Source organism: Phodopus roborovskii, unplaced genomic scaffold (genome assembly GCF_943737965.1).
Source record: "Phodopus roborovskii unplaced genomic scaffold, PHOROB, whole genome shotgun sequence".
Taxonomy (NCBI): Eukaryota; Metazoa; Chordata; class Mammalia; order Rodentia; family Cricetidae; genus Phodopus; species Phodopus roborovskii.
The window spans coordinates 14086933-14375290 of NW_026126461.1; the positions used below are offsets into that span (position 1 = coordinate 14086933).

The window sequence follows — 288358 nt, forward strand, 5'->3', positions numbered from 1 at the left end:
GAAAGAGCTCAGTCAGCCACTTTTTACAGAGAGGAGAAAGCTTAGCACAAATACATATTTTTTTGCTTCATTTCTTTTATTCTGTCTCAATATCTCAAAATTTTACCATTAGGGTCTATTTTTTAATGATAGAAATGAATAATTCATTATTATAATATGCAATTATAATCCTATGATAATTCACTAATCTGTTATCTCTTGTCCCACTCTTTTTCAAGTGAATCTATTTGGAGAAGTGGGATTTTTTTTTTTTTAAGATTTATGTATTTTTAACTCCGTGTGTGTGTGTGTGTGTGTGTGTGTGTGTGTGTGTGTGTGTGTGTTGTGCATAGGGATACACAAGTGTTTTTGAGTACCCTTAGAGACCAGAAGAGGGAGTTGAATCCCCTGGGGTTGGATTACAGGCAGCTGTAACAGGAGTGCTGGAAGCTGAACTTACAAGAGCAGATGTACACTTAACCACAGAGCTGTGCCTTTAGCCCTGGATTCTTGGTGGAGTAGGCAAGAGGAAACAGAGCGAAGAAGTCAGTGAGTGCCCTCTTATAACCCCAGAGCAAGTACTTCCTGGAACCAGACAGGAACAGTGTGTGTAAGAAAGAGGCCTTTCAGAGCCAGGGAACAGCAGTTCTGAGGGACGAGAAAGCACAGAGGGGCCTCGGGAGAGCTGGTTTCAAAACAGCTAGTTCCCGCATTTCCCTGGGTGGGACATACTTCACATGCTTCCCTGGGTCCACATTCAGATAGAGACAAATAAGTTGTACAGAATCTCTCAGGGCTTCAGAGTTTTTAAAAGTTCAGTGCAATTTCCTGGCTTTGTGGCCATTTAATCAAGGCAAGCAAGAGGTTATAAACTCGACAACTTTTTGATTAAGACTAACATGCCTGGAATGTTAACCCTTGCCTTCACAGGCAGCTGAGAATGCAACATCCAGCATAAAAAATCCTCTAAATTAAATCTACCTGCTTGGTGGCCCCAGGAGAAACAAAACATGGCTTCTTTGCTCCATTCTTCCTGTTAACCCACTAGCAAGGACTGAACGCCATCGCTGGTTGGCACTGGTGTCTCTCGAAGATGAGAAAGCATTACTAACTTTAATAGGCTCTAGTAACAAAATATATAAACATGGTTTATTTGTTGTTCGTGTGCATATATGATATGATGTGTGCATGTACATGATATGTGTGCATGTATGTATGTGGATATGATATGTGTGCATATATATGTATATGATGTGTGTGTATGATATGTATGTGTATATGTGTGTATGATATGTGTGTATGTATATGATATGTGTGTGTATGATATATGATACGTGTGTGTGTGATATGTGTGTGTATGAGTGCAGAGGCCAGCGGACAACTTTGTGGAGGTGGGGTCTCTGCTCAGTGGGCTCTGGGGACTTAACTTGGGTCAAAACTTATGAAACAAGTGCTTTCACCTGCTGAGCCATCAAGCTGGCCCAACGTGGGTTTTAATCAGAATATCTTTCTGGAAGATTCTTTTCTTTGACTAGAATGAACAATTTGAATGCCCTACTTAGGGCCTGAGATGAGCCAGCCAGGGTGTTTTGATGTGACAGGAGGGTGGCCTAGGAAGTGGTCATTTGCACTTTGCCTGAATGGACAATGAGATTCAAATGGGGTCACTGCCTGCCAATGACCAGACACTAGCACAGGGGACGAAGGGACAAGTAGAAGAAGATACAGAGCTCAGAGCTTTCTGGCTGGGACTTGAGGAGAGTGGGGTTGGGGGAGATGCCAGCTTGAACACAAACCATGCCCCAAGGCCTGATGCTTTCTCACAATGGTTTCACCAAAACCTGACAGGCCGTCCGATGTCTGTTTTCTGTAGCCACCACCAGGGCTACAGGGCACACCTGGCTAAGAGGAGTGGCGTGCTCTACAAGAAGTCCTATGGGAGAGTAGATGCCAATCACAGGCCCCTTCCCTCTTCCAGACTTCCAATGAAAAGGAACAAAGATGGAAGATGACGTAAGCGCACATGTAACATCTGTTTGCAGTTTTTGCTTAATACACTGAAATGAATATTTTAAACGCCAATGTTAATGTTAAACTACAATTTGAATTTTAAAGACATGATAAATTAATGAATACAAAAGTTAAGATTTCATCACGCCTTGGCAGAGAAAGAGAGAGCTAGTCCACAGAGAGCGTGCTGTAATGAACACTAAGGTAAAGAATAGCATTGTCTACTCTTTGAGTTCTACTGGGTTCCACTTTGCAAATGTATGGGCATATCAAGGAATGCCTACATAAACAGAGGGTTGCTACCACTACAGTGAACTGGGCTTTCTTTGCTGAGCAGACTGTGCAAGTTTGATCTGGGCAGAGCTGCTTAGGGAAATCCAGAAAGGGCTGAGGCCACCTCAACTTCTCCTTTGCAACCTTCTCTACCTCATCTTTAAATGAATATTGAGATTACATTTAGCAAATATAGGTTGGAGGCGTGCCAAAATATCAATTATATAATTTGGTCCAGTCCCGATCCAACATTTTTATTTCCTGACTAGATAAAGAAACCAATTTTAGGAAATTCTAAATTGAACGGTCTTGGAATAAGAAGGCGTGAAGCATTTCCTTTTCCAAACCTGACTGATCTTTAACTTGGGCCTTTAGAAACTTGCCAGAGGCTAAATAGGTAAACATCTTATATAATAATTATAAGAAATAAGCTATCAATTTCTGGGGGAGCCATGGTGCATCATGGTTTGTAATGATGATAGTTTTCTGTAAGTTTTAATGTTATGAAGCAATGAAACTATATGTATACTTATGTCTACATCTATGTATGTAAATTTCATATGAAGACATGTTTATCATGTTTTCAAATGTTTAAGAAACTAGAGAGGACAATTTGTTATAATCGGGCCTCATTCGGTGGCTCTTAGCTTTGGAAAAGGTTGTTCAAATTAAACATTTTCAGATGATTCATGGCTAGAACATTAGGCTGCTAAAAAAATACTGTGTAAGAGTTTCAAAGACCTTGGCATTGTCTTGACAGACAATGAGAATGCCTTTGTCTTCATTGTGCATAACCAATACAAATGTTCAAAGGCTGTTTTCTAAATTCCAGGGTTATTACAGTTTTGATGAAATAGAAGCTGAATGTTGGAGCTCAAATTTCATACAAACAGCCTGTCCAATGACTTCCCCTAGACTGTGAATTTGCTTTTTTTATGAAACTACACATGTAGTTTAAGAAATCATGAAGACAATTCACAAATATCCAAATGAATTAAACTTAAAGTATTGTGCTATAATTTATTCTTAGTGGGATAGTCTAATGTAAATAAAGGAAATCATAAAGATTTCTAAGGCTCCAGGGGTTGTCCCTTAGTCTTTCAAAATGGAAAGATGTCTGCTTTGTTGCCAGGTACGGAGCACTCAAGCCTCACAACCTGTTTTAGCATTTTCCCCTGCACATTTATAAGCAGATAATCCACAGGATAGATAACTAGCCTGCCTAGCGCTCCGTGTGCTGCATGAGGAAAAATTAGTGCAGGCCGTATGTTTACAAGGACACCAATACAGATTCTGTTTGCCGACTCTGGGTACCTGGATAGTTTGGCCCATACCTTGAATTAATGAAGTGACCACACTTTCTCCACCCTGGGGCCAATGATAGGGGTAGGGAGCTTATCAAAACATCTCATAGTTTAGGGTTGTAATTAATTCTTTGATAATTTTATGTAATGTGGATAATATTCATAACTGCTCCTCCTACTCCTTGCCGATACATACCCACCTCTCTACCACCACTAATGTCGTGTCTTGAGAAGAAAAACAAATCAATAGCCCATTGACTCCAATGTGCTGTCCATGTTCTTCTGGGTATGGGGCCTTCAGCTGGACAGTGGTCAACATGCCCAGAGTTATATTCATAATGAAAACTCACCTTCCCTCCATCAGGAGCCACTAGCTCTGTAGGGGTGGGGACACATGAACTCCTTCCCACTCCATGCTAGAATGCTGAGCATGTGATAGCATGTAGGTTTGGGACAAGCAGTCACAGCTGCTGTGTGTTCCTTTCATGTCCCCAAGACCTGTTTGGCCCAAGTCCCTCCCCCCCCCCCCAGTCTCTGGCCTCACAGTGTCCACCCTCTTCCAGGCACCCTGGGGGATAGTGAGATACAAATGTCCCATTCACACCTGAGCATTCCACAGACACTTATTCTCCACACTGACCTCTGTCCACCGCAGAGAAACGTCTCTGATGAAGTCTGAGATATGTACTAACACAGGAGGTAGTTGGACACGAAGTCCAGTTAACCTGATGTCTGGGGCCTGCAAGTCCTCTTCTCTGTTGTATTCTCTGAATCTAGACGAGTTTGTAACCCATGCTTCTCCTGCTGTCTTACAGTTGCTGGTTTTCCTCTTTCTCTTTGGGGTTCCATTGAACTTCCCTTTGGCGTCTCCTCTGGCCACCACTGTCTGCTCACACAGCCAAACCAGCCTACAAACCATACTTTCCTGAACTATACAAGAAGCCCAACCCCACCAAACGAGTCCTGATTTGGGAGCTTTTCTGAAGATGGGCAGGACACATGGCAGGACACATGGACTAGCACATGGCGCTTTGGGGCCATTCCTTAGCTACTGTTTGCCTCTGCCTCCTCATGTCCTCCTGCCTGCCGTTGTTCCCAACTACGTCCCCAGAGCTCTGCTTAACTGTAGAAGGGTTTTGGCTTTCTCTGGCCTCTGTCATTCACTCTGTTGTTTTAATGTGGCATTTTATTTCTCTTCTTCATCTCCATTGCCTGCCATTTGGGACAAACTGTCGAATTAAGGTGCCCTGCAAGCCCGGGCAGGAGCTCTTGTTGTTATAATTCTTAAAAAGCAGCTTGAGAGAGAAAGATGCCATGAGACAGAATTCAAGCAGAGGGTTTTTGTTTGTTTGTTTTTTTATTAAAGGAAGAGGATGGTGAAAAGGGGGGAGGGAAGGGGAGACTGGCCTCTGGGGATGGGAGCAGAGTGGAGAGAAGAAAGGAAGGAGAGGCAGAGAGAGAGAGAGAGAGAGAGAGAGAGAGAGAGAGAGAGAGAGAGAGAGAGAGAGAGGAACAGACAGACATACAGAGAGAAGGAGACAAAGAAAAAGAGAGAGGGATGGGGGGGGGGTGGGCAGGACCCTTTTAAAAGGGAACATAGTGAATGTGCACAGGTGGTGCTCTTAGTGGCTGCAGCTGAGGGCGTGTCCTGTCAGGACCCCAAGGACAGGCCAGTACAGATGCCTGAATGCTAACACTTGTGACCTAAGCTGGGCCAACCAGCTCTTTTTAAGCATTTGAATTAGTTTCAGATTTATTCAGACAGTTGCATCACCAAGGAAATGCCAATCAGATTCTGCTGCTTCCTTCTGTCTGTCCATCTTTCCCTCCATTTCTTCAGCTTTGCCATCTACCATCCATTTACTTTCTATGTGAGTCAATTAGAACTGTTTCTAGAGCAGCCTGAGTGAAGAGCTGGATGTTGCATGTCTTTAATCCCAGCACCTGGGAGACGGAGACCAGCCTGGTTTACAAAGCAAGTCTCAGGGCTTCACAGGGAAACCCGGCCTAGGGGTGGCGGTGGGGGAGAATACTGATTTCCAGTGATAGACAAAATTGCCATTCCTTCTTTAACTCCTTTGAAATAAAGCTTTTCTTAACTTAAGAAAATATTTAACAGGCTGCTAATCTTTTGATCTATGTCTAAAGGATTACCAGCCTACAATTCACACCACCAGAGAAGCTAGGAAACAAGTAACAGCAACCACATTTTCCTCTGGTCCTGAACAGCGGTACTCGTTCAAATGGGGAAATGGAACAGTATTCTAATATTTTTGTCTGGCGGCCATCTTTGAAGAATATTTAAGAGACAAGCCCCTGTGTATGATATGGTTGGTTATGAACAATGGGGTAGGGGTCACCAGATAGAGTGGGTTATGTTTTTACATAAGATAAATGGCATTCTAGGATGGAAATTATTATATAAAGATATACACTCAGTCAAAATGGAATCCGGTGTGCATTAGACTTCACATTGCTCTAATATTGTGATGGATTATCTTGACTATAAAAGGACCGAGACTTGCAGATTTAAGGCATTCGGAAGCTCTCTGTAGGTTGCCATGGTAACTCCCCCAAAATGTATTTTCCTATACTATTTAGGGGCATTTCCCCTGTACCAATCTACCAGTGGCTGATAGAGAAGGCAGTCCAATCAGACTGTGCTTCCCAGACAAGCTTTGGTCAGATCTCTGAGGAAAAGATAGTTATCCGTTAGAGTACTTTGCATTTTTCAAATGATTTTGGCATTCTTGGCCGAATTTATGAAGTAGGTCAGCACTATAATTGCCATTCTTATTTAGCCAAGAAAACTAAGGGCTCCTTTGAGCACATGGTGACAATTGAGTTACCACAAGCAAATTGTCCCTCAGTTTATTTTGAAAAAGAAAATCTCATTTATTCACAATCTCCCAATGAAAAGGGAATAGCCTTTTTATCATTTGTTTTTCATTTTATCTCTTCAAATAAAATTTAAACAAATCTGCATGCTTGTCCCATGCTTGTAATTCCAGCACTTGGGAGGCCGGGGCACAAGAATTGCCCTGAAATTGAGGCTAACTTTGACTACTGGCTCCTAGAGAGACCTTGTCTCAAATCCCTTCTGCAACTAATCGTGTTCATTAGCAAACATTAATAATAATAAACAATAAGGTTTCTAGGTGTTGGACACTGGGTTTATGTAAGTGCTCTTCTAACATTTTCCCCTGTGGTTTTTCCTCTCATAGCTAACCCTGTGAGGTAGATCTGAGTGTGATAGCCATTTGTGAGAAAGGAGTCTGAGTAGGGACGGCTTCTTCCGTTTTGGTTTGGTTTTTTCAAGACAATGTTTCTCTGTGTAACAGGTCCTGGCTGCCCTGGAACTTGCCTTACAGACCAGGCCGGCCTTGAACTCAGAGCTGCCTCTGCCTCTCAAGTGCTGGGATTGAAGGTGTGTGCACCATCACACAGGTAATAGAGAGATTGTTTAACTTCTTCAAGTTCTTCTTTTTTTAATTAATTAATTTTTGGGGGTTTTTTGAGAAAGAATTTCTCTGCATGGGTTTGGAGCCTGTCCTGGAACTAGCTCTGTAGACCAGACTGGCCTTGAACTCACAGAGATCCACCTGCCTCTACCTCCTGAGTGCTGGGATTAAAGGTGTGCACCACCAACGCCCTACATTAATTTTTATTTAAATTAAAGACAATCTTATTTTATATACCCATCCCAGTTCCCTCGCCCTCCCGTTCTCCTATGCCCCCCACCGACCCTCCATCCCACCCCTATCCACTCCATAGGGAATCATCAAAATCAGTCACATCATTTGGGGCAGGACCCCTTGTCCAAGTTCTTAAATAACAAAGACAAAAGTTGAAACCAAGTTTATCAAATGCCTAAATCCTCATGCTAGAACATTTTGCCACACTCTCTGCTGATACATTTGAATCTGGTAAGCACCTGTCTGGAGTAGCAGTGTAACAAGGGCTACAGACCTTGCATACCTTGAAGTAGTGAATTAAAACACTGAAATACTGGGGCTAAAACACTCTGGTTTGTCAGGGCGGTGGTTGCACACGACTTTAACCCCAGCACTTGGGAGCAGAGGCAGGTGGATCTCTGTGAGTTTCAGGCTAACCTGGTCTACAGAGCGAGTTCCAGGACAGGTAGGGCAAAACAAGAAACCCTGTCTCAAAAACCAGACAAACAACAACTCAAAAGAAGCTCTGAGCCCATCTCCCAAGCCCTCAAGAATGGTTCTCACCCAACCTATTCTTCTCACTTCAAGGAATCAGCCTCTGCAAAATGCTTCCTTCAACAAACACCTCCCGGATCTTACTGCCTAATCTGTCTCGGGTGCTGCTGACTTAACCGTCAACTGTCCAGGTCAGACTCTTTCTTAGGTGTTATTTCCCCACAGCGACCTCTCAGGATGTCCCAGCGCTTACAGAAGAAGGCCCAAACCACAAAGCAAGGAACAGTTAATTATTTTGTGTGCACCCCAGCCATGGAGGAAAGATTACCATGTGGTTTCCTGTATCTCTATACTGGAAATCCAAGGCTTTTCTCGGCGGGAGATGAGACTGCGGCAAAGGCGGAGACAAGATGCTGAATGTTTCTCAGGATCACAGACTAGAGTTCTGGGAAACATGAATCCTGGCTTCGCTTGGGAGCTCCTTAAGTTTGCTGGCTCCCTGCTCTCCTGTAAGCTCCAGGGAGATGGACTGAATCATCCTCATCATAAATTCCCATGTCCCAACCCAGGCCATGTAGAAAGAGTTCGGTGTCTGTTCCAATGAAAGGACCTCAGCTATGTAAATCATCTGTCCATTCACGCTTTTCTTCTGAAACCAAGTGAGATTTCCCAAACAAGAAGGCTGTATCTGAGGACTCTTCCTAACAGAGATCCCAACCCTTACCCCAAATAACTGTGCCCTGCTCTTTGTGATACCGCCAGGTGACATTAGTGCTTCAGATATGCCAGCCTAGATCACTTGGTGGTTTTGAAGAAAATGCGAGCAGCTCTATAATACCACACTTCACAGCTGTCCATTTTCTTAAACATCCAGGGACAAAAGGCAAGGACAGAGCCTCAGTATGCTATAATAGGACTGACCCCGGGGTCCGGCAAACCGCTGAGATACACTGGCACCCAAGAGGGAAGGGCTTTGTAGCGCCTGACAAAGTTAGGAAGCTGTAGCCGGAACAAATTGCATTTGTCAACCTGGAAACATTAAAGAAAGTTTGTTCTTCTGAATAATCATTTAGCAATAAGGTGAAGCTTGCCAGCCAGATTTATTGGGATATTGGATTTTATGTTTCTTGTATAGGATAACATTTTTTACATTGTTTATGCCTAAATAAATCTGTCTTCTATTTTATACCGCCCTGTTGCATTGCTGCTTACAGACAAAGGCCCAGGCAGCATAATTTCCTCTGCCCTTGGGACACGCTGCCATACATTAAAACCCAGGCCCAGCGAGAAGACAGCGGGGAATTGCAATGCGCTCCGAAAAGTTGTGCAGAAACAGTGAAGGAGTAAAACCCACCAACAAGATGGGGGTTTTGATCTTGGTATATCTAGTTTCTGCCTGGCAGACCCTGATATTCAAACCCAAATACGATCGTGCCCTCAGCTAGCAACCGGCTCTTGCCACAACCCACGGCTCAGTGCCCATCAGTGCCTGTGTGATTTTGACTGTTCATAATCTATGTAGAGAAATGGAATTAGTAAATAGCGAGGTGGGGGCAAAAAAACCAGTCAGGTTATAGTTTAAAAACAACTTAAACTTTTGCAAAGGAAATAATGACTGTTGTAGAGCAAATTAATGTAGACCTTTCTTTATGCTTATAAAAGAAAAAGAAATTGCTCTCACTCTGAACAGACAGGATAAAATATGTCTATTTGTATTACAGTCTTTATCCTTTAGTCAGCTTCATGATTTGATTTCAGGTTTTCATTGTTCCAGGGCAGTTTTACAGATTGAATCTCAAAGGGATTATAAACCACAAAATCCATTTTGAATTCTACATGGAGTTAATACACCTCCCGTAATTCTACACATTCATCTTTCGAATTTTATATGAAAATTTGTTGACACTTCCCCCTTCATTTGTCTCTTACAATATAGTTTGTATAAAAATTTGTGAAACATTGATGCCTGTCTTAGTTGATGTGTTTTAAAATATGACAGCCAATCAGCATAATTTCAAATGTCAAATGTGCTAGTATTTTCATTTATTTTTTTTTTCTGTGTTAAAATACCACTGTCAATTGAAATCACTTGGTGATGGCACCAGCCATGAATAGAAACTCTCCCCAACCCCCTGAAGCTTTCCTATGACTAAAGGGTGCCTGTCTTTCTCAGTTTCAGTAACTATTCTTGATGGCGCCTTGGAACGTGGCTCCTGGGCAAGCCTGGAAGATGAATGGGGCTTAAATCAGACTCCTGAGCAAGAGCAGGTGGAAGCTCTGCAGCAGCCCCCAGAATATCAAGGCAAGTTGAAAACTAATTTTCAAGCCTCTTCAAAGAGAAATGAGAAATTAATGTTAAATTATATAAAAGTTGGGCTAAGGCTATCTGTGTAAATAGCAAACTGAAGCCTAACTTAAGTATCTAGTTCCCTAACAAGTGTCTGGGTCTTAGCCAATCACAGCAGCAAAACCTCAGCCAATCACAGACAGCTGGCTGACACCTCAGCCAATCACAGGCTGCTAGCTGGTCAGGCCATGTCTATATATACGGCAAGTACTTGCCTATAACTAATCAAACTGGTTTTGGATCCCATGTTCTTTCCCTGCCTCTGATTTGCCTACTGGGCTGCTGGGTAAAAAGCTCTTTGAACCTCTCCTGTGTCTGAATATGGTCTGATTCATGAATGTTCTTTGCTCAAGTTAAACCAAATCTAGTTTGTCTAGATCTTTTAAAAACACGTTGTCTCCCTTGTGTTCTCTTCATAGTTCAAGCACAGAGGGTAGGTTCTCACTGTGTGAGTTCCCAGTGTAAGAGCCCCCAACCAGATGCACATGGATGCATCCACCAGGACTAGAAGTTGTTTGGGGAATGTACAAGGAGGAAAAAAACCTTGATGGGGGGGTATTGATTAATTAGAAACAGAAAGGATAGAGAAGCCACACAGGACCCAATTCAGTGCAAGGTGGCCACATCCTCTCTACAACATGTTGTGTACAATAATGCCTGAAAACTGCCTAGTTTACTCTCTAACCTTCCCAGCCCCTCTCCACTCTACTCTTATTCTTGGCTTTAATTACTAAACTCAAGGAAGTCTAGCCTTAGAGACCATAAAGTTCCCTGCCTTTGACCCACACAACACATGGACACACAATGGACTTTCTACCCTTCATCAAAGCCCTTATTGGGAGATAGTGAAGCATCATAAACCAGGGGATTACCATAGCTCAAAGTAGTTGCCAACTGGGTGCCTACAGCTTCCAGTGTAGCCAGTGTCAACAGAGGAGCCCAAGGGACCTGGGTCTCATGGACCTTTACGTTGTCATCACTCACCTAGTGTTTCTAGTTTGTTGACAGCAGAGATACCGGTAAATTAGACAATGGCTTCTTTTGAATTTTCAGTCTCAAAGCCAGTAGCTTTTAGGAGGAATAGGCGTTGTAGGCATGGCTAGTTGGTGATAGATTTTGTTTATATTCTGCTGTGTTTAAACAGAAGATTGAAAGGAACGGTGTTCACTTATTTGTGTTTTCATAGGCTTTTACAGTGGTCAGTTAGAGGCATCATATAGCCACTTAATTTCTGATGATTAGACAATCCCTTCATGGTAATACGACGAGCACCTGAGCATCAGGGTTCTGTGACACCGTGCGCAGATGCGGTGGGGCTTTCCAACAGTCAAAGAGAGTTTTGTATTGTCTCCTTGCCTCTCTTTTTCAAGTTACTGGCATCACTTTTAGCTGGGCTGAAGGCAGGCAGTCTTGGAGGTGTCTATGTGCCTTTCTGTGCTGAGCTGGAAGGCAATGGTAAGCTTCCAAATGGCCACTCGGGTCACTTGTCACGGGGTATCAGTGGTCTTAAATCCTTTAGTGGAACAGACGGCTCTTGCTTGGCCGCTGTTTCATGCTAGCACTAGTAACCCTGATTTGACAACTGAAGAAACAGTGTGTGGCCCATGGTGAGTGTCTTGATTTGACAAAGAGCATTTACCAAGTAGGCAGAAATCAACGACAATTTTGTAGTTTGAATTTGGGCTTACTGAAACACATTATTTTGTCACGTACCAACTGAGTGACAGGAAGAATTCTGTTGCTTGAAGTGGGGGGGGGCGTGCTCAAAATGAGGGGCATGGTTAAGAGTTCCTTTTGCCACATTTCACAAGAGAAAAATTCTTCTTAAAATGTGAGAATGTAGTCATTATCCGAGTTCCCTAGTCAATATCCATTATTTGCACCTTCTCCCTCGCACATTCACAACTCAAATGCCTCAGGGCAGAACTGGAGGTTCTCAGCAGAGTTTGCACAGTGCGTGGCTCAGACGGTTCGTAGGTGAAGAGCATCTGGGGACATGCCATGGCCTCCCACCCGCCACTGCAGAAGTGGGTGTGGACAACGGCATCATAAGTCCCCGGAGGTGAGCCTCCAAGCCAGTGAGGAGACACAGGAGAGAAATGGACCTGATGCTTACCATAGGAAACTATATTGCTGGGATGTGCTTCACATTTTAAAGACCCGAGATCACTTCATACCCTACTATGTGTATACAGCACATAGTCCAATCCCTGGCAGGCTATGCCACCTAGATTTCTGAATGTTTACTCTTTGTTTGCATAACAATGGAAGTACCCCAGGATCACCATGGCCCAGTGACTCACTGTTGGACTGCTTTTGGATATATTTACTGTGTTTTTTTTTAGCTATATATGATTCACAAACTCATAACCAGTCGGTACCCTTGTCCATGCAATGAAGATGTCAGCTATTTCACAACCCTCCAAATAAACGGTTTCTTGCACCCACACTTCTTATTTCAGTGATGAAAAACCAATAGCACCTTAAAAGCTTCTGTTGTGAACAATCAGCTCCGTTGACACATGTGACAAAAGTAAGAGAGAGGGCTCCCAGAAGAGCATCAGCTAAGGAAGGGACAGAGACTCCAGGGAAGCAAAGCACACTTCTGAGATTAGCAGTCTGCTTCCGCAAAGCTCCAAGCAGGGCTCGTGGCAGGTGACTTACCTCACTTAAGGGGATCTGAGAGGATTAGAAGCAAATGAGCCTGGTTGACACAAGGCTGGAGAGGGTTCTGTTCCCACAAGCCAGAATAGGAAGCCACGGTACTCAAGGGAACTCAACGACACAAGTATCTTGCCCAGGTGGAGAGGACTATACACTGCTGTAGCTCATGTAAGCAATTTGAAAAGGAAGATATGAGCTGGAAAGACACACCGTTTCTAAGTACCTACACTCCAGAGCAAAGCTAAAATGGCAGCTACAGGCACCTAGAAATAGCTAGCATCTAAGAAGGTAGGGTTCTCAAGGCCTGCCATATGTGAAAATTTACAGGCGCTCGAAGAAACAGAGTAAGACCAGGCGGCAAAAAGAGGAAAGTCGGTACTTAAACGGACACGGAGGCAACACAAATGTCAGAAAGAAAAGAGTTGTGGGTACTTCCATGCATTCGGAATGTTAGAAGTGGATTCAAACCAATTTGGGATATAATCACAAATATGTAAGGCGAACGCCCACCAACTTACGGGAATATTGGTAGATTGTGAGAGTCCGGCCCTCACTCAGTATAAAAGGCAAGGGCCACACTTACCCTTTTGACATGAAATAAGCAAGAATGGGTTCAAATATATGTAATTATTGTTTATATGTAATATATATTCTTTGTATGTATATGTACACATGTATATGAGTATTGTATATAGTCGTATACTATATATTTACATAGAACTAAACTTATATTCACATATTTACATGTTATATTTATAATGTATATTATATACTTATATGTATGTGTTTGCACTGCCTGGTGCCTGCAGAGGTCAGCAGAGGGCAACAGATCCCCTGATTGTGAGCAGCCATGTGGATGCTGGGAGCCAAACTGAGGTCTTTTACTGTACTACTGTACTCTGAAATGCTGGGGCCCACTCTCACACTCACAAAGCTCCCTTCCAGGCTGCAAAGGGGCCTTCCGCTAAGACTCCAGCATGTTTAGATCTCCGCGTATAGTGCTGCTTCTGTCCAATTCTATCCCTCCCACCTTGAGACCCAACCATGACCTTGAGTGCTCTCTCTCTTTCCAACAAACCTCCTTGAAGGGAACCATGCCAGCTTCGAGGACTGACCACTGCTGTCCTTTGCTCATCTCTTATTTCAAGGAGTCAGCAAGTAGGTACTGTTACAGGACTTAGGGGCCACAGCCTGTGCCCCAAGCCTGCTTCTGCCACCATTAAGTGAATTTAAATGAATAAAATTAATAGTGAGAAGGATAAAAAGAAAATCCATTCAATGCAAACATGTTCATGTTAAGAAGAGCTATAAAGAAGCGATGACCCAACCCCACCCCATTCATCTGAAAGCCCTGACATGAAGATGAGGTTTCTGCTTTATGTTTTCTTTTGTTTGTTTGTTTGTTTGTTTGGTGTTTTGAGGCAGTTTCTCTGTGTAGGCCTGGCTGCCCTAAAATTCACTCTGGAGACCAGGGTTGGCCTCAAATTCCGAGATCTGTCTGCTTCTAGCTCCAGAGTGTGCTGAGATTAGAGATATACACTACCACTCCAGGCTGAAGTTAGGCCTTTTCAGAACCAGCAGCCTAGACAAGGTGTGGTCTCTGTCCACCTCCATCAGCTACAAGACTTCCCTAAGATGTCAGCTGACAAGTCTCAGGACCGCCTCCAGGAGACAGGCTCCCCTCTCTCTGCCCCCAAGGATTTCAGCCATGACTCCTCCCAGCAGGACATTTCTAAGGAGCTTCTGATTTGGCATGGGGGTGGGGGCCTAGGGGGTGGAGGGCACCCTTCAATAGTCTGTCAGTCAGAGGGGGGTACAAATATCTCTAACATCTATTGATCTTGCCAGGGGACCTGTTACTGTGGCACCTAAGAACCAGGAAGTGGGTCCAGGCCAGCGCCATTGCTGGTTAGGTACACTAAGTCGATTACTTTCAGGGTTGAAGGGCATTGAAGATGAACCCCTCCCACCTAAGGATCAGCTCATGAAGTCCGACTGCAGGACTCTGCTGTCACCAGGCCCTGGAGGGCCTACTACCCGCTGCCCCTTTAGAAATGAACTGAGGCTGACCATAGGAGGGAACAGTTTGGGGGAAGATGCAGAGAAAGACTATCCATCTCATACAGCATTCCCATTTTACATAAGAGCTAGGTCTCAGGGGCTTTACGAAACAATGAGCAGAACGTTCCACACTCACCAGATCCTTGTCCCAAGTCAGTTCTTAGACTCCTTTGGCCAATAGACCTGTAGAGCAAAGTCATCATCCTTGGTCCTACATCTGGTGTCCCTGATTAACATCAGCAGGGAAGTGTCATTCTGAACCTCCTGAGCCACGTGCATTTGGAGGTCAGAAGACAAGTGTAAAAGCCATTTCTCTCCCATGTCTACATGGGCTCTGGGGGCCAGCTCCAAGGATCAGGCTTACACAGCAAGCACCTTGATCAGTTGGGCCACTATTGCTGACCTAGGATGATGACTTTTATGTTTACTTTCGTCCTTTTCTTTAGTTCTTTTGAATCTGCTCTCTTATGTGATTAGAGGTCAAAAAATGAACTCAGTCATAAACCCAGTTCTGGGTGGAAGCCCAACATCCCGAACTTCCCAAAGGTGCATAAGGTAACTACCTCACAGGGGACTTTACGAGCCATTGTCCTCACCTGATCAGGAAACACTCCATGGGAAAGCTGTGTGTTCCAGAGGAGACTTTTAAACCTGTCTGCAGCTGCAGATCAGCACAGCTGTTTCTCTGGGCATTGTCCATTCTCACCATCCAAGTGTCTTTTTCTTCAGTGGTCCCTCTGGCCACGGCCCATTCTCATCTTTGAGAGAGTCCCTCCCTTTATTCTGTGATGAACTTTGCCTGCCTTCTACACACCACTGCATGCCTCATCTGGAATTTTCCAGGAAAGACCAGGGCCTGAGGAGAGGCCATGGGAAATCCCAGTAACCACTCAATGGCATACTTCTCAGCCTGGTTGTTTGTGTCTTTGTTGTTTGTGAGTTTCCTAGTATAAGGTACTTTGCTTTAGCACCTAAATAAATTAAGACAATTGTGGTTTAAGTTAAAATTGTGCCCTATAAACACTAAAACCAAGGCACAGCTAATCTAATGCAAATATGGTGATGACATGATGGATATCAGTCTGAGGACCTAGCAATCACATTAGCCACAAATGACCTAAATATTCCCATTAAAGGTCAAAATGTTTATTATCTATAAATAAATTCTCTACGTGCAGAGAGGCAAGATGAGCGTGCTGTATTGAGAAACGGTATCAAGCCATGTGGCCATGCATAGACAAGAAATATGGGTTAATTTAAGTTTAAAAGTTAGCTAGTAACGAGCTTAAGCTATTGACAGAGCATCTGTAACTAATATTAAGTATTCATGTCGGTTACTTGGGGACTGGCAGGGAGGAAAGAAATGTCCACCAGCATCTATGTTAGAAATTTTAAACGTAAAGAGAGACACAGGTTAAATTCTGTATCTCTAAACAGCAAAATACTCTCATGGATAAAACAACAGTGAAGGGTTGATATAATCATCAATCACTGCATCTTTTTTTGCTTGCTTATTTGTTTTGTTGTTTTTTGTTTGTTTGTTTTTTTCAAGACAGGGTTTCTCTGTGTAGCTTTGGAGTCCGTCCTGGAACTAGCTGTTGTAGACCAGGCTGGTTTCAAACTCACAGAGATCTGCCTGCCTCCCAAGTGCTGGGATTACAGGCATGTGCCACCGCCACCTGGCTAACCACCGTACCATTTTAAAGATTAATTCACCTAATGACAAAACTAAGAAGTGATACGTGGAAAAAAAGTACAAAGAACTGCAAGGTAAACAAACTTTACTTTTATAGTGAAGATGTTAGCGCTTGTCTTAGTCATGATTCCGACTGCTGTGTACAGACACCATGACTACAGCAACTCTTATAAGGAAAACGTTTAATTGGGGTGGCTCACTTACAGTTTCAGAGGTTTGGTCTGTTATCATCATGGCTGGGAGCATGGCAGCATGCAGGCAGATGTTGTTCAAGATGGCTGCTTCTTGGCTTGCAGGGAACAGGAAGTAGATTGTAACAGTGGGTGGTATCCTGAGCATAGGACACTTCAAAATCCACCCCTATAGTGACAGACTTCCTCCAACAAGGCCAGACCCACCCTAATGAAGCCAAACCTCCTCAAAGTACAACTCCCTGTGAGATTATGAAGGCCAATTACATTCAAACTATCACAGTACTTTTTAGTAATTGCCTAAAATAGAAGTTAGAAATAGTTCAGATTGAAAAGCGGTATAAACTAGCCAGACCTGATGGATGTTGTTAGAACAACAAAATACACATCCTTCCAAATTCAGAGAGGAAAATATTCACCATATCCCACACTATAAAGTAGGTATCAGCAAATTAGAAAGTGCTCAAATTTCAAGTGTGCTCTTGAACAATACTGTAATGAAATCCGAAAACAATGAAAGTATCTTTAGATTCCTCCAAACGTGTGTGTATACATTGAACAAGTTATTTCTAAGTCTATATAACAAAGAAAAAAATCAATAGAAAAGTTAAGCAGTATTCCTGGAAAAGAAAAATTTCTCAAGAAACAAGGACTAAAAACCAATTTCTTAAAAAGGAATAATGAAAAATACACAGCCATGAGTAAAATACTAAATGTTTTCTCCCCAAGCCAGGATTTTTACTCTTCCTATCCCAGCATCATTCTGGAGAGCGTAGCCAGAGTAGTAAGATAAAAGACAAGAAAAGAAGTTGGGGGAGGAAGGAAAGGGGAGGGGGAAAATTAGAATATATCTGATGATTCCATTTGTTCAAAGTTCTCAGAAATGCAAAGAAGCCCATAGTGCCAGAAGGCAGAGCAGTGACTGCCAATAGTTGGCCAGGATTCTTCCCAGGACAAGACAGAAAGCAAAGAGGCCTGAGAAAACCTTGTGGAATGATGGACATGGCAGGCTCATTAGCTCGATTGTGGTGATGGTTGTATAGATGTTGATGGATGTCAAAACTTGTCAAATTACATGCTTAAAACATATATAATTTATTGTATGTCAGTCATACCTTAATCATGCAGTTAATTAAAAAGGAAGAGATGCAGAAACAGGAAACAGAGAGTGTATTATAAATTCAGTGAGTACGTGGGGTAAACTACTTACAGATTAAGACACCAAAATTAATTTAGGTATTAAGGAGTCAGTGTCTAAGCCAATTTTTTAGAGGAAGCTAGGTATATAGGAATGAACATTTTTCTCGAGTCATGGTGCCAATTAGTGGCTCTCCAGAAAAGCAGCCTTAATTGGAATAATACATTAATTGCCCAGAGCAGAATCGATGACCTCTTGGAGATGGAGCTGAGCTCTGAAGACTCAGGGAATGTGGAGAGTTGACCACAGGTCTCAGAAGCATACAGAGGGAATGATGTGGATGGAGTCCTCCGTGCCCTGCCTGGGAGAATCTGTCATTACCAAACCCAATATTAGTTTCCTGGCTTCCCACTCTGCACTCTGAGCCAGCTATGAGCCTGCCTAGTTAGCACTGCCAGCTACAGTCAGGGAGCAGACAATGGCTAACCTCACCACCCAGCCTTGCTCTCCCGGCACCAGAGCTGTTCCGGCCATTTTGCCTGTGTCAAAGTGCAGGCCCTTTTGCTCTGGCTTCTGGGGCAGCGTAGCTGGTGCTAGTCATGTTGAAGCTGTTTCCCACTCAGTTTTTCTCAACATTAAAATAAGTCAACAAGTACCAAGCTTATGTTTTCATCTCCCACTTATCCGTCGGCCTGATTCCGGCTGTTTGTGTGGTTTTAGGCACTGACTACTTACCTCTTTCCAGGAGCCAGGCCTTGTTCTGAGAATCTTAAATGTCATAACATTATCCATATACTGACCCTGTGCAGAAGACGGTGTGATCTGCCTGCCTCATTTAAAGATGAGGAGCCCAGACATCGCTGAGGTTAAATAACCTCACCCACCATTCAGGGTTAGTAATAAACCACCGAGCCTAGCCGATCGCAGGCATCGCCACGCTAGACCCACACCCTTTGTTTTCTCTCATCATGGCATGCACAAAAGAGAGGGAGGATATGACTGGTCAAGAGCCAGTCGCTTTGCACAGTAAAAACACTCTTTTGTTCAGTCACAGACCCTTTAAAATGTTTTCTTATTGGCGACAAACAGCGTCAAGTGAGAACGACAGAATGGCTCATTGTAAAGCCGTGCCGACGGCTAGCAGGACAGCCCACCGTTCTGTGCCTCTGAAAATGACATGGGCATTCAAGAGGGACTCGGAGATGGATTAGTAGGGAGTAATAATCTGTTATGAAAGTTTTTAACGCCATGGCGGATAGACAGATAGAGAACTGCATGGTAGAGGCCTGAAGAGAGCTCCAGGCTCTACCTCGAGGTTGTGTCCCACAACATGGTAGGAGCTCTGAATAGAGGAACTCAGTGCCTGTTTGGCAGCAGGAGGCTTCTGTTCTTTGACCTTTCTGGGATGAGAGAGGCTCCAGGAGTTTGCAGCCAGGCTTCCTGACCTCCAGGCAGGAATCAGAGGGCGCCGATGTGTAGTCACCAGTAACCCCTTAATATAAACTTACTTCTAGGAAGGGGATCCTGGCATAGGGAAACCTGTTAGTTAGGAACTCACAGAATCTATCTCATTAAAAAGGCTTTTCCCACACCTGGGGGAGGGGAAAGGCTGCTGATCCTGTGACTTCAATGCAACCATGACATCTTTATCACAGCTGGATGCTACATGACATGCTTACAGCATCTGGATTCTACATGGCATCCTTACAAGCATCTGGATTCTACATGGCATCCTTACAGCATCTGGATTCTACATGGCATCCTTAAAGCAGCTGGATTCTACATGGCATCCTTATCACAGCTGGATGCTACATGGCATCCGTGGAGTCCCACCACCATCTTCCCAGAGGAGGCCTGGGCTCTCTGCCTCTCGTCTCTGCTCACACTTCCCTCCTGTGTCGTGGGAACCGCAGGTGAGGACAGCACCAGGCAGTAGAGAATCTCAGCCATAAGCTGTCAGAGAGAAAGGCCAGGCCAAGTGTTCTCTCCTGACAGTAGTAGAGGAAAAGGCAAAGCCTCTGGGCTCCTGATCAAAACAAGGAATGGACAGAAGGAATGGGCAAATATCACAGTTTCTCTAGTTGATGGTTCCGTGGTGTGTGATCCTGTGATCCCTCAGAAAAAAACAGGCATGAACATCAGCTACCGTGTCTCCGCTGCCCCCCCCCCACTTTAGGGCACAAACCGAGAGCTGCAATGGAAGCCGGCTGAGTGGGTCAGGAACACAATGTCTAGATAAAGTTATTTGTGCATTTGCACTGTGGGACTGGACAAACCAGCATTGTTTGCAGAGAGAATCTGCCTCCTGTCAGTACATCGATCAGCTGCCCCTTGGAAGGTGGCCAGCAAGACCAAAGCAAAGCTCAGCTAATGCCGGTGCCTTCTAACCTGTAGCCTGTAAAGGTCCTCTCTCTGAGGTAAGCAGTGAACTCACAGGGGACAGGGGAGAACACGGGTCCGGCTGCTGCCACTGGGCCCCGGGGGCTTCCTGCTCACCCCCCCCCCCCCCGCCACCAGCACAGATTGAGCAACAAACAGTCAGTCTCTTATGGAGCCAGAGCCTGGAAGAAGACACGTGCCTTAGGAGTGGCTTGCAGGGGGCCTCTAGCAACTCCAGCCTCCTGATGGTCTCATTGTTCCCTGCCTCCTCTCTCTCTCTCTCTCTCTCTCTCTCTCTCTCTCTCTCTCTCTCTCTGTCTGTCTGTCTCCCTCTCCCTCTCCCTCTCCCTCTCCCTCTCCTTATTTAGGAGTTCATCTCCCCGTTAGTGTTAGTAAACTTTTAGCTTGAATGAATACCACTTCCTGGCTTTCTCTTTTTTTTTCAGTTTCTTGGCAAACTACTCCACTACTCTATCATAGCTGAGCAGTGCACACTCACAGGAATGTTCATATATATATATATATATATATATATATATATATATATATATATTCTCCTACCTCAAACCAACTCCTATGTCTCCCGTTTTAAAGAGAGGGATTGCAGAAATACAGTAAGATTTCTTTCTGTCAGTATTGCCAAAGGACAGAGAAAGAACAAAGTTAATGGGCAAGCTGGAGCAATGGCTCAACCATTAAGGGCACTGGCTGCTCTTCCTGAGAACGCATGGTATTGTGTAGCTTCATCCAGTTCCAGGAGATCCTACGCCCTCTTCTGGCTTCCAGGGGTACAGCATATATGAAGACACAGACATACACCCTGGCAGAACACTCATACACACACAATAATAAAATTTTAAAACCAACAGTGGGATGTAGGAAATGCATAGGCAAACACAAACCACACTTTCAGGGATTGGTTTGAATGGGACCTGTCAAGGGTAATGAGATCCCGTCAGCAGAAGGTAATCACCTGAGGATCTACAGATCCTCGGTGGGGGACGCAATGGAGAAGGGTCAAGCTTTCGCTGGAGTATTTATCCGAGACCCTGCTGCTCAGGGTGTGGTCCCGTGGGCTTGCAGCACCAGCATCTTCTCCAGGTATGGAATCAAGAATCCCAGGAGGAGGTTTTAACACACACACACACACACACACACACACACACACACACACACACACACAAACCCTGCCCCCACAGTGGCTTCAATCTGTGGTCTTCTTATTTAGTAGTGTTAGGTCGGGGCTTGAGAATGTGGCCGAATTGCTTTTTAGAGTACCTGCCACTGTGAATTTACCAATCACCAACTACCATCAATGGCAACGCTCACCAGGCTGCCACCTTAGCATCTCTAATCCCTGGCACATTACACCAGGGTAACTACCCCTTTACATCCCCTAGCCCCAGAACAACATACCAGGCTAGCTGTCTTAGCACCCCCATCCCGGGCACATTTCACCGCTCTGACTTTTGTAGATGGTGTTTCAGCTGCTGCTTTTCTCCCAGGATTCACAGGCTCTTTATCTCCCTTGTCTCTGTTTCAGCCCCTTTCTATCTATGCCCACAGGCAGAAGCAAGGACTGCACAACCCCAAGCCTGTCTACGCAGCAGGTTCCGTTAGGTCCTACATCTGGAAGGGTCCCTCTGCTGCTCCTTGGGGAGCCCCAAGAGCCGTCTATGATTGTGTTGCCATTCCTGTATACCAAACACGAATCTTTCCCCTTCATATTGGCCCACACAACTGTTCTTACCATCAGCACTGATTATTTCTTCCAGACTCAAATAATTGGCTCTGGATTTGAGCACCCACTCTGTACTTGGGACTTTACATGTGATTGTGTTCTTTATCTTTGTTTCTTCTACTTTTGAGTAGGTCTATATAAAGCTATGCAGTGTTGATAAGGTTGGTATAAACCAAAACTGATTGTTACTATAAGTGTGGTTTACGTGGCTCCACCCCTGATGTATTAAGTAATGACTGTCAGTTAAGAGATTCAAACTAGGTCTCAGCAGAAGCTATCCTGTCTCAAGGGGGGGGGGGGAGTCTCACATAGGAAAATAATGAAAAAGAGAGTGGTATAAAAACTGATGAGTCTTTGAACAGTGTGCTCGCCAAGAAGTGGCACAGGATTCCCACAGATTTCAGATGCCGAGTTCAGGCAAAGCCAATCGCAGCCTGTTGCCAAAACATGAAGAACAGTAGCCACTCTGTCCCAAGTGCTGAGATTAAAGCCGTGCATCGCCACCATCTGGGTATAAGGCAGGACTTTTAGAACGAGATAAGATCTGATCATACACAGGTCACAGGGGAACACTCCAAGTAGAGGATGGCAAGTCCTGAGGTTGCAGGGGAGATGGATCACTCATCGTCCTTGTCCTCCATCTCTGGAAAACAAGTCCACCCTCTCTGCCAAAGGCATATGCTGGACTCTTTTGTGTCTTCCTCTCCTTGCTACATCCAGACAGTTCTATCTAGGGCTTTATTCTTGCAAAAAGCATTGTGATTCAATACGTGAATGCCAAAGCCAAGCTTTCTCACAGAGAGTGTGTCACAGAATGCTTGTACTATCAGCCAAGGACTTGACCCTTAACATATTCACAGCAAAACCATCAGACACGATAATGGAACTCTCTACAATGTATTCATATCCTACCTGAAGGCTCTTTGGAAGTTGTTTTTAGGTAGAAGAGACTTGCCCACCTACAATGTGCAACTCTAGTTTCCACACTATAAAGAATAAGGCAGAGCTGGTCTGGCTGGATCAGGGTGAGGAGACCCAGCAATCTCTCTGCTCAGCTACTTTGCCTTTCCCAATGAACAGACCTCCATTCTCCTCCTCACTTCTATCCTCTTGACCTTTGTGAAATGTCGGGGCCTCTAGAGCCCCCAAGACTACCAAACCAGATGCAAGGCAATCAAGAAAGATACGCACGATGTCCCCATGTGTGCCGTGCAGATAGGGACCGTTACTCTCTGACTCACAGGGAGAGAGAGTACTTACAGAAAGAGGTCCCAGTCCCATCTGCACTCACTTTTGTAGAGCCAACACCTCAAAAAATAAATACATTCAACCAAAAACATCCCCAACATCTCACTTGGGCTGGATTTCTGTTGTAGTTTCATACACCATTCTTTCTCAACCAGAGTTCCCCAAATATTACTGCTTGTTACAGTGTTATTCAAACAGCGCCCTCCCCTGTAATCCTGTAGGTTCCATGTGAACACAGCCTGGCACAAGTAAATCTGTTGAATGGATGGGCAGAGCAATGGATCATTACGTGGACATATAAAAATATATGGGCCACACACAAACATCCTGCGAACAGACGTTGGGCAACCTGTTAAAATGGTGTAAGTGGTGTTGAACCCTTATTATTGCCCCTGTGTGCCTGTTTTGCTTTCCTTCTTAATTGTAAATTTCCTTCTCCAGGAACGTTTGCCGGCTAGTATCCTTTCCTTTTAACTTTTAACCCTCCCTTTTGGTAAGTGTCTCTCCTCCATTATTAGCTGTGTGTTGTTGATGACTTGATCACAACCCAAGTTCTGGAGGTGTTCTCATTGACTTAAGCTACCCCACATGTCTATCAGCAAGTGGCTAGTGCTGAGTAGTTGAGAAAGGACAATGAACCCAGTGAGGGCTTTCCTTAACAGGGACTTCTAGGAAGAGCTCAATGAAGAAACTAAGAGTATAAAATTTAGCTCTAACCCAACCCCAATCAGCTAAGTATCTAGCTGGAGGACTGTAAGGGGGCTTGGATGGCCTGTTTCTTAATGAAAATGAACCCAATGGAACCATGGCTAGAAGCACAGGGAGATACAGAGCACACATCTTGGATAGCCATCTGGAGCAGAGATCAACACACATCAGCTGTTCTTATTGTCATTATACTTATTCCATAGAAAATACGCAGTAACATGTGGCCATGGACATTTGGACAGCTGCACCTGAAGCCAGCCCAGCGTTGAGGCCACCACAGAGTATAATGGCATCCCAAAATTCAGAGAATAAGAAGCCCAAGGACATGATTTAATTGTGTGGATTAGGCAGTACCTGGAGTCAATCTTCTCACTAAACTTGCAGCACTGTGAGATGAATTCATTCTCGGGCAAACTTTAGGCGGTGAGTCCAAGCAGGAGGGAGCATCTCAACAGGGTCTTGGGCCACATCTTATCCCCACCAAGTCCCTGGTATGAAAAGATTCCCAGCTGGCTTGCTGTTACTTTCTGTCAAGGGAACAAAAGACTTTTTGAGTTCATTTCTCATGGTGCACAAATATTAGCAACAAAGTAACTTGTGATTCAAATGTGAAATATCCTTCTCACAGGTTCCTGTTTGAATACTTGGTCCCCAGCTAATGGCGCTTCTTTGGAAAGTTGTGGAACTTTTAAGAAGTGTGCCACTAAGGTGGTCCTTGAGATTTTATGGACTGGGCCTACTTTCGTTTTCTGCTTCCTGACTACTAAAACAGTGAGACCAGCTGCCTTCTGCCCATTGCCATGCTCTGCCTGCCAAGATAGATTGTATCCCCTTAAAATGGAATCCAAAACAAGCCTCTTTTCCTTTAAGTTGCTTCCTGTCTGGACTTTGACCATGGCAACGAGAAAAGTAACTACTCCATCAGGCCACTCTGTCCATCTTCTTGCTTGTACACTGCCAATGACTCTTTATTGTAACCATTCAAAATGAACAACAGCGATTGCAATCCTCTGTTTGACATGAGGGTGGAAGTCAAAGCTTCAGGACACTAGGCAATTAGTTAGTAAATGCTATGTATGGATTCCAAATCTTCTGCACCAAGGCCTACAGTCTTCCATCACAGTCTCCTCTCTCTCTTTCTGTAGGAGCAGTCACAGGTAGTGAGGACCCCAAAGGGCCAGTGGCCCACTTTCAACCATTGGAAGCCTTGGAGCAAAGCTCTGTCCTTCCTGAGTTTATTACTGTCTACATAGCATACAAGACTCAGGCCAGAGATGTGTGCTGAGTAACGCCTAATGTTTATAAAACCCAATCGTCAACTTTGAAATGACGCAGTGTCACACTTAAGCTTGCTGGTCTCATCTTCTTGTAGGTGCTTTAGGACCACTGAACACTAAAAACAGAAACAACGGTGAAACTAGTGTGTAGCAATCTTTTTTTTCTTTCCTACTTTTCAACCTCAGGCTATACATGGGTGGCAATCATAATTAGGAAATAATTTCCTTTAAATTAATCGCAGATAGCCGTAGCCACAGTAAACGTTGTACTCCACAGCTCAATATTATTACCTTGGGCCAAAATGTGAAGTTGGCAAATGTTCCTGTGGCGAATTGCGATTGTCCCGTTTTTAATAACTAGTCCCCCCCTTTCTTTCTGTAGCATTAACCTCTCAAGAATCCACTTATAAACTGTTCACTCAAAAATTAATTGTGAGGGAAATTACATGGACTCAGGGCTACTTTCTGATTGTGAGCCTACAGAGGTCCCCTGAATGGTGATGAGGACTCTGACTTGATCTCAAGCATCTCACCTATGCCGGGTTGGAGGCTGTGGGAATTAGAATCCGTTATCAATGATCTCCAGGATTCCCACTACTCCTGTGAACTGTAATCTTTCACTTTTGCAAAAGACAAGCTACTGAGGTCATGTTCACTCCTGGAACAAGTTCTTTACTTCCCAATATCCCCAAGGAAGGAAAGATTTCTGAGTAGAAGTCATTTTCTGAAATGCAAACATCATGAAAGAAAATATGGCCATAATTTTTAAAGTAAAAACCTTTAAAGGGGAATGTTGATAGGGGCCATGTTTCAAGAATTTACAAGTAATTATTTCTAGACATCTTTTTTTCTAATTACAGTTAACATTAATTATGTCTATTTGTAGTTAAAAATAATTGATTTTGCATAAAACAGCCTCAGCAACGAAAGAACTAGGCAATCTTTTAGGAACACTGACTTGGAGATACACCAGATATAGAATGGGTTCATGAAATACTTACACCATTGTTTTATATAGACTTTAAGTTAAGAAAAAATTATGTGCAGGCTGTGAGTTTACCTTCAGTACTATTTTTTAAAAAGTAAATTCATAAAGTCAAGTCTGGCACATCTTTCACCACACACACACACACACACACACACACACACACACACACACCTGCATCTCTGTCATCTGGGCATCTGAGCCCTCCTCATATACCAAGGATAGAATCGATGGTCTTCCTTGTTGGACACAGAGTTGGTTGGTCCTCCATGACTTAACAGAGTGGCTCATTCCGCATCACTAGTGCTGGAATGATAGAGGTGTTTTCTTCCACGGTTGGCCTCTTTCACATTCTTCTGACTCTTCTGCACCCCGAGACTCCCTCCTCCCTTGTGTGTTCTTTGCTGTTGATAGTTCTGCTCTATGCCAGACTGAGGGCCTGGGACCATAGATGACATGGGGCTTGCATCAGCCGTCTGGACAAAGGCTGGAGTAGCATTCTAAATTCCTCCCACTTCGCACCCACTGTGAGGTGAAACCGGAACAGATTCTTCTCACACACACCCCCTCCCTCGCTTGGGCTGCATTAGCACAAGTGTGTATATCTCTGTACATGTCCAATTAGCGGTGACTGTCTTGGCATGTTTCTGCTGCTCTCCTGTAAATGTTCCTATCTATTTTCATTTGTAACTGCCCCATTTTCTTGCCTGCGTATTTTATCCCCTCCATTAGATTTCATACTCTTAAGAGGAAGGGCCTGTATCTTCTATTTCATTTTAATTCCCTAGATTCTCTCCAAACAGATCTTAACAGGCGCCCTTGGGCTGCCTACTGTCCCTTAACAAATAGTGGTGCATGTGCCAGTGCCCCACAGGAAGCTTGGTGCACGGCAGTGCTACTTTTGACCTTGAACAGACCTGTAAATCCTGATCAGCTGAGTACTCTTTCATCATGGAAACACTGTTGCCAAGGGGCTGTGGCCCAGCACAGACCACAGATGTGAACCCTCTGTGAAAGCCAGGACAAGGGGGCTTAAGTCACTCACTGGACTGCAGCTTTCAGGCTCGGGGGAAATTACACATAATGAATAGCCTGGCTGAATATAGACTAGGTCACGCTCTCCCTCGGAAAAGAGGACAGTTTAACTTCAGTCAGGCTTATGGTGACATTTTTTTTGGGTCCTTTTCTTGTATTTAAAAAAAAAAATTAAAAAACAAGGCCATCTATAGAATAATGCCATGAAAATAATATTCCACTTGTGAATGAGTGTAATGAATACAGAGAAGATTGAGGACAATTAGGCTGATGCATCTTTCTAGGCACAGCCCCGCCTCCCACATTCTCCCTCCTCCATCCTGTCCAGGGTTTTTGAGGACATGTAGACATTTGGTCATTTTTGGACTTGCTGTCTTCTTCTCTTCTTAGTTGTTGGAGAGTGCGTTGTTCGCTTTTTAGTCCTGAAATTCTTTTTTACATTCAGAGTTTCAACAAGGAAGTGAGTGACTCCCACCAACGATAGTATCCTAGAAGCTCTTGAGTTGAGTGAGGAAGAGCAAACAGAGAGGAAAATACTAAGCCGACATCCTGGGAGGAACTAGTGCTGTTACGGAATGCAGAATCATCTGATACGGTGCTCAGAAACCTCACATGTTGCAGCCAGGGCTGGGTGATGAAGACAGAGGGGACCATGCAAAGGGCATGGCATTCTGGCGGGGCTGGAGGGCTGGCCTCTTTTTGGAGTGACTGTGTTTGGTGCCCATTGTGGTCACTGATGAGACTTTATGGTTGTGATGGCTCATCTTGGCTTTCAGCTTGACTACATCTGGATGTAACTAAACCCTAAGCTGCTGGACACACCTGGGAGGTATTATTCTCGGTTGGACCATTTGAGATACAAGATCACCATAAATCTGTATCACTTGAGGTCAGAAGATCTAACCTAAATCTGGGCCACAACTTCTGGTGGCAGCCTACATAAAAGAAGGGGGCTTGTGTTTCCTATCTGTTTGCCCACATTCTCACTGGCAAGTTCATCTATCCTGAGACGTTCCTTTGCTGGTAATAGAACCCACTTTTTGGAATTCCAATGGGGGCTGAAAACTGACAGCTCTCTAGGATACCCCTGGGATATTATATCAATTCTGTTCCATAGAGAACCCCTACGAATTCAATGGTGACCAGACAAGCTCTGCCTAGCAAAGGTGCAGAGCATATTTCCTTGGCTTTAACCCTGCTTTCTGATTAGGCTTTTGATCTTATTGGCTATTAATGCAGTGAAAAAAAATTTCCATTTCGTTAGAAGAATCTTTCTATGCCACACTTTGAAATTCACCTTTCATTTCAGGGGGGGGGGAAGCTCCCCTAAAGAATAACATTAAAGGCCAGGTGTTGGTGGCACATGCCTTTGATCCCAGCACTCAGGAGCAGAGGCAGGTGGATCTCTGTGAGTTCAAGGCCGGCCGGGTCTGCTAGTTCCAGGACAGGATCTAAAGCAATATAGAGAAACCCTGTCTTGAAAAACCAGAAACCAAAAACCAAAAACAAACAACAACAAAAACATTAACGGAAAACCCAGCATGTGTTTGTAAGAATCAGTTCTCCCGATAGGGGTGGTTCACACATGGCTCTGTCACCGCGAGCCAGAGAGGAACCCTTCCACACACTCATCTTGAATCTACTTCAAACTTCATTGCTTTCGTCCTCAATGTGGGCAGGCGGTTCTTGCCCTGTCTGAAATTATTCTTTCTTTATCTCCATGCCTCTGCCTGCTCGGACACAGACACCCAGGCTATGATTTCTTTTTGATACCCCAGATATTTGTACTCATCATGCTGAGGATCTTTATAATCTAATAAACAGAGAAGTGTGATATATTTGCCCCACATCTACAGTCATTCAGGCTTGTCTCACAAAGAAAATTAATTCATCTCTAAGGCTCAGGGCTTCCCAACTGCTTCCAAGTCATGCCCTCACATGCATTGATGTGAAACACGTATGTACACACACAGGGCTTAAGAAACAGTCCACACACTGCACACTGCTGCAGCTGGGCTCGGGACTAGTAAAACACAGCTGGGAATTCTTTTCAGCTCATAGTGGGCTCACTCCAAGCGTCAACCATCCCACTGCTTGTTAAAAACCATTATTCAACTCTCAGGGGACACACAGATTCCTATAGGGGGTCCTGGGGAAAGGAGGCACAATCTTCCCTGCTGTGGTCCAGAGGGCATGAGCCAGCTCTCCTTAGGTAAGTGAGGGGCAGACCCGAAAGTGTTGGGATTCCCCCCCCCCTTTGTCCCTGGGTGGCTTCTGGCAGAGGCTAGGTGCATGTACAAGGGTATAAAATGGTTTTTGCTTATTTATTATTAATAATAAAACCTTTCCCACTCTTTCCTATTGTGTTTTCATTGAAAAGATGAAAAAAAATAATGTTACTAGGAAAAGACAGTTTGAGAAGGTTCCCCGTGAAAGCAAGATGCCCTCTATGTAGCAAAGGCTCAAGCCACAAACTGTCCTTTCCCTCCCTGATCTCTTTGGCTTGATTCTACTAACATACGAAAGAATATCTGAATATTAGGGTTGTTCTGGACACTGTGGCTAGCTTCATCTTTTCTGCTCTGCTCTGGCACACTCGCCAAGTATATATTCACTACATTACTACATTTTTAAGGAAAATATTCCAAGTTGGGCAATATGCATGAGCACATTAAGATTAAATTCAAATATCAATATCATCACTAAAGTGTGAAAGCTGGAGACGCCGGCTCTGTGCCCTGCCTTGTCCTGCAATTGCTCTATGGATGCCTACATTTTGACTAGAAGATAATAGATTCCCCAACAATAATTCTTAACGTTAATTTTAAGTGCTCTTCCACAGATTTCCTTCAGTCCTGAAAATACTATGATTCAAATTAATGATCCATTTGTTTGAATAGAAGAGATGCAGAGATGAGCACAATGTTCCAGTGCCTGTTTCAGAGACAAGGCTCTAGGCCACATGTCTATATTACCCTAGAAATGAGAAGGACGCAGACTGGAGTCGATGTCAGTATTCCTCTCCCCAAGAAGCAGAGGAATACAAGCATCCTAGAAAGACAAATGATAGCACAAAAGTCAGGGGTTGAGAGGATATCAATTACTGAGGGTTGTGGAGGATGACAAGGTGAAGAAAGGAGAATTCAGAGAAACTAGTACATGTGATGCTACAATGGTGGATCTAACTCTATAGAATGGTTAGCATCGAGAGTGAACCATGATACAAACTAAGAAATTTGAGTGATGATGGCAGTGATGATGAATGATAGCGATGATGATGGTGATGATGGTGATAGTGATGATGATGGTGATAGTGATGATGATGGTGATGATGAATGATAGCAATGATGATGGTGATGATGGTGATAGTGATGATGATGGTGATGATGGTGATAGTGATGATGATGGTGATGATGAATGATAGCAATGATGATGGTGATGATGGTGATAGTGATGATGATGGTGATGATGGTGATAGTGATGATGATGGTGATGATGAATGATAGCAATGATGATGGTGATGATGGTGATAGTGATGATGATGGTGATGATGAATGATAGCAATGATGATGGTGATGATGGTGATAGTGATGATGATGGTGATGATGGTGATAGTGATGATGATGGTGATAGTGATGATGATGGTGATAGTGATGATGATGGTGATGATGAATGATAGCAATGATGATGGTGATGATGGTGATAGTGATGATGATGGTGATAGTGATGATGATGGTGATGATGAATGATAGCAATGATGATGGTGATGATGGTGATAGTGATGATGATGGTGATAGTGATGATGATGGTGATGATGAATGATAGCAATGATGATGGTGATGATGGTGATAGTGATGATGATGGTGATGATGGTGATAGTGATGATGATGGTGATAGTGATGATGATGGTGATGATGAATGATAGCAATGATGATGGTGATGATGGTGATAGTGATGATGATGGTGATGATGGTGATAGTGATGATGATGGTGATAGTGATGATGATGGTGATGATGGTGATAGTGATGATGATGGTGATGATGAATGATAGCAATGATGATGGTGATGATGGTGATAGTGATGATGATGGTGATAGTGATGATGATGGGGATGATGATAGTATTGGTGGTGGTGATGATGATGATGATTGCAATGATGGGGATAATCAAATGGCGATAGTTGATAATGTGGGAGGCTGTGTGTGAGAGAGGAGGCGGCAATGGGAAATCCCTTTGCTTTCTGCTCAAATTTTCTGTGAACCCCAAAGTAATCTATGTCTATTAACATTTGTAAAATGAAGATGTATTTAATCTTTTGGCAAGGTCACATTACAGCATCCTTGAAAATGTTCTGTTGGAAAAAAAAAACCAGAATTTCTCCATTTAATCTCCTTAGTATCTACAAATAGATAAGAGAGTACATTGCAATAGCGATTTCCTTATCCCAGCTCACGACTGATCCTTGACAAAACATTCCCTCATTCTTTTATTTGGTGTCTAGTGAAAGCAAATTACCGGGCAGGTTCTGTGACAAATGCTAAGACCAGAGAAGTACGGCCCTGGCTGCTGCAGAGCCTAGAAGAGTCTCGAGGAGGAGAGGAACAATCAGGCAAGCAAGCCCTTGCACAGTGACAGGGGCTGTTAACAAGGGGCAGGTGGGGGATGAGCACACAAGTCACACATGGGGAAGGGGTCAGCAAATACTCTCTGGAGAAAGACACGGGCAGGTTAAATGTAGAACAGTCAGGACTTAGGGGAAGGATGGAAGCCAAGTGTGTGATTCAGAAGGTAATATGTTCAGTCTTTTTTTTTTTTTTTTTTTTTTTCTGCTGGTCTTGGAGAAGGCTTGGGCTTCTCCTGACTAGAGCAGTCCAGCTCCAGTGAGTGCTTCTGCTGGTGTTCTCCTTGGAGGAGTGGCCAGTGAGTATTGACATCAACAACTGAATGCTTTAAATCGCCTGTTGCACTCCTTGAGTAGGCATATCAGGACTTACAAGATGTCATTCAAGGATGATATGATCTCTTGCTTCGATGACCATTTTGATAACTAATAGCAATGGTCTAGAACATTATTTTTAATTTATCTTTAAAACAAATTATGTGCATTCATGTGCTTAAAATTTTTTAAATATGCTAAGGGAAACAAATTAAATATTTTTCACTTTATTTCCTTAAACACCATGTCCTGAACTGTATATCAATATGTTAAACAGCCCCCTATGCTTTGAATGCATTTTGTGTGTACAACATGTAATTGTACCACTGAAACAGTTTTTAATCTTACATATAATCCTGTATAACACGAAAAATGAAAACCCAGACAGGTATTGCGGTTCAAGCTTCAAGCGGAAGATCAGAGAAGCAAAGCAGCTGAGCCGATAGATTTTACCTCTACTCAGTAAATGGCAAGCTTGTCTGCATGAATCCTCAGAAGCAAAAGCTCTGAGTTCCTGTCTCCTCCTGCCTTATATTCCTTTGTCTGCCCAGCCACATCACTCCTGTCTCTACCTCCCTAGTACTGGGATCAAACGCGTGTGACCCCAAGTACTGGGATCAAAGGTGTGAGCTCTGTTACTCTTCAGTCTTGTGTAGGCCAGGGTGGTCTTGAACTCAGAGAGATACATCTGCCTGTCTCCTGAATCCTGGGATTAAAGGTGTGTGCTACCACCTCCTGGATATATATTCTTGCTAGTATGTGTGCTGGGATTAACGGTAGCATCCCCCCCCCCATTGTCTGATCTCTATGGCTTTGCATTCTGAATCCTCCGGCAAGCATTAATAAATCACAAATAACATATCAGCACAATCCTATAGCAGTATCCTTGCATATTATTGTGGATCACACTTCTAGAAGGTGATTAAATGCTAAGAACACTGTGTATTTGGCAGACACTGCGGACTCATGCTTTCCCTAGAGGTCATGTCAGCTTGCACTCCCACAAGGAATGTCTAAGGTTGCATTTCCCCACAGTTGATATGGTTTAGACCTTTCTCTGATAGTTGAAAAGTGATACAACAGATTAGTGTTTATTTATATTTCTCTTTGACAGAGCTTTTTTAGATTTTTTTGTGTGATTTTATTTATGTTGGTGGTGTGTATGTGTTTGGTTGTGTCTATGTGTATGTGTGTCTGTGTGGAGTGTGTGTGTGTGTGTGTATGTGTGTCTGTGTGGAGTGTGTGTGTGTGTGTGTGTGTTAAGGTGCCTGTAGAGACCTGAGGTGTTGGATCTCCCTGGGGATGGACTGACAGGAATTTGGAAGGCCTCTTAAGTGGGTACTGGGAACTCAATTCAGGTCTCCAACAAGAGCAGTAAGCTGTCTTAAACATTAAGCTAGTCTTTCCAGCCTGGAAGAGATTTATTTGGCAACAAAACAAACACGTATTTGCAGTCCCTTTCTGTGAACTATGCATACAGAAATTGACTCAGTGTCTATCATGATCTGACTTCTTTATCAGTGTAAGGAAGTTATGTGTAGAAAAGAATATGATATACTTTTCCTTTGACTGTGCTTAGGATGGCCTAAATTCTGTTGAGGGCTAAACTTGTTTCAGCTTACTCCCTACTTGGGAAATGAGAACATACACATTAGATCAAGTGGCATAGGGAATTCTGAACTGCTTTCAAAGCAATCTTTGGCTTAGATCAGAAAACCCTGCCTCCAGAGAAGGAAACTGTAGTTCTTTATTGGAGGATATATGCAGCAAGGCCACCTGGAGTCTCCTCCAATATTGTACCGTGTCTAGGCGACACTTGTGAAATTCAGGGCCTCTGCCTATAACTGTGGCTCTGCAATGCTTTTCAATAAATGCCCTTATTATCAACTATTTCCTAACGTGTTTGTTTCTTTCTTTCTTTTAGAGGCAGAAGTGTGAATTCTACCACTCCACGCCTCTCCACTTAGACAAACACGAAGGAGAAGAACAAGAGGTTGGTGAATACATTCTTCCTGTTCTTCTCCTCGATATTCATCTCTGTACAAACCATAGACTCAGGTGGGAGAAGCCGGGCGAAAGGACAGACGTGGGAGGAGAATGGACAGGAAAAAAACGGACGAAAGGAGGGAGATAAAGACGATGAAAATATCAAAGGAAGTCGGGATGGTTTCCACTGTCTGCCTTTATCCCATCAAGAGTTAAACGTAGTATCCATAAAGAAGTTTTAGGACTCAGCCCTTCAAATAGACATCAGAAAGGAAGTGAGGAGAGCGGGGTGGTAAGCAAGGAAACCTTGTCCCATAGAAAGGCTGTAGAAACCAATGTGGACATAGCATCTTTCAAGGCAGTTCCTCCCATCAGTAACTTCCCCCGCTACAGCTCCACAGCACGCCATACCTCCATTTCTATCCACTGAGAGGAAGGACACTGAGTCCTGCCGTCCATGTGAACGTGAGGACTATAGCAAGATCATTGCAACAGGCATCTGCCACCTTACATGTAAACCTTTAGTTATACCCTGAAATAGCAACTCACATTTGCAAACGATAAAGAGCATGAACTCTTCTAAGAGGGGAGATCCCTGCCTGATGACTTGAGAAGTCGTTTCATATTTACTTTTCAAAATATCTTTTTTCTAAATGTCTTAACTTCTCAGAGGCAATGCGCTGTGCATAAAATGAAATGACTCGTTATTTTGAAGTATTTATTTCAAGTTTGACCACGGCAAAGGCCAAGTTTTGAATTGCACATCATTATTATTGATGTTGCTTTTGTGACCACATACATGTATGCTACTGCTCTTTATTAGAAGCCTTTGTCTTCAAGGAGTATGATATCAACATATGAACACACACTTGCAATGCATAACGGAGCCAGCTGTTTACAAAAATATGACTCTAGCAGCTCATCCATTATTGAGACATGTTCACTGGAGAAAGCTACCAGAAGGGTAGAGGCAAACTCGGTACCAAAGAAACCGTATGAAAGAGTTGAAAGAGTTGGGGTTTCAGTCAGAGCAGTGGATGCAGTAGGATTTGAAGGAAGTTTGGAACTGGCTTTCTCTGACACCTTCAATGCTGTTATTACAAAAGATGATGTCAGGTTCGTTTTGGGGGCAGTGGTAGAAAAGAACCACTTTTAAATTTTAGATTTAAATTATATCTGAATACATTTGTTAAGATGTATAATTTTATCATTATAATATTGATGATGGATTTGGGAAGGGATTTCTGTATCCATATTGGGAATACTGTTAAGATAAATTTAAGAAATAAGCAGAACTAATTAGCTTGAGGTACGTCAATCATTTCCTCTTTAGTATGAAGAAATAAAAATCTGAGCCTAGTCCAATAGAGTCACAAGTGTGAATCCTGAGGCCGCTGCTGAGGCTCTGGCCGAGCTGGCTCCCAGCACTTCATGAACTTCATATTGTACATGTCATTGTCAATGCGGTCTGCCAGGCAGCGACTATTGCTACCGTTTCAGGAGCCACACAAAGTGAAACTGCATTATAATTTCAGTGTTGTTAAGGTTTCAACAAAATGAACGCCTGTAACCAGAGATATGGAGTTCTTCTGCCCTGAAAGCAGCTTTATAGTGGATAAAACCAACCTTGCTCTCTGCAATTAAACCAGAACAAGATAGATGTGTCTCATTCCTTGACGTAATGGCCTTGAGGCATCTTAATGGAAACACTCTAATAAAAGTTTATCTCAAATACTGACCAATCCTTTAGCACTGGCTGCAGGAGACAGCCGGGCAGCAGCCCCAAGCATTCAGTCTTATCAGAAAAGAGGTTCCCTGTATCAAAACAAGGTGATGAAGAAATCAGGATGAATTGTGAGATGCAGGAGGATGAGAAAAACACAATTACATCTGGACAGAGTCCCTCCCCTCACAATTTCACAGAACCAATATCTGAACCCTCAGTCAAAAGTCTTCTGGGGACTGCCTGATAACTGTCGAGCCATCCACAGTGGCTGCAAAAGAGGCAGAGAAACAGACCCACAATCTCCATCTTCTCTTTGAAGTGTATGAAAGAGAACAGGGGTACACAAGCTGTAGTTCTCACACGGGAAGCAGAGTAATTTAAAATGAAATCCCTTTCTAGTCTCTAAAAGAAAGAAAAACCAGAACAAAACAAAACAAGATCTTGGAGCTTGCAGTCAAGAAGACCCCAAGAAGAATTCAGAAAGAAGGACAATTTTTTTTTCCAGCATAGATGGCCCTGAACTACATTTCCCTCACAGCGTTACCCATTTCCAGAGGAATCGTGACATTTCTGAACCTGGCCTCCCACAATGACTGTATTCCACATCTCCAGGCCCTGTTCACAAATACGTATTCCATTCTGCAGTGGGCTATCTCAGTAGCGGGCTATCTCAGTAGCGGGGCTATCTCAGTAGCGGGCTATCTCAGTAAGGAACCAGGTACTGAGATACCCTCATTTCAATCCGTAACACTAGATGACAAGTTGGTGCTCAGGGTACAAACACAAACAGTAATCAAGTCACCTTAATTTCAGAGGAAATAAGCAAGTTTGAGCTGCCGTAGGCAGTCATTTTCTTGTCAATAGCAGTTGCTTAACATCCTCAGCTGTCCTTACTCAGAGGAAAGCAGGGCGAGATAACACTGAAATTTAATAGTCGAAAAAATGGAATTCAATCACTGAACTCATTTCCTGTCACTCATGTCTGCTTGGTTAAGCCACCTTGCTTTATGACAGCCCCGGGAAAGGCCGCCATCTTGAATGGTACTCACAGTCAATGAACTTGAGAAACTCATCCAGTCCAGAATCAAGGGCTTGGACTTGAGCTGGTCTCGGTTCAAGTCTGTGTCATATACAAGCTGCTACTTAGCAGATCTGGGCAAGTCACTCATTTCCCTGAACTCGAAACTTGTACATCTGTGTGACTGCAGGTACTTCATGTGGGCACTAGGGAAGACACTCCAATGATGGTTATAAAGAAAAGGTCCCCGGTAGGTAGGGGCTTCTGAGAAGTGAAGTCTCAGGCCAAGGATCGGGCTGAAATATTCACGCGTCTTCGGCTTCACTTGTTTCTTCTGCCTCCTGGCCGTGAAGTGGGGCTTTGAAAAGGACACTGACCCAATGTGTTTCTGTTCTGCATTTTGCTGGTGCCCTCTTTGTTTGGCTCACACTGCCACAGTGAATAATGAAAATTCTATAATGTTTTCACTCAACTTCTGCCTCTTGGCAGCCATGACCAAAATCACCCTGCAGCTGTCATTTGCAACAGGGATCCCCAGCCAATCACTGACAGCCACCCTGCTGTGTGGGGCAGCTGCTCCAGAGTATTTCAAACAGGAGAGTGACAGAGCCATATGCTAGCAGGAATCCCCCAATGAGGGCAGGGCTCCCCGAAAGGATCAGAACTCCTTTTTCTAACTCCTGCCAAACAGCTAAGCATATGATCTTTCTGAGATTTTGCCAATGATAACTGTGAAAAAGAAGACAAAGATTCAGACACTCCCATGCTCTCATGCCTAGCAATACACAGTCCTATGCAAGCTCCTGGGTCACAGAGCACAGGTTGTGGGGGGTGGGTAGTGAAGATCCTTTATGCTTCTTCGTTCGGGCTATGGGATCCTAGATACCTCTACAGAAGAAGCAACGATGATGTGTAACTTGAATGGACACATGTCATCTTCACATCCATAGTGTGCTCTTCCAAATGCTACAGATTCAATAAACCTGCGAGAAAAATCTAGGACCCAGAGCTTTTCTCAAATTCTTCCAGAAAGCATTTCCCACTGTTTGTTTGGAAAACATTGTTTTCTTGGACTACATGTTATAGAAAAAGTATATCTAAATTTATCTGGGTAGAATGATTCTTTCCCAACATCAGAGCTTTCAATATGTTGATATTTACTATGCATAGTGTTTCCTAAATACTGAGATCATGAAGTGTGTGTGTGTGTGTGTGTGTCTGTCTGTCTCTGTATGTCTTGCACATGTGCTCTGTGTGTGTGTGTCTGTCTCTCTCTCTGTGTATACATGCCTATCTATCTTTTCCTGTGTGTGTGTGTGTGTGTGTGTGTATGTGTCTGTCTGTCTGCATGTGCATTTGTGTGTATGTGTGTCTGTGTGTGTGTGTGTTTGCGCTCAAGTGTACACAGCAACAGCAATTTCAGGAACATATTTTCTCTGCAGCTTTAGGAAAAAGCCTAGACTATAAACAACTTGAGGACTGGGCTATTTGTCCTTATTACTATTAAATTCTAGACGATGTCTAGGATATTTGGTGTTTGTTGGAAAATTAATGATGCTAAAGGGATTCCTCAGATTCACTTATGCATCATGGGAAAGAAAACAGTTTGTGGGCAAGACGAGGAAACAGATGCTAGGTTGCATCCACTCAATCTCATAGTAAAATTTAGGAGAATGCAAAAAGTAAAATCAAAAGCCTTGCTGCAATATTAGGAAACGAGAGCATAGTTAGCCACATGTATAGAAAATAAAGAGTATCTGATCACACGCAGCTCAGTAAGCGATGCTTTGTGAATTCCATCTTCGCCTTGCCTGGCGATGGGTGAGGATGCGAGCTGAAGGCTCCAGGCAAGGTGCCTTGCCTGCCTTCCTCACTTTCCCTTGAGCAGGCGAGGAAGGTGAACAAGTTCTGCAAGCACGCTTGCCCCGCAGGCTGGAGGAAGCACATTCCCTCACTCGAGCCTTTCTTTCGTGTCCTGCACATCCATCACAGACCCAAGCCACACGCGAGCCGCCACTGCTCCTTCTGAACCCCTTCCCTAACCCACCAGCTGTATGCAGGCCATCTGGATCACTGCCGTCCAGCAATATGGCTACTGGGTGTCCTGCAGAGCCGCATACACACGATGATAAGCAGTCCCACATCAGCTGCCAGGTTGCAAGCTGCCAAGTCTGGTGCCCGCCTCCCATGGAGACTTCCAGGGATGATGGAGAGGAAAGCTAGGGGCCTGTTCTCGGCTTACACCTGGAGGGATCCGAGGAGACAAAATTTTCAGCTATATGCAGAGAGAATAAGCAATTGTGCTGAAAAACGTAGGGTATAGGCACCCGCATGTACTGTTAACAGAAGCGTGGCCTGCAGATAGTGGGTAACGCAGTGACTCGTGTGTACTGGGCACTGACTTAAGGACATTATGCACGTTTATGACCATCATTCTCAGAAGGTCCGGTGAAGTCGGAGCTGTTTCCATCCGCAGAGTAGAGATGGGGAAGTCTAGGCACACGAGAGGGAGCTATCTCAATGTCGTGTAGTCAGTTTTGACAATCTCTTCAGAGGATAGTCTACAAACTTTAAGTTTTTACCTGCTCATACTACTTTCACACATCTGGCTTGGGGGGGGTGACACCAGCTAATTTATAAGGAAGACTATAAAGATGTTAATTGTAATGCCGTTTATAAAAGCAAATTGGGATACAGTGCTTATGTATAAAATTCTGAAAAAAAATCCTTTAAATTTTAAATTAAAAAAAAAGCAAATTGAGAACAGCATACTTACACATAGTGGAATGGTTACTTAAATTGCCACATTCACATTAGAGAGTAATGCCCACATTTAATGGGGAAAAATGTATATGAAATATTATTGAGTTCATAAATCAAAGTGGAGAATGGTAACTATTGTATAGTCTACTTATATAAAACCTGACTCTAAAAATCTAGTATTATCTGTCTGTGTATGGGAGAAGACACACCACCTTGTAAGTGCAAGGGGAGGAAACCCCAAATCTGAAATGGGTGGGCCACTTTTTAAAAAAATAAATGCCTGCTTCTTCTTAAGGAAAAGTTACTTGTGTGATGCTGTGTAATTAAAAATTGACAGTCAAAAAGTTAAAAGTTTCATTAGAAAAAATGATGTAAACAAAACAAAACGAGCACACTATACCTGCCTATCCATGCGGGACTACCCGTAATCTCTACCTGCCTGGTCTCTGACCTCCACTGCCGCTCTGCTACTGGAGCTTCTCAGAGATCCACCTATCTCTAAGGGACCACTCTGAGTTCCTCACACAGGATCCTTGACCCCCATCGCAGGGATTCTGCTAAAGAGGCCTCAGCTGGAGAGTGGCAGGTCCCAGCTAGATCTACCTATCAGTACAGAAACATCCTGAGTATCAGCCCAGCCTTTGTCCCCCATTGCCAGGCCTTGGCTAGAGTCTTCTGCTGGAGCCTGACCCCCATCGCTGGGCCCTGGCCTGTGTAGAGACGTCCTAGAGAGCTTGGACCACCCAGAGCTATAGACATCGAACCTCTGACCCACCTAAGCCCACCGGGGAGGTACCATAGAGAGAGGAAGAGAACCCACCAACACCTACTGTAAGAAGCTATGGGAAGATGGCAATACAAGAAAACACCTAACAACAGAAAGACAAGCACGATGCCACCAGAATGTAGGGAATCTACACCAACTAGACCAGAACATAGCAAAGCAGATGAAGCAGAAGAGAACGACTTAAAAATTATCATCATAAAAATGACAGAGGTCCTCAAAGAAGATGAGAGAAAATCCCTTAAAGAAATGGAAGAAAAAACAAACAAAAAAATTGGAAGAAATGAACAAATTTCTTAAGGAAAGTTAAGAAAGTACAGAAAGCCAAGAAAAAACAATTAAGCAGGTGAAGGAAACGGTTCAAGACTTGAAAATGGAAATAGAGAAAATAAAGACAACAGAAACCAAAGGAATGCTGGAAATAGAAAAACTGGGCAAACATTCAGGAACTACAGACACAAGCATAACCAACAGAATGGAAGAGAGAATCTCAGGCACGGAAGATAAACTAGAGGAAATAGATTCATCGACCAAAGAAAATCGTAAATCCAACAAATCCTTAACACAACACATCCAGGAAATGTGGGACACTGTGAAAAGGCCAAACCTAAGAAAAATAGGCATAGAGGAAGGTGAGGAAGTCCAGCTTAAAGGTGCCGAAAACATATTCAACAAAATCATCGAGGAAAACTTTCCCAATCTGAAGAAGGACATGCCCATGAAAGTACAAGAAGCATACCGAACCCCAAATAGGCTGGACCAAAGAAAAAAGACCCCCTCAACACATAATAATCAAAACACCTAACATACAGAATAAAGAAAGAATATTAAGAGCAGAGAAGGAAAAAGGACAGGTAACATATAAAGGCAGACCTATCAAAATTACACCTGACTTCTCCATGGAAACCTTCAAGGCCAGAAGGTCCTGGATAGATGTTCTACAAGTACTGAGAGCCCATGGATGCCAGCCCAGGCTACTATACGCAGCAAAACTCTCAAACACTATAGATGGAGAAAACAAGACATTTAATGACAAAGCCAGATTTTCACAATACATATCTACAAATCCAGCCCTACAGAAAGTTTTGGAAGGAAAACTCCAACCCAAGGAAGTTAACTATGCTCACAAAGACTTAGGCAACAGATAATCCTACTACACCAAAAACCAAGGGTAAAGCAGGGCAAATATATTCACAATACCACTGCCAACAACAAATCTAAAACAAACGAGCATTAACAATCAATGGTCCTTACTCACCCTCAACATTAATGGTCTTAACTCACCTATAAAAAGACACAGTCTAACAGAATAGATACAAAGACAGAATTCATTCCTCTGCTGCATACAAGAAACACATCTAAGCTTCAAAGATAGACATTACCTCAGGGTAAAGGGTTGGGAAAAGATCAAATGGACCCAAGAAGCAAGCAGATGTGGATATCCTAATATCTAACAAGTTAGAGTTCAAACCAAAATCAAAAGAGATGAAGATGGTCATTTCATATTCATCACAGAAGAAATCCATCATCACAAACTCTCAATTCTGAACATCTATGCCCCAAATACAAAGGCACCCACATTCATAAAAGAAACACTACTAAAACTCAAACCTCACAAAAAACCTCACACACTTATAGTGGGAAACTTCAACAACCCACTCTCATTGCTAGACAGGACCACCTATCAGAAACTCAACAAAGAAACAAAAAAAAAAATTGACAAAAGTTATGTCTCAACTGGGTTTAACAGACATCTATAGAACATTCCATCCCAACACAAAAGAATATAACTTCTTCTCTGCTCCACATGGAACCTTCTCTAAAATCGACCACATACTAGGCAACATAATAAACCTCAACAGATACAAGAGAATTGGAATAGTCCCCTGTATCGTATCAGACCACCATGCTTTAAAGTTGGAATTCAACAACAACACAAATCGCAGAAACCCTACAAACTCATGGAAACTGAACAATGTGCAATTGCACCACACCTGGGTCAAAGAAAAAATAAAAAAAGAAATTAAGGACTTTCTAATATTCAACAAGAATGAGGACACAACATACCCAAACTTATGGGATACCTTGAAAGCAGTGTTACGAGGTAAGTTCATTGCATTAAGTGCCCATATGAAGAAAACAGAGGATAGTCACATAAGAGAATTAACAGCACAACTGAAAACCTTAGAACAGAGAGAAGCAAATTCACCCCGCAGGAGTAGATGCCAGGAAATAATCAATTTGAAGGCTGAAATCAATAAAATAGAAACCAGGAAAACAATACCAAAAAAAAAAAAAAAAAAAAAAAAAAAAATCAATGCAACAAAGAGTTGGTTTTTTTGAGAAAATCAACAAGATAGACAAACCTTTATACAAACTAAGGAAAAAGCAGAGAGAGAGAACATACAAATTAACAAAATCAGAAATGAAAAAGGGAACATAACAACGGACACTAAGGAAATCCAGAAAATTTTCAGGTCATACTTTGAAAACCTGTATTCCACAAAATTTGAAAATTCAAAGGAAATGAACAAATTTTTTGGATAACTATCACTTACCAAAATTAAATCAAGAACATACAAATTAGACCTATAACCCACAATGAAATAGAAGCAATCATCGAAAGCCTTCCAACCAAAAAAAGCCCAGGGCCAGATGGCCTCAGTGAAGAATTCTACCAGAAATTCAAGGAAGAACAAATACCAATACTCCTCAAATCGTTCCACACAATAGAAACAGAAGGTTCATTACCAAACTCTTTCTATGAGGCCACAATAATCTTAGTACCCAAGCCTCACAAAGACACAACTAAGAAAGAAAACTACAGACCAATATTCCTGATGAACATCATTGCAAAAACACTCAAAATACTGGCAAACCAAATCTAAGAATACATCAGAGAAATCATCCACCATGACCAAGTAGGCTTCATCCTGGGAATGCAGGGATGGTTTAACATAGAAAAATTCATCAACTTGACCCACCATATGAACAAACTGAAAAAGAAAAACCACATGATCATCTTCCTAGATGCTGAAAAAGCCTTTGACAAAATTCAACACCCTTTCATGATAAAGGTCTTGGAGAGAACAGGGATAACAGGAACATACACAAACATAATAAGAGCAATATACAGCAAACCAACAGCTAACATCAAACTGAATAGAGAGAAGATTAAGGCAATTCCTCTAAAATCAGGAACAATACAAAGCTGCCCTCTCTCTCCCTATCTCTTCAATATCGTACTTGAAGTTCTAGATAAAGCTATAAGACAACAAAAAGAGATCAAGGGGATCCAAATTGGAAAGGAAGAAGTCAAACTGTCTCTATTTGCAGATGATATGATAGTTTACATAAGCGACCCAATCAACTCTAGCAGGTAACTCCTACAGCTGATAAATATCTTCGGCAAACTAGCAGGAAACAAGATAAACTCAAAAAAAAAAAAAAAAAAATAAGTAGCTCTACTTTATTCAGACAACAAAGGGGCTGAGAAAGAAATCAGAGAAACATCACCCTTTACAATAGCCACAAGCAACATAAAGTATCATGAGGTAACGCTTACCAAACAAGTGAAAGACCTATATAATAAGAACTTTATGTCTTTAAAGAAAGAAATTAAAGAAGATACCAGAAAATGGAAAGATCTCCCATGCTCTTGGATAGGCAGGATAAACATAGTAAAAATGGCCATCTTGTCAAAAGCAATCTACAGATTCAATGCAATCCCCATTAAAATCCCAGCACAATTCTTCACTGACCTTGGAAGGATAATAATCAACTTTATATGAAAAAAAAAAATGACCCAGGATAGCCAAACAACTCAGTACAATAAAAGAATTTCAGGAGGCATCACCATCCCTGACTTTAAGCTCTACTACAGAGCCTGGTATTGGTACAAAAACAGACAGTTAGGCCAATGGAATCGAATTGAAAATCCTGATATAAACCCACACACCTATGAATACCTGATTTTCGACAAAACAGCTAAAAGAATACAATGAGGCAAGGAAAGCATCTTCCATAAATTGTGCTGGCACAATTGGATGATGGTGTGTAGAAGACTGCAGATAGACCCAAGTCTTTGCCATGCACAAAAATGAAGTCCAAATGGATCAAAGGCTTCAACATAAATCCAGCCACACTGAACTTCTTAGAAGAGAAAGTAGGAGGTACCCTTGAACAAACTGGTATAGGAGACTGCTTCCTGAACATAACTCCAGGAGCACAGACACTGAGAACAACAATTAATAAATGGGACCTCTTCAAATTTAGAAGCTTCTGTAAGGCAAAGGACACAGTGGACAAGACCAAACGGCAGCCCACAGACCAGGAAAAGATTTTCACCAATCCTATATCAGACAAAGGGCTGATCTCCTAAATATACAAAGAACTCAAGAAACTAATCAACAAAACACCAAATAACCCGATTTAAAAATGGGGTACAGAACTGAAGAAAGAATTCTCAATAGAGGAAATCAAAAAGGTTGAAAGACACTTAAGAAAGTGCTCAATATCCTTAGCTATCAGGGAAATGCAAACTAAAACAACTCTGACATACCATCTTACTCCTGCCAGAATGGCTAAAATTAGAAACACCAATGATGACTCATGTTGGAGAGGATGTGGAGAAAGGGGAACACTCCTCCACTGCTGGTGGGAGTGAAAACTTGTACAGCCATTATGGTGATCAGTATAGGGGTTCCTCAGAAAAATGGGAATTAGTTTACCACAGGACCTGGCAATCCCCCTCTTAGGCATATACCCAAATAATCCACATCCATGCAACAAAGACATCTATTCAACTATGTTCATAGCAGCACTATTTGTAATAGCAAGAACCTGGAAGCAACCTAGATGCCCCTCGACTGAAGAATGGATAAAGATGTGGCACATCTACACAATGGAATACTACTCTGCAGAAAAAAATAATGGAATCTTGAAATTCATAGGCAAGTGGATGACACTTGAAGAAACCATCCTGAATGAGGTAACCCAGTCACAAAAAAGAGGAACATGGTATGCACTCACTCATATATGGATTTTAGACCTAGAGCCTATAATTCACACCACCAGAGGAACTAGGACAAGGTGCATTCTAAGAGATTCATATAAAGTCCCTCACAGAAGGGGGAAGGGACAAGTCCCCCAGAGCACAGGGGAAGTGGGGGGGGCAGTGAATGGAGAGAGAAGTAGGAGAAAGAGAAGGGGAGGAGAGGAAAGCACGTGCGACTAGGGAGATTGAGCCAGGGTAGGAATAGGAGACAGAAGAAAGAGAGAGAGAGAGAGAGAGAGAGAGAGAGAGAGAGAGAGAGAGAGAACAAACATAAAAGAGGCAGCCATTATTGGTTTGAAGAGAAAAACTGAGCCTAAAGAAAGGTCTAGAGACCTACAAGACTGCCACCAACTAACAATTTGAGCAAACGTGGAAAGGCTACCATAAATGTCCTTCCCATATAGTGAGATCAACAACTAACTTATCCACCATCATGGAGCCCTCATCTAGTACCTATTGGAAACAGAAGCAAACACCCATAACTAAACACTGAGTTGAACTAGAATCCAGATGCAAAGGGAGAGGACAAGGCGGCAGAAACACATAGAGACAACTGACCTGAACAAGGAGGAGCTAATGGGCCCCCAGACTGATAGCTGGGAAGCCAGCATGGGACTGACTCAGACCCCCTAAACATGGGTCTCAGCCAGAAGGACTGAGCAGTCTAAGGGACCTCAGACAGTGGAACCAGGATGTATTCCTGGTGCACAAAAGGACCTTGCAGACACATCCCCCATGGAGGGATACTCCCTTAACCTAGAGACAGGAGAGAAGCCCTAGCCCCTATTTCAAATGACTTAACAGATTTACATGACCCCACCTGGATGTCATTGCCCTACATGTGGAATTTGGGTGGGGGATGGGAGGGGAGGGTGGTCAGGGTGCATGTGAGGGGGCAGAGAGGGTAAGAAGGAGGGGGGGAGAGGGAACTGGGATCGACATGTAAAATAAAAATAATAGTAATAATTAAAAAAAGAAAAAGCAGAACAAAGCTACTAAGCAAGCATGATGGGATGATGGGCGGAGGGGCAGAGCAAACAGGTGTAGCTTTCTGTCTCCAAGAGGTTTGGGCTGGCCTGTTGACATTGGAAGGGTATCAACCTGGTTTTAGCCTTCCATCGAGTCTCTTAAAACCTCTGTTTTATTCTTTATTTTTCCTAAAGCCTCATGGTATTTATTGTGAGGAGAGTTTGCTGGGGGAAGAACCCTGGTATGCCGTCAAATGACCTGCATCTTGTGTTGAAGGCAAAGAAGGGTGCTATTTGTGGAGAGTAAGATAAGTCAGTTGTATTTCTTCAGTGTGCAAAACCACTTTTCAATCTCTGCTAGAATATCTATAATCAAGCGAAGTCTCCTCTTCCTATGCTCCAAGGGATTCTATGTTGCCAAAAATACAATTACTTTTTCAGAACTTTCAAACAAACTGTAGGAAAATGTCAGAACCCGAAATAAAAATTTGCAAAGAAAGTCGTTTCAGTGGAGCACATTTGGTCCTTGAGGTGCCAGCTCGATGACTTCACTGTAACGAGTCGGATTGCATTTGTCTTGTGGGCATTGACTCATTCCTGCCTAGCCCTGGGTTCTGTCTTCCTGCCTTGTGTGAGATTCTGCAGGAGACCCATGCCTGTCTTCCGCTGGAACTCAAGTGTCTCACTAGATCTGCTAAACTCACAGTGAAATGATGACTGTCTCCAAGCTGATTGCAAATAATTACCAAGTGGCAGGTGGTAGGGACATCCAGAAATCTTCTATATCTTCTGAAACAGACAGACTTCTGTTCTCTGTGACAGTCTTGAAACTGGAATGCCACCTTCTCTCTTCTGACTAAAGGCTGTCTGGCAGTCATCTGTGCTGTTCTTGGGTCTTAGTCCTTGGAGGGGCTAGGGGTGGCATGGGGGATTAGATAGCTATGTGTGTTCTCATACCTCTTGCCTTGTTTAGTACCGATAAACCTCTAAAATGTTACCATTCTTCTCCCTGTTTTCCGCAATGGGCCACTGAGGTCATGTGATGCAAAGTACACAGCCCATGTATTGTGTGTCAGAGTCAGCGTTTGAACAAAGATCGTCTTCATCTAAAGTCCAGGCTCTTCCCATTTAGTAGCCAAGAAAGACTACACTGATTTGGTTAAGTCAGTAAGATGGTATTTGATGGGCTACTGGCATTCTCTGTTTTGTAGAAAGCAATCAGATTACTTCTCTAGTTATAATCAACTATAATTGAGGATCAGCAAAAGGAGATTTTACCCAAGGCTGTACTTGTACCCAGGGTTCTAGTACATTCAGACACTTTGCGCCTCAGTAGAATAGGATTTATGCATCCTTCAGAGGACATCACCCAAGGAGAGAGTTACTTTGGCACTGAGAAAACATGGCCCTGTTGGGCTGCCTTAGATCCCTATCACCACAGTGAGCACCTGTGTTGTTCCACTGGAAAGGAGTGGGGTGGATTGAAAGAAAATGGCACTGTTGGGAGGCGTGGCCTTGTTGGAGCAAGTGTGTCACTGTGGGGGTGGGCTTTAAGGTCTCCTGTGCTCAAGCTATGCTCAGTGTGACGCACAGTGGCATCTGCTGCCTGAGGATCAAGATGTAGAGCTCTCAGCTCCTTCTCCAGCACCATGTCTGTCTGCAGGCTGTCATGCTCCCTGCCGTGATGCTAAGGGACTAAAACTCTTGAGACTGTAAGCCAGCCCCAATTAAAGGTTTTCCTTTATAAGAGTTGACTTGGTCATGGTGTCTTTTCATGGCAAAGGAACCCTAACTAAGACAGGAAGTGAAGGTGCATCTTGCTGTCAGTTTAGAGTGTCAGATACAAAATGAGTTGCTGAACAATGGTCAAAGCAAGCATCAGAGGGAGTCGCAGCATGAGCCAGGAAGGCTAGAGGGAGGGGGAGGGGGATGAGAGGGGGAGGACTAGGGCTCCCAAACCCTTTCAAGGGCACACCCTCAGTTACCTAGGAACGTTTTTAACTCCATAGTACCCCCAAATACTGCAACCCTGGACACCAAGACTCTACCTGCAGACCTCTGGGGACATCTCCTAGACTACAATCCTAGCAAAGCCTAGCTTTATTTTCCCCATGTTAGGACACAGCAAAATGGGACTGCTATATCTCAGTGCTCATTACCCCCTGTGGCCCACCTCAGTGGTTTCTAAACTCTTAATCCTGAGCACTTGGTCTCCTTATTGAAGGAAAGCAAACACTAGTTACAAAGGAAGAATTTGTCCTCCTTTTCACTTTGGAGCTGTAGCAATCAACGTCAGGCAATGCCTTCCATTACAGGCCCAACACAACACTGGTAGGGTCTGCAGCTCCTTGCAGATTTGAGGCCTCTGCATCCGGCCACAGAAGGGGCTCAAAGAAAGAGAGGTCGAGAGCACAAGGATCCTCTCAGGACGACTGTGGTTCTTAGAATCCAAGAGTCATCATCGGGTTAACATAAAACAGAACCTGTCTCCAATACATCCATAAGATCAAATAATACAAATCCTAGTGTTGCTACAGTGGCACCCATGTGTAGTGAGAAATTCACCCTGCACCTGCAGCTCCCAAATGGGCGTGGTCTCAGGTGAGGACCTGATGGGTGATAAGGATTAGGATGGGCTGGGAGCTCTCTCTTTCTTCCTGCTCAGTTCTCGGAGAGCATCCTGGTGACAGGGTCGGCAGGAGCACTCACGACAGTCATGTGTTTCCTGTGTAAGTGCATTCTCCCCGAATAAACTTCACTTTATCTGTACAGAGTCTAGCGACCCCCGCTAACTGATGCAAATATAATGTACATCTGTGAAGGCAACAACAGCAGATAACCTGAAACCACGTGGTAATTTAGAACACTGGATTTTTTTTTTCACTTTTTTTCCAGTGTCTTTAATGTATGGGGGAGGGGAAAGTAGTCCAATTGGATTCTAGAGGTAATGTATTTTTTTGTGGGGTTCTAATTCTTTGATGTTGGGGTTTTCCACTCTAATTTTAATTAGGAATTTAGGTTCCTGTGTGTTGAAACTTGATGTCATTTGGGATCAAAGTTTTGTGCTAAGAAGTCTATTTAAAAAAAAATCTGGCTTCTGAAAGTAGCCCTACTAAACCCAGGATGCATTGCTACTTTGTCAAGTTAGTGAAGGGGAGGAAGAAAAACAAAGCGTGCCCTGTCTCACACCGAGGTTTAAAAAAAAAAAAAAAATGAGAATAAAATGCAGAAAATGAGAAGCAGGAGTAATTTCACACATGCTGCTAAGTACTGAGTATGCTCGAAAGTAGCCTTTAATCTCGGTGGGAAGCCATAACAGCTGTAAACTCTTATTTGCTGTCAAATGCCTTTTGCACGGTTATTAGAAAAGATAGGAGGCAAGAAATCCTTCCAATTTATCTTACCTTACTTCTCTGCCCGATTCCATCCTCATTAACGCTTTATGTTTGTTGATAGCTCAGAATGTGTGGATTTCACTAGCCCCGGGTGCAATGATAAAGTTGGGTACCAGAGGTTTGGTGTTTCCGCACTCTGCCTTCCAGACACTTGTCTGCCTTGGGTCTCAGCACGCTGTCCACCTCCTGAACTCAAGCTCCTGCTGTCTGTCCAACCCACTTATTAAACACTTGAGGGTATATCCTCAGTGAAATTCAGACCAGTGCGGTCAACTCACATAGAGGCATGCATCACCGAGTCTCACCTAGCGTTGGAGAAGTCAGACTTCCCGAAGCTGTGTCTCCTGAGTCAGGAAGCAAGGATCTAGGATCTTAGAAGGCTCTGAGTGATGCTGCAGCCTTCCTTCCGTTAAACAGGAACACAGAAGGCCCTGCACCAAATACCGCAGAAGAATCTCAGCGACAGCTTTGATTGGTGATAGGGAGCTCCGGAGACCGCTGTAAGCAATTAGCTAGTTGAGCTGTAACACCACCTGGCTGATTGGGTAAACTGTAATCTGCTGGTGAACCCTCTGGCTTGTCTCCATTTATTGCAAATACGCTCTGATATTGCCGGGGACTGGATGGGAGTGTTTACATGCTGCCTGGTCCTGGGAGATGCCTGATTGTTGCATTATTCTTGTTTCTTTGTTCAAATGCTCTAGGACTGTCTTGGTAAGCTAAGGATTCCCTGACTTCCTACTTTGGTCACTCTGTATGGAAACTCAAATCACTACAGTTTCCCAACTCTGATGCCACTTTCCTCATTGGGACACAAGCCCCTTTGCAATTTTGAAAGATAATTTTACTTTACTGTGAGCTATGTATGAGTCGGGTGAGTAGTGAATGGTTTCAATGGCACCCCACGGGTAGTGTTTGCAAACTCTTCAGGAGTTTTATGAGCCAATTACCATGACCTGGGTGAGTTGTAATTAGCCCCAAGTGAGAGTACATAAAAAACTGACAAATGCTGCACAAACTAGGTATCCCCAGTCCCTAGAGTACGAGATGTCATCTCTGTGTAGCTGTCTGTGTTGCTCATTCTTGTGTACCCCTTGCTTGGCACATGTTTGGGATTTGCTTGTTGAATGAATGAATGAATTTGAGACAGGACATTGTAAATTCTGGTCTTCACTGAAATGTCTGAACCTAGGCAGTCTCCTCCTTGCCCCAGTGTGCCTGTTGACAAGTTTCTGGAAGACACTGCCTCATTGTTGACACATCCTGTCATGGCTGACTCCTGGCAGTCTCTCACCATAGCCCTTGTTAGTATTCAGGCCTGTCCTAGTACTGGCCTGTCCTTGGGGTTCTGACAGGACACGCCCTCAGCTGCAGCCACTAAGAGCACACCTGTGCACATTCACTGTGTTCCCTTTAAAAAGGGCCCCGGCCACATCTCTCCCTCTCTCTCTCCCTCTCTCCTTCCCCGTGTCTGTCTTCCTCCCTCCCTCCCTCCCTCCCTCCCTCCCTCTCTTTCTCTGCTTCTCTCTTCCTTTCTGCAGCTCCTGTCACCAGATGTTGGTCTCCCCTCTCTCCATCCTCCTTTTCCCATTCACTTTCCCCAATTTAAAAAAAATAAATAACCCTGCACCCAAGCTCTGTGGAATGGCATCTTTCTCTGGTACATCACTTTTAAAACTACGACCGCCCTACTTTCTGCTCCTGTCTTTCCATCCACCATCCAGGTTCACGGAAATCCTACACAATACATTTCAGCGAGTACGGAGAAAATGACGTGAAATTTTCAGAACTCTGTGTGATCTCAGAAACACACAACCTCCCGTGGCCTCCATGGCCTCGGTGGCCTCTGTGGCCTCGGTGTCTTCAAGAACGAGCGTGCCCCCACTTTTGCAGACATCCCAGTGGGCTCCTGGGGAGTCAGAGGAGCAGATGGATGTGGCAGGGCCTGTGGTCTGTAAGTGCCACAATTCTCCTTCAAGACAGGAGTCTTGAATTCCAGCATTGAATTCCAGCCCGATGGCCCCCAGCAGGGCCCACTTTTCCCCAGGCTTCAGTTTGTTTCTTCACTCACAAACAGGAAGTAATAACGCTTGGCTCTCAGGGCTTTTAGGAGCTCAGTGGAATTATGTGAGCAAAAAGACTGACAAATATAGTGCACAGCCTCTTCCAGCTCCCAGTTTCCTGACACAGATGTTTGAGATGGTGTTCAGACATCGTTAAGATGCCCTTAGTCTTGGGGGGGGGGCGGAGTTAGGGGGTGGAGGGCCATACTAATCCGACTGTGTCAGAGTAAAGACTCTGGGGACCGAGGTCAGACCATCTGTCCTCCCGGGCCAGCTCTTCATTTGCTAGCCTTGATCCTGGACAGTTCCCTGTCTCCAGGCCTCCATTAACTTTTCCCTGTGGCTGTGTCTACCTGAAGTAGGCTGGGAATTAGCCTGGAAGGAGCTGTGTGTGGACTATTTGGCAGAGCACCTGCTCTCGGTTGGTTTTCAGAGGGTCTTAAACACCACTGTTTCTCCAGAAACCTTCCTTTAGCAGAAAGATCAGAGAGGGTAAGAACTACAGAGAGGTGGATGCAGAAGCCTCCTCAGTGCCCACAGCCAGGCTGTGGCCCTGCCCTAACCCTGCTGCTGGTGCAAAGCTGCAACCTCTGGGATTCGCAGGATCATCAGCACAGGGGAGCTACCTCCTCCACAGCCCTGCCTGAGATCATGGCTGCCTTTCTCATCCCTTTGAAGTTGGTGCCTGAGGGTAAGAGAGAGGCTGGGGACGCAAATAAACAACCAGCAGGCTGTCTGACGTGTCTTGTCAGGACTGAGCATGCTGTTTGGATGCCAGCCACTTGCTTTCCCTGTTCTGCGTCTGGACAGGTCCAGCAGGACTGCAGCGTGTACTTCTCACGCTGCTCAGTGAACAACATTCCGAGGCCTTGATGCGCAACTCTGCTTCTCCTTGGGAAAGGCGTCACACTGCCCCCGGGCTGGTCTTCTGACATCTGCCCCCAATACGTGGTGACCTTCTTTTACCTATGAAATGGGTATAGTAAAGGCAGAGCAACCTCAGGAGCGAGTTGTATAAAGTGAGGTGATCCTTGTAATGGGCATTTGTTAGTTATTGGCCTGAAATACGATCAACTTTCAGGAGTCATTTCCTGTGTATTTGTACATAAACAAACTTGACGGACAGGGGGACAGGCTGGGCGGCGCCTGTGTGATGTTCCTTTGGTATGTCTACATTTCCAAACGCCGAATCTTCTTTTCAGTTACATGCAGAATTTATCCTTCATTTTAACATTCCTCTGAAATTGGGATGTTAAAATTACATCAGTATTTTCCTAGGCCCCATGTTAGTTAAAATGGAGAGCATGTGTGATTCCCCTGTGTGGCTGGGTTTGTTTGCTCCTTATCACTAACCAATAAGAACTGAAACTCCTAGCTTTCAAACCCTGGTTCCAAAAAATGAATATCAACAATGAAGTTATATCTTGTATGTGTAATTGCTTACACAATCACCTGTCACTTCCCACACCCATACAATTCCCGATCTCTTATGTCAATGTGTCTGAAGCAGCTTCCATTGTGACCACGGGGAGACTGGGTCTTGAGTCCTTGGTTCGAGTTCCCTGCATTCCTGATCTTCTGGATTTGAACCCTGGGTATTTTCTGCAGTTTTTCTCACAAAGTGATTCTAATAAGAAACTAGCCCAGCAAGCCAGGAAAATGGAAGGTCATTGAGATTCCAGGTTTGGGCATTTATGTAGTATCTGAGTCTCACACACACACACACACACACACACACACACACACACACACACACACACAGAGGCTTATTACTACTTATGAATGCCCAGCCTTAGCTTGGCTTGTTTCTTGCCTATTTTTGTTAACGTTAATTTAATCCATCTACATTTTCCCTCCAGGCTTTCATCTTTTTTCTGTATATCTTCCTTTCCTTCTTGTTTGGTGGCTGGCTGTGTGTCCACGTGGCTGCGTGTCCGCGTGGCTGCGTGGCTGCGTGTCCGGCCTAACTTATTCCTCTCCTTGTTCTCTTGTTGCTTGCCTTTCTTCCTCTTTCTCCTCCTATTTATTCTCTCTGCCTGCTGGCCCTGCCCACCCTCGCCCCTGCCTCGCTATTGGCTGTTTAGCTCTTCATTAGACAAGCAAAGAATCACAGTTTCACTGAGTTAAACAGATGCAGCATACACAAAAGTCATACGTCTGAACATAATACTCTACCACAATCCTGTTGTGAACACGTGGAAAGAAGGTCCATTCTTTTCTACCCAGACCTTCTGGATTCTAGAATTTATAACTAAAACCCACAAGTTTGGAATACAAGTTTATGGAGAGTATTTGTGCGATGTGTCAGGGTCTCTTCCCCCAACACTCTTCTTCCCACACCCAAACACATATTTGCTTTATTCTAAGATTTTTCAGGAACAAATCACTGAGCTTTCTTGGGAAGTAAAATTGTTATTTTAATTATGGTATAATGAACTCTAATCACCTTACTGTTTGCCTTACTTTTTTTTTCTTGTTGGATATAGAAGCATTTCTCCACGGCATAATTACAGTTAAGAAAGAGATGGGAGTCTTGAACCGGTGGGAATGAACACATCCAACACAGACCACAAAAAGCAGGATTGGCAGCTTCCCAGGCCGAGGCGGAAAGCAGGAGCATGGATGCTAGGGAAGCCGAAAGTCTATCCCTACCCACTAAAGCAATGGCTTTTTTATTCTACCAGAATCCTGTGGTTTTGAAAACTTGACTGTCCCCCGATCTCAACCGGAAGTTCCCATTGGTCCTGTTGGTTACAGAATAAGGCACAGCCTCCATGTACCACCAGTGGTCCCATTCCTCGGGGCCACGGTGGCCAGTTCTATCTCCATCTTCATCACGGCACGGCTCCTTGCTGTTCACCAAGTGAGCCCTGCCTTTTCCCGAAAACACTGCAAACCTCTCCTCTCTTTCTACCCTTGCCATCACTCACCATTTCAGTAAGAAAAGGCATTTCCCCCCCTCAAAGTTTAATACTGTGTTTCTCTCAAAATGAGCGTGGGCTTCAGACTGAGACAGAGCCACTTAAAAACCCATGACCTTCAGCATGTGCCTTCATTTTTTATCGAAGTAAGGAAATGGATGAGAATAACACTCCCAGGGGTGCTGGTGGTAAGAATTGTATGAGATCACATGTGAATGCACTTGGATGATCAATATGTATTTATTTCCCTTCCCTTTACCACTGAAACAATGCTGCTTTATTTGTGGGTTTCTAGACCACATTTTCCTGACTCTCTGAAAGCCCAGAGTCCTGGAAAGCAAGTGCTTTTCTTAAGGTTATTTAAATATTCTCCAGGGCTAAGAGGGAGGACTTGCAAGAACACAGTGGTCCATAAGTATTTTTGATGGTTGAATAAACAATTCTCTAGTCTTCTCCTGGATGGAAGACAAAGACGTGGAGGATATAAGAGAGGGCAGAGCCAGTCTACACAATAGAACGCCTTTAGCAGGGCGCTGTCACTGTGAGCACAATTGACAGCTGTGGAAAGACTCAGTGTATGCCGTCATCCCCTAGCGCATTTGTGCTTCCTGAGTACGAACCTCAGGATTTATACTTTGAGGAGGATCACTGGGCTCACGTCCCCTACAACAGCAAGGAGGGACTCATGATCATATAAAGATTAATCCATTGACAGACGTCTGATGTCCTTGCACTTGATAGTGGAAAGCACACAATAGGCTCTTGTGGCTCCCTTTTGTAAAACTTCCCTTTAATAAACTACCCACTGCCGTGTAATCCAGATGGCTGTTGGTACATCAATGTAAAAGGATGTTTTAAATCCCATGGAAATGGGAGGGGGAGAGAGAACACACAAAAGCAGTGCTTTGTAGGCATCCAGGCAGAGATAGTACCTCTTTCACAACAGGAACAAAAAAGTCTGTATGCAGAAAGGTTGTTGCCTTGTTATGAGGACTCTTTGACAAAGAGATACAGCCAGAGAATATCTATTCCTTAGGAGGAGATATCCATGGCCTCTCTTGGGGAGAAGGAAGAAGGAACTAGATGCCAAGCTTTTGAATTTTGACTGGCAAGAGCAGCCACAGTGTGATATCAACATAAAGGAATGAGCCACGGTCATGATTAAAATTTCTCAAGCTCAGCAGGTAGACTGAGACTGTCCACGAATGACCTTGAAGGTACACCATGAAGTATGATAGTCCTTGCCCCCTAGAAACACATTTGTGACAGTTAAGAAATAGTGATCAGGTCTTGAAGCCATGTGTCTTTCCTCTTAAGGGAATTTGTTCTATAACATTTACAACAGACATCTTCATTTGGTTCTTCAAGAGCTTAATATGATACCAGGATTTCGTAGGTAGATAGTTTCTAATCGTTTCAGTTGGAAGGGCGAGGCCATAAGATGGCTCACTAAGGGCCCTTATTGCCAAGCCTGGTGGCTTAAGTTTGACCCCTGTAGCTCATGGGAAGGTGGAAGTGGACACCAGTTACACAAAGTTGTCTGACCACCACACACACTGTCACACACACACACACACACACACACACACACACCGCGAGCTCACACACAATAACAATAATAAATTTTAAAAATTTAAGGATAAATAAATATGTGATATGGAACTAAATTTAAAGACTGGTTTAATAAAAGCCTCACAGTTTCAGAGAACTTTTGTCATATATGATATTAATGGAAAATATAAATAACACAGAAACTGTGTGATGCATAGTAGCATCATGGTTATTTCTCCTGCTAATATGCTGTTGAGTAATAAGAACAATCTGCGTTAAACAATACTGCATTTTACTACCACCCTTAGGGCTTCCTAAATCAGTGTTATTTTTTGAAGTTTCATAAAGCAATTTCAAAAGACAATCATTTTTTGTTAATAATAGCCAATTACCAGCAGGCAATAATCAATACCATATGATTTCTTTCTAATGGATTAGATTCATTGCAAGAAAGAAATCTGAAGGCAAAAAAAAAAAATTGTAATTAGTTAATTAATTCTAGTCCCTATTCTCAAGATGCAAACCATTTAACAAGAACCAAGTGAAAGCAGCAATGTTTCTACAATCCTCCTCATCAAATATGAATATTAATGTAGACATAATTCCAGCTCCCTTCTTACCCAGGTCTGATGAGGAAACATAAATGAAGACAAACATCTTACAATTATTTTCCATCTCCTTGGCGGAAAGCTTGTGCTGGCGCTGTCCCCGAAGTGGGTACACTTGGTAGCGTGAGCTCTGAAACGTCACAGTGTGCGAATGCAACTCGTCCAACCCCACGGTCGACCGTACAAAGCGGGAATTCATGTTGCCATGAATGTTCTTTTCCATACTTTCCTTCCATCTTGTATTTGTCATTTCGACCCATATTGTTCCCCTAGTCAATAAAAGTGCAGGAGGAAATGTTTTCCAAGAGATCTTATAAGACATATAATCATCCTACAGCAACACCTTTGTCTAGAAATTACCTTTTTAACTACCCCCCCCAGGTACACTCTAATTGCTTATACATTCGAAAGGGTGAGAATATTGTCATGACGACTAAGAGGGAAACATCCCCATCACTGCCACCGAAGTTAATCAAGACACAGTGTAATGCTGACTGCAGGCTCCTCAGGGTTGGCTGAGTTTATGAAGAGGCTCCCTGTGCCTCCCACCTCAATCTAGATCAAAGCATTTTGGGCACATTTGCCTGCTCACCTTGGGAAGGAACGTGTTTGCCTTTAGTCATTGTGGGTTTAGTTGCCTACATTTGCTGTAGCAATGGTGCATCGAAAGAAGACTGCTCACAGCTGTCAAACCTGATTACTGTTGATGGATGACAGACAGTGCGCATTCGATGCAGTGAGCATTGACGCCATCTTTCAAGACAACCTCCTTCATGAACATATACTCAGAAGAGGAAGCTTCCAGAGCTAGACGGCCATCCAGGTTTGCTCTTGAGAATAATAAGGCTCTGAAGCAATGCAGGTCTGGGGCAACCACAGAGTAACGATCAGCAGTATTCCGTGAGAAGGGAGATCTGAGTTGACCTTAGGGGTATCTAAAGGAGTATTCATCTTGTAAAAATTGATTAGAAGATATGCACTTAACTTCCTTATGTGTTTTTTTTTTATATAGAGTATTCATTAAGCTATTAAAGCTAGGGCTTCAACCTATGCGCATAACTGTTGGCTACTACTTACAATCTGCAGGTTTCTGGACCTTGAGCCATGCTGTTCCCTTTGTGGGTCTCACTACTGTTTAGAGAGGGTTAGAGATCAAAGAGAAAGACGACAATGGCAATGTGCGCAAGGGCAGAGGGTGAGTGGATAAGAACAAAGTACAGTGGCGTGTGTGTGTGTGTGTGTGTGTGTGTGTGTGTGTGCGTGCGTGCGTGTGTGCGTGTGTGTGTGTGTGTGTGTGTGTGTGTGTGTGTGTGTGAAAGTGTCACACTGAACACTGTTTACATACCAAAAATATCATGAAGAAATGCCGTAAACGACAGGGGAACTCCACAGTTATGTGACGCTGAGATTTTAATTGCCTTGAACTACAATTACCATTAAGTTGGCTTGCATAACCATGAGGTGTTTTTTTTTTTCCTGAGGAAATAACACTGCTGTACTTATAAATGGAATGAGAGGGCATCTGATACCTTTTTCAAAAGGAATTCCCTGGGGATGGGATGGGAAAACTCGGAGGTGTAGTGGAACAAGGCTGTCGGCTCCTCGTTGAAGCTGGGTTCTCAGAGCATAGTCTTCACATGATACTTTCTGTCCTGTCACAGACATTTTAACATGTCCATTAAAAAAGTTTAAAGTAAAACAATTCCACAGCATTCAGTGATGGCATACATAAAACTGTCTGAGTAGATAGAGTCTACGTGGGTTTGTAGTATTTCAGCTCACTTTATAACCTACACTATGTATATTTTTTTTTAAATCCAAGAGAATTATGAAATTAGCACTGCTTTGGGGGTGGTTAGATTACAAATTGGTAACTTAGAATAGCTGGAGCCAGAGATCCCCGCAACTAAAACCAAAACAGAGCCAGTGTGGTGGCACCCATTCTAGCACTTGCCAAGCAAGACAGAGGCAGGAGGATGTCCATAAGTTCAAGACCAGAAAGGACTATACAGTGAAATTGAAACCCAGGGGCCTACAGAGATGGCTCGGACAACGAGACTCTTGCTGAACGGCATAAGGACCAAGTTCAGATATCTAACACCACATCAAATGCCAGGCACAGCACAGCTGACCAGTACTTGGGTGAGGACAGGCAGATCCCAGGAGCTCGGTGGTCAGAGAGTCCAGCAAAACTGGTGAGCCCCAGCAGGCTCAGTGAAAGACTCTGTCTCAACAACAAATAAATAAATGTGGAGAGGAAGATACTGAACATTGACATTTGGCCTCCACAGGCAAAACGCACACCTGCATATATCCATACACACATGTTAGGAGTAAGTTATTTTCCCACTGCCGGTCCCACCGCCACGCCAGCCCTAAATAACACACAGACTCTGTATTTGATATTATGCTGTTAGCCAGTTACTAGGTTCTTATTGGCTAGCTCTGTCTTAAGTATCAACCCATTTCTATTAATCTAAGTATTTCCACGTGGTCTCATCTTACCCGAGAGTGGGGCTAGCGTTCTGTTCTCTCCAGTCTCTCCATGCTGACTCCTCCCTAATACTTCCTCTTTCTTCCTTGTCTCCTAGTCCCTCCTATCTTCCTTTCCTATTGGCCAGCAGTGCTTTATTCATTAACCAATAAGAGGAACACATTTACAGAATGACATCTCCCATCACACACAGCCACACAAATACACATAGATAGCCACTCAGAAACACAACATGTGTGGGAGTGTATGCACATGCACATGTGCACACGCACGCACGCGTGCGCGCGTGCACACACACACACACACACACACACACACAAAGCCATAAAAACAAAAGCAAAAATGTTTAAACACACTAAAGCTAGCTGCTCAGCAGGCAGGGATGTTTGTGTTAATACTGTTTGAATCTCTCTGACCCACGTCGAGGGAAGAGAAAGTGAGAACCAACCAAGCTGTCTGCATGTTGAGCAGAATAGTAAATGGAATGAAGCACTTAGATAGCCAGAGTGAAATGAATACAAGAGGACAATCACGGTTGCCAGGAGCCTTTCGAGTTTTGCGTTCGCATCTTCTCAAGATGCTCCACCCGTAACGAAGTCATTTGCTGACTCACACATGTCATCACTTGTTTAATGTTAAACTTAAATATAAATGTGCCATAACCTACAATTCCATATTCTCCTCCCAAAAATGGTGTTCATTCTTGAGCTAACAAGAATGTCCCTTAGGCGGACACCTTTTTCTAGACCAACTTCTTGAGTTGCTTCCCTGATGAAGGGCCTTTTCCCCGATTGACAGTGTCCTCGGAAGGGAAGGACTTTGCACATGGAGAACCCCATTCCAAACAAGAACCTTTTCAGAAGACAACCCCTTTCTTAGAGAATCTTTGTGGGCATTGAAGAAACATACAAAGGTTCAAGAAAGGCCCCCCCCAAAGCAGTGAAGAAGAGAAACCCTATCTCTGTAGACCAGGCTGGCCTCGAACTCACAGAGATTTGCCTGCCTCTGTCTCCTGAGTGCTGGGATTAAAAGTGTGCACCACCACTGCCCAGTGGAGAAACTGTCTCAAACAAGATAGAAGCCGAGGCCTGACACTGAGATCGTCATCTGACCTTCACATGTGTGGGTGCGTGCGCGCGCGTACACACACACGCACACACAGACACAGATACACATACACATACAAATATGGTTACACATACAGGGAGAAGGTGTAAGAAAACACAACTAGTCAAAATTCCCAGCGCCATCAAGGGCTCTTGAAATGCTTCCTGGCATGGGGGTCAATGACCCTCCAACAGCTCGGGGATGTTCCTGATGCTTCTGTCACACAGGAAAGCCAGTGGTGACAGCTTTCACAAGAACACACTGGGAAACGGCTCTCACCCAGGCACCCATTCCCGCTCTGAGAAGTAACCCTGCCCCATGCAAGGGCTTACTTCCTGGTGTGTAAGTAAGGTGTCCAGTCAGAACTTTTACATTAACACTGTAGACGGATGGAAGGTCTTCACTGAGACAGGTGGCACACTCTCTGGCCAGCAGTGGATCGTATAAGTGTACCTGGTTCATCTTGTCCCCTTCATCAACACTCCGATCTGCAAGAGTCCTACAGAGACGTGTGCCACCACACACGCCCCCCCCCTCACACACACACACACACACACACACACACACACACACACACACACACACACTGAAATAAACATCTCAAGAACACTGACTTCAGGTACAGGATGTACTCCATGAAGTAGGCACTCAGTGTCCAGACTGTGAGGCGATTGTCTCAGGACAGTGGGGACGAGAAAGGCTAAGTCTGGGATGTTCTAAAGCTGAAAGTATGCACTCTGATAACGCCCTTCACTACTTCCGGAGTTCAGTTCTAATAAGTAAAACAGGCAACAGCAATGGCCAGTATCCCATTTTAGTTTTGTTTTGCTTTGTTTTGCTTTGCTTTGCTTTCGAGACAGCCTTTCTCTGTGTAGCCTTGGCTGTCCTGGAACTAGCACTATAGACCAGACTGGCCTTGAACTCACAGAGAATACAGTGTGTGTTCACTCTCTGCCCCTTTTGTAACATTCAACGCTGTGCTCAGTTATTTTGGCACTGGAGGTGTTCTAGATTTGGTCAATGTTAGCTCCTCCAAGTCCTTCTGGATTTTTTAACACATTTATTTCTGGCACATTAAAGCATCTTATGCCCGTCTTGCATATACCCCGTTCTAGTCTTGTGATCAACTGTTTCTCTAGGAAGCCAGACTATGCACGTTAAGTGGGCTTATTGCTACTGTGGTATCTTTGTAATCTCCTCATTGCTGAGATAAGACACCATGGCAAAGGCAACCGGTAAAGCAGAGCATTGAATTTGGGGGGATGGTTCCAGAAGGCCATCAATAATATGACCATCATACTAGGAGCATGACCACAGTCAGACATGGTGCCAGGGCAGTAGCTGAGGGCTTACATCTTGAGGCAGCAATCAGAAGACAGACAGACAGAAAGAGAGAAAGAGCTACTGGGAATGGTGTGGACTTTTGGAACCTCAAAGCTTCCCCCTGTGGCCACACCTCCTACTCCTTTCCAAACCGTTCCGCCAACTAGGGACCGACTCAAAGAGAGGAGAGCCCATGGGGCCCCTCACATTCACCTCAACACTTGTTGCCTTTAGGTGTTTTAAGTGGCCAAGACTAGAAAGTACGAGTATTCATGCATATATAAGCATGCCATGTACATATGCGTGTGTGTTATATACATGTTTACATATACTTATGCATAAACACACACATATTTTAGAATTCTTGTCTTTCTTAGCTCTGTATTTGCAGGTCTCTTTACTGCTTCTGTATTTGCAGGTCCTTTCTACCGTAGTGACCTTTGCTCTCAGTAATATCAACACATATATTCATTTGCTTAATTCTATAATGCTTAAATATAGCCTCTATATTGCTCTGCCCATGTCTCTATAGCACAAGTAAAACTAATAAAGCTTAGAATAATTTTTTTTGCAGTAATTCTTTGCTCTACCCTGCTACTAAGCTTCAGGGCGCACAGACAAATGCACCCTGTAAGCTGCTGGGCCCAGCTCTCCCTCCTTCACTGTAGAAATGGCATGCACTTGGAACAGGATACTGCTTGTTTGTCGTGACTTGTTTTCTTTTTAGTCCCCACCCCAATTTCTCACCCAGGTTGTTTTAACCTTAGTTTAAATTTTTAGAACATTAGCATGCTTCTGAATCCCTTAGCTGCAGAGTGGGGAGAGAGAGAGAGAGGAAGTCCCTCCCTGAACCCCATTATGTCTTATTCCCCAATTATTCCCTAATTCCACTGAGGTAACCAAATTCACAGTTTTCTATCTTGTCCTTTAAATTTAGTCCACCAGGATAGTCAGGACGAAACACCTCAGACTGTGTGCATTAAGTGACAAATGTTTATTTATTTATTTACAGCTCTTGGGACTGGTATTTTCGATCAATACACAGAAGCCTATTTTCCTTGGAGGCATCTTGGCTTGCAGGTAGTCTGCCTGTCACTGCCTTGTCACAGAGCTACCTGTTCATGCACACACACATACATACACTGCCCCGTGTCTCTTCTGTGACCTAATCTCTCAAGGGGGCTCTAGTCCAGTTAGAGCCCCAACTCCAAATATGGTCACATTCTGAGACACTAGAGGTTGGGGTTTCAATATGTGGATTTTGTAGAGGATCTAATCTCTCTCTTTGTCCATCTTATTCTCTCTCTCTCTCTCTCTCTCTCTCTCTCTCTCTCTCTATCTATCTCTCTCGTGTGTGTGTGTGTGTGTGTGTGTGTGTGTGTGTGTGTAGATAAGCTGGTGTGTGTGTGTTCTTATTCCCTTATTTCTTTCACAAATGAGACCATAGTATTTATACCTATTCACACTTGTCTGGCTCATTTTATCTTTTCGGAGGCATTTGGTTAAACATGGTTTTGGATTTTTACATATATTTTGTAACATCTGTTACATACGTCTAAGATCTGAGACTCTCACATTCTCGCTTACGTCTTAATCTCATAGAAAGTCTGTTTGGACTAGACGGTGAGGTGCCATTGGAGTCTGGGCCAAGAGTCCTGAAAACGAAATCTCTCGGTACAGTAGCACGAATCTCTAGCCCATTGGCGTGAGATGGCTGAGCAGCAACCCGAAGTTGCATCATTATTGCTTCAAGAGAGACTTTAAGCAAGGGCTGTGTGGCCACTTTTCCTCACAGAAACAATCTTTTTTAAAAGTGTAAATTGGTATTTTCTCTCAAAAGGCCCGCATACTCTTTTTCATCCTGGACAGAAGAAAGAGAAGCAAAGAAATATGGAAAATCTGCTTTAGCACCAATCCCCCAGACCTGCCTAAAGGCACTTAAATTTGCACCTGCACAATTGCAAATTGGCAAAAGAAGTAGCTGCTGTGGTAGACATACACATTCGAAAAGTACCTGTATTTAAATCCTGAGTGCTGATCGTTGAAGCAGAGGTCGGGTCATCTACCCAAGGAAGAGGAAACGAAGCAGGGAGTGTCTGTACATCGCTGGGAGCCTCCGCCACCCACCTGGGACGGTCGGCCATGCTTTATTTGTGTGCTCAGTTGTCTGTGAATAGTTTGAACATTCATTCTCCATGGTGGGCTCGGGAACTTTCCGTTGTTAAAACGAAGGCTCTCCTCGTCGCCTCCTTTCAGGAGGAGACACCAGGTACACTGAGGGTAGCAGACATCTGCTGGCCCTGTGTGTCACAGTGGGCGAGTGTTTCTCACCCCAGAGCCTGTCCTCGGCATGTGTGCCACACACACTTCTTCATCCAACTCATCACGGAATTTGCTTTGGCTTTTTTTCCCTTTCCCTTGTAAGGGTATGACTGCCGCAGCTCGCCCATCGAGAAGAATGTCTACATTTAGATGCTGATATTTTAGGTGGGTCATGAAGTGGAATTCTCCTTAGGAGTGAGCATATGTTGAAAGTGCACGGCTGAGCTGTATGTGTGCGAGCCTGGATAGGAAGCAGGGAGAGAGGCCTTCTGTCTTTTTGATGCATATTCATGTGGGGCTCCAAGAGTTCTTGCAAGAAAAGTTTCATTTAGATGTTTGATTCTTAATAGTCACAGCAAATCGAGTGAAAAGGAGCCATCGGCTTCCCAGTTTTACTGGTGGTTTAAGCCGCCAGCTAATGAGCTTAAGTGTGTTGTTTGGTATTTCATTTTTTTCTGGTTGTATCATTAGTCGTGAGATAGAATTTATTTTGACTGAACGTTATTTGTCTCACCATTTTGGACTGACTAATGATTTCCCATGGTTAAGCTTTCAGTTTTTTTTTTTTTTTCCTTGATCCACTTGATTTTTGCCACTAACTTGCATTTAAAACAGCTTTTATGAAGCATCTTTCAGTTTTAAACTGGTTTATATCACAGTGAAGCATATTCACTTCTAGAAACTCAAAAGATATGGAAGTGTGTAAACTGGAAAGTACAAATATACCTATCCATAGTGATACTTCTACAGCCCTCCCTGTTCATAGCCTCTTGCAGAAGTAATTATATATGTGCATTTTCTACCTTAAAAGTGTCTCAGATGATGTATATGGTGATATTACATAAGCATATTTCTGCAGCCAGTGGCTGTCTGGAGTATCTCTGCATATCTGTGATCATAGTCGTGTGTGTGTATACATGAGTATATGCATACAATCCATACCTTACTTACATATGTGATTCCCATAAAACATTTGCTTATGTGTTTTATTTTATCAGCTAATTTGTATCTTATTACCATTAATTATAGTTTTTAGTGTTTAGTTTAAGAACATTTAGGATAATTTGAGGATTACTTTTAATAAAAGGGACTGATACTAACAAAAATATCCATCTTGTTAGTCGGGTATACACCCAACTAGAAGAGAGACAGCTAGCTCATCGGTCTCTGACTTAGGCTACCAACCCAGCAAAGACTGTCTGCTTGTTGACCTATGTGCTGGGAACAGATACTCTCATTTTCCTGTGGAAGTGTGCTTAGACTTCAGAAGGTGGATTATTCTGGTGAACAATTATACAGTTTCTTTCCCACAGCAAGGAATATTATCAGGAATATTACAGATCATCGAGGCTTCAACTGGGCCTGTGTGTACCTCCGATTGCTCATGTGAGTCCCAGAGGAACTTGATGAGTTCAATATCCTCCCAAGTTTAAAAGAGGACTCAAGAGCATCCCTAGAGACTGGGCATAGGGACGCATGCTTGGAATCCCAACCCTTGGAAGATAGAGGCAGGAGGTTCAGAATGCTAGAAACACCTTTGGCTACAGAATGAATTTGAGGCCGCCATAGGCCTCAGGAAAAGAGAAACAAACAAAAGTTCTCCCACGCCATGTACAAAGTACATCCCACCATTTAGAAAAATCTAAAATACATTGTCATTGTATGCATAGATGAGTGCATAGCATATGTATGTGTTTGTATGTCTGCATGCAAGCATTGTTGCACATTCATGGAGGTCACGGGGCAGGCTTGGGGAGTCAGTTGTCACCTCCCACCATCATGTGCATTTTGGAGATGGCGCACAGGTCACCAGACTCGCACGGCAAGAACCTTTGCAGACTGAGCCACCTCACAGGACTCTTGCTTGTCTTCACGGTGTTTTCCTGTGGTTTAGGTGTTGTCTGGGTATTCAGTGAATGTTTTGTGGCATTTTTAACCTTTCTATCAATGAGTAGATTTTTCTTTTTTGACTGGCACTTCTGTCTCATGGTAACGATCACCACTGGACCCCGTAGTGAATACGAATGGTTTTATCTCTCTGTTTCCAAGGCTTTCCCTTTTCTTTCCTTACTTTAATGACCTCATTTCATAAATAGTTCCTTTTCATGTTTTATTGTCTCCTTTTGACACCGCTGTTACAGCTGTTCTAGCACAATTTGGATCTCACAATCCACCACATGGAACACCTTGATTTTATTTAAACAGTCTCATTCTTTAAAAAAAAAAAAAACTTACTATTAATTTTATGTGCATGGGTGTTTTGTCTGAATGTCGGTCTGTGTACAAAATGCATGAGTGGATGAGTGGAACCCATGGAAGCCAGAAGAGAATACAGAGTTCTGGAGCTGGAGTTATACATGGTTGTGCGTTGCATATAGGAATTGAACCCCAGTCTTCTGGCAGAGCAGCCAGTGCTCTTAAACACTGAGCCATCTCTCCAGCCCACTGTCAATGCAAAACCTACAGCTCTCTTGCTGAAGGGAATAAGAGATAGTTTATTCTGGAGACATTTTGCGTGACCATGACCCAGGAACACAGATGTAATTTACCCCAAATTTCCACGTGGAAGCAGTTTCATGACTTTTTATAGTTTTATAGAGCAAAGAAAGTCATAAGCCAAGGCAAGTTCAAAATGCATTGGTGGGTACATCAGAGAGGCAGGTACAGGAAGCTGGGGGAGGCTTTTCTATAGGCCCAAGATACTATCTGATGACATTATTAGCTTTGGATTGGTGGACCCTAGTGGTCTGTTAAGCTAATAGATTCCAAAAGGTTTCCATATATTGGTCACAAAATTTTAGTTCAAGGAATGGCTGTTTTAAGGGTTAGAACTAGCTCATGATAAGGCAACTAGCCTGTGGACCTGCCACATTCCAGTCTCTAGAATACTGAAATCCTAATACGTCAATCAGTCTCTATAGACACAGTGTGGTAGTTTGTAGGGGAACCTCCCCATAGACTCATGTGTTTGAATGCTTGGCTCATAGAGAATGGCACTATTAGGATGTGTGGCCTTGTTGGAGTAGGTCTGGCCTTGTTGGAGGAAGTGTGTCCCTGTGTGGGTGGGCTTTGACCTCTTACATGGTCAAGCTATATCCAGCCTCCTTTTGATGCCTGTAGATCAAGATAAAGAACTCTCAGCAACTTCTCCAGCACCATGTCTGTCTGTATGAGGCCACACATCACACCATGAAGATCATGGCCTAAATCGCTAACACTGTAAGCCAGCCCCCGTTCAATGTTTTCCTTTGTAAGAGTGGTGATGGCGCCTCTGTCTCTTCACAGTAAGAGAATCCTGACTAAAGCACTCAGCTTCCTGTCAGGAAGTTTTGTTTACAGCACTAAATGTCTTTATTCTTATTTTTTTTTTTTTTACCATTTCTGTAATATAAACGGACATTTGAACAGCTCTTACAAAGACCTTGTTTATAGTGTCTTGACTAGTGAGGCAGCCCAGTTTCGCCTCTATTTTATTATCAGCCCTAACGTCAACATTACCTACTTCCTAATTATTCTTGTGATCCAATATCAGCATGTAAAAAGTCCTCTGAAGCCATATACTTATATACATATATATGTGTGTGCATATGTATATTCATCCAAGAAGTGTATATTTATGTGTATATTCATTTATATATGTGTGTGTGTGTGTGTTCTTTCAAGATAACAAAAACTCCTGATACTTTATTTAGATTGTAACTTTTTGAAGAGATGTTCTTTTCTTTGTGTCTCTACTTCTTTAGTAGTGGCTCACTCACGGACTATTCGGACTATTCGCTTTTCAAATGGATCTGAGCCATCATTGAGTACAATGGCAAAGTTGTATGGGCATTATCAACCAAGAGCTGATTGGTTGAGTGACTGAGTATCAGGTAGGTTGCTAACACTTTTGTTCCTTGGTAGGTATGCTACTAACTTAACAACCAGAGGTTATGATGTCTGTGTATACCACCCACCAAATCCACCGTTGTCCTTTTACTATTGGCTGATCAACTGTTCACTTGTCTGAGCTCTAGCATTCTCTATCCAGTCAAACTGAGCCAGAAGGACAACCCAAATGAATTTTAAGGATAAAGATAAAACTAAAAGCCAACATCATTGGAGGCTCATCTATGGAAAGTACCCCATACTCCCTGTCAGACACAAAGCAACAGTGGCCACCTTGCCTGTGTGACTCTATTTTACTCTCCGGACACCCTATTATCCCTGTTTGAGAGGTGAGGAGAGCCAGACCCTGAAAGGTTAAAAACCTTTAGGAACTCACAGGCTCTGCCAGAAAGGCCCTTGCCTGTAACTGTAACCAATGGGGCTGGCAGACACACCCACTGCCCCAGAAGGGATTAAATGGCTGGCTGACTATTACTCTTTGTTTAAGGGTGGTAGCTACATCCTCCTTTGTTTACATGAGGTTCAGGCAAATCAGAATATAACTGAAGAACAAATAAGGCAGCCCAACGGGAACTATTTGTATAAAAGGCCAAGGTACACAGGCTGGGGAAATAGAAAAATAAGAACAGCAGCAGACACCGCATCCCCAGAGAGAGCGTGGGCTTCCGGTTTGATCTCAGCCTAATCACTCAAGGTCAGGACCACAGGAAGCTTGTTCCCGGGTCCAGGGCCAGTAGCGTGGCAAGCAGGAGCCAAAGGGAGGGCCCCTTCACACTGTCTCTGCAACTTTGGGCATCTTGCTTTCCAATATAAAAGACAAGGCGGGGGAGGGGAGCGGGGAAACGTGAGGATGTAGGGCGAAGGTCACGGGAAGAGTTTTGGTCCTTGGAAGTGAAAGCAACAAACCCAAATCGGTTAAGTCGGGGTGGGGTGAGGGTGGGGTAGGAGGTGGGGAGGGTGGGGCATAGAGGGGGTGGTGGTCCCCAAGAGACCCCGCTTTCCTGTCATTCCAGCACTACAAGACAAGGGTGACTTCTGCCCAAATGCAGCCTTATCTGTGGGGCACTTTATTGTTTTGTTATTAAGCAGCCTCTTCTGGGAGGTCCATGAATTCTTCAAGGGCAAAGACGGTATTATTTTCTGAATATGGGGTAGGGATTTGGTAGGATACTTGGGAGACAGCAAGTGGTGGGTAATTCCTCTGTGATCTGATTGACATTTGTTTGTTCCTTGCTGTTAGGAAAACCAAACCACGAGGTTTGGAGATAGCCCAAGCACAAACAAGATAACCCGCGTGCCCTCCCGCCCTGGCTAGGAAAGGCCTGGAACATTTTCTGCCTCTACCAGCCACTTCCCTGGGAAGCCAAGCCAAGCCTCCTGCTGATTAACAATGTTAATGTTCCGTAGGCGGACAGGCAGCTCTCGGGGCTTCCTCTCACCTCTTCTCTGCCTTAGAGAGAAAGCCTTTCCTCCTTTCGTCCACAGAGGCTGGGGCGGGGCGGGGCGGGGGTGGGGGTGGGGAGCGGAGGTGGGGTGGGACGCTGAGACTGTCCTCAGGGATCTCTAGTTGTCACATGCGTCCTATGGGGAAGTGGAAAGCAGGCAGCGAAGCAACTACAGCAGCACAGACAGACAGACAGACGGACGGACGGACAGACAGAGTTTATCCCCATGGTACCACAGCAGAACTGTTAAGGGCCTTCACCAGAACAGGAACTTGGTACTTTGGGCTGTTTGTTTGTTTGCTTGCTTGCTTGTTTTTTACATGCCAATTCCAGTTCTGCCTCTCCATTTAAGAAAGAAATAAAGAAATTAAGAACATCCGTGCTGAGGCCAGGCAAGTTTTACTTTCCGAAATAGCTGCAGCCTCTATGCCCAGTGGGAGCTGGAGGAAAGAAAGACATTAAATACATGCGTGGGAGGTTCTAGTATTCTGCTCTGCTCTTTCTATTTGATAGTGAACTTGCTAGACGAAGAGACCCCCAAGGCCCTCTTGAAACGTTCGAACTTACCTGGCACGTCACTAGGGTTTTCCTGCAAATGATGGGCTATTTGTTAAGTTCGTTTGCACTCTGACAAAATTTAAAAGGTGGAATATTTTGTGCCCCTTGATGAAGATGCTTATTTGAGGCATTTAATTATCTGAGAGCACTGTCTTAGGGGTCAGTATCCGCAGCTTGGTTCCTTCCTGCCCTTTGGTGAGAACTGCCTTTTGTGGGCCTCATTTCCTACCTGTAAATGGACACATTAAGACGAGATGACTTCAGGAATCTTTTCCTCTAGACCACTAATGTTCTGTGTTATTGCTTATGACATCGGGCATAGAAGAGAGATGTCCAGCAGAAATCAAGGACACTTGAAGTGAGGTCCCAGCCTCGCCATTTACCGGCTCATTAATCCTCTCTGAGCATTAGTTTCTTTTGTCTGTAAGATCCATTTCAGCTCTAAATTGTACAGTTTTATGGCACTACTTATTGAGTCTGAAAATATCACAAACATAAGGTCTTAGGAATTACCTTTAAGATTTTTGTGCCACACAGATTGTATGACAAAAACAACCCAACCCGATCATCAACCAGCAGCATTTATTGTGCAAGCGAATGGTTTATCTGCCCCAAAATTGTAGAGGTGACAAGCTGTATATTTTCCAGACACCATTCATCGATGGTAGTTTCACTTGCCCTATAGTAATTGAGATTTAAATCACAATTAATATTTAGCACTAATTACCACCATGCTCTCTTGTTTTCGTGAGGTTAAAGACTGTCAGGTTGATAAATCCTGTATTTTTAACACTCTAGATTGCCTGCTTCCTAGGATGGCACCACTGGCTAACAGCCAAACAAACACAGATTGGAGCTTCATACCCTTAGAAAACCACATGCCTGTCAAGCGCTTATGTAACCTACTTCCTGCCGTGGGTACCATTTCAGGGTTTAACTGATTCTTTTCCTTCCTCTCCCAGGAAATGAAGTCATTTTTAAAAATACTCCCTTGATTATGATGGGATCGCTCGGTGTGTGAGTGTGAGGGTCCAGTGGGAAAAAGATGTTTCTGACCTCAGCGGCATCTCGGAAGCCCACGGGGGCTCTGCTTTGGGGTAGGACAGCCGGTCTGTCCGCGTATCTCACTGGCTGGAGGTGGAGGAAACGCGATGGGTGGCCGGTGACATAGCTTGAACCCCTCTTGTGCTACCAGGTGCTGTTTCAGTCACCTTACGCCCATCAGGTTGCCCAAGATATGAACAGGACTGGGGCTCGAACTGCAGCACGAATAATAAAAACTCAGAGACAGACATTGGGGTTAAAGCTAAAGGTCAGGAAAGCAAAGCAGCCAACCACTAGAGAGCTCTCGCCTCTCACAAGGCTGGGGAGATCCTGTCCTCACCGAGGCTAGAGACTGATTGTCCAAAACTGACAGCCAGCTCTGAGACCCTGCTCCTGCCTTACACACCTCTCTTGTGCCAGGATTACAGGCATGAGCTCTGTTTCTCTTCTAGACTGATTCACTCTCATATAACCCTGCGTGGCTTTGAACTCACAGAGATGCATCTGCTTCTGTCTCCTGAGTCCTGGGATTAAAGGTGCCTGGCCTCTATGGCTGTGACTAGCTTTGCCTTCTGACCTCCAGGCAAGCTTTATGAAGTCATCCACAAGATGTTTTGCTTCCTCCCCTGTTTTTCTTTTCCATGCATGACTTTGCTTTCCACCCATTCTCCCTATCTGATGGGAGGGAGGCCACTAGCATAGCCCTGGCCTAAACTCCCTTACCTTAGTTAGTCAGCCCCGTGGGCAGGAGACTAAACTCCCCTACCTTAGTCAGCCCCGTGGGCAGGAGACTTCCTCTTCTGTCTGTGTAGTCTGTGTAGCAATCTCAATGACCTGGCTGTGCCACATGCTCATGACTGACCTGTGCCCTCTGCTCAGGGGTCCGGATGTGAGGTACAGGGGTAGGTCCACCAGCCTAGGTGTCAGGTAGGGGAGGTGGTTTTTTTTTTTTTTTTTTGTTTTGTTTTGTTTTTTGTTTTTTGTTTTTGAAGGAGCCAAAAGAAAATGGTGTCAGTGCTTCCCAGACAAAGACTACCACAGATGTCACAGTGAGCTGCTTGGGAGTAAACGTTGGTTTGAGCTGCCAGTTTGAATGTTTTTGTCTGGTAGGACAGAATAATCACCCCAAAAGACATGGCTAACGGTGGTTAGCTGAGTCTCTATGGACATACCTATCATCATGCATTTATCGACAAGCTACCCTGATCTGCCTCTGTTCCTCATCTGAAGGCTCTTGCAGGATAGAAGGAGCTACTTGGATACGTAGGCAGCCATCTAGAGTTAAAGGCATATGGTCTGGCTTGGATGGAGTACAATTTGCAAGAAGGCTTTGAAGCCAAGCTTGCTGCTTATTTCATGCCCTGCATATTTAATCGCTGCTTGATATGAATGAAGCATTTGATCCGAAGACGGAGCCGCAGAAGTCTTACCTGCACAAGGTCATGAAATCTCTCTCAACGAGTTACGGTGGTCTTCAAGGGGAAGACAACCTTCATGAAGTTACTCGAAGTAGCTTGCTGTGGGTCACAGATGTTTCCGTCAGTGTGATCACTATTGCAGAAGACAGCAAGCACAGATGAGCTTACTTGAATAATTTTCTGGAAAGTTCTGGGGCCCCAAAGAAAATTCTCCCATGGTTAGTGACTACTGAGAAATCTTTGACTCATCTCAGCTTCTCAGAGGCAGGGAGGGATTGCCCGAATCACTTGTTCTCTGTGGGGTGACACATAACTGATGTCTCAGAAGTTCTCATTTCTTTTTCTTTCTTTTATTTGGCTTCTCTAACCAAGACTTCCTTCATTTGAATTCTTCTGGCTGGTCACATTAGCTAATGCTAGCCAGGGGTAGGGGTAGCAGTCACTGGAGAACTGTTATTTTCTTTCTAAAAAGAGCTTTTTATAATTTATTGTGTCACAGTAACAATATTGGGGCTCTTTAAAACTAGGCAATCAAACAGAGGGTACGGAACTCATCATTTCTGGCGGATCCAGCAGATTCCAGTTGTGTGACTACGAATGTGAGGAAAGGTACAGGGTTGTGCTAGGGTTGAGTAACATGATGCTGATATATTACCTAGCCCGGGGCCTGCACCTGCTTTTATTCAGGGCAGCTGCTTGGTTGCCATCAGTCCAAGGGAACTGTCTGTTCACATGCTTCAAATGGGGGCGTGAGGGACACGGGGAATGGAAGTTATTAGCTATGTCTGGTTTCTGGAGCTCTGCTCAAATGACTCTTTGTCTTTTTCTTCCCCAGTGCACAGCAAAGAAGAAGAAAGAAAAAGAAATTTTACCTCCAATCTTAAGAGACACAGGGTAGGGAAAGCAATTTTACTGTCCCTTTTTAAAAATTTCCTCAAGCTTGATATGTTCTCTGGTCCTCCAGAGTCTTCAGAAGCCTGTTCCTTTGTCATGAACATTTTCCTTCTTGTATTTGTTTCTGTCTCCTTACAATAAAGACCCTCGCTCAGTTGTCTCCCTCCTCGGAAAGCTTTGCTTGGATGTGGCTCCAAAGCCAATGTCGATGTCCATCTTCTAGGCCTTCGGAGTCCCTTGCTCCCTGAGTCTGCCTCATCCAATCAAAGAGATGCTCTCTGGAGACTCTGGCTCTGGCAGCGTCTGAGAGCTACAGAGCAGATCATGTCTGCTCTACTGCTTCTTGTTGGTGACTGCTGACCACTCCTTGGTCAGAGAAGGTTCTCAGTGAATGCCCTTCCTTAGAAGTGCCAGTCAGGTCCTGCTCTGATGAGGCTTGCAGATAATTTTCTTGTAGTATATAATGAACGATACATAACTCTCATCTCTAAAGAAATAAAAGACCGTGTATTCTGAAGCCAAAAAGGAGTTGGCCATGACCTGCAAATACAGATTCGCTTGTTCAAAAACCGCAAAGCAATGTGGTCAACAATCTCATGAAGGGTTTTTTTGTTTGTTTTTTACATAGTAAGGAAACAAAGAAAGTTGCAAGTCAAGACATTAAAAAAAAAAAAATCCCAAAAAAACATGTTGTTGAAAACATCAACTAGACAGAGCCAAGGAGGAAGGTTCTACTTTAGGGCTCAAATGCCATCCGGTGACATTCCTAACTTTTGGGTGGCTGGGAATTAGGGGTCTGTTTGTACATTTCAAAAGGATCAGCTAATCATGAGAAAGACGCTGGCTCAAACAGAGCGGTGGGCGATGAGTGTCTATCTCAGGGGCTAACATCAGCCAAGGTAATTGGGCCTGCACCTGTATCATTTTAACTCCACCATCACTCAAGTTTTAATCAGTCAATGAGCCTTACGGAATCTTTAATGCTGTGTTTCCCATGGAAACGTCAGTGACAGCATTGATTTAATGTAGTTGTAATATTAACACATGGTTAGCACACATGACAAGTAGATTCATGGGAGAATGGGATTGCCACATAACTTAGAAGTTTTGCAGTAACACTCAGGGTTAGCTGATGTTTGCACCGAGTCCCCACAAATGTCACTTGTCAGGGTGCTGTCATCTGTTCTGGAGAGCCCAGTGCAGAGCCAAGAGGCCATGTCTGCTCAGACACCGTCTTACGTTTGACCTCCATGAGTCACCTGATATCTTCATGTCTCGATTTTCTCATCTGTAAAATTGAGCACATACTGGTGTGCATGTCAAATAATTCTGTTAAATGAGAGTAGGCGTGTGGGCGCTAAGGTGCTTGGCACTGTGTGTTATGATAAAGGTTGAGGGGGACCTTGGCGGATCCCATGGCAAGAGACGGTGAGCCAGGCGGGGACAAACATGCCAGGCAGACAGATCAGAATGAGAGTAAAAGTGGGCTGGGGTCTTTCCTTTAAAGGGGTCCTTTACACATGGGCTGACCAGGGTATTGCCTGAGTGCATTCTATCAGGTGACAGGGGCAGGCCAGCATAATGCCTGAATCCTTACACTATGCCCTCAAAAGTGTCCATCATTCTGATCCACTATTCCATTCTTCCCTGTTTCAGCATGGTGTGTGTGCAAACACACACACACACACACACACACACACACACACACATGAAAGTATTTGTCTAAACAGTGACAGAGCCTCTAAACTTGCTTCAAAAGTTTCAATGAGACAGGTTGAGCGGTGATGTGAATAGAAGGCCGGAAGCCAGCAGTTAAAGTGTTAATCTGGACCGTTACTAGGAAATAGCTACTCACTTCACCAAAGTGAATTACCTTAAAATGTCAACAGTGCTTGGAGTAGGAGCAGAATTCCTGCTTGCAGGAAGCCTTTGCTCCGATAGTTCTGCCTGTTCCCATTTCTGTTTGGTCCTTGTTTTGCCGATCTCCGTTTCCAAGCTGACCCTCTCAGTAGGGAAACTGTCTCAGGATGCAGCTTTCCTGGTCCATGCACTTTGGGGTCTAAGTGGCGAAAACAGAGTCAAAAATTCAACCTGAGTTCAGTGGTATTCAAGCTCCGCACAGTGCTCCTGCACTCTGTCTTGCTCCAAGCTCCGCCAAGAAAGTGAATGAGTGAGGGCAGGTACTGGGAGGCGGTTCCCCGAATCTGTGGCTGACTGGCACACCCAAGGAGCTTGCATGAAACGCAGCAATGAAAGTCAGTCACCAGCCCTGATATTTAGAGTGAGACTGAGGAAAGAAAAAAGAGAAGGCCATGAAATGTTACTAGAAAGTCAGAGAAATAGAGAGGTGCCTCGGTATAACTCACTAGAGAGTGTGTCTCACTATAACTCACTGCCTGGCTTTTAAAGTATACAATGTATCCATGGGGTTCACTTTGAGACAGTGAATGTAGGGTTTGTCCTCTCTCTGGCCAACCGCATATGGTGACTTGCTTTTTGATACGAGAAATTGAGGTGTACTAAATAGAAATGAGCACAGATGAGATCTAAAAGCAATACGAAGCCCCTCCCCCCCCCAAGAAACTGGAGACTCGCATTGATTTCCAAATAGACGGCCTGGCACCAAACTGTTGCATATTTCACAAGTCTGGTTGAATTTTTGAAAGCATTTTTACAAAACACCTTTTGGTCAGTAAGAAGACAGAAGGAAAAATGGACAATTCTCCTGTGATGTTGAAAAGATTCCTGGCCTGCAAAGGAGGAGAAACCCAATATTGTACAAACAGAAGGCAATCATTTTACTAATACAAACAAGTCAACAGTAATGATCGTGAGGTGCAGATGCCTGGAGAACACCCCAAAATGCCAACATGCCACAGAATCGAGGAGCTGTGCCGGTTAACCGTCACAGGCTTGGTCCAGTAATATTGGGACTCACTGATTACTTGTGTAACCTCGTGCGTTATTGGGTGCTTGGAATTCTAAGTGACCGGCCATGACTACTCCCTATACTATATAGTGTCGTAGAAGGAGAAGCACAAGCCTGGAGCAGGGGATATATTTAAAAATATTTAAATACCCGCCAAAGTAACTGCTGTACATATGTGCTTCCTTAGAATATATTTGGGGGTCTTTCAAAGGCACAATTCCTAGTGTCAGAATTCTGTGCATTAGAATTAGGACTTCTTAGGAGCCTTGAGAGAGCATTTGCCTTTGTGAGGTCCCTGGATTTCCATTGCAGCGTGTTCATCAAACAAGCAGCAGCCAGAGCACCTTAGTGACTGGAGAAACAGGAGTCTCAGGGACTGATGACCTGGCTCAGGTCACATACTAGTCAGAGAGAAGACATCCCAGAAGGGTCCTGCCTGGCCCCAGCCAGTGCCTCTCACCACAGCATCTTTGGCACCCAGCACTTACTCTGTGTCTCTTAACAGTACACCGTAGGAAATATCCCGCTGGCTGGCTCAGTGAAATAAGAGCTGTTACAATTTTAAGATGATTTAAAATGAACTGCAACACTAAAGAAGTCTGGTGTTTACAGGGGCCAGTCGGCTACGAATAGATCCATTACATGTAACAAGAGTCAAGGCACAGCTGATTTCTTCTGTGACTTAGATTAAGAAACCCCCATGGCACTAGTGAGCCAGAGGACAAAGTGAGGCCCTGATATCTCTCTCCCTCTCTCTGTCTCCATTTTTGTGTGTGTGTGTGTGTGTGTGTGCGCGCGCGCGCGCGTGTGTGCGTGCATGTGTACGTGTGTGCGCATGTGTGTGTATATGCGTGTGTGTGTGCATGCGTGTGTGTGTGTGTGTGTGTGTGTGTGTGTGTGTGTGCGCGCGCGCGTGTGGTGGCTGCTGCCTTCTTGGGCTAGGTCCAGGGCTGAACAAAGAGGGAAAATAGAATGAAAACTGAACATCTGCATTGATTTTCTTCTGCCTCAGGCCTGTGTATGTTGTGTGACTACCTGAGAGGCTGCTGTGTGCTGCCTTCTCTGCCATAATGTCCTATAACCCTCAGGTGATGACCCCAAAGGAAACCTGCCCTCCTTAATTTGCCTTCACCAAGGGCAGTTTGTCACAGTATTGGGGAGGGTCCAAAACACAAGGAACCCCCGACTATTATGAACCGGGGGTAGCAAAGGTCAGCACTGGCTTATGATCAATCTAACTTCTTAAACTGTGGGCTGTGTAACTGAACGTGGAGGCTGTGAAAGTTCTGACAAGGGTAAAAGGTTTCTAAACATGCAACAGTGAAAAATTAATTCAGTGTTGCATGCACAATGTACCCGAGGACTTGTGGCAGCGTTCATCTGTGTTGCATGGGACCACTCCACTGCAGCCTTGGATGTGAGCCCACCACATACATGTACTTCCTGCAGGCATGCTGCCATGCCTTACAGTGTTGACTGAAACATTGCATCTCAGATTCAAGATTATGGCATGTCATGAATTTGCAGTGCTTTTTACTGAACACACAAAATATTTTGCTCTTACAGAAACATAAAGGAAAACAAGGACTTGCAGTATTTCCATACCATTATTTCTCAGCATGCATGGGGCTAGTTTATTTTTGGATTGTGCTGTGTGAGAGTGTTTGATTGTAAGAACTGCTTTTAAGTTACTGAACTGAGTCACACACGCATGCGCGTGCACACACGTACACATGCACATACTCATGCACATACACATACACACACACGCGCACACACACACAAAATATTAATGAATTTTGGATTTTGTCTTGGGATTAAGGCAGGATTTCTATTACTTTCTGGAACAGTCCTAAACATCCTTCTGTGATTTTGTGCTTTGTATTTATGAGAAGTAGCATTCTCAGTACTATTACAGGATCAAAATAATGTTGAAAAATATTGAAGGTGCTCTCTGTTCTGCAGTATTAAACAGTCAGCCAAAGATTAAATTTTTATGTAGAAGAAATGAGCGTGCATATCTCATTAGTGTAAAAATTTGCTTTTGTCTTTAGTAAACGCAGCAAAGAATTGGTCCAATATACAGTTATTTATGATTTATTATATATGTTTGATTTGTATACCTATCATTTGCATCCAGATATCTAGGGTTTTATATAAACTTCTCTGTTGAGTCACATATGCAAAAAACCATGCTTTCCAGTAAAGATTTCAATTTACCTGTAAAGGAGAGGGTTTGACAAAACGAGCAAGAGCAAGTGTACCTGAAGGCCGAAAGCATCCTTGGCTGTAATGGGGAAAAGCCTGGCCTGAGATACACTGCTGTCAGCTGATGTACAAGCAGCAGTTAGGTATATGTTCAGAGCAAATCTTAGGGAGAATACACACTAGGAGAACCCCACTAAGAGCAAGGCTGTTGGGGAAACAATATCTCCTCTTTTGTACTGACTTAAGATGCAGCTATTCCGGGCACTTTTATTCAAAAGATGGAAATTGTGCTTAATTTCCATTTATCTCGTTCTCAGTCTACCAAACCTGCAAAGTGAGGATGATTGATCTTAAAATGTCAATCTCCCGCCCAAAGAGAGAGAGAGAGAAAGGATTTATTTAAAGCATAAAATGTCATAGGGGCTCTTAGGAGAAAAGCTCCTGGGTGTGGATTTTTCTCTTGACAGCCAGGGTTCCAGGTGAGTAATTTACCCTCTCTAGCACCCTCATAGTGTTCCGCAGATGGCTGGGAGTGGGGCCACCCAGACTGCCAAAGGCTTCCATGGTCAACAGCAGTCCCTTATGTCGGTGTATCTGCCCAGGCACAGAGTGCCAGTAGAGCAATCGGTGACAGAGGTAACAGGTCCTGGGGACTTTGATAAAGATGATAAACTTAAGTCCTGGAGGTTGCCATCTCAGTATAAATGGACTCACCATGCTGGGGTGCCTTAGGGTTAATGCTGGAAGATGTCGGAGGTTAGTGAAAGGCATGGTTTGGAGAATGTAGAGAATTAGGGGCTAGGGGAATGGTGGGTGGTGTGTCAGAGGGCCCCGGAAATTCTTGGCTTCTAGTTACAGCTTGTATACAGAAGGTTTAGTCTGTTTCTGATAATGTATTTCAAGTGCCTATGACAGGGTCTCCGTGGCACACGGGCAGCATTTGACAGTTATTTGTCCAAATAATTCAATGTGAAAATTAGAAAACCTTCCCCGGTGGCTTAGATATAAGCGTGAATGTGCATTGTTCGTGAGATGAATGTTTAGTTATTGTTTTAAAATCCTGTGAGTTAAACCAAACAACACAGAAATGAACTTATGACATCTTGAGTTGTCATCTAAACTGACCTTCTCTTTCAGCTAGACTGATACTCAAACTTCCCTAGATAAATGAATTCTTTTTCTAAATGCCTTTCAATGTAGAATGGCCATATGCCAAAATCTAGTGGCTGGTAGTCTGGTCTCCCGTGTGTCAGGGTAAACGATTCTCTGTCTGTGGGTTTCTGTGTCTCTATAATGGCTAGCTGGACAGGGGGACCTGATGCCTCTCCCATTTGGTGGACAGAACCAGCAGTCATCAAAATGGTTTATAAATTGCAACCCTGGTCTGGATTTTCATTCTTCCCAGACTGCAAAAGGCCAAGAGATTTCCTGTCATTGTGGAAAAAAACTGACTGGGGAAGAGCTAGGCTACAGATCAAAATCAGAATGAGCCACTCTCTCTGATGACTGACAGGTGACTAGAAGGGTGACTTCTCATTTGAACCTTGCAGATGGAAGGGACAGTGGTCATGGGCAAGAACACGGCTAGAGTTGCCTCATCGAAACCTCTGAGGATGATGGGCAGAGAGAGGAAGACAAGGAGAACAAGCAAGGATGCCAGATAATTATCTAAAGAGTGAGTCCCAGGAAAACCACCATTTCTGGTTTGCAAATTGTGCTAGATTCCTTCATTGACTTTCCCATTTAGCAAAAGGCTCATGCCAATATTATAGATTTCCTTGGTAAATAGGAGAATCACACATGTGACTTTGTGCTGTTGCCAATAGCTTCCATGTGTTCCATGCTGGGGGCCCAAGCATAAGGGTGACAAAGGGCACACTCTCAAAATAGCAGTACCCCTCAGTAACTATTGAGAAGGCGTGAAGGATTTTACACAGCACACATGCCTTCGCGTCGGTCACCATATGAATGGACCAGAAACAGAACTGCTTCATCTTAACAAACCCCCCAAGGCACAGAAATAATATTCAACAAACTGAAAATGCAGAGGCTTTTGGTTACCAACAACCTTGAGGAAAATATTTTCATTTAGTTGGAATCTTCCAAGAAAATAATTTACCTTTTCAGCTGTCTCACTTTATGATTTTCAATACATTTCTTTTCTTGTTGACTTATTTTTTTTCCCCAAGACACATTGAGGAAAGCAAATTGTTCTAGAATTTTCTCTCTAAACACTCTATAAAAGTTAATTATATCGCTTTTGGTTTGTATGTCTCTGGAATGCTACCTTTCCTCCTTGGTGTCTGGGAGTCACTTACTCTATCTACCCTTTCCTCTGTCTCAATATGGCTTGTAAGGAAAAACATTGCTTTTATCTACAGACTGCAGCCATCAGATTGCCGTGGAAGTAAGAATTAATTGCTGCAGAACCGCTTTAACACCGCACACTGGAGAGAATTAAAACCAGGATTCAAGGTGATACACACCAGCTAAAAGGCTGGTGTCTCTACCTGAGCTATTGTGGTATAGCAGGACTTGAGAAGGAAGGGAAGCTGCAGGGGCAGAGCGGCCTCCATCTAGCCTGTGGAAGCTTCTCTTTAGGAAAGCCTGGTGGCTCATTGTGCCTGTCAGGTAGGCTAATGTACCTATAAATTTCTTCTAACAGAAAACACATCACAGCAGCAGCAGCAGCAAAGCGTACAGCCACACGCACAGTGGAAGACTGAAAACTGTGTCTTTTAGGGGTGATCAGTGGGTACCAGAGGGAGAAGACACCAGGCGCTGAAAAGAAACAAAAGCCAGAAGTGCTGTGATGACGTCCTAAGAAAAAGGCATTCATCATTTATAGTCTGAAGAGATGTTTCTCCGGCAGCCATGGCTTCTGTATTATTTGGCAGTTGCAGTTCAAGGTCACAATATTAGAGGGCCAAAGGAATCTGATTCAAGAGTTAATATTTGTCGCGACTGGCTTTGTAATTGCATGAATATTAAATATGTAGAAATAACTGTAAGCACATTATCCCTGTGTCTCTACGAGTTGCTTTAATTTTTAATGTAATCTCTATATCCGTCTTTTCCTCAGCTGGCTGTGGCCTTGTGATTTGCATAGCCGGAATGATCTGGTGCCATCAATTTGGTAATGAAGTCACTCACTGAGCAGGAGGGGTTTCTGAAGCTGTAGGAAAGGAGAGAGCAGAAGTCAACTTTTACATTCCAGCTAAGTGGGAAGTTAATCTTAGACCGTGTATTTTTCCCATTGTAATTTGATATGCTTTATGAGAAGTCTCAAAAAACAGAGAAAGGGGAAAAGCAAAAATATTTTCACCACATCAGCTCATCAATGTCCTATGTTCTGGTCTCTTGTCTTTATGCATGTGCATTTTTAACAGATGTAATCTTAATTATGTGGGGTGTGTGTGTGTGTGTGTGTGTGTGTGTGTATGTGTGATTTTGTATCCTGTTTTTCTTAATTTTCTGGTTGTAAAGTAATGATACAAATAGGGCTCCATAATTTATTCGCCCAGTAGATGTCTTGGGGCTGGTGGAGCAGAACAATGTTGCCATTAGATACGATACACTGGTTTTGCCATGAAGCAGCATGGATGGATGCAGGAAGACTTGCAAAAGGTATGCCTCAGTTTCCCATCTGCTGATGGTGGCAACAATATAGTTCCCCTCTTTGAGTGTTCCTGTCAGAGTCAAAGGAAAGAAGCCACAGGAAGTACTTGGCCTGGCCCCCAAATTATCAGAGGCAAAATGTCAATTGCACTGAATTTCAAAAATTAGGCAAAAACATTTTATAAAATGGTGTTTCCTGGGAACTTGTTATCTCCTCAAAGCCCCCATGTCCCCTTGCCAAGTCACCCCCCCCCCCCCGCCATTGTTTTCTTACCTAGCAAAGTTGCTTTGCCTTATAATTTACATACTGGAACACTTCCTTAAAGTGCTATTGAACTTGATATAAATAGGAACACAGGCGCGCGCGCATGCGTGCGCGCGCACACACACACACACACACATATATGCATATGCACACACACCACCGCAACTTGTTTTCTAGACAGAATACAACATCAAGCTTGCTTTCATTTCGATGAAGGAAGCCTTTGACAGGAAACCTGAGAGCTTGGCTTCCTACCCACTCTTCCTGAAACCTTGGGAAAGTTGTCACACATCAGGGTTGGGTGTGCTGTCTTTGAAGCTTTAGATACTCAGTTACTAAGCCTTTCCTTGTTGAGTGTGGCCATAGGAGAAATCAGAGCCAGAGAGGATCCAGAGAAAACAGCTTAGGGATGCTGGAAGTCAGCCTGATCTTCACATCATGCCAATGACAGCCACAGCAAGCAGAGAGCTACTGGAAAGGAACATGACGAGCCTAGCACATCGCTCTCTTGTTTCTGATGTTGTTTATTTAGATATGTTGTTGGCCTTCATTATCACGCGAAGAGAGGACATTTTCCTTAGAGTCACAGTCATAAAGCTTCTGATGCCTGGAGTTTGGAATTTGAATAACTTATCACGCACTATATATTCCAGGTCTTTCTGGGCAGAGATAGATCTGTGACACTTAATCCATCCCCATCAGTGGGAAATGGCCTTTCCCATTGATACTGGCTATCACAAGTGCTGCAGGCTGGACCCTGCATTTGCCTTCACCTCCCTTGCCCATTGCCTTCACGCTGCAGAGACCAGTGGCGTCCATTCCCAGACATCTTTGTCCCTCGACTTGTAGACCTGAATCATGTCCGTCCATTGGCTATACTCGTGTTTGATACAGAAAGAAGTGATAGAAGCATCCTCCTGACCAGCCAGCCACACCCATTTCTGCACGGGTGTTCATTGCTCAGACCCCAAGAAACAATAAGCAGTGGTGGATGAGAGCAGCAGCCTTTGGGCACCCCTTGCTCTTGTGGAGTGATAATGCTGATGCCACAGAACTCTGACCTTGTTCTACAGCTAGCAGCCTTAGAACTGATGGGCCAGCTCTGAGTTGTTCTAGCGCTCGTCCCTAGAAATGCTTGTAGCCATTCACACTGAGCCAGAATAACAGTCCCAAGTGTAGCCACGCAAATCTACCCGCTCTACACAAGATTGTTGAACTCAGTTCTACTCTTTCTCTTTTTTGGATGTTTTGAGAAAGGTCTCTCCTGTGTAGCACTGGAGAGCACCCTGGAGCTCACTCTGTAGACCAGGCTAGCCTTGAACTCAGAGAATCACCTGCCTCTGGCTCCCTAGTGATGGGATAGTATATCCAATTCTACAGAATGCTGGAGGAAACAGGAGAGTTTTGAAAACAGAAGAACCAAGCTGTGCATTTAGTAGTTGTGTCCTCTAAGCCAAGTAATTTAGTCTTTCTGCATCTACGTTTCACCGTGGATGGAACAGTAATCAGCACACTGATGTGGCAGGATGAGAAAAGCCAAACATGGAAACATGCTACACACCCAGCATGGACTTATTTGCTATATTTCTTCCCATCAAAATATTAGCTTTCCTGTAATGACTGAGGTTGGCAAACTTCCTTTTCAGGATATCTCTTCAAAGGGCTTTGTAGAGAGTGCTTCAATAAAGCTAAGCTTATCTTTTAAAATTTTATTTTTATATTAGGCATGGGGAGTTTCTCCTGCACATATGTGTCTGTGTACCGCGTACATGCCTGGTGCCCACATAAGCCAGATGTGAGGATGCTGAATCGCCTAGAACTGAAGTTACAGGCGGTTGTTAGCTGCCATGTGGGAGACTTGTGGATGAGCAGCCAATGACTTAAATAATGAGCCATCTCTCTCCAGTCCCAAGAACAGTTTTAAGTGTAGTTTAGCAAACTGGCCTTTATATAAGCCAGGGCAACTAGTAAGCTAACCCTCACTGTGCCTCAGGGCCTAGACACCCATTAATTAATTCAGAAGGTGTTTATTAAGCCTCATTATTGACAGACACTATTCTGCCCATTGAGGCGCAGCGGCAAACCATAAAGCTTCCAGGAGCGAGTGGTCTGCTGGGAAAGACAGACGGGAACTAAGTCAGTCAGCAAGGGGAAGAATTTGGAAGACAAGGTGGTCATTCTCCAGCTTTGTCATCCTTCTGCTGCCTCTGAAATGGCATGTTATGCTCCTTGAATCATGCCTTCCAACTCTGCTATGGGGATAAAGTACAGGCAGAAAGAGAATACGCCAGAGCGTCAGCAGTGGCTTCGGTAGGCAGGTAGTGTGTCAGGGTTCAAGAAGGACCTGCGGTCACTTACCGCTTTGCTGGTGCTGATGGAAAGCATGACATAGAGACTCACGGACATGCCCAAGTTGTGTGACATTGGCCATGCTGGTTCCCACTGTCCAAGGAGAAGGATTCAGGTGGAAACCACATGTACATCAGGTTTGTGTCATAATCACAAGGAATAGTGAATTTGTGCATTTCCTATTTCTGTGGCATGTGGTAAGCTAATTGGATTTTGGGGAGGAGATATTTGGTTCTTAGGTTGTTTTTGACAAAGGCAGCTCTGAGCAATGGCCCTGCTTGAAAAGTGCTCAGGCTGCACATTCTCAGCATATCTAGCAAGAATCTGTAAGAATGCTTAGGCCCCTTGGCAGACAGACTTTCCCAACAGCGGGGAGTGGAGGCCTAAACCCTTTATGCCTTTCAGCTTTCTATAATCATAGCTAAAACATTTTCTCAAGCTCAGTGAGCATAAGAGAACATGTCTCTAATGAGGTATCACTTCCCTCATTAGGGTAGTTATTATCAACTCTGGGAGACACCAACTCACATATTAAAAATGTTATTTCCTTCATTACTAAGACATGAACTGAAGAGGTGTGAAGCACGGTCTAAGAAACTTTACCCTGCTTTGGTTGTGGACAACCTTGAGCATGAGTAGACACTTCCATCTTGTTTGGGACAGGGTCTGTGCAGCTCATGCTAGACTAGCCAGCCAATGAGTGCCAAAGGATTCTCCTGTCTCTACCTCCCATCCTTCTATAGGAGCACTGGAATTACAGATGCTCTCCATGCTATCTAGATTTGTTTGGATTCTGGGGATTCAGACCTTTGGGCTTCATGTTTGCTCAATTAGCAATTTACTAGTGAACACTTGTCCAGCCTGAGTAAAGCTGTGTCATTTTTGTTTGTTTGTTTATTTTTCTTATGTTACATATCAATCTCAGTTCCCTCTCCCTATACCCCCCCCCCCCACAGGGAGGGTGATGCCTTCCAGGAGGGATCAACAAAATCTGTCAAGTCATTTGGAGTAGGGACTAGGCCCCTCCTCCTGTCTCTAGGTTAAGGGAGTGTCCCTCCATGGGGGATGTGCTCCCAAAGTCCTATTGTCCACCAGGGACACATCCTGGTTCCACTGTCAGAGGTCCCTTAGACTGCCCAGGTCTTCTAACTGAGACCCATGTTCAGGGGGTTTGAGTTGGTCCAGTGCTGGATTTTCAGCTATCAGTCTGGGGGTCCATGAGCTCCTCCTTGCTCAGGTCAGCAGTCTCTGTGGGTTTCTGTAGCCTGTTCATGTCCTCCCTCTGCATCTGGATTCCAGTTTGGCTCAGTGTTTAGATGTGGGTGTCTGCTTTTGTTTCCATCGGCTACTAGATGAGGGCTCTATGAAGGTGGATAACTTAGTTATCAATCTCATTATCAGAGAAGGGCATTTATGGCAGCATTTCCACTGTTGCTCAAACTGTTAGTTGGGGTCAGTCTTGTAGGTCTCTGGACATTTCTAGAGTCAAATTGCGTCTTAATAGATATCATATTCTCAATAGCTAAGATACTACAGTAAAATATCTTAGTGGAGTAAATCACAATTGATGTGATATAAATTAATTTGCCAGAAAGACAAGCTGCTTGTAGACTGTAAATTGTATATACACACACACACCTACCCCCCCCCCCACACACACAGTAGTATTGCTGGGCGACGAGGGAGTTCTATTTTCACTTTTCAGGGAAGTCTGGGGAGAAGGAAAACAGAGAGGAGCTGCCAGAGAGACTCCATTTAGCCCTCAAGGAGTAACAGGTCCAGATATTCTCTGGTAAGCTAAGACTACATGGAGATACACAGATGAATAGAAATGGGTTATTAATTAAGAGAGAGAGAGAGCTAGCCAATAAGAAGCCATTGGCCAAACAGTTTATAATTAATATAAGCCTCTGTGTGTTTATTTGGGCCTAAATGGCTACGAGTCCAGGAGGGACAGAAAAATCCGTCTACAGCTACCGGCATTTATATTTCTATGGAAAAATGTTTATCAGGTCCCTATTCAATTTGTTCCCCCCCCCCCCGTTGTATGATTTCTTTATATACTATATACCAGGTGGGTGTCTGCTTTCTGGACCAGTGTGTACACCAAGGCTGTCACAATAAGACAGGGTGTGGCAAATAACAGAAGCTTATTTTCTCAGAGTCTTCAGGAAAGCAGTCCAAAACCAGTGTCAGCAGGGCTGGGTTGTCTTTCATGGCTTAGAGCTGGCTCTCCTTTTCATTGTTTCATTAGGTAGTCATGGGGTACATCTTGTATCTTACAGCGTGTTTCTCTCTTATAGGGAAGGACCTCATTTGGATTGGATTAGGGCTCCAATTTTATGGCTTCATTTGAAATTTGGTAATGCACAGTCCCTAAGCATACCTCCTCCTCCTGCACAGCGGCATGCCCTTTTGTTTGTGTATTGTGACTATAGTACAAGGTCTTTCCTACAAGGCCAACCAAATGACTCCAAGTCTGTGGGTTGATTTAGGTCTGAAAACCAAGTGAAAGGTTGTCTCTCTATTGTGGCAACTAAAGTCAGAGTTTGGCTAACTGGTCTAGAGCTTTATGTGTTAAAAACAGAAAGCTGTCCATGTTCTAAAGACATCTCTGAGCCTGGATAATCTGCTACTTACTGGTTAAGTGCTGCTCGGCTTCTGCTATTCTGGGATCCTGACATCTTCATGTAAATCAGTGAGGCCAGCTGAACTGTGCCATTGTCTACTGTCATACCTGGCCCACAGAGACATTTGGTGTCTTTCTCAACACAGCAGTGAAGGATGTGCCTCCTGTGTCTTGGCGTGGAGCCAGCTGGGGGAGGGGTTTGTTGATAAATCCAACACAATATTTGTTTTTCTCTAAATCTTTGTCTTAGCGTTTCCATGTCTTGTCATGAATCTCGGGCATCTCAGTCTCCTGATCTGCCCATTAGTCAAATCACCTCTAGCTGCAGGAGATAAATGCCGAAGAGTACAACTACATTAAAAACGATTTGTTTATTTTTATTTTCTGCATATTGGTGTTTTGCTTGCATGTATGTGTGTGTGCCATATGCGTGCAATGCTCAAAGAGGCCACAGGAGAGCATAGGATCCTCTGAACTTGAGTTAGACTGGGTTCCGAGTTGTCACATTATTGCTGGGAACACAACCCAAGTCCTGTGTAAGAGCAACAAATGCTCTAAGCCACTGAAGCATCTTTCCAGCCCAGAGTAGCAATATGTTTTGACCATATCTAGTGTTACATTTTATCTCTCATGGTCTGAAACTCTTAGGAACCATTTTTATATATGGTTCCCAGATTTCTACCAACATCTACTAGACACAATCTTAGTTGTTTTGGTATGTGACTTATTGCTCCATCCTATCCCACAAGAGCACACCCTAAAATGTGATCATTGTCTCAGGTTAGCAGCTCAGAAGCAGATTGGTTGGTATTTGAGAAAGGTACAAACTCCATGTCAAGGAATCTGCCCCTGATGAGGACAGCCACTTCCGGTGGATTTCATAGAAAGATGAGTATTTTAGAAAAACATACATATGCACAAATCTCCCAAACCTTAAATAGGACAAGATTTAAAAAAAAATGAACTGTTTTCATTATATGGTTGTTCTGCCTGTACATCTGTATGTACATGTATGCCTGGTGTCCCAAGAGATCAGAAGGTACCAAATTCCCTTGTGTTACCGGATTTACAGATGGTTGTAAGCTGCCATGTGGGTGCAGAACCCAGGTCCTCTAAAAGTATAGCCAGTGATCCAACCATTAAGCCATCTGGCCAGTCCAAAATGACAAGGTTTTTGAGCAAAGAAAACCTAACGTGCTAGCCTCAGAGCAGCAACCTGCTTGTACTGGGGAAGAGAAGCATAGAGTGGTGTCCAAGTAAGTGCTGGGGCAGGGCGGGGCAAACAGGGCAGGGCGGGGCAAACAGGGCAGGGCGGGGCAAACAGGGCAGGGCGGGGCAAACAGGGCAAGGCTGCTGGTTCATCTGGAGCTGGCTCATTCCAAATTCCAGGATTTTATCATTCACCAGTGAGGAAAAAAAAAAAAAAAAAAAAAAAAAAAAAAAAAAGAAAGAAAACAGAACAAAACAAAAAAACCTCCCCCCACAACTTGTCATGTCTGTGAATTCAACAGTTAACACGAGCCAGCCACTCCAAAACCAAAATAGAGCATCTGATCTTCAGTTACGCGATTCTCGTTTGCTGCAAGAGGGGTTCTCTTAGAATCCTAATGGACTCCCTTTGATCCTCATACCGTAGAGACGATGGACCTGGGCTTGCCGTTTCTCTATAACCATTCAGAAGTGTGCCAAAGCGTTTTCCCTCATTGTCCTGGTAGTCCCTTCTGTAGCCATGGAGTCAAGCCATCTCCTAGTGTATACCCCCAGGTATTTGCTTCATTGGCATTTCATCAGAGTCAACCACAGGTGATTGCTTAATTAACTGAGGTGCTCTTCATGACCCAAATTATCATTCTATTTTCTTTTGGCAAAGCACTCTAGGAAAAGGTCAGTCAATCTGACCTTTAAATCCTATCTTCGCAGGTCTATCTCTGGGGACTATTTCCTGGACACTGAAGGTTTAATAAAACAAATTGTTAACTCTAATGGAGAAGACTTAAATAACGAGGGATTCACTAGCAAGAAGAAAACCAGAGAGAATATAGACAGCAGCCTTGGAGTGCAGACCCTGTGATTATCTCTTGAGCTGATGAAGGGCCCCCAAAAGGCCCTGCACATCCAGGCAAGGGCTACATAGAGATTTCACGGCAGCTGCAGTAAGTCTGATTGAAGGACAGAGGTCACTGTGATGCTGTCTCCTGAACTTGCTATACATTGTTGCTAGATAGCGCCAGGAAAGCTGTCCATGCCTTTACACCATTACAAAACTCTGGGCCACGGAGGAGTTTGGACTTGAACAAGTCAGGTAGGTATATGCTAGGAGAAACTGCTTATCAGATATACCAGAACCAGGAAGCAAGTTCCTTGATTTCCTGTAATGTCTCTTCAGCACCCTCTACTGACAAAACGTCCCAGAAGGAGAAGACAAACCCACTCCAAGGGCCCAGATTCATTTTCACGGCGCAGTGGGAAAAGGTTCGTGAATTTGGAGCCGAGAGGCTATAATTCAATAGCCGGCCCAAGCTTTTCTCTAACCCCTCTCACTAGATTTGGTCGACAGATGTCTACATCTGCCTGCACGAGGCCTCGCCAGCCTCTTTTGCGCCCAGGCTTCACCGGGAGGACGCCGAAAGCAAGAGGAAGAGGAGATGAGTCCAGACAGGATCCTCAGATACCTTGACCACCTTTCCTTACAGCCCTTCGCCGGCCCTTCCAAGGCACGGCTGGTCTGGGTGTTCCAGGACGGAGGACCCGAGCAGAGGATGGAATTTGGGGAATGAGGCACAGGCGCTCTGGAACGCCGGCTGGCTGCTGGGGCCTTGGAAGCACCCTACTGCTGGCCTCAATTCCTGCAAAGCCACCTCCCCTGTCACTGAAGCCTCTGGAGGTCTTCCTACTGTCAGGGCCCAGTGAGGCAGGCGCTGGGCGGGCCTGGCGGGCGGCGCGCTGTGATTGGGCGCCAGGGGGCCCGCCCCCTCATCCCGGCGCGTCGGGAGGGGGCGGGGCCAGCCGGCCGCCCAGCTCCAGGGCTCCGGGCGCCTATTGACCCAACGGCCGCCGCTGCCGTCTCCTCCAGCTCGTGGCGGGCGCTACTGGAGCGCCGAGTGGCGCTGGGGGACCGGCTCTCGCTTGCGTGGCCGCCGCCGCCATCTCCGCGTTTTCGGGGCGGGAAGGAGGGGGTGCTCACGGCTGCAGCTGGAGCGGGCTCCTCTCCGGGGACCGTCCTCTCCTTGCTCTGCTTTGCCTCCTCCCGGCGCCGCCCGCCCCCTGCGCCCTCCGCGTGCAGCTCGGGCCCGGGAGGGGGAAGGTAGGGGCGGCCGGGGACCGGGAGAGGCCGGGGACCGGACACACACCCTGTGGAAAGTCCTGGATCGCAGCGCCCCGGAGCCCAGGGTGCACCCCGGCCGGGCCCCCGCAGTAGCGGCGGCGGGAAGGGGCTCCGGCAGGGGCGCGGGGGCGGTGTGGCGGGGGCGGGCCTGGGTGTCCCGGCGCTAAGTTGTGGGGCACGGCGCGTCCAGGTCCAGTTCCTCCTTCGGCGCGCTCCTCGCTCCCAGCGCTGCACGCTCGGCCCTGGAGCCGCGGAGCCCGCGCGTTCTCTGGGCGCGGGGGACACGCCTGCCCTTGTCGAGAAAACTTTTCCTGCCGACTCAGTCGTGGCGGCGGTGGCAGGAAGTCGGGGCAGCGACCTCTCCTCCGCCGGCTCCGCGCGCCCCGCCGGGTGTCGGTCTCCAGCGGGAGAGCAAGTTTGTGGAGATCCGTTCCTGGCTGCTCAGCAGTCCGCCTCGCGGGGGCCGCCAGCCCCGGGGAAGGCAGCGGGCCAGGGCGTAGGCCGAGGGCGCGTGGTGGCTCTGGAGACGAGGTGCGGAGCGCGGCCGGGACCCGCGCTACGGTAGAGCGCCAAGGGTGTGCAGCCCGGAGCAGAGAGCCCTCGGCGGCCGCCGGCCGGAGTCCCCCGTCCTCCGCCTCTGGCGTGTGTGGACCGCGTCCTGGCCCCGAGTCTATCGAGGAAAAATGAAGTTAAGCCGCCGGTTCACCGTGTTCGGCAGCGCGATCTTCTGCGTAGTGATTTTCTCACTGTACCTGATGCTGGACAGGGGTCACTTGGATTACCCTCGCGGCCCGCGCCAGGAGGGTTCCTTCCCGCAGGTAAGCACCTGGCAGCGGGCGCGGGGCTGGGGGGCTAGCCTGGGGGCTCTCACTTCTTCCCGCCGACTCCCGGGGCCGGGGCAAGGTGAGGCCACACCCGGCGACCCGGCTGACCCTCATCCGGTCCAGGCTGTGCCGCGCTCGGACCGCCGAGTTCGCAAAGTGCTGGCTGGGCGTCGTTCGGTGACAGCCTCGCGCTGGCCAGGAGTGGCCTTGTTCCGGCATTCGCACCCGGGCCTGTGGAAGTGGTCACCGGCACCTGCTGGCGGGGAACCGGCGCGGTACTAGTGTCGCTGTGGGTCGCCCCCTCGGCTAGCTCAGGGTTAAGCTGCCAGAGGCTGCTCAGACCCCACGGCGCACAGCCCAAGCGCAGGACCCCCAGCCCACCTAAAAAAACAGGTTTCTGTTCCCGCCCCCGTTCCCCTTCACTGTCTCTTAAGAGAGAAAAAAGTTTATTTCCTGTTGCAGCCCTTTTGGATGTGGATAGTAGCGTTGATTTTAGTGTCGTCATTCTTCAGCTGTTACATAGGACTGATTTGGAGCAGAGCCTGGAAGCGCGTGTTATACCCCTGCTGGAAGCTGTGCGGCGCTCAGTTCTTTGCGGGGTGGTCAAACTGGCAAAGGAGTTGAAACGACCCACCCAAGCCTTTCAGGAAAAGTTACTAAAAATAAACAAATCGACGCAATGGGAAGGTTGCCACGCAGCGATTGCCAGTGGCCTTTATAGCTCTTTGCTGTTGACGTGCACACATTTTGTTGAAAGCAGATGCAGTGCGGAGAGCTCCGAAGAATCCAAATATTGACAAGCTAACAACTCATCGACTAGAGAAATCCATGACCTATTCGAATAAGGCTGATGTTTAAATTTTTTTTTTTTTTTCTGTCACGGTTTAAGTGACTGACGTTCCTTCTGCTATGCTAGGGTGAACGGCTAGTCAACTGAAATTGAAGTACATGCTCTACTCGGAGTATTGTGAAATTGAAATGAAGACTTAGGGACCCTGTCTTTGGTCCAGAGGCTCCAGAGTGGTCCAGAGTGGAATTCAGAGCCTGGCTGCAGACAGATGTTTCCAAACTTCTGCTTTCCCTAGATAGTTCGATAGAGAAAACATGTAGCAAGCACTTTTGGCTGCCTTTAAATTTGGAACTTGGAGTTTGCACCAGGCCTGTTGATGAGGGCTGAAGTAAACAGAGTAACAGCAGGTAAATCCATGCTGCCAGAGCCCAGGAGTTCTGAGCTTTTTTCCACAGTCTCTGTAATTTCAGAGTTGAACTTAATGTGATCCTCTTAACCCCATTTCCAGAATTTCCTCCATGACAGGGGAAAAAAAAAAAAAAAAAAAGGAACCCTTTTACTTAGCGACATCATAATAATATCCTCTGGCTTTGGCTGGGTGATCACTTGAGCATGATTTATGCAAACATCTGCATGGGCTTCTCTGGTACCCTTGACATTCCCCTCTGTTTCTAAAGCAGTGAGTGACTCATTCAGTTACTGAGAAATCTTAAGCAGTTAATGCTCCTATTTCTATATGAGCCCCTGGCTCACTGAGAAGTTGAAGTCCTGCCTGGAGTGGTAGGACCCGTGGTGGTCGTGGTGGTGGTGGGCGTCGGAAGTGCCCGCGCTGTAGTGGTGGCTTCTGTACAGGGAGAGAGGCCTTGGAGTGGTACCTCTCTTTCTCATCTGGATTTCACTGTAGAAAGCATTGGTGGGCCGCTGAATCTCCCAGTGGATAGACTTCATAAATGTCCTCCCCTTCCCCCATGCAAGCCTGAGAATCATGTGTTTGGCATTAGCTGGAGTGCCATTCAGTTAGTGTGGAACTGAGCCATTATCATGCCCAAGGTCACACAGACAAAATCTAGGACTTGAACAGGCAGCTCTTAGAGTGTAGTCTCTGAGCCGCCAAGCTGTCTTGCCTGAATGAACTCTAGTCTGATTTTTGCCAGACCAGTGTTGAACAGAAACAAACTTGCTGGTGGCACCTTAGCTTGTGATCTTGTCCCGTACCCCCACCCAAAAGTGACTTTTATTCCCGAGGCATAATGGATGTGGTTCTTTGGCTGGAACATCCACCTCTTTGGATTTATGTTTTCCCAGAAGGTCTTTTAACTTACCACAGCCAAACAGTATTACAACGAAGCAGAGCATCCAACATGTAGGTTCTTTAATCCTTTTCTGTATCTAAACTATAGGTTAACTTTAGTTGCACAACAATACCAAACATAGCAAAACTCTGTTGCAGCTTGTTTCCTGAGCAGATTTTTGGTGGTGAACTCTTGAGTTTCAGCAGTGCCCATTTTGTCAGTGTATGTGTGTCTGGTATTGTGTAACAATATTCTAGTTTCTTTCACTTGATGTGTTACCTTCTTCAAGGTGTGTGGTCCATGCAAACTGTATTAAGACCATCCTAGGCTGAGAGCAATCTGTGCTGTTCTTTGGACTTTTACTCTTGCAACTTTGTTTACTGCCACCTGGTCAGCCCCGCCCCATGGCAGCTCCGCCCACATCCCACCCCCCAGAGCCCTGCCTGCCTCTGGGAAACTACCCAGGGCTTTCCCCAGAGTTCTCCCAAGGGGAGAACTACTTTAAAGCCAGAGGGTGTGGCTGCCAGTGGCCTGCTTTCTACATTCTTCTACATTCTCATGTTTATTAAGTGATCTCAGCTTAAAAAAAAAAAAAAAGTAAAGGAAAAAACAAAACAAAATCAAAAAACCCAAAATAAAACATCAAAACATCAAAAGCTAAACGAAACCCCAGTCTGAAGAGAGGTTGGCTGGGACCTAATGTGTGAGAATGATTTATGTAAGATCTGAGAGTGTGAGCAGATGGGATGGAGAAATCTTAGATCTCCCTGAAAGGGCTGGCCATTCCAACATAGATGCTACTGCGTACCCCAGGGAAAATGACAAGTTTCATGCATTAAAACAAGGAGTCAGGATTGGTATAACAGAGAATGTCTTTATTATGTCATATGACATACGGACTGATGTTAGCTTCTCTGTAGAAGTTCGGGAATGGTGAAAGGTGTGTAGGTGACGTCCAGATTTGATCTTTGGGCTCAGATAACATTTATCAAGCGAGAAAATGGAAATGTGTTGAAGTGCTGATTTGAAAGCCATATGATAGGGACTGTGATGCCTTAAATAAACCCTTGGAACTAGATGCATATGCAGAAGTCTGTTTAAAGATGGTACACCAGTACCATCTTTTAGCACTTGGGAAACTGAGGCAGGGGTACTGATACGTGTCCTGGGTCAGCCTATGCAATGTAAACCTTACCTACATATAAGCGAACACCCTCACGCAACCAAAACCACACTAGTAAGTTTTCAGCACGGCACGGAACATGTTGATAAAAATGGACCCACAGCGGTCGGTGTGAGGACCTTCATGTCCTAGCTGCTGTTTTCTAGTTTTTATAAATTATTTAGTCTAAAGTATGATATATGGGGTGTATGTTCTCTCCCACCCCACCAGGCACCTTATTGGCCACAATAACTGTGGTTGCAGGGGCTCGTTTAGGGATCACAACACAGCTGTCTGGTCTCCGGAGATGGGATGGTTAACACCTAGGAGCTTTTGGGAAAGGATGGTACTTTGATGGCAACCATGATTAGAAAGTTCAAGAACTTTCTAAATCTTGAAGTGGGTCACCGCCGGATATCCCCTCCCAGGGTCAGTGGTCTTCTGGGGCTCCTCGGTGGGGCACAGGTCTCACTTGGGCTTCTGAGAATAAGCTGGACCAGATGCCCTGGCTGTGTCTGATCTAAAGGCTTTATTTTTAAAACTGATTTGCATGTATTGTTCCTGGATCAAGACCAGAAGAAGTGATTTGATAACAGGTGTTAAGGTTCTATTTATTGGGAAGGGATTGTTCTGCTAGTCATTCATAAGCCTTAAGGAAATTCTGCAGTACGGACAGCACACTGATGAAATCAACCACTTCTGTGTGTTTTAACCACGTTTGCTATTGGTGTTTGTGATGTTAAAATGTTTACCTAGAAGACCAAGGGGCCATTCTTGCTGGTCCCTCCTGGTCTCCAGCTTTTTCCATTCAGGCACCTCAGTTTCCCTTGCTTGTTTCTCTATCTCCATAGAAATCTCTGTAAGAAAACCAAAGGCCAGTCACTGCTCAGGTGGGCTATGGCTTCTGACTTATAAAGGGTTTGCTGTATTTCTGGAACCTGTTTCTTAGTGGTCCAGTTTCTGATGTGGTAGCAGCTCGTTACTCTGTTTCTGTAGCACCATGGAGAGGAGTCTGTAAAGGAGAGAACTTTGCTTCTTTCTGTAGTTGTTGATAGATCGATCACGAGGGGGAAGCGTTTGAATTTAAATGGTTTCAATTCCCCTTCCTAAGCCATACTGCTAGTTTTATGGTTGAAACCTTGTTCATATTCAGACCTTGAGAATCGCCTGCCCTGTAATGGAGCTCATACCCCGTCCTTAGTGAGTGTTGATTACCTCCGGATACAGGTAAATTCCTTGATTTGAATACATTCTGTCTGTTGAGTAAGAGTAATGGACAGAGTGTTTCAGGTGCTGTCAGATAGTAAGTCCCATCAGGGTTTCCTGTTAGAGTTCCGACTCTAACATAGTGTTTCCTCAGGAAAAGGCCAATGCTGAGACATAGGAATCACATCTGCACAGCTGCCTTGCCACTTCTTCAACCTAGGTTTTTTTTTTTAACCCCTTTGCTGCTGATATGTTTTTAGGTCTGACAATTCCTTGTCTTTGAGCTAGCTCTGCATCATAGGCTGCCTGTCAGTACCCTGTTGTCTTCCTAGTATCTACCGGCAGCCACTTGTTTCCTTGTCTTCTTGTCCCCCATTTGTAGCAATCAAAAAATGTCCCCAGACATCTTCTAGCTATAAATAGCCTCTGGTGGGGGAAAACTGTCCCCACTGGAAATCTGTTTGGCTGCAGTCTGGACAAAGGCCTTTTTTTTTTTTTTTTTTTTTTTTTTTTTTTTTTTGTACACATTGCTTTCTGGGCATTTGTGGTTTAGGAAAGAGTGATTGAAAGGTCTAGGTCTAGTTCTCTGAAGGATAAGTAGCATGTCTAGATGCTAATATTCTGTTCTTTCTCTGTGTGCCTAAAATTCCATGACATACCTAAGAAAGTAAGTTGCAATATGTTACAGAAAGCATAAGGAACAGAAGGATAAACCACATTCATATGCAAATTAAAGGAAAAAGGGGAAGGTTATCAGATGGTATGTCTTCGTCTTTACCAATTGGGTGAGTGCATTCTAATAAAAGCGTTCCGCTCACATCATAGCGTGAGCGATTAGGTGGTATTCCAAGCTCACTGGAGATTGGCAGTAGTCCAGGTTTATTCTCCCTGCCATTTAGAATGGGAAGGCAAGCTGTATTGATTGGTGATAAGGTGGTGTAAAATTGTTTGCAGGTATTATTTGCAAGTCTGAAGTTTTCTCAGGTTAGATTTCGTTTTGTTCAATCTGACATTTCTGGGTCTTGCATTTTGTAAGTTTTCTTGGAACGGGAAAAAGCAGAGGAGGAATACAGTCTCTCCTACTGTGCATTCCAACTTGTCTTCTAAGTGGTGTTCATAAAGAAGGGCTAGGGAAGTTCTTAGTGAATTCCTGACTTTGTCCTCATCTCTAAGATAGCCCATTGTGAAACAGGTTGACCTAGTACCTCTTTTTGTAGGGCCACAGATAAAAACAGTTCTTCCATTTTTGAGTAGTTAATTTCATTTCATGGCATCTCCATGGCTACTTGTGTGTGAATCCCTTAGCAGCGTCCAGCGGCAAGCAGGGACCTTCTGGGCTATAAAACCTAAACTACTTCCTGCCTGATAGTTTTCAGAAAAGGATTTGATAATTTCGGGTTTAAACTGTTTTTCTCTGTTGTTGGAGGCAAAAGTAAATTCATTGAATGTAACATTCTTATAAGATTGTTAAATAAACAGTGGTAAAAATTTGTTTCTTAACATCTGTGTTTATGCCTCATAGGTTCCCAGGTATCCTTGGGGACCATCCATGCTATCGGGTAGACATGCGTGATACACATAATTACTGCCTGTGTGTCACCTGAAGTTTTAAATTAATTAACTATTTGCTTACTCACTTACTGGTGTGCTAGGGCTTGAACCTTGGGCCTTACACATGCTAGGAGTATTGTCCTGCTGGACCACACCCCATCACCACACCATCTTCCTGCACTTTGTCTTTCTATTTGGGACAAAGCATTAATGTGTTGGATAGCCTGGCTTAGAACTCACTGTGTACTTGTACTTGTGTTCTTCTGTCTTAGCCTCTAGAGTAGCTAGGATTACAACTTGTGCCACAAGACCCTAAAACTTGAAAGTTTCCCCCTGGAAGACTGCTTGCTCAGTGCGTGAGTGTTTTGGACCATGAACCAAGCAAAATGAGTCTAGACATGCTTCATGATGGAACCCATGACTTCGCTGCTGTAAGTGCCAGATGGCCAGAGTACAGAACCTAATCTGGGTTAGCTGGTGATACTGAAGCAGACCCCATGAGTGGATATCTTTCACAAACTATTTACACAGGACAGGACAATTCTCTCTGTGGTCTGGAGGATTGCCTAGGATCTGGACTGCTATTCTGCTAACTAAAGAGTAACTTGCCTTTCTGTTCATCACTCTTAAAGCGTATGTATACTTTCTTCTGAGTTGTGTCTTTATTGATTGGACCATCAGCTTTGAATCATAACACATCTCCTGGTCTGAACCAGATGGGCATGGTGCTTCTGTTAAGTCATTCCTATGGTTCTCTTCCCCCTTTCCATGTATGCTTTGTGTGTATTTCAAACGGCTTTGTTTTATGGTCTAAGAGCATCATCACTATCATTATCATTATTCTTTTTTCTGAAGAACAAACAGGTCCTGAGCTAGACTTATGCTGTGGTCTTTCTAGTGAACCACTTCAGCTTGGCTCAGAACTGGCAGCCTTGGCCCTGATCTGTTTTCATAACTTTTATGAAGGTGTAGGTACACATAGAAATAAAAGAAACAAAACCTCTCAAAACAGAGAGGTGTGCGTGGACAGAGAGATGTGCATGGACAGAGAGGTGTGCATGGACAGAGAGAGGTGTGCATGGACAGAGAGAGGTGTGCGTGGACAGAGAGAGGTGTGCATGAACAGAGAGAGGTGTGCATGGACAGAGAGGTGTGTGTGGACAGAGAGGTGTGCATGGACAGAGGGAGGTGTGCATGGACAGAGAGAGGTGTGCATGGACAGAGAGAGGTGTGCATGGACAGAGAGAGGTGTGCGTGGACAGAGAGGTGTGCATGGACAGAGAGAGGTGTGCATGGACAGAGAGGTGTGCATGGACAGAGAGGTGTGCATGGACAGAGAGAGGTGTGTGTGGACAGAGAGGTGTGCATGGACAGAGAGAGGTGTGCATGGACAGAGAGGTGTGCGTGGACAGAGAGAGGTGTGCATGGACAGAGAGAGGTGTGTGTGGACAGAGAGGTGTGCGTGGACAGAGAGAGGTGTGTGTGGACAGAGAGGTGTGTGTGGACAGAGAGAGGTGTGCATGGACAGAGAGGTGTGCGTGGACAGAGAGAGGTGTGTGTGGACAGAGAGGTGTGCATGGACAGAGAGAGGTGTGTGTGGACAGAGAGGTGTGAGTGGACAGAGAGAGGTGTGCATGGACAGAGAGGTGTGCATGGACAGAGAGGTGTGCATGGACAGAGAGGTGTGCGTGGACAGAGAGAGGTGTGCATGGACAGAGAGAGGTGTGCATGGACAGAGAGGTGTGCATGGACAGAGAGGGTGTGCATGGACAGAGAGGTGTGCATGGACAGAGAGGTGTGTGTGGACAGAGAGGTGTGCGTGGACAGAGAGAGGTGTGCGTGGACAGAGAGAGGTGTGCATGGACAGAGAGAGGTGTGCATGGACAGAGAGAGGTGTGCATGGACAGAGAGGGTGTGCGTGGACAGAGAGGTGTGTGTGGACAGAGAGAGGTGTGCATGGACAGAGAGAGGTGTGCATGGATAGTGAGAGGTGTGTGTGGACAGAGAGAGGTGTGCATGGACAGAGAGAGGTGTGTGTGGACAGAGAGAGGTGTGCATGGACAGAGAGAGGTGTGCGTGGACAGAGAGAGGTGTGCATGGACAGAGAGGTGTGCATGGACAGAGAGGTGTGTGTGGACAGAGAGAGGTGTGCATGGACAGAGAGGTGCCCATGGACAGAGAGAGGTGTGCATGGACATGGAAGAAGTGTGCATGGACAACTGAAATCTTCTCTGCCAGCCAACTGAGTGTTTCTCCGTCCTGCAGATGCATCCTCACTCCACTGGGGCTCTCTTTCTAACACAGGCACACTATGACAAGCACTGCTGTTTCATCTTGGGCTACTGTTTCCTTTCATAAAGACAGGGATTCTTCTCTCCTCCTCATAAAAGTTAGTTTGGTACTTAATCCTTCTGCTCGATACCTGTAATAATTTAGGAGGATATAATTCCATGTGCCTTCCTGGTCTATCACCGTTAGGTATGAGTTCTCTACTCCCCACCTATCTGAGGAAGAAGGTGGTGTGTTTTTCTTCTATTTGTTTCTTTCTTTCCTTTTTTTCATTCTCCATATCCCTTGAGTCATGAGATTTATTTTTTAATCACCTATAAACTTGAAGTCATTTGCATTTCATTCCAGGACTTCATGTCTTACATGCTCTGCCTATTGGCTACAAAGGTTGAAAACCAATAAACAAAGGATACAGAATTTCCAGTAGAGAAATAAGCCTCAGAGGTTTATTGTATAATATGGTAGCTATGCATAATAACAATGTACCGTAGTCTTCAAAACTGTTGAGAGTAGATTCCAAGGGCTCTGATCACAGAGGGGTTAATTTTGAGACGCGATACATACGTGAACTTGACTGAGTGTTCCAAAAGGGATAGGCATTTCAAAGCAACATGTTCTACCTGGTAAATGTGTATGATTTCTATTTACCAATCCCAATACATCAGAATATTTAGACACAATAAACACTGAGGTAGCATAGCGTGGTTCACTGTGTCAGGTAATTTGGCATCATAGGGAAAGAAGGGCCATAGCGCCTTCTTAAATACATTCCATTTGGCCTCTGGGCCTCTGGGTTCTCATTGCCTATATCCCAGCCATTAAAAGCCATGCACTTTGTAGCTCTTCCACATCTGGACTGTAGGTTTTGTTTCCTGTATGTAGTTCAAACTTATTTTCCCTTTATAGTACCGACTGTGGAAATGGAAATCATTGGATTCTGTCTCTTGCATCTGGTTTTGTTAGAAGTGGTTTTACGATTCAGCAAGTATCAATACTCTGGGCCCTTAAGGTCTGATGGGATGGAAAGAAAGACGCTTTGCCCTTTCAGGTTGTTGTTTACAGTTCCTGTGGCTCTGACTGCGACACTACCACCTTTCTCCAGACTAGCACTGCCCTTCTTCGTTCCCTTCAGGCCGGGCACTTAGGCTCTGCATCCTTGGCTGCATCCCCTCTAAGGTCTTCTATTATTATCTTTTGTGTGATTTAAAAGCGTTTTGTTTGCTTACAAAATATTTAAATGGGAGTTTACATTCTTTTCTTAAAACAACTTTTAAAATTAAAATATAATTACATTGTTTCCCCGGCTTCAATCATCCACATGCCTCCAACTTGCTCTCAAATTCATGGCCTCTTTTTCTTCAAATATTACTGGTGTGTGTGTGTGTGTGTGTGTGTGTGTGTGTGTGTGCGTGTGTGTGTAAATATATAAATGCAGTCTGCTGCATCTGTTTAGTGTCGTTTGTATGTATGTCTTACATTCACAGGTACCTGTAGTTCTCAATGTTCATCAAGGAAGCTTCTTTCTGAACTAGATGGAGACTGTTTAGAGAAAACCACAGCTGGTCAAGACGCAGAGAACAACTGGTCATAGGGTTGATACATTAGTAATGCCTATGCCCAAGACTCAGGGAACATTGTAGAAGAAGCTGTGAAAAAATTGTAAGAGAATGCAATCTTTTAGACACGACAGGAAAGCTCCACCTGTGAAATCCCAACAATATGACTGCTTAAGCAAGTCTTGAACTAATGACACCACCAGTTGACATGCTGGCATGTCAACTGGCTGCCCATGGGTGGCAGCCTTGTGGTAACATTTTGTCCTGATGACAGGAACCTGAACTGTGGGTCAATCACTCAAGGATGGATGCTCAAGACCGGATCATCTTCAGAGTCATTGTCTGTCTTAGGGGAAAAAAGTCTACAATTTGCTGTTTCGGAGTAAAACATTGTTTTTTTTAAAACAGCCATTGGCATCCCAAATAAGTCATGCATAAAAAAAAAAAAAAATGGATATAGAGCTTGAAAGTAGAAAGGGTCCTTAGGCTACTTAATTTAGTCTTTGATCTTTCAGATATGGGCACTGGGTGATTAAACCTCGGCACCATGCCCAGTCCTTGCCAATACACGACTGGATAGGCATGCATTCTAAGATGTTGTATATTGGCTTTTCTGATGGGCTGTCACAGGCATAGGTTTTTGAACTTAGCAGGATGATAGATCTCACAGAGATTTTGATGAACGTACTAGGTATGGTTCCCACTTAGAATGCTGAAGTTATTTTGGGAAATGTAACTATTGTATGTGAAACAGATAGCTAATTGCCACTCACTTCTTCCTTAGGAGTTAATGAGATAAGAATGATATTGGGCAGATGTTAAATATTCCAGAAATGCTAAACTTACCAGTGTATGGAAATATACAGTGCACAGGTTATGTACCCTACATAACTGTTGCTCCTTCTGAAGACACAGGAGTGAAGAATAAAACAACAGTCTAGGGGTTTTCATGACATCATGACATGATGTAGACATCTACAAATGTTGGGCTTCATTTCTTCTAGCTATGCTGGGATCTGTGTAGGTTGTTGGACTGTGGATTGGGCGTGGCTGAAGTTGTCTCGTCCATGTTCTTGTCTCTTAAGGCAGAGGCTTCAAAGGGAACTCAGAGACACAGCTGTGTTCTGATGATGGCCTAGTTTGTTGGACTTAACAGGAGGAAGAAGTTGAGTATTTGCAATTGGACTTGGCAGGGGGTAGGTTCTGTGCTAGTGTGAAGAACAGATTTTCAATACCTCTGCAGTCCCGAGCTTCGGGAGGGGCGGAGAGTGACTTGTCTAGATAAGTCCTTTGGTGCTTTAAAGGTAGTTTGGGGCTAGGCGTGGTGGCTCACACCTTTGATTCCCAGCACTCCAGAGTCAAAGGCAGACAGATTCTCCCAGTTCAAGGCCAGCCTGGTCTACACATGAGTTCCAGGACAGTCAGGGCTGCATAGAGACCCTGTCTCAAGAACAACAACAACAACAAAATGGAACAAAGCAAGCAAGCAAGCAAACAAGAGTAGTTTGTAATGAAACAGTGATTTGCCTGGAGTGAGGCTAGAGTTGGGAGTTAGGAGGTGGCAATCTTCTCAGAGTTACTCCGTGTACCAGGCAGCTGCTTGAGAGGAGCAGTATTAGAAGATCCATTTTGTGAACATTTTAGACCTGGAAGGGAGTGAAGAGAATATTCAATCTAGATTATTCTGGTAGCAGTGTGTAGGAAGACTCAGAAACAGGAAGGCAGCTGAGAATCAGCATGAGGTAATGTAACAGACATAAGGCAGTAAATCTTTGTTCCAGTATTGAATTGGCTACAATCAAAAAGGAGAAAAAATAAATATACAGATACTTTGTGAGGGGAGTTCCAAGACTTTCTAGCCCACAGGTAAAGGGCAGTGATGGATGGTTCTACAGAGTCACATGTTTTCCTTTGACTTTCCCTTCTTGGGGTTTGGAGACGAGTTACAGTGTTTGCAAAGACAAGCTAGTTTGCGAAGCCAAGTTCAGTTTTGTTTATGATGGAGTGGACATTAATGGAAATAGCCAAGTGGGCTGAGAGATCAAGGAAGGAGATTTTTGACTGAGGAGCCATCAGGGCTGAGGAAGAATGAGCTCACTCTGGGACCGTGCCCGGTCAGGGTAGCCTTGAGCCAAGCACGTTTCTCATAGCCAAGATCTGAACTTCTTACTTGAAGACTATCCTGCAGCAGACTTAGGAAAACAAAGCAGCTCATGCTCAGTTTGTTAGGAGCTGGCACAGGGATGAACAGACCCACGAAAAGGACATCGGGGGAGGCATTTCAGAGATGCTTCTCAGCGGCAGGCCGGCAAAGACACTGTTCATCTTTATCACTCTTGGTGGGACCAGGTTAATATTTCTTCTAGGTTGTAAGACAGAACACGGGCTGTTTTGTGTGTATGGCTGTGGGAGGTGAGGATGAAGAGAGAGAGAGTCACAGAGTCAAAAGGCAGTGGCTCCGGCAGGATGGCCCAGCTTGGTCTGGAGGCCAGTCGTCCTGCTGAAAACACCCTCCAAACGGCCTGTGCTTCACAGAGAGCTGTTCTTGTTTGGCTGAGCGACAAGTGGCAGAACGAAGAATTGCTCTTGGCCCACAGCCATCTTTTGAAAATTTGCAGGGCCAAAGAGTACAAGACTTGAAAAGCAAATTAGTACTTGGGACTCTTAGGGCAAGACAATCTAACCGGTAACCATTGAGAAAAATAAGATGTGAGACTCAAGAAGCTCACCTCCTGAATGTGACTTTGCAGCTGATGGTGCTCTTAGAAATTTGTTACTGTCCTTTTCCAAAAAGATTTCCTGTTTTTAATTAAATATGTGTGTTTGTTGAGTTTAGACGCTTACAGATTGGAGAAGAGAGCATTCGATGCCCTGGAGGAGCTGAAGTTTCATGGTGTGAACTGCTGGACACGGTGCTGGGAACTGAACTTAGGCCCTCTGAGTAAGCAGTACATGTCCTTAGCCATGAGCTTAGTCCAGCCCACTATGGTGTTCATGACTATGTCATGCCTGCTGTTGCTCACTGTCTCACTTTGCACATGGCCAGTTGGTTCAACTTATTGTGTATACAATAAGGAATATGGAGAAATGCTGTAACACTTTAGAGTCTTCGGTGCTCCTAGTAAATCCAGAGTTCATCTGACTAGAGATGGAGCTGTCTGAATACCCGAAGGGACCTATTCGGGCAATGATTCCCATAAGTAAGATTGTAGGGGAGGCTGATAATCCACTTAATGACCCCATTTCCCCAGGCTTTCCTACACCATTTCTGAATGAGCAATGGCCTCAGGCATGCCAGTTGCATTTATTTTAACCGGATAAGGCTTGATTGACTCCCCCATTCTATTTATTCTCTTCTTACATTGAAATTGTGTTTTCTCAAAATTTCTATGTTGACAGATTCTTTATTTATTTATTTATTTATTTATTTATTTTTGCCAGCAGATTCTAAGATACAGTATAGGCCCTTCATCTTTGGAGAGTGAGTTGAGTATAAATATACATCATAATATACATCTTGTGGATAAAGAGATAGGCAGAACAGACCAGCCACGCTTGACGGGGTGGTATCCACCAACAGAGCTGCGTTATTTGGGAACTGTTGCCACCCAAAATGTACCATGTGACCATGTGGGCATACGTGCAACTTCTCCGGTGACTAGTAGATAGGTCGATCCACTCTTCACAGATTATCTCAGAATGCTAAGTATGCGAATGTAAACACATCAGGGCCGTATCAGTGGGTAAAGATGCTTGTTGACTGACGCTACTCTTTCTCTCTTCAGCCTCAGCACTGTGTGTTCTCAAGGGTCAAGCTGGCATTTGAAGGGTTACTTGTCATGATAAGAAACCCTGGGGAGTGCCTGGGATCCCATTGGCTTGTAGTGTTTTTTGGGATAGGCAAAGTAGTGTTGACTACTGGCTTGATACTGCTCAGTAACCATGACACCAATCGTGCTGGGAAGACAGACCCTCCTGGACTAAGGTGCAGTTCCTATATTTAGCTTGAATGCAGTGGTTCTTAATTGAGGATGTGTGAGAACTGCCCGCTAAGCCATTTCCTGTTATAAAAAGTGGGCCTGTGCGTGATCTCCAGGCAATACCACTTGTTCTCAGTGCTCAAAGTCCCTGTTCATGCTGGCTGCTGTGAATTCATCCTTGACTTCTCAGCTCTAGGCTCCCGTGCACACTGTGAGCACCACACAGAGACCCCCTGGCTTCAGGGTGCATCCGTTTTCCGTCCTAGCATCCGGGTTTTCTTTAGTGACACCGTCATAGACCCAGTAAAACACCGAGACCAGTTTTCGTCCTTACTGCTCCCACAGTTTGACCTCCCTCCTGCTGCCTCCTTCCCTATTCCTCTACTTGGGCAAACTGAGGTCCTTACTGAACTGTACGTGCCCCTTTAGAAATTCAGAGTAGCTTGCATACATTTCGGATTCCTCAATTTCAAAACACTGTTCAAAATGACTACATTGATGTTTTTTTTCTTGGAAAGTAACAAAAATATTTATTATTTTTATGTATACATGTATGTGCTTGCCTGAGTTTATGTGCACCATGTGTGTGCAGGAGCCTGCGGAGGCCAGAAGAGGGTGGAGATCCCAGTTCTGAGGCATCATGTGGGTACTGGGAGCTGGGACTGGATCTAGGTCCTCTGTATGAGCGGCAAGCACTCTTTCTTAACTGTTGATCTGTCTCTCTCTCCTGTCCCCCTAGAAATTGTTTTTACTAATAAAGGCTGACCCAGTATTTATTTCTTCATCTCCTGGAGCGGAGGCACATGTGGACCGTCTCTGGACTTTCTAGGACAATCTCACCATCTTAAATTTTATCAGCAAAGCCCCTTTCATCACATACATCCCATAATCTAGCTTCTGGGCTTGGAACATGGACGTCTTCGAATAAGCACTTTTCTATTTCCCTTAGCAAGCACCATTTAAATATATTTGCACACATTAACTACTCTTCAGCAAGTGTCTTGGTTTAGATTTTCACTGGCCCTGTTCTCAGTGGGGAAAGTGAAGCATGGGAAGGTTTTGTGACTTGATCAGATTTCAGTGCCACTAGGTGGTGACGCCAGAGTTCACATGTCACTTTAGCTCGCTATAATCAGGATGCACACTATTTTTGCAGGTGTCTAACGTACCCTTCAGAGTGATGTTTTGAAACCCTACCGTGGGTATCATCATGCCTTCTGGAGTGCTCGGTGGCTGCTATTCCCAGTCCTGACACAATCATTTCAAGCAATGGGAGTTAGCATCTGTGCGTTCACCTTGTCCCCGCCTCAAGGTCACACAGATAGCAAGTGCTAAGATTGGGCCAGGTGATCTGAACTGTGACCAGCTTGCTTCACTGTTTCCGCTTTATCTGATGGGGACATGTTTAGAAAAAGACAGCCATATTTGCTGTTACATTATGGGCACATTCAATGACAGACTCTTGCAGTAACCTCCTGGAGTTTCAGGATGTGGGTGTTGGGAACTGAATTCTGGTCCCTGTGCTCTTTAGTGCTGAGCTGTCTCTTTAAACTGTCAGATGCAATGTTGTGATATGCAGATTCCAACATCATTAGAAAAGAAAGAGGTAAAGACGAAGGATGGGATTGATTAGTAGGGTCAGATCATTATGTTAGTGTATAACATGCAATCATTTCTTCTAAAGTTATCCTAACTAGAAACTTAACTTAAGTGCAAAATCTGTCACCACGAAGGGACAAAGCCTTGTTTTGAGTTACCCCTCGTCTTCTCTGTATTCTCCAGAGTATATGACAACCAGTTACCAGAGTTGAAGGGAATGCTGAAGAACTGTGGCTGAACTGTACAGACCCAGAGTCTTTGCTCTTTGAAGGGAGCCACACAATGTTTCCCTGCTCATGAGGTCATGGCTACCAACTCCGCAGCTGGCCCTTGGTCAGGCTCACTTCCAACTGGACCGTAAAGACCACACTATTAATGTAGATGTTTCCATTCCTTTAAAAAATGCTTCATTATTTTCATGTGTGTGTGTGCATGTGCAGTCATATATGTGTGCATGCATTTGTATGTATGTGCATGTGCAGTCATGCAAATGCAGACATCACAGATGCAGACATCACAGATGTAGACATCCACAGATGCAGACTCCCACAGAGGCTGGAGGTGCTGGAACCCCCTTGGAGCTGGGATCACAGACAATCGTGAGCTGGGAATTGAACCCCAGGTCCTCTGGAAGAGCAGCACACATTCTTAATTGTTGAGCCAGCTCTCTATCCGGATACTTCTTTCTTTCTTTTTAAATTTATTTTCTGATACAATGAAGATTAATTTTTTTCATAAAAGATCATTAATGTCTTGCATAGAGGGAGACTATGAATTATGTGCTAAATACTTTCTGGTCCTAGAGCATGAGGGGCAGCCGCCTTTGGTCATTTCCTTGGTTTTCCCTTGTAATGCACAACTGAGATGCGAGTCAGGCGTGGTGTCAGACACCCCGAATGGGGAGCAAAACAGCTGCCCACTTAGTGGGAAAGAGGGGGCCGTGTGTGTGTGTGTGTGTGTGTGTGTGTGTGTGTGTGTGTGTACACTGGGTAATTGTGGTAATGCTGTGGAGAAGGGAATCCAGGTCGAGAAAGAATAATGCACAGAAAACTATTTCAATGGAGCCACTGAGTAGGCTAGAGGTGTATTCTGGAAGCATTGTATAAAGAAAAAAATGCCTGAAGGTACTGAGTGTCGGTGAGAAGGGGCTGGCTTGGAGCTTGGCTACAATTAGGGAAAAGCTTAGTGGGAGAAAGCATTGCTTCCCCGGTGTGTTTCGACTGTGATGGAGAATACAGGTATCTTAATTTTGTTCCAATGCAACAAGACACTGGCAGTGGCTATCACCTCAGGCACAGTATCTGGGCAAGGCGTGGATGAGTAAACATGTACACAGGGAGACAGAACTGATGTGGAGAATTGTTGGCACCTCGTGGACAGGGTGTTAGGAGGCTAACGGGGGAGAGGCTCCTGGTTTCAACAAGTATTTGGAAATAGGAAGGAGAAGCCTGTAAAGGCGAACTGGGCGTGGCAGCTTTGAGAGGTCAGAGGAAGAACCAGGTCACCAGCACTTCCTGGACATGTGAGGATGGCAGTGGTTGGGGAGAAGGGTGTGTTCACCATGTAGGGTTGATGTTGGATAGAGCATTCAGTAGGCTCTTGAATATGTGGACTCGAATTTCAAAGGCCTCAGCAGACTGTAAATTTGGAGACCTGAGTACAGTGTGGCATTTAAGTGACAGAGTGGATGAGATCATGCAGTGTGGAGGTAACGGGCTCAGGAGCTAACCTGGAGACTGACATTTGGAGGTCAGGGAGAGGAGCCAGCGAAGGACACTGATTAGTAGGGCACAGGAAGAAAGCCAAGGGCACCCTGCACCAAGAATCGAATTAGTGGTGGCACTGTCCAGGGTGAAGGGTGCTCTGCTGTGCATGTGCCCTGGGGATGATGAGGTCCCAGCATGCTTTGCATCAGGCTGGAAGTATGTGCATCTAGGGAATTTATGTGGGCAGTTCAGTGAGACGGACAGGAACTGATGCAGCGGTCCCGGAAGTGAGCTGAGGCTCATAAGGCAGGCCCCACGCATCCATGTACAGATGACAGAGCCTCAGAAACTCCAAGTCCACAGGCCCTGTCCTGGGGACGCCCTTGGTGTCCCATTGAAGCTGAGAGCTTGAACTCTGGCAGAGTCTGGGGAGAAAAGGCCTGAAGAACCTGGAGTGTCTAGCAGGCAAATGGAGAGTTTGCTCAGTCTGCATTTTTGCCCCAGGAGAAGCCCTTGTTGCTGGTCCACTTGAGAGCAGATCTTCCCCACCCACTCCACTGGCCCCAGGTTCTCCAGAAATGCCTTCTAGGCACACAGGGGCATCCCTGTGATGCTCTTCAGGGCTGTGTTGCCTGGATTTCCCCTTTTAACAGAAGAAGCAGGGGGCCTTGTACTTTATCCCTCTTCAAGATCCTGCAGTCCAGTTAGATGACATCCCCATCCCTCATCTCAAGTAGTTAACAAAAGCACAGGGGTGTGGCTGACTTTTAAAAGCATGGATAATGAGACTGGGCAGATGGCTCATCAGTTAAGAGCACTGGCTGTTCTTGCAGAGGACCCAGGTTTTTTTTTTTTTCCTGGAAGTCACATGATGACTCAGCTGTCTATACCTCCAGTTCCAGGGGGATCCGATACCCTCTTCCACTCTCTGCACACTACACACATGTGGTTTAGAGACATACACTCAGTCAAAAGACCCATACACATAAAAATAAATTAATTTAAAATTTAAAAATTAGACTCTATTGTACCGTAGTCACGGGACTGGCTGACTGTGTGGTTCAGTGGAGGGCAGGGCAGCTGCACCACTCGGAATGGGTTGCTTTGGATGGGGCCTCTGATGCAGCAGCACCAAGAGGAAGCCTCGGAGCAGGTGACAGAGACGGACGTGCACGTTAGGAGGACGGTGGCCTCTGGATATGAGGCCTTTGGGGTGGTGCGTAGAGGGGAAGATAGCCATCTTTCCAGGTGTTTGCAATCAGCTGTGCATGAGTGGCCCCGGCGACTAGTCTCCAGCAGCCAGTGTCCTCCCTGGGGCAGATCATTACATAGTATGTTCACATTCAGCAGTCATTGATTTTGTTCATAGGAGTGAGTGGGCACTGATCCCGGTCTACTGGTCTACCTTGTTGTCGACTCTAAATTAGCGCTGCCCTGTGTCTTTCTCTGTCATCCACCCGCTAGCAGAGAAAATCACACATGACCTTCTTCCCTGTTCCAGAGTAGCACAGCACCGCAGATGCCTCCTGTAGAATTGACTAGCGAATCCAAGGGTAGTGTGCTTTTCTCACAAGTGATTTTCTTGCCCTGCAGAAAACTCTCATTTTCAATATTATCAGTATGTGTTGACCTGTCAGCATAATCGAAACATTATCTATCATTTCTATTTCTTCAGTACAAACTGAGTATATCCCTTTATGGTCACGACCCTCCCCTCAGTCTCGTGTATGGAATTTGTTCATGAGGCATATGTTAAGGATTTTGGCTGTTTGGAGGGAGACTTGATTCCAGTGTGTAATATACTTTAAAAATGGTTTTCATTAGACCATGATTGCCAATATAGCCCCAGGCCATCCTTTTCTGTATGCACTTAATTTAATATCGAATCCTGCACGCCAGTCATTAATCGTATCTTTAGAGTTACAGTGAAAGTGAAAGACCTCTGTAATGTCTGTTGGCTCCCTCTTCATGAAACATCTCTGGTAATGTTTATATTGAATAATACACAGGTTTGGGGGCAAACCTCATAGCAAAAGCTTTTCCTATTCTTCTTTTCTTTCTCACTGAGCATGGTGAACTACAGGCAGCTTGGCTGTGTCCATGGGTCCAAAGCAACCTACCTCCCGGCACAGATAGCTCTAGAAGGATGTATTAAAATCTGATACCCACAAATAAAAAGCTCTGAGAGTACACTAAAGCTTCGTGTTAGGGAGATGTAAGAGACAAATCTGAAGTTCCAGTTCCGCACGGGATGGGAACTTGCTTGACTGTGGCCTCTGTGGTGAGAAGTCGTGGTTGGAGGGTTGTTTGTTTTCAATGCTGGAACTCAGCAGGATGAGTCACAGCGATTTCAGGAAGCAGCCCCAGTCTGTTGTGCTATGAGAGAGAGTGTGAAGCAAGGTCTCCATATGCTCCCCACAGTGTTTAGGAAGGTGTGGACAGAGATGCCATGCGTTTGACTCTTACACACTTTTACTTTTGGGGGTTAGACTTGGGGCAATAACAGGAGAGAGAGAGCTTTAGAGTGATCATCTTATTTGAGACATCACATAGCAAGCTTTTCCACTTGAGAATAAACATTTCAGTTGCTTGGACCCGGTATCTTAATCTTCCACATAGTGTTCAAAGCTACAGTCTCAGTAACTGTAATTCTGTTACCCTGCCCCCCGACCCCACCCCATTGCTGGATTGAGTGACATGCCACACCACACCCAGTGCCACAGGCCTTCATCCTGCATGTGCTGCATATTGGGGCAAAGGTCACACCTGTGCAAGCCCCAGCTTCTTCTCCTTCTTCTTCTTCTTCTTCTTCTTCTTCTTCTTCTTCTTCTTCTTCTTCTTCTTCTTCTTCTTCTTTCTTCTTCTTCTTTCTTCTTTTTTTTTTTTTCAGGACAGGGTTTCTCTGTGTTTGGAGCCTGTCGTGGAACTAGCTCTGTAGACTAGGCTGGCCTCAAACTGACAGAGATCAGCCTGCCTCTGCTTGCTCTCTCCACTGGTTTTTAGTACTGTGTGTGTGTGTATGTGTGTGTGTGTGTGTGTGTGTGTGTGTGTGTGTGTGTGTGTAAGTCAGAGAACAAGTTCTGGGAGTTGAGTTTTCTCCTTCTGCCATTTGGGTCCCATGGATTGAGGTCTGTTCACCAAGCTTGGTGGCACATCCTGGTATTACTGCTTTTTATAATACTATTCTGATACTTCCCAGGGAATAGACACCCTTATGTTACTATTACAATTTGTTTTTTTGTTAGGGTTATGTGAGAGCACTGGTTCTAGAGGACCTGAGTTCAATTCCTAGTGCACACATGACAGCTCACAACTGTCTGTAACTTCAGTTCTAGGAGATCTGATGCCATCCTCTGGCCTTTAAGGGCACTTGGCACACATAGGCAAAACAGTCATAATAAAAATTAAAATTATGAAGGTTTTTTTTTCTTTTCAATTTTTAGTGGCTAAAGTCTATTCCATGATGGGATCTACCCCTTGATGAACTGCCTTTGACATTTAGGTGCTTTTTTTCCTCTTCCTTTTTTCCTTTTTGCCTTCCTGATAATGGAAGTTGATTGTTCACCATGCACATAGTCATTCTTTTAAACACTAAGGTGAGCTTTTGAGGACCTGTTGTGCAGGCGTGTGCCTGTGTGCGGGTGTGCATGTGTGTTTATTTCAGTATGTGTGTGTTGCTTATAATGTCATCTAGTATATTCACAGACATCATTGCAGGTAGTTCTGTCTTCCCATTGTGTGGCATTATGCCCAGCCCTGGGCCTTCAGTTCAGAATGTGACAAATGCGTGCGTGTCTTTCCTACACTTGGGACTCCACACACAGGGTGGAAGAAGGCAGAGATGGCTCTTCCTGCCACTGGCTGCAGGCTTCTGGAAAGCAAGGTTCTTAGGATGGCAAGCCTTCGAATGTGGGGCTCACTGCACAGCAACACCACGCCCTGAATGTCACACAGTGAAAGAAAAGCCGCCCAGTGACACATTAGGGCATGCTTGTTTCTGTGGCAGCTAAGAGTTGGGGAACTTATTTTTCTTTGGATTGTCCAGTATTTGTTAACAGGCTGATGTGGAAGACTCTCTTGTTCAGTTTTTATGGATCTTTTCCTTTTTTTTTGACCCATCAAATTAACTCCAGTCTATTTTGCTTAAATTGAAAAATCTCACTCTTGAATATAACATGAATCAGTGATCACTTAGGCCTGGATTTGGGGGGGAAGTGGAAACAATCCCCAAATAGCTTGGCCATTCTCTTGTATTTTAGAAAAATGATTTGATAAATCGGCACTAGGGAAATGTCCAGAGATCTGCAAGGATGTCCCCAACTAACAATCTGAGCAACAGTGGACAGGCTACCTTAAATGCCCTTCCCTGATAATGAGATTGATGACTAACTTATCCATCATCATAGAGCCCTCATCTAGTAGCCAATGGAAACAGAAGCAGACACCCACAGCTAAACACTAAGATGAACTGGAATCCAATTGCAGAGAGGGAGGAGTGATGAGCAAAGGGGCCAAGACCAGACTGGAGAAACCCACAGAGACAGCTGACCTGAACAAGGGGGAGCTCATGCATCCCAGTGTGACAGCTGGGAAACCAGCATAGGACCAACCCAGGCCCATGAATGTGGGTGTCAGTTAGGTCTATGGGGCCTGTGGTAGTGGATCAGTATTTGTCCCTAGTATACAAATGGACTTAGGGAAGCCATTTCACATAGAGGGATGCTCCCTCAGCCTAGACACGTGGGGGAGGGCATAGGCTCTGCTCCAAATGATGTGACAGACTTTGAAGACTCCTCATGGAAGGCCTCACCCTCCCTGGGGAGCAGAAAGGGGATGGGATGGGGGTTGGTAGTGGGGGGCAGGGAAGGGAGAGGGAACTGGGATTGACATGTAAAACAAGCTTGTTTCAAATTGAAATTAAAAAAAAATCATAAAAAAATTTTAAAAAAGTATATATAAAGAAGATGGCAGCTACAAATGGCATTTTGGCCCCGGCTGCCCCTCCCTCCATTGTGTGTCTGTGCACGTCAGCGGGAAGGCTGGTGGCTGCCCTCTGTGCTCCTTGGCAGAGCTACGCCACGGTTCACATGGTGGCTGCTTCCTCTGTTTCAGGGCCAGCTTTCGATACTGCAGGAGAAAATAGACCATTTGGAGCGTTTGCTAGCTGAAAACAACGAGATCATCTCCAACATCCGCGACTCCGTCATCAACCTGAGCGAGTCTGTGGAAGATGGCCCCAAAGGCTCACTGGGCAATGGCAGCCAGGGCTCGGCACGCCTTTCTCCACAGTCCGCCCTTCAGGCTGACCCCAAAGACTGCTTGTTCTCCTCACAGAGCGGAAGTCAGCATCCGGATGTGCAGGTACCACAGAGGCCAGGGTGACCAGCGGCCCCCCCCCCCTTTGTCTGTTCTTATTCTGTAGGTGTTTAAGCTCTGGGCTCCGATTCCTCCCATTGCCATGGTTGGTTTGTCCTCACCATGATTTTTCCTCGTCAGTGACAGAATTCACTGCCCCCATGCTTCCATCTGTTTTCTTCCGAGCACTGCCATTTTGCTTGCTTCCGTTTGTCTTCGTCTTCATCTTCCGTAGCGGTGGAAAAAACCTTTAGAGCTTTAGTGTTGCCTACGTGATACCATTACTTTCTATTGGAGAAAATAAGAGCATTCCGATGTCACTGTGCACCTTCTCTGTACAAGCATGAGAGTAGACCTTTGGGGCTAAGGTCCTGTGGCAGGGCAGGGAATGTTCTAGAACTGTGCTGTCCACTGTGGAGAGTGTCCTCCACACAAAGCTGCAAGCACTCAGTGTTGCCTCTTGACTTGAGATGTACTCTGAAAGTTTGTAATGGAAGCATAGTGTTTTGGCCTTAGTGTATAAAGTCTCTTTATTGTGTATTAATTATATGTTGTTTGATAATAGTTTTGGATAATTCAGATAAAATCTGTAATTTTACTGGTTTCATTTTACTAGACTGTTGAAGATTACATGTTGGACTTTTCACTCGGGCAACCATGTTCTATGGGGGTAATAGAACTGAAACCCGGGGTCAGGAGGACCCTTAAACTTGGGCTGTGTTACTGATATTTGTCTTGCCTTGCAAGTTCACGGAGGCCATGTTAGACCTTGGCCTTGGACCAGGAGTGTGGACTCCACCCACGGAGGACCCTTTCAAAGGGTGAACGTTTTAAAAACTGTGAAATGAGACGGCTTTTAGCAGGCTTTAGAGGGGCATTTTTCACCTTTGATGGGGTTGGGTAGAACATGATATGCCCGTGGCTCACAGGGCAAGCTGTAAGCTGGAGGCAGTGTTTTGCTGTTTGTCCTTGGTTTGTTTATATGGGTGCAGACCCCCCCCCCCCGCCCCAGGGCTGGCCTGGGAGGTGGGAAGGCATGTACTTCAGGGCTGCAGAAAGGATTAGCAGTTCCTGCTTCCCTCTGCCCAGCTGTGCCCTGCTGCTTTCTTAGCTTATTCTTGGAGTCTTAGTTTTTATTCGTTCAAGCAAGAGATAGATATTGTCTTAAAATACTCAGTAATCACTGTTACTTAATTTTCTGATACTTTTATTGTTTTGTAATATGTTAAGGTAATTTTAATAGCCTGTTCAATTTTAACAATTAAACTTTCCTTGGTTGTGCCGTCACATTGAATATTACAGAGAATATGAGGTATAAATGTAAAGTCCTGTGTTTTGGGTGGGACACTGTTTTTCTTTATGTCCAAAATCGATTACCACCTATGCGAACTATGCATTGAGAAGCTAGAAGACATGTACTTGGATTTTGAAATGAGGTCCCACTATGTAGAGACCCTCCTGCCTCAGCTTTATGCTGGCTCTGTAGGTGTATACCGATATACCTGGTTGTAGAAACACATTTGGCTACTTAAAAGTTAAATCTCAGCTTTAAAAAAATGCATTCCATGTTTATTTCAGAATAAAAAAGGTAAATGCAGCATTTGACAGACAGAAAAATAGATGTGAGTCTCGGCAAGATACAGATTTAGAAAGAAGGCCATTGAGACTCACTATGAATCTGGCAGCCCAAATGAAGAAAGAAGCCAAGTTGAGTATGCACTTTCAAGTGTTGAAGTATGTGGTCATAACCAAATTCCTCGAGAAATCTTCTGCTGTGTGTCTGTTTTCCTATTAAATCACCCGGCAGGAAAAGCAAGAGAGGGCAGAATTGTAACAAGTACACGAAATCACGTAATCACGTTTATCCAAAGCAGGTGGGGAGGGTCTGTTTGGCAGGGTAGTTCTGTAGCACCATCAGCCTTTCAAGCCTGGGAATGATGAGCAGATGGTTTTGGCCTTGAAAGTTTCAATTGGTTTTTACATAAACAGTTTTGTTTGATTACATGTTGGGGGGGGGGAAGCAAAGACTATCTTTGATCAATTATTGACCAGCGTTGAGTATAGACTAACAATGGTTACAGTTTAACCTTTTTTCTCTCCCGTTTTTTAGATGCTGGATGTTTATGATCTGATCCCTTTTGATAACCCAGATGGTGGGGTTTGGAAGCAAGGATTTGACATTAAGTATGAGTCTGACGAGTGGGACACTGAGCCCCTTCAAGTTTTTGTGGTGCCTCATTCCCACAATGACCCAGGTAAGCCTGCACTTCCAAGGGCTGCAGCAAGGCTGCCCGGCGCCCCGGCCGTGTATCAAGGGTCCGATAGAGCTCATGCCTCTCAGACTTCACAGATAGATATATTCTTCTTATGCCGTACTGTCATTTGACGGGCTCGTGGGCCATCACTGGGCAGTACTTGTCGTGCAGGAAACAAGGATGAACACAAGAATGATTTTGGGGACATGTATTTCAGGGTACTGTAGTTTATTTGTTGTATGGGAGGGATGGAGGGATAGTCATAAGTTAGGGACACTGATCATTCTTGTACAGGGCCCAAGTTCAATTCCAGAACCCACAGGCGGTTCACAGCCGTCGTACTTTCAGCTCCCAGAGATACTTCACCCTCTTCTGACATCAGCCAGTATGAGGTGCACACATGGACGTGCAGGCGAAGCATTCATACATATAAAGTAAGAGAAAACTAAAAAATACTTCATGAGAACATCACCAGATACTCCGCCTCAGGAAGGCAGAGTGTTCGCTAGAAGATTTGAGTGTAAGCAGGGGTTTGGGAGCTTTGGTGAATGGATCTGAGTCCTAGCCTGGACCAGAGTGAGATGACTTTAGGCAAGCCACTCAATCTCTCAGTGGATGGGGTTTTTTTTTTTTTCCGGTAGAATTAGGATGACAGTATCTTCCCAGGATGAAATGTAAAGGAATCCCGCATGACACAAAAATAGCTGCTATTATTGTAATTACTGTTATTTCACATGGAGACTTTATTTGTTGAGGCCAGTGACCCCCACCCCCAAGGTAAGGGGAAATTGCTATAATTTCAGTGGAGCACGTGATTATTTGATGTGCGATCTTGGTGGTGTGAATACGTAGCAGAGTGGATGCCCAGTGAATTTAGTACAGTATTTCTTGAGGCTGTATTTCTAAACACTTCTTTTTGAAGAACTTCCTTACCTTTCCCAAGAACTGAGTTCTTTCTAGTTCACCTGTTGCTTTCAAGGATTCTCTTTTCCTTCCTTCCTTCCTTCCTTCTTTCCTCCCTCCCTGCTTCCCTCCCTCTCTCTCTTCCTCCCTCTCTCCGTTTCCCTCTCTCTCCCTTCCTTCCTTCCCTCCTTCCTTCCTTTCCATGTGCATGTGTGACTACCTACTTCCATTCTTTGCTAGTTTACTGGATGTTCTCTTTCCTATGAAAACTTTCCATGATGCAAGTGCAACTTACAACGTTAGGTGTGAACACGATCCCTCCCTTTTCTCTCTCCATCTCTCTGAAGTCCTTTTCATCGTCTCCCATCCCCTCTGTGCTCCGTTGCCCCCAACTCCATGTCTTTGTTGCTCTGTGACCTGAGCACTCCACTGTGATATTAAAAGGTTTGCCAGGCAGGCCGCTGAATGCTTCGCAAATAATTAATGCTTAGAAGAGGTTGGTGGTGCCGTTCACTGCACAGGTGGTGCCATCTTGTCAAGGTGAGGAAGGCAGTGAGCGCGTTGGAATCCCTCATGTCGTGTTCACTGGATCTCTCTCTTGAGTAAACCTGAGTACACAGAACACGAGTCTCCTTGAATGTTGCTCATCCTTGGCCTAATACTTGGCAATAACTTTGTAAATACATACGCTCTTCTCTGAGCTGTCTACTATTCCTTACTACAGGCCCACACTGTACTTAATACTTGCACATATGCATGGGTGGAGAAATACACAGTGTTTGTGTTGAGCCTACACTGAGTTTCAGCTCCCCGAGGGCCAGGGCTTTGCGTTACAAACTGCCCTTTGTGGAACAGCTAGACCAGCAACTGACACCTAGTACCCATCATTTTAGTTTTCCTCACAAGCCATTGCAATAATAGTTGACCCTCTAGTTAGGGTCAAACGCTTGGCCTGTTGCTTGTCTCACATTTTGCATTAACTCCCTTCTTCTCTGGTGTCTCTCTATTTCTATTTCTTTAAGAAACGTTTATTGAGAAGGTCCTTTGCACTTTTTAGAGGAGCAGAAGTATTGAGCTCCTTGAGGGCAGGGATTTCTTAGATCCCTGTTTGTTTGCATTATAGTTGTTGTTGTAGTATGCTGTTTTGTGTGATGACATCTGTAATAACTGTTTCTTACTGCAATTAATGAATATATCTGTTGGTATCCTAGCAACCATAGTGAGATCTTTTGTCTCAGTAGAGGATGTTAATGACCCTAACCCTTAGGCCCTTCTTCACTTGAGTTAAAAAAAAAAATAGTGGTTAGAACAGATCCATTAAACCTAAAGTTTTTTTTTTTTTTGTCATGAAGCAAAATGACATAAAGAGAATCCACAGAGTTTTTAAATTATTTTCATATTCCCCCAACAAAAAATAGAATTATTGATAACCTAAATTATCCTGTGAAAAATGCAAACATTCAAATCATGAAAAATCATTGTCTTAATAGGAAGAAAACAGAAAACTATGTCAAAATATGACTGTAATGGGAAATCTTTGTAGAATACTCCCAAATGAATGTGCAATTAGGAAATTTACTTTCTAAATGAGATTTATAAAAAGTTGTTTGCATTTTCTGCAGCAACAACTTAAAACAAGTTTAGACTCAGTATTTTGTTTCATCAGTGGGTTTATGTCTGCTGGGAATGGAAATATTTGAAATAGATTTTTAAACAAATCTTGTATTTGTCCCTTAACAAAGAATTTGTGGTGTCTGTATATGCACGCATACATAGATACACACATGTGTGTGCAGATCATTTCTGTTTTGGGATGAGTTAGTATTAGTAGGTAAGACAAGATAAATTCTAAAAAACAGTATCTTAATAAATTTCCTAAATAAGTCTTCTTCCAGTCCACAAGGATATGACATACAGCATTCAAATGGTTTACATGAATTAAAACAAAATAGGAAACGAGTTGTTAGGTAAATGCTGATAGCTCTGTACTGTTATGGATTTGAAAAGTTTTGAATCATAGACCATGAAATTAAATATGAGTTGATGGATACATGTTCATGTTATATTTAATAAGCTGATTAGAACACAATTACAGCACCTTTGTATCTACAATCTTAATTCTTCACTTCCCACTAGTTAAACTGCCAAAATATTTGGTTAATTTTCCTTCAGAGAAATCACAGTGTGTAGAGAAAAGATAAGGTGTACTGAATGGAAGCTTGAACAGCATATTGTCAGTGAGGCAGTTTGGAAAATGAACACTAGACAGCGATCCCCTTATGGCATAACTCTACAATAGTAGGGAGAGCTAGCCCCTCAAATTATACTGGCAAACAGTTTTCTTTAGAAAATATTGATTTAATGAATGATGGCATTTTGCCCATTTTTAAAGCTAAGAGAATACGTGTGTGTGTTTAGTGTTACATAATAATTAGAAATAGATTTGTTAAAAAAGAAATAGATGTGTTTATACATCGGTGGCTAAAGTTCAAAAAGAATAAAAACATGAAATCACAGTCTGAATTTCAAAGACTTTCATTTAAATATTACACTGTTGGAATTGAAAACTGTTTGGCCAGCCGTTGATGGTGAATGTCTATGTATATCAGAGCAGAGAGCAGAACCGGGAGGTGGTCCGCAGCGGGGGCATCTGGGGCATCTGGTGTCAGTGGGGGAGAAGTCCAACTCTGTTTAGCTGGTGCAGGATAAACTGTGCTCTTTGATCTAGACAACCATTATGGACATGTCCAATCCCCTCAGCCTGCATAGCATGAAGACAAACGGAGAGGTAGGGCTGTCTGTTCACCCTGCACCAAGGAAGAGGAGGTAGGACACTGTCACATTTGAGGGTGTAGTAATTTGTTGGAAGTCAGTCAGTGATAAATGCTCAGGGTAGTCTCATACTGAAGTCCATGTTGTCCCCATTGGCCATCCTGTTCCTTAAGACATTCATTTCAATCAAATAGGTTCATCTTTTCTTTTCTTTTAAAATTGGAGTAGCCAATTTAGCACATTTGTCTAGATTTCTGGGTTATTAATAAAGTAGCTAAAAATTCAGGACACTCAGTCAAACTTGAATTTCTAGTAAACAATGGATAGTTGTGTGTGTGTGTTGTGTGTGTGGTTGTGTGTGTTTGTGTGTATCCCAAGTTTTAAGTCAGTCATATTTATATTAAGTCTTTACTTGCAGTTTATTTGAAGTTCAGATTTAACTTGACATCTTGTATTTTATCTGAATGATAGCGTCTGAGAATTAAATAGCACACAACTTTGTGGAATTGTGTGTTTAAGAGATATCCAAAGGGGGTGATTTGGTCTATCTGTGCCCCCTTCATTCTCGAGGAAGACATGTCGATTGCCCTTGTGAGATGTGGGAGATCGTTGTACATCTTGTTTCATTTCAGTCTCCATCTGTTTTCCTAGCACGACTGTGTGACAACTCACCAATGCCCAAGTAATAAAAGTTGGTGTGGCCACTTAGGTTCATGTTCCAGGCATTTGGCCCCGCCCGGGGCATTTTACATATATTAAAACCACCACACAGAGCCACGATAATTCTACAGCATTGCCCTCATTTCTTAGAAAAAAGTCAGGAGAAAGGACTAGGGATCTGCCCATGGCAGAGTGAACTTGGCACTTGTGACATTGGCTTCTGAACCATGACTTGAGGTTTGTTCTTTAATATAAAACTAGCACTCCTGGCTAACACTCCTGAAGCCACAGGCAGAGCATCTGCGAGGAAATTAAGTACTGTCACGGCTCACATCATCTATGCTGGTAATACCAAACACAAAAAATTATGTTTATTAACTATCTTGCAAAAGTGGACATATACACATCCCTGTGCTGTTTCCTAGTCTTTTTTCTTTTGATTTATTCCAATTAATATGGATGTCTCTGTCTGTAAATACACCGCCTCCCTAATTGCTGCTTTATTCATTATGGCTAGAAGTGAGTTAGAAGCAGTATTTTCCAGCTTTTAAAGTGACTTGCAGAAACTGTGATGCTTTGCACAGCTTGTGTGTGACTCCATCTGAATAACCCACACATACACCACAAGAGTGATCCATCAATGTCTTTTTCTAACATCCCTGCCCATACTTTTGAGCAACTACTCTCCACGTGGGGAGGTGCTGGTGATGTTCACAGAGTCCCCTTAGCAGGGAAGAGGGGTAAGCTTCATACAGATGGATAACTTCTTTGGGAGCCTGATCTCATAGTTTTTGGTATCAGATAGCAAGGTACACAGGTGTCTTTAATGGGCACTTAGGCAGGCAGCAGGGTGAGGATCCCAGGCATTACTCAGCTGCAGGAAGAGCCCACCTTCAGCTGTTGAAAGCGGTAATCGGTTTTGTGGTATGGGGGTGAAATTAGGAACCTCTTAGATGGTTACAGTATTGCTGGAGTGAAGCTGATAATGCTTAGGAACCTCTTAGATGGTTACAGTGTTGCTGGAGTGAAGCTGATAGACTTAGAAACCTCTTAGATGACATGGAGCCACCTAGAAGAAAGGTTATCTTCCTTTGGAATCCCAAGTTCAAAGCGTTTAGAATCAGAGAGCAATGAGCAAGTTTGTAGGTGTGCAGAGTCTTTGGAGGGGCCCTCGCCTCACTTTGGGCACTCTTCACATCCTGGAAACTTTTCCTCAGCCTGGAAGTTCTAACATTGCCCTCCTGCTTCCTTCAGTGCATTTCTCCCCTGCTTTGTAACTTTGTAACCATTTTAAACAGCTGTAGCAGCCGTCTTGTTTCCTGCTCTTCTGTTTCAACCTTACCTTTTAGTTTATGCCTAACACTCAGAGCAGACAGGTGCCAGCGATGATGGAACACCTTGACGTCTTCCCTCCTATGTTCTTGTAATAGGAAAAGGCAGGGTTTAGAAGAAGTGCCTCACTTCTGTTTTTATTAAATTGCCTGCCATATTCTAGTCATGTGTCCTGCAGTGCAACTATGCCTACCTGGTGGCTGTGCCCCGGCACACCTGTGGTTGATTGTGTGTCCCTGTGCTCTTGCTCTGTCAGATGATACACATTCTCAGACTTCTCTTGCCCTGCTAGCACTCCATCTTTACTCTGTCCCCACAGCATCCTCTTTGTAGAATCTGTTTTCATTTAGCTTTACCTTATTACTTACTTAGCTCTTATTAGATACTCAATACATGTTTGAATGAGTAAACTGGAATGTTAATTAAAGCTCTTCCAGTTTATTAGGGGGACAGAAGAGTCCAATTTATAATAGAAACATTGGAATTAAAATTAATCAGCAGCATAATCAAATAATGGTAATAACAATTACGATTATATGCTGTCCCTTAAGTACAAGGTTGGATGTTGCAGTTTGATACTGAAGGATTAACAAGTGATGGGAGAAACTTCTTAATTATTTTTTGATAGAAAATAACTTTATTACTAACATAAAGAAAGTTTTTTTTAAGCTGCAAACTCCCTTTGTATTTATTTTTTAAATTTGAGGATACTGTTACAATACAATGGAAATAACTTCAAGTTTAAGTTGCTGGGTTTTTTTTTTTTTAAATGTGATCACCACTATGTCATTTACCTGACTATAAACTGTCAACTCAAAATCTTTCCATGAATTCCTAAAAGTTGGTGATTATTTAAACTTTTGAGTGCAATTAATGTTATATTTAAAAAGTGACTACAGCTGTGAGCCTCACAATGTCACAGTGATATTAAGAGAGGTTCCCTTTTTTTTTTTTTTTAATTTTTTTTCTTTTTTCTTTTTTTTGGTAATTTTATGCCTACTAGAGGTCCTTCCTTTCCCCTTCTTAGATGCAAGGTCTCTCTATGTAGCCTTGACTGTCCTGAAACTCACTATGTAGATCAGGCTGACTTGAAGTCACAGATTCCTTCCTGTCCCTGTCTCCAATGTGCTGGGAATACAGATGTGCACCACTCCACCTGGCCTGCTAGAAACTTTTCGAGGGATAGCGGAGCAGTGTGGGGACACCGGGCGGGCAGTGACTAGGGTAGCAGACACATGTCAAAGTTGGCTGTAGTAAGTGGTGCGTTCGGCTCCATTCTAGCTGAATACGTGTTCATATGTAACCCATGAGCTTTATGTTTCGCTCATCTGTCACACACATACTCAGCGCTTTTAGATTCATGAGACTTGGTTCCTTTGAAGTTCTAGTTGTGGATGCTCAGTCCTGCTTCTAAACTTGTCAGGAACTGGGGCCAAAATACACAAAGGCCCACAGTCTTCTTTCTAAATATTTAAAAGTTATAAATGAAAGAAAGAGACTGCAGAGAGATGAGGAGATGAGAAGAGAGGAGACAAGGAAGGCCTTCTGCTTACCTGAAGAAATAGAAGTAGCCCGGGGTCAGCTGGATCGAATGTGGGTGTAGAGTTCTCAGGACACAGTTTCTCACAGAAATATTTGGCCATGGCATATTTGGGAAGAGAAACCTGCAGGGTAGCCAAACTGTCTTTCTGCCCAGATCTGGGTGTGTCCCCATCCAATAAGAGCTGAGCTTGTGACAGTATAGTGCTGTCTACTCACTGTAGAATGGCGTCTCCTGGATACTCCCAGGTCTGAAGGTCTTACAGTAGGGCTGAGTATCTTAACAAGGAAGGACTTACAAAAGGGACCTAGCAGGCTGTCAGTCAGCTTGGCGCTGTTGGACTCTGATATTTAGGCTGTGGGCCTTAGTGAGCAGCGCACACTCTGACTGGGCAAGTTCTTTGCCTTGGGGTACTAGCGTAGAAAGGGGTGTGATCAATGGAACAATGAGGAAATATTTCTGGAGCCCTGTTCTCTGGCCAGGCAACTTTTGCCCGGGTTGTGGGTGGTGGGATGGGGTGGGCTGGGGGAAGGTAGTACTGTGTATGAATGGCATGTCCTCTTAAGAGGACTGGATCTCTAGGCTTCTAAGCTGTGATCCAGAGTTCAAAATACAAAAATACAAAGCCTGATTTGCCAGTGGATAAGTACTAGGTTGCTTAATTGCACATAAAAAACAGACAATTGGGCTTTCAACTTCATTAGATTTATTTTTAAATTTTAGAACTTAAAAATTAGTGGCATTGAATTGGGATTATACCTTTTTTTGTAGAACTTCTAATTTCTCACTCATTTAGTTTATTTTGAACTCATTTAAAACAGCTGTTAGTTCTTATAAGGGTGATAGCATTGTTTGAGGGAAAATGGATTAAAGGAAGTGTATTCTAGTCCTGGTTCACTTTCCTAGTGTACTAAAGGGAAAGAGGAAAACTGTACTGACCACTTAGGTAAATCAGCTTGCAACTCAGAGTCCTCAGATTATTAAATCTAGAGGTAGTAATGTAATTACACATTGCAAAAATTCATCCCATGCAGCTTTGCATAAAAACATTATCTTTCTGATTGGTCTCACGTTAATATGCAATTGTAGTTTTTATAGTAATTTAGAGGAAGAAAGAACCAATTCTGAGTAAAAAGGAATACTTGATTAGTCTATTGTATAAGAGCAATAAAAGCTAATTTACTGTTATATTACTCAATATTGAAAGCTGCAAGAAACTCAATTCTTTATTCATTAATTATGCTATATTGTAGCATTATTAGTATCAATTATAGATGAGTTTTATGGAAGACTTTTAAGTTGAAGTCTTTGAGTTGTATTTTGCCTCATGTAAATATCTTTGACATATTTGCTGCTTGATTGTTGAAGGTCAAATGAGGTATCGAAGGCGGATTGGGTGAATCAGTCACCATAGTTTCTCTATGAAAACTCTTGTGGTAAACTGTCTTTGGAATGCAGCCATCTCGTTAGTAACAAGTTCCAGCTGTTGGAAATATGTAGTTGTACTTTTGCAAAAGTCTTTCACCTATTGATAAAAAATAGCCCTTCTTACTTTGCCTGTTAGGCTAGATTATGGGAGTTTGTTTTTGTTTTTGTTTAGTTTTTTTTTTTTTTTAATTAATTTTCGAGGCTTTACTTTGCCCAGAGTTCCGCAGTTTTGTCCATGGGCAAGTAATTGACCTTTACTAAAATTGAGGCAAGAGGTAGATGTGTCATTTTAAAGATGATAATTCTAATTGAGCCCTTCAGGGAGTTTTAACAGTCCTTGTTCTGCACATTACGATCATGGTATAGAAGTCCATTTGCTTTTACATCTGTGAATTCAGCTTAGTCTTGTGCTGTGTAGGTGGATATAGAATATTAAATCAAACATTATGATGGGAGTTGATAAATCGATATAGTTTTTGGAAAGCGGTGGCATTATTAGTTCTGAGGCCACATTAGTCTTCCAGCCTCTGTAACAGACTGAGTGGCTGCAGCTTGCTCATCCAGAGACTGGAAGGTGTTTTGGACTTTCTCCTTGGCTTTAATGACCTGTGGTTTCACCTGTACTGCCAAGTTTCTCTGTGTGTGCCCGGTCCTAATATTTTTTAAGATTAAGATTCCCTTTCCTTACATTATTTTACCGTAATAAACCATTTGAAGGCCTCATCTCCAATTCAGTCTCTTTCGGAAGCAGGAGGAGTTAGGATTTCTCCCGACACAGAATTGTCTTTTTAAATTTTGCCTTTCCCTCTTTGGACACTACAAATGGGAAAGCTCAATGTCAGGCATTGACAGGAAAAAAGAAAACCAGCTACTCTGTTATCTTTCAGGTTCCGTGTGACATCTTCCAAGGTTAGTCTTGGAAGTACTCACACCCTCAAACTCAGGAATGTTGGGATGGACATCCTCACGTAAGGGTAGATAGCTGTTTCTTTGTTCCCTTCTGGGACTCTCGACATAGGTCCTGGCCCTGTGTCTGATGCAGGCTTGGAGTTAGTGCCTGCTGAAACACAATGGGATTCCTTGTACACCGCTGCTGCCCAAGGCACCCTGGAGTTTGCTGAAGGCAAAGGGTTTTCAGTCTAACATGGGAAAGTAAAGCATCCAGAAAGCCTTCTTTGGTGACAAACCAGCTCAAATGTGCCCTAGACTGAGACAGCCTTAGAAAAAAAAATTTGACATTGTATTCTTGTTTGGCTCCTAGTGACACACCCGAATATTGCAGGTGTCCAGCACCTGGGAGAAATTGTCACAGCTGCAATGCCTCTTTCAGATGCATCTGCTTCAGAATACACTGTTAAAAGAAGCATATGATATGCGCTCCCCCAACAAGGTTTTTCTTTTTGCTTTTCTTTCCCCCCACTAGCAGACGCAATATAGTGTTAGGTTAATCATAGGCAGGCAGAATTGCTCTTTGCACTCACTACACTTCGGGTCGGTCTCTTGAATGTGTGAATTTTGGTAACAGTTGAACAGTAGCTCTTCCCTTTAAGGTTTTATACCTGAGAACAAATCATCCTCCCCAGGTTTGGTTCACCGTGTCTGTCACCAGTCTGCACAATCGGTGGCCACGTGGATGGTAGCCTTTGACATTCTGTCATCCATCTGGTATACCTGAGCTTGGCTTGTGAGTCTTGTTTAGCATGTTTCCTATACCAGAGTGTCATGATTTGGGGGAACAATTTCCAAGTTATTTGGGGACTAGTAGGATAAATTAGGGAACCGAGGATCCTCTCGGGGGTGGGGAAACATTAACACATTCTTCACCTTTGTTGTTTTGTTAGTGTTCCTTTGTGTTCCTAGATGGTTCCATGATGGGAACAAATACTGAACTATGCTCAGTATTCATATCAGCTCTGTAATCACTATATGCTTTGCTGGGAGTGTTGGGGTCTAGTTTGGATTTGCCTTGCTTTGTTTCATATTGGATGGTTGGGGATTTCAGATGTATGAGGGTACAATTTTGATCCCGATTTATGAGAATACAGTTAGTACTATTTAGACTTTTTAAATCTAGGGTAAAAAAAAATTCATACTTAGAAATAAGTATTGGAATTAATGGTTAAATATAAGTAACTGATTTTTTTTTTTCTTTTTAAAAGTCAGTTCATTGTTTTCTTTTTTGTGACTGAATAGTTCATCATTTTGGTGACAGTAGGTTTTTAGTTCCCTCTCAACCAAAAGAGGATTTTATTAATCGAACACACTGTTAGCTTTAAAAACGTGGGCTCTATTTGAATGAAAGAGTTAAGGGTATCCAATAGTAATTTGGTGGAATGTGACTAAGTTGAAATCAGCCATATCAATCGGACCTTTGTGGTGTATTTGTGTCTTGATTTAGGTTGGTTGAAGACTTTCAATGACTACTTTAGAGACAAGACTCAGCATATTTTTAATAACATGGTCCTAAAGCTGAAAGAAGACTCAAGCAGGAAGTTTATGTGGTCTGAGATCTCTTACCTTTCAAAATGGTGGGATATTATAGATATTCCGAAGAAGGAAGCTGTTAAAAGGTTTGTCTCAACTTTTTTTTTAAATTTAGTAATATTAAAAATCTGTAACAAATGTGGAGTTTTTAGGAGGTGAACTTTCAGCTTTATAGCTGAAATTCAGTATATTTCACATCTTGTGTAAGTTGATTTTGGTTTATTCCTAAGAAAGCGAAGCAAAGTCTCTTCATTGAAACCCTTGTCCTAGAGGTGGCTTGCTAGGTCGGAGGAGTTGGTATTTCATGGGCCTTTCAGAAGGGTCACTGCCCAGTTGTCTAAACATACATGTGCCAATGTGTCTGTCTCTTTTCAGCTATGGAACTTGTGAAAACCATGGCCAACATGTCTGAAAAATATTTTTTTTTTTTTTTTTTTGCCAATAATTTTCTCATATGAACAAAGATACTTGTTTTTTGTTTTGTTTTTGTGGCTTGAGTCTGATTTGTAGGGATGTATTTTCTGAAGGTTTTATTTTCTAATTAGTTCGTGATATAGAGACTAACCTTTATGTAGTCAAATTGTCGGTCTGTTTCTTTTGCTGTTGCGTCTTTCAGAGTTAGGTTTTCCTCAATCCACTGTTAAGGTAATGCTAGTATTCTTTTTAACCCTCGGTGCATTTATTTGGAAGAGTTAGGCACTGTCGGGGATTGTTTGTTTACCATCCCCGTGTAGCCCTTGGTCACGTCGTCACTGTTCTGAGTGCTGCCGGTCATAACTGACAATCCTCTCTGCAGTTCTGTGAAGTCCAGGGCGCGGCTCACTAAGAGTCACTGCGCTACTTGTAACACAGGACTGGTGGTCCACCCTGCCCAGGCTGTGTACCTGCTGAGCCCTGTGTACAGGAGGCGCTCTTCTCAGTGTTTTAAAAGCTCTTCTTCTTATTTATTTTATGTGCACTGGTGCTTTGCCTGCATGTGTGTCTGTCTGTGTGGGAGTTACAGCTGTGAGCTGCCATATAGGTGCCGAGCATTGAACCCGGGTCCTCTGGAAGAGCAGTCAGTGCCCTTAACTGCTGAGCCGTCTCTCCTGCACACTTCGCTGAGTCTTAAATGTGTCCACCGTTTTCTACTGCTAGTGTCATGTTTAGTGTACTAAAATATTCACTGGCTTGGGCTTTCCGGTCTGTGTCGTGGATGACATTTGTCTAAAATTATTGCAATTTGATAATGTTTCAAAAACTGGCAGTTTAAATCTTGTCTTTCTGTATTGAAAAAAAACCTTTTAATAAGTAACAATTTAATTTTCCCGAAGGGTTTTAGAATTAATTTACATTTCTTTCTACCTCATCAAAAAATATCTTTAGATTTTAATGGGTTGACATGAACATTTAAAGATAATTTGAGGAGAATTGATGACTATCCTTCATTGGAGAGTATTTTTTCTCAGTGGTAACAGCCTCACATAGTTGGCTAGGAGAGAGATACAGCCTTCGAGGACAGGGAGTAAATAAACCGGGGAATCACCGTGGCCATAGGAGAACCAGGCTTCCTCCTTAGACAAGTGCTGCCATAGCAACCAGAGTTGACAGGATCCAGTTAGCACAAGAGAATCTACAATCTGCAATCCCAAAGTGTTATATAATGTATCTCGACTTTCTAAGTTGAAATATTCGCAATGCCTTAGATTACCATCATGTTCTCTCTCCCTCACACACAGGGTGAGTGGGAGAGGACAGACCGATACCGATAGAGACAGAGGTATGTGTACACACAGAGAGGAAGAGAGAGGAGAGAGAGAACACCAAGCAGCACTCTGATTACACGGATTGGATTTATCCACCCTTTGGTGTTTTTGACAATTTGAACTCATAAAATTACATAGAGCCAGCGAGTGCTTTTATCGCTAGCTCTAAAGAACTGAAACTTAAGAAGCTTTGTTTACATCTTACTCATTGATACATACTTTCTGAAAAGTATGAGAAATTTTATTGAAATTGCTTAAATTTGATGAATTCATCCCGTTTGTAGTTTTGTTTTCAAAATTATTTATCTGATTTTTTAAAATGCATTTTAAAACTAGACTGGTGAAAACACTTTATTATTTTTGTTGGGTTTTGTGAGCACCAGTAACACCCAGAATGACTTTGTAGACTGCAGGGTTACCCGCTTTCTTTTCTGCTCTCATATCATTTTTTTCTTCTTCTTGTTTGCACACACAAGAGCTCTGGAAAGGAGACCCAGGGAGGGCACAGTTCAGTTTGTCCATGTAGTCTCAGTTGGTAAAGAGCTGCACACGTTACAAAAAACCTGTCAGCTTCTTTGTATCAGATGTGGAACATGCTCCTGGATGTGGGCGGCAGGAGGAGGACAGAACCAGTTACTGTGTAACTGTGGCAAGTGTTTTTTCTGAGATCTGATATAAACGTGTGCTGATATAAACGTGTGCGGAGGGTATGCGTGAGTATGCCTGACATCATGATGAGCCATGGGCGCCGGTCAGCATCCTTGTGTGCAGCCCTGCAGGGCCTGCGTTGTTCACCTACTTCTTCACAGGAACTAAATTGTACGGAGGCAATTGTATGGATTCAGTCATCACTTTGGAACAAATTTTAGTTTCCTCTCACGTTGATGTTTGTTTTTTTGTTTATGTGTTGTGCGTGCACATGCAGAGGTCAGAGGACAACTCTGAGTGGTGGGGATTGGTTCTGTCTGCTCTGTTCCTGGAGATTGAACTCGGGTCACCAGGCTTGATAGTGAGCATCTTTACACATCGACCCATCACCCCGGCCTGTTTCTCATTCCTAAAGCAGCTGTGCATAGCAGAACTGGCAGTGTTTCTTGCTACTGTTTTCTTGACAGCTTCTCTTTGTCTCCTTTGTGCTTGGTCCTTTTGCTCACTCCTTTATCCGTCTGCCTGTCCCTTAGTCCCTCAGTCCACCCATCTACCCACCCACCTACCAGACAGTCCTGAAAGTCAGATATAGGGCAGGGGCTGAGAAGCTCTGTATCGATTCTTTTTCGTATGAGTCAGCTGTGTCTTTCAGCAGTGAAGAATTGGTTTTCCTTTAGGTGGCTAGTATTGCTGTCACTGCCACTTTGTTGTGGTCCCTTTTTACTGTCAGGATCAGAGCAGCCAGTTTGCAATGGTAGGTGTGGAAAGGCTGAGTATGGTGGCCAGGCTGCCTGGGTTCAAATCCTGACAATTTTCATGATTTTGGGCAAGTTATTTATTTTTTCTGTGTTGCCGAGTATTTGTCATACGGAGTTAACATTGGGGCCTGTGCTGTTGGATTTTCATTATTTTTTCTGTTCTGTAGAGTATTTGTCAAGTGGAGTTAACGTTGGACCTATTCTGTTGGGTTTTTATGAGAATTGAATTAACATAGATACGATGCTTGATACATTTTATTATTATTTTTGCAGAGCTGAGAATTGAACTCAGGGCTTCTCATGTACTAAACAAGTCCTCTGCTACACACACTTATGTGTATCCCTAGCCTGACAGAAACTTTTTAAACTTCCTAATAAATATTAGTGGCTCCTATTTTTGTAACTTTATTTTCTACTTTGACTATTTTTCTTGGACATGTTATGTAACTTTTAGTTCTGAAGTCATCTTGCAAGCATTCATCTTTTAATAGGAAGTTAATTATAAATTTATGTTTTTGTTCTGTCTTTTAAAAGCTTGCTTATATAATGCTTCATTGAAGATTTTCTTTTTTGTCCTGTGCTCAAATGCTTTTTAGTATTTAAAAACATGAAATTCCAAGTTCTCATCAAGTTATTTATCTAGGTGCTTGTAACTTTTTACTGTATTCCATGGGGAGCCTGACTTCTTCAACATGTGTGTGTGCTGTCCTTGTGTGTGTGTGTGTGTGTGTGTGTGTGTGTGTGCAGTCCTCATGCGTGTGCAATCCTCACGTGTGTGCAGGTCTCGCTGAATGCTGCTGTAGTCCCATTTGTCTTAGAGCCTGCTGTCTGACCCCAAGTCTAGCTTCTTTTGTTTTCCTTCCCGTGTTCGTCTTTTGCACTGGGGCCTTCTCAAGGGTGCTCCAGCCCAGTTCTCCATGAGTGTACCTCTTCCTCACGTTGAATGCTTTGCCTTAACTTTAATTATGTATGATTGTGCATGAGGCCAAGTATTCATGTTCACTCTTGAGTGGAAACAGGTTTATCCATACCTGGAATTTGCTGGCAAATTCAGAGTAAAGTGCTTAGCAGCTCTTGCTTCTCTGTTGAAATGTTGCCAGTTTCCTTGCTGTGTTTATCACACAACTTACTGCATGAGTTCAACTGTTTGTTTTGGAAAATGTTCTCTCAGACAAGTCCAGCTCTCCACCACTCTGCCCTTGGCCAGACAGGTCAGGAAAGATCTGGACTGTTACTCTGCATATCAGTTTTCAGGGCTTTCAGTCCTAGGTGAGACGAGGAGGGTTGACAAACGGAGGTGTGTTGACAAACGGAGGTGTGTACCTCCCCTTGCTGTGCTGTGGTCCTATGGACCGTCCCGACCTCGTTTTCCTCCAGAGCATCATGGCGCCTGCACGGTTAGCCCAGCCCTTGATTGTTTGTGCCTAGGAATGTTCCCCCAGCACAGTTTCTGTTCTGAGAAAGCTGGAAGGCATCACCCCCCACACACACACACATACACACACTCCTGTGTTGGGGAAAGGAATCCTGGAAGAGTTTTTGAGATCAGGATTCTGGCAGGTGGCTCGGAGGAAATGGGGACTGGGGAGCTGGCTTGTTGAGAAGACCTGAGCTAGAAGAGTGTCTCCTGCTGCTCTTCTCTTCCCTTTTGTGGAGACCCTGAGCCCCAGCCTGCCTGGCTTCCCAAGTCTGGCATCTCTGGGTGCGGGCATCACCTGTGAGCTCAGTGCTGATGTGGCTGTGTCCATGGCGACTCAGGCGGAGTCCAGGTGCTTTAGGGCTGTGCTTGCTGCCTGCTGTGTTTGGAAAAGTGAGGAGAGGCAGGATTCCACATGTGGTGGTCAGGGCTTTTAGATAGTGAAGCTGGAACCCTAAAACTTCCCAGCCGGTAGAGGGAAGGCTGAAGCCCTAGGGTGAAGAGGTGCTAGCTTCCAGGGAGGAGATGCTTTGTACAGGCCTGACAGCTTCACACAGGTAAATCAGCATGAGGTGTTTGTTCAGTGTGTGGTCTTTGTTTCATCTACAGAACCGTGACACTAACACCGGGAAGGTGGGGAGGTAGAGGCTTTCTCCTTTCTCTCTCTCGTTCTGGATAAATTGTAACTAATTTTTTTTTTTTGAGACAGGGTTTCTCTGTGGTTTTGGAACCTGTCCTGGAACTACCTCTTATAGACCAGGCTGGTCTCGAACTCACAGAGATCCACCTACCTCTGTCTCCCAAGTGCTGGGATCAAAGGCATGCGCCACCATCATTTTCTAATTGTTTTTGAAATACAGAGAGACCAAGGTGGCAGTGTTTGGATTGCACCTGGCAGCTGCAATGTGTGGGGAGGAAGATTCCACCAGTTAGCTTTCTTGCAGTCTTCAGCTCTAGGGGCTGCACGGGAGCCTCTGGGGATTTTCATTTTTGGCAGAGGACTCTGTCTGGTTTTCCATGGAGTCAGCAGTGTGTTTAGAATTGAATTTATTTTCCATCTCCCTGTGCTATGAGAAATGCTGTCAACTTCATGGCATTTGTGTGGCCCCTTCTTGATTCTTCCCCAATGTGTTTTCGTATCTTTGTTTATTTATTTATTTTCTTTGCCTATTGTTCACTTTACTTAGGCTGAACCATCCAAACTGTTACTATCTAACTATTTTTGATATGTGCAAAATTGCCAGTTTCATACGGTTCACCTCAGTATTTAAGACAGAGGCCGGCTATTGGGGGTAGGATTCAAACTGGAACCCGGCTCTCAGTGGGCTCATCATTTGCCAGCTCCATCTTCGGAGGCTGCGTCTTTGGCATTGGGAGGTGAGGGGCCTGAAGGGCAGTGGTGCAATTTGCCAGACCAAAAATCTCCACACAGCTGTTTCAGAAAGTTGAGTTTTGTTCTTGTCCAAGTCTGTTGAAATTCTCTTCTGGCTATAAACGTTCACCTGTATCCCCTCATGCCTGGAGCAGAGGTTCTCAACCATCCTAATGCCGTTCCTTTAATACAGTTCCTCATGTGGGGGTGACCCCCAACCACAACATTTCATTGCTACTTCATAACTAATTTTGCAAATAACCTGTTTTCTGTTGGTCGTAGACAACCCCTTTGTGACCCACGGGTTGAGAACAGTCTAGAGTGCTAGCTTTTACTTTCTTACTTGAACAGAACACCCACAGTGCTTGTTGTGTAAACATGGGCCACATCTGTGCACTTTGTAGCAAACTTAATATGTCCTTAGATTTTTTTTTTGTTCACGTCATTTAAAATTCTTACCTAGTGCTAAGTAGGTGACTGCTAAGTAGGTGACAGATAAAGGCTTTTTTTTTTTTTTTTTTTTTTTGATGCCTGCTATAATGTTTGTGCAATGGCTTTTATCTTCACTTTATGAAGATCACATACCTGAACATCAATGTAGAAATGTAGAAGGTAGTCACTGCCTGACAGGTGTCTGCATTCTAGCAGAGTCCACTGAAGCTTTCCTTATCTAGAAGAAAACCAACTGATGCTGAGCCTGAACAGAAACAGCAGAAGGGATCCCATGGGTGACACTAGCTTGTGAGTGAGTGACGCTAGCCCATGAGTGATGCTAGCCCGTGGGTGAGTGACGCTAGCCAGTGAGTGCCGCTATCCCGTGAGTGATGCTAGCCCGTGGGTGAGTGACGCTAGCCAGTGAGTGCCGCTATCCCGTGAGTGATGCTAGCCTGTGGGTGAGTGACGCTAGCCAGTGAGTGAGTGACACTAGCCGGTGAGTTACACTATCCCGTGAGTGATGCTAGCCAGTGAGTGAGTGACACTAGCCGGTGAGTTACACTAGCCCGTGAGTGATGCTAGCCCGTGAGAGACACTGGCCAGTGAGTGAGTGACGCTGGCCCGTGGGTGACGCTAGCAATGATTTGTTGCATTCTTTCCCTCATAGTGGAGCAGCATCGAGCTTCATTAGCCTTTAAAAATGAAAATCTCATTAACTAAGGAGAGATCCATGCAAACGACATCAAGCCTCTATTGCTTTTTTGTAATTGAAAATAACTTAATCAATTATAGGCGCAGTACCCTCTTTGAACACTGGCTGGAGGGTTTAGAAGACACGCCTTCCCGTTAGTTAAGTCAGGAGCGTGCTTTCTGTCTCCGTGGGTTTGTTCACCTTTCTGGCTTCACATGCGGCTATTTTGGACTACATGTGGTTAGATACTGCGTGATATCTATTGCCCACTGGAATCGCGAGCAGCTGACTACTGCTTGGTCCGCTGAACGCTGCCCTTCATGTTCCCTTCACCTGGTTCAGTTCCTCCCTGGGCTCTGGGACAGTGGAATGGCCCATATGCTGCATCTGCTCCTGCGTCATGACCAGAGTTTAGCAGAAACCACTGTGGCTGGAACCACAGCATCACTGTGTGTGTGTGTGTATGTGTGTAAAATTGTACTCCGTGTCTGCTGTATATTAGTCAGTGTAGACTTTGTATTTTTTTAAAAAATCCTATTTGTGGGTTTATTACTTTTCTAAGAAGGTAGATCTATTCATCTAATATTTTAAGGGTTCTGTTATTTTTCTCCAGCCTTGTACTTAAGTGGACATTTCATGGAGCACAGAAATATTTGCCACTACTTGCTTAAGTACTAAGACTTAGCAGGTGCACGCTTTGGTTTTTCCCAGAAGAATGGCCCATTAATGCTCTTCCAAAGACTCATTTATTACACATTTACCCAGCTCGGGTTTTATGGTGTTCAACCAAAGGCTGCTGTGAAATTTACAGAGCAGAGTGAAGTTAGTGTGTCTTGTGAAGTTTAGTCAGTTGCAGGTTTGGAGTGTGTGTGGAGCCTGTAGTGGTTTATCAGCTGTCAGAGCACGCCACAGGACAGGAAGTAGCTGGTCTCCTGGGTTCTTCCTCTAGAGAGGGAGGTTCTGTCCCACCTGGTCCCACGGCTGTTTATCCCCAAGTAAGCACAGAGGCTTCTATTAATTATAAACTGTTTGGCCAGTGGCTCAGGCTTCATACTGGCTGGCTAGCTCTCTCTTAATTATTAACCCATAACTATTAATCCATGTTTTTCCACATGGCCTTACCTTACTGGAGAATGTCTAGAGTCCTATCTTCCTAGTAGCTACATGGCATCTCAATGGTGGCTTCTCTCTGCCTTCCTCTCCCTAGAATTCTCCTTGTCTAGTAGCCCTGCCTATACTCCCTGCCTGGATACTGGAAAGTCAGTGTTTTATTCATCAACCAGTAAGAGAAACATATACACAGAGAGGCATCTCCCAGCGTTTCTCTGCTTACTTCCTCACCTGTGAGGGGGACACTCTACCCCACGTTTGTCACCTGCCTTCGTTTGAGATGTCCATTCACTGTTTGTTTGTTATGTGTGTGTGGTGTGTATGTGTGTGTTTTGAGACAGGGTCTCTATGTAGCCCCGGTTGTCCTGGGACAAGGCTGGCCTTGAGCACATAGAGCTCTACCCACCTCTGCCTCAAGGATGTCCTGGCCCGCCCAGCATTTGCAGCCCTTCTAGCTCTAAAGCCCAACCTTGACTCCCTTGCCTTTCCTGGTTCATGACCCGGTAGGACCCGAAACCCATTGAGTGTGTGCTGAGTGCCAGGCCTGTGAAAGCCTCAGAGCCCTTAGCTTTCCCGGCGAGGCTCCTTGTCATCCTACTAGGTACGGAGGAAGGAACAGCATGGCAGGGATGCCCGTGAACTCAGCGCTCTGGACCTTTGTTTCTCAACCTGCCTTTGAGCCATGGCCACCTAGGGCCGAGTCCTCCTCAGTCCTGCCTAGTCAGCGTCCTTGGGCTGAGACTTCCCCTTCCCATCCAGCCGTCCTGCTGCGAGCCCTGCACTTGTGATTGCCTTCTGAGTCCCCAGCTCTTTCCTCGCCACGCTGCTCCCGTCCTCTAAGGAGCTCCAGCCACATTCAAGATCATAAAGTGTGAGCCGTCTTTACCATTGAGCTCCTGCTCGGCTTCTCCCCCGGGGTCTTACGCTTATGCGTGCCTCGGGGGCTTTCAGGCTGGCATGCCCTGGACTTTTGGCCTGCTGAACCACTGATGGCCTCATACACACATAGTTGTTTTATGCATTGGGTAATTTCACACCTAATCTTCATGACTCAGGTAAAAGATGACCTCATCTCAAAAGCCTTCCCCTATTTACTGTGTTATGCACCCAACCAATATTTACTGTGCTGACATCCAAGGTAAGCCCTCAGGGAGCAGGCAAGCCACAGTTGAACACACTGTTGTAAGAAACTTGTTTTCTATAGAGTTCAGAAGCATATAGTGTTCAGGGTGACTAAAACTGGCCAGGCAAAAGGGAGCATGGGAGGATGTAGGAGGAATTCTAGGTTCTGAGGAGAAAGCTGTGATTAAAGGCCAAGGATTAGCAAGAACATGGCACCTCAGACGCCCGGGGATCCGTCGGCACAGAGGATATTGCAGAAGTGGACAGAAGTTACTGCCCCAGACCCTTACAACGTAAAAGGTGGATGGCAGCGAAGGTCGGGAGGACTTGCAGCGGCCTGTACACTAGTGACTTGCGCTGGACACTTAGAGCGGGTGCCTTCTAAAGTGTTTTCCAAATGAACATACGGCTTGTGCGTGAGGAGCTGATCTAGAAACTGAGAGAAATGAAATCAGGCTCACAACAAGATCTGTACTTGTATTTCCACAGAAGACAGGAAGTGGTTTGAATGCCCAGCAATAAGATGATGGGTTAAGAAAATAAAATACTACTTGGCAATAAAAGATGAGTTAATGAAATACACATTTTTTTTATTTGTTTGTTGTTGTTGTTGTTTTTGAGATAGGGTTTCTCTGTGTGGCCATTGCTTTCCTGGAACTCACTCTATAGAGCAGTCTGACCTCATACTCACAGAGATCCTCCTGCCTCTGCCTCTCCAGTGCTGGGATTAAAGGCGAGCGCCACCATGCCCAGTCTTGCAACACGTATCTCGAAGAACTTTTCGAAATTCTTTAAGAAAGGGTCTGGCTTAACCACTGCCAGCTGGTGAGCCTGTAGTTTATTTCTCAACCCTTGCTAATGCAGAGCTTATCTTTTATCTCAGTGTTGACACATTCTGACTTTCCTGAGTGATCTGCATAGATACGCTGTCCACAGCTGGATGAACCCTGGTGTTAGCATGCCTGAAGGCCCATTCCCACACATCTGCGGCAGCACAGAATGCTGTGTAGCCTTCTAATCTGTGTAACTCCATGGTGAGATGCGGCAGGCCACTTCCCGTCCGGCTTGTATTTCCTTCTGAGCGAGGCTATATTTCTTTGTCTTTTGTAGAGATCAGTTATTTCTGAAGTCTCTGGCACCTGTTTTTCGTTTTCCTCGAGTGTTATTGGCGCCCTTTTCTTACTTATTCACACTGGTGTGAACTCCTAAGTGTTCAGTGTTCGGCAGATGGGATTCCTGGCCTCCTGGAGCTTGTGCTCTGTTGTAGGACAAAGATAGTAAACATACAGATGAATAATTAATGTCAGTTACAAGTGTCATGAACGAGGTCTTTAGACTTTATGAAAGGTGATAGCTTTGTTGATGTTTGGATAGGATGTGGTGACTAATAGTGAATTGGTAAGAGCTAGGTAGACCGGTGTTAGAGGGGAAGGTGTTTCAGGCCGCTAAGATACAGATGATAAGCTGGAAGAGGGAAGGGGTAATGCAGATGACCCAGTTTTTCTTCTCTTGTACTCAACCTTTGAAGTCTGCCATCCAGAACACGAGAAAATGCAAGGATCCAGGGTTATCATATGGGGGTTTAAACAAGTCTTACTTACACTCTCCACTAATACTGCACAAAAAAGGAGTTTGCATTCATTGATCTGATTAGCAAATACCTTCAGGGCATCAATTGCTTCTTTGGGAGACACCATCTTTTTTTACTTTTCCATTTGACTAATTTTGTATCTAAGAACGAAACCCAGTATGTCATCTTACATTATTTCATATTTCCCCCAATGCATAATTACAAATTCATCTCATTTTCTCCTATGAAATTAATTTGTGATTCTTTGAAGCTTGCTAAATGATGCATTGTTTGCTACTAAGTTGTCTGTAACAATTCCCCCATTAGGGAGGAAAGCTCTTTGAGTGTGCCCTTCTGTGTGTGACCAAATTGCAAATGTCTGTCTGATGAGTCTACATGGAGGGAGACATGACACTCACTAAAAATGACTTACAGCTTCTTGAGCATTGCAGTAAATTCTGAAGTGTAAAGTTCGTGTCTTGGGCAAAATGAGCAGCGACAGACACACTCAGCTCATTATTGATCAGTGATTTCCTTAAAGCGTCTTATGTGAAATTCCCCAGCATTGAAGTCGCAATGTGAGCTCTCTCTGGATAACGCCCTCTTCCAGGCAGACAGCCGCCACTGTAAAAACCCAAGTGATTTGAAAATTAGGGGCTAGCCCCTGGGCTTATGAATTTGCTAGACGTGGACCCTCCCCTTATGTTCTCATGCAGGGCTCATATTTTCTAGTTAAGATATGACATGTACATTGGAAAGTGGAGAGTTCGTGTGGCAGGCGTGCATTGTTTGTCTCCCTCTGCTTTTTACAGTAATGTTCCATTTGATGCTCTTCCACACTGGGGGCATGGAAGTGTCTTACTTAAGTAAACATTCCTGTAGATACAGGATTTCCCGCTATTTTCCTTTTCATAGTAAAGTCTAGAAAGCATGGTTACGCTGTCTTGTTAACCTTCATGTGACTGCAAGCAATGGTGATTTTAAGTGCGACACTTTTGCAGACTCCTCGTTTCGTTGCATTTGTTTTGTTCTTGTTGATAACAGTGAATGGTTGCGTGGCAGGTTATTTTGTCTGCTTCAGGAAGTATGCCTGTCTAGCCAAACCTTCCTGCATTTGAGAAACTTGGTTTTATAATCTGGTTTTTCCTATTCTTGTGGATGGTTCAAAGCCTCACACAGATGGTGACATGGAATAGGCGAATTTGCTAACCTGATTAGTCCTGTCTGTCTCCGTCGTAGTACTCAGGCGATGGCTGCGGGTTTAAGATTCCCGCTATTGTCTTCTGCTCAGTGTTTTGTCTCGTCTGGACAAACTATGCTAAGATAACTAAAACTGCCCTTTTTCTGACCTGCTCTTGTTCTGGCTGCTGCTTAGGTAGGATATCTTACAGGCATGCACGAGACACTGGGTCTCCATGATCTCAGCTTCCTCATGTGACCTTTCCTCCAGTCACTGAGGCGTATATTTTTAATGCCAGCGTTTGAGCACCCGCTTTTGTCTATTCTGCCACAGTTACGGCGACTTTAATACTTTTTATGAACCGTAAGGGCAGGTTTTGCTTGACCCGTTTCTGGATATTTTTCATGGATGTATTTCTCTTAACATTTCTTATCATCTTCCCACCTGACTTTTGACTTCCCGTCCATCCCGTTTCCTTCCCTTTCAGTCCGTGAAACTGATTTTTACCCGGGAGACTCTCCCTGATCCGACCCGCCATTGCAGCCACTGCTTCTGAAACCCTGCTGTCGCGGACTGGCCCAGTCTGAATTATGTCCCTGACTGCGGAGGGACTGACTTCTCCCTCCTCACTCCTGATGTTTATGAGCCTCGCCTAGTAAACATCTGGACATGGGGACGCTGTCATCTTTGCAGTATTGCCGGCCGGTGGTTGTTTCTTCTTGTCTCAACCATACCCTGATTTGTCACACATACGTTTTTATGAGCCTTATTTCCTCCTCTCCGGTATTTTCTGTCAGTGTTTACATCATTGAAACTCCGTTATAGTTGACTTTATCCTTATTGATTTATTTCGCATGTGAGCCTGACCCAATTTAAACTACTTGTTAATTGCTAATATTAATTGGACAGTTTCACAAACTGCACCTCAAAAGCGGGCTTCTCAGTGCTGGGAGAGTGGGGGCTGGCCACTGCTGTTCTCTGCTGCGTGTGTTGGCTGTGGGGAAGGGCCAGGCAGCAGAGAGGAATAAACAGGCCATTTTGGTTTGTGATAAAGGCTATGTTGTCTTACAGTGAGGAGGTAGAGGGGATGCTGAATTGCTTAGGAGCTCCTGGACACTCCCGGGTGAGTTTTACTTGGGCTGAGACACCAAGGTAGCTAGATAGACCCACGCAGGTCGACGAAGAGGGGCAGGATGAAATTGCTTGATAATGTTTTGTAAGGAACAGGCTGTCTTTCTAGCAGCCACCGTATACAGATAAGAATGAACTCAGAATACCTTCAAGTAGCACCCAAGACTCCCGAGGGAGGGGATGTGTCACTATCAAATGCGGCTGGAGAATCTCCCTGTTGTGTATAGTGTATAATGCTGCCCTCGGTTAACTGTCCTTGGAGAACAATCAGGCCTCTAGGACAGGAGTTTTTAGTGAAATAAACTGATATAAACCAAAAAAGGAAGTGTTCTATCTTTGGAATATTTTTTTTCCTTTCATTTCATTGTAGTTCTTACTAACTTGAAGTTTCTGTCTAGTCAAGCCCAACAAATAATTTGTTTTTAAGCAAGCATATCTGAAAATTTCCAAAACATGTTTCTTAGGAGAGTGAAATAATGGAATTGAAAGCATCCCACATTTGATTGGCAGGGATTAAACTCCGGTCTCTGCTTACATCTCAGGTTGCCAACCTCTGATTCTGAGGTTCAAAGGTCAGATCCGCGCAGCCTCTGAAGTGTGGCAAAGTTAGACATAAGGGTCAGGGCAGAAGAATTGACTAAATAAAAGCCCACTGTCCACAAGATGGGAGGGGTTCAGTAGTCTTGACCTTAATTGTGTTAAAAAATAAGCGAAGCTTTTAGAAATGCCAGCCTTTTTTTTTTTTTTTTTGGTCCTGTCTTGATGAACACTTATAAAATCTTCCTGGCTACGAACTTCCACACCTCTCAGATGGACAGTCTGTGATACCGGAAAAACAAAAGAAAAAAAGAGATGTCAGTGATTAACAATTAATGATCGCCATTTTGCACGGCGTTATTGAGAATGAATACTCCACCGACGACAGTAGTGGTATAGCTTTCAACAGTCCTTCAGAAAGGCCGTATTGCCCACATTTTACTAAAAACGAAGCTTAACTAGTTCCTTTATTGAGCTGTGTGCTAAATAACTTGAGAGTGTCCCATGAACAGGTAAATGCCGCTTTTTGGTACTGCCACATGGAAGCAGACACCGTCTTTGAAATGACCGCCTTCCAGGAAACACTGGGCATGTCGCCTGAGTAGAGCACTTGTTCCCTGCTCTGTGAGATGCACAAATCAACCCTGGAACTCCCAACATGAGGGGCTTTTGCTATTCTACTTTCATGGAAAACGTGTCCTGGGAAAATAAGTGTCACCCACGATCCTTTACTGTGGATACTTCGTCCCCGGGGGCCGGGGTTGAAGCTCAGTGACTTGTTTAAAAAGAAATGCCCACCTCACTTAGGTACAGGTCACTTGTAAAGGGTGATCTTAAATGTTTATTATGTATTTCAGTTTCTTCTCGGAACTTTGTTACTGTTGTTACCTTAACCTCTATTTATTTTCTTCCTAGTTTACTGCAGAGTGGTCAGCTGGAGATTGTGACAGGTGGCTGGGTTATGCCTGATGAAGCCACTGCACATTATTTTGCCTTAATTGACCAACTAATTGAAGGGCATCAATGGCTGGAAAAAAATCTAGGTATGTATTCTTGCCTCCCCCCCCCACTTTATTTAGGCTGTTTTAGGAATTTGCACTTAGGGAATCTGGGCTAATAGTCCTAGTAATTGTTGAATAATTTATTCTTCATTCATCATATTTATTAGGTTATTATTTCAATTACATAGACATATGATAATTCCATTTATGGCCATTGATCTTTCTTTATATCATTATTTTATTTATTGACTTGTTTCTTTTATTTAGAGGTTTACTATTTTAATTACATATTAGTTAAGACTTGATCATAGGAGGCAAAACCCTATTAGCTTAATCCAAAATGAGGGTGGGAGAGAAGAAAAAGTAGAGACATTCATTGTATCGAGGAGAATTCTGGAGATAGAGGTGTCATGGAAGCTCCAGGCATGGTTCCCAGGCGATGTAACAGGCATTGTGGAGAGTGTCTGCTCGGGCACGTCTTGTTTGTGTGTTATCTTTACCCTGGGCTTTCTAAGCACTGTGTGGGGAAGATGGCCTGAGGCAGCAGAAATACTCCCTCCCCCACCACCCAGTTCTGCCAACAGGATAAGGTGTTCTTCATATTTCATTGCATTGATCTAATGAGTCAGGCCCCTCTCACTGAGGTATAGACAGGACTTGTTCGAAGGTGGTGGCCTCCAGGAAGATAGAATTGTAGGTGGCAGTCAGGTAGTAATACTTGAACTGTGGTAGTTGGTCCTTTGTGTGCCTGGACCCATGGGGAAGGTCCATCTGGAGGAGGAGGCTGTTGGGCCGACACCATCCTCACCAAAACCTACAATGAATTGACATCTTCTTCTGCCTGATATGTGTATGGCATGAAGTTCTTTTCAGATATTTCGTATCTCAGTATACCTTTTACAGTTTTCTTTATGAAAAACATTCATGATTTTTTATTGATGTTATTTCTATGTATTTATTTATTTTCTTTGTTAGGGATGAAAATCCTCATTATTATAATGATTTCTTTCTTTTTATTCTCACAAGGTCTTTACTGCAAAGAAATCCTAGAAAGCTTCCCCCACGTACCACTTACTAACACCTTTTTTTTTTTTTTTTTAAAGTTTTTTTCTTTTCCCATACCACTGTTGTGGTGGATTGTTTTCCGAAGCTTAGAGAATACATTGTTGATTCTTCCTCTGTGACAATGGCTTTGTTCTAGCTGGGTTGGGATTCTAACTCAGAGGCCTAGCTTGCATCTGCCCTTGGCTGTGACTGGGCACGAGGAGCTTTTAAATGAGAATGACTTACTGCCTTTTAAAGTGTATTGTGTCTTTGCATTTGCTTCCTTCAGGACCCAACACCTTAGTGTGTGTGTGTGTGCGTGTGTGCTTGTGTGTGTGCATGTGTGTGTGTGTGTGCCTTAGTGTGTGTGTGTGTGTGCATGTGTGTGTGTGTGCCTTAGTGTGTGTGTGTGCGCGTGCGCGCGTGTGCAGCTCCCAGTGGGGAGCCTGGGCCCTGCATGTGTGATGAGTCAGTCCATGGCCTGTCACACATACTGTTAGAACCCGGTGCTAGAACTCTGTGTGTGTTCAGGGCAGACTCTTTGGAGCACACCAGGTTTCCTCCTCTGGAGTTGGTTCCATGCGCCTTTGATCTCTGTTGCTTTTACTCTGTCCTAAGTCACAGCTATGTGATAGCCTTCTAGACTCAAGTTTTAATGAGTCGGCAGACCTGGGTGATTGTGTGGAGATGAGGGGAAGCTTACAGACCGACACAATGTTCCCTTTCCTTAAATACTGAGATATGCCCTAAGCCAAGAGAGTCACTGGATAGAAACATGTCCTTGTCAGGGTTTCTACTGCTGTGAAAAAACACCATGAACAAAGGAAACATTTGATTGGGATGGCTTACATTTTTAGAGGTTTAGTCCATTGTCATCATGGCTGGGGGCATGGCTGTGTGTAGGCAGACAGTGCTGAAGAGGAGTCTACATCTTATCTTGCAGGCTACAGGGAGTGATCTCAGACTCTGGGTGTGGCTTGAGCATGTCTGAGACCTCAAAGCCCGCCTCCAGTGACACTTCCTCCAACAAAGCCACACCCATTCCAACAAGGCCACGCCTCCTAACGTACCACTCCCTTTGGGGTCATTTTCACAGCATACGCCTTTGTATCTAGTTTCTCTGCTCAGTTTAATTTTGTCTTATAACCTGATTGAGACAGGTTGACATATAATGAGGTGCGCTTGTTTAAAGCCTATAGCTTGGTGCTGTGTCTTGCTCACAGAGTGGCACAGTTGTCCCGTGATCTGTTTTTAGAATTTGTACTTATCTGTACAGCAAACCTCATCTCCATTAGCGACCACCTCTCTTGTGACTTCCCACCCTCTGTCCCAGGCTCCCACGAGCCTTTTTGAATATAAGCCCTGGGGATCGGTTCTAGAATTCCCCCACAGATATCAAAATGCAAGGTGCCTTCGATAAAATGACGTAGTGTGTATAGAAAACAACTACACTTACTTGTTCCCACACACTTTAAACCAGTCTCTATTATATTATGAAAAATGTACATGCTATATAAATATTGGTTAGGCCAAGACAAGGCTGCATGTTCTGGTCAGGTTCAGTTTTCTTCCCAAGGATGTCTGATTTCCTCATTCTTAGTCACTTGTGGTTTTGATGACATAGTAAGACGACACCGTCCAAACCAAGGCCTTGGGTTAGTTTTCTTTCTGGTGATTTCGGGGGTTAGGTTTTGTGTCTGTGATCCTCTTTCAGTTAGCCTGTTGTGTTTTCTTCTGTGCGGTGATGCCCCTTTGCCCTAACACCCCCGTTGAACTGTCCTGGCATTCTTGCTGACAGTGTCTGCCCTCATGCCAGTACCAGGCTACCTTTGTTATATAGTTGTGTATTAAATTTGATGTTCAGAAGCCTGATCATTCCAACTTAAAGGGGAAAAAAAGTCTTACTTAGATGACTTATATTTGTAGACCTACTAGCTGTGCTTGGGGGTGTGGCTTCGTAGGGTACTTTGCATGCGCAAGGCACTGGATTCAATTCCTAGCATCACATAAACTGGGCATGGTGGTGTACGTACCCCTGCAGTCCCAACACTCGGGGCGGAGGCAGGAGAATCAGGAGTTTGAGTCATCTTGGTCTACCTTAGAGTCCAGGCCGGCTTGGGATACATGAAGCCCTGTTGACTCAGTTGCTTGTCACTCTGGTTCCAGGGGTCTGTTGCGCTCTTCTGGCCTTCTTGGGCACTTCCTGCCAAGACAGGCAAAACACTCATAAATACAATGGAAATAAATGCATACAAGTTATGACTTTTGTGGGAATGTGTGGAATATATTGTCCAAACCAGAAACACTGTCATTAACCACATCAATCAACACACAATTAACCACACCGGTCCCTGTGACATGAACATGAGCTTTGTTTTCATTCATGAAGATCTCCGGTGTCACTCGGTAATGTTTTCATAGCTTCTACTTTTTGTTTCTCTGTTGGATTTGGTTCTAGCCTCTCTCTTTTGTTAGCTGCCCTTGCAAATGGGATTTACTTTCTGGGAGGTGTATATAACTCAGTGTGTTCATTTTCGTATAGCTATCTCGTATCTTTCCACCACCGTATAGCACTGGAGTGACTGGTTTTTGAGATTGGTTCTTGCCTATGTTGTCAGCTCACTCCTTTCCGTGGCTGAGTAGTGTCTGGTTTTTAAACTAGACCCCTGTTAAATGTCTGTAGTATGCTTTTAGATGGTGGCTGTATGACACAGGCTTTCATGCACACTTACATAGCAGCTCTTTGAAAAGCATGTGTCATTGTCATTGATAAGTACTGGAGTAGAATTGCTGGCTCCATTGTGTTGAACTTTGTAGGTACAGCAAAGCTTCTCAAAGTGCTTTTACCGTTGTACTCTCAACCAGCAACGAATTTGTTCCATATTTTTGTCAACATTTCTAATGCCAGTCTTTTCAAGTGACAATTTATCAATTTCAGTAGAGATAAAGTGATTTTATTTTTTCAACATGCATTTATTTCACAGCCAATGATGTTGAGTACATTTTTGTGTTTATTGCCCAGTATTTGCTTATTTTGAAGTTTTCGAGTCTCACCCTTTTTAATTGGGTTGTTGCCTTTGTGTGTCCTTTGTTCAGAATCTGAGCCATTTTACACACACACACACACACACACACACACACACACACAGTATATGAAAATTTTTCTACCATTTTGTGATTGTTCATTTGTTGTTTTAAGATTTTGTTACTCCCTCTCTTTCTGTGTATTCCCTGTGTGTGTGTGTGTGTGTGTGTGTGTGTGTGTGTGTGGTGTAGATGTGTGCAGATAGATATCTGTGTACCACAGTATGTGTATGGTAGTCAGGAGACAGCTTTCATGAGTTTGCAGTCTCCATCCATCATGAGTTCTGGGGGTTGAACGCGGATCATCAGGCTGGCACAGTGAGTGCTTTGCCCACTGAGGCATCTTGCCAGCCTATGTTCTTTTCCTTTTAGTGTCTCCTGTTGCTGTGGTAAAATACTCTGACGGTGCAGCTCATGGGAGAAAGGACTACTTTAGCTCACGGTTCTGTGTCGCAGTCCTTCATCATGGGCAAGTTTGAGGCAGCAGGTTGGCAGTTGCTTCCTTTGAAGGCACCGTAAGAAGAGAGCAGCGAGTGCCAACTTACGTTCGACTTACGTTGTCCACGCATAGCCCAGGTCCTAACATGCAATTAAGAGGTGCCTTCGCCATCAGTTATCCTAGTGGAGGCAATCCCCCACAGATAGGTCGAGGCCTATCACCAGGCAGATTTTAGAGTCTGGCAAGTCTACAATGAACGCCAGCCATGACAGTACCTTTCTTATTTCTTTTAAGTGTTTAATACTGGTATTTAAGACACCTTTTGATTTGTATGTCTGTGGTGAATTCACTTTCTCATCACAGCTAATATTTTATATAACTTATCAGATATAGTAAATATGTCCCACCTTAAAATGAAAACTATTAAAAATTGAAAGTTATCTGTTTAATAAGTTAGTATTTAGATCATCTATCTGTTTGCTTTATTCAAAACTTTTGCAGTAGTCACATTAACAGTGACACTTGCCTTTGTTATTACAGATGTTTAATGAAGTTGCTTAAAGATGCTAAATATTATATTGTCTATTATTTTATGTAGATATTTTTAATAGTGTTGAGAAAATTCTTTTTAGCACTTTTCAATTTGTAGTGTGTACTGCATTTCTTCCAGATATCTATTAAAGCTATGTGGGTTTTCTAATTTGTTCTGAGTGTGATGGCAGTTTGCTCAATTAAAAACTCATTGACTTCCAGAATGAGTCCCTTCTGGCTTGGGTGCTGTGGAGTTCAATCTGTGTAGTGATTTTCTGTTTTATGGTTTTTTGTATTTGTTTTCATGAGTGAGATTAGATTTCTTTATTAATATGGTACATTTGTGTGAATTATTTATTGGTTTATGATATTTAATGTAATAACTAGTCAGCATTGCACCCTTTACATTCCAAAGTTTATGGGCATTTGAAAAAGTTACTGCAATAATTTATGCCTACAGGACCTTCTGTTGGGGGTAGGTTTTTTAATAATGCTAACAAATATCCCATCTAAAATATTTCTATCTAAAACATCAATTAAAATTGTTTTATGAGAAGCCCAACCTTTTATTTATGATATAAAGTGATAATTATATGTAGTAATCTCTGAATTAAACAATACTTAAACAAATAGCTGGTATTCTGTGTTGAAAAGTAGGATGGTAACACTTCGCAGAATGAAAAAGAAACAGATCATTTGTAACTGTGATATATACTATTGCAATAGTCTGAAATTCCTATTCCTTTTCATTATAAAAGTTTTCATTTTTATATTACTACTGAACATTCCTCTTACCCTTAAAAAATTATTTTTTTAATGCTAAGGAAAACTCTGACAGGTTCTGAAATCCAAAAGTTTCTCCCCAGCCCTTACTACTTTTCATAGCAAGTTTTTTTCTTTTCTCTTCTTTTCTTTTTTAATGCAGTTGACATTTACCTCTTCTTTTCCTTCTTTTTATATTTTTGGGTTCCTTTTTCCATTGTAGCTAGTTGTTCCTCTGAGGTTCCAGTGATTTCCATAGAGGAAAAATCACCAATGATGCTGCAGTTCTCTATTGACAGATGGTGAATTCTCTGACACTTGATGGCCTACGTAGGGTCTTACTTTTCCCTGTATGTGCGATGACCCTTACTCCTTAAGTTTCAAACTCATGAAATGTTTTAGGGCATTACCTGGTAAGGACTGCGATATATTCTGGACATAGGTGTGTGTGTGTGTGTGTGTGTGTGTGTGTGTGTGTGTGTGTGTGTGTTAATGAACCACATGATGGAAGTCAAAGGCACCTTTGTCTCTTTCTCTAGACAATTGATAGTGTATTTCCTAAGAAGTCAGGGCATTTCCTTTTGCAATTAGAAGATAGTTGTCAAACCAGAAGTATTCGCAGTGATGTAGCAGGGGAATCTCATTCCCAGGCTGTGTCCAGGATGTCTCAGCTACCCCAACCCCCTGATATAGAAGCTGTTCCTCACTCAGAGTCACTCAGTGTCTGCCCCAGGGCCCCATGTTACACTCAGTTGCCTTGCCTCTCGGTTTTCTTTCCTCTTGAGCACTGCCTGAGTTTTTCTTGGTTTCTTGACTGCAGTATTTTGAAGAGTACAAGCCAGTTTGGGAAAAGGCCCATCTGTCAATCTGAATTTGTTTCCTGGGGTTTCAGTTGAATGGTTGCTGTAGTATTTATCTCTTTGGCTAGCAATCCCAGTGTTGATGATTCTGCTCTCCTACTGATGATGTCTGCCTGTGTCAGAGTCGGCAGGGTTAAACTTGATCAGTTTAAGGTATCTTCTAAATTTCTTTATTAAAGTTTCTCTCTTTGTAGTTAATAGTCTGTAGAAGGGGGCTGGAGAGATGGCTCTGCAGTTAAGAGCAGTGACTGCTCTTCCAGAGGACTCAAGCTTGGTTCCCAGAACCTTCCTGGACAGCTTACAACCACCTGCAGTCCCAGCTCCAGGGGACCCAACATGCCCTTCTGGACGCCACTGGTGCCCACACATCTGTGCACACTCTCTCCAGATATATGAATAATTAATGTCTCACTCAGGTTTACTATTGCCATGATGAAACACCATGACCAAAAGCGACTTGGGGAGGAAACGGATTTGTTAATTCTGCTCACATTTCCACATCACTGTTCATCATGAAGGAAGTCAGGACAGGAACTCACACAGGGCAGGAACCTGGAGGCAGGAGCTGATGCAGAGGCCATGGAGGGTGCTGCTCACTGGTTTGTTGTTCAGCTGGCTTTCTTATAGAACCCAGGACCACCAGCCCAGGGGTCCACTCAAAGTGGAACGGGCCCTCCACCATCAGCCACTAATTAAGAAACTGCTCTATGGGCTTGCCTACAGCCCAATCTCATTTTCTCAGTTGAGGTTTCCTCCTCAAAGATTATAGCTTGTGTTAAGTTGATATATAACTAGCCAGCATGGTTAATAAAAGTAAAATATAATAAATTTATAGGGATGCATCAAGAATAACAACTATCCTACTCGTTACCAGTATGTGTGCTGATACTTTTGCTTTAACAGATAAAGCTTGCCTGAAGGTCAGAGTGCAGAACTAGCCACTAGTCAGCCACAGAGGCCATGCAGTGGTGGTGCACACCTTTAATCCCAGCACTCCAGAGGCAGAGGCAGAGGCAGAGGCAGAGGCAGAGGCTGAGGCAGAGGCAGAGGCAGAGGGATCTCTGTGAGTTTAAGACCACCTTGGGCTACACAAGGTTGATCCAGTTTTTAAAAGAGAAACAGGAGACAGTGGTAGCTCACATCTTTAATCCCAGTACTTGGGGTCGCGCGCCTTTAATCGCAGCACTAATGAGGTGGAGGCAGAACTGATGTGGCTGGGCGGAGAGAGGAACACACGGCTGGAGGAGGCAGGAGCTCACTGCATTCAATCTGAGGATTCCTAGGGACAGGATCGCCTCTTTGTTCTGAGGATTCGGTAGAGGTAAACACTAGTGGCTGACTGCTTTGCTTCTGTGATCTTTGAACATTAACACCCATGTCTGTCTGACTCTCCGATTTTATTATTAAAACCAAGTAGAATTTGTGTGTGTGTGTGTGTGTGTCTGTGTGTGTGCGTGTGTCTGTGTGTGTGTGGTGTCTGTGTGTCTTGCTGCTTCCTGTGTTATACTTTAGAATTATTCAGCAAGGTTCCTTTTTACCCTGTCTTATGAGTTACTGTGGGTCATAGCTCTTTGAATGATAACTCTGCTACTCAAGTCAGGATCAGCTTTAACTCATTTTTGTAACCCTCGGGCCTCGAATCATTGTAAATGTGTGGGAATGCTGAACAGGTGCTTGAATGAAAAAAAAAAAAAAAAGTGCACAGCTCTATTAGTTATGCCAAGTTTCGCACTGCAAGTAGCCTTCTTGGGAGTCCTGACTAACCAAATGATCAGATCTGTATAATGCGGAGTGAATATTCTTGTCTCATTAACTCTAACCTGTGCATTTATTTACTTTTGTCACATTTCATCCTCTGTGAAACAGGGACACACAGAGCTGATGGCTCTTATAACTGCTCTGAGTCATGTTTGCAGAATTCCGTTGACCTCATTGTAGGTAGAGAGAAAGGAAGAACATCAAGATGCATCAAGGCTCAGCGGAGCATGGGGGACAGTTATTTCAATCATTTCTGCCCCTGTGACACGAAGATCCTGGGCTGCTTGAAGGTGTCAGTGGCTGGCTGTTGAGATTTGCCAGTGTAACTTGAATGGACAGATCAGCCAGTTCCTGGCTTGTCTAACCCCACACGTGACAGACTGAGTATTGGTCTACCTCCAGTGGTAGGCAGCCACTTCATCATAGCCATGAGGTGATGTAGTGAGTGTTCTGTTTATCTGCAAGCCCAGGAGACTGTGGGACTCCCATGGGTCTCAATGGATCATAACCTCTTTTCTTTTCACTTACCATTAAAACAAAGGAGAACTAATCCTTCTTTTCTCTATCGACAGGAGTGAAACCTCGATCAAGTTGGGCCATCGATCCCTTTGGATATTCACCCACAATGGCTTATCTTCTGAAGCTCGCTGGGTTTTCTCACATGCTCATCCAGAGAGTCCACTACTCAGTGAAAAAACACTTCTCTTTGCAGAAATCTCTGGAGTTTTTCTGGAGGCAGAATTGGGGTACGTTGAATTTCATGAAAGCTGATGATTCCACTTGACCGAGGTGTGTTCTCATTGGGGTTCTGTTACACCTGTGGGTGTCCTAGTTACTTTCCTATTATATAAAGAGACACCAAGACCAAGGCAACTTATAAAAGGAGATGTTTGTTGGGGCTCATGGTTCCAGAGGGTTAGAGGACCCTGTGGGGGCCGGTGGGGGCACATGGCATCCGGCAGGCTGACGTGGCCCAGGGACACTGGCTGAGAACCTGCATCTTGAGACATAAACACAAAACAGTGAGCCAGCTGGAATGGCCTTGGCTTTTGAAAGCTCAAAGTTCATCCCAAGTAACAAACCTCCTCCAACAACGCACATCTCCTCCAGTAATGCCACAAGTCCTAATCTTCCCCAAAAGATCCCCCAACTGGGACCAAGGATGCAAACGTGTGAGCGGACGAGATCATTCTCACTCAAAGCTCCACACCACAGTGGGTGTTAACCACAGCGCAGGCCTCCAGCATCATCGCACCGCTCAAAGAGAGGTTTTCTCATAGGATAGTTATTTCCCATTGCATTTGTGTCAAGATTCTTATAAATATTGACGTCAACTCACGTTTGGAAAGTTGTGAAGTTATTTTTATGACCAATAGAAGCAAATAGATACAGCACTTAGCATTGCTGCGGCTCGTGCTTTGGTGTAGTGGGAGAACCAGGGTTTCCTGGGGAAGCCGAGCACGTCTCAGAGCTTGTACAGTTGCATGTCTCATACCCAGAGACACTCCCTCGAACTGACCTTGAACCTGTCCTCCCAGGGAGCCTGCACCCTTCCTGTATGCAGACTGATTGAAGCAAATTTTACCCAGCTTCCTGCGCCGGAGACTGGGTTTAGATCTCACGGGAGGTACTTGCCTGCAACAACCCCCGCTGAAGAAGAACCTCTTAATTTATATGTTGTTACTTTTTAATTTTTGAGGTTATAGGATGATGAAACATTTCTCCCTTCCCCCTCCACCTTCCAGACCCTTCCATATACCCTGCTTGCTCTCTTTCAAATTAATGGCCTCTTTATTCATCAGTTGTTAATTGCATACACATTTTGACATATGTGTGTTTTGTAAATATAACCTGCACTGTCTGTACGATGCTGCTTGTATGCATGTTTTCAGGGATGGCCATTTGGTGTTGACTAATCGATGTGAATACTCTTCCGTGGAAAGGCTATTTCCCCCGCTCTCGGAATCCCACAGTTGTGTGTAGCTCTCAGTGTGGGGTTTTCAGGCCCCTTGGCCTTTTCCTATTGCACCTTTGCATGTCCTTGTTCAGATCTGGCTTCTGCAGCCAGGTGCCTTAGGCTTTATGGACCTGACTTTTGACATTAGTTGGAGGCACATTCTTGTAGCAAACTCTCTGGTCTTCTGGCCCTTAGAATCTTTTTTCCTTCTTTTCCACAGTATTCCCTGAACCTTCGGTGCAGGAGGGTTTTGCAGCTGTATCCAAAGAGACTGGGCCCCACAACTCTGCGTTATGATTGATTGTGGTTTTCTGTACTAATCTCTGCCTGTTGCAAAGTGAAGTTTCCTTAACGAGGAAGAGTAATTTGAAGATTTGCTCAAATAATTGCATGTTTCAGGTCGCTTAGAATTATCAGTTGGCAAGGAGTTATTGGGTAATTTTATGTATTTTCAACAGCTAAGACAGAATATAAAAAATATCCTGTGGATAAGGAAATTATATCTTGATTTAGTACAATATAGACCCAACCAAACACAGGAGACTGAACTATGTAAAATAAGCTGCCATGGCGGTTGTTAGGAAAGGTCCTGGGTCCATGTGTTGCTCAGAAGAAGAGAGTTGGAGGTCATTACCCCACTTTTGGGACTGGTGACAGGCTGTATGCCTGCATCAAGCATTGTGGTACTGGCCTTGGTGTCACACTTGGGTCCAGTTCATCGACACTTGCAGTGCATAGGAGGGAACGCAGGTCTTTGAATAGTTTAAATTTTGCCGAAGAAGAGGTTAGAACTGGTTAGGACTTCTCTGATAGGCTTGAGAATGTAGCGGCTTGAAAGATGGTTTCCAATTAGGTGGTGCTTGTATGTATGTTTTCTTCTTAATGAAGCAGTTATTTTCACTGTTAAAAATATGTGTTGATTGCTTTGTCTTTATTAAAGAAGCAATACCCATTGTAGGAACTGGAACTGCACCCATGCATACATAAAAGCAGGGCCTGTTAAAGCTTAGCATCATGCTCACAAACCTCCCTCCACTGGGAGGCCTGCTTCTGACTGTTGTTAAGGGGGCGTGGTCTCACCTTGGCGTTGATCTCGTAACTAAAACACAATCCTCCATCAGTAGGAGAACTTGGTTTCCGTGCCACTTTGGTTTGCTTTGATTTTTGAATTGGAAATCCCCCTTTCCTGTGCACCCCTTGTGATGGAAAATGCCACTGACTCATTCCTGGGGACCAGCAGGAGAGACTCCACGGGCTTTCCAGTGCTCCACTTTCGCTCTTGCTGGAGGCGACTGGGCTCTGCCCAGGGCTCCCCCCTCCCTACCCTCCCTTTCTTCTTTGTTCCTTCAGGTCTCCTCTTAGTCCCTTTCTCACCTAGCCTCTCTGGCTGATGGAACTGTCACAGTGTGTCCCTAGGAACAGATGTAGCAGAAGCTGGCAGCACGGGGGTGGACAAGGTCATTCATGATTTTGCATGAGCCAGCTGTAACTTTTACTTTTGCTCAGGTTGTATCCTCCAGGTCAGCAATTGCTGGTTCATCAGGGACTTCTCTATTTCAGTTCTGCTAGATGGGAGAGGTGAGTGAGGGTGAGCTACAGCTCTTCCTTCAGCGGTGGCTGGAAAGCGCTTCTGGAGCATAAAAATGACTGTTGATTTAGGGCACAGCTTGCATTACCTAGATTTGTGTAAAGTAATGGCATTTGAATAATTCTGGAAACAGTTTTGTGAACAGAAATAACTGTGTTGACTTTTTATTTCAGATCTTGGCTCTGTCACGGATATTTTGTGTCACATGATGCCCTTCTACAGCTATGACATCCCTCACACCTGTGGACCAGACCCTAAAATATGCTGCCAGTTTGATTTTAAACGGCTTCCCGGAGGCAGATATGGTTGTCCCTGGGGAGTCCCACCAGAAGCAATATCTCCTGGAAATGTCCAAAGCAGGTATTAAATATGCATTTTGTAAGACATCAGGGACAGCATGGCTACTCTGAGTTGTTGAAGGAGCAAATAAGTGGGTGTTGGCAGCGAGTATTATCCTCAAAGTTATTCATTCAGACCCGGTCTCATGCAACTTCAAAATGCCAGCACCTCGACCATAACCTTTTGGTGTTATAATGTAATGGCAAGTGAACAATGGCAGATCAATATACAGTGGCTAACCTATAATATGCTGTTATTACCATCTCCTTTATACTCATTATAAAAGCTTTCTACTGTGTTTGATTGATTTCATACACTTCTATTGATAATAACACTTTTGGTCCCCATTGTACAAATTGGTAAGAAAAGCAACTCAACTGCAAAAAACACATTTATTGAAATGGAGCACATAAAGAGTATAATTATCTCTTACCTTAATAACGATTTCAATAATGGTAACTATGCCTGGCTTGGATGAATACAACTTGGCATCTTTCTGATGTCTTTGACTTATAGAGGACTTTAATTAGAATTATTTATATTTAAATACATGTGAATAAAAGTCACACGTATGGACCAGTTCCTCAGACAAAGTGTGCCAAGTGAGGGGACTCTCACTTCAAGTTACCTACAATGCCTCACTTGGTCATTACACAGTTCAATTCCTACACTTACAGGGAGAGGTGTGCAATATATTAATACATCATGTGTATACATGTCTTCTGTATATAGTTACATACATATGTATCAGAAATAGAGATTATAAATAAGAGAGACAAAAAGGGGAAGGCTATCTGGGGGTGGTTGAACGGTAGTACATAATGAGGAGAGAATTCTGTTTATATGTTGTTAGATTTATAAATAAATTGGGATTTATATGTTATCGTACCTATGTATTTGAAAATTACTTTAAAATGTGTATTTTAGTAAAGTGGCAGTTACAGGTTTTCTTATTAAGGCTGAACACACACACACAGATCATTCATACACACACACACACAGATCATTCATACACACACACACACAGAGATCGTTCATACACACACATTCACACACACAGATCATTCATATACACATACACACAGATCATTCATACACACACACGCACACAGATCACTCATACACACAGAGATCGTTCATACACACACATTCACACACACAGATCATTCATATACACATACACACAGATCATTAATACACACACATTCACACACATAATATGGTTCATACACACATACACAGGCAAATCAACAATTACAGAAATAGAAACCATTAATTTAGGCGAGAGCAGGGGCAGGGAGTTACATGGGAAAGGTTGGAGGGGAGCAAAGGAAGGGGAAATTATATAGTTGTATTTTAATTTCAAAACTTGAAAAAATGTTTGGGTCATTTCACCTTGTCATAAAGGCGTATGCCGGTGAGAGCCCCTCATTGGAGCAGGCCAGTGTCAGTCTTGTTGAGTCTGTGAAGTCATGCTTTATCAGATTCTCACCTCACCATGGTTGTGCTGCTGACCAGGCCCAGGAGAGGTTGATCAGGCATTTGAGAATGAGCGTGTGCTGTATTTATCAGAGGCCGTAGTGAGAAGAGAAAGCTGGCGATGGGCCATGCTGCCTGTCCACTCAGCTGCGGAGGTCCCCTTTGGTCTTTTGGTGCTGATGAAGGTGTATCGCGGTAAATAAGGATCAGGATAAACAAATAGGCCAAATAGATGTTTATTCAGGGAGAAATAACTTACAACCTAGACAGATGAACACCAGGAAATTCAACCCGATCCTCTCCTGTCCGAGTCACGCCAGAAAGAGAGCGCCTTTCCTGGCCCCCTCAGACCTCCTTCCACAGGTCACTTCCGCCCATGGCTCCACCCCCCAATGGGCGTGGTCAGTGCTACAGAAGGACTATCTCATTACAATTTCCCTTTTAGTCTAAAGAAAAGATTTAGGCTTAATACAAAACTATATACAGAACAGTGAATAACAAGTGTGCTCTAAGAAAAGGAAAATCGAGAACAAAATGACCTACATATCTAGTCCTAGGGTGAGGGCATAATGGAGTTTACAATAGAGTTGTCCTAAGCTGGAAAACATAAGTCTAGTACCTAATATATCTAACTAGGAAGAGAGAATAATAGTTGTGATAGTTTAATCTTCAACCTCATCAAGACCTGAGAAGGAAATTAACAATACTAGAGTAGACAGGAAATGCGGATGGACAACTTCCAAAAGGTGCAGCAAGGACAGAAACAGCAAGCCACCTGAACAATCACCCTAGGTCTCACAGCGACGTTGGTACACCCAGATTTGGCTAAGGCCAAGAGAACTTGACAGACCACAACAACAGCAGGGAAATAGAATGGCTGTCTTACCCTGACTTAGCAAGCAGTCTTTTATATTTGTCTCCTGCAAGCACATAGGACTGCATGTCCAAATCAGTGGTCAAGGTGGTAATAAAGATTAAATATCTCACCAAATGCTAATCTCAGAAAACTAAGAGTTTATATTACATGTGGTCAATATGATTATATTTTTCTTATCAAGCTGCTAAATGATTGCTGAAATTTTATTTGCGAAGCAGTTTCAGACACTATACATCTTCAGAAAGTCCATATGGGATTCTAAGTTGAATTAAATGTTGCTTTTATAAAATACTGCTTATTGATGTTCTTTGAGGTACTTTTGTGAGTTTATATTGGGAATTGGAGTTTACTTTTGCATTGTCTTTGAAGTGAAAATTGGAATACTAGGCAAAAACCTGTCCTGCCGCTGGAACACTAGTTCCCAAAGCTTTGACTTTGTGTACACTGAATGAGTCTGGGTCCTTCTGCTTTTCCAGTTTCATTCATGGGCCTATCTTCCTGTGTTCTCAGGGTTACCCCGCCTGGCATCCCCCAAAGGCACGTCTCACAAATTTCACTTTACCTAATTTTTAAATCAATAATATTGTTTCAGATAGTACACTTTTGACATCTCGAGTTGCCTTTTTACTGAGCTACAGTGTCCCCTTTTTTTCTGGTATAATCTTCACATTTCCTCTTTTTTCCTTCGCAGGGCTCAAATGCTGCTAGATCAGTACCGGAAGAAGTCAAAACTGTTCCGTACTAAAGTTCTCCTAGCTCCTCTAGGAGACGACTTCCGGTACAGTGAGTACACGGAGTGGGATCTGCAGTACAGGAATTACGAGCAGCTGTTTAATTACATGAATTCCCAACCCCATCTTAAAGTGAAGGTAATGAGACGGTCTTGTTGATGTCTGTGAAGCTGAGCCTCCATCCTTTAGTGAGACCCCAGCACAGCATCCAGCATCTCAGTCCTACATCCCGGAACTTCCTCTACCCCACAAAGCTAAGCTTACCATACCCTGTGGTTCTGTTTCCAAGAGTCACCCTTCCTCCTTACGTGAGGACATCTGTGCTTGGGTTAGAGAGGGATGGCTGTGTCCCCACTAAGCCGAGTCCTCTCTTTCAGCAATGTCCACTTTGCTTACAGCCTGGGAAGCTTATTGTTCTGTTCACCGTGTCCTCGTGACTTAGTCACTTGACTGGGCGTTATGAATGCGTGTGTCATGAGTTTACAAAGTCTTGTTTTCAGAGAATTCATTTGCATTCCTCAGTGAGAAGATCTTGAAAAGAACCATTTGCCTGTTGTTGTTTTTTGACTTGTGGGAAATTTAAAATGTCCTGGAAAGCGCAGAGGCAGCTAGCTGCTTCCTGTTTAGCTCCGTAGCTCAGTTCCAGCACTCATGGCCTCCCTTGGTTCTGGTGTGTTCTCCAGCAGCCTTCGGGAGCAGATCTCAGGCGCCATGCTTCATCCCTAACATTTTCAGAACGGATGTCTAAATGATAGGGATTCCGTTCCAACCTATAGTCATTCTCTTATTATCATACCAGAAATTAGCAATTATTTAGAGACATGAATCTGGACAGGCTGGAGTTTCCTTATTCGTTACGTAAGACAAGTTTCAGTCTGATATATTTATCGCATGTGGTCATCAAAGTCATATTTCAAATGCATCTTAGAGTATGTGAGGGAGTTCACTCTCCAGTGTTTGTCATAGTCATCTACCCACCCGCAGCACAGTGCTTCTGTGGGGGGAAGAGCTGTCTCTGTGTAGAAAGTCTTAAAAACTCATAATGCCAGGTAAATGAAGCAGTGCACATAATGTGTGCATTGGTTTTGGCCTGCATATATGTCTGTGTGAGGGTATTAGGTCCCCGGAACTACAGTTACAAAGAGTCATGAGTTGCCTTGTGAGTGCTGGGACTTGAACCCGGGTCCACTAGAAGAACAGCCAGTGCTCTTAACCACAGAGACATCTCTCCAGCCCAGCAATAAATTAAAATAAAAAAAAAAAATGATCCCAGATATTTACAGTTAAATTTTTGCAAGCGTATGAGGTTGAGCAAAAGAGGTGTATGCAAATCTGTGTCCTCAAAAGTGAAGCTCATACATGATCAAAGAAGGCTCTGTGAAGGTATCTTTGTGTGCATGAGTGTGGTGGTCAGAGGGTCACATCGAGTACCTTCTCTGGTTACTCTTCATCTTATTTGAGGCGCTCTCTCTCGCCTGACTGATGACTCCCAGGGACCACTTGTCCGCACCTCCCTGGCCCTGGGCCGCAGGGGCACACCGCTGTGTGGGTTTCTCATGCGGGCTCTGGCGATCACGACTTCGGTCCTCGCGCATTGTGGCCAGCGCCTTTTCCACTGAGCCGTCTCCCAAGCCCTCTAAATGCATCTTATTTGGGAATGATTTCTAGTCTGATTTCCTACTTGACCCTGAAGAATTCGACCATAATTTTGTTATTTTCCCATTTCTTCTCCTGTAATCTCAGTAAAAACAAGTTTGAAAATAGTTTATCGAAATACCATATACAAAAAGTTGTACAAACGGTTATGCAGAACATTTTTCTTTTAACTTAAAAGCATCACCCAGCATCAAGCTGAGGACTTCACACTCTGCAGAAGCCTCTCAACGCCCCTCCCACTTGTCACCAGCTGCTGCAGAGACACCTTCCAGCTCAGGGAGTCACAAGCCTCTGCCTGTTTTCTTTTAGATGATGCTTGGGTCTCCACCACCCTCCTCATCCCTTTTTTTAGAGAGTTACTTCGTTATCTTTTGAGGTTATAATGACATCACCCCCCTTTCCTTTTCCTGCCTTCACACCCTTCTATTCACTCAGCTCTGTTCTCTTCTGAATTCATGGCCTCTTTTATGAATTGTTGATCATGCATATGTGTGTGTGTGTGTGCGCGTGCCTGCATCTCCTTAAATATAACCTGCTCGGTCTGTGCAGTGTTACTTGTGTGTGTGTTTTCAGGGCTGGACATTTGGTATAGATGCTGGAAGACCGTTTGGCTCCTCTCAGCATCCCTTAACTGCCCGTAGTTCTTTGTGCAGGGTTGAGGCCTCATGGTCTTCCCCCAACCCACATTGATCTTGTGTTAGGATTGTATTGCATCTGTGGTTCTAGATGAGAGCAGTTAACTTTTTGGCATCACGAGTTGGATATATTCTGTGTATAAAATGCCACTGGCCTTTGTAGTGTAACCTTGCATCTCGTAACCTAGTAATAAATGTAGTGACTTTCGTTGTGTGTGGACTTTAGCCAGTTGCTGTTGGGTCTGTAGAGTCGCTTCATCAGGTGAGAACCCCCTCCGGGTGTCCCTCCTTTTCTCTGGCTCTTACGTTTTTAATGTGACTAAGTGCTGATTTCCTTCACTTGTCCTTCTTGTGGGTCTCCCGGTAGGTCTTCACGTCCCCTTCAGTGAGTGGGCATGTGCCCCACCCCATACGGAGTGTGGCGGACATGCAGCCCTCCCCTTGAGTTATACCCTCCAGGACTTTTGTCCCTCCCATCCTACCCTGTCCCTTCAGACCAGCCTTGGAGTTCTTGTCATTCCTGCTGCTTTACTTCTACTCAGTGTAGAGGAAGTCAGTCCTCTTCGTGAATTCCCTGTTGTTCTCAAAGCCTCACCCTTCTCTCACAAGAACCAAGGCCAGGAGAAGCACGATGTGCGAGATGCCTTGAGGCTAAGCATGGCTCCAGACTTCTGAACTACTCTTTGGATCCTACAGTGTTTTTTGAGCCTTTGTATGGTTCTTGTGTCGATAGACGTGTAGATGTAAGTAGTTCTTTAAATTGCTTAGGTAGGCACAGCTTCTCTTAGTTCAGTTTGGGTCACGGTGCAAGTCAAAGAAGGAGTCTATGGAACCCTCCGCTCCCCACATTTCCCTCATAAGTGTAACCTTTGGACTCATGTCAACTTGGAAACTCGTCCCAAATACTTAAGAATTTTTCCTTTCTGACTAAGAAGTAACCACTTTAAGATAAGCGTGAATAATTAAAACACAACTCTCCAACTTTACTTCCTAGATTCAGTTTGGAACTTTATCTGATTATTTCGATGCATTGGAAAAAGCAGGGGCAGCGGAGAAGAGTGGCCAGTCCCTGTTCCCCGTCCTGAGTGGAGACTTCTTCACTTACGCCGACCGAGACGACCACTATTGGAGTGGGTACTTCACTTCCAGACCATTCTACAAACGGATGGATAGAATCATGGAATCTCGCTTGAGGTACTAGGCCTTGAAACAGTTCCATTATTTATGCTTTACATCACCATAGCATTTTAATAGAGTTTGCACAATCCTTTCTGTGGTGCCTATATATTTAATGTAATTATAGTGGTTTTAATGCAGTCAGAATATGTCTCCGTAGCATAATCAAATTATCACACTTTTCTTGTTCTGAGTGAAAAGCAGTTTATTGAATTGTGTTTCCTTCCATTTGCATCCTGTATTTCTCTGATGATTTTTCCTGTGTTGTTTCTGTTCTGTGTTGACAGTGGGTGGTACTACCATGTGATCTGCAGGCAGGTAACCTAGCAGGCTGAACTGTTGGAGTTAAAGAGGCACCCAGGGCTTCTCAGCAGTGGCAAGTGGGCTTCTAAGTGCACACTCTAAGACGAGCGTGCATTCTATGTGGGAGAACTTCAGAGGTCTCAGCTCAGTTCTGATTTATTTTAAGCACCTTTCTATAGCTATGATGTTCCTGCTTAGAACAAATTGAAAGAGATAAGAATTGGGGCAAGAAAATGATTGTTTGAATAAGTAATCAGATTCTGTGGAAATGCAGCTAGAAAGCAGAAGAACATCAAACAGCATGATCAAGTAGGAATGTCAGTCAGTGACAGAGAGAGCTTCACATTTCTGTGACGTCCACTGTGACAGCTATGGAAATGTGGCCAGCGTGGCCGAAAACTGGAGTCTTTGTTTCATCCACATGGCTCTAGCCACATGTGGTCACATCAGGAAACAGATGTTCTGTGAAGCGAACTAGCCTGAGATGCCCAGGCCTCTTTCCCTTCACCTGTGACCGAGCTGAGAAATTTGTTTTCAAGATGGTCTTTTATTTTTTTTTTAACAGTTGTTTGTTTTTATTTTGTGTATATGTGTGTTTTGCTTATATGTATGTATAAGCCATGTGTGCCTGATGCCTGGGAAGTCAGAAAAAGGTATCACATCCCCTGGGCCTGGAGTTACAGAGGGCTGGGAGCTTCCATGTGAACTCTGGGAACTGGAACCAAACTGCCACCTGCTGAGCCTTGACATTAAAATCTTAACCCACCCTCTTTTGTGTATTAATGTCTTGCGAATACATTTTAGAAAGGTGTTTTTTAAAAAATCATACATTTCTTTAAGAAAATCTCAGGTATGTAAGGAGTATATTTGTAATATATTTATTACATGTGTTATATTTACACTATTATAAAATAATTTTCATATACTGAGGAAACATCCATAAAGTAATATCTGCTGTTATGAATCTTTCATGATAAAATGGAATAAATGATAGATAGTATGAAGATTTATACCAATGAAGTAGTGATTTTTAAGTGTTAATTATTTTCTAATGGATAAGAGTAGTGAATATATTAACTTATGAAATATATTCAAGGTGCAGTGGTTATGACTAAGAATGGATTTTTAAATTATGCTTTATGGCAAAGCAAAGCAAAAAAAGTATGCAGTAGTTTTGAATTTCTGAGCATATTAATTTATGTAAAAACAAGCTTATTGTCTGGCAGTAATACTCCATTATCATTTATAAAGTGTACATAGAGATAGATACAAAGAAAAAAATAGATCTTGAGTTCAGTTCCTAGCACACATTACATGCAAGGGAAAGAATAATTTCCAAGTCTTTAGTGGAATATTTAAAGATAGCCCTATAGTGTCCCATGTTTCTTAACCTGTGGGCCATGATCCCCAAGAGGGTGGCATATCAGATAGTTACATTACAATTCATAACAGTAGCAAAATTACCGTTATGAAGTAGCAACAAGATAACTTTTGGTTGGGGGTCAGCACAACATGAGGAACTGTGATAAAAACCGCAGCCTTAGGGGCTTGAGAACAGCATCCTAGCATAGTTATTGTTTCCAGAGTCAGAATGTTTACCATGATGTGAGTGGGCACACACATGATTTGTTTAGTTCTGACCCACTCACTCCCATGGCAGGAGTCTGGCAAAGAAATTTGAAATGGTGGTTATTTTGTATGTTTCCCGTGTTTCTACAATTTAGATAGCTCATGACTTCTTATTTTAAAAAAAGCACTTCCAAGGTACTTTATCCATTCTCTCTAGTGTGTTTGTTATGCAGACCCTTCTGAGGCCTTTTGGTCCATGATGCCTTTAAAAACATCATGTCTTCAAAACCATAAGCTCTTATTCTTGTCCCAACGTCATTGTAGTCTTTAAAACACATGAAAATGATGGACAGCGCTCAAGCCAGCACCCAAGAGGCTAATGTAGGAGGGTTTGCGTGAGTTGGAGACCAGTCTGGGCTACACAGTAGAAACTGGTCTTAAAAAAAAATAATAAAACAAACAAAACAAAACCCTAAACAAAAAATGTTCAGTACAACAACAGTCTTACTTGCTTTTTGTGGTAGTTTGTTCTCAGAGGCTCATAGATTGGAAATTTGGTTCGCAGTTGGTAGAACTGTTTGGGAAGAATTAAGAGGTGCGGCAGCGTTGGAGGAGGTGTGCCACCAGGGCGTGGGCTTTGAGGTCCCAGAAGCCCACGCCAGGCCGCATCTCATTCTGTCTGCTGTCATTTTGTCACTGTGTGATGTACAGGTGGACCAGCTTCCTACCAAAGGCTCGGGCTTCTTTCCAGAGTCACTGAAAACACAGTAATCATTGGTGATCGAGAACTTAAATACATTAGATAGGTGCTGCGTTGGTGTCTTAGGAAAATTATCACTGGTATCTTCTGCATAAAGAGTGTGCATTGAAATTGTGAATTTCTTTTTAAACACTATAATTGAAAATCATCGGTGTGCCAGGCATGGTAGTGTATGTGTTAAATCTGGCACCAGTGAGTAGAGACAGGTGAATCTCTATGAGTTCAAGGCTAGCTTGGTCTACATAGTAAAACCCTGTCTCAAAAATGAAAGCAACAACAACAAAGGCCTTAGTGATTACAAGCTAAAATGTTTGTTTCAGAAAACATATTAATGACTCTTCTATACTCTCAGGGCTGCTGAAATTCTTTACTATTTGGCCTTGAAGGAAGCTCAGAAATACAAGATAAGTAAGTTCCTCGCATCACCCCACTACACAACACTGACAGAAGCCAGAAGGAACTTAGGACTCTTTCAGCATCATGATGCCATCACAGGAACCTCGAAAGATTGGGTGGTTGTGGATTATGGTACCAGGTAATGTAATTATAGAAACACGGGTTCAAGTAAAATCCTTTTAACTTTGAGTCATAAAAGTGTGTGTGTGTGTGTGTGTGTGTGTGTGTGTGTGTGTGTGTGTGTAGATGAAGCTGCTAGTGTATATCAGATCATATACATAGTGTTATTTGTTCTATGTGTTGCCATAGACAAACACCACCAATTCTCCAGAACTCTGTGGAAGCATCATGGTAGCCCCAGCTTTCGACTTCAGTCTCCAGGTGTTAAGCAGTGTCTTAAAGCCAGTCCTGCTTTCTCCTGAGTTCAGTTTGGCAGTCAGGGTACCCTCTGGTCAGTAGCTTGATCCTGTCTTCTGTTACACCCAGTTGTTCTTGGATGCTTGACACAATCTTAGAGCGACCCTGAAGGGAAGAGCAAAATGCCAGGGTAACCAGAAAGGACTGGAATAAGTCAGTTGTGTATGGGTGGCGAAAGCAGTCGGAAGTGTGAATGGTGGCCGGGACACGGAGGTACAGGATCTCCCGATTGAGGAAGCAGGTGCTCAGTTATTTCTAAAGATTTTTTTAGATTAAAGGATAGTAGTGAAGAATTGGAAGCTGTGTGTACCCTATGGCTCGGAAAGGTTGAAGTCTTCGGGGCAGTGGAAAAAAGCTGGCCTTCAGTGCTGGAGGTCTCTACCATCGTGCCAGCTGAGGTTGCTCAGGGAGGGTTCACATTGGACAAGCGTCTTACCCATCGTCTTTCTATGTGTAGACTGTTGTTTCATCTAGATTTTCTTACCATTTCATCATTGTGCATGGATGTGGAGGTGGGACCGAGTGGTAGAAAAGTTGTCTACCATGCATGGGAGTTTTTAGTTTAATTCCCTCTGCTAAGAAATACGCATACAAGATGCTATAACTTTGTAATATTTTAAAATCATCAGACATATGGTGTGATGTTCCTATACACTTAAAACTTGAATTGTTTTGTTAACAAGTCTATGGAGCACATCAGCTCAATACTAAACAGTTGGTTTGCAATTGACATCACTAAGTGCTAAAGTCTTTGGTTACAGTATTTTAACTAGTTTTCTAGAAATGAAGAGGAAACAGATATCCTTAAAGCCTCACTATGGAATTTATTCCTTCAAAAATATGTCTAAAGTAGCATCTTAAATAGCTTCTCCGTTTTCTCTGAATTTTGCTGAACGTATTGTGTGCAGAGGCTGAGCTGGCCGTCATGGCGGTGGCGTCAGTGTTTCTCTTACAGAAAGCAGTTGGAAAGCAAGGCCAATACCTGTTTGTTCTCGTTCTTGCCTCTGAGAGTTTCTAAGTAAGTCTGGTACTCACAGGGCAGTGGCGAAGCTCTAGCCCTCTGCTCTAGCCTGCTCCTGTGGCAAAGGTACCTGACTACAGGACACTGAACTTTTGTTCACTCTCTGTCTCGTGTGTCCTTTGTAGGAGGCCAGCACCGGGCACCCGATGTAGTTTCTGATACTTCAGCTAAATAAGCCAGACCTGTGTGGCACTGCCTGTGAGAGGGGATGGGAAGACACAGCCATTTTCAAACTGTTGTTGACATTTGTGAATTTACTCTGCCAGTGCTTCACACTTCAACTGAAAAGTCGTAAACAATTATCAAGTCATTAGCACAGACACTTTCAAGGAAGCCATTTCCAAACACATGTTAGAGAATTAGAGACAAAGAGGCAGTTAGCACTGCCTACTGTTGAAGGCTGTTCATTCACACGTTGACAGGCATGTCCCTGTGAACAATTGTGCAAGCCAGGGACTGAGGGCTAGTAAGAGCATTCCCTGTTTATCTTCATGTCACATTTAAACGCCTGTCCATCACCCAGTCAGTTTGCCAGCGACACAGCGCCCAAGGAGTTTAGGCTCTTCCAACTTTTTCTCTTTCCCCCAGGGAGGGTCTGAGGGCTCTCAACAGTAGCCAAATATTTGCCTATTTGTTAGTTTTCATTTTTTTTTTTTTTTTTTTTTTTTTTTTTTTTTTGAGACAGGGTTTCTCTGTGTGGCCCTGACTGTCTCAGACTTCACTCTGGAGTCCAGGTTGTTTTAAGATGGAGACAAAGAATGTCTCATGACATATTTGAAGGTTAATTTAATTACGACAGGATAAAAAGTTGAAGCCGCCTGGGACACACGATGGCTACTCAGTTTCACATGCAGATAATGCTGCCGATAGAAGGGAAGAAGTCAGTTACAGAAAGACTGAAAAGTCTTCCAGTTTTCCCTGTGTTGTAATCATAATAGCGAGAGAAACCTAAACGAAAAGAGGGTGTGAGAGTCTAAATAGTCAGATGAAACTGTTGACCGACAGGCATGGCACCAGCTGTTTAAACAGCAGCCATGACCATAAATGGAGAAATCTCTTGATGATGACAGGGTTAAATGCTTAAAGTTTTGTTCCGACCTGTGCCCCGTGTTCTTGAATTTATTTACTACCTCATTTGGCCCTGTTTTAAACAAAGCAGCCGTGTGCCATGAGGAGCTGGTTGGGGACTGCTCCCTTCTCCTTCCCTGCTATCTTATTAGGACACTGTGTGTGCATGGGACAGATACAGACATCAGTGGTGCCGATAACTCACTTTAATTAGCACTTTTTAACATGCTGGGGCCCGTGTTGAGCTTCAGCTATTGTTGAACATGACTCTACAGGTTTAGCTGTCTGATAAGGAGAGACACACAGCTAATAGAAACAAGTGTGGGCTGAAGGAATTATTCCCTTAGCTAAACTACCTTCAGCCATCTGGCCTTGAGTCTGTTGAGAACACTTACTACTAAGGGCAAACATGAGGGCATGCTGAGAAATTTATATGGATAATAGTAAGAACTTGTTATTAGTATTAGAGATTTACAATGTAAGTTTGTTTTATTAATAATATTGATCATGTACACTTAAGGGTTTGCGTTCTGCAAAAGGAAGTTTTGTTTTTTGGTTTCGGTTTTGTTTTCTAATTTATTTAGAGATTTTTGTTTTGAGACAAAGCCTCTCTAGTTCAGGCTTGAACTCACTTTTTATTCCTGGCTGGTGTCACTTTTGTGGTGATCTTACTGGTTCAGCCTCTTACATGCTGAGCAATCTTTTATGGATTGCTTTTGGCTGTAGTTACAAAGTGCTAGCAAACATGTCTTAGCACATAGATAGCAGATTGCTCCCTGCATTAGAGAAAGCATGGTCAATTCTCTAAGCACAATAGGTCATTCCCATCAATTGACATGGTTGACAAAGCTTATTTGCATTGCGGATTCCTGCATTAATTGTTTGTTTAAGGATGCTTGGTCTATAAAGCCTTGTACAAGTGTGGGTTTGGAAAATTATAGAGATTCTACACCAAGTCCTTCCCCTCGGGGCCTGCTGCAGCAGTTATAAGTGCTCTATGGAGAGTGTACTGGGGAAACCACAGACCCCACAGGTCTGCACCCCAGAGCTGGGCATCAGTGTGTTAGGTCAGCTTTTGTCCCTCAAACACAAAGTAAAACTTGAGCATAGTTATTAGCGTCGATGCGCAAGAAAAGCAGCAATGATGAAGACAGCCCCATCATTCAGATCTGTGAGAACTTTTCTTCGTCATTGTGTTGAACAAGAACATGAAATTAATCCAACCAGATATCACTGTTAATTCTCAGGGATAGCTTACAGACAGATTGGGTAGTCTTGCTAAGGTGGAGTTAATAGTATATCTTCTTTTGCTGTTTTAGTAACACCCAACTTTTCTAGGGTGAAGAAGTCAATAATTGCAATGCAACGTACTCTTTTGTAGCTCTTGGAGTTATCAGCATAGATCTTCTTATGTGGCATGTTTATAAAAACTTCAAGCATTTTAAATATTTTGGTGTTACTTTGGTATGTCCAGGAGAGTTTTATTTTAGCTGAACTTTTATTGGTGTATCCTCTGATTTGCCATTTTCCCCTTAATACTTAGTTAGAGAGGAAAGCAAAGAGCTAGACCGTACATAATCGTTACGTGTTTAGCTTTGTGAATATAAGATGAAAACTAATAAACTTTTACTTTACAGACTCTTTCAGTCATTAAATGTTTTGGAGAAGATAATTGGAGACTCTGCATTTCTTCTCATTTTAAAGGACAAGAAGATGTATCAGTCCCAGACTTCCGACACCTTCTTAGAGATGGTTAGTTGATTTCTTCTATGATTGTAAAACCCATTTGGTTCTTTTGTTCTTATATTAAAAAAGAGATTAGGAGCTCCATTAAAATTATATTAAAGTAAAGTGTAAGACTTGTTTCGTTCATTGTTTAAAGAATTTGTATTACTTATATAGATGCCTGCATATTCAACCATCGCTTTTCTGTTGATATGTTTGCATTTGATTTCTGTATGTAATTCATTCTGCTTAAATCTTAGCATGAACAATGACCCAGTGAACTTATTTCAAGGTAGGTAAAACAGATAGATAGGCTTTTCGAACACTTTCATTATAATTAGTTATTCTGCTTGGCTATAATTAGAAACCTCTTGTATACTTGAATTTTTTTTAAACCCCTTTTAGTGCTTTTAGTGAAATTGCTTTTAAGGTTCTTTTTGGTATCAGGATAGGTTCATTGAGTGTTGTGGACAGTACTGAGACATGTGCATTGGGGGTGTGGAGTTTAAGGAATTAGATTAGCTCTTGGCCTCTGCCAGGACTCCCTTGTGAGGGCCTTGAAAGTTTTCCTAGTTCGTTTTCATTATGTGTGAATAGGGTGGTGATATCTGCCTGGCTCATTCTGGGGTTAGTTTAGCAGAAAGTGCACCAGAAAGGGACATGCTGTCCCTCACCCAGGCAGAGCCATCTAGAGGATGGCTGATACCCTCTACATACTCTCCTGGCAACTTGGATATTTAAAATTGTAACTTAGTTGTCATTGGTATATTTTTATGAGTGTTGGGATTTGGAATTTTATATGCAATTTGAATTTACACATCTGGAGTTAGAGATGTTATTCAATATTTTCTTAGATGGATGCCTGTAATCAAGTCATGATTACAAATTTTCATTTTAAAGTGAAAAAACACAAGAAGTAGATGTGTATTTCCTAAGGATATGAGATGCAGAAAGCAAAAATTTTGGGAGAATTTTCTCGAGCACTTGGGTTTATTTAGTTAGAAGATGAAGCAACCCATAGTGGGTTCTAGCCCCAGTAATGCATGCTGTGCTCGGGTCTGATAGTCTCATCTCTCTGTCTCTCTGTCTCTGTCTCTGTGTCTGTCACCTGGTGGTCTCCCCGCCCCCTCTCTCTGTGTGTGTGTGTGTGTGTGTGTGTGTGTGTGTGTGTGTGTGATTTCTGTCTCTCACACACACATTTGCAAGTTAGGATTATTTGCTTTGAATTTTGACCTGCTTCATATACTTTGAAAGAGGATTGTTGCCTGCCCCCATATTATGTTCTTTACAAAAATTTTACAAGGTAGTATTGATAGCTAATTTCGATGCTTCGTTTTTAAAAGTAAAATTTAAAAAGACTATGCCTTCCCTACAGGATATGAAGCAAAGTTCACAAGATTCTCTGCCAAAAAAAACCATAATACAGCTGAGTGCAAAGGAGCCAAGGTCAGTCTGTGATTCCTCTTTTGACCGCTTCCCTGGTGACTTCTGTTTCTGGACTTCTGCCCTTATTCTCCACACTTTCAGGAAGTTTTTCTGTACATCTGTTATGTTGTTTGTTTGTTTGTTTTCTGTTTTTGAAGACACAGGTTTTCTTCCATGATAGTCGTATTCGGTGCCCAGAACTAACTTGGCACAGTGACTGCTGTCGTTACGATTGTAATATTTTTACAAATGGAAGCCAAGGGATGGCAAATATATAGCTTGCGATCCAAGTATCTCCTCAGCTTTGTAATGCTGTTTTTAGATCCTTGTGTTTCTTCATTGACCTTTCGTGAAGTTTCTTGATGTTTGTCGATCCAGGATCCTAATTATTTTAAAGGAAGAAAGGACTTAGGAACCGGCAGATCACGGTTTCTTCTTGCACACTTTCCCTGGAAAACAACAGTGCTGCTCTGTAGACTGAGGCATTGTTGATGTGCACTGGAGTAAACGGTCAGCTAGGTCATTAAATAAAAGCCAGGGTGCCTGTGACGCCCTCCCATTCAAATGCTGCTTGCACTTGTCCTCTGTATTTCATGACCGAGTACCTGTCAGATACTGTCCATGGAGCTAGGTGTGTGGTATCTTTTCATAAGGTAACTTTAAGTTTTAATTGAGAACTTAGTGTCACCGCTTACAGATTGAAGGGTAACAGATGTTTAATTCATGATTTAACTAAGTATGATTTATTAAAATAACAGAAAAGAATTGCAGTGACATTTGAGACAGTGTGCATTGCTAGTCAAGTGAGGTTTTGAGGAAACATTCAGCCAATCCACGGTTGTCTAATTTCTTCCTAAGTAGAGACATACACAGCTTGTAGCGCAGAACAAGAAGCAGGGTTCTTTACTTACTGGGGCGCTCAGAAACTCTGCTGAGGTCACTCAGTCTTTTACTACCAACTTGTACCATGGAAGAAACATCATTTATAAAGTGTCATCTTTGTTTTAAAGGAAATAATGTTTGAATGTATTTGTGGCTAGATGTCTGCCTCTTAAATATCATATAATAATAAGCCATTTGGCTTGAATAATTATAGTAACTTTTTCTCTGTCTTCTGTTTTGACACGGGAAGACCCTAAGCTGGCCCTTAGGATCCCAAGTACTTCAACAAGTGACAGTGACAGATTTCATTGCTGCCGTCTCTGGTTGTATGTTGTGGTGGGCCGAGGCAGGCTGGGGTTCTCTGCAGGTCAGAGGGAGAGTCTGTGCCTGGGGCAGGGCATTGGTCCGTTAGCCTTCCCGAGGCTGGAGGAAGAAAGGTGAAGTCACAGCTGTTATAGACGGAGACAGGTTTACTTATGAATTAGCACGGATGGGATTGCCCAGGCTTCTGGTCAGAGATGCTGCCGAGCAGCCTATATTTAGGCAATGTTTTCACCTACTAGCATCTCTTCCTGGCAAAGGTTGGGGCGGCCGCCTTTATAATTTGGCTGTTCAGCACTGTCTCTGTCTCTATCTGTTTAGAGCTTGAGAATGTCGTGACCACACCTACTTATTTTTAAGCTACTGAGGAGCCCTGTCTAGAAAAAACAAATAAACAAAACTTAGTTTTTCTTTGGTAGCTACAAATGACTTTGGCTATTGATATACTAGGAAAATTGCCAGTGAACTAAAAGAATGGCAGTGGCCTACAAGAGTGAAGGACTCAGTGGTTTTCCTTAGCTGGTCTTGCAGGTTAAACAGCTCTTCTGAGTCTTTAAACTGGAAGTTTTAGAATTGTGGTAAATCTTCTAGAAGGTTCTTAGACTTAGCTTCAATTATCAGTGCAGTGCTTATTTGAGTAGCAAATTATTAATGTGAATAAACCATGCACTCACAGTGGGGAAGGCGACACCTGGAAGATGAAAAACACCGTCATCCCCTTGTGCTGAGTAGTCCCATGGTGAAAAGTGGGGTCCAAGAAGTAGCAGTGGTGGTAAATACATCATTTTATCAGAGACTACTGTCAATTAATGAACCCGCCCCTCTGATAATAGCCAGTCCATTCATGAAGGCAAAGCCCAGATTGCTTGACCACGTCTTCAGGGTCTCCGCATTCAACAGTTTGCTTACTTGGTACAAGAACGTGGAAAACAGAAGATTTTAGTTTGAGATAAACTTACTTAAGTTACTATTACAAGTCTACCTGTAAGAGGTTTTAATTTTGGTCAGGTATTTACTGGCAGATAAACCTTTTCTGTCTCTCCCTTTTATCCCTCTTCCTCTCTTCTTTTAAAAGGAGAGAGAGAGAGAGAGAGAGAGAGAGAGAGAGAGACGGGGTTAACACAGAAGTCAGTGTGTGCTTCAGAATATCAACAGGAATAAAAAAAGACCTACTTCAGACAAGGCCCTCCGGGTTGGCCTTGCCCTTTGCTGGTTGGATGCGCCTGCCTTGGTACCTCCCATACTCTCATTTATCAGCCTTCGGTTTCCTACACATGTGCTTGCTTTTTGGACTCCAATCTGCTAGATAGCCTTATTCTTTTCTAGTGTCTCTGTCCTGACCCCAGAGTTGGACCTCGCCTTTGTTGATTTCCCCTGTTTTGTGGGCGCTGAGGCTCCTGGCTTTCATCTCTGCTCTCCCCTGACTTCCTCCTGCCACTCTGGTTCGTAGCCGCCCTTCATGCTCTACCTGAGTGACTTTAGTACTCCTGTTCTTTGCCTTCAGTCTCCGATTGTCACACTGCATTACCTGCAGGTGTTGGTAGCATCTACTCAAAGCATTCTCCAGGAGATTTTACTACTGACTGTTTGAAGTATGACAAATAGTCATGTTTCATAGTTTGTTTCCTTAGAAACAAAAACAAGAACAAAAAAACAAAACAAAACAAAACAAAATAACAAACAAAAAAAAAAAAACCAAGCGAAAAATCATCTAACTGTAGCATCTTCAATACAGTTTATTATGCCTCTCAGGATTCTAGAAAACTGGTGTCCAGTTCCCACGTAGGGCGCTCCACCATGCTTGGCAGGCCTGAATGTCTTGGCAAAGTTGCTCAGGTTGCTTGAAGCCACTGCTCTTTGTGGCTGAGGGTGTAGTTGGGGCAGTCATTTGCCAGTGTTGACACATGTCCTCCCCAGAGTGGCTCATTCCAAGAGGGAGTCTCAAGCCTACTCAAACAAAGCAAACTGTGATTAAAACTTTAGAAGAACACCAGAGTTTGTTTAGAGTTGGCTAACTACTCCCGGCATGGGCTTGCCCTGAGGAGTGGTAAGGTAGCCAGTGAGACTCCATTGGAGAAAACTGATTTGCCCTTTGTGAGCGGGTGTGGATTGCTGATAGCTTCTTGGTTGGGGTGGAGCTCGAGTTAACTTCGCACTGACTTGAGCCTGGGCAGGCTGGGCATGCTGCCATGGCCTCTGAGTTCACGTGTGTGTCAGTCCTGTTGCGCCTGGAAGAAAGGCACTGCTTCTTTGGAGTCCTCCTCCATCCCCTCTGCCTCTTGCAATCCTTCTGCCTCTCCTGCATAGATCCCTGAGCCCTGAGGGGAGAGATTTGATCTGAAGACATTCCATTCAGGACTGGATGAGCAGCAATGACTGTGGTTAAGCAAATATCTTTGGTAGAATGAAGTGGGCATTGTGTGTGTGTGCGTGCGTGCGTGCGTGCGTGCGTGCGTGCGTGCGTGTGTGTGCGCGCGCGCACAGGGGTATATGGCCAACAGTGGTATAGATGGGTCTGGAGGTAGATGGATTCCCAGTTTCCTGAGGAGCCTCCTCACCAATTTCCATAACAACTATACAAGTTTGCACTCCCGCCAGCAACAGATGAGTGTTTCCCTTACTCCAGCATGAAGGGTCCATTCTGACAGTTTTATTTCATCTCTCCTGTTCTGACAGGAGTAAGATGAAATCTCAGAGGAGTTTTGATTTGCATTTTCCTAATGGCTAAACGTTTTGAACATTTTTTAAAGTGTTTCTTGGCCATTTAAGTTTCCTCTTTTGAAACTTCTGTTTAGGTCAGCACCATAGTTTGAAATTGGGTTATTTGTCTTCTTGATATCCAGGTTTTTCAGTTCTTTCTATGTTTTGGCTATTAGTCCTCTATCAGACATATAGTTGGTAAAAATCTTTTTCCATTCTGCAGTCACCAGTTTATCTAAATGAGTGTGTCTTTTCCCCACAGAAACTTCTCATGGGGTCCCTTCCATTATTTGCTGATCTTAGTGTCGGTGTTAATGGTGTTCTGTCAGAAAGTTCCTGTGCCAGCGAGTTCAATGCTATTCCCACTCTCTCTTCTACCAGGTTCTGTGTGTCTGGTTTTATGTTGAAGCTTTGATTTATTTGGCTCTGAATTTTGTGCAGGTGATAAGTGCATTCTTGTGTGCCTTCTGTGTGTACCCCCCACCCCCACCCCGTTTAACCAGCAGCATGTGTTTAAGATGCTGCAGGAACATATATTTTTATAATATAAGGGATGATAATTGTCGTCTCTGGAATGAACATGTGTGACCCACTGTCTACCACTGCTCACATACCTGCCATATAAGAAAATACTCATCCTCCAAGGTGTCTGCCATCACTCCATTAAAATAGTGGTCCCGATTTTCCATCCTTACCATGTCTAACACAGCTCATTTATATGGTTTGGCAGCTGATCCTGGCTTATTTCTGCCTGTATCATTGTGAATTATGTTGCAATAATTTCACTCAATTATACCGTCATTGACAGTAGAAACTATTTGTACTATTAATAGTTCTTGTATCCCAAATAAAAATTAATAGTACAAAGTAATGGGATTGGGCTTCTTCCATTTTCATACACATAGTTCTTTAATTTACTGTGAGCACTGTGCCTGTGTCTTAATGTAGTGAATATTCATTATCAAGATTTATTAGGACAGATCTAGCTACTGATTGATGAGAGTAGTAAACTTCAGACAATAATATACATGGAACATGTACTGTGTTCCATGCCCTGGTGCAGCTTCCAGGGTGCCAGGGCACTTCCCGGTGACCTTAGTACAAATAAAGGGATAATCCAATAAAGATTTGAACCTGCGAAACTCATCACTTGAGGATGTTCGAGTTTCATGTTAAGAGACATGAAAGATTTTAGGCTTCATCTAATTACTGCATTTCATGATGTTAACACCCTTTTTGGAAGAGTCATCAGGACAAGGGTGTGTAGAAGCTATCCACAAATGTCTGAATGAGTTCGGCTGGTCAGATCTGTTTTGACACTCAGTGCTTTGTTGATGTGATTGACACTGAGTACTTATGCATTTCTATGAGCCACAGATGCATTTCTGTGAGCCACAGATGCCACTGGGTGATGGGGTTCAGGGCTTCAGATGACTTGTATGTTCACATCTATGTCAGTGGTATTTTCTATAGTGAGTGAGGATGCACTCAAGAAAAAATCTGATACACCGAATCAGGTGTGTAGGTGCAGGACTTAAGTAACTAAACCAAGTTTTCATCCTGATTTTTGCTTTGTAAATGGGATTTCTGAGGGATAGAATTCTGTACCTACTATACCTGGCATTTTTTAAATCTATTGTAACATTTATGTTCATTTATTATTGTAGAATAGAATTGGCAGAAGCATCTGTAGTTTACAAATGAAACTGAAACTTGAACTGACGTCGCTCTAGTCCAGGATGTGTATCTCAGGAGAGGAGATACGTGCAGAGAGAGCTTGCCCAATGCTCGACTGTGGGGAAATGGAAGAGTGTTAGCAGCGATGATAAAGACTACAGGCCAATCATGGGCTCAGACTCTGTGTGCTGGAAAGCTTGTAGAGAAATGTCTGCAAATTGGTTAGCAGACAATTAAGTGTGTAACTCTAGGAAGTTCAATAGTTTACTTCCATGCATCGTGTTTTAGAAGTTTATCCTAGGGGAATTCAAGGCAGTAATAGAGAACATGAATGGACCAGAACTCCATGCCTGAGACTGTCCACAGCTTCTGAGAACAACACAAATGCTCTTACCTCTCAAAACTGGCTGGTAGGACTCGACGGTCTGAAAACCATAAAAGCTGAGTTAGCCTAGCACAGGTCTCTAAGCAAGCTAGCACAGTGCTTTATGGAATCTATATTCCATTTAAGTCCTGGGTTCATTAAACTCCCCTGAGATGCTTTTCTGTTTAAATATAATTTGCCTGTGAACAATATTGCAGTGTTTGTACCTATTGATCCGTGTTGTTTTGTTAATTTTGACTTTTTCAAGATAACGTTTGACTGGTTCTCCGATTTCATCCTGCCTATAATCTATTGAGATATGTTTAGAATATACCTGAAGGACCAAATAGAGTACTTAAAAAAAATAGCTGAAGGGTGAGGGGGTACGGAACTGAAAACATGTACCTGCAACATGTATCTTGCCTAGTTTTTTAGGGAAACGAAACTTTGACTCTGCTGTTCCCACAATTGTTTCCGCGGTCTTACCATTCTATTTATGTCATGACATCAAGAAGCATGAATTGATTTCTGAAATGCTGTTTCAACCTCTCATTGGCTTAGATTAAGTAACATCTGTTATATTAGTAGGAAAAAAAAAGGATCCTTTCCAGTTCACGTGATGGCTGACTCTCAGGTTCCTATCAGTGTTCATGAAAACGAAAGGATCTCAGCGTTGACAGTGACCCTTCACTGTGGCCCATGCTATCCAGAGACTGCAGGGCCGATGAACCCCGTATCCTGCTGGCCAGCAGCTGGAAGAGAGCACAAGTCTCTAGAAACAAGTAGCAGATTACACCCTTTTCTGTTTCAGAACATTTCCCCCCATGCCTTTGAAACTTGGGTTCTCTGTTGGTAGATGCTCTTTCAAGGCTGTTAGGAAGCAGACCCGCCCCGTTTTCTCTTCCTCAAGTCTCAGTTAACCAGTCCCTAATGCTTTTCAGTCCTTGTCTGGGCACTGGTGCTTGGAAGCCCGGTGCATTTCTTTTTTTCTAGTTTTTGAGTTGTATGGTTATCATGAATCAGCCTCTTACTTCCAATCCACATTTTATTGTTATTTTTCTTTTATGACCTTGTTAATTTTTATGAAACCAATTATGGAAAAGAGCCGGTCAGCTTTAACTCTGATTTGACAGATCGTCACCAGCCTTGGCCACATTGGTCAGAGTGCTTTCGCTGAGTGCATTTTGTGATGAATTGGAAAAGTGAATCTGCCAGAAATAAACTAGTTAGAAGCAGGGTAGACCGATGGTAGATCAATGACTGAGGGAAGTGTTTGCTCAAAGAAATTGCTGCTGTTGGCAGCACGGACCAGAAGATTACTGTGATAGTCTGTGCTGAAGAGAGAAGCCCTCAGAGCTGAGGCAGAGGACTGAATGCCGCTCAGGCTCAGCCATCTTGGACACTAGCCTTCTGGGAACCTGATGCCAGGCCAGATGTGCCTGTAGGTTTATTGTACTCCCTTCTCTCTGTGTTCTTCATTCTTCATGAGCTTAACTAGGTGATTTAGTCTTGTCTCTTTCTTTTTTTCCTTGCTATACTTTTCCCTTGCTAAAATGTTAGCTCCGTGAGGGCAGATGGTGGTTTGCCTTTGAATTCCTGGCAGGTATCTGACACATTGTAGATTTCTCAAAAATACTCGTAAGATTAATTCTACCTAAAATAAGGCCTTCAACCAATACTAAACAGAAAAGACCAGATGCAGAGTTTTATTTTGTATTGTTTTCGGCCACTGTAACAGAAGCTTCCAGTGTGGTCACAAGAAAGAAGTAGATTCTGCCTACAAAGGAGCTTCAGCGTAGACCCTCGAGGCCTGTATGTTCACTGGTGTCGCCATAGTCTAAGTCTCTTCTACCTTTAGCTTTGCCATGTACGGCTTATGGCTTTTACTCTTGTAGGTCTCTGATAGTTCAGGCTCCTCTGTTCCTTGCATGTGTCATCCAACTAGACCGTGATGAAGGTTTTTCATTCAATGGGAACACAATAAATTGCGCAGAATAAGGATGACTTAACTTGCTAGAAGACTGCCATGTAGCCACCACTGGGTAGGGAAGTCAGTAGATGCCCATTTTGGTCTCTGTGTACTGGAGATCAAAGGATTTACTTGTTACAGACTGGTTTAGTGTTCTACGATGAACTGCATCCTTACCAACATTTTGAATGCTTTTTTTCCCCTCAAACTAGAACTGTTGCCAACTTGAAGCAAATTGGGTTTCTATTTGTCAGTAATTGCTGTTGGGTTGGCAGCTGCAGCTTCAGCTCAGGCTTGTTAACCAGATCAAACAGTGGCTGCCATCTATATTGGCTGTTTGCCCCACACTGTTAACCGGAGTCCTGCATTGTATACCATCAGATACGCTGGGTAAATGAGCTTATTGTAAAGCTAGAAAAGTCTTAACAATTTTCCCCTAGGACATCAGGAAGAACAATAATATTAAAAACTTACTAATGGAAATGAGAAATTTTATTTTATCCCAAAACTAAGACATAATTGGATCCTTAAAAATTACGACTCAGAAAAGATATAAAGTAAAAGCCTGCAAAATAAGAATAAATATCTTATTGGGACTCGGGGTATTCAAATATTAAGAAAATGGGAAGTTCGCAGGCAGGTACAGTGTCTTAGTACTAGGACCATGGTGACGTAGAGCCTGGCTCCGGCAGTCATCCCTTCCGTGGAGAGTCACCTTGGTCACCCCGCAATCTCCACAGCAGTGTATCTGTGCTTTTTTGACCCTCTGAATTCTGGGGTGTTGCTCCCTGAGAACTGACACAGTGGTGTCTGCAGTGTGGACAAAAGCCAGTCATTGTCTTACCTGAAGCCTGTAGAGGGAAGTCCATTCATGAGGGTCATTCTCTGTTTTTGTATTTGCTTTTAATTTCAGGAAAGCGGTATTTATCCATGGCATAAAAGTGCAGGTTCTGCTGCAGCATTTCTGAATGTTCAGGTCAAACATCATAAAAATCCGACACTGCATTGTGTGAGTTCATTGTAGGTTTTCCCACCAAATGAGGTATAAAACGTCTTCTGACTTTTTTTTTTCCCCCTCGGAACTTTTTGGATTTTATAGAGAAGAGGGCAAAAAAGAGTAGAGTAATGGCTTTGGGAAAATGAGAACTTTGGGGAAATAATTAGCTTAAAATAATTAGCAGCTTTGTAGAGGAGAGACTGGCAGGACCACCTTACTGTTGTGAGTTGCACTGAGTTCTGAGTAGGCACTGTCCTTTCCACGCTCGGTCTCTGCAGTGTGCAATGCTGACACCGGTCAGCGGAGACACAGCCTTTTCTCTTGTGTGGGTTTCTGTCCCTTTAAAACCTGTTGAAGACTGTGGCTCTGGCAGTTTGTGCAGACAAAGCCCAGCTGATTCCACCTCACTGCACCCCTGCGGATTCTGCCACACTGCACCCCTGCGGATTCCGCCACACTGCACCCCTGCGGATTCCATGGCACTGCACCCCTGCAGATTCACCACACTGCACCCCTGTGGATTCCACCACACTGCACTTCCTAAGTGTGAAACATGATGGCATTGAGGGTCAAGCTTAGCAAGGGCCAAGCTTAGCAAGGGTCGAACTTCCTCATTATCAGAGGTCATTGCTCAGTTTTTATTTTCTTATTCTATTGTTGCAATGCCTGAAATAACATTTCTTAGACAATTTTTCCATCAGGCAGTTCAATGTTTGTAATAGCTCACCTTAAATAAAGCAATCGTGAATTATATACATTTTACTGTCATTCAGAAGTCTGAAGAAAATGTTGCTTGGTAGGCCACTATCTCACTTTGGTTTTAAGTGGACTTTTCCTCCTTCGTGCTTCTAAGGGATGGCATCTGAAACCATGCCTTTCACATTGTCACTCGCATTTTAAGCCCTCCCACCCCCTTTGAGGTTTTATAGTTAGTTGTGATTTTGTTCGTTGGAACAAATTATTTTATCTTTTACTCATGGAAGTAAATAGATAGACTGCATTTTAAATGATGGTTTTAAGTTTTATTCCTTGAAATCTGATGTCAAGTATTCACGTGTTCAAAGAACACCTGGTAAGTGGCTTTGTTAGTCTTATTATAATAGTCCTTTATTATATTTTAAATCAAGCTTTCTTAACTAGCCATATGGTTCTAGTTTATTATCAGATTATTGTGTAATTAATTAAGTTTGGGCATAGTATAGTTAGTTAAGCAGCTGGTCTGATGAAATGCTCGCATCATTGTGTAACTTCCCATTAATAACCGTAATCAGTGGAGAGAAGAAACGGAGGGAAAATAAGTACCTGCATATGTAGAATTATGGTGAAGTATTCCGCTCCTTCATGATATGAATTCAGGATGAGCATAAGTACCACACGGCAGCCCAGGAAGATTGCAGTAATTTCTGTCTTTAGGGTGCTTAGGAGTTTGTGACAGCACAGGACCTAAGAAAGACTTTAGGGAGGCCGGGTGGTGTGGGGAGCCCATCTGTCCGTCCTCTAAATTATTAGCACCAATGTTTCTGCCACACTGAATTTTCCTTTGACATGCTTGTTGTAGATAGAGGGACTTCCAGTACTTTAATATGTGGAGTATGAGTGATTTTAAGTGCTCTTTGGGGGGGTAAAGGATTGCTGAGCATTTTGTGGCAGATCCACTCAGGAAGGCATCCATACTTTTCACACTTGTTGAAGGTTCTCAGTACATGCAGAGTAAAGCGTGTTGGATGGCGTGTGTCCATCTCGTCGGCTGTGGCTGTGTGCTCCCTCTGAGAGTTGTCTCTGTAGTGTTGTGTCTTCCCCAAACACTTCACTAGAGTGCGCAGGAAAGATCTTTTTCTAGGACCAGTACCGTTTCCAACAATGCTTTTGAGACAGGAACGTGGTTGTGTTAGTAGCTTTTCCTTTTTTAACACGGGATGACCGCTCACTGACAGGAAGACAGACAATGCCAATAAACATTGCTTCTCCTCTGCTCACCTAGAAACTTGGTACATGTTAGACTTCGTTCATCAACAAAGATCCACAAACTCTATGTTTAACAGCAGAACAGCTTTGTCTTACCGTGTTAACTGTTGCGATTTTTATTTGTGGAAATCATTCTGTTTACGTACTGTATGCTCTCCAGAGAAATGAAGTTTCCCTCCAGTAGATGAAAATTACCATCTGACTGGAAATCATTTCTTATGCAGTCACCCATAAATATAATGTCCTCTGCTGTCATTTCTGGAAATGACTACAGATGTGACTCTGAATTGACAAGAAAATAGAACATCTTAATGTTGTAGGTGAAACAGATGGTATTTTTGTTTTAGACAAAACTCTTCGGAGTAAAAGCGACTTGATTGGTGACAGGACTCCTGGGATCAGCCAAATTAAGTACAATTTTCTGTTTGTTTTCTTTTAGCCTCAAAAGACGCGCAATACTTAAAAGGAGTATTTATCCTTTTAATTGACTTTCTTTTTCTGTTGTGCCTGAGTATGATGTAAGAATCTTTAGTTTTATTCGTGAAAATTTCAAAATCCCTTTTTAGTTCTGCTTTGCCCACGCTCATCATTTTGGAAATGATTTTTATGATGTGTCCAAGTCCTGACGTTTGAGCTGTACTGCTAAGGCCAGGGTTACTAAACGGTTGCTCTGGGCTGCATTTGTCGCTACAGACTGTGACGACATTTCCCATACTCTTTGCTTTCCTATCGCTGCAGTTTGGGAGATCTCACTGGTCAGAGGGGTGGGAAGGGCCACGGGACGCTGAGGCTGCAGTTGGTGGTGACACAGCCTCTGAGTGCTTTGGCATTGCCCGGAGACAAGCGTGGCGGGGCTGCCACACCGAGTTTGGATCCTAGACCTGTTCTTTCCGCGATGATACCGCCTGGGGCGGGATTCGAAATCTTAAGTCGGGTGGTTTCCAGGTGATGTGGAGCAGAAGGAACTTAATTCAGGCGAACCCTGTACCTCCCGGTGGTCTGTTCTAAAGGCTCAGCTCCTGCTGCCATTACTGTGAGGCCCAAAAGCAGGACAGCTAGCTGCGTCAAAGATATTTAAACTAACAAAAATACCCCCAACTCTTGTATTTATTGACTGCTAAATATGGCCTTAGTGGAAATATGAAACACATGATTCCTGATGTCTGAGTATTTGCTTAGGAGTTATTTACACAAAGAGCTTGTGTTTGGTGAACCATCTGACACTCTTGAATCTGAGGAGATGCGGCTGCCGACGGTGCTCGGGTGCTCAGCAGCCAAGGCTCTGTCCTTTTGTGAAGGACACTGTTGGACTTGCTTCGGTCCCCGTGTGCCACGACCTTCCTTTTGAGTCGCATCTTTGGACTCGATTCTCCATTGGAAATAAATTCATACTCTTTCTGTCTATCAAGACTAACAAAGTTCTCTTTCCTAAATATGGGGAACCTACTAATCTGGTGTATTGAGTACAATGGAATACAATTTTCATCGTTGGTAAAACACCATGAACAAAAGCAACTTGGGAAGGAAAGGGTTTCCTGCATCTTACAACTTGTAGTCCATCATCCAGCAAAGGCAGGACAGGAACTCAGGACAGGAACCTGGAGGCAGGAGCCGATGCAGAGGCTGTGGAGGATGCTGCCAGTGCCTCGCTCCACGTGGCGTGCTCAGCCTGCTCCTTCAGCACTCAGGACACCAGCTCAAGGGTGGCGCTGCCCACAATGAGTTCTTCCTTTCCAAATTAGTTATCAATCAACAGAATGCACATAGACTTGCTTGCAGGCAATTCTGGTTAGGGCATTTTCTTAATTTTGAGGTTCCCTTCCCCCAAGTGACTCTAGCTTCTGCCAAGTAGGTGCAAAACTAGCTACATGGGACCATTATGTTAGCTGTCTTGTCTAAAATCCCGATTTCAGTTTTTGCACTAAAAAACTATACAGTAGGTCACAGATTAATTTAAGGCCTCTGGGTTCGTCTGTGTGGACATTCCTCAGGCACATCTTGATTGACACTGAAGTTGAAGTTTATGAAGTCTAAACCTGGGCTCATTACCTGAGTTTTGAAACCCCTTCTAGAACCTAGCCTTAATGTTTAAATTTGTGTACTGGCAACACAGTGCCTGAAGTGTGCTAAAGACAAACCAGGCACAGTGCCTGAAGTGTGCTAAAGACAAACCAGGCTCCGTAGCAGACCCTTGGCTCCTACTATTCTGTGTTTGCCAAGGAATCCAAAAGTGCCCTACTATGGATCTCTGGGTCTGTGAGCTCCTTATAATCTATTCCCAGAAGTAGAAATGACTAGATTAAAAGACAGATACTAGTTAAAAATTATTTTTCCCCAATTTTATGATTTACCTATACATATTAGTTATAAGAAAGTTATAAAATATTTTAAGAACGGGTTGTAATGTCACCCTCTGTGAATAATCGTCACTAACACACACTTGCCAGGGTCCCAGAGTTTATTCCTGTGTTTGTGTTTCTCTTATTTAAGCGTTCACCCACTTTCTTGGCCTATTCAAAGTATCGGCTTGCTCTTTTTGAGTTGAGTTCAGGGGTTGAGTCCTCAAATCCTCCCATCTCCTCCTCACAATGAGAAGTAGATAGTAAAAATGCAAAATTGACCTTGCAGAGGTAGGTGGCGTATCTCATCGGGTAGTGTGCGTGCCTAGCACACACAAAACTCTGGATTTAATCCTGAACACCACACCATTTCAGGCTTGGTAGCGCGTAGGTTTATAACCAGCACTGTTTCTGGGGATGCTTGGGGTCAGGTGATGTAGCGGGGTCAGGTGATGTAGCAACATGTTTGAGGCCAGCCTGGAAAAAATGAGAATGTCTCAGAGTAGAGAAAGGGAAGCTGGCCATGCTAAGCCTTCCATTCAGTCACCGCTGTGTGTATAACACGCTCTGAGTGCTCCTGGAGACTTGAAGACAAGCCTGGTTGCATAGTGGCCCACCCTGCTGCGCACACCCTGCTGTGCACATTCTTGTGCTATTCCACCTTTTCACTTACTGCGCCCTTGGGTTTGCCTGGAACGGACACCTTTTCTTAGTTGTTTTTGTGATTTCCTCAGTCATTTAAAACATACACAGTTTGATGTTTCATGCCCACCAATACAAAAAGGAGACACAGTTCTCTTGAAACGTGGCTTCTAGAAGGCTTGATTACCAATTTGTTTTCCTTTAAGATTTATGTAGTTTTTTTTTTTTTATCTCATTCCTTGTTTATAGTCCAGAATGTTCTTTTGTACTCAACAGTGTAATATTTTCCAGTAGTTAAATTTTTTTCTCAAGAACTTTAAAGTTACTAATACTGTAAACCACAAGCATGATTTTATTCATTAATTGCATCTCTGAACCTCAACCCTTATGGTGCCTAAGAAATGTAATACTTTGGGTAGCACTTTAAATAGTTATATTGTCCATATATAATGTAACTTTGAGGAGTTTTGATTATTAATCTGTTTTTTGCTCCTTATTTTCTTAAAGTAGGAATTACTAGATTAAAAGGGAAATTTAATTTTCAAAGTACCCTTTTCCTGGTTGTCCTTATCTCTACTTATAATTATATCTATTTGATATAAGAAAGATGAAATTATTTTTAAAAGATAATGACTCTCTGCCTCCTGAACATAGCTCTTGTTAGCATTTTGGGAAATTTCCTCCATGTCCTTTCTCTTTTAGACTTCGTTTTAAACTTACTGCTCCTGGCATCCCTGAGGGAGGGACCTGGGCCTGCCTATCTTTTCTTCTGCTAGTCTTCCCCTGAAGTATGTCCCTCCTCATGGCTTCCCTGTTCCCGTCTCCTGTGTCCACACTCCTATGAGGGTCCTTGTGGGGTATACTGGCCCAGTTTAAGTCTGAGGTAATCTCCATCACTCCAAGAGCTTGAGTTTAATTGCATTTACAGTAATTACATTTTCCATCCCAACTCATGGCTGTAGATAATTTTACTGTGATTTTAGTGCTTATCATGCAGAAGCATGGAGGATTTAGTGTGGTCTAATTCAAGTTACAGCTTTTGTACAGCAGATTTCCACCTGTGTTTTCCTTATGCCAGCTTCCCTTTATGCTCGGCTTTTCTTTTTAATTTTCTACAATTCCACGTTTCCCCGAGATTATGTTTCTCCTGCATGAGGGATTTAGTATTTCATTTAGTACAAGTTTGGAGGTAACCCGGAAAAAAAAAAATCGCAGTGTCTGTCTGAAACCTTTCTTTAATTTTCTAAACATTTTTTTCTGAATACTAAAGACAAGCTTGGCAGTTTTATTATTGTTCTTAATCGCTTTAAATATTAATCCGCCATCTCTTATGTGTCTCTAGTGGGTTTGATTTTGCTTGTTTGACCCTGTCATCTTGATTTCCCCCAGGTGATTGGAAGATTGTCGAGGCTTTGCTAGAACAGTGTGGCCTGCCCTGTGTACTGTCTGTGTTTTGTCAGGTGTGGATTTCCTTTCCTGCGTTTGACTAGTTCCCTTCCGTGACTTCCCGTGCCCCTCATGTTCCCATGACTTTTCTGTTTTGTCTGCACCCCGTGTGGAAGTTAGTGTCCACATCTCTTGGGGTGCTCTCTACTGCCCAGTGACTGTTGTGTGCACTTTGCACATTTATCCCTTTGGAATCAACTTGTTTCTTCTGTAATGTATTGATTTCTTTGTTGTAATTTTCTGCCTTCTTAAGTGCCTTTTCATGTTTTTCTCTTCCCTTGGATGTACTCTTAGATACATTAAAGTCATCAGCTAACGCCAAAATTGGGTCGGGTGTTGTTTTTCTTTTTTCCTTACTGCTTAGTCACATGGCTTTGTCTCTTGAGATGATTCCTAATTTGTGTAGAGTGTTAGACATTGTGTTGAAATTATACTTTTCTAGATGCCATGTCTGTAACCTGGGATGTGCTAAATTGAGGCTGGAGGATTTAATTACTTTTTTAATCTAGCTTTTCAACTGTTACTCTGTAGGCCTCACTCTAGTTTTTAAAATTCACCAGGAGTCAGTATATTATTTTAATGTTTACCTTGAGCAAGATTCTTGGATTAATTTGGGAGGGGTTTTGCATTGTTTTTGGCTTTTTTTTCCCTCCTTTTATTTCTCTCCATAAAATTTTGCCAACTTCTGTACTGCCTAGTCAGCTTGGAATAAAATTAATTTATGAAACAACTAATTGATTGCTCCTGGGTAATTATTAGTCACCCTAACTACCCTCACTCCATGTGTGTTCCATCTGACAGGAACACATATATCTTTGCCTGATGTGATATTGAAATAAGTTTTCAGGTGTTTGTTTGCTCCTGCTTTTGTAGGTGTTTCCATGTCAGGGCCTGTGTGTTCACTTTCATATGTTCCTTGCTGTATGCACAGGAAGATCTCCTTCTCTTCTTCCCACTTTGGTGTGGTCACCTTGCATGTGTGCATCTTCTGTGCTGGTCAGTGCCTGGGTCCCCAACCTGCTCGCCACTACCGTGTAACCAAAACCCTTTGTTCATTGTGTCAGTCATAACCCCCTTGTCGTAAATTTACACACGCGCGTGTGTGCACGCGCACGCACACACAGACACACAGACACACACACATACACACACCCACAGACACACACACAGACACACACACAGGCACACACACACAGACACACACACACAGACACACACACAGGCACACACACACAGACACACACACACAGACACACACACAGGCACACACACAGGCACACACACACAGACACACACACACAGACACACACACACACAGGCACACACACACAGACACACACACACAGGCACACACACAGACACACACACAGGCACACACACACAGGCACACACACACAGACACACACACACACAGACACACACACACAGACACACACACACAGGCACACACACACAGACACACACACACAGACACACACACAGGCACACACACAGACACACACACAGGCACACACACACAGGCACACACACACACAGACACATACACAGACAGGCACACACACACACAGACACACACACACAGACACATACACACACAGGCACACACACACAGACACACACACACAGCAGTACAGTATGTTGGGCTGATTGACTCACTTGTTTCTCTGTCTGGTGTGATGCGATCCCAGGATCTGTGGATGGGCTACCATGGCCAAGATGTAGGTGATGGTGGAGATGAGTGGTTACCAGGCTCTGCTTGTGGCAACTGATGGCAAGGTGGTTTGCTGAGCATTCATTCTAGTTTAACCCCAAATCTTGCCTCTTCGTTTTATTATGGCTTGGAGAAACAAAATCATGTAATGCCATGGTGGGAATTTGGCCTTCAGTGTGTTTCTGACTCCCAGGTCCCAGGTGTCATGGGACTTTAGTTTTTGAGCTCTAACAACTCCAAAAGACCACCTTTTCAAAACTATTTTTACTTTCCTGGTAACTGTTAGTGTAAGCATTTTATTCTCATAGAAATGAGGTCGAATGTAAAAGGACTTTAAATCTAGAATTTGCCATGTTTCTTAATGTATTAATCCATGCATTTTCATATTCTAAATACTGAGTTCTATTCTTTAGATTATGTTTCACCAATTAGGTTACCTGGAGAACATGAATACATTCTTGCTTGAAATGAAATTTTCAATATGCTATCTCTGTTAAGGATCACATAAAACGAGCTCCTGTCTTTGCTTTGTCCCTAACTTGCTCTGTGACCTTGGATGAGTCTATCGGTTTCCTCCTTTTCACAAAGGACTTGGTTACTGAGGAATAAAAATAATTGAAGAGAGGCGCACTGATAAAATCATGAAGCCCCACACTACTAGGTATTATTTATACTACTTATACATGATAAATTCTACAAGTTAAATTTTTCTCTATTACTCATTCTTCAGCTTTATCTACTGAACATTTGTTTACAAGTTTTCTTTTATAGGTATAATATATTTTAAATGTAATACTTCCTGTTCACCCCAAGAGTCCCAAGGAGAGTCTCCTCTGTGAGCATGCTTCGGGCAGCTGAACAGAAAAATCTTCTCACGTGCTTGGCAGTGTGGGAATCTCCACAGAAAGCCCAGCTGCCAAATGGCCCACGGGTACTTGGCTATGAGCAGCATGGTTAGGAGAGGGACTCAGGATTGCGGTGCTTTTGACTGGTAGGTCTTGATGACATTCTCGCCTTGGCAGAACCTGACTTGTGAGAAGGATGAGATGCTGAGCCTTCCAGACATAAGAAGCCCCGCACACGGTGCTTGTTAGGCCCTGATGCGGTTTGTGCCTTGGAGAGGGATGTCCTTCCTAACCTCATGTCAGTCATCTGTGCCCAAAGGCAGAAGGGACTCCGGGTTTCCTTCTCCTCCGCACATTTTCAAAGGACAGTCGCTTTTTGGGAGTGACATTCCAGGTCCTCTAGATTGACATGAACATTCCAGTGGCCTGTCACTATTTTTGTCTCCTTGCTGAAGTCCATTATTCTCCTGCTTTGTATTTTGATTGACAGGTAACAAATGAGTGCTTTTTCTCCATGAGATGAGCTGTTCTTCTGAAGAATTAAAATAATTGCCCATAACACCAAATTGTGAAGCCCTGGTGTCACAATGAGACTGGGGGAGGGGGGCAGACATGACTCGGTGACAGTCAGCGTCTAAGGCACTAATGCATATGTGAACAAACTTGGAGGAAAAGGGTTTTAAGAAAACAGGTTCCCTGCTCAGTTAGGAACTACCTAAAAGAGAAACAAAGCCTCCCCATTTCCAGGCTATCAATAATATTCTTGTTGCTATGGAAATAAGTAGGTAAGTGATAATACACTCAAAGTTGTCATTCACACCCAGAGGGCTCGAAGCAACCCATGCTTACTCTACTCCTATGGCTTTTGTGCCACAGCTGCACTAGTGGCAAGCTTTGCCTGGTCATTCGTGAATGTGACTGGCAGGGTTCCTACCACGGTGAGAGTGGTGGCTACCTTTCTCCTCCGGGTGCCTGCACATCACCTTCCTCTTCTCTGAGAGCTGTCCGGGAGGGGAGAAACTTCACGGCAGTCCTGGCCTGGTTTGTCCATGTTCTCGGGTGTGCGATGTTTTCAGCAGTAGGATCCTACCAGAACCAGATTGTTCGAAATTCCAAGAGAAATAGTATTTCTTTTAGAAAAAGAAATGCCTGCTGAGGGTCTCATTGCTGCTCAGTTGGTTACTTGACTGCCAAACATTACAGTAGCCAGGGAATTTAGGTAACTTGGAGGGTCTACTTAATTCATAAAAAAATATAATTCATGATTATGCTTTCTCTGTATCCCACTTAAAATGTAAACTAGGGGTTTGTGTGTATGCCAGGCAGATTTTTATTGTCATGTCCTTGAACAGCATGCTATGAATCTCTAATTATGTTAGACATTATTTTCTTACCGTGCGTTTTACTCATTAATATTCTACATATTTAGTTTTTTTTTTTTAAATAGATTCTTGGCACAATAATTACATAATCATTCAATACAGTAGAAACATCATTATGGTCAAATACTAATTATCTACTTAAATGAAACAAAACAAAACCAACCTAGTTCGCAGCTTACTGTATGACAGGATTTCATACAGTACAAACCCAAATGTATGCTTAAAACTGAAATTAAATGTGAGTCATTTTTCAAGTTTTCTGTGGGAAGGAATCAGTGTTCTGGGTGTTAATTAACGTGCGTCTCCAGTCTGTAGCTCAGCCCTCACAACTGCTCTGTAAAGAGTTTTTACCAGCAGGCTTCCAAACTCAGTGCATTTCCGGTTATGTGGGATGTACCAGGCCTGTATGTTCCTTCATGTTCTAGCTTTGGAAGCCTCTGAAATTGTAGATTGTAGTCATAAAGCGTTCATTTTGGGCACTCTGGGATGCGTGGCCTCCGCTGTTCTCCCCCTATGCGCTTTTGGAGTCTCCCATAGTTCTCTGGTGACCCAAAATCCTGGCACAGTGATTGTCTGAGTATGTTTGTGAACAGTGGAGAGCCATTCAAAAGCAAAATCTATGGCAATGAGGATTGATAGGGCTCGAACTGGTGGTCAAGTTTGTCAATCTGTTGGATGCCTCTCTCTAGGCGCCACACTGACTTTCCTTGAAAATTGCTTCTGATACTAAGGTGGCCCTAAGGACTGGTAGGATGCTTAGTGCTCTTTGTAAATATGTTTGTACCTGGTGTCTTCTTTCATCTGCTCTTGTCCATGCATATGAAATACCAATGAATCCATGGAGACAGGCCTGCAGGTTAGGTCTCTTTGTCCTGGTGTGGAGACTTATCAGCCTCCAGGACTAGAGGCATTTTTAGCAATTATATCACCTGCAGTATCCCAGAGTAACATTTAAGACATAAATGTGTCTCCTGCTAAGCAATTTATAAGTGAGATGGTTTATAAATTTTGTGCTTTATTGTCTTTATTTCATTTTTTTTTTCTTTCCATGCCCTCTGTTTTGCTCTGTTAGGTACTTATTTCTTAATGAATGGCTTGTCATGTGTATGAAAATGAATATGTATAGAAAACACGTGTATGATGACTTTCTGGTGTAGTTGAACAAAAGGAAGCTGTCTTGAAAGTGCTGTAGAGGTTATGTGTTGTAGCCGTCTGTAGTAGCTCCACACTGTGGCACCCATCTGTTGCAGCCCATCTTTGTGGGGCTTCGGTTGGGTCCAGCTGACTTGCCTGAGAAGGGGGAGTGTGGATTGAGAAATGGCAGGTCAAGACACTGCTAAGAAAAAGACAAAGAAACAGGATGGAGTCGGGAGGGAAATCCAGTGAATATTGGATGCCCCACGTTTATTATTCAGCTTTCTTAAGTACTCCAAGCTAAAGGGGACATGGCAGAAGACTTCTTTATGCTGCATAAGGAGCAAAAGACCATCTTCCCTTAATTCTCCAAACATTATCTGGCCTTGTGGGTCAAGAGTAGCCACACCTCAGACCAAGTCTGTTGTTATCTAGATAAGGCATCCACAACCAAGATCAAACACCCTACAGTAGCCTTAGACCTTTACATCTTATGACTTTGACCTTGGAAGACTAAAGACAGTTTTGAACTCTCTGGTTTTGAGTCAAGATGAAGCAGAGCCATCTTTATGGGCCCTGGCAGTCATGCGTCAATAGGGGAGGTTGTGCCTACTGTAGATGTTATGTGTTAATGGGGGAGGTTTTAGATATTTTAGATCATAAAGATATTCACTAATGAGTCAGTGAACAACATCAGCCCGTTCTTTTTTAAATGCTGTTTATTTGGAGATGCTCGGATGTAAGCGAGGTGTGGCGTGACATCGTTTCCCGAGGCTGTCACATGGCGGTGTACGTCATCTCTGCTACCCTGTGAAGCAGCATCAGGAGGGGCTGGGACAGCGAGGAAAGAACGGATGGGGATGCTTCAGTGGAGGCTGATTCCCATGCCACAGGACTGAGAGAGCCAAGGAAGGAGCAGGAGGGCAGTAGATGTCTTTTCCGAATAGTTACGCCTGAAGGCCCCCTGAAAAATTAAACATGTGTGTCCAGTGCTCGTCCACCAGGATAGCAGCTCGTGGTTTGTTCATGCTAATAATTATGCATTGTTGCAGATATCAACAGAAGTTACTCTTTTACTCTTTTACTTTTCCTTCTTTTGACTGCGTCCCCATCAATTTTTATTTTCAGTTGTTTTTCTCATACATTTTTGGGCCGTCTTATAACTAGATTTACTTTAAGTAAACTTGTTTTCATGCCAGAACCAAGTTTCTGGTGCATAGCAGTAAGGGCCCTCTCTATAAAATATATGTGTGCATTATGAGATTTACATGTATAATCACACAAGTTACTCTGTTTTACTGATCTAAAAAGAGTGTCAGATTTTTATTGGAAGTTAATTATGCCTAAATTGCAAAGACATTTAATTTTTATTTTTGTCAAGACAGTGAGCCAGGAACCAGAATATTAAAGAACTGATCCTTTAAGATAACTAAAACGATACATATATGTCATTTGGGGGAGTATAGAAAATGTTTCCTATGCATATTAACATGGAACATTGGTAGACTGTTTCATTTTCCAAGGGTACTTTTCTAGCTGCGTGTACTGTGTGCTATTTGTTGTGAGGAAATGCCACTCTGCCGGCATTCTCTCAGGATGGTCCTTTTCATTCCCTGGGTTTTCTTTTGTTGTTGTTTGGTTGATTGGGTTTTCCCTGTGTAGCCCTGGCTGTCCTGGGACTTTCTCTGTAGACCAGGCTGGCCCCTATACTCAGATCCGCCTGCTGGGACCAAAGGCCTACGCCGCCACGCCAGGCTTCCCTGTGTATTGTCCTTGGCTGGGAATCGGAGTCTCAGGAGACGGTGCTTAGAGATAGGAAAGTGTTTTGAGCTCGCAGTGTTGACACAGCTGTCTCTGCAGGTACCTCGTGGTCTACAACCCCTTTGAACAGGAACGGCACTCGGTGGTGTCCATCTGTGTGAACTCGGCCACAGTGCGAGTGATGTCTGACTCAGGAAAACCTGTGGAGGTTCAAGTCAGTGCAGTCTGGAGTGATGCGAGAACGATTTCACAGTCAGCCTACGAGGTATGCCATGGCCGTAGAGCTGACAAGACACTAAAAAAGATGCAGTACAAAAAGGAAAAACATGCTCAGGCTCTAGAGCTTCTACCTGCGTAATAGTCAGGATCCGAAGCTTGTACCTGCGTAACCCACCTCATACCCATCAAGCTGAGTAATGGAACAAAAGTCTAACACCAGAGGATGTTACTGGGTAGCTGAATGATGCTAAAGGAAAAATATTACTGTTTTAGCATGTAATATTTTACTGGTAGGTTGTGTGTATCTTTTTAAGTATGCATATTAAAATTATAAGCTAATAAATTTTTAAATTTTTATATGTAACTCAGTGATAATGATACATATAGAACGGAGATAAATGGCACCATTTTTAATGGTAATGCTGTTAGTTGTTATTTTTCATTGCAATGGTGACTTAATATGTCCTGGGAAAGAAACTTTTAACTCAGATTATTAAAATACCTTTTTTGGAGATGTAATTATGGAATTGAACCAATAGAGACTGTGTGTGTTTGTGTGTATATGTGTGTCTGTGTGTGTGTCTGTGTGTGTGTCTGTGTGTGTATGTGTGTGTATGTGTGTGTATGTGTGTGTGTATGTATGTGTGTGTGTACGTGTGTGTGTGTGTGTGTGTGTGTGGTGTCTCTGTATTGTCTCTGTATGTATGTGGGTGCCTCTGTGTGTGTTTGTGTGTCTGTATGTCTGTGTCTCTTAGACAGGCAGTTTTATCACTGGAAACATCAGTATTTGGAGTCTGGAGGTGATTTAATTACGTATAGAGACATGGTGATAAACTAAGGGGCAGTCACGTCTGCTTTTCGAATACCATCACTGGTGCAGCTCATATAGTCACTGTCCTGTAAAGAAAATGGGAAGTGGAGTTCACACTCAGGCCAGACCTGACAGCCTACCTCAGAAGTGTTGAGACAGCTCTCCAGAGACAGACCAGCTCACACAGCGCCTCCTCCAGGCCTTGCTCAGTGCCTGCTAGCTCCAGGGCAGCTTGTGATAGCTAGTGCCGACTGAACTGATAATGGCACATTTCTATAACCACACTTTTCCTTTAAACACACTGAATATAACATTGCAAAAGGAGTTCTGATAATTAGGAAGGAGATATTGTTTACATTAAGTCCTTAGCTTCCCGGAGAGTTTCTGCCGCCAGGTATCTGTTGGGAACACTGGGACATCGAAAGATGGTGGTATGATTTCACAGGAGGGGTGAAAACGTGTATGCCTTTAGTCAGCTTTCCAACCCGAGGTGACTAGATTCCTGGATGACCTGAGTGACCTGACCAATCTACTAAGCATTCATATGCAGTGACGCGCCATGTTTTCACCACAAATGTAAATGTTTCCCCATCGATAGATGGTTTGATAGGTGATTTTTCTCTACAGTAACCCCGTTTCCTGTCTCTAAAGGTTTCTTTTCTAGCTCATACACCACCACTGGGAATGAAAGTGTATAAGATCTTAGACTCTCAGAGTTCAAGTTCACACAAGGCTGATTACTTCCTGTACAATGATGGAGTAGCAGAAAATGGAGTATTTCACATGAAGAACATTGTAGATCCGGGGGATGCCATAACCATAGAGAATGCCTTCCTTGAACTCTGGTTTGACCGATCTGGGCTTATGGAGGTATGTTCTCAATAATCATGACAACCGTAGAGAGCTTATTGTGTTTACTACATATGAGCATTACTATGCAGATGGGGTAGAGCTCCTAACCCAGGACTGCAACAGCAGACACTTTGAGACGGGATTGATTAGCTGCTGCCTACTGTCTGTGGGTATGCTGCTCATGTGTGCAGGGGTGTGGCTCACAGTGTGGCGTGCAGGGGTGCTGTTCACATGTGCAGAGGTGCAGTGGGACCTCTCACGGTGTGATGCACAGGGGTGCTGTTCATCCATTAGGTGGGTGTGGTAGTTCAAAGTGTTTATGGAAACTTTGGAAAGCAGTTTAACAGAATATGATATCTATTGAATAAAATACAAAGTGAGTTTCCTTTGAACTAATCCTCATTTTTTGTTCACTTTTACTGTGTTTTAAAATTGGCTCATGCATGTTGACAGTTAAGCAAGTGTTCTATAGAAGTTTGAGAGGTGTAAGTCCAAGCTCCTTGCTGAAGTACATTGTTACTCTTAGTTTCTATTTTAAGGGTTTAAAATCTGAGGCTAACTATAAAATTTTGATGTCCAACCGAATATTTCAAATGTTAGATGCATACCTTAGGAATTTTTAGGCCCACCCACTCCCTCTTTTTCTTTTTTGGAGATAGGGTGAGTCTGAGTAGCCCAGGCTTGCCTGGAACGCATTATTAAGCCCAGGCTACCCTTAAGCTTTCATAATCCTTGTGCTTTAGCCTTCCAAAATACACCAGAATTTTTAAAAATTGTATGTTTATTTGTGTTTTCCTTTCACGAGTGTGTGTACCCAGGATCCTAGTGCCTGAGGTGATCAGGTGGGCATCTGATTCCTAAGAATTGGAGTTACAGGTGGTAGTGAGCTGCCATATGGGTCCTGGAAGCCAAACCCAGGTCCTTTGCGAGAGCAGCCATTGCTCTTAACCACTGAGCCTCCTCCCTAGCCCTGCTTGCGCATGTGACCCGGTGGATTTTGGTGTCTTCTGTTTTGAGAATACGCATTCAGTTTTGTCTTACTGCCTTTCGTATTTTGGTTTTCATTCTTAGCTCAGTCTGCTGGCATTTTGATAACTAATTTCTGTTTTTTTGTTTGTTTGTTTTTTGTTTTTTGTTCTTGTTGTTTTATGATCCTTAGAAAGTAAGAATGAAAGAAGATGGCAAGCAACAGGAAATAAAGGTGCAGTTTCTATGGTACGGGACCACAAATAAAAGGGACAAAAGTGGCGCCTATCTCTTCCTGCCTGATGGGCAGGGCCAGGTGAGTGTTGCTGCAGGGACAGGAGGCACCCATGTTTATACAGCACCAGTGCTTGTTGCTGGATGGTGGCGCACGCCCTTGATCCCAGCACTCGGGAGGCAGAGGCCTGCAGGTCTCTGTGAGTTCAAGGCCAGCCTGGTCTATAGTCGAGTACCAGGGCAGCTAGGGACACACAGAGAAACCCTGCCTCAAATAAACAGATAGATAGATAGGTAGGTAGGTAGGTAGGTAGGTAGGTAGGTAGGTAGGTAGGTAGATAGGTAGATAGATAGATAGACAGACAGAGCTAAGGACAAAGGTTAGCATGTCTCATATGTCTCACTAGTTTATCACTGGGGACTGATCAACTCTTAGCTGTGGATATTTATCCTGATTAAAGGTTGATGGCAGTTGAAACTTGAATGTTAGATGTGTCAGAGCTGGAATTCAGTTAGGAAGCCACAAAGACCTGAGTGTTCTCCATGAAAGAAGCTACTCTAGGCCTGGCTAGAACTCTCTATGAAGGAAGCTACTCTAGACCTGGCTAGAACTCTCTATGAAGGAAGCTACTCTAGATCTAGCTCATACTCTCTAGGAAGGAAGCTACTCTAGACCCGGTCAGCATGAAGAAAGCTAATCTAGACCTGGCTGGCAGGAAGGTGATTTGAGGTTCTGCATAGCTGTGCTACACTCTGCCCCGCGGGGACAGTATTGTTCACTAGATCACTTCCCTCTGTCCTTTTGGGATTTAATAAACAGTATTTCCCCCTACTCTTGACTATAAAAGCAACACACAGAGCCTGGCACATTTGAAAATGTAGCTAACGTGAGGAAAGCAGTGGCATTTATTACCATGCAGTCCTGTGAAAATCACTGCCAGCATTCAGACCTGGTTTTGGTCTTTCCTTTTGAGCATGCTCACAACCCCCTCTAAGATGAGTGGCTTGTCTTAATGTTCTCTTGCCTGATGGCTAATCTGCTGAGAAATTTAGTTTTCCTTCTAAGATTTGGAGAAGCTTCCCACTAAAATGGACTTTTAGGGATTAGATGGGCCACACTGAAGTAGTGTGTTTGTTCAGTGGTCAAGCCAGTAAAAAATTGTAGGTAAGTTACAGGTTCTAGGATCTACTCCAGAACTTCATAGCTTCTTCACTGAATAGTTATTGGTTCGGAGTCTTTGTTTGTTTTGATTTTATTATTATTATTATTATTATTATTATTTAGATTAAGACTGGGCCTCAGTATGTATGCAACCCAGGCTGGCTTAGAACTCACGATCCATGTGCCTCAGCCTCCCATGATGCCTATGGAATATTACGTATGGACAATCGTAATTAAATTATTTTACCTTTGAAAACCTGTGCTATTAGATGAAAATATTATAAAGGCTAAAGTAAAAGTGTTAGAATATCAGGGAAGAGGTAGCTGACTCTATCAGAAGACAGTCGATGTCCAGAAACCTCCACCCCAGTTCCCATTCCTCCCCATTTCCTAGTTGTATGGTAATTACGTGAAAGAACCCTGTAAAAGGCACATGTTTTATTGGCTTTACTATGTTTTCCTATGGACAAAGAAGTAGGCTTGCATAAAGTCACACAACTCTGGGAGTCTCTCATTGCTCAAGCATGCTCCATCAAAAGCCTGGCCTCATGCTCCCATTGAGCTAAGTAAACAATACTTAAGTAGACGCTTTAGATTTGCTCTCAAGTCACATACATTGTGTGCTTTAGTCCCTAATTCTCTTGATTCTAAATAATGAAAACTAAACCAATGGTTTCCAAGGTCTTGTATTTGCTTTCTCTTTAGCCAGCTCTTTGCTGCTCAGTAAGCCTCACCGTGATTAAACTGTTTGTGAGCCTTGCATCCTATTTGCATTGTTCCATCTTGTTGGGACAATGACCAGGGGACCTGGTCATAAACGCTGGCCTGGGAAATGTCTGTACTTAGAGTGAGTTCACTTCCAATAAACAACTATATTGACAATAGAAGAATTTTAATTAGAATTTTTTATAGATGTAAATGTTTGGAAATTATCTAAGGCCAATCAAATGGTAAGCATTTGCAAATCCAGGCCTTATAATTTTTTTGTAAGAAAAAAAGTCTTACCTTAAGTCCATTGTTTATATCCTGTGTATTCTGGTAAGTTATGAGATTTTCATGTCATTATGAATATTGAATTGTATAGATTTGCCATTCCACACACTGTTCTAAATACTTTGGGAATGTTCAGAAACCCAAGTGTTTTTCCTAAAAATGTCCCTTCCTCTGCAGCCGTATGTTTCCCTACGACCGCCCTTTGTCAGAGTGACCCGCGGGAGGGTCTATTCAGACGTGACCTGCTTCTTTGAACATGTGACTCATAAAGTGCGACTGTACAACATTCAGGGTAAGAAACTGCCCAGCTGCCCGACACCACGCATACGTGGTACGTGGTGGTGGAGTCTTTCCTTCTCCCACCTTTTCGCTGGCTTAGACGTTGTTTTAGAAATAATCTAATCTTTTCAGACTGATTTTCTAGCTACAGTCTGACTTCCAGTGTCATAGTTACCTGCAGATAATGGAGAGGATGAAGTGTTCATCCTTCTGTACATACCCTTTCCATTAGCAGCTGTCTTAGCTTTGAGATTATCAGAGCCCATAACTTCTATTTTTAAGTCCTGAAAGCAATTCCGTATTTAGGTGTGGTTTAATAAAATAGGATAATAGTATGGTTACTAACTAGACCACTGACTGTGATATGCTCCTGCACGCACGCGCGCGTGCGCACACACACACACACACACCTGCTTCTTTAATGTAGAAAGTGGTTAGTTCTTTTGGTTCACATTTCTGTCTGGCACATTTTTTGAGCTAATTTCATGCAGTGTCTTTGCTAATGAGAAAGATATGGAATGAGCATTAATCGTTGTATGAGCTATTAAATCCTAAGGCATTGACTTGTCCTGTCTTGGAATGTGGTTTGTTTCATTCTCCCAGAGCCCTAAACTTGGAAAGTCATATTGGTTTATTCCGAATTCAGTGCTTTTAGAATGGAGTGCTTTTCCAACCACAAATCTAATTCCTCCTTCCAGGGTACGTCCCAGATCAGCAGTTATCTTAGAAAAAGTCCTTATAGCTGCGACTCTTGAAGACTTACTATTACCTAAGCGGATAAAAATGAGGGAAGGGAAAGCATCCCTCCCTTGACTTTTCATTCACATAGAAGTAAGGAACATTACCAACTGATGGTAAACTGCTTGAACAAGCGTGGATTATTTTTAGGCTATAGGGGAAAGATGCCACAGTCACAGAATTTCTTTAATACCCAATGTTCAATTTCTTGACTTCATAATCTAAACTTAATTTTGCTTTTGTTTAATTATGTACTTCATATTTCCCCCTTTTGCCTTTTCCTATGATATTAGACATTGTCATTTTTTTTTTTTTTTTTTCTCAAAGAACCTCTTGAGAACAATACAGTGTGTTTTCTAACTAATCCGTGGTTCCTGGGGTGAACCAGCACAGCCTCTAGAACTTTGAAAACTAACAGTAGACATGAACTGCGTGCCTCAGTGTGAGTCCTGTGTTGCGTAGAATGGGTTCTCTACCCTCAGCAAAGCCTGCAGTTATAAAATAGTCCTTTTTCAAATTTCCCAAAGACTCCGGTAAGTCAGAACTGTGGGGGCAGAGTGTTCTTTTTGTCCATTTTCAGTAATTCACCCCTGAACTCTCTAGCATCACATTTTCAACCATTGGCAGCTGTTTTACATTGTAAGTAGAAAATAACATCATACAGAGAAATTTACATCTGGTTCTAGTTTTACTTATGGCCTATAACTGAAGTTACTTGAGAGGCTGAGTCAGGGGGATTGCAAGTTTGAACAAAGGCAGGGGCAAATTAGTGAGACCTTGTCTGAAAGTAAGAAAAGAAGGCTAGGAATGTGGCCCGGAATCAGAGTGGCTCGCTAGGTCCCATAGCACATGTAAGATCCTGGGTTCGGTCTAAGAAAATATGTTTCACTAGCATATACTAATTATGTAGCATAAAGCGTTTAATTATGAATTTCCATACTTCATATGCTGCCCTTTCCCCCGTTCATCCCTCCTGTTTCTCCTTGTCCCCTCTTGTCTTCCCACAGGAAGACTTTCCCTTGGGTGCAGCCTATATCCGATTACCTTTGTTTTCCCTAGAAGATGGTTCGCAATAATTACCGAGACAACACCTCTGAAGTCCTAACCTCATTCAAAGATATTCCCTTAGTTGCTTTTGCTTTCCTTTAGTCCTGCCCGTCTTTGTCACGGCATCTCCTGAGCTTGGGTCCTCCAGGACCCCTGAAGTCCTGTGTCAGGATGGCCTGTGATGTAGGTCCCTCTCTTCAGCTGCTGGTGACTGCAGCTTCGCCTGCTGCCAGAGACCAGCAGCCGGTTTGGAAGTTAATCGACTCTGACCTGCTTGCTTCCTTCTGCCAAGAAACTGTGCTCATCAGAGCTAAGTGGCTGTCACCTTTCCTCTGTCTTTCCTCTCTTCCCACTCCCGACACAGCCCTGCCCAGCCTGACCACAGCCGTAGCCAGGCCCAGAAGGTGCCCCGGGCTTCTGGCTTCCAGAGTGGCAGCCCTTGCTGAGTGTTTCCCCCAACAGCTGTTGGCTCTCTCTGTGGGGACAGAGGGACCCATGTCTGCTTGTGGCTTGTCTTCTCTCTTTCCTGCTTTATTTTGTCCTTTTATTTCCTCGTGTTTCCTTCCTGGACTACTGCTCTTCCTCACTCCCTCGTTCCGGTTCAGGTACATAGGTTTTGGAGGCTCTGCTGACAGGCAGGTGCCCCTCATCACCAGGCTAAACAGCCTCACATGTCAGCAGCCCTTGGAGTCTGGGTTTTTACCCAGGCTCACCTTTCCTTGGCATTCATAATCTGTTCACTGTAGCTGCTGGATACATATTTCCAAATCTTAGAGTAAACCTTCTTGGCAATTCTTGAAGTCTCCGGAAGTCTGGCCTCAAGAGAATGGAGGTACTTTAAAAATAAACTTTAGTCAGTTAAGAAACGGAAAGCTATCTGAATAGGGCACAAACAGTATTGCATGGTTTTTAAAAATACAGACCGTCTATTGCCGCTAGATTTCTCAATGGGTATCATAATCCAGGAATGACACATTTATGTGCAATGTAAGATCCTTGTAGCTTAAAAGCAGGAGGTTCAGAGATGTGTTGGAAATGACAGGTGAGGAGGTACAACGTGACATTAACTGAGTGCTTTCTGGATGAGTTTTGTTGTAGTTGCCTGGATTAAACCTGAAGTAGGTATATACAAATGTGAAGTGACACATAAATCTTGTGTCCCGTCCCCTCTAGCCCTGAGCATTCATCTTTATTTATTATCACATGGAAGCAGCTGGGCGGGAGATGAGACGCCTGTATCATCTAAAGGTTTTCCTCCAAACCGTATCCCCTCCCACATCTGGAGTCCATGTCCCTTCCGTAAGTGTGCCTCTTAGGAGAGATTAGCCACACCCAGGAGAGACTTCCCCTGGTCTCTGTGACCCACTCACTTCCTGAGATCTCATGGAGCCTGTGAAGGCGCTCCCTCCCAAGGCTTGCGGTGGAGAGGGGTCTCCAAGTGGATGATGTGTGGGCCGTTAAGCTGTAGTGAAGTTCCCAGGTGTTGGAGTCTCCTCTGTTTTGCTTCTGAAGGAACAGTTTAGATGACCAGTCAAAATGAGGAGTCAAGGCCAGTTTCTTATACAGAAAGAAGCCTACAGGTGATGTCTGTGTTTGTAGATTAATCCTTAGCTAAGATTTCCTAAAATAACAAAACTATGTCCTTGGCTGTTTCTATGTGTATGTTAATTCTGCCCTCTCCAGGGGCCCAGTGTTTACAGGATGAGTAATATTTGAATCAAGCCTGTTTGTTACTGGTATCAAATTTCTTCTTAATTTTATTTTCTTATCAACATTTTATTTTTGTATCATTTACTTTTTAAAGATTTGTATGCCTGTACTCTTGCATGTGCACACACATGCAGAAGAGGGTGTTGGGTCCTCTGGACCTGGTGTTACAGGATGGGAACAATATTTGCATCCTCTGCAAGAGCAATACATTCTCTTAACTGCTGAACCATCTCTCCAGCCCTTTTTACTAAGATTTCAAGTAAGCATATAAAGTAATGGTTTTCCTTACAGCGTTATCATTCAAGTACCAACATTATGAGATGGGACGTAATGGGAGCATTATTATCGTGTGCTCACATACATGCCATTGTATTAACTCCTAATTTTACAACATTGTTAATTTTTTTTACCAACATTGATAAATAGAAAGTGAGTTAATATTACAGCTCATCTCTTAATTGATAGTCTATGTTAAGTCTTCAATTTAATGAAATAGTCTTTCTAAAATCTGCAGACCTGATCAAACACCTGCCCAGTCCTCTACTTAAGTTTTGGTCCTTTTTCCCCTAAAGTAACTTTTGTCAAAAACATAAATCAAACAACACTTCCCAAATTTCACTGAGCAACTGGTCATTATTGATTGTGAAACCAGCTGTGTTGAGAGGCCGTGGTGTAGCCACCTGCTTTGGGTATGGAACTGTGGTTTCTCTATTTGCATTCTCCACAGATTTGGAAAATAATTAGCTCAGTTGAAAGGAGCTCTCTTCATATAACTTAGCTCTTCACAGGTAGCATGTTTGAGGGCTGGAGAAATGGTTCAGCAATGAAGAGCTCTGGCTGTTCTTGCAGAGGACCATCGTTCAGTGGCCAACCCTGGTGGTTCAGAACCATCCTTGACTGTAGTCACAGGTGACCTCACATTGTCAGACACACGCATGCATGGGCATGCACACACACACAAACAAAAACCTAAATCACTAAATTTGAAGAAAATGAATGTCATGTTTGCCTTTTTACTATCGCTCATATGTCACATTCAGAAAGTTCTGGAAGGAAATATCAAAGGCAATCTTACGTTCACGTACTTAAAAAAAAAAAATGGGATCAGAGTAACTTCAGCCATGTCTGAGGAAATCCTTTGGTTTTGTTTGTTTGTTTGTTTGCTTGTTTGTTTTTTGTCAGTTTAGCTGAGAAATCCATTTTATAGGCCAAATAATTTAATGTGATACCCTTTTGGAACAATTTGGAACCATCTTCTAAATGATTATCCAATTTGTAGGAAGATGACATTTTTCTGGCAATAAAACTTGGTGGGGGTTGGAACTAATTTTCCTTTTCATTAAGTTGATATTTGAAGCTTCCTCGTGTGGTCCTTCAGTGGAAGATTGCATATGATATGAGTGTATGTCATATTTGATTTTGAATATTTACGAAAGGACTAGCATAATGATAAGAACTGGCATGGATAACTACAGCTTCATTTTTCCTTCACACTCGTAATTACTAGACGTTTTTTAATGCCCCAGTTTTCTGACATCAACTGCTACTTTGAAGAATTAGGTTGCTATGGGTTACCCACATGTCATGTATATTTTCACTGGCTTAGGTCCCAAATCTGTTAAATATCTTCCAACTACCTCCCCACTGCCCCAAGGCGGTGTTTTTCCGGGCAGGTGGTTGTGAATGTGCACGAGCCCTGTTTCCGGCCTTAGGAAAAATACCTCAGATGCAGTATTTTTATCCATTTTCACCAACATATTATAACAGTACTTTATATGTGTAATGGATCTTGCTAAAAGAAAGCAAATAGCCTGAGGCAAAAATGTAAGGAGCCACTGTCAGAAGTACAAGAAGAAAGACCCCCCCAAGGTTCAGAGAGGGAATAATATCCTGGACAGATGTAGCCAGAAGCCAGAGCGCTTGGTTCTCTCGGAGCAATTCTCAATGTGTTACATAAAATCTCAGTGGCTTTATTACATGACGCTTGACTTTTAGAGTCTTGAGATAACCTTCACCTGGTTAAAGGTGTAAGGTGTTTACATCAAGAGGCAGGGACCCCAGTCTGCAGAGAAAATCCTCTCTGTCACCTCTGAAAGCGACATAACCTTTTGGGTTTGTCCTCTAAGTTCTTAGGGACTCTGTTTCTTAATCTATAGAAAGAGCATTGGGACAATTATGAATCATAACATCAGAGTCTTCATAAAGCTTAGAGCACAAGAAGTCTCCCGAGCTTGGCTGCTTAGTTCCAAAGCTGCCTGAGTCAGGGTTCCAGCCCTCGGTCCACACCCAGGTAACCATGGTCCCAGGCTTTCACGGAAGTTGTTTATCTCTGTAAAAAGAATCATGAGAATGTTAAAATGGCTTGCAATTAGTCTCCTATTTTTTATTCCCCGGAGCTATATTCCATATTTAGTATAAGGGTAAGAACCATTAAGTTATGGCTAGGCAGACCTAGGTAATTAAAACATTCTTGGAATATCATAATGTGCAATTGCCTGCTAAGGACTTTTTTTCCTGTTAATTGGAACTTTCAAAAATTGAAATAAGTCACTATGTGTGCAACCTGATTATTCCCTACAGGCATGCAAGAGAAGTTATGTAAGGGCCCACAATCATATTCTGGTTGCACCAACTGAGACTTGGGTTACCCTGGGGATGTTTAAAGGCAGCTGCTATAACAGAAGCACAGCTCCTGAGCAGGAAAATGGCATCCCTACCCTAGCGAGTTCGTGCTGTGCTGGACTCTAATACGGCGTCCCAGGATGCAAAGCACAGGAGACTCATGCCTGTTTGACTCTGAGCAGTCTCTAGCTGGAACTTTGCAATGGCAACAGAGACTCCACCTCACAGGCTCTGCGGGAGTAACTAAGTTACAGTACAGGAGGCCTGGTGAATTGTCAAGTGTGTGTCCACATAAGAGACAGCGGCCAGACAAATTATACACTTTATGAGAGAAGGAATGATTGTGGGTGTCGTGAGGTGGGAGATTTGGTGTGAGGGTGAGTTTTGAGGTGTTAGGTCTTGCAAAACATCACCTGAATGAACAGAAAGGAAAAGCGGGGGGGGGGGGCGAACACTCAGGCTCCAATAAGAATTTGGAGGACTCTGTCCCATCTGTATTTTTTTAAAATTGGCATGATTTTTTTTTTAAATAATTGCAGAGGACATTATTCTGGTCTTGTAAATAGAGACATTTAAAATAACATACCCAGGGGTAGCAATTCCTTGCCCACTCATGCGTATTTAAAAGGCTGTGCTAACTGCTCTGTGGTGGTAGCCACGGTCCTGTGTCTTCATTTCCTCCTGGCTGTCATATTTGCATGCTGTATCCCCACCAGATGTATCGCAACATCATATTTTTGTGTTTGGGAATCCTGTTTGTTGGTTAACTTTTCATGACTTCTCTGGAACTGTAGTCATGTCTGTTGATCATATATGTGTGCATGTGTTAAAGTTAAAAAGCTCCAGCTGAAGTTCTAAGTGTTATGTTTTTCTGGGTTCAGTTATTGAAATGATGTAAGTAATACTTTCCCATTTTGAGAATTTATTTTATAAATTTTAGTAGCCATGTTTCTCTCAGTGAAGTAAGTGTACCTTTTGGTTTCATAAGCACCAAATGCAAAAGAATGCTGCTTATACAAATTAGAAGCTGGTAATTGAAACGGGGTTACAGGCATATCATTTAATACTCTGAACTCCTCTGAGTCAGGCACTGCCAGCCGAAGATTACCTGTCAAACATGATTTTTGGTTTATTATTTTCATGTTCTACTGCCTGTGAATCTGATTGGTTATCCCTTCAATTTTGCTAAAGGCAAACAGTTGGAAGCTGTGTTTAACAAAACTATTTGGTAATCATTAAAGTCGAATCAGACACCAGTATTTCAAATTATGTTTACTCAGCACCCATGTGAGTAGGAATGGGTGAGCAGTATGCCTCTGTTCCACACTACTCTCCCCTTCCCTCCCTCGCTCCCTCTGCGTATGTTAGGAGAAAGAATACAAAAGAATGGTAAAAAGGAAGCTTACAGGACTGTTTTGGACAGATCGATGTGGAGTGATTTGTGAACTGCCTCCTTCTTTGAAAGGTACCCAAGCCAGGAGCCTGTCAGAGAGCTACAGGAAATGGACTGAGCGTGTTCTTGAGTGCCTAGTGCATTCAGGCCTCTGCTCTTTTGTCCTTAGCCAGGACAAGCCAGGGCATGGGACAAGTACCAAGGAGCCCGGGGCGTGGCCCTGCCTCTTCCTCCCAGTGCTGCTGTGCCTCCTTGCCGGTCTTGTTTGTTGGTTTATTTAAAGATAAGAAATGTTCGATGCCTTATGCTCCTTCCTAAACCTGTTCATTCATGAAGCCACTGTTTTCTTTGTTGAAAAGCAGCCTTTTCTAGCTTTGTTGGGCATCTTTTAAACCTTCTTCAAGTGAGTCATTGTTAATTGATCTCATCCTAACCAAAATTTGCAAATCCATTTTTAAAGCTCTAGTTTTCCTGCTTTGCGTTTGTTTCTTGTTGTTATGAGGATTATTAAAAAGTATACACAACTTGTGGTGACTAGTACCATCTTTATAAGTAGTCAATCCATAATAATAGTTATCAATCTATCATTTTACCAATAGAATAAATGATGTATCATCATTTTTTGTGAATTTGAGAATTGGAGTGAAATTTCCTAAAGGCTGTACTCATGAAAGCAGGTGTTTTTTGTTTGCTTGTTTGTTTTAATTTGTAGAGAAGAAATCAGTATAAACATTTATAGACCCAGAGGTTAGCAGAGCCTTCAGATTAAAAAAACTATACACTGTAAGAAATAGAATCATTGTGGAGAAAATCTTGCCCAAGCGGGAATTATTGCCATTTTGGTTTGTTGCTCTCAGATACAGGTTCAGCTTTAAAAAATACATAGTCACAGAAGCATTTGCTTTTTTGCAAGAAGTGTTTTCACTTGTGAAGTTAATTCATCATTGTAAGAACGCTCACCCAGGTGTACACATTGAATTAAATAACGTGTGTTTGTGACCCTGTCAACTCCCAGTAAAGTTCAGAGAAACAGCAATGTTACAAATGTGTGTACACAGTAGGAAAAACACATTTTGTTGATAGTCTACACACTGTAGGTGTCAGCTAACACATGCAGTGATTAGGTTTCATTATGGCACTCTCTTAGGTGTTTTGTTCCCATCCATTGGTCCCCACCCCACCTCTGCTCAGCTGTGGGCATCACGGGGCCTGGGAACAAGGGGACGGTGGGCAGAGAGAGAACAAGCCTCTGGCCGCACTTCAGGAACGAACAGTCTGTTTGCGCCACTGCTGTTCCGTGGCGGTCAGTAGAGGTAGCGCTGCACAGAACAGAGCAGGGATGAGCAGCATCTTCCCCTCACCCCCCTCCTTACAGCATTCCCTGAAAACCGTGTCTCTTTATCCCTCCCTGAGCACTCCCTTCCACAGTCCTGCCCCATGACCTCGGTTTGCCCTGGAGGACATTCCTCCTAGGCTGTGTCTCATGTCTGCAGCTGCTGGGACACATCTGGGTCAGGGTTTGTGTCCCAGAAGGAGCTGCAGACCACCTGGACGCCAACACTTGCCCGCTGCTCCTGTCCACTTGATGGCCCCTCCCCTTCTCTCTGACGGTCCCTTCTGTTCCCCAGGAGTGCATTCCAGTACCTTCTCCCCTTTGTTTTCCTCCCCATTAATGTCCTTTTATTTTTTGTAGTCCCTTCTAGAATCTTGACCTCACTCACTCACATCTAGTACCCACATAAGAGAGAAAATGTGAGATTTTCCTATAAATGCCGTGCTTTTCCTTTTAACTCCTTTTTTAAAATAACTGAATAAAATGCCATTGTGTCAATGTATCACAGCTTCTTTATCCATTCATCCGCTGGTGAACACCTAGCCTGGTTCTATCTGGTGGCCATTGTGACTATCGAAACAATGCATATGAGAGCACACACATATCTGTCACAGTCACTTTCTACAGTTTTGGTGATTCAGGTTCAAAACATTCTGGAAATTTCAGAGGGAAGTGTTCAAAGTCAAAAGCACAGCCCCTGGCGCCCTGATTCTCTTATGCAGTCACTGCGTAGTTCCTCTCAGCTCAGACGTGGGCGGAAGGCAATGAAGACAGCTACAGCTGAGTGCCACAGTGTTTCCTGAGCTTGGGGACGGAGGGGTGTGTGTGTGTGTGTGTGTCCACACACATATATCATATACGTATAAAACTAGCTGAGCATGAGCCAGGGAAAAAGCCCACAGAGCAAGCCAGCAAAGCAGTGTTCCTCCACGGTCCCTGCTTTGGATTCCTGCGTTGGGTTCCCGCCTTGGGTCCCCTCGGTGATGGATTGTGACTTGCAGGTATAATGTATAAAATAAACCATTTCCTCAAAGTCGCTTGTGGGAAGCTGTCTTTGCAGGGCTGCAGTTGGAGCCAGCCAACTAGCCCACGGTTTGTACCTGAGAAAGGCTAGCTAAAGACTGAGAGAAAAGTCAGAGACACGGGATAGTGTTGGGAGGGCTAAATCCAGTCCATACTGAATGCCCCGAGTTCATTCTTCAGCATTCTTAAGTACCCAACCCAAAGTGGGGTCACTTGTAAGGTGCAAACAGACTCCCTTCCCTTAATCCTCCTGGTAGCCATACCTGCCATGCTGCCATCAGGGTCAAGAGTAAGCGCATCGGGGCTCAAGCCTGCTGTTGTTTAGAAAAAGACATCCGCTATCAAGGCCGAAACATCCTATAGCAGCCAAGGTATAGACTTCTAGGTGTAAGGGTAGTTTTGAACTCTCTGATCTTGAGGCAAGATGAACTGGACCCTTCTTTATCGGCCCTAACAGGTGCTTTTGGTCAGTGTGTATCACAGCAAGAGAAGTAACTAGAACACTGTCATGAGCTGTCCTGCCACCAGCGCACCTGTGGGTGCATCTTGCCTGCTGGTCACTATTGTAACATTCAGGAGTCAGCACTGGCTAAGGTCACTGCTGTCTTTTGTCCCCCAGAACCCTACGTCATGCCTTCTAGAACTATAAAAGCTAGGCAGCGGGGATGGTCTCCTGGTCATTTCTCTTTATGCTGCAATGAAAGTATGCAGTGTCTTCCAGCGGAAAGGTTTCTGTGATGGCAACCAAGAGCAATGGCAGCATCTCTTTTAATGTACTATCACTCCATGTCCCAATTCTACTTTCCTGGCTTGTACTCCAGATTACACACACATACATACATGAAGCCTGGGATGAGTGAATAGATAGATAGATAGATAGATAGATAGATAGATAGATAGATAGATAGATAGATAGATACAAAAATAGATGATAAAACAAACCAGATTTGAAGGTAGGACCCACATAGGAAAGGACATATGGCTATTTTTTTTTATTTTTATTTTTATTTTTTTTTTTATTTTTCTAGATGGGTACAGGCCAGTTTCCCTCATCCTTTCTTGACCTGATCACAGAGTGAAGGCCACTTAGTAAGATACGGGATTCCTGCTGGGAAGTGAGCCGGGCTCTCTTGCTCGTCATTCTCTGTCCTTTCCTCTCATTGCTGTGTGTGACTGGATGTGACTAAGTGTTCTCTGATTTAGCAAAGTCTATCCCTTGGAAATAAGTGCACTCTGTAATTCAGAACTGTTAGGATGAGCTGATGTGGGGATGGCCAACACTGGTCTGTCTGTTGAGGACTGAGTTAGGCTGGTCCACGTAGGTCTGGCAAAGATGTGACTGTGGGCATTGAGAGTGGCAGTGAGGGATGTGGGGAGGGGGTGGTGTCACTATTGGCCATTATCATTTTTGCTGATGGAACTGAAGTTCTCCTGCCATGCACAGAATATTTACATCTCTGGATGTTTCCTGGCCCAGGGTATCAGATTTACTCTTAAGTAATACACATCCTAGGTCACTAAGCTAATGCTCTAAAGTGTTTTTATAAATACAAATAGTAATACATGCTCTTTGGCCACATGTTTAGCACATTATGCACGTAATATAAAGCCTCTGGGATGGCTCTGTCCTGTGTGTATGTCCACGTATGCACATGGACACCTCCATGCATCTGGAAATGCACAGTGTTGTATTCGTGTCCATTTTCAGCCTGAGGTTCATAACACTATGCAAGTGCACATTCTCTCCAGGGGCCTTTCTGCCAGGATACACAACTGTCTCATTCTTTTCCGTGGCAGGCATTGTCTCCCATAGCACGGTGATTTCTAGTCCTTTCCTTGTTGACAGACATCTGGAATGTCCTCCCATGTTTTACCCTTAGACGTGGTAGGCAAAGGGCATGCAGAGGTGTGGTTTCTATGCTAACAGCCATATGCATCTCACTCTGGCGTGGATGGGGAGGGTCACTTCTAGGCCTTTTGACCTTTGACAGATCAAGTGTAGTCAATCATCAGGGACTGCGTTGGAGCACAGTCGTGTCTGGGGTCATTTTAAAATAAACCGCATTATGAAAAGCTTGCAATGAAAATCACCAGGCCCAAAGGCTGTACATCTCTATGAACCTCTGTACAGTTGGAATAGCCAGGGTTTTAAATATATATAATTTTCTTGCCTTCTAATGAAAGTGCCCTATTATATTTTTGGTTATGAACCTAACCTTTAATGGCCAAGCCATCTCTCCAGCTCAAAAGTGGCCTTTTAAAAACAGGGCTTGGGGATTTTTTTGTAGAGGCTTGGGTGCTGGCAAGCCTGGTCTCTTAACTAGATTCCACTAGATTGCTTTCTTGCAGCCTATCAGCCCAACATATGCCTTCCTTTCCCACCCCCTTCTCCTCCTTCCCCCCTCTCTCCTTTTCCTCACTCCATCCCTGCTCTCCCAACCTGGTGGCTGAAGGTCGTCTCTTACTTAGAGTTACTGCAAGCAGGGCAGTAACTCCCAGACCTCTCTTCCAAAGTAGCTTCAGCCTCCCAGTCTGCCGGGGGCATGATGGTTGAGAGTGGGTTAGCCCTGATAGCATCAGCCTTGGCACCATTAGCAAGCGACTTGTTCCCAGGCTTAGGGTCAGGGTTAAATAAATGGCCTGTGGAGCACACAGCAAGAATATATCAATAGTGTCGGTACCTGCTGGCCGTTCTCATGTTCTTAGCCCCCGCCCTTCTGTCAGCAGACATTTTTATACGGTGAGAGGAACCCACGTTCTGACGTGCGTGTGCTCGCCCGCGATGACAGTCACTGTTGCTGTGTTTTCCCGGGTATGTCCACTTCAGCTCAGGCCAGCTTTTATCCCCTCCCACTTGATGAGGGATGGCTTTTCTTTCTTGGCTCTTTCTGTGATTCGGCACTCAGAGTGCCCAGGGCTTAGAGCTGGATCATAAGCATGGCGTGTAAGGTAGCATGTCCATGGGAAGCCATGGGCCCTGGGGAGATGGACACACCACTGAGGCTGGACGCCACCTTATCTGGACAGCAGCTCAGGGAGAGTTGTTGGCCTCTGTATCGCTTTGTGGATCACTTTTTTACCGTCTCTAATCTCGCTTTGTGTTGATGACGGCAAACTCCTTGCTGAGTCCCAGTTGTGGCTTTTGCTTTTCCCCTCTTTGAAGGAATCTTAAGCCTCGTTCAGTTGGAACCGTTTTTCTTTCCCAAGATTACAGAAAACGTATGAGAGCTTAGAAAGCCCAGCCTGCCCTAGTCAGAGAGAGCCACTTGGTAAAATTTACTATCTCACTGTCACTTATGTAGAGAACACGGACGAGTGGCCTGGACCTGCCCCTAGGGTGCCCTCCATTCACCCCTCACTCCGGAGAAGCTCAGAGAAGAGGGGAGGTGGCCAGCCTTCCTTCCCTACTCACACATGCAGTTTCTCCACTCTCTATGAGGACTTGGGTGTACTGACTTGCTTTTATTGCAGTTACAGGCTTCTATTTGTTTCGTGTCTTTGTTTTGTAATAGACATTTTAAGTTTGATCTTGTTTTAGAACATTGTCCTGGTTCAGAATTTAAATGGACGCCTTGCTGACTTGTGAATGGTCATAAAGGCTCCCTCCTTTTGAGGGGCTCCAAGTATTTGCTGCCACAAACAGGATCTGAGCATAGTACTGGGCTTGGGAAAGACAGCTTTCTCGGTGGAATAATTTATCATTGCCAGAGGTAACATGAAATTATTAATTTTTTCCTTAAAGCATGTTCTTTGTAAATGTTTTCTGGAGAGACAGGAATTGAAATTAATGATGTTCTCTCTTGTTAAGACTTCATTTTATTTCATGTATTCTGTTGACCCCTGAGAAGATATCTAATCTAGAGGGAAGGAGGGTAAAACACCACTAAAAACCCTGCCGGCGATCCGCGTGACCACAGTTAACTTCCTGTCACCATCTGTGCTCCTTCAAGCTTCAAGAGAACTTTGTTGAGGGATCTGACGAGGGTGTTTGTGGTCCTGGGGATTAAACTCAGGGTCACACTTATGCTAAGCTCATGTGTGCTCCACCACTGGGCTACGCCCCAAGCTCCATGCTCTGTATTTGGATGTCTTAGGTTTATTAGAATTCCACATGCCTTTCATTTTACTTTAAAAACGCCCTGGTTTCTGTAAACATAAGAAAGGTAATGTTTGCACCTGGAGTGATATATATCCTAGCTCAGAGAAGAGTCTATTGCACTGTGTAATACACACATGCATGCACACTGGTGCACACAGACACACAAGTGCACACCTACACACGCCCGCACACACTCACAGATAGACACACACCAGTTTAACCTGTGAGTAGTGGTGGAGGCGTTCTTTCTTAGGCTGGCTGGTCCATAGTTCTGACTGTGGCCATTAGAAAAGGTGCGCCCACGCCCCCCCCCCTCCTGACATTTGTATTCTGAGAGTTGGCACCGGGAGCGGTGCTTGAGTTGAAGAACAGCCCGTGTCAGAAAGCAGCTCCGTGAGCTTGTGCAGAGTGTCGGTGCACACGGCAGCGTGTCTTCTGTCCTCAGTGCCGGACGCTCTTTACAGTCTGTGCTGGCTGGTTTCATGTCACACAAGCTTGGGCAGAGGGAGCCTCAACTGAGAAAGTGCGCCCGCAGATTGGCCTGTGAGCTAGCCTGTGCTACATACTCTTGCTTGATGATTGACGCAGGAGGACCCAGATCCCTGGGCACTGCTCCCCTCCGCTGTGGCTGGGTTCTATAAGAAAGCAGGCTGAGCAAGCCGCGAGGAGCGAGGCAGGAAGCAGCTCCCCTCCGTGGCTCCTGCCTCCAGATTCCTGCTTCAAATTCTTGTACTTGTGGTGATGACCTGTGATAGGCCCACGTAAGCCGACATAAACCCTGTCTTTCCCAACTTGCTTTTAATCGTGGTGCTTTATCATAGCAGTAGAAACTCCAACTAAAACATGGCTCGTACTTTCCAGTGTATTCACAGACACCTGCAGAGCCTGAGACTCCTTCCTGTACACAATGGGTTCTGTGTGGCTCCTGGGGTGGGGCTGGGGGTATTCTCAATTCCTCCTCATCCTCCTTTCTTTTCTTAGTGTACTTAGCTCACCTTGTTAAAAGAGTTTGCTAGTTGTCAGCACAGAGGGTGCACTATATATGTGTATGTGTGTGTGTGTGTGCATATGTGTATAGACGTGTGTCTGCGTGTGTGTATGTGTAGACATGTGTGTGCACGTGTGTCTATATGTGTATCTGTATGTGCGTGTGTATGTGTATAGATGCGTGTGCATATGTGTATCTGTATGTGTGTGTGAGTGTGTGCATGTGTGTGCGTGTGTCGGCTCTGGGAAGCGGCCAGGCCAGGGCTTCCCTGTCCTGCCGCCCTTGCTGTTCCTAGAGGACACCGCACTAGCTGTCCCCATATGTTCCATCTTTACTAAACGTGTTAAATCTCCTCTCTCAGCCCCTCTCTTCATCCATGAAATCGACCAAGGCTTTCCCAAGAACCTACCAATGCAGTTAGGGTAGAGTGATGACAGATGGTACTAATAAACACTTTAGGTTTCTCCAAAGGAATTAAAAGCCCATGTACAACACATTTCCTAGCTGCCATTTGCTTTATGTAGTAAAGGGCAGACTGGATCATGTCCTAACAGGGGACCATAAGGGACAAGGAAACTCAGCTAAGATTGGCTTATTTTCCAAGGCTCTCTCCAAATCATAATCCACAAATATCACTATGTTAATAGAGGCTCCAGCCATACATTATCTCATGGGATCTCCTGTGTCCTTATGAGACAACCACAGGGCAGTAATACACTGTGTTGATCCAGGGGTGCAAACTTGGTGGCTCCTCATCCTAGCGTCTGTAGGGAGGGTAAGGTCATGGTGTCCCTGTTGGGGACAGAGGGCTAGGCAGCAGGGGCCTAGTCTCTCTCACATCATGTCTTCTTCACCCTGGACCTCTTTGAGAAATATGTGGCTTGTTATATTCATAACTTATCTCATCCTGTTATGGAGTTGCTTCTACGCTTAAATACTGTTTACGGTCTGCTATCAAGGAAGGAAAAAATGTTAACTTTTTAACGCCATTTCATACATGAGGAATGGTTATGAATAAGAACACAGGGAAATACATGTAAGTCTGAGAAGAGCTCTCTACCCTATGTTTAGTAAGTGTGGAAACAATGATTGCTTTGTTGATGTGTATATCCTTGTATATTTAGGAATAGAAGGACAGTCAATGGAAGTTTCTAATATTGTGGACATTCGGAATGTGCATAACCGTGAGATTGCTATGAGAATTTCATCTAAAATAAACAGCCAAAATAGATTTTATACCGACCTAAATGGATACCAGGTAACTTTCTCTCAAATCATTATGATGGTTATATTTGTCTGTAATTTTTATGCATGTGTTTATTTGGTATATACAGGAGGTGTATATGGTCATGTGTGTAATTTTTATACAGGATAATTGTCCAATTAATTGTGAGTCACTTAAAAAATATCCCTAAAGTTGAAAACTATTTCTAAGATTAAAAAAAAAAACAAATTTTAAGGCATTTATAGGTTCTGCAGTCAGATTTCTAAAGTTATAACAAATCTTTGAGAGAGATTGTGTTTTTAGAGTATATATTTGTAAAAGTTTATTTATTTTTTTTTTTCTACTTGAAATCTAGGAGGCTAGAGAGGGTGCTTGCTTGAAGAAACGCTGGTTCAATTCTCAGCACCCATACTTAAAGCCATTAAAACCACCTGTAATTCCAGTCTCAGGGGGTGTGGCCTGTCTGGGTATTTACATGCACATGGTACATATGAACTCTCTCTCTCTCTCTCTCACACACACACACACACACACACACACACACACACACACACCTACACATACACCATCACACACAGTTTTAAAAAATTAAATCTTTAAAAATGAGAATTTGATGACTTTAAACACTTCATTAGAAAGGAAACATAATTACGAAGAAACATCCTTTTTCTTCATAAAGAATTTATATATACATGTGTCAATTATTCCATGATGTCTTTTAAGTTTTATGATAATTTTTGAATCTGTTAACTCAGAGTGGGAATGTGCATTGACACATGCCTGTACGTACATAGAGAAGTATATGCCACTATAGAAATGTGGGCTGCTATACATTCCATCAAAACCATCATGCAGCAACTATAAATGCAATAAGAAAATTAATTCTTGCATTTTATTTGCATATTGTTGATCTTTTAATAGTACTTAGGCACGCCCTTTGGATTGTCACCTTCATTTCTATTATTTTGAAAGTGTGACAATGTCTTTGAATAATACCACTAAAAACATGAGCATATTTTTTAAACATTAGCATTTCAAATATTCCTGGCTATGAATAGCAATAATTTCACAACATATGCTTTTTACTTGGTCTGATTTTCAACTGGCTATAAGTGGAAAGGGCTGGATAATTTCCTCTTCTGTGATTTCCTGCAAAAAAAATTAAATTTAAATCTTCTCCAGAGAACAGAAATTGCTTAGTACACTCTGATTAACATGCTAATTCTACTCCAGCCCTTAGGTTTTCAAATGAAACTCTGACTTCTGTGGTGATTCTTTTTTTATTTTAATGTACAAAAGAAAGTCTTTTCTTAAAATCTCACAGAAATAAGTATTTGTAAGCATTGGTGTAGACATGAATAAAAAAACTTAGTTAAAAGTGAATTGTGAAAAGTGTTCATCTTCTTTCCAATGATCAAAAGAGATGCTGGTGTCATTCACGTCGACAGGGTAAATATTTCTTTAAAAGAACCCCTATTGTAACCTGTGGAAATAGTAGTTCTTGGGCAGACTAAAGAGACTCCTGGGTAGGAGGTGAGGAAAGCAAGACCACAATTTCACATGTGTCTTCACATCTGTTTCTTAACTTTAAAAGATGCAGTCCAGCCAGGGTACAAAGAGAGGGATAATTAAGAGCAATACAGGGTTCTTTGACAGTAGCCCACCTGCTTTCCACCCCTGTCTCCCTCCCCTCCTTCCCCTCCTCCCCTCTGTCCCTCAGCCTCTCTCGTCTTCCTCCTCTTCTCCTCTCCCCTCCCCTCCATCTCTGTCCTGTCTTGACTACTGTATTCCTTTCCTAGGGTTGCCATGCACTTGTAGTATCACAAACTGGGCATCTTAGAAGAACAGAACTTTGTCCTTTCTCTCCCTTGGAAACGGAGTGTCTGAGGTCAGGCTGTGTGCAAGGCCACACCCTCCTCCCCTGCTGCTCCCTAGCTTCTAACCCCTGGCTGGTCCCTGGTGTGGCTGGGTGCTTGGCTGGGTGCGGAAATGCCTCCCCAGCCGCCCCTCTGTGGTCATGTGTTCTTCTAACAGCGCCATCCTCTGCGGCTCGGCTCTCTGTGTCCACGTTTCTTTCTTACAAGGATGCTAGGTTTTGGCCATGTTGATTTCTGAAAAGACACTTATCTCAAAGTAAGATCATTTCCCCAGATCGTAGTTAAATATGAATTTGAAGAGACTCGGGATAACCAGCAGGTGTGTGTGTGTGGGTGGGGTCTTGTTGGGGATGTCGAAGGTTAGGTCTGGGACATGCTGGCCAGGACCGCCCTCCATTGCTGGGTGCTGAGCTCATGTGACCCCATGTTAACTTTATGCCTTTACTATTTCTGGGGTTCGTTTTAAGCATTGACAAGTTTAAAGAAGGAAATGGCATTTTTAAGTGGTATGAGTATCAGGGTCCCGAGGATATAAAATGCTTCCGGGTATTGACAGCCACTCAAAATGTAAAATTCTAATTCACGCATTCAAACATGAGGCTGCAGAAGCCCAGAGTTTAGAACTATCTTGATTTAAAATAAACAAGAATAAACACTGAACTCTTTTAACTATAAGCATGCACTTTATTATAATGTAATATGTTAGAGGGTTTGGTGGCAAGCTCTGTGGTAGTTATTAAAACTGATTCAAGAATAATAGATAGTTCTTGAATGGAGATAGAGAGCTACTGTGCTTAGCATTCATTACAAAAGCAGCATGTTTGATCTAGATGAGAAATGAATACTTAATACCTTCATAATTTGTTTTATGCAAATGTGGGAAACTACACGACTTATGCTGGGCATTTTATTGTGATTTTAAATAATGCCTGTTTTAAAATCCCCACAAGTTCTATCTTTCACATTTAAAATTGTCTTCTAAGAGCCTTGTGGTTCCTCCACAAATGATTTTAAGGAGTATTTTAATTTTTTAAATATTTCTTTGCTTGAACAAGAACAGAAGGTATGCCTTTTTCTCTTTGGGAAAGAGATAACTAAATAATCTTAATTTATGAAAGTATATGTGTAAATAATACTTGCTTGGCTTTACAGATTCAACCTAGAAGGACAATGGCCAAATTGCCTCTTCAAGCCAATGTTTACCCGATGAGCACGATGGCATACATCCAGGATGCGGAGCTCCGGCTCACAATGCTAGCAGCGCAGTCGCTGGGCACGTCCAGCTTGGCTTCTGGTGTGTTCTTTCGTTTCCTGCTTTGAAAGTGCTTGGTTCTGAGTGTGCAGTATTTCTGTGGTCAGATATATTACCTATGCTCCCATTTGCTACTCTCCTCTGAGTCCCACAAGTGCTTAACTCGGGCTTTATGGGGACTACATGAGGTGACTGTCTTCACTCTTCAAATAAAGAGCAGGAGACTGAGATGCCACAGTTGATTTTAGACATAAGTGTATTCATTAGTTTTTCATTCTGACAGAGTACCTGAAACTTCAGGCAAGCATTTCTATCCTGCCTGGTCCCACAGCCATTTAACCCCAAATAAACACACGGAGGTTTATATAAATTGTAAACTCTTTGGCCAGTGGCTTAGGCTTCTTACTGGCTAGTCCTCTCTTAATTATTAACCCATCACTATTGATCTGTGTATTTCTACATGGCGTAATCTTACTGGAGAATGCCCATCGACCCATCTCCCTGGCAGCTCCTCTCTGCATCCTCTCCCCAGAATTATTCTCATCTGGTAGCCCCCGCTTAAACTTCCAGCCTGGCCACTGGCCCATCAGCGTTTTATTCATCAACCATTAAGAGAAACGTATATACAGAAGGGCCTTCCCCCATCAGGCAAGGAAGCTACGTTGTGGCTCATGATATCTGGCTGCTGGCTGTAGTCACTTGTCTCTTGTTTAAGCTGTAGTGAGTTGACAGTGTGGTAGTTACGTGAATAATGAAGGAGACAGGAAGAGGAAGGGGAAGAGAGTGGACCTGACTGAGGTCAGGGTCTATCCACCTTTTGAGCCGTGGACCAATGGCCCCTTCAGCTAGGCCCTGCACGGATCAGTGAGTTACCTACCATTAATGAAGTTAGTTTTCATCTAGCCACTGACAAGTGGCCCTGATAAGTCGGGAGTGGGCCTCCAACACAAAAGCTTTTGGAAACTTTTCGTGTACAATTTGCAGCTGTAACTTACTTTTGCTAGTCTATCATGTTCAGAGATCTATGTTGTCTTCATGGTTTATTGGGTTGGAAACCTCAAACTCTAGAAGTTTGACAGTTTGCCTAAGTTCTCAGAAGTGATGTCGTAGTGTGGGTTGCCCAGATTGTGGTACTGTGACCTGCCCTCTCATAAGATTTTCGCGTTGAAGACCCATAGCCGCGATGCTGTTGGGAAGAGGCTGCTAAGCAATAACAGAGAAAAGCAGAAATGACGTATGATCGAAAGAGAGCTTGCCGTCTCCGTGTGTCTGGATCCTCTCCTTCATACGAGGGGAACCTAGTTCAAAGCCAGGCCCCTGGGCTTCTATTTAAATGTCCCTCGGTGGATATCTGCATAAAACTATCCTGGTCAGATTTCTTTGTGTCTTTGTTTTTAGGTCAAATTGAAGTCTTCATGGATCGAAGACTCATGCAAGATGATAACCGTGGCCTTGGGCAAGGCGTACATGATAATAAGATTACAGCTAATTTGTTTCGAATCCTGCTGGAGAAGAGGAATGGGGTGAACATGGTAGGAAACACTAACTAGCCTTTTCTTATGTTGGTGGTTCTTTCCCCCAAAATTCAAAGTGATGACTTAAATTCTTAATCCAATTTCTAATATTGAGATGTCCTTATAATAGATTTAGCTTATATTCATAGAATTTTTCAGTTAGAAACTCTGAATAAGAACTACATTAGGCTAGATTGTTTTTTTTTTTCCTTTTCTTTACTACACAGACAAAAATAATTGCAAGGAAGCCATTTGGGTGAGATTATTTTCAAAGAAAAGACTGATCTATTGACTCAAGAATTACAGGATATAATATACTATAATATACTATTTATTATTGCTTAACTATACAGTGTATTTTTTTTTTTTTTTTTTTTTGAGATAGGGTTTCTCTGTATCGCTTTGGAGCCTGTTCTAGAACTAGCTCCATAGACCAGGCTGGCCTCGAACTCACAGAGATCCGCCTGCCTCTGCCTCCTGAGTGCTGGGGTTAAAGGTGTGCACCACCACCACCACGACCCAGCATGCAGTATATTCTACGCCTTATTGACTATACCATAGTCTAAAGCTTATGGTTTGAAAACAGACTGACTTTATGCCTTCCATAATCAGCACAATCAGTACTGGTTTTGTTTTGTTTTTGTTGTTGTTGTTTGTTTTTGCTTGTTTGTTTGGTTTGGTTTGGTTTGGTTTGTTCTACATAAAAACCCTGTGCTTTGTTAATCGGTGGGACAGAAGCTGAGCTACTGGTGAGCAACCTCCGTCTTCTCACCGATGGCAGCATTGACGCCTGTGGACCCTCCTGTGGGTCCTTTGTCACCTAAGCATCGTGCATTCCCCTCGTGACTTCTGCATTACACTCACTGGTTCTCAGCGCCCCTGCTCTGTGGCGTCTTTGCACACGCCTTCCCTCCTTCCTGTCAAGGGAATTCCTTCGGACCAGAGCTTACATCTTCCTTGCCCTCATCATCTCCTCTTACGCCCCCTGAAATGTCCACCTCCCAGTCGTGTTTGGTTAGTTGACCTCTATCTCTTTTCCTGCTTCCGTGACAGTAGGGCTCTGTCCTCCTCTGCTTCTAGGATCGTTTCTGTTTAGTGAAAGAACCCCGTGTACGGTGTAAATGGATGCCCACATGCTTAGGGAATGAGGCTGCGGAGCCCCGTGTGCTGTATTGGGATTCCTGCGTGCCTCCTCATGAATGTCTTCCTTCCAGACCCCTCGAATGTATCCACCTCATCTTCAGGCATCATGGGGCCTCTTTGTCCATGTAGACAGTTTGTGTCTGCAGATAGACAAATAGATTGAAGACAAACAATTTTATAGTATTTAGAATTAATCATGGAAAAATAATTAATATTCACTTTAGAATTTAAAATGTGTATCAGCTCCTGAGACTTCTGGCCTTAATCACTGACAACGTAGCCCAGTTATAAGAGCTGAAACTACATCTGTTTCTTCTCTTCAGATTGGCACTAACATAGAAAACTTGTGTTTACTACAGCAATAAAAATTTCATTTCAGACCTATAAAGCTTTCACTTAGAAGTTAAACAATTTGTTGATCCCATTCAAAACTCCTTGGATAGCAATTGATTTAAACTTGATTCAATATTTCTATAATCCTGTGTTAGGTAAATTTCTCAGTGACTTTAACTATAGATCTTAGGGCTTGAGTCCATAGATTCTTTTTAAATAAAAAATGAACCAGAGAAGAAACTATACATTTTAATTTGTAGTGAAATTGATTTAAAAGACACACGATCAAGAAACGGTATGTGTCCAGTGGGTTAACTTCTCTAGAGTGTTTTTTAATTTCAACTGTTCTGATGTTCGTAACAATGATGGTGAACGCGTGGTGCTAGGTAGAGACACCGGGCAGACTCGAGCGCTGGGCCTTGCTTTCAGGCTCTCCTGCAGAGACAGTGAGGGCACAGGCGTGGGGTGCCAGGGCAGATAGTGTCCCTGCCGTTGGCCAACGGAACTGTGAAACGGAAACTGTTTCAGCCGTTCACTCCTTGGAGATTTGATTTTTTGGCACCCTCCCCTTTTCTGGCAATGACTGGAATAGAAAAGGGACCGACCGTTGGTGATTCGGAAGCTGAGCAAGTGTCCCAGCCATGTAGATGTGCGTCTGACTGCCATTCTCTCCACATAAGGAAGCCCTAGCATGGAGCCCTTACCGTGTTTAAGAGCAAGTTCGTGTTGGTGGGAACCGGAATGCCCTGGCAACCTTGAGGACACGCATCCCATTGAGCATTCCATGTCAGCTCCAGCTGGCGGTTTCTAATGTGGGAATGCTGGTCTCAGAATTCTAGTTTCTGGTCAAAAGGATACCTGTTTAAGGTTTGGGGGGTACCTTTTGTGTGGTTTGTTTGTCTTTGTTGTTACTGGTTTTTGAGACAGGGTCACACTATGTGGTCTTGGCAGGCTGAACTCTGTGTAGATCAGGCTGGCTTCAAACTCACATAGATCCAACTGCCTGTCTCCCAAGTGCTGGGATTTAAAACTGTGTACCACCTTGCCCACGCTTGATGCTTTTTAAATCTGAATTTATAAAGAGGTAGCTTCTAAAACCTTTTTAAACACCACGCAGACCTACAAAAACACAGCTTATTAAATAAATAGACTTACTGCCACACAATTTATCAGGCTCCTACAAAGGGTCAGGTCAAACTGAGTAAACGGAGATGGCTTTTCCACAGTGACGATAGGCTGGGCTGCGCTTCAGTGATGGAGAATTTGCGTCATGTACAAAGGACACTGGATCCCACCTACAGCTCATCCCCACAAACAAAAACAACCGAAGACCCCCTCCTTACACATAATTGATTAGGTGAAGTGGAAGCCTTTGATGCTTGTAGGTCAGATATCTCAGGACAAAGGACGCCTCCAGAAGTCCAGCAACTGACCCAAGACAAGCAAAAAGGTTCCAGCTCTGTGTGGATGTTAAGCTGCACAAAGAAGGCTAATCCAGAACATTCCAAACAACAAGAAACCAAACTATGCTTTCAGTAGCGGTATTGGTAACCGAAGGGCTGGCAGATTCCCCACTTGTAGCTGAATGGAACAGGTGACATTTCTCCAGCACACATGTTTTAGAAATTTGGCCTTCTCCCAAGACTTGGTGCTTAGACTATTACCCTTCTAAGGGGTTAAAAAGTATGGCGGTTCATCTATAAACATCCCATTGAGCCCCTTGTTACTGTCATTATTGAAATGCATGTATGGGGGACCCTGGCTGAGAACATATTTACTGGCCAGCTCTGTGATTTGTCCGTTGTGCTTTTATGGGAAAAACTAACTATACCCTGTCTTGCTGAAAACGGTAAAGGGGCCAGGCCTTTCACTCTGTGACTAGTTGCATGTAAAAAAGTTTCCTTTTACGAAATCTGGTCAAAGCGTGTATGATCCTAGACCTTGTCGATTTCATGGGAGAGCCCACGGTGCCGCTCCTAGCTCAGGTCCACAGAGCAGCCTGCAGCGCAAACCTTGGGTTTTACCTGCAGCTTTCTATTTTACCTTTTCAGCTTTATGTTGCCAAGGCTCATACTTGGAGCTCTTGATTCTGGAGATGGGGCTAGGACCCATTAGTGGGTTTTGTAAAGGACCCCAAGCAGGGAAGCGCCAGAGTCCGGGGAACCGATCTGGCTTGGAGGATTGGTGTACGTGCATAGTGTTCTCAGTAGGGATTCATCAGCAAGTCCTCATTGTCACTGAGCATCTGTGTCCAGGGTTCCCCCAGCACAGCCCACAACCTGAGTGCGTCCCCACCAAGGACGCACTGAGTGCCTCTCGACTCTTATAAGGCTGTTTTCCTTCCTGTTGGAATCTTTCATCTTCCATTACTCAAAAGTGATTTTGTCAGCAATCCTGACCTAGATTGTGAAGTTGTTCGATCTGGAAGTCCATTTAAACGCCTTGTCGAGAATGTCCCCTGTCCAGTCATGTTCTTCTACAAGCTGCACTACATGGTTGGAGAATGTTATTTTATGTGCTTTATTTAATCTTTCTTTTAAAAAGCATGGGGAATTGATGCATTTTAATACAATTCTTTCAGAACTATTGTTTTTTCTTTTTGGCCAGCATTTTAATACTGCAGCATCCCTCTGATGCCGTGGAGTGTTTTCCTCTCCACGGTCTGAACTGTAATGAATCTTCTCTTAGCTTCTGGCACAATGCGAGCAGCCTTTTGCTAGCTCCTTCCCGTCCAGTCCTACTCTGACCTTCTGAAGTCTATGCTCCAGATCCTTAGAAATCTAGTCTTTTCACACAGATAGGTAGCCAAACCTTTGAGTCCCACCAAAAAAATGCAAAACCTGAAGATACCAGTCATTAAAAAGAAAAAAAGTTTAGCTTGCATAAACTGTAGCCGGCGATCAAAGGGCCCGTCATAAATCATTTTCCCCTCCCCATCCCTCTCGTATCTGTTTTTACTCCTTGGGTAGTATTAGCTAAGGGTCTGCCTATGAGTTTTCAGTTTTTTATGTCATCTTGCTTATGTATGTCCCTAACCCTGGTAGACTTACTTTATGTTGGACATGTAGAAATGTTGCCTAATTAGAATAGATACATCCTAGCAAAGCCTGAACATTTTTAAACTGCTGAGTAAATGGATGCCATGTAAATGTAGTAACTATATAATAACATATAGAATAGTTCCTGTTTTAAAATAAAAAAGAATGAAGAAGTTGGTGGTAACTTGCCAAATTCAAAGAACGCAGATGATCTAGATATGTTGCCAGTGGTTTTTATGTCCTGAACACATCAAATTCTTTTGAGAACTTTTTGTTTAGGGGTGTGTGTGTGTGTGTGTGTGTGTGTGTGTGTGTAAGGAAGGGTCTCATGCAGCTCAGACTGGCTTCTAATTCATTATTTAGCCAAGGCTGCTATTTTCTGTTTCCCAGTTCTGGGATTATAGACATGTGCCAACACAACCAGTTGGTTTGTTTTATTTTGGTTTTAATTGTATCACTTGGTAATGTTTAGGTTTCAAAGGGACTTTTTTGTTTTTACCATTTATGAAATATAGTTTTAGATCTGCATATGCCTTGTTAAATATGTTAAATGAACTCTTCTTGAGAATGTAATAAGTGAAACTTGGAGAAAGTGGTGATGACAGTCAGTGTTGTGTGAGTTATGGGACATCATGTTTCTTCTACTTTGAAGGTTTTGTAGTGGTCAGGAGTTTTCATAAAATGCTATTAATTACCAAAAAAGTGGAAATTGTCTTCAGTGTCTTTGGTGTTAACTGGATGGAGGGTATGGTTAGGGCATAAGTGGGTAGACACTATTACATTGCCTTCCCTGAGCTCCACACTCTACTGTATATTTTCTGTGACTGTCATCAGTGATGTACACCTCAAAGGGTTTATGTGTTTTGTATTTAAATTCTGTCAGACAATGAATTAATTTGGTGAGTGCTAGGAATACAGAGCTTGTAAGCATTTTTGGTTTTTCTTGATAGGAGGAAGACCAGAAGAGTCCAGTCAGTTACCCATCCCTCCTCAGCCACTTGACGTCATCCTTCCTCAACCATCCATTCCTGCCCCTGATACTGAATGTCCAGCTCTCGTCACCTGCTGTCGAGCTGCTGAATGAATTGCCTCTGCTCCAGTCATCTTTACCATGTGACATCCATCTGGTCAATCTGCGCACAATACAGTCGAAGGTAAGCTCCGAACCACATCTGCCTCAGACTGCTTTTCCCTCCATCCTTGGTTCACAGGGTGTGGAAGGAGAAGGCCGCACAGCGAGCTCCAGAGCAGTCAATCGCTCGGCACCTGTGTTCTTGCAGAGGACTTGAGTTCAGGGACTTCGAACTGCCTGAAAGTCAGCTCTGGAGGTCTGTGCCACTGCACGCATGCACACACACGTGCACATGCACACACACACACACACACACACACACACACACACACACACACACAGAGTAAACACACACGCACAAATAAATACATAAATATCTTAAAATAACACATTTTGAGCTTCCCTGTACAAGGACTTCCCCATTTAAATGCTGTACATTTGACAGTTGCTCTAGGTGAGAATATTCCAATATTGATGTATTTACCTCTCAGCATGGTCCTGTGTGGTCATGGAAGCTAATCCTGGCCTCAGATCTCATAATTGAGGGACAGAGCCAGACTCGTCTGTTCTAGTCATTGTTTCGTTTACTTCTGTTTGTCAGCCAGTATTTCTCAAAGTCAGAGAAATACCAAATGTAGTGTTCAACCATTTCTACAATGGATGCTTTGTTTTCCACTTGTGTTTGAAAGCAGTGCGGCTTGTGTTGAGAAGCAGCCTTTAAGATGTTTGAGAAAGATCACGGGAGGATTTGTTGGGCATCCAGTGTAGCGGCTGGTGTGTTGGCTTATGCTTGTGTCCATATGGAGTAAAGACCAGACATTTGCCATCCTTCCTCTGTGTGATGCAGCTGTTTTGATGTTGTGAGTAGGTGCACAGCTGGATGTTGTAAGTGGCAGGGACAGTAAATGACTTCAGCTCATCCTGAGATGAGAGAAGGATTTAAGAGTAAAGGAAGTAAACGGAGGGAAGCAGGGAAGGATGACTGTCTGCACTGTGGATGTTTAGTGCTCTACCCACTTCACGCCCAGGGTGAGGAACTTAGGCTGGGCTGGGAAGGACGCTGTGTGACTGTAATAATGCAAGCACGTGCTGTTATGAGTAAGGTGTTCCTGCCAGCCCCATCATGGGGGCCAAGAGCAGTTCAGAGAAGGTGATGCAAGTTTTCTTGGGGTGGGTAGAGAAGGTGAGAATTGGGGTAGAAACCGGAGGAGGCCAGGAAATAAAGGTCCAATCCATATTTCTGGGGTTTGTGGAGACTGATCTTGGTAGAATTGAGAGTAAGTGTGAAAGCTGTAAGGGACACCTGTGGGCAGAATTTGGGACCTCTGTTCTTGGTCTGTCCACTGCTGTGTCCTCCTGCCTAGGAAAGAGCCTGGGTGCGGGATGGGACCCTCTGCTGAATGAGTGAAATGTGAGGCTGTTTAGCATAGGGTTCTCCTGTGGGTCACGACATCTTTGGCAAACCTCTTGTCTCCAAAAATGTTTACATTACGGTTCGAAACAGTAGGAAACTGACGCTTATGATGTATTAATGAACATAACTTTATGGCTGGGCGTCACCACAATATTAGGGAGTGTATTAAAGGGCCACAGCAGTAGGGAGGTTGAGAAGCACCGGACTAGCATCTTATCATGTACTTTAGTGTGTTTTCTTTTTGCCCCATGAGGACCAGAGTGGCCTAGGGGAAGAGTAGCTGAGGTAACGTGTCACCAGCTCACACACTGAAAGAGAACAGAAGGTCAGAGGTCACAGAAGGCTCCCGGGCACAGGCTCCACTCGGCCTAGAGTCAGAGGTCCTAGCAACCTGAGAGCCCCAAGGCTTCTGACCCTGGGGACATTCCGGCCACTGTCCCCCAGCTTCATTTACAAATGACCCCTCTCCTATAACCAGATGAAAGGTGTGGATTCTCAGAGCAGCCCACGGTGCCTGAGTCACTTAGTGGAGGATAGATAGGCTCATGGCCTCTCTAGTCCAAGGCTGGCACTAGTTTTCATGTTAGTGCTCTTCAAGGGTAACTTCTTGCTGGCCTTTTTGTTGGCTTCTCTTCCAGTTACAGGAGTTTAATTACTTCCTGTTCCAGTCTGTCTCTATTGTTGTGATAAAAAACACTCTGAACAAAAGCAACTTAGGAAGGGGGAAAGATTCATTTCAGCTTTCCCTTCAGGACCAATCCATCACTGGGGAAGACGGGTGGGGGTCTGGACCTCAGGGCAGGAACCTGGAAGCAGGAATTCAGGGGAGGAACCATGAACGAAGGCTGCTTGCTGGCTTCCTCCTAGTCTCAGGGTTAGCTAGTTTTCTCTTACAGCCCTGGACCACCAGTGCCAGTGGTGGGCTGGATCCTTGTCAGTTAAGAAAAAGAATCCCTCAGAGACATATCCACAAACCAAGCTGATAAAAAGCAGTTCCTCCTCACTCTTGTTTCCTCTCCGGTAAATCTAGGCCCTATGAAGTTGACAATTAAGGCCAACCAAGCACCACCCCTATGGAAAATCCTACTTCATTAGTTGACAGCCTTGAGCATCCAGGCTCCTGCAGACTCCGCCCTACCTACTGCAGCCACCGCCTTCTCGTGGACCTCTCGTTCTCTGCCTGCAGCTCAAGAGACTGATGATTTAGCCTAGTTTATGAAACGGGGCCGTTTCTGGTGTACCTGCCCCCAAGCTTATGGTGAAAAGGTGATTATTTTGAATGGTTCTGGAAGGCGGAGACGCTTGGGAAGAGGCAGTTAGCCCTGGTGATGCTTGCAGTGTGCCTTTGGGCAGCAGGTGGGAACAGAGAATAAGTGAATGTCAGATCTGAAAAGGAAGAACTGAAATGTCAGTGGCATTGTACCAATGCCAGCATGGAACCAGAGCTAAAGACGTTAGGCTATTTTTATATTGTTGGATCTATTGGGGAAAGTTCCTGTGTTAGCTTTGGACTCTGCGCATGCGTTTTGAATAGTCACTGAGAAAAATTGTCACTGGTCCATTTAAACCTATAAAGAGTTATGGTTTTTTTTTTTTTTTTGTCCCATGGCCTTTGCAAAAGTAAGGTCATCATTCGGTAAAGCCAGTGTAAATATTGTCTCAACAAAGTTGCTGCCCAAAAATGTATCCATTGTTACTCCACAAGATGCCAAAGTAGCAACAGTGTAATGCCACGAAAGCCAGAAAGGATCAGATGGGTGAGTGTGGAAGCTGGATTTCAGTGTTCTGAATCGGTTCCCTGGCTTTGTGTGCTGGCAGCATCCAGTATACAACAGTGGGATTCATTCCCCCAAGGTACTGCAATATCAATATTGGTTCTAAGCAGGACCCAAGGTTTGCACTGCAGTACATCAGTCAATTACATGTTTCCAGTAGCCCCAAGGACTGCTTGCCCTGAGAAAGGTACTGGTCTCCTCCTCCCTGATACTGACAAGCAGCAGCATCATGGAGATACCTTTGCTGCCCGTTTTCCATCCTTGGCCGCTCAGCCCTAAATTTCAGCCTGGTCACCCTAGCTGCTCATGGGTAAGAGAGTTACAAGTTCAGAGAGCAGTGGGAAAGACCAGGGCAGCGCCGTGTCACAAGAGTGACAAAGGTCAGGTGGCAGGGAGGTACAGATTCTCTGAGTGGAGCTCATGTCTGGGGACCTTTAGAAATGGAGGCTTTTGATCGGTGTGCCCATCTCAAAGATCCTGAGATTCAATAATTCTTTATCTAAGACAGTAATTTAGAAAATCCTTTTCTTTTGAAGCTAGAAATTAGCAAGTTCCCACCATTAAAATAAGGGCTATAGATTAAATCCACATAAAATCACCTGGTAGGTCTGATTCTGAGTTCTGTTTGTGGCCTCAGAGGTGTTATTTGATTCTTTTAGAGTTATTATTTCTGTTTTCCAAAGTCCCAAACTTGCAAGACTTTTCCTGGTATTAGTAGACGAGCTTATGTTTTTTATATTGGCATATTTACACTTGCACTTTGTGTATTTGGGAAGTGATTTCAGGCTGTGTTTGTAGGAGATGACAAGCAGGAGTCTCAGGAGCTCCGCCCGCCACAGAGTGCAGTGTGGGCTGGCTCATCCCGGCCAGGCTGCCTGCGAGTTCCACTGCTAACCTTCCCACTCAGTACGCCTCCCTTGTCATGCTCGCTCCTTTGAACTGTCCTCTCTTGATCATTCTCTCTTCCCTTTACTATCAAACACTTGGAGTGAAGCTGGTTTTTGAAGGTTTGAAGTTACCTAGGTAACGTGAACACCACCAGAGTATATTAAGTAGAGACCAGGGACACTGGGAATGGACAGCTCTTTAAGGAAAGGGGAGTCTTGTGCCGGGGATACTGAAAGACGCCTGGCTTAGTAACGTCTCTTGGCTAGCATACAACACCATAACCAGGGCAACTTATAAGAAGAAAGCATTTAATTAGGGGCTTGCCTGAAGCTCCGAGGTTCCATGATCACCGTGTCAAGAAGCATGGCAGCAGGCAGGAAGGGATGGGCTGGAGCAGGAGCTGCGAACTTACATACAGCCATGAGATGTAGAAGGGGAGGCTAACCTCAAAGCCCACCGCCAGTGGCACTCCTCCTCCAAGGCCACACCTCCTAGCCCTTCCCAGACAGTTCCACCAAGGGGCAAGTGGTCAAAGATGGGAACTGGTGGGGGCCGGTCCCATTCAGATCACCCCAGTTCTCATGGGTAAACAGATCATGAGTCAGAGCACCCACCGAAGCGGGCCTGCAAAGTTCACCTTGGCGACGGGGGTGGAGGGGTGGTGCCATTCAACTTTGTTGCTTCAAAAAAATAATGTATAGCCCAGATTGTGTCAACTTACTCCATGGTTCTTTATGCTTCGATGTTTTCATTTAATTTGCACACATCACTCCATGTTCTCTGTGTGATTCTTTTTAGTCTGTGGTTAACTGCGTTCTTGCAAAAAGTTAGCCAACCATTTCCAAATCAGAGCCACTTTTAAGGGGAAGCTCCCTGTCCTTGCTTGCTTATGCTCCCCATCCTCCGTAAGTGGCACTTTGAGGTTTTTGTTTTTCCTCTTTGAAAAGAGTGATGAGTGCTTTATTTATCTTCCTAGCTTCTGGAGAGGTGAGAATTGAGGGGGTTGGCTGTCCTTTGTTGTGCGTGTCTAAGAGCAACTGCTCACCTTCCCTTAATATCTGTTATCTTATCTTGTCGATCAAAACCCAGAACTGTTACTGGGCATGTTAATGAGTGTCCTGAAAAATGAATTTTTACTGGTTACTTTCTGTCTCAGGAGTTGCAGTGAAGTGTAGGATTTTCTCCCTGCCGGAATACAATGAAGATAAATGTTGTGCAAGTTACTAAATGTGTTCCTAAAAGTCTAAATTCTTGAAGGAATTTTCCTACGTGGTATTTAGGGTGTTTAGCTTAGCATGTGAAAGCCTTTGAAGTCCTATGGGGACTGTGTCCCCTTGCTGTTTTTGGAGACTCTGGTCGGTTAGGGCTCATCCCATGCTTCCTCTTAGCGTGGAAGTAAGAAAGGAAAGATTCTGCTGAAAATGTAGACTTTTCTTACAGAGGTGCAGTGACCATTGAATGGTAAGGTCCTGGGGTGCTGGAGCAGGACCGAGGATTATCCTTGCCCCCTCCCAGACTGTTAGAGAGAATGTGTTGTGGCAGGTACTTTCCTGCATATGCAAACTGCTGATATTATATTATGTCTAAGTTTGTTGGCCATCTTTAAGGTTATTGCTGTGTAAAGTGAGTTCATACGTGAAGAGCATTGTGTATGTTGTCTGTCATGCAGCCTGTATTAATCACGTGTTAGTGATCACTGTGTTCTCACGGTTGGCCTTTGCTCAGGGGGACTCTTCAGGACTCTAATGCAGCTCCTTGCAGTTACTGCGTAAATGGGTGAAGTTTTCTCGAATTCAAGTTAAGTTCAGTTTCCCTGCTTTTTTTGATTAATGTTATCTTACTGAAAAGTATTTCATTGAATATATTCTAATAATGCTTTATCCTCTCCCAACTCCTCCTACATCACCCCCCCCCCAAGAACTCCACACTGATTCTGTCTCGGTAAAAAACAGATAAACATACACATTCACACACACACACACACACACAGTCATTGAATCAGAAGCTTATATAAACAAACAAAAAATTCCCAAACAAAGCAATATGAGAGTGAAAGTCTGGAAAATGCCATTGAGTTTGTTGGATGTGGACGTCTATTGCTGCATTGGGGCCTGCCCTGAAGTGTGTCAAGTGCAAATAGCTGCTAGGTTAAGGAGGGGAGCCCAAGTCACTTGCCCTTCTCAGCACAGGGACTGGGCCTACATGATCCAGGAAGCCACTGCTCTTTGTGGCTGAGGGTGTAGTTGGGGCAGTCATTTGCCAGTGTTGACACATGTCCTCCCCAGAGTGGCTCGTTCCAAGAGGGAGTCTCAAGCCTACTCAAATGAAGCAAACTGCGATTAAAACTTTAGAAGAACACCAGAGTTTGTTTAGAGTTGGCTAACTACTCCCGGCATGGGCTTGCCCTGAGGAGTGGTAAGGTAGCCAGTGAGACTCCATTGGAGAAAACTGATTTGCCCTTTGTGAGCGGGTGTGGATTGCAGATAGCTTCTTGGTTGGGGTGGAGCTCAAGTCAACTTCCCACTGTGCATGCTGCCATGGCCTCTGAGTTCACGTGTGTGTCAGTGCTGTTGCGCCTGGAAGAAAGACACTGCTTCTTTGGAGTCCTCCTCCATCCCCTCTGCCTCTTGCAATCCTTCTGCCTCTCCTGCATAGATCCCTGAGCCTAAAAGGCAGGGAACAATAGTTTTATGAATTTATGAATAGGAATTTAAATGAAGTTCGACTCCTTTGTGCTCAGTGAGATATCTAAGTATTGTCTTCAGTACTAGGGCCTTACCTTTAGTTTATGGAGGGCAACTGCTAGCCTTAGCAATAGCTGTGATGTTTGAGATTTTCCATGGCACTCCTCTGGCCAAAAGAATCAACAAGATGTCGCCCATTCCTGTCCCTGGACGTTTCACTTGGGGAAAGATGTCTCCTCGGGACATTCTCTCCCCTGTAATTTGATTATTCCATTGAGATGTCTTGAGAGAGAGAGAGAGAGAGAGAGAGAGAGAGAGAGAGAGAGAGAGAGAGTGTGTAATATTCTACAGTACTAGGTTAAGTGCCTTTTATGAATGCTCCAGAGAATTAAAAATGCCATATATGTTAGGTTAATAGTGACAAGTGCTTCTAAAAGAATTTAATTAAGAAGGCATCTAATTTATGAATCCACATATAGACACTTTGGGACTTTGCTATATAACCAGAGATAAATAACTGGACACTTCTCTTATTCTTTAGCTACAGAGTTATGATGTCAATTTATGAATATGAACTTCATTTCTATTGGTTGTAATGTTTCTGAAGTAATCACCTATTTTAATCTGATGAATTTCTTTAAAAACACAAATAGCTAACATTGTGAGGGCACCCTATATCAAGCACTGGACCACATCTTCTCCACGTTATTTCATTTAATCTCTATTTCGTAGAAAAGGGAAAACCTGGTTTTAGTAAATACAGCTATTAAATTGCGGAGCACAGAGTGGCTGACCAAGTCCTCACTGATTTTCTGAGCCACCCATCTTTGGCGTCTCGCCTGGCACGTCTTGTCCTTTGAGGCTCTGTGAGACCAGTATAGACAGAATTCCCGCTGGAGTCATGCACAGAATGAATTCATGCAGGAAACAGGCAAACTGTAGTTCTATTTTATAGACAAATTAGTGCTTAAAACAAGTTGCTGTTTCCAGGTATCACAGTTGGGACAGGATTGAATTCTCCTTGTGATTCTTGTGATCATGTGTGTATGATTAGTGAATTAGTGAAGGGTCTTCTATGTGCTAGTTTTATGCAGTGAAATGTGGATCAGGACACAACATTTTGTTGAAGTTTTATTAGACATCTTTATCATCTATAGATTCAAAGTTGTGTATGTCATGGTCCCCTGATGTCTCCGAGTTCTTTAAGTCTTTTCTCTCCCTTCAGACAAAATTTTTCAATATCACTGGACATAACAGCAGTGCACAGCATCCTAGCACACTATCCCAGGTCAGACCCTGGGGGGGGGGGGGAGGGGATGGAGGGCAGCGGTTTAAACTGCTCAAGCCCCTAGTCACATGGAGATTCTCCTAGCAGCCATTCAGGAAAGATACCCCTGCATCACCTGAAACAGAGCTTGGCCTCTAGTGATGATTGATGTCCATGAGCTTGGCCACGTCATCTCTCCGGCTGAGGAAGAGAGAAGTAAAGCGTGTGTGCCACAGGCGGATCGCCTTTGAATAGCTTACATGTCATAAAAGTTCCATAGATATTTAGTCGTTTATCCTCACAAGCACCCTAGCGCTTTTTCTCCAGTGTGTGTGTTTTTGAGTGCGCCTGTGAGCGTGTGGGGGCGGGGGGCTGCAGAACACATGTGGAAGTTAGAAGAAGCCTGCCAATGTTGGTTCTTGCCTTTCCTCCCTTGTTTGAGGCAGGGTATCTTTGCTGCTGGGTAAGCTAGGCTAACTGACCTGTGAGCACCCAGAGATGCCTTCTCCATCCCTCGTTTTCAGGTAGGGATGGCCATGATAGGAGATGCTCGCACTTTGCTTCTGCCTCTTGTGTTGGTCCTGGGGATTTGAACTCAGATCATCAGGCTTGTTCAACCTAGTGCTCTTTCTCACCGAGTCATCTCTTCTAGCCCCATCTTTACACTTTAGAAAAAATATATATGTTAAAATAATGCTAACTTCATATACCCCAAAATCTGAACAATATGTGGCATCACTATTTAGATGGATGCAAGTGAGTGTATTGCAATGAATAAACAAACAAACAAATAAAATGTATGTTTATCCTCATCACTGACTGGTTATGTTTGTTTTGTTTTTTTCTCTTTGCCCCAGGAGGATTCCTGTAATGTAAACGTAAAATGATATATCAAATTAAGATATGTGGGCTGGCATAGCATAACTAACTCAATTTAAATGTCTCTTGTATAAAAATAATGAACCGACACATTAAAGTTTAAACATGTCAGTGTACCTCACAGAAAGTAGGATTTCATGGAGAAGAGCTTTCCCATGTTATGGCTGATGTTTATCATTGCTTGACCAGACCTAAGTTTATGTATGTTTTATTCAATGGATGTGCATGTAAAAAAAAATTAAATTATTTTACTTGAGAATACTTTTTAATAAAACAGTACTAACATGTGGGCAAAAGCTGTCTCTTTAGGCGTCATGGGGGGACACAAAGGCATGAAGTTACTTAACCAGGACCTTAATGGTAGGTAAACTTGAGTGGGGATAGAAATGAACACTCACCCAGTGTGAAACCTTTGAAGAGATGAATTTATCATATCTCATTGCTGACTAAACGCACAGACATCCAACAATGCTGTGTGACACTGATGTAAATACTCAGGTTAATGCATGTATGGTATATTGGTGTTCTCGTTTTCAGATGGGCAAAGGCTACTCAGATGAGGCAGCCTTGATCCTCCACAGGAAAGGGTTTGATTGCCACTTCTCCAGTAGAGGCATGGGTCTGTACTGCTCTACCACTCAGGGAAAGGTAAGTTAAGAGTGTTCCTTTGCTAGTCAAGATAGTGTGTTTGAAACCTTCACTTTCTGCACAGGGTACGATGTGGCTTTCCACTGTCCAGAGCTCATTTGCTCCTTCCTGCCTGCAAGCCAACCTCAGTCTCCTCACCCCCAGGAAACGCTTGTCCCACCTAAGCTCTGTCCTCAGCTTCTGGAATCTGTACACTTTTGAAGTTAATGTTCATATCGTCTCCTTGCTATTCCACCTTGAGACTACAGAGCACCTTACACCTCCCCATTTTCAACTCCTCTGGGCCACCCAGGCCCACATACCGTGTAGTTTAGTCATGGTGGGTAGAAACCAGGTGCGACAAAGGATGAGACAAATTTTCAAATAACTGATGGTTGGCATAAGAATGAAGTTATGGCATAAACATCAAGACCATGGTCAGTGAATACTTGAGGAGGACCCAGGGGCAGCTGTGCAGAGCTCAAGTCAGTTGACTCATTTGGAGAAGTAAATGTGTGTCTAGGTCTCCTGATTGATCCAGATTGCGTCTGAGTCATCACTGTGGAGATCAGATGGCTCGTTAGTCTGCACGCTGCTGGCCGCTTGCCTGTTCTTGATTTTTCTCCTTAAGTTGGTCCTCTGGCAGTTCATCAGCCTCTCCTTGGAAGGATGAACATCCAGTATCCTGCCTCTAAGTGAGTCATGACTCACAAAGCAGCTGTCTGGTCCCTGCACATAGCCAGGTCCTCCCACCCAGCAGCTTGACAGAGCCAGCTATCGGCCGGAACTGCATAGGCACACCGCAGAGCAGGCTCAAGCAATCTTGTCCCAGGGCTACCAGTTAGCACACATTCTGAGGTCTGAGAAGCAGGTTAGCCTGGATGACTGTCTTTTTCCCACTCTTCCTATGTGTGTGTCTTCCAGTGTATTTATTTCCGCTCTATTAGTGAAGATCTGACTGTGCGTAGTGAACTTTCTAGTGTGAAGGTATTGAGTCTTAAGAGGGATAACAGAGATAAATTGTTCAAAGAGGCACTTTAGGGTAACCTGGCAGGGTGAAGAATGTATTTTCCCAATGTCCCAGTAGGTTGAGGTCAGTAATATATTGAGCCATTGTTATAATGAACCTGTATCTCGTTTTTTCAATGCTTTTGGAAAGGGGGTGGGGACTGGTTTAGAATCACCATTATTAGGGATAAATAGTGACCAAAAGAAATTGATTTTAAAGTCCTCAGGGACCACAGGGACTTGTTGACTCTTATATGACTCTCTTCTGTTGAAAATGTCCAGGTATAATACTGAGAGAAGTGCAAAGGAATGGCCCACAGCGTGCATCTCTCCAGGGATGGTTTGCATGTTCAGGAATGTCCTTCCTCCTTTCCTTTCTTAAAGGGGAAGTCAGCATATAAATATACCCCTTCCTGTACTTTCCTTAAATGGATTTTATAGATGTGCTACTAGCCTTCCTTCTCTAGGGCTGGTCTGAAAATGCAAATATCAGGTTTTATGTGAAAATGCAAATCTTGTCACTTGGTTTTGTTTTTTTTTTTTTTTTTTTAGATGTCAGTCACAAAACTTTTTAACAAGTTTGCTGTGGAGAGCCTCATCCCTTCCTCACTGTCCTTGATGCACTCACCTCCGGATGCCCAGAATCTGAGCGAAGTCAACCTGAGTCCCATGGAAATCAGCACGTTCCGAATCCGCTTGCGGTGAACCTGTCACATTTGGCTTCCTTACCTCCTTGGTTTTTACGTGCAATAACTAAGCACATTACTTTAGCATCTGGCTACTGTGAGAACATGAATTCTGTGATTTGGTTTTTTTTGTTTTGTTTTGTTTTGTTTTAAACCAGTCTAATAAGAAAAGAAGAAAAAGCCATGCTTTCAAAAAGGTTTCTTTTTCTAAGTTTGTCCCACACAGCACCGCTGTCAGTGTGAAGCGACGAAAGAAAACGAAGCTGCAGAAGCGTCGAAGGACAACCCTCAACAGACCGCGTCTCAGGTTAAATGCCAACTAATTACGTTTGCATTGAGGGCCGCAAAGAGAGTCTTAAGAATATCCATTTTTATGATCATTAGTTTTATATATACATATAAAAAAAATACCCCTTTGACCTAAATGGAAAGGAAAAAAAAAAAAATACAGAAGTTGGTGGGGAATAGTTTAATAGCCAAAATAGTTGTAATCATTGATCATTGCTACAAATGTATAATTTTGTGTGTGTTTCAAATATGTGGAAAAGTGCAATCCCTAGACCCTTATGGTAAATGCAGTTGATTTTCACACTCTTTCCCAATGAAGCTCGTGACTACCCTTTGCTACCCATACCTTTAAAATGATAACTGATTTTTGTAGTCATTCACCAGTAGAAAAAGAGGCATATTTTCATTACTTGACAATGTGGGATAGGGTGCAATTTACTCCGTTGTCACCGACACAGAAGAAGCAATTCCATTTTAGGTACCACAAGGTGTCTTTTTACACAGCCCATTTGAATACAGGTGTTCCAAGGTGGGGTTTTCTATTTTTAAATTACCATATCAAAATAAATGTGCCTTATTTTTTTATAAGTCTTGTTAAATCTTTTGGTGTCCACATTACTGTTTGGGGAGGGGAGGGGTGCGGGGGGCCTGGGGCAGGGGGTGGGTACTTTCTAGGACACGTAAATTACGTAATTTTAGCTTGATAATGCTGGCCACATTCTGATCTGTCTCATTAAATTTGTGGTGGTGTTACTCTAAACATTTTGACTATTTGAATGTACTGAGATGTCAGAAAACAAAACAAGGAAGAAAAATATTGTTAATTAAAATATGCTGCTGCCAAGGAAACTGCAACTTGAAGCAAGGATTTTGTAACACACGAGATCCAAATACTGTTTGCATTTCACAGTAGTTAACCATATTAAAGAGAGAATGCTTTAAAACAGACTGTTTTAAAATCCATGCGTGTAGCTCATCTTGATGTCTCTTACTAAAGAACATGTTCCAAACTTCTGTGTGTGGTGAACTCAGAGTGTTATTCTAGCCTGTGTACCATCACAGGACTTCTAAGTTAGAGATCATTGTTTCTTTAGTATAATAATAGTATTTCATGTCTGGCTAGAAATGACTTCTCTGGCTGTGTACACTTCTGAAAAGAATCTCTTCAGTGCCGTAACCTGGTTTAGTATTATCTGACTTTAAACTTCCGTCTGCCTCTTGTCATTCCAATACGTTACAGAGAAAACTCATTTCTGCCTCGCCATTTATTCGGATAGTCATCTGACTTTCCGCTCAAGACGCAGCTCCTGCATCCACTGTTCAGTTCTGCTCACAGGCTCCTTTGCCTGTAACCATCAAGGAAACAGTGCCAGAGTTCATGACAGTACTGCAAGGGTATAACTTCGTGCAATAAGAATATGATGTACATTCCCTTCTCATTTGTTGGGGAAAACACAACAAAATGACTTCCTTCTGTAAGACCTCTACAGACATTGGCTAGGATAGCCAGGAGCCAATCCTAGGAATGTGATGAGTGTTCTTGTTGTATCTCAAGGGTACACCTCCCCGTGGGTGTTCACTGTTCACCGTGTACTGTAGTGTAAGTGACTGTACTTAGCCACTACAGACAGTCTAGTGAGATGAAATGGAATCTGATGCAATAAAAACGGCTCTGCCCTGTGTTAGTGGGGCTCTTACTCAGTGTGTGTTGCCACCAGCTATTTACTCACAGGTGAAGCAGAGATTCTATTTTACCAGCAAGTTTCTGCTTTTTAAAGTTATTTTCAGAATGCAACATCAGGGAAATGAAGAGAGGGTTTTTTGCTTCGGGCTATGGTCAAGAACTAACTAAATAATCCGGTTTCTGTGGCACACAAGAGGAGCCAGCCACACGTCAGTCATTCAGTTAGATTTCATTGCGTGCATTGTCACAAATGTTCAGCGGACCAAGTCATTGCTTCTCTGCTCTCCCCGCCCCCCCCACACTTCTTGAAATTTTAATTTTGTTTATTAGGTGCATTGTTCAAATATCAGTGATCTCGTTTTTCCAAAAGATAGGGATTTAAGTAAACTTCTGTAAGATGTTATGTTATAAATCATTGTAATTCTCTGCCTGTGTCTTTGTCCTTGTGCCGAAATGTCTTCACAGACCTTTGTCGACAAGATAATGTCTGCTCTCATTCTGCTTATTTTGCTCATTGAAATCAACAGGTTTTGATATTTTTCTCTTGGAAGATTTTTATAACTTTTTGGGAATATGTAATATAAGATCTCTAATAAAATATAATCTTATCCTGTGTACTGTCTTCTGGAGTTGTTCTTAATCCTATTTGTAAACAGACATATTAACACATTCATGTCAAAGAGGAGGAGAGTGGGGAGCCGCTCTCTTTTCCTTCGTGAAGGGATCACTCGCGTTCTTCAATCGCGTTCTTCATCCCAGCTCTAGTTAGAAAAAGGCGGCTCTGTGAACAGGTGGAGATGAATATTAGTCAACCCACGCCATGTTTGGAGTACCTTTGGTCTGGAGTCTGGAGACTGGCTGGGTGCATGGATCCATCCTTAGCCAACTGCATGACTGGAAGACTCCGGTCAGATTCTATATATGGGAAGAGCAGGACAGAGCAGAAAGTAGAGGCAGGTCGGCACCGGACGCTAAGAGCGTCCATATAAACTGATCCAGAAAATAAAGCTAGTGGCAAGAGAGGATGCCCAATGCTGTCCCTGCTCTGTCCAGGCTAACACACAGCTTCGAGGCCTGAGGAATACCTTCAGAAATTCCCAGTGGGTGAGGTCCACAGATGCATGCTAACTGGGAAACTTAGAATTAAGAAATCCAGAAAACTGTGTGTGTGTGTGTGTACACAAATGTGTAAAAATCTAGAGAAATAAGTATATTTACCTGGAAAATAATAAAAGTCAGGCCTTGGCACCATACATTGTGACTATCAGCATGTTACAGAAATGTTAATATTAAAACCGGTAAGGAAAATTTTGGTTGAGGTGAGTGTGTGTTCCTAACACGTCCTACAAATATTGATCTGAACGCACCTGGGGTGACTCTGGCTTTGAGTGGTTGGGTCAAACCTATAATAGAGAAGGAAGAAGCAAGTGAACACAAATGCCTTGAAGCTAACATGGGCAAGGATCCTTCTGTAGAAACTGCCTTCATGTAACCTAGGAAAACGCCCTCAGTAAGAAATGTTCGGGAGAGAGCTCTCCCGTTCAGCGGAAGCCAAGTGTGGGGTTCTCCAGGTTCCCCTCTATCTCTTGGCTTCCCTGCTGCTGTCCTCATTCTCAGACCCCCTTGGTTGGCAAGCATGGCCAGCAGACTAGCCTGGTGTGTATATAAACATGCAGAGCCCCTGGTAGAAAGATCACCTTTATCTCATTGTGTGTAGCACCTGTCTTGTAGTTAACGCCACTGGCTCTCTGTAGACCAGGCTGGCCTGGAACTCACAGAGATCCTCCTGCTTCTGTATCCAGAGTGCTGGGATTAAAGGTGTGTGCCATCTCCGTTCTGGTCACTGGCTCTCGTCTAGTTCAAATGGCAATGATTGCACTAAGGATGTAGACTTAAGAAACCTATGGCCAGGCATTGGTGGCGCACACCTTTAATCCCAGTACTCAGGAGACAGAGGCAGGTGGGCCTCTGTGAGTTCGAGGCCAGCCTGGTCTACAAAGGGAGTTCCAGGACAGACTCCAAAGCAATGCAGAGAAACCCTGACTTGAAAAACAAAACAAAACAAGCAAAAACCAAAAGAACCCTGTGAATTACATAGGAGAATGGGCCTGTGTAACATTGGAATCAAGTGTCATTAAGGTGATGGTGTTTTGGATTTCCAACAGGCAAAATACAGTAGGAAGGCGTTGCTGAGGAAATCCTAATGCAGATGGGACATTTAGAGGAGGCAGAGCGAATATCTAATTTGACTTTCAAGAAGGTTTCTTAGAGGAAATAAGCTTGAGGTGATTTGTAAAAGGTTAATCTGACCTTAGCAGAAAAGACTTTAGGCCTAGTTAAAGACCAGAATGGGGAAATGTGGTAATGCATGGCCCAACCTGCAAAGTGGGACACCTTCCCATTCTCTGCGCAGAGCTGCCAAGCAAACCTCCATATAGGAAACTTGCACTACATACACATAGGCCACTGTGGTAGCCGCCGGCCACTGTGGCCCCGCATGTCGGGAACATCAGTGCAGCTCGTCGCTGAGTGGTTTTAATGTAGTGAGACATCAACCCCAGCTGCACCTGTTGCACTGACCATGCCCACTGGGGCATGGGGACAGGTGTGGGCGTGACCTGGGAGGGAGTGGCTAGGTCTAGGGTCCCAGACCCCAGCTGGCTCTCTCTTACTTCCTGGTTGGAGACAGAACATCTGGAGGTGTCCTTGGGAAGGGAACCTACTGGCGGTCATCTGTTTTTGGTGTAAGTGATTTCTTCCCAAATAAACATCCTTCAGCCTATTGGTTTCCCAGATTTTTATTTCCCAGGCATTAGCTTAATGCGGCTTGAATGCAGCATATGGCTCCTCTTATGGAACAACGTGTCATAAGCATAAGTGAATAGGACAGTCGAGCATAAGCCAAATTTGGGGTCACGTTTTGCTCTAGTCCTCCTCCCACTGTGGTGGGCAGACCGGAAGAATTCGCCTGTCCTGGAAATCTGTGGGCCCACAAGCCCTCAACCCCTCCCCCAGACCATGAGAATTGGAGTCTGTGCTCAATGAGCACTGGTCTAGCATGTTTCTTAAGGAGTAGTCTCTCTGCATGTTTCCTTAACTGTTTAGAAATAGTCCTGTGTCCCACAGAGGGCAGAAAACATGCCCAGAGCTAAGTTGCCAAACCACACCCAGGCTGCTCCCTTGGGCTCCTAACAACTGTCCGCTTGCAGCCTGCTGATTGTGGGGTTCGCTTTGTTTCCCACACAGATGCCGAGGTGAGCTTCTAAAAAGTGGCATTTGGGGTTCTTCCTTGGTGTTTGTTCCCTGTTTGCAATACAGTTGAAAAAGCATGAAGTTGTGCCAAGACCAAAGAACCAGACCTGGCCTGACTGACTGTGCCAGTTTGGTAAATCCTGTCAGACCAGCTGCCAGGCCTTCTACACTGCCCTTCTGTCTGCTCGATGTCTCCACGGCTGCCCAAGGGCTTTTCACAGACGGGCAGCCATCTCGCCCGCTCTTCTTGAGAATTTCCCTTTGCCCAGTAAGTGTCTGGTGGTCCCCCCCCCCCAGCACTGGAAAGCTTTCCAAGTCGCTTTCTTGCCTTCCTTCTCTTCCCATGCCTGACGTCCAGTAGGTTGGACTTGCCCGGAATGTAAATCTTGTTGGCTTTGTATTCTTTACAGCAAAAGAGTCCCCTAAATGTTCATTCTTACTTGGATTTTTTATTTATTTTTTATTCTTTGGGGGCCTGACACCCAGCTCTTAGGTAAACACACACAGACTTAGTTTTACTTAGGAAGCCCAGCCTTAATTGGGCTTGTTTCTAGCCTGCCTTTCTAACTTAAATTATCCCATTTCTGTTTCACTGTCTCTTGCCTCTGGGCGTTTTACCTTTCCTAACTCTATGTGTCTTCCTACCCTCCTCACTCCGTGGCTGCCTCTGTGGCGGTGTGGCTGGGTGTCTGGGCCCTGGGTACTCCTCTCCTCGTTTTCCTTTTCCTCTTGTCTTGAGCCCAGATTTCCCCTATTTATTCTCTCTGCCTGGCAGCCTGGCCCATCCTTTCTCCTGCCTTGCTGTTGACCATTCAGCTCTTTATTAGACCAATCAGGTATTTGAGGCAAGTAAAGTAACACAGCTTCACAGAGTTAGACAAATGCAATGTAAAAAAAGGCAACACATCTTTGCATCATTAAACAAATATTCCACAGCATAAATGATGACAACTCATCTTAAATTAATATTCCACAACACTCGTTCAATAAATAAGTAAACAACAGGTTCAACTCTTGTAAATGTTGAGGAGCAAAACTGTTGATTTTGGAATGAAAGGCTGAAAATCCCTTAATGTTTTGTTTGCTTGTTGTTTGTCTTACTCTTTTGCTCAAAAACCCCAGGGCATTTTCAGGCTGGAAATGAACATAAAACTTTTTGAAGCTGGTTTCTAGTCCTTTCAATGGTTATGACCTGTGCTGACATCTTGCTTGTATAAATAAAGCCTGTCTGAGGGTTAGAGAATAGAGCTTGCCACTAGCTAACCATAGAGGTCTGGAGGTCTGTGCAGACAGACAGGAAGTGAGCTAGCTGGCTGGAAACCGGATATAATCAGGGAGAAACAGAGCCACTGAGCGGCTAAGGAGGTAAGGTGTGCCATGGCTTGCTCCTCTCTGATCTCTCAGCATTTTCCTCTATATTTGATTCAGGGTTTTTCTCATTTCGACCAATTAAGAACTGCATTTACAGTGACCCCATGGAAGGTGCTAGGCTTACCAACCAATCGCTGCCCTCTCCAGGCTGTTTATCTTGGGACAGTGATCTGTCAGCAGAAGTTAGTTGAGGGCTTGTGAAGGAGGCCTTTTCCCTGTGTCTTAAGAGGAGCGGCCATCTCCCTTTCAGTTTGCCGCCAGTGCGGTGAAATAATTGATGGTAGGGCTGCTATAGCCCAAGCTTGAACACAAACATGATACCTAGAGACGGTGAGATGGAGCCCAGGGCTCTGACATCGCTGCGTGGCTAAGCCAACCAGCTCCAAACTTCCTCCATGTGACATGATAAACCACGTGACTTTCAGGTCACTTCAGGCTGATGTCATGTTACACGCTCTTGGGTGTCATCGCTACTCCAGGAGCAGACCTTCATATGGACTCTTCTCTGAGTAGTGTCTGTTCCTTGAGCGGCTTCTCATTGGTTGTAGAACCCAATGTGAGAATATCGCTTTTCATGCCGTTTCCATCGCTGCCCACTACCTTGCACATACATGGTCCTCAAAATGTTTACTAAAACCAATTGATTAATTCCATTATATTGCAGAGTGGACTTTTCCCCTGAGCATAAGGTGGGAAGAAGGAATTTAAAAATTGCCAAATAATCAATGATGTAATTAACAAAACGCTTGATGAGTGAAAGGTTTTGCTTTTTGTTTTTTTGTTGTGTGTGTGTGTGTTTTTAACACGTACCTCCAGAGGACATTTCGACTCAAATGTGAGATTTTTGACTCCTGTGATATAAGATAAACCTTCCCAATGTCAACCAAAAGCCAGAGGCACTGTGGGTGGGGGAAGGGGCCAGATGTGGAAACTGAGTCTGTGGTGGTTGGCCTTTGAGTATCTTCGGATATTTTCTGAATAATTCTCATCACTAAGGCCCCGGTGTGGAAAGGGACTGATACAATGATACAATAGTGAGTATTGAATGAAATGATCGCTCTTATAGGTCTGCTGTTCTTGATTTCCAGGCTCTGCGTGGTTTCATGGTTTTGTTTGGTTTAAGTCATAGCAGAGCCACGAGGTTTACTTTGTAGTCCAAGACAAGTAAGGGAGCGTTAGAGAGGAAGGCGTGTCTCTGGTGTCTAAGTGTGTCATGGTTCACGAATCCAAGGCCTCTGTCATTGGTTGGCTTTCTAGGCCTGGTTTCAAGTTGGGAATCGCGTCTTCTTTTGGTTCAAAACTGTGTGCTGCAGCAGGCTCAAAGCGCTGCTTTGGGATGGGTTTCTTTGTCCTATGCAGAACCAAAATAAATTCACATGGACTCTGTGAGGTGGGTTTATCAGGAAAAAAGTTATGCCTCCCTTGTGTCTTTTCTCTTCCTAAAAATATTTTCTAAGTGCAGTGAATACTGTTTTGAAATGTAAAATTTAAGTAAATTCCACAACTTAATATTTACAGAATTTATGGTATCTTTAATCAAACCTGAACATATCAGGCTTTTTCTTTTGGGTCACCAACTAGCTCCCAAATGATGACATGGCGATTTATATATAGGTGATGTTTTTTTTTTTTTTTTTTTTCGGGGAGATGGGAGGGATCAAGACAGTTTCTCGGTAGCTTTGGGGCCTGCCTGGAACTCACTCTGTAGACCAGGACGGCCTCAGATTCTCAGAGATCCACCTGCCTCTGCCTCCCAAGTGCTGGGATTTAAGGTGTTTTTAGTTTTGATTGCTCAGGCTAGCTTGGACTGCTTTCTGGCTAGCTCTTTTAACTGATATTAACCTGTTTCTCTTTACCTACCTTTTGCCTTGGGGCTTTCGTACTTTCCTTCAGTGTATCTTATTTCACTGATGCTTGTGTCTGCTCTCTCCCATCCTAACTAGGGATGATCCTACCGTTTAGGGTCAGCTGAGGTCCCCCTCCTCCCCCTCATTCTCTGGTCCTCCCTGCCTGGCAGCTCTGCTATCCTTTCTCTGCCTAGCTACTGTCCATTCAGCTCTTTATTAGACCAATCAGGTGCCTTAGGCAGGCAAGGCAAAACAGATGCAACACATCTTTACAGAATTAAACACGCACCCTTACATCATTAAACAAATATAGCATAAAAGAAAGTAACACATCTTTACACAGTTAAAGTAATATGCAGCGCAAACAAATGTGACACGCGTTTGCCCCGTTAAAATATCATTCCACTATACCTGAAGGCAGCCACGTTCAGTTTTGTTTTGTTTTAATCACACTGTCAATTAATAAACATTAGCTCAGTTTTCTCAATGGGCAAGGGACCTATGCTGAGCTTTACAGAGCTCCTCTCTAAAGGAAGAAGTCTGATAGAACTAAGGTATCCTGAGATGAGAGAGAGCACAAGGGTTACATTAGCACAAATGACAGATGCTCCGGGATTTTCGAGGAGGGGGGACCTCAGCTGACCCTAAACAGTAGGATCATCCCTAGTTAGGATGGGAGAGAGCAGAAGCTTGGCATCTGTGGTGCAAAACCTAGACCTCTCTGGTCTGGCAGGAACTTGGGGAAGAACAGCTGCTAAGAGGTTAGACAGGAAACATTTTTGACTACAGAATCACTGTACCCTGGATCTAGACATTCTCCTCTACAGAAGGAAAACAAATGGTATTATTTGTGCCAATACTGTTTTAAAATATTAAGAATATGAAAGGAAATATGGATGTGTTTTGTTTCCAGAAAACCTTCTGCTGGCTCCATTGTTTAATCTGTTGTGAAAGGAAGGACATGTACGCCTCAGAATTTTGTGATTTTTTTTTATTATACTATGCCATGCTTCATTAAGGCCATTATGAAATTTAAATGCCTTATGCATGAGTCTGTTGACTTCAGAACTCTGTAATAAAATAATACAGCGAAACTCTAAAACTGGAAATAATAAAATATAATCTAAGTTTGGACAGAACAGAATTATTATATGGTATTAAAGCAGCTCTATTCATTAGTCTACAGTAGATCTTTTTTAGGGTTATCTATAGGGTTTAATTTGTCAACCATAAACAGGAACATTTGCTACATGGACAAGACATTAAAATTAATAAGCTACATATGAAAACAGTTTTTGCTTTGAAAGTGATCTATGTATTTTAATGTTCACCAGATCCTTGTCATAATACAATTGGGGGGGGGGCTGTGCCATTAAACTACATGCTACAACCATGAGGTTGTTTCACTCAAAAAAAAACAAAAAAAAAAAAAAACTACATTAGGTGAAGAGATTAGGCCACCATCTCCCAAATCCACCTTAGTTAGATGATGGGAATTGAGAGAGCTTTCTAGAGAGTTCTAGCAGAGAACATGTCCCTGTTCTTGATGCCATAGTGTAAAGGATCAGTGTGTCCCTTCTATGTATACAGTTCAGATTACAAGGCAACACTGGGAACAGGGTGTCTATGGCAAAAATGGTTGATCTCTGAAATGCTGCACCTGGCTTCCTTAAAATCTCTAGAAATAATCAATAAAAATGAACCTGATTAATATTTAAAGAAAAGCTATCTATGCGGGCACCTGGTATCGAGGATCCAGGAGACTGTCTGGAGTTGACTGAGAACTTTGCAGATCTCCAGATAGAAGGCATGTTCCTTTTCTGGGACTTATAAAGCAGGGGGAATGTAGAGGGTGGGGCTACCTCTGGGTCATGTGACACTGAAGTTCAGAAAGCCATGCTGGTTAGTTTTTTAATACAAACTGAGTCACAAGAAAAGGAGGAACTTCACTTACTGCCTTAGCCTCCATAAGATGGGGGTGGGGAGGGCTTGACTAATGATTGAAGGCCCAGCTCCATTCCCCCACCTCCACCACCACCCCCCCCCCAGGAAAAAGGGTCCTGGGTTGCATAAGAAAGCAAGCTGAGCAAGCCACAGGAAGCAAGTCAGTAAGTAGCCTTCCTTCCTGGGCTCAGCTTCAGTTCCTGATAAGCTGTAATACAGGCTGCGGTTCTCAAACTGGAGTTTGAACGCCCATTCACAGGAGTCCTGTAGCAGATGTCCTGCATTCAGATATTTACATTATGACTCATAACAGTAGTGAAATTATAGTCATGAAATAGCAACAAACAGAATTTTGTAATTGGAGACCACCACATCATGAGGGACTACATTAAAGGGTTTTGCAGCGTTAGGGAGGTTGAGAACCACCGTGGTAAGAGAACTAAACCTTTTTTTCCTCCAAGTTCCTTTTTTGTTACTGTGTTGTTCCCAGCAGCAGAAAGCAAACTAGGTTAAGGCAAGGGGTGAGGGGTAGGGGAGCGACCGGAAAGAAGGTATTGCTAATGTTCATCTTTTCTGTTCTTTTCATCTTTCAGAAGACATCAGAAGTGAAGTCATCAAGCACTGCTAAATGGTAGCTAAGGTACATCATATCACGGCAGGCACTGTGGACTCATGACCTAGCTTCTGTCACTTCACCTTTGTAGCCACACTGGGATGTATATACATCTTTGCTACACTCATTTCACACTGCAGAAAGGTGAAGCCTGGATTGCAACCATTGCCCATGCAAGGGTGGGAAAACCCTTGCCAGAGCCCAGTGGTTTTTTAAATGAACTGACTCCGTGGTAGTATTTATTTACATTCTTTGTGCTGTTACTTTGTAGCTAAATGGTAGAGGTGAGCTTGCAAAACTGAAAAACATTTGCTAAAGGTTCTTTCCAGAAAGGGGGGTGTGGTGGGGGAGGGAAGGTGGCCCCTTAGAGGTTTGCAGAATAGGGCTATTTACAGGATCTTCCACTTCAGACAGAATTGCCAGGGTTGTCACTTCAAGGAAATGTTAATTAGAGAAGAGAATAGGAAGTGTGTGGTGGCAATAACAGAAGGAACACTGGATTGGTGTCTGCCGATCTGGGTTCTAGTCTTAATTATACCAACTGTTGCTGTGGGGCCATCTCCTAAGAAACTGCTTTTCCCCTGCTCTAATTGAAGCCACACTGAAGAGTTTCCAAATCAGGCTTTTTGAACATTTTTTTTTTCTTTTTTTTCTAGTAAGGGAAGACTTCTTTCAACAGATGAAATAAAATGTATTTTAACTGGTTCCCCATGGCAACACTTATAGTTATTTCCAAATAACCTTTTGAAGTTTCCCTATTTTGGTTGGACACTTTTGGGTATTTAGGGTTAGGAATAGAATGATCTTAATGCAGAAACTTATTTTTGTTTTCTTTACATTTGTAAATGCCCTCGATTTCTTCCCCTGAAACAAACTAAATCTGAAAATCTATGTTCTTGAAGCCTTTTCTCTGGAGAAGCTGAAGACAGAATTTGAAGGGAAGTATGAAGAATTTGGAAAGGATTATATGAAAACAGTTGTTCCCAGCTGTGAGTCTGCCCTGAAACTCGTGAATGCCATGGGTCCAGACCAGCACAGATAGGCAAAAATGGAAGTCCCTTCAGTAGAATGACCGAGATGACCACTCACCAGAGCTTGAGAAACTTAAGTCATTGAATTGGAGAGAAGGTCAGCAGGTAAGAGCACTCACAGAGGACCTGAGTTCTAGCACCCTTGAAGGACACACACAAAAACCTGCTATGGCAGCTCAAAGAAATCTGACTTCCTCTTCCCGTCTCCTGGGGCCTTCATTAACACGCACAAACACACACACCGACTCATAAAACACACACACACACACACACGATTGGAAAGAAATTAATGAATGAAGTAGATGAATCTTAAGAGAAAAGAAAGAAATCTTAGACTTGGGCTACCAGGAGATGATGATGATGATAACAACAACAACAACAATAATAATAATAATATGAGAAAGGGCTGGTTAGGAAAAGGATAGGCCTGAGAAACACCTTCTGTGGTAGTGGATGCTGATAGAAGCCTTGGCTCAGGATGGGTCATGACGGCAGAAGCATGTCAGTCAGCTGCTCCTGCCTTGACCCATTTCTATTTAGAATTCTGAGAGAAAGAACATGTGCAGTGTACAGTTTTGAAATCCAATCTCAGTCCATGTAAAGTCCAAGTCTGGTTATATGTGTATTTTAAGAACAGAGAAATATCAGAAGTTCAAACTCATTATCTGAGAATGAGTGTTCATTTAGCTAACACCAGCTGTGGCCAGGTGGCTGTCATGTCAACTCAGCCCTGCATATACCCAGCTCACTCTGCATTCGCTCCCTCTTACGAGATGCTCGTAGTGGTTTCAATAGTAGCTTCCAAAATGATGCATTCAGGTCCGACTTCTGCAAGCTATAAATAGGGTCTGACTTGGAGGTAGGCCCTTAGCAGGTGTTATTAAGTTAAAGGCTTAGAGGAACCATCTCAGGGTTCCTGAACAGACTAGAAGACACAAGAGACCTGGTGGCAATGTGACTGTGGCAGGACCAAACCATGGAGGCAGCTACTGTTGTGGCATGGCTGCAAGTTAGGGAACCCCAATCAGAGGGCAGGGGACCGTATCCCTAAATTCTGCAGCGGAACAGTGGTGCTTCTGGCACTGTTGGAATCAGAACATGATAGAATTAGGTCATGGTGTAATAAGCTGCCCAATTGGTGGCACTTCATGATAATAGCATTTTAATCGTTTATTCTGACTGCCTCCTTGGGCTAGCCCTGCCAGGGAATGAGAGCTAAGTGAGGGCTTATGAGGGATTCCCAACAGATACCTATGTGCCAGATCGCAATAGTGATCTGAACTCATTGGTTTTGACTGGTGTGGGTAACATGTGGGAGCTGGGTGTACCTGGAAGGAAAAACTGGATTAGTTTTCTACGATTCACCTCCATCTGCTCAGAACACCTCTCATTTAGCCTGCAGGCATCTGGAGTGAAGTCTCCTAGAGATGCAGTCACTGGACCCTTGTCCTCAATAGGATATCTGAGTAGTTTCCACATCCCAAGAACTTTTAATTTTTAGAGACACAGCAAAGAAGGAAGGTCAGCGAGCTACTCCTCAGCCTCTTTGAGTCAGCCTCCAATACCCCAGCCTTACTGGAAAATACACAACAGATGTTGAGTTAAAGCTACATTTGGTGGCAGCAGGAGGCAGAAGCAGGGGATGTAAAAGTCCCACCCTGGCCACTTCCAGAGAAGTGAGCCAGCATCTACAGGGCCTCAGTTCCCGGCTGAAACAGCAGTAGGTCCAAGTGCAGCGGCTGTGCTGGAGATGAAGCAATCTTTCACATACCAGTGTCACAGGTAGTCGGATATAGGATATGAGCACGGTATAGAATTGATCATTCAATGACAGTTCAGCATTCATTAAGAGAAAAATAAAATTAAATGCCTGCCTCAAACATAGGAAAATAGATTTGCACACCAAACATCCATTTGTAGGAACTGAAGCTGTGTGTACAATGGGATAAACAGGAAGCATTTTAATTGTTTGAGAATAAAGAACTTTCTAACCTGGGTATAAAATTAAGTGCTACAAACAAAAATCACCGATTTGACTAGCAAAACTAAAAAGTGATGCTGTCGGTGGTGGCACACATCCTTAATCCCAACACTCAGGGGTCAGAGGCAGGCGGAACTCTGAGTTCAAGGCCAGCCTGGTCTACAGAGTGAGTTCCAGGACAGCCAGGGCTACAGAGAGAAACCCTGTCTTGAAATAGCATTGCCCCCCAAAAATTTAAATGTTATTAAAGACGCTATTCAACTAAAAGAAAATGAAAAACACATTTGCAATATGCATTATTAGTTTATTTAACAATCACTGTGGTACATATCAATCTATGAGACAGAATGTGTAGTCACCACTAGGGACAAAATGGAGATAAGTAGTGTTGTCCTCAAGGAACTTGATCAAATGAGAAAGGACAACGTGGAAGAAGTACTCCAGAACAGGATGGGTATTATAAAGGTCACATCTGGTTGTCATGGGAACATACATTGCTGACAAGTAAACGAGATTTGACATCTCTCCTGTATAAAGGATTTAATGAAATCAATGAGAACAATGTTAACACAGGCATATTGACCAAAGATGTAAATATATAGTTCACCAATAAACATGAATTTTTCTTCATGTATAATTAAAGGTATGCAAATCAAACCAAAGTATTTACCCACTAGATTATCAAGTAATAATATAATCCAAAATAAGTTAGTAGTGACGACATGTAGGAAATTGGATGCTCTCGCCGACTTTGATAGAACTGTAAGTTGTAGAAAACCTCTGCTATACATTAATATTTGTGATTTTAAAATCAATTTTTCTATTCAATATTATGGACTGTTTTGTTTCTCCAAAATTCATGTGTAGGGGACTAACTTACAATGTGATATATGGAGAGACAGAGTCATGAAAGGGAGGCCCGTGAGGTGGTCTTTAGTGCCCTTAAAAGTAGAGGTACCAGCATCATTAATTGCCTGCAACTCTTCATGTAGGGGTGGGGCCTTGTAATATCCCCACATCTTCGTTGCCTTGTCAACTGGCGGTGTCACTGCTCAGGTCTCATAGACGCTACATTGTTGACATTTAATGGATGGAGCTTCTCTGTCCCATTTAGAAGACACAAGCTCAGAGCAGATATCCTGGTCATACAATACTAAGTGGTCAGCCCTAAAGCCATAGGTATATGATCAGCATGAAATGGACTCACCAGGTTATATTCACACATTTACATGTATGTAAGACATCTATTTGATTGCAATAGTAATGGAATAAAAAGGAAGAAAGGTGTGCCGTAAAGGGTAAAGTACACAGAATTTGGAACACACAGAAGCCAAGAGAGACTGAAAAAGAGATTATAATCTGTGTTAAATTATAATCTGTGTTAAATTATAATCTGTGTTAAATAGATTATAATGTCTGTGTTAAATGCTGCACATTTTACAAAGATAAATAATATATCAGGCTAAGTATACTAACATTTTAAAAGAAGGAGCATCAAAAGAACTCTCTCTTTCTGTTCTTCCCATACCACTAACAACCCTACACATGTGACGAACCATGAAGCAATTAGCTTCTGTAAGGAAAGCCCTCACCAGTAACGAGCACATATTTTCCTCTTGCATCCTGGTCTCTGGAACTGTGAAAAACACATTTTTTGTTATATAAAGTTACCAGACTATGGCATTTTGTTATGATGACCTCATCTGATACTGCATATGTGTGTGCATGTATATATGCATTAAAAATTAATACAAGAAGCAAGATCATGTAAACACAGCAACATCTGTCTATCCAAACCTTATATCAGATTTGTAAGCTACAGGCTATGACAAGGTCCATTCACTGCCTGGTTTTTGAAAATGAAGTATTATTGGAATATAACCATATTCATTTCTAAATTTATCATCTCTGGCTGTTTTATTGTCACAACAGTAGAGTTGAATAATTGGATTGGAGGCTTTATGTTTACACAAACTAAAAATATTTATTATCTGGTTCTTTGTAGGAGTTTGCAACCCTTCCTCTGTAGAGCAGATTAAAATTACAAACAATTGGAATATTCATTAATTATGTTTGTCTAAAATTATTGTATATCCATACTGCAGAACATTATACAGTAGTCAATAAAGTAGATTATCTACAAAGACACGTAAATATTTGTTAAGGGATTTTGATAGATGAGAATTATAGCTCAGTGTGTAGAGCATAATTCATTCATGTGAATGCTGTGTATACAGATGCATATTGATGTATGCTTCCATTTACTAATCACAGGCAGTGAATTGTGATATTGCCACATTAATGGACAAACATTGAAGCCTGTCATTTGTGATCATTTCCTAACCATTTAATTAGGCAGTGGCCAGAAAACTAAGTCAGAAACAGGACAGCAGCAATTTCTCTAGGAAATCCACAAGACACAGGAAGTACTGATGGGCTGTTTGGCCTAGGGTGAGCATCCACCACGGATTTCTGACAAGGTTAGAATTTTCCTGCCACGATGTGCAGCCTGATGGAAATAGGTCTTCACTAAATGCATTAGGCTGAATTAAAACAAGACTTGGATGTAACCCTTGTCTCTGGCCTTTTACAAGCTAGGTCATTAGATGACAAACAAATTGTTTTCACTCTTGGAATTGTAATTCATGTTTAAAGTAGGGGTCCAGTCTTCTGCTTTCGGGGTCCATGTACTTTAAAACCTCTGAAGCAGCCCATAGATGGCCACTGTATATTACTACCATTGGCTGCCACCATAGATTGTCACCTGTAGACTGCTGACTGTAGGCTGCTACCCATAAATTGTCACCCATGGTTTGTCACTTGTAGACTGCTACCCATATGTTTTATGTTTTCCCTACAGGTCTGGTCTCACCTATGCACCAGCTCCAAATAATACTGTATTACATGTAATGCTGTTGGCCTGTTAATAACATTTCTTATTGGCTAGCTCTGTCTTAAATATTAACCTATTTCTATTAATCTAAGTGTTTCCACATGGTCTTATGTTACCAGAGACAGGGGCTGGCGTTCTGCTCTCTCCTTCCTCCATCTTGAATCTGCTCCCTCCTACTTCCTCTCTCCTTATAGTTCCTCCTAGTCCCTCCTATCTTGCTTTCCTATTGGCCAACAGTGCTTTATTCATTAACCAATAAGAGAAACATATTTACAGAAGGACATCTCCCATCACCCATAGACTGTGTAGCCCAGTGTATTCATGGAAACATGGCCCAGGCTGTCGAGCTGGGAGTTAATTTGGTTCTCTACACTCTTTCTGTCCTTAGCTACACAGTTCCCAAGGAAAGTGTTTTTCCCCATTCTCTAGCACAAGTGAGCAACAGCACCACCCAGCCTGGATGGATGTCCATCACTATGGTAACAAACACCATCATCCTGATTCTGGCTCAGTGCTGATACTCCATTTCCTCCTCTACCCCAGAGCCAGACTCAGTCCTGTGGCTACCACTCACAAGTTGTTTTTGTTGTTGTTGTTCTTAAAGAACAGGCAAATTATAGCAAACAGTAATTACACATGATCTGTTTTTCCCTCAAAGGAAGATAGCACTATAATCCATTTTTTTTTTTGAGGTGCCTAACTAAATATGGTATTTCCTTCCCATAACAACACAAGTTTTTGTCTGATGAAAAAACATGGAAGAGAATGGGATTTTTAGTAATGCTCATGAATTTTCTCACTACTTTTCTAGAATATTCATTTTCACTATTTAATTAACTTTATATATGTTGGTATACTTTGCCCTGATTCACCCTCCTGCCCCTCCCCCCGCCGTGGGCCTCTTCCTCTCCCCATTAATTCTCCCTTCTGTACCCATCTCCTCCCTTCATATGTCTCCTCTCACCGTTCCCTTCAAAGCCCCGGTGCCCAGGCATGCCCACTGAGGAACTGCAGGAGCAGCCACAGCTCTTGGGATGCTCTCTTCTGGTGGATCTGCAAGTCCATGGGTTCCTGGTGTGCTGGGAAAGCATGCTAACTCAGCCGAGGGGCGAGGAACACAGTTGAAGCGCTAGATATCAAGCTATGAAGACTTGATACTGATAATGCCATCTGTTCCTAAGACAGCCACCTGTCCTCGCAGTATAGTGTTCTACTGTATTTCCCTTTCCCGCGCTGCACTCAGCTAGGTGTACGGGACTGTGGTGGCTGCAGGAGTTCCTGAAGCATGGCTCAATCGTAGTTGGTTGTAAGCACTTTACTATTTATGGCGCTATGTCCGTCTGTTACTCTCCCATTCTCTTAGTGACCAGTTTTCCAAAGGCAGACCCATCCAGCATACTGTTTTATAGGAATATTTTTCTGCAAGCACTAAGTGGACATTTTAATCCCCAGAAATCATTTTCTGTGTGCCTCTTCACTCATTAAACCAATGGTCTCCTTCATTTTGGGGGGAGTTAGAGAAGAAAGGCATTTTTCGTCTGCCAGCGGGAAGCTGTGTTTTTAAAAACTTCAAGTGGGTCCATGGCATTGCTTTCAGGCTTCACTGAGAAAGGAGAAGGTGTTGCTTCATTCTGCCAAAGTCTCTTTTACAAACCAAATGTGAGCCCAGGGAATCCAGATCGCTACATTTTATTCTAAGCCCCCCCCGCATGCGGCGCTGCAGGGAACACAGCCACCCGAAAGGAACAGGGAAAGTCCTTGGTGCTTCTCAGAGTAGCTGGCATGGAGAGGAACTGCAAGTCATGGGTCATGCATGACCCCCCCCCCCCAGCTCAGTGGCCTTCCTGGGACCGGAACTGTGGAGATGTGGTAGGAACCTGCTCCACAGCGACAGTTTCATTCTGGCAGGTGTTCAGGACATGGCTGGCACGACTGTGCATCTAGCATGTGCCAGGCTGGGCTTTAGAAATGTGTGGATTATCTAGAGGGAGGAACGCTAGCTCTCGCTCAGTCTCTCCCTGTGCTGTATGATGTTGTATCTCTGAGGGAAACCAGCGGAGCAGGAAAGAACTAAGGTATCGAGAAAAGGGTTAAGAGTCTGTTCTCCAGCCAGAGCCAGGATTTCAGCATGAAGAACGGAGAGGGATGAGCCATACTTCAGTGACACCATCACTGTTTGCTGGGCACTGGATCAAACGAACTGGAAAGCATCAAAACCTGGCGAGGACCCAGAGGGCAGTGCGCAACTCTAAAGACCTTTCACTATGCGTCACAGTAAAGAGTGACATGAGCATATATTTCTGATGCTACAGGAAGGGAGAGATGAAGGGAAGGGGCAGAATAACCCATGAGGAGATATTAAAATTTCAACTGTCCAAAACCAACTTTGCCTTTAGCTAGAAGATAGAGAATAAAGTTCTGTCTATGCTTCGGAATCTTCTAGACTTAGAGTCCTAGCCACACGGAAGACTTTCTCCAATGCCTCCGGAAAGAATATTTGTTTTCAGCAAGTGACAGAAGAGATGCAGCAACTCCTAGACTTAATGATGTGTGAGGACGAGAATGGGAATTGCATCATCTCATGGCTGATGGGAACCTTTTGTTCAATCATGTAGCTAACCTATGCCAGTGGGAAAATGGGTCACTGTGTGATGGGAGACGTCATTCTGTAAATATGTTTCTCTTATTAGTTAATGAGTAAAGCCCGGTTGGCCAATAGGAAAGCAAGATAGGTGGAACTAGGAGACACAGAGGATTCTGGGAGATGTAGTAAGGAGAGTCAAAACATAGGGACTTGAGAGGTTTGGACCCTCTCTCTGGTAAGATAAGAACACATGGAAATAATAAGAACACATGGAAATACATAGATTAATAGGAATGGGTTAGTATTTAAGACAGAGTTAGCCAATAAGAAATGCTAGAAATAGGCCAATAGCTTCATATCTAATACTGCGTTTCTTGTGTTATTTGGGGCTGACGCTGCTGTGGGACCAGGCTGGCGGGAAAACTGCTTGTAACAACTGTGTGTTCAGCACAGTGCTGCAATGTGTGATGATGACAGGGATCCCTGTTACCCTTGGGTTGTGGATTTCATATAACATCATTTGTTCTGAAAACACTCAATAAGCAGCTAAGACAGACTTAAACACATGGTAGAGTCAGCGTTGCTGGAAGTCTTAGAAATCGCATGTTTTAATGTGTTGTAAATCATCTTTTTACTATCATCTGAAAGGTGTTAATATACCACTGACCTACTTGCTATCTACTAAATCACGTATTTCCAGTGGGGGGCTTGGGGATTTTTCAAAAAAAAAAAACAAAAGCAATCAACTAACAAAAGCAAACAACAACAACAAAACCCATATCATTTTTTTATTTTATTCCACTGATCTAGCCCAAACCTTCCTGTAGTAACTGATAAAGCTTAGATCTGAAAAAGCAAATTGCTTGGCCTTGATCACTGCACTAACTAATTCGAGCACCAAGGTAGAATATGGTAATGGCTCTTAGATATTCCTTAATAGCGGCAAGCCATTTCTGTGTACAATATGCAGAAATTGAGTAGACAGAGTGTGGGAGGTTATAGGAGAGGCAGGAGAGTGACTGGTCCTGCCATTGCATCTCACGATGCTCATTTTCCTTTTACACACCATCACCACGACTCTCGATGTCATCACCACTGGAGCTTGACAAACTGCTTTAGCATCGACGTAATTTCCTGTCCAGGAACATAGGAATTTGGGTAGTTGGCATGTGCTAGCGATGAGGGTTTGGAAGAGCATACTTGTTACCCTAACTCACACACAAGACTGTTTCACACCAGGACGTGAACATCCTCCATGATCGGTGAGGCAGGCGTGACCCCAGAAAAAGAACCAGTCACGCACCCACAAATGTCAACTTTCTTTTAAGAAAAAGTCTGCTGAGTTCACAGAGAAATGCTTCACAATGAAGAGAAGTTAGACATTGAGTCAAGAGATCGCTTCTTCTGAAAGGCACAGCCAGGAGAAGGCGCTTCAGGGGATGCCCTCAAGGAAGATTCTTCTACTTACCTAAACACGCTATAGATTCTGGCCCCGCTGTCTTGGGATTTTCAGGGTTTGCCCATCTTGCAGCTCTTCGGCCCCTGCAGCCCAATCCTTCTCCCCCACTTATTTTCATGTCACCATGGCACGGAACAAGCAAGACTGTTAAGGGACGATGACAGAACTACTTAGTTTTGTTTTCTAACAACCACTGCAAGCAAATCCTCTCCTAGGGAAATTATCTGTCTCAGATGAAATTGGGGGGTGCATGTGCCTGACATTCCTTGGAAAATAAAACAGAATATTCCCAGTTCTATCGCCTGGGATGTTCAGTCAAAACTCCAGTTTCATGTAAAGTTAGAGCTTTCTCCCCAAGCCCAACACCTTCCTCTTGGTACCTCTGTAGAGAAAATAAGCAGAACGCAACCAGCCTTATTGCTAGCTCCCCTCTGCACTCCCCTTCAATTCCCTAACAAGATGGGAGTGGGGGTAAGGGGGTGGGGCAGTCTTAATGGCTTGCCATCAATTTAAGAAGGACATTTGGAGTCAATTTCCCAAGTTATTTGGGGGCTATCTGTTTATGGAAATCCTTGTTATATGAGCATATGCCTTGGCTAATCCCTTGGTCTCCTTCCCAAAGCCACTGAGCATCTGGTGGTACACCTTCATCTTTGAAAATGATGTCTTCCCGCAAGACAGCCCAGTTTTCCTTTGGCCTCCTGGCGGGCATCTACTCCTACCGTAGAAGTGAACTGTTTTGTTTCTCTGGCATGAGTCATGTACTAGTCCTGGATCAGAAGCCACATCACAGGGATTTCATGAAATCTCCACAGGAGCCAGTGCAGAGCCAGTGCGCCTGTGAGTGATGACGTAAGCACGGGAGGGGCTAGACCTGGCGCTTCTGCACATGCTGCGCAAAGGGCTGCACAAAAGTTACTGCTTTCCAGATGTTTAATGTCAACGTGCACTCTCTTCTTTAAGGATTGCACAACCGGATTCAGATAACCTCACTACACGTCCTAAATAGGCAGTCCTGCCCATCATTTGGGAATCTAGCAATTTCCACCCCTCGAGATCCATGTAGCCTTCCTAGTGGATTCGGATCTGGGTGCTTGAGTAGGTAACTTTGGTTCTGAGCTCTCAATTGCTTCTACAAGTCCCTGTCCCCTGAACTTGGTTTCCCCCGTCACTGGTTAACCACCTTTTATTTCTGTGACATCTTGGACATAGCAACTTTTATGCCATTTTCTGTTCTTTGGTTCTGTGTCTTGTTATAGTGCAACACGTTTTTGTTGCATGTCTGCCAGTTTATAAACCCAGCGCATTTTGGCCTTTGTTGTCATCTATTTAATCTAAGACTATATAAAAAGGGCAGGCTTAGCAAGTCTGCTGGGGGACAGTCACCAGTTCTCTGGTTCTTGGTTTCCCTTGTACTTTATCATCCAGCCTCCCACGGATTCCTGGGCTCATCAGATTCCCGTTCTCTTCTGCTTGGTGAGACAGAAGAGACCGATGTTTGCTGCTTGCAGGAAGTGTGGTATCAATCATTGCCAGAATCACGTTGTGAATCTGTTTGCCAGTTGTACTTTAGCTGGGGCACACTCATTTTGTTCCAATTCCTTACTCTCGGGAGAATAACAAACAAAGGCAAATGTTAAAAATGTCTTTGGAGAGAGAGCAGACAAGACACAGGCATAACAGTCTGCCTCACTCTAAACTTTTTTTTTATTTGCTGCTGAGAAGAAAATGAGGAAGTACATTAAAATGGCATAGATGCAGAGCTCGGAAGCTGTTCAAGTCAACACCCCAAATTATGCTGCTATCAATAATAACACAGCATCAATAATAATGTGAATGTGTTAAGTGCTTTCAACCACTCCTGCAAATCCCCAAAAGAGTGTTTCATCAGACTATTCTACTTTGGAGAATGATTTGAATTTAGGAAGCTAGATATTTAGAACAACTTTGATTGGATTGCATATTAAAGAGAGTTCATATATTTGCCATTGGTAATTCCCAATCTAATATTGCCAAGGAGAAAGTTCTGAGCAGCTGCCATATAGGATTCTAAAATATCACTTGCTGATAAATTTGCAGCATAAGTAAGCATCATGGCTCACCAGAACCAAGTGCAATTTTCTCTCCAGTCAGAGAGAGAGCAAGCTCAAGATCAGTTATGCATCCAACAGTCCGTTTGGGGAGGCTAATTAGAAAGAGGAGACCTTGAAATAGAAGTCACCAGAAAAAGCTAGCAGATGAGATGTTTTGGGAGCTCGGTTTGTCCTTTGTCACAGACAAATCACCTGCAAAGGGAATGTGGCCCTCGTTCAAAGAGCAGTTAAGGGTTCAGAACATTTTCTGGTGTCTGAGGATTAAGAACAAATGATAATAGTTCATGAATTTGTCTTTTAGGGGTTCTGGAAGCTTTCAAGTATCAAGTGTCAAATTAGTGTAACAGGTGTGCCAAGAGAGTGCCCAGAGAACACACAGGAAAGAGTGTGTGGTGGCTGTCTTGCCGCAGGCTCTACAAGAACCGAGAATAAGCAGTCTTAAGACAGGCAAATGTGTAACAGGAAGTCGAGCATGTGAAACCCCAGCTCTGAACTCTTTCGGGTTTCCATGCTCTCAGATTAGGACCAAGTGCTCCAACTCCCGGAAACGGCCTCATCTCATTACCAGACGCTCTGTTCTGTGTATGCGGTCATCAAGGATGAGATGAGTTATCCCTGCATAACGTGTATTTAGTCCATCACTCATCATCACTCATCAACGCGCGTCTCAAAGACACGGACTTGGCACCTTTTCTTGACAAACCGGCAGGAGTCTGAGTGTGAGGAGATTCTCTGGATTTCCTCCAAAAGGTCTCTTTCCCCCTCTTTGGAGGCTGAAAATGTGATGGGAAGGGCGGCGGGAACTAGTGATGGTTCCCACGGAATAGTTCTGATAAGATTGACACATACCTGTCTCTACAGGGCTAGAGTAGGTAACCTTGAGAAAACACGAGAACCATTCATTCAGGATCTTTGCTCCTCTGAGCTGCGGTTTTCTGGAGAGTTGGCGGCCTGTGCCCTAAGCGAGGTGTGACTTCCCCAGTGTCAGACGATCTTAGGTGATCTGTTAGAGTCTAACTAAGGTTTTTCTACTTTCTCTTTGAGAAAACCCTTTTTTCTTGCACAAACCTAGTTCTTTTCTTTTGCAAGAACAAGGTAACAACAGCCACTTGTGAACTCTTGGTAATTAGTTTTAAGGAGGAGTGCGCGCCTCCCCTGAGCTTGGGTCCACAGTGCTCAAAGGTGAGAGATTGGCTCTGAGGTTCCCCTGAGCCTGTTGATCTTTTGCTGCTGTGGAGAACAATGAAACTCGAACGCCAGACTCAATGCACCCACGTGGAGTTTACTGGTGGAGGGTAAAGGGGGGCGGGGGAGGTATGTTGGCCAACGAGGAGCAGAGGAGAGGAGGGAAACAGCCAAGTGAAAAAGAGTGGGGGGCACATTTCCAACTATAGACCACTGGTAGAATGCAGGGTGCCCATAAGTAGACGCATGGTTTGGTATGGGGGACCCAGCTTCCGTGAGAGGTAGAGAAGATCCAAAGCCTATAATCTCCAGTGTCCCAGAGACTAAGGGAGGACCAGATACTAAAGGCACTGACTGACTCGGGGGCCAGGGCTCCTGGCGCCCGAGAGGCACGTGGTCACCCAGTACTGGGAATTTGACCCGGTCAAAAAGGCAAGAGACCACGGTCTCGATACAAGCCCTCATGGAAGCATGGGCAGAGGTAGAAAGTGAGGGACGGGCTTTAGCAGACACGGCAGTGGTGGATGGAAAAATCCACAGATCCTTAGTTGGAAGTGACCGAGTTGAAGGTTACAGGGTCCCAGCACATCTCAGACAGCACGGCAGGAGCCAATGCCAGGAAAACCTGCAGAGTCACGTGCATCGAAATGTTCTTTTGCTTCAATGATAGGGTAAAGCTGGAAGGGGGTCCTGAGTCGGGGACCATGGCGGGTTCCGTGGCAGGCGAGGGTGACCGAGGTGGGGGACAAACACGCCAGACAGACAGAGCTTGAGTGACAGGTTTTATTAGAAAGGGAGGGAGGGGGAAGGGAAGAGAAAAGAGGTAAAGAGACACAGAGACAGAGAGAGGACAGAAGAGGAGAGGGAGACAGCAGAAAGAGAGCTAAAAGAGCATAAGTGGGCAGGGTCTGACTTTAAAGGGTCCTTCACACTGCAGACTAGCACTCATGGAACCCTGGGCTGACCAGAGCTCTGCCTGGGTGCATTCTGCCGGGTGACGGGCAGGCCAGCGTAATGCCTGAGTCCTCACAACGCCATGCTCTTAGGGTCCCTTGTCAGTTTCCGTAGATATGAGCACAGAGACCCTGGTCCCTGGGGGAACATACCCTCTTGATTTGAGCAGATTCTATGTACACATGCTTCTACAAATTTCAAAGCTGAATGAGCGATGGAAGTCCAGCAGGCTGCCTTTTCGGAAGTTGCTTTGTGGATAGGAACCTAAAATACACTCTTTTTCAGAGAATATTTTTTTTTCTTCTTTCATTCTTCTTTCCAGAGATCAATGAGATCTACAGAGGGAATGAAATGGATTTCTTTTTTGAAAAGCCTCTACACTGAAAAACATTGGCTTACCTGTGAAGCAGCATACACTCATGGCAGATAACCAAGAAGCTGTTGTGGTCACTGACATCCCTACTATCTTTTTTTTTTTTTTTTATTACGTTGATTCACAACCACAGTCTTGAAATCGAGCTCTTTAGAAATTTAAAATAATTTTTACATTATTAGTTTTAAGCCAGCTTTTGAAACACGAATAAAACAGATTTAACTTTGAAATATTTTTTCGCATTTTTCTCGTTTGCTAACATTATTTTAAAGTTTTATTTAATTGCACCCTTCTTGGATGATGCGGAGCATTTCCAACATTTTCATTTTTCGGCAGCAGTGTAGCCACACTCCATCCCAGTCCTAGCAGGCAGGAGCCTCTGACTCATCCATGACTATTTCCATAGACAGTACCCAAACGATGAGCTCACAGAGATTAGAATATTAATACATCATACCATTGCTTGCCCGACAGCGGTGCCAAGTTCACTCTCTGTCATGCCGTGTTAAAGGGCCTGTTTCATCCCAGTCTTGCTAACATTAATGATTTAAAGATCTTTTCAAACTGAAAGATGAAAAGGCCTCTCTTTAAGTAATAGTTTAGATTTTTAAAGCATTATTGCCAGTTCCATGACATAGCATTTCACACAGATTATCTTCAGTAATACAGGCTACCCTTATAGGACAGCTTTGGGTTTTATTCTACAGAGGCCTTGAGGCAGAGAAAGGTCCCTGGCCTGAGAACCAGTTTTAAGTTGCCTGCCACACACTTTGGGGGCCGCTCTGCTTTGTGTGTGGGTATGGTGAGGAGCAACATGCTTTTAATAATTACTTTCCTCTCTGATGACAAAGGGAAGATGCGTTCATTGGAAAGAGAGCAGACATCCAGAGAAACAGTGGATTCCCACTTTATAGCTTTCCAGCCACTCAGAGTTGACTCTGTCATTTATCTCTCTTACCCCCTCCCTCCTTCCCTCCCTCCTTCCCTCCCTCCCCCTCTCCCTTCCCCTCTGCCTTCCCTTCCCCCTTTCCCCCTCTCCTCACTCCCTACACAGCATTGCTGCCATAGTTGTTAGGTCAGAGACTGGACCTTGGCAGACCACACAAGCTAGGCTCTGGCACTGATCTCCAGGACACCAGTTAAGCAAGCAGTGATGAAAAGCAGAAAAAGATTTACTCAATGAGGCCATATTGAGAAGGAGCCAAGAGGCCTAGAGACCCCACAGCTCATCCTTGGGTCCTGCCATGGTTGCAAGAAGTCTGTGATAGCCTAGCAAGCCAGACCGGGGTGGAGTTTTGTGCATCACTGACTCATCGCTGTCTCTCTCGGGTCTCCCCTGCAAGGTGGCCTAGCAAGTTGTCAGCTCCATCCCAGAGGCAAGTCCTCCTCCCGCTGGCCCAGGCTTCAGTTTTTGCCTTTTCCCAGTATGAGATTCCTGAGGAAAGTTTCCTCAGGAAACATTGTTTTAATAGTGTGATAGACTTACTATCTCTACTTAAGAGTATTTTCTTTCTCATCAGGACTGTGCAGTATTGTTAAATCTGCAGTCTACACCATTCTGGAAGTCTGCAGTCTACACCATTCAATTGTCACAAAGAAAATGACTTTAAATGAATGCATAGCTGTTGCGGAATGTTTAACTATGTAAAGATGGGTTGCATTTGTTTAAGCTGTGGAATGTTACTTTAACTGTGTAAAAGTGTGTTACATTTGTTTGTGCTGCATCTGTTTCGCATCACCTGCATAAGGCAACTGGTTGGTCTAATAAAGAGCCGAATGGCCACTAGCTAGGCAGAAGAGGGATAGACTGGGCTGGCAGGCAGAGAGGATAAATAGGAGCAGAAATCTAAGGAGAAGGAGGGAGAAGAAGAGAGTGACACCAGGCCAGCCAGGCAGCCGGTAGGATATAGAGTCAGCAGGAAAGAAAGTTATACAGAAGGAAAGAAAGGTAAAAAGCCCAAGGCAAAACATAGATAAAGAGAAACGGGTTAAGTTAAAAGAGCTAGCAAGAGATGAGCCCATGCTAAGGCTGAGCACTCATACTCACAACTAATAAGTCTCCGTGTCATGATTTGTGACCTGGTTGGTGAGCCCCCCCCCCAAAAAAAAGAAGGCCCAGTACACACAGCATTTAACTGCATAAATTACCAGGGTTTAATTAAATAATCCCTCAGGGTCTGACATTTATGGTTTTCATTTTCCACTGTAAATAACCTGGGTAAATGTTTACAAAACTGTACAGAAAGTTGATGGCAGCATTTGTCAGAAAACCAGGAAAGCATCTTCTAAGTTATTCATTTACTCAGTGTGTGGTTTTTGTGAGTGTGGGTGGTGAGGCTGTGGAGATACAGCTTGATGAGGCATGGTCTGTCTGTGCGGTTGCTGTCTGTCTGTCCTCCAGTGTGGCTTCTGGGCAATCCCCTGCCTCACTGCTGCCTATTTTGCTGCAGGGGTTTCAGCAAACCTTTATGCAGTTTGAATGCACCCGAGCCCTTTCCTGTTGCTATGCACATATTCCCCACTGCATTAGAGCAGCCTTGCATATGCCACGCCCTTCCACGACTGGAACCTTCCCAAAGCCAGCCCATAAACTGCATTTCCCGTGATCCATGTTGTAGCTGCTTAGGAACGCGAGAGTTCATGTTCTACCACCTAACAGCTAGGGAATATAGGGAATGGCTTAACCAATCAATTTATTTATTTACATATCTACTTGTATATTTTCATTATACAAAGTAAAGGGTTTTATAAAGATATCTCGGTAAGTATTCGACTACAACGTATTTTGACCATACCCATCTTCCATTGCCCTCTGCCATCTTCCTCCTCGCTCTTACGTAAGTCCCTTTTCTTGTCAGCCTTTCTCTACTTTCACATGTATATGTATACATATATGTGTATGTGTGTGTATATGTATAGGTGTATATATTTGAGACTCTGAGTTATCTCGCCGTGATATGGTAGCTGTATAATTCCTGTGCGACCTTGCGGCTTGTAGCAAGATTCTGTGTAAAAGAGGAATTATTCAACGTGTGTCCTCTTAACCTGTAAATGTTTCTGTGCTTGTTTTCATGGTTCTGACACATGCTTGAAGTAGGGTTCTTGGAAACCACGTGTGTGGTGACGGTAGGCCCACAGAGGAGAGGAAAAGGAAATACCCAGGGAACCAAAGGGCTGGTGTGAACGCGCTAATGTGCCGTGTGTCAGCATCTGAAACCATCCAGGGCTCCTGTTCCTCACAGCGATAGGAGTGGGATTTTATCCTCTCTGCTCACTCCCCAGTCTAGGCCGGACAGCACGAACAGCAAGAGATGGTTTTCATTGTCAAAGTGATGGGATTTCAGGGCTGGAATCACTTACTGTTAATGGTGTGACATTAGTAGCTATAGATTTAGTTTCCGCCCCGGGGGGCTAAGTCCAGCTCGCTTGTCTGACTTCAGTAATGCTGTAACATGGTTTAGAAGGACGTCTCAGAGCTGCCAGCATGCTGCTGCTCAGATAAGTCGGGCCTGTTCCTTGGCTTCTTTTCTGAGAATCACAGGCTCACAGAAATTGCCAGAACTCTTTAGTTGCAGGAGATGAGACCTACCTTAAGCCCACTTAAGTATGAAATGAAGCCCTCGTAGCTAACACATGTAGCTCACACAACTGGAAGATGCAGGCAGCGTGAGGTCAGTGGCCCACTAGAACACACCCCCTTGCAATGGCGCCCTCCCTGTACAGTGCTCCCAGGTGCTTCTACCCCATAGCGTCCCGACTCAGCAAGCCCAGCTGGGTTCTGTTCTCATTTTAATCTTCTGTTCTTTGTTCATCGCCAAAGCCTTGCAATGTGAAGGTCTGTCTCCGAGATCTCTCTTGTCACCTGTTCCTAGAGATTCAGAATTTGTGTCATCCCCAATCACATTAACTGCATTGCATGGGCAGCCAGAGTTCCCCACCGCCAGAGTGGCAAGTTAGAGGCTTGGGAGTGGCGGTCCCTGAGGGTCAGAGCCTGCTCACTGTATGCAAAATGGCACTAAGCACCTGGCTGGGACCTGACGTGAGTGACCTCAGGACCCACAGGAAAGGCCCTGCAAATGCCTGCCTCGACTTCTAGCTAAGGTTCATCCCTGGGGCCACGCCTGACTGCACTCACCACCACGAGGAGACCCCTCAGTTGTCTGGGTTTGTTCTCTTTCCCATCACGTGAGTTCATCTGCCTACAGGGCTGAGTCGTGGCTGTGTGGACTCTAAGTGATCCCATGGGACGCCTGTGCTCAGAGCAGCCTAGCCCCTGCGCCGTCCCTGTCTTCAAATTCACAGGGTTTTCCTAGCAAGGAGCCAGGGTTCTCAGTTTGTAATGTGCCTGCAAATTACTCAACTGGCATGTGGCCTAGGTCAGTGAGCTCAAGGATTTCCTGGTGTCTGCCTATGCAGCAAAGGGACCAAGGCCCTATTTAATTACAAGGAAAACAAACAAAACCTTACCGACAGAACTAAAAATGTTCCTTTATTAAAAGCTGTCTCTGAGTTTTTTTCTATACGAATGTGCTTTGTATCTTGAGTTGAACAGGAGTTTCTAAACTCCCCAGCCACAAAGCCCCTCCTACCTTATTTATTTTTAAAAGGACACAATTGCATACAGGAAATGCCACACAGAATGCGTTCTGGATGTTTTGTGTTTGCTTGGGTCTTCCAGGTCCCCACCACAAATCATAAGCTGATCGAGACCTTCCTCATCCCTTCCCCAAGCCAGTGCTGAGGTAGGATAGAAAGACAGGGAGGATTAACACAGGCAGGGACATGCCAAAATAGACAAAATGGGAAGTGCCTACAGAGATGGCGTTGTTTGCCCAAAGGACCTCAAGGAAAGGATGTTAAATGTTTCATGGAGAATGTTTGTGCCACTGGCTTTAGTGGTATTTGCACTCCTCACATAGCTCTAAATCTAAGCAAGCACCTCCCCCAGGTCACCTCCCAATGTCATGTACAAAGGGGAATTCTTTAGGGAAAGTAAGTAAATGAACCGTAGTTTTACTTAAGCTTTGCTCATTTTGTGTTGCCATCACTTGAGCAGCGAGTCTTAGGGTATGGAAGAAGGGGTCTCCCCGAGCTCCTGGCAGCATTGTGAGGCTCTGGGTGACACCTAGTGAAGACCATTACATTCTACTATGCATATAAGATGTTACTCGTTCATTTTGTCTTCCTATTGTCTTAGGCCTAGAATACAGATGCCTTGAAGGGAGGGGCCATGTCTCCCCTTGCCTCTCCGATTCTTATCGAGTATCTGGCATGTAGTATATGTTCACTAAGCATTTGTTCCCTGGATGACCTTGTGAATGAGTTTCTGGGTGCTTACTTCATATACACGGCATTTCTTCTGGCTTCTAGTGGAGTCCTTTCTCTGGATTCCCTTGCTCTGGATTCCTGCAGCTGTCTACGATTCTTCACAGTGCTTGTATTCCCCTTCTGTGCATTACTTGGGGGCTTGTCACAACCCCCTTGAGCTATAACTCAGGGTTTTGTGTTCTGTAGCCACAGTCAGCACAGGATAGGCACCCAATACTCCTGATGGGTTTGACTTGAGTAAGTGAAAACTTTCAGTGGGCAACTAAACTCTGGTAAAGCGAGTCCCTGCTTTGCTTTACTTACATTTCTATTTTAAATAAAACCAGCATCGGGAGAGACGGCTCAGCGGTTACCATCACTGGCTGCTCTTCCAGAGGACCTGGGTTTGATTCCCTGCACCCACCTGGCCGCTCACAACTGTTTCTAATTCCAGTTCTGGGGGAATCTAACCCTGCCTTCTGACCTCCATTGGTACCAGGCAAGCACTAGGTGTTCAGACATATATGCAGGCAAAAGTACTCACATACACAAAATAAAATTAGAATAAAGGAAAATAAAAAATAAAGCCGTGGGAAGTATTGAGCTCCTTGCCCAAGGCGGGCACATTTCCCAGCCATTCAGCAATCTTGGAGAACAGCCTAAGCACCGATCTCCACTGATCCAAATCAGCTTCATTAAACACTTTCCCGGGCCTGTGAAATGGATGGTGTGTGAGCATAGCCCTGACAGCCAGGAGGAGAAGATTTCCACTTCCCGGTGCTCCTGTCCTGCTCCTGGCTCTGCCAAGCTGGAACCCTTCAAGGAGAAACGTGGACACAAGAACCAAACAACGTCCCAGTTTCTAGACCCTCCGCTTGGGGAGGAAGCTTGAATAGATGTGTTTCTGTGGGATGGTAGTGGTGATGCCTTTGTAAGGAGACCATTACCTCTCTGCTCATTTCCTCTCCTCCGCAAGAGCAACACTGCATCGTGAAAGGTCTGCCATGAGGTTTCGCATTTTGATCTATTGAGCGGTTAGCACATGTCACTTATGTGCCCAGCAGGAACTCGATTTCAGTGTGGACAGGAGCAACCTTTCAAGCCCTGCTGAACTTGTAGGCAGGAAAGTCCTGCCATCTTGCAGGCCCCGCAAGGACGGATCTTTGTTACTCAACCAGGAGGAGATTAGTCGTCGTCAACTGAAGAGTGACATTACAAAAGCCAGTTTCTAGAATTACAGATACCTGGAAGCCTGTTCAGGACAGCCAAAAAATCAGATGGGAAATTGTCACCATGTACTTGAAAATCTCTGTTAGATAATTTTCTCTCACCCTAGCAAGAGAGGGGTCAGATTGCATGGGGATGGCCGTGTTTATGTCTTCCTTTCTCATCCAGTTCCTGTGTACAGGCATGTTTCCTGTCCAGCTGACAGGAAGTCACTAATGTTCAGGGAGACCTGAACTGTAAAGAGTCATTTGTTTTTGTGGATGCAGAATTTGTGAACTAAAGGAAGTGAGTTCTTGAGGGTGTGTGTGTGCTATTGAAGATCCCTTTAGCTGGAGCACACGTGATTAAGTCAGAGAGGATGACTTCTGGAATGTAAGCCTGTGTCCTAATCCATATGCACAGTGTTTCCCCAATTCCGAGGTTATGGGCAAGAGGTGACTAAAGGCCATAAACAAACACAGACTCCCCCGTCCCAGAAGTCAGCGTATGTATGAGGGTAATGAATGGGGTTTGAGATAAATCTGTGACAATGACAGTCATTTTAAACAGTTGCCTTTAAAGTTTTACTAACTTTAGAATGGCATCTGAGTTGGTTTCTTGAATGACTGTACATCGTGGAAATGAAATGTACTAATGAAAGATGATTTTTAAAAGACTTGTTTTTCTTTTTTGATTAATTTTTTATTTAAATTAAAAACAATCTTATTTTACACACCAATCCCAGTTCCCTCTCCCCCTCAATCTCCCATTCCCCCCACCATCTCTCCATCCACTCCTCAGGGAGGGTGAGGCCTCCTGTGGGGATCACCAAAGTCTGTCACATCATTGGAGGCAGGGCCTGGGCCCTCCCCCCTGTGTATCTAGGCTGAGACAGTAACCCTCTGTAGGGAATGGGCTCCCAAAGCCATTCATGCACGAGGGATAAATACCAGTTCCACTGCCAGCAGCCCCATAGACTGCCCAGGTCCCCAAGTGACACCACATTCAGGGGTCTGGGTCAGTCCTATGCTGGTTCCCCGTGGGGTCCATGAGCTCCCACCTGCTCAGGTCAGCTGATTCTGTGGGTTTCCCCAGCCGGGTCTTGACCCCATTGCTCATCACTGCTCCCTCTCTGCAACTGGATTCCAGGAGTTCGGCTCAGTGCTATCTGTGAATCTCTGCTTCTGCTTCACGTCGAAGAGAAAAATGGTCACCATCCCTGCCAATCGATATCGTAAAAGCAGATACTGCAAAATGACCGGATACTATAGCAACAGGTTTCAAAACATTAACATCTCAAAGGACCCCAGTTGGTCATTTCATTTTCCCACTACTGGTTACAGCAGTGGCACCAGGCACATTTATTAAATGAGACCGGTTAGTGTCCGAGACACTGGAGGGGAGGCCTCCACCGTTACTGAGTGAAAACACCTGAAGGAACAGACCACAAGGCACAATAAGAAAACTGGGTGTAGATAAAGCACAGAACAGCTCTGAGAGACACCCATGCCCTCTTCAAACCCTGAGCAGATGCTCCTCCGATAGACATGGGAGGGCGTTCGCTGATATTTGAACATGCTTACAAAAATGTCTGCATAAATATTTCCCCTCACCCACTTGCAGGGCATGGTAATCAGGGAGGCTCTTTAAAAGCAATATTTTTATCTGAATTTCAAATTTATTCATACCCATTAGCTGCTCAATTAAGTGAAACAAACTTTTAGTTGCATGCCAGGGGCTTCATTTAATTTGCCTGGGATAAGCAGTTGGTTCTAACTGTGAGTGCACACGTGTGTCGCTCCTGTGGGTGTGTGAGAGCTTGCATGTGTGTGTTTCAAAAATACTAAATCAGAGTAGTACATTAAAAGGACTGCCTAAAATGCCGGGTATAAATTGACCATAGTTCATACTGTACAAGAAATTAAGAGGTTTAATAGCCAGTGTAGAGGCATGTGCCATCGCCGGCCCCTCCTCCCCCATGCAGCTCTCTTTTCTGGAAGTTTCCCCCTCACTTTAGATCTTCATGTTCTAAGGCAGAACAACGCATGAAGACATCAGTTCCTCAGACAAAGGAAGCTTTGTGTTTGGCTCCGTCTGGGTGGGTGTTTAATTTGAGCAAGTACTGAGTACAAGAAAACTTGTCTTTAGAAATCCATCTAATGGATTTTTTTTAATTCAAAATTTAGCTCCTCTTAAAATACTTTCCAGTTGTCATTCATACAATTTGCTTAGCATTTCTGCTCAGCAAACGCATTTGGCCTAAATGTAACACAGAAAAAGAAATAATTTAACTTGGTAAGAATCCATTCCTTTATTTATTTTTTTAACCATGTAAAACAAGACCCAAGACATACTCTTATGTAAAGAAAAGCAAGAAGCAGGTGCAGTAGGTGTGGTCAGGTGTGCAGCCCTTCCTAGCACAGCCTGTCCCATTGTATGTTGCTGACGTGTGTGTTGTGTGTTGCATGCGAACATAGACCATCAGAAGAGCAGACTCTTGTCTGATGCCAGTAAGAGCTGCATGTTTTGGAAAAGTCATTTGAAGATCACACGATCACATTGTCTTCTTATGTCAATATGTGAGAAGGGGAAGGAACAGTGAACAGGCTGTCTTTATCAGAAAGAGGTAGACCTGTGGTCCGGTAGGAGAGTCAGGTGCACTGAGGATGCAAATCAGAATGGCGAGGGGGAGGAAGAAAGGATAGTAGGCTGAGTGAAAACTCGGAAAAGGAGAACGATGGGGTGGGAAGGAGTGTGTGGACGGAGAGGAGGGTGGGCTGAAGGAAAAGAGTCCATGGCCTGCATGAGTGGGGAGATGCCGTAGGAAGACCAGATCTCACGATGGTGGGGAAAGGCGAGGCTTTTGAAGATGGGGAATCTCCCACCTTGACCTTGGCTGCAGCGAACGCCGTCTGGTGACTGCCCCTGCTCTGTGATGGGTACCGGGTAGAATTTGTCAACACCTTCAGAGGTACAGTTAGGACCAGCGTAGGGACTGGTGAAGAAAACTGTGCTGTGCTGATGAGTGAGTCTCCTGCCAGGCCTGCTAGATGAGAGCAGTTCCTGTGGTGACAGAGAGTGATGAGGGGAAAACCAACTGCAAAGTCAGAGCAAAAGGAACATAATGCTGTTTGACGCCCGAAGCTTCTTGGCATTATGGATTCATTTTAAAAAAGAAACAGAGGGTACGGTTGGCTCGTGAACTCTCTTTTTAGAATTACTTATTTAATTGCTAATGAGGGAGAGAGGCTGCTTGCAGGTGAGTTGCCAAAATGAATAAACATGAGGTATGTTAAGAAATTAGCAGAAGATGGATTTCAAGCGACTTTCTGGAAAACACAGTCATGCGATGAGACCCAGCGAACCTTATAACAGCCTCTCCTTGGAAAGGGGAGGGGTGCCATCACTCAGATATTTAAAACAAGACCTTCTAAAGCAGCTGTTAGACTCTTAGCCAGGAGGGAAGAGATGAGGCAGCTGGTGTCTGGGAACTCTCTCACTTCCCTCCTTGATGTTCGAAGTGCTGGTCCAATCCCTGAGCATTCACACAGGCACCTTGAAGATCAGGAGCTGTGTGATTCATTAACCATTCCTGGAGTCCCTGGGACTCTGCCAGGTGCAGAACTGTAAGCAGATGTGGCAAGGCAGCCAAAGACACCTTTTGGATTGGGATCCTCTTGTCTCTCACTTTGGTTTTATCCTTGGAGGATTCTGAGCATATTCTTAAAGGGCAAGTTAAGGTAGTTAAGTAAAGTTAAGCGAGAGTGAGAGAGACAGAGAGACAGAGAGAACTTCTGTTAAAGGGGGAAGATGCTACCATTTCTAACTTTTATTAAGAGGAGAATTGTAAATGCCTACGTTCAAGTCCTGTAGACTATGCTTTTATTTGACCATTATAAGCCAGAGCAACTGTCAATTAATTATGCATTCAACATTATGTCCATTGAACATGTAATTCCAGACAGTTTTCTCTTGCAAGCTATGTGTTTCTAGCCTGCCCCGGGGCTACATGCTACCAGAATGGAACCTAACCTTGACAAGGTTGCCATCTTAGGAAAAATACTTCTGGAAGGACAGGCAGAATGTACCGGGGAAAAGTGCTCCCTTGATGAGTGGTAACAGCCATCTGCCAGCTCTGACTCACTCTGGTCTAGGATAATTGGGGAGAAGACAGGTGTGGTTGGAAGTTAAAAACACTGCTTTTGAATGAATTTGTCAAAGTTGGGCTTACTTAATTTGCATGAGACACTAAACCAGTTGCTTTGAGCTGACTCCATGAGAGTTGTATTTTAATTGCTCGTTGCCTATAGGGTTATGTTGGAAAGCAGAAAGATCTGCGGTTGGGACACATACTTGGCATCAGTCCTGCATCTAATGTGGCATCGGCTGGTGACTTGGGACAAGTCACTTGACTACATGTAATCTGAATTATATTGGTAAATTGTTCTGTGCCGTTTGCTTTGTTGAGAGCTGACTCTGAGGACAGGAGATGGGCTCCTCCTCTCAGACTCAAGTGTATCTATTTCAAGTGTCCTCTAAGACTCCTTGCCCGGGGGCAGAATGCACCCTTGCTCTGCAAAGGGAGGAAGAAGAAGGGTGGAATCAAACAGCAAAAGGCATCAAACTGTTTATCCTACAACACAATATTCCAATGGCTAGCATGATGAGTTAGATGTTCGTCCATGGGAAGCCACTCTGGGCTGCCCGGAAATCTCTCGGGGTTTCCTTCACCTGTCACTTCTGCTGGGAGTTTTAAACACCTGATTTGGAGACTGTGGTGTTTTGAATGTAACTGACCCCGTGATCTCACAGGGGGTGGCACTATTAGGAGGTGTGGCTTTGTTGTAGTGAGCATATCCTTGTTGGAGGAAGTACATCACTGTGGGGGTGACACCTGAGGTTTCCTATGCTTGGGATACTGCTCAGTGCCTCAGTCGACTTCCTGTTGCCTGCAAGATGTAGAACCCTCAGCGTCTTCTCCCGTCCACGTCTGCCTGCACGCTGCCGCGCTCCCCACCATGACGATAATGGACTGACCCTCTGAGGCTGTAAGCCACCCCAATTAAATGTTTCCTCTGTAAGAGTTGCCGCGGCCATGGCGTCTCCTCACAGCAATAGAAACCCTGACTAGGACAGATGCTTCGCTGTCTGTCTGTCTGCTCAATGCTCCCTCTTTGACTCACAGGAAACCCGAAGCATGGCAATGGCAGACTGTTCTCCATCCAGAACGAGATGCCGTCGCTGTTCCCTGAAGTGGGAAAGTGAAAATCCCCGTCCTGTGTGTGTAACCCACAGGAATGTCCTTACTTAGGGGAGAAAATGGAGATTATTAGTATATTCTATTCTGAAATGGAAACACATAGGCTGAAAAACTTCGTCCTATCAAAAGCCAACCCTGATACCCGGTGAAGAACGGGAGCTTAGCCCCCTTCACTCATTGTTGCTTCCTCATATCATTAATTCCCTCCTTCCACTGGGCTACTCCTATAGGTGATTAAATATTTTCCGTCTTAACCCTGGCAGACTCCAGGAGGACAAGAGTAGGGGAGGTGACATAATACGATTACAGTAACAAAACAAGTCTTGCTGCTTCCCACCACTATCAGTGCTATGGTCCCTTCCTTCGACTGAGTCACTGTCCTTTCTCATGTGGACTAGTGCAAACAGTTCGCATGCACCATTTTACCCAATCTAGAATCCGGGCAACACTCTCGGTGACCCTCTGGATTCTGCCACTTTGCATATGAAGCCCTGAAGTGTGACCCACCATGCCTGTGATAAAGTTCCAAGTCTTCATCAGGCTTTGCTTGTATGATCTGCTCGCCAGGCTCCTCCCAGTTACTGTCCCTCCCCCTCGTGCCTCTCTCAGATCTCTGAGGAAGTTCACAGTGTTCCCCTGAGCCTCTTGCCCACGGCAGTCCTTGCCTTACCCCAATCCCTCAACCTCTTTGCTCTAGCGCATTACACTTTTTAATTATTTATTCTTGCTTCTACATTCCCAAGTTAATGTTCCCGCAGACAGACTTTTAAAGCTTACTATTATATCTTCAACATGTAAAATAAAATGTAGCAAGTTGTAGTTCCATGGTGATTTATTTCTGTTTTTTATTTAATGGTCTAAAAACTTTTAAGTTCATTTGTTATGCTTAAGGGTGTGTGTGTGTGTGTGTGTTTATGCGCACGCACCAATGCATGACCACACATGCAGTGACTTCCTCAATCGCTCTCCACCTCATTTTAGAGACATGGTCTCTCACTGCACCTGCAGGTGTAGTTGATCGTGAGCAGCGGGCCTCACGAATCCTTCTAGTTTTACCTCTCCAGCTCTGGGTGACAGGTGTGTGACAATGCCATTTCTGGGTGCTAGGGATCAAGCTGGGGGTCTCATTCTTGCACAACAAGCTTCTTACTTACATTTCTCTATAGAACTTTCAATAAGGAGAGAGAGTCTTTCCTAATGGAGTCAGGGGATGCTGCTCTGTTTCTGGGCTCCAGTGTCTTGCCCTTTGTGATGCCAGGCTGCAGAGTATGGTTGGAGGCCAATTCTTTACAGCTCTAACCTTGGGGGGGGGGGAGTTATTTCTCCTCAAGAAGTTCTAGATATGTCAGCATTGCAAGTATCACAAAAGAAACTGACCAACTTTGTTGGGCCTCAGAACCAGCTTTTTGGTGAAATGGGTTTTTTTGTTTGTTTGTTTTAAAGCCTGGGATTTATTTATTTTTTTTTCTTTCTTCATTCCTTTCCTGAAACAGTTGTGTTGACATAGGGCGTGTGGAAGAAAGCATGTAAGCTAGACTTGGGGCAGAGTGTAGACAGAGACTTCGCTAGGTTGGGGTTGTGTCCCAGAACAGAAACAGAATCACACTGGCAAGAAGCCTCTAAGCAGAGGCAAGGGTCCCTGTGGCCAAAGGACAGAGAGGTGTCGATCGCCAGTTGCACTGGCAAGGCCTGAGAGTAGTTAATGACAAAGGAGAAGTGAGCTTCACTATAGGAGCCCACAGACGGTCCCTCTGAAGCTTCTGAAGCACTGGACACAGTCTTCCTTTGACTAGGGATGGGTAGATAAGTGCTCATGGTCCAGTATACTTCTGGTCCTCCGTAGCTCTGGGCACACAATGATGTTGGGGGAAAATAAAGATCGTGAGAGCTAGTTGAGGGTGGGTGTCAAAAGAGGGGCATGAGAAGGGGCGTTGAAGACGTGGGTATCTTCTCAGAAAGAATTTTTACGTTATCAACAGGATGCCTCCCTCCCCCTCTCCCACCATTTTTTCTCCCTGCCCTTCACATGGCTGGTGGAGTAGGAAAAAGTCAGTTAAACAGACCTATTGCTACCTGTGGTGTTTGAACAGTTTCATGCAGGACAGTTTTAATGTGTGCAAACAAGTCTCAATGCTCTTATCGCCTGAGATCTTTCCCACACTGAGACTCTGAGAAGTTTGCATGACATTCTGATGTAAAATCAGCATGTGCTCCAAGTAAGTCAACAGCAGCTGCTGTTTTAAATAGCAGATTGTATCCCAAAATATCATCACGGACCAGGGCACGAGCTTTGCAGATGCCTGTGTTTGCAGAGTACCCTGGTGTTTACAGAGGACCCTGGTGGAGGACCCTGGCTTCTGCTTGCCATGGCCATGGAGAGACAGTGTCAGCGGTAGCTGGGAGATGGTGGCCTGTTAAATGGATGCACTACACTTGTGGGTTTGTGTGTGAGCTGCAGGCTAGAGAAGTTGGAGTGACTGAACTGACAGCTCAGCTGCACCCAGAGGAGTCATGTTTCTTGGGACTGGAAGTTCCGCTCAGAATAATTAAAATTTTTTTTTTTTAGAAAAAGATTTGTTGATTTTACTTTTGTGTACATGTGTATACGTGTGTATGTCTAAGGGCATCACAAGCTTGCAGGTGTGATGGGAGATGTCATTCTGTATATGTTTCTCATACTGGTTAATAATAAAGCACTGTTGGCCAATAGGAAAGGAAGATAGGAAGGACTAGGAGACAAGGAGGAAATAGGAAGGAGGAAGGAGGAGCCAAGATGGAGAGTCTGAAGAAAGCATTATGCCGCCGGCTCCCTGGTAAGAGAAATACATAGATCAGCAGAAATGGGTTAATAATTAAGGCAGAGCTAGCAGATAAGAAACAAGTAACCAGGCCAACAGCATTGTATCAAATACAGAGTCTCTGTGTGTTATTAGGGGCTGGCGGCGTGGCAGCAGCACAAGACCAGTGGTGGCAGGCAGAAAAACCGTACACGTTACAAATGGCGCCCAACGTGGCTAAGAACTTACACTTAAAATTAAACAAAAGCTTAAAAAGGGGTTTTAGAAACAAAAGAACAGAGACAAGCAAAGCTTCTTGGTAGCAGCATTTTTCCCGGTTGGGTTCTGTTTTGCTAAAGACAAACAGATATTTGTGCGGCTCCTTTAAGGGAAGATTCCTGACTCAGCATAAGCGGCAAAAAACCGCACAGCTTTTAAATAACTCTGCTAACAATTTATTGGTGTGTATGAGAGATGGCAATGGCAGTGACCACATCTCCAAGCCGGCAGCATGCTTTCTGGGTGGCAGTGCAGACCAAGGCTTTGAGCACAGCTTTCCATGCTGGCGGTAAAAGTACCCACCACCATCTTTGGTAAACCGCGGCAGAAACAAAGACTTTCATTTTAACAATGTTGTTGTTTAACAGATAAAAGACTTGTGGCCAGACAAAGATAAATATTTACAGTAAAGACAGATTCATATTAAGAAAAACCTCTAAAGGTTTACAGTGTGTTTTAAAATATACGTAGACATGAAAAAAAAATGGTTTTAAAGAGACAAAGAGGAACTGGGTGTTGTAGCACACGCCTTTAATCCCAGCACTCAGGAGACAGAGGCAAGCAGATCTCTGTGATTTCAAAGTAAACCTGGTATGCAGAGTGAATTCCAGGACAGATAATAGTTACACAGAAAAACCCTGTCTCAAAAAATAAAAAGTAAAAGAAACAGAGTAATAATAAAGCCACATAAAGATGAAAAGCTCAGAGAGAATCTGGTTACTGTATGCTATTGTGTTGTCTCTGCATTCTTTGACTGCTGAGAAAATAACAACAATTGATAAAGGAAATGTTGCTGGATTAAGTCAATTTATATATTTTAAAAATGCTTTGACTTAAAAATTTAAGTCTAAGGACAAGTTACTTGGGAAAAGGATTTCTATTTTTGTTTCCACAGAAAATAAAAAGCTGTGGATGCCTTCCAAACTAATGTGGTTTAATCAAGCCAGGCCTCCTGAAACAGTCACTGGTGATCCAACATTCAAAACAGCTTGAACAAGGCAGACTTGCAGACTACAGCCAGGATTTCTGCATCTTCTTAGGATCCCCATGACAGCGCCCCCTATCAGCAGGAAGTAGTTTGGAAAGAACGACGCCCAAATTCCCAAATATTGTTTATAAATGTTTGTTTTCATTTAAATGGACTTGGTTATAAATGGTTAAGGATCACAACCAAGATCTTTTTAAAGGTAAAAAGGGAATTATGGTATAGATATGAATACTTTGTTTTGGAATAGATTTTCATTTATTGATACAATTTAAGGTCAATAAGGTGATATGTATATTTCTCCTCTTGTTTAGGTATTGTGTTTATTGAGCTCAGTTAGAAATGTAATGTATAATGTAGTACAGATTATAGATAGTTACCTATGATAGTTAGAACTTATAGTTAAGTTAGTTAGTATTTCTAGATATACAGACATATATTTGAGATGGATAGGCATTCTTCAAACCTTTCAAAAACCTACAGAATATGGCATCTAAAATGGTTTAGGGTTTTTCTTGACAATGAGACATAATTGTTCCTGGCAACACCACCTGCGTCAGAAAGGAAGATGGACATTAAAGAAACACGTTATGGAGTTTACTTCCAATATGGCAAGACTAGCCATTTGGACAAGATACTGCTCTTGTCTGGACTGTTTGACTTTATGCTGTATAAACTGGACATGCAGGACCCACAGAAAAGTGACTACTGATTCAAGATGGACATTGCTACAGAGTTCTGCTTCATGGAAGAGTCTGCCAGACAGTCTGCAGGACACAGAGAAAAGTGACTGACAAACTGCCAAGAAGACAGTTTAAAGTTTCCTGCGTTGCTGAAGAGTCTGCCAGACACACTATGGCCTATGGGCTGAAGATGGAAGATTACAGAAGAACTTCGGGTGACCAGGCAATGAGTTGTCTCTGTCATTTCTAGAGTTTATACTATCCTTCTGTGGTCTTTGAAGGAGTTGAAGACAGATAGTTATGGTTATAGTTTTCATTAGTTAGGATTAAAGATAAGTTACTTAGACTTTAGACACACAAAGATAGAATAGATGATGAAATATTTTCTTCAAATCTTGCTAAATGTTAATGGACTAAATATTGTTAACTGTGATTCTTACTTGATAACTGTTGTATAATATATTTTGCTATGTTAAGGTTAAAACCCTTCTTTTTATTTAGACAGAAAAGAGGAGATGATGGGAGATGTCATTCTGTATATGTTTCTCATACTGGTTAATAATAAAGCACTGTTGGCCAATAGGAAAGGAAGATAGGAGGGACTAGGAGACAAGGAGGAAATAGGAAGTAGGAAGGAGGAGTCAAGATGGAGAGTCTGGAGAGAGCTGGATGCCAGCCGCCCCCCGGTAAGAGAAGGCCATGTGAAAATACATAGATCAGCAGAAATGGGTTAATACTTAAGACAAAGCTAGCCAATAAGAAACTAGTACCTGGCCAACAGTATAATATCAAATACAGAGTCTCTGTGTATTATTTGGGCCTGGTAGCGTGGCGGCGGGACCAGACCAGCGGCGGCGGGCGGAAAAAACAGTACTCCTTACACAGGTGTCTTCAGGGGCCTGAGGACATTGCATCCCCTAGAAACTTACACTGGAGTTACAGGATATAATGATGCGGTCGGGACTGAACCCAGGCTCTATGCTCTTAACTGATGAGCCTGAGCTGTCTCTCTAGCCCTTTGATTTTGCTATTATCATCATGTTCACCCCAAACCTGCTCATCCCTCTCTCTAATTGACAGGCCACAGCCATCCTGTCCTAGGAATTCTTATTAATGACAAAGCTTGTGCTTTCTGACCTACTGATGGCCCCAAGCTCAGGGCACAGTAAGCTGCAGGCTTCCTGGCTCCCCACTGTGTTAGGAGCAGTTTTTCCCACCAGCCTGGTCCCATAGCCATGCCAGCCACAAATAAAACACAGAGACGCTGTATCAGACATGAAGCTGTTGGCCTGTTACTAGCATTTCTTATTGGCTAGATTTGTCTTAAATATTAACCCAGTTCTATCAATCTAAGTGTTTCCATGTGGTCTTATCTTACCAGAGAGAGGGGCTGGAGTTCTGCTCTCTTGGTCCTACATTTTGAATCTCCTCCTTGAATCCTCCTTGTCTCCTAGTCCCACCTATCTTGCTTTCCTATTGGCCAACAATGCTTTATTCATTAACCAGTGTGAGAAACACATTTACAGAATGACACCTCCCATCACCACAGGTTAACATTCCTTTGACAACAACAGAGTGACCCATCTCATTTCTTTGCTCTGATTTCAGAGAGCGATCTTGGCATTTTCCCCTTATCGTTTTCCTTAACCAGCGCCAACACTCATGGCCCTTACCTTCTGCAGCAGCCATGCTGAGTGTCACAGCAGCTCCTGACTTCAGGTAGTGGCCCAGGCATGTCTCAGAGCCTTGGAGCTGGTCCTGTGTGCCTGGCCCAGGCAAGCCAGAGCATATTATTGTGGATCTGATTTTGCAGGCACACTAAGAGGCCATCATTACACCAGGTGATGGACAAGTGTGCCATCTCTGGGGTTCAGTGGCTACCTGGTTGCTGTTGCAGGCCAGTCTGTCAGGCACAGTACAGCAAGTCCTTGTGGCCAGTCTCAGCGCCTCAGGGAAGGTTTGGACCTGACCTTGTGACCCAGGTTTTCTGTGGCCTCCCAGCCACTGCCTCAGGCTCAGAACTCCAGTCGAGTTGTTTGTTCTACATGCTGGTGCTGCTCTGTGCACCTGGGTGTTCAGCCTGCAGAGCCTTCCCCTGGCCACACGCAGGGCTTTGGGCCTTGCTGCATTGGAGCACAATATTTGATCTGTCTCCACTGGTCTTATATCCCCCAAAGGAGTTGTGGAGCAATCTTACTGTCTGCCTTTTATACCGAGGGTGTCAGAACGTTTCCCAATGCCAATAAAAGTGTGAGTCTAGAAAGCTCACTAACCCGGCATGGGTTCTCCTACTGTTGGCCACTCTCTGAAGTGTGTGTCTAGTATCAGAAAGACTTGCTGGGGTGAGTCATTGGTGCTACAGAAAAGGTTTTCAAGGAGAAAGGTATTTGTTCGCATTAGAACATAGCTGCTAACAAGCAGAAAGCTTGCCTGTGTCGCTGTCAGTAGACTGTCATCCAGACACGTTCAGATTCCAACGACTGCTGAGCACACTCTTCTGCTGGTGTGGAATGTGTCAGAGCACACTCTTCAGCTGGTGTGGAATGCTTCAGATCTGAAGTAGTCAACAGCTTCTTGTGAATTCCCATAGCATCCTATCTCACAGTGAAGGGACCAGACCCTCACCCAGCCCCCTGCGTTGGCAGCCATGACAGGCTGCGGAAAAGACCTAGTAAGATGTAGGCCCCTGACTCAGCAATGTGTCCTGAGCTCCCGACCTTGCCAACCTTGCCGATCTTGCTCACCATGTGGTGAGGAACCAGTTGAAGTTAGCTGGCTGGAGGGCTCTGGATGTGCTTTACCATAACAGTGGAATGCAGAGCATAGCAACCGCCCTGGGCGGGCCTATAGCCCATAGCAACCTGGCTGCAGCTGCAGCTGTCCAATCAACACAGGACAGGTCGACCAAGCCCGGAAGTTCACCAATCCCGAGACTGCTGCGGACCCCAGACACTCTCCTTGCTCCACCCCAGTATAACCCCCACAATCCCTCTGGGCCCTCCTTCCTCTATCCGCTATGTCAGAGGACCCGAGTTAATACAGTTAACTTGTTAATTAATTAAAGACTCTGCTTTTGCATCAGATCGGGTCTCCTGGTCATTTTGGGGTTCAGAGTTTGGGCACAGCAATAGCATTTTATCTGCCTTTTATTGTCAGTTAAAGTTGATAATGTATAGCCAGTTCCTGTGTACTCTGTAGATGCCGGTGCACAGAGGGTTATTTTTATTCTTTTATTAGAGGATTATTTTTAAATTCAGGGTCTTATGCATCTCAGGTTGGCCTCTGTTCTCCATCTAGCTCTGAGATCAGAACCTGGAAACTTGATTGCCCTCCTTCCAAGCGCTAAGACTATAGGCATGTCTTACTTAATCAGGCTAGACACACACCACCAACTGGGCTGCATCCCCTGCCCACAGGGAGGGTTTTAAACATGTTTTCTGAGTGTCAAATAGTTCGGCAAAGTTGTCCTGATGCCACCAAACAACAATCACCAAGTTGGAAATGTCAGAAGTTCTGTCCTTCTGTGTTTGGTTGGCGCAAGGTGTCCAATGAGGTGGGGACCTTTCCTGCTCATTCCAGACCACCCTCCACAGGCAGCTGTGAAGCCAGAGAAGAATGGCTCCAGATGTGAAGTTGTTAATGAGCCCTGAACAAGGTGATGTGGACCACTAACCCAAAGCCACCCCTGAGTCTAGTTAATGGACAGAGTCTTGGCCAACTTTCCAGTGCAGGCGTGTTCACACACGGTCACCTTGCTGGGGAGAGCTTGTGGGAAAGGCTTCTCACGGAATGTCAGAAACAGCCATCTCCTCCATAGAGGTTACCCGGCCGTTTTGGTGTGGCTACGGCACTTGTCAGCCCAGGAGATCCCAACGTACTCTTCCAAGTGAACCACAAAAGACCCAGACTTCCAAAGAACAGGTCGTCTCTCTGCTGCTGTTTTTGCAGAGACCGAAAGGCAGAGCAGGCATGGAGCCTGAAGGCTCTTTAAAATCGCGCGTCAACAGTGCTTTTTCCTGACCTAGATTCCTGGTCAGCCTGTTTCACAGCAGACAAGATGTAAAATGAAGTCAGTAGAGACAGCGTCCAAGTTGTTCTCTGGGAGAGATCCCGACAAACCCTTCAGGGAAGACTCCAGGGGGCAAACCATCATAGCTCTTTCTCTCAGCATCAACCGGGGTTATATTCCCTGACCTCAGAATCAGCCCACTTACCTCTGCTTCTCAAGGAGACCCAGATGTTCCGTTTCCATGCCTCTGGAAACAAGGACCACGGAAAACCCTGCGTCCATGCCTTCTCCACCAGGTAACACTGAGCTGTCATGGAATACATGGAACTGAATTCTGAAACATGGGCATTCATAATGTCCTCCCGTGTGGCATGTGCGATTTTACCGCTATTTGTTATTTAATTTGAGCGCCAACAGTAAGTAAAATGTACAAAAGTTTAGACATGATGTCTGACTGTAGGGATTTACAATGTAACTATAGAGAAATGGTTCATGTGGAGAAAACCCCAGAGTCCTTCAGAGAGCCAGGGAGGAGCAGCCGGCATTTCCCTCTGGGTCCCTTTCATACCCATCCCCTGCGGAGCCTTCCATTCCCACATAGTCCTTGTGCTCTCAGGTGTGAGGGGTGGCCCTTTCCCTGAGTTCTTCAATCACTTGCTTGAATCCTAGGGTGCCCTCAGGACACTGGTTCAAATCTAAACCCTGGAGTAAGTGCATCTTGCTTTGGGGTCACAACTCTGATCTCACTTGGGGGTTGTGGGGTCTTGCTGTCACGAAGCAGGGACCATTGTACAGGTCTTCTTATGGATTTGTGCAGGCTGACCATAATGGCCTAGAGTTTTCCTTGAAGAAGCTGGGACCAGATTCCCCTCTTCTAAACCCTTCTTGCTTCAAAGTTCATCTGATTAGTAAAAGTGAGACGTGAAATTGGCGCTCTGATCTGGTGTTAATCTGTGTTTGCTGGTGTAACTACTTCTAGCAGATGTCTGTGATGGATACAAATGGGTACCAGCTAGAGACTCTTGGAAGGTAATGAACGCCTCTTTAAAAACAGCAGCAGCAACAACAACAACAAAAACCCTTTTCTGTCCACATTATCTCCCTCAATAACCTGGTAGGTACTCAGTGTGTATTTAGCATGGATAATAAACAAATCGTTGAAAATAGAACACGATTTCTACCGGGGGGGGGGGGGGGGGAACTTCTTCGTGACAGCTGCCGCCCGGTGACTTTGTTTCTGTTGCACACACAGGCCTATTTATAACAACTGAGATTGAAAAGGTTGTTTTCCAGTTCCTTAAACTACTTACCTTGAGAACACTACAGGAAGACGAGCCAAGTTCATTTCGTTTCCTTAGCAATTATTTTACACATATGAGAGTCATGCCTGCATACGTGTCCATGCACCACAGATGCCAGTTGCCTATGGAAGCCAAACGGGGGCATTCGGTATCCTGGAACTGAAGTTACACATGGTGGGGGCTGCCATGTGTGTGCTGGGAACTGAACCCAGGTTGCCTGGAAGGGCAGCCGTTGCTCTAACCACTGAGCCACCTCTCCGGCCTCTTGTTTCCTTTTGTTTGACATACAACGGTCGCGAGCCTTTGCGGAGCTGGGTAAGACAGTTTAGATTCTTGCATACCACATGTGATAGAGGAGTTGGGCTGTTGGCTTTTCTGTCTCCCTTCATTGTTAACATTCAGACATTTTGTGTTTTCCTTTCCAGTCCTTCCCAAACATAAAACACATTTTTCCAAGCTTCAGCCCGCCCCGCTGTGCTGCAGAGCACTGGAAGCTGTTATCCCAGCCTCTGTTTACTTCCGTTTATCACTCACCACTTCCTAGATCCCACCAATCATGACACAGTACTTTGGTACTGTGAGATGGACTTGTTTGTTTTGTGTGTATTTCAGCGATTCTGAGGCTTTGACCTTCTGTGCATGTCTTGTCTCTGTTAATTCATGCCTTCCACTCTCAATTGTATTGCCTTTTTATGACGGAATAGCAGTCTGTTAAGTATATGTACTATATCTAAAAATCCACTCGCCAATAGACACCTACATAGTTTGGTTAGTATGAGTAGCATTATAGCGGATGTGGGAATGCAGATGTCTCTTTGGACATTCCTTTGGTTCTGTACCAAGCTGATCCCCGGTTGATGATCTACTGTTGGTTTTGAAGAGCCTCTACACGTTTTGAAAGATTAATTAAATTGGCTGACCTTGACATGGCTGAAGTGATGAGGCACACTTGACCTCAGGTCCAGTGGCTCTAACACCTTTGTGTTACCTGTCACCTAGTGCTGTGCCCTGCACGGCAGAGCTGATCCAGGGCCAGGAGCCTGTTATGTAGGGTATTACGGCTTCTGTCATAGAAGCATGGCAGTCCCTATGTACTTGTGTGGGAACATATTGACCATCGTCTCACAGTCTGACCGTCACAGTGGCTGCAAGAGGAAACAATCTTTGTGCTGAACTAGCATGGAGCAGGCAGTGGCTTTTCCTCAGAAGTTAGGTCGCTACATAATGCACAGTTTAACTGATGCCTGATCAAATTCAAATCTCATTTGAATGTGGAAATTAAAGTTCTCTACTGTGAACTTTGAGGGATTTTGTCAACATCAGATAATACTCCTCCACGATAATTACTAAATTTAATCTCATAGAAGCCTGATAACAGGCATTTCTCCCGACAGCTGTGGGGCTGCTAGGCTTGCTTCTGAGCAATGAGGAGCAGTGTCTACCATGGGCCCCAGTGTGCTATGAAGAAGAAATGAGGAGTGGCTGAGTTAGACACTGCTGTACTGTCAAGTGTGCACAGGTGCTATTCCAAATCAGACAGGCATTTCTGGATATGTACACACATACCATAACACCCACACCCACACAAACACCATACACACACAACCATACACACACACCATACACACGGACACATACACCATACACACACACACACCATACACACAGACACATACACCATACACACACACACACCATACACACGGACACATACACCATACACACACATCACACATACTACACACTACACACATCACATACATACACTGCACACACAATACACAACACCCACAACACACACACACAACACATACAACATACATTATATACACCCCACACACAGCACCCCCACACAAATTACACACACCACACACACTACACACACACAAACACAACACTCACACCATACATACCACACATACACACAGACACACTCAGCACACTACATGTCACACTTTTTTTTGCTTTTGTTTTACGAGACAGGGTTTCTCTGTATTGTTTTGGAACCTGTCCTGGGACTAGTTCTGTAAGAAAGCTGCTAGGAAGGTAGTTCAATAGCATTTGGCTTCCAAGTGTGATGATCAGAGTTTGAACCCCGAAACCCACCTACAGTGCTGGGTGTGGTTGCATACATTTGTAACCTTGTTGCTGTGAAGGCGGAGACAGGTGGATTCCCGGGGTTCGTTGATTAGGCATCATAGCAGGACAACCGAGTCTCAGGCCAATGACACACCCTGACTCTAAAGATGAGGATGGCCTTCCTGAGGATGACATTGAAGGCTGTCCTCCAGACTTCCCACACAAGGACACATGTCTACACCCTGTCATTCTACAAACACATACCCTCTTACAAATACACACATACACATAATAAGATTGTGTCTGTTCCTATTTTTCAACAGTTTTTTTCTTCCCAAAAACAATTTTTTTTTCTCACTTCATAAACCAATCTAGAAATGTTTCAGCCCAAATCTTCATTGTCCATGATGGGGTGTGAAGAAACCAGTCAGTTAATTAAGTCTACAGATCATTCCAAACTAATGGGGTTGGAGAAGTCCCTGTTGTCAGCGGTGTAGCCATTAGCGAGTTACCTACCCCGTGGCAGCAGCCCCCACACAGGTGCCCATCTAGGGGGTCCTTGTAAAATCAGTGAGTCACTGTTCTAGTTTGCTTCTCGTTGCTGTGATAAACCCCATGACAAAGAATGACTGGGAGGAAAGGGTTAATTTCACATGACACTCCATTCAGTAACCTCTGTCACCTAGGGGAGTCAGGGCAGGAAACTGCAAGCAGGAACAGAAACAAAAACCACTGGGTAAAGCTGCTCACTGGTTTGCTCTTCATAGCTCACTCAGCTTGCTACTTTGCTCATCACAGGGCCACCCACTCCAGGCTCAGGCCCTGCACATAAGTCATTAATCAGCAAAGGCCTCATAGCCTGTCTGTAGGCCAGTATTAGGGAGGCCCCAGGGTGCCTGCTGTGTTAATTCTGTAGGACCCGGCTTTGACTGGATTTCCTCTTCCTCTTGCACCACCGAGAATAAGCAAGAAGCTGATGAGGGACCGCCTCTACCCTCTTACAGCACCCAGGAAGGGCAGCTCGTAGGAAGCCCTAGTCAGAAGCATGCCTGAGCCAACCCTTCAGTCACCTTGCAGACAGAGGTTGCTTTCCTTCTGCTGCTTAAGGGCTTGTATTGTGCAGTCTCATAGAGTGAGCCTTATTCAGAAACTCATTGCGAAGCCTCTTTTCAGTTCCCCTCAGGTCCCTTCTCTACCAGAATTATCTTCCAAGGGTACCTAAGGTGGAGTCATTAGCCAAAGTCGCTGTGGACATTCCTGTGGTTTCTGACCACTCCTGCCTGGTCCCTCTCTGCAGCTGCAGGAGATTTGTGGTCCTGCCACTGCTTCCTGAGGTTGATGGACACGGGCCCTAGCCTTGGCCTGCTAAGGAAAGGGGGGGGGGTGAGGGTCCTAGCTTTGTGTCTGAATGACAGATGCTACTTGTAGGAATTGGAAGCCATCACTATCAACACTGCTGAGTCCTCCACTGAGGTGCGTGCTGTGGTTTGGAGATAGTTTGCCTTCCAAAAGTATAAATGCTGGAAATTGGTCCATGAGAGAGAGAGAGAGAGAGAGAGAGAGAGGGGTCTGCTACAGGGAAGAGGCATGATACAGCACGCTCGCAAGGTCTTAATGCTGGACTAGGTTAGTTTTCACAAGAGCAGATTGCTAGAGAGGGAGACTACCACACGTGTGTGGCCCTGTCTGCCCCCTTACCATGTTAGGATGCAGCCAGAGGTCCGTCGCCCATGACAACAACCCTGCCATGTTTTTGAGACTGGCTGGCCATCAAAGTTTAGGGTTGAATTGGCCTCTTGCTTTGTAAGTTTTATGGTCTCTGATGTCTTGTTGGAGTAGCACCTCACAGACCAGGACAGAGGAGACCAGGTGGCATTGGAAAGGGGCATTCCGATGGACATGATTTTCTAGCCTTTCACGGCACAGCTCCGGTCTCCTTTCCCTGACCTTTTGAACTGACATGGTGCTGTATGTATGCCAGGTTCGCAGAGCTGCTAGGGAGCCAAGACCTGGAATGAGCCATTCCACAGCTGGGTTATTACTTTTCTTTCTAAGGTTGCCACAGAATCTGAGAGGGCAGAAGAAGATTGTGACACTGAAGGACACAATATGGCCATCGAGAGAGAATAAATGTGAACAATACAAAGAAAAAGGTAAGTGCACAACAGCTTCTGACTCTCTCGGGCGGCCATCGGAGGGGAGCATCTAGGCCCGGGAGAGCCAGGAGACCTCAAAGACGCTCTTGATTAGTTTTTATGTCAACTTGACACAAGCTAGGGTCACTTGGGAAAAGGGGACCTCAGTTGAGGAAAGGCTTCCGTAAGAAAGATCCTGATGCTGGGCATTTTCCTAATTAGTGACTGATGGGGGAGGGCCCAGTCCATGGTGAGTGGTATCACCCTGGGCGGATGGTCCTGGGTTCTATGAGGAAGCAGGTTGAGCAAGTCAGGAGAAGAAAACTAGCAAGCAGCACCTTCCCATGAGCTCTGCATCAGCGCCTGCATCCCGGTTGAGTTCCTGACTTCCTTTGATGATGAATATTGCCTTAATTAGGGACTCCATTGATGAAATGAAACAGCATGACCGAAAGCAATTTGGGGAGGAAAGGGTTTATTTGGCCTACACTTTCACATGGTGGTCTCTCAGTGAAGGGAGCCAGAGGCCATGGAGGTGAGCTGCTTACTCACTTGCTCTGCATAGCTTGCTTGGCCTGCTTATAGAACCCAGCACTAACAGCCCGGGAATGACATCACTTACCATGCGCTGGGCCCCGGCACCTCAATCACTAGTTAAGAAAATGCCCCTACAGCTTGATCTTAAGGAGGCATTCTCTCAGTTGAGGCTCCTCCTCTCAGATGATTCTAGACTGTGTCAAATTGACACACAACTACCCAGCACAAACAGTGATGTGGAAATGTAAGCCACATAAACCCTTTCGTTCCCAAGTTGCTTTCCGGCACGGTGTTTCATCACTGGGAGAGTAACTCTCCTCGCTGACAGAATGCCTTGACCTAGTCTTACACAACAATTCAGGGTGGAGTAGACTGAGAGATCTAAACAAAGGTGCCAGTCTGAGACAGAGAAGGTCAGGCTGGGGGGTTGGGGAGGGGGGAGGTAAGAGGGTACCCCTCAAGGTCACAGAGGGGCAGAGGCGGCAGAAGGCTGTGGCATTATCTGTGTGGCTGTGGGCTTGGACAGTTCTCTTTTGTCTCGCCACGGAGTCGGTGCTCACAGCTCCCATCCCCTTTGAAGCTCGCAGGAACACAGGTGCACGGTGTTCAGATTACAAACACCGAGAGCCGCTGGTGAGGCCCTTTGAATCACGGAGCTTCTGCAGCTGCTAACAGTCTTCAAAGGGCTGAGGGGAGCTGCAGGGCCAGCAGGCCCCGGATTTCAGAGGGTTAGGAGGAGGTGTGTTTCCCAGTCCCTCCTGCTTTCTCTGCCCCTGTTGGAAACAGGGTGTTCTGGCCGCTTTCAGAGGAGATCCAGGCTTCCTCCTGACCCTACCGGCCTGGCAGTGCTAAATGCCTAGGAGAGGCCGTGGCTGCTTTCAGCTAAGCATTAGTGTTAATGGGTTTGGCAGGATTTTAAGATAATCAAAACAAAGCCGGCTAAAAGGTTCTGGGCAGGAGGGGTGTGTTGACCGCCGGAGCTGAGACCACAGGGTATGCTCTGCTTAGACCCAGCACAGCTCCAAGGCCTGATGCCAAGGGTCTGGGCTGAATGGAGAGCTGCGGCGACTTTATCAGAGAAATTACTACACTATTAGAGCTGAAAAGAGTCAGGAGTCTTAACTCGTATTTAGCCTCCCCAGGGTCAGGTGTCCCCATGTGGCGC

At 43.9% G+C, this 288358-nt stretch overlaps 1 protein-coding gene and 1 long non-coding RNA gene across 9 annotated transcripts; both read left to right on the forward strand.

Annotated features, from left to right (window-relative positions):
* The first annotated feature begins 91296 nt into the window (after positions 1-91296).
* Man2a1 (mannosidase alpha class 2A member 1) lies at positions 91297-237668 on the forward strand. The gene is made up of 22 exons (XM_051190883.1): positions 91297-91614; positions 113864-114112; positions 116217-116361; positions 127395-127566; positions 142112-142239; positions 151248-151421; positions 154394-154580; positions 157607-157784; positions 160932-161131; positions 164098-164280; positions 168285-168399; positions 169748-169818; positions 192032-192197; positions 193614-193832; positions 194974-195096; positions 197347-197461; positions 213526-213659; positions 216656-216797; positions 218154-218287; positions 223734-223937; positions 233300-233410; positions 234950-237668. The coding sequence occupies exons 1-22, from the start codon at positions 91480-91482 to the stop codon at positions 235100-235102; spliced, it is 3438 nt and encodes a 1145-aa protein (XP_051046840.1). The 5' UTR covers positions 91297-91479; the 3' UTR covers positions 235103-237668.
* Positions 98685-99716, forward strand: LOC127226755 (uncharacterized). 8 transcript variants are annotated; one of them, XR_007834921.1, is made up of 6 exons: positions 98685-98733; positions 99078-99115; positions 99152-99191; positions 99302-99323; positions 99435-99474; positions 99652-99714. It is a non-coding gene; the product is annotated as an uncharacterized LOC127226755 (long non-coding RNA). The 8 variants fall into 8 exon arrangements; XR_007834918.1 differs by lacking the exon at positions 99302-99323 and having other exon boundaries at positions 99433-99474; XR_007834916.1 differs by lacking the exons at positions 99152-99191; positions 99302-99323 and having other exon boundaries at positions 99433-99474; positions 99692-99716.
* Positions 237669-288358: the final 50690 nt, after the last annotated feature.

Coding starts and splice junctions, on each gene's coding strand:
- Man2a1 (XM_051190883.1), top strand. CDS start 91,480: ATGAAGTTAAGCCGCCGGTTCACCGTGTTCGGCAGCGCGATCTTCTGC. Junction 114,113..116,216: donor GTCAGCATCCGGATGTGCAG/GTACCACAGAGG, acceptor CCCGTTTTTTAG/ATGCTGGATGTTTATGATCT. Junction 157,785..160,931: donor AACCCCATCTTAAAGTGAAG/GTAATGAGACGG, acceptor TTTACTTCCTAG/ATTCAGTTTGGAACTTTATC.